The 226,205-nt window shown below is 38.1% G+C and overlaps 5 protein-coding genes across 12 annotated transcripts; 2 read left to right on the top strand and 3 right to left on the bottom strand.

Annotated features, from left to right (window-relative positions):
• Positions 1-9,270: 9,270 nt before the first annotated feature.
• Positions 9,271-20,948, top strand: wnt11 (wingless-type MMTV integration site family, member 11). Of its 2 annotated transcripts, none has more exons than XM_079599637.1 (6): positions 9,271-9,477; positions 10,865-11,075; positions 12,392-12,618; positions 13,871-14,151; positions 15,155-15,447; positions 19,691-20,948. In XM_079599637.1, exons 2-6 carry the CDS (start codon positions 10,993-10,995, stop codon positions 19,863-19,865), a joined length of 1,059 nt encoding a protein of 352 aa, XP_079455763.1. In that variant the 5' UTR covers positions 9,271-9,477; positions 10,865-10,992; the 3' UTR covers positions 19,866-20,948. The 2 variants fall into 2 exon arrangements, with proteins under 2 accessions (XP_079455763.1, XP_079455764.1); XM_079599638.1 differs by having other exon boundaries at positions 10,862-11,075.
• Positions 20,949-76,357: 55,409 nt separating this feature from the next.
• Positions 76,358-177,301, bottom strand: uvrag (UV radiation resistance associated gene). 2 transcript variants are annotated; one of them, XM_079600345.1, is made up of 16 exons: positions 176,951-177,301; positions 171,545-171,665; positions 170,533-170,567; positions 167,427-167,588; positions 166,976-167,050; positions 166,715-166,800; positions 153,998-154,103; positions 146,504-146,630; positions 138,893-138,977; positions 136,595-136,682; positions 136,077-136,137; positions 132,803-132,968; positions 118,445-118,520; positions 87,194-87,285; positions 79,388-79,647; positions 76,358-76,664 (listed from the first exon to the last, which is right to left on the bottom strand). In XM_079600345.1, exons 1-16 carry the CDS (start codon positions 177,056-177,058, stop codon positions 76,639-76,641), a joined length of 1,674 nt encoding a protein of 557 aa, XP_079456471.1. In that variant the 5' UTR covers positions 177,059-177,301; the 3' UTR covers positions 76,358-76,638. The 2 variants fall into 2 exon arrangements, with proteins under 2 accessions (XP_079456471.1, XP_079456470.1); XM_079600344.1 differs by lacking the exon at positions 76,358-76,664 and having other exon boundaries at positions 78,674-79,647.
• Positions 177,302-178,655: 1,354 nt separating this feature from the next.
• Positions 178,656-187,663, bottom strand: dgat2 (diacylglycerol O-acyltransferase 2). The gene is made up of 8 exons (XM_079600755.1): positions 187,292-187,663; positions 186,496-186,624; positions 186,234-186,341; positions 186,033-186,103; positions 182,926-183,130; positions 182,063-182,237; positions 181,297-181,499; positions 178,656-180,082 (listed from the first exon to the last, which is right to left on the bottom strand). The coding sequence occupies exons 1-8, from the start codon at positions 187,329-187,331 to the stop codon at positions 179,928-179,930; spliced, it is 1,086 nt and encodes a 361-aa protein (XP_079456881.1). The 5' UTR covers positions 187,332-187,663; the 3' UTR covers positions 178,656-179,927.
• An 11,568-nt stretch (positions 187,664-199,231) lies between these two features.
• mogat2 (monoacylglycerol O-acyltransferase 2) lies at positions 199,232-205,846 on the bottom strand (the record flags this gene model as incomplete). Its single annotated transcript, XM_079600756.1, has 6 exons — positions 199,232-199,386; positions 199,845-200,044; positions 200,481-200,655; positions 201,140-201,344; positions 205,083-205,261; positions 205,753-205,846. 6 exons carry the CDS (start codon positions 205,844-205,846, stop codon positions 199,232-199,234), a joined length of 1,008 nt encoding a protein of 335 aa, XP_079456882.1.
• Positions 205,847-206,863: 1,017 nt separating this feature from the next.
• map6a (microtubule-associated protein 6a) lies at positions 206,864-222,846 on the top strand. 6 transcript variants are annotated; one of them, XR_013796222.1, is made up of 4 exons: positions 206,864-207,866; positions 214,383-214,596; positions 215,569-215,864; positions 218,416-218,550. XR_013796222.1 is itself a non-coding variant. In XM_079600614.1 (4 exons), exons 1-4 carry the CDS (start codon positions 207,163-207,165, stop codon positions 222,441-222,443), a joined length of 1,194 nt encoding a protein of 397 aa, XP_079456740.1. In that variant the 5' UTR covers positions 206,864-207,162; the 3' UTR covers positions 222,444-222,846. The 6 variants fall into 6 exon arrangements, 5 of the variants coding, with proteins under 5 accessions (XP_079456740.1, XP_079456737.1, XP_079456738.1 ...); XM_079600614.1 differs by lacking the exon at positions 218,416-218,550 and adding an exon at positions 222,340-222,846 and having other exon boundaries at positions 215,569-215,740; XM_079600611.1 differs by lacking the exon at positions 218,416-218,550 and adding an exon at positions 222,340-222,841 and having other exon boundaries at positions 215,569-215,777.
• Positions 222,847-226,205: the final 3,359 nt, after the last annotated feature.

Below are 226,205 nucleotides of genomic sequence, written 5' to 3'. Positions count from 1 at the left end.
TAAATAATTTATTTTATTTTTTTTCACAAGCAATACATTTGATTATTTGTGTATGGCCAGATTGTTGTGAATGCTTTGTGATATTCATTGTACTCAAATACAAAGTTATATGCTACATTTAGATGTTCAACTTCTTTCTCATCTTTAGGAACCTCCAAAGAGTTTAGAGAATGGGAGACTGATTGCTTCTCAACGACATCTCGAAATCTACTCCTGAAAACAATATTCTATGATGGATCTACGAACCAAAGGACTAAAGAATGGCTTGCAAATCATCGATAGGCTATAGGGGGCCAAATCTACTTTGTGAAAAGCCTGAACTCTTAGAAAACGGCATTAAAAAGTGAAGACGTTAATTTAACATCAGTCAGGTGAATTTGTAGATTATTTTTCCTGCCATGGAATAGACCTCTTATTGTCAGTTAACACTGTTGATCCGAATACACTTTTGCTCTTATGTTTTCAGATTATTTTGTGACTATTCATTATAAGCAATGAACATCCAGCCTATCTTTAAGGACTGAATTCTTGTTCCTTTGTCAGCCTTTTCCAGGTTAATAACATGAGCCTTAAAACCCCTGGAGCCATTAGCCGCAGCTGAAATGCCAAGATACCTTTTCTCTTGTGATCTGCTATCTGGGATTAGTACATTTCCTCTCTCTCTCCTCCAAAAGCACTCAGTCTGAACGTTGTTTCACTCAGTGTGTTCATCTGGAGCATCCTCCACTCTGATCATTGAAGAGGGCTCATGTATTCTCTGTCTGTAGGCCGAAACAGAGCTGCCCTCTCCCTCCTCTCAGAACAAGGGTCTGATTGTGTCTGCTCAGCCCGGTGTGAAAGAACTATCTCTTCGTGTTTCCCCTGCTCATCCACAGAGCAAACGGATCTGTAGACTGGGCAGCGCTGTTTGCAGACAGGATTACGTCTGAGTCCTCTGGTCTTCTTGCTCTGAGACTCTCCCACCATCCGCTTTTGTCATAACCATTTTTTTTTCCAAATATTTTGAATTCCTTTATCTGTTAATTCTAAGTTTGGTCTCTAATCTTATAATGTTTTTGTTTTTTTTATACATATTTCATCACTCTCAGTTTGATTATACTACATCGCTTGCTAATCTCCTGGCCAAACTGAGAATTGCCCTAATTGAACTCCTGAGCTTGTTTCCTGCTGGAAGTCAAGGCTGGGCCATGCCGTAGGACTTGTGCCGGTGCATAATCATGACCATGCACAGCATGGTTTTAACTATACTCCTGAGAGTGAGGCAGAAGGCTTAACAGGATTTTATTTCAAGGTTTCCACGGCGGCAATCCCTAGCCAAAATCTCAGAACCACCAACAAATAACGCATTTGGTTTGAGTTATTTCTAATGTCAAATATCTTGGTCAGATCCGGAAACACTTGATTTTTTTTTTTTTTTTTCTTTCGTTCTGTGTATTCTGCATGTAAATCTAGACCTTAACATCAGATCTCTCATGTATTTAAATGCCATGGATTAACCTGTGAGTTTTTAAGCAGTTTTAGTGTTTCGGCTTTCTCCCCCCTACTCTTAACTGAACCTGAGTATTTTGGAAGTAAAATGGGCATATCTTTGACATTAATATGGCTATTAGAATTCTTGAAATAACTGTGTGCTTTTTGGCTTTCTAAATCAAGAGTATTAGGAATGTGTGTCACTGATTAATTTGCTTATGAGAGTTTGAGGTCTGAGTGCCTGCCGATATGAATAATGCCCTGCTGTAAGAGTGGAGGGCAAGTAGGATTACCTTGTGATTTGGAGTGATTAGGTTACCGCTCTGGCAGCCTTTTCTCCCAACTACTTTGCTTTCAGATCGGAGTGTCTATAGTTCTTATAACCGACCCGGTACTCTGGTTTCTTTTTGCTTTAATCCTACAGCAAGCTATTGATCAAAAACAGATGTGTCTGTACAGTTTATCTATTGTTCTACTTGTTACCTCTTTCTGCCCTGTTAATCTCTGCCGCCTTAGTAGATCAGTGTTCATCTAGACCCAAAACTTTTGCCAAGTCTGTGCCCTTACCACCCAGACAGCTCAATCCATTCTTTCATTTGTATCAAATTCTTCAGAAACAGATATACAGGACAAAATCTGCAAATCAGGTGAAAGGCTATTATAATAGGCCATGTTCACACAGCAGCAGAATGTGGTTGTCAGAAGAGTTGCCAAGTCCGCTTATTATAAGCGACTTTGGGATTGTTTTTTCTTTTAAAAAGTCGCTTATAGATTTGGCCAGTTGCAGGGTTTTATGGTTTATTTCCATAATAGAGTTGCATATTTGTGCCTGTTATTGGTGTTGCATAGGACAGCCTGTGGTGTGCAGCTTCAAGAAGGAACCCATACATTGTTTCTTCTTCTTCTTTATTTTCTTCATTTTATTTTATCATTTATATTATTTTTAAATTAATAATTTATACCATTTATCATTCAATCATTTATTTTTACAATTTGTGTTATATTTCTATATTTTATATGACATATTTCCCTTGCTCTTCCTCAACTGTTTGCAATTGTTGTTTAATCTTATGATTGGTCACGAATGAGAGATAAGAGGGTTTTATGGGATGTTGTTGTGAAGCTTGATACAAAAACACTTGTTGGATTTGTGGTGGTCAGACTGAACATTGTCAAATTTGACAATTTTTTAAATCTGATAAAAACCCTGCTAATTTTTATCAACATCACTTTGTCTCCTGCTTTCTTCTCTTCCCTGGATTCTTCTGTCAGCTTCTCAGGCTATAAGATTTTTAGTTAATACAGTGCAATGTTATAGATTTTGGGTATCAGACAAAACAGACTGGTTTGGATAACAGAAAAAAAATTGATATATTCTGATGGGATTTAGTAAAGAAACTGGATCCAATATTCCCGGCATAGAGATTCGATCCAACAAGAGTCACACCTGTTGTCAATCCCAAATGCTGGCTTTGTGAACGTCTAAAATAGATACTCCTAACCATTTCTTCTGAAATAGAACTGAGCACTATGCAAAATGCTATTTTATAGGCATATGTGAAATACAACTATGATTATTGTGTATTGGTTTAAGGCCAACTGTATTCCTCTAGCTCTTGTGTTGCACAGTTGCTTTTGGTCTCGCTTTTGCTAGGAATGCTGGAACAGTATATTCCGCCCGCTGTCTCATTTCCAGTGACAGTGGTCATATCTCATCTGTATAAACCTCCATAACTCGCTCGCTTTGGTTGATGAGCAGCTTCTTTTGATCTTGTTTTGAGCAGAAAATACTCTTACCACAAGAGTGTCTCTTCTGACCGATAAAGTAGCTGATTTGATCTCATCTGTATCGCCTGTCCCAGCATTCTCCTTGGCAGATGGGTTAAGACTTTGATCTTGTACTGAGGGAAAAATAATGCTCTCTCAAATGTGGACAGGACAACATGGATGCACACAAGGCGATGTCTGTCAGCCCTTTCATGCTTCTGCTGTTTGTAGCCATAGCTTAATTCTCCTTCCATGTTTCATGCTGGCTTGTGAACAAGCGTTCATTGTTCCTCCCCTTCACTTCCTTGTCTTTCCCACCTATTTTATCATTTACAAGTGGAGAGATCAAACCCCACACAGCTACAACACTGCAGTGACAAGCCACAGAGCATCGAGTTCCCTTCCCTGCATGTTTGTTAATGATTATACAATTTGCTTTCATGAAAGGTCTACCTCCTTGTAGCGAGTTTTGTCATTTTCCAAATCACTTTGCATATAACCATATCTGAGAGACTTCTTTGAAGTAGCAAATGTTACCAGACTCCAATAGCATAAAACAAACGGGTGCATGTTCCCATACAGTGAGACAAGTCACTTGTGTTTTTGAAAGTACCTCCCATCTGGTACATGAAAGGGGCCATCGCCTTCAAAGAGGGGAGAGAGGGCCAGTCCTAAACAAATGGTCCCTTTCTGAAGAACAGGTCCAAACTCTCTAAACAGTCTGAATTGGACGCTGAACGTTTTCTCTCTGGGTTCTCCTGCTGAGTGTGACTGTCTCAGTGTTTTTACAGCAAAAAGCACCTGAGAACACACACCCTGACACAAAAGCATGTTCTACGCTTTTGTGTGTGTGTGTGTGTGTGAACTGAAAACAAGTGTGTGTGGAATTTAAAATGAAGTAATTTTGAAAAGTTTCTGCATAGGAATCTTAATTGCGGTGAGCGGTTTTTAAGTTCTCATTCTTGATGTTTAGTGTATGTAAACTTCCTAAAATGTTCTCCTAAACAGTAATTTGTTTACATTCAAGCCATTTGAACTTTAGCACCACCATGCTTGCAATAGAAACAAAACCTCAGGATACTGGCATGCCGACATAAGCTGTTTGTCAGGTCTCTCTTCGTTCAGCCTATTAAATCATGATTTGTTTTTATGAGATTGCCTAATTAAAACAGGTTTCAAAAGAACAGCCAAAACAAAGCTTCTCCCACCTTAGCTTAAATAAACTGATTGGACACAGTGCTGCAGCCAAAATGATGCATTTCCTCTTAGTTTAAACAGCCAGTCAATGACAGACGCTCCATCACAGAGCACCAGACAGCACCAAACAGACGCTGCCGCCTTTCTTGTGTCTCAAACAAATGGATTTGGTATTTGTTGGAGACGCAGGGCTGCTGAACAATGTTTCAAATCAACATTGTTGCTGTGTTCTGTTTGTACTGTGTAGATGTTTTCCCTCAAACGGGTAACGATTCCACCCATTTGTTGCTGGCACCATGTATTCGTGCAGAGCAATGCATCTCAATTTTTCTATAACAAGTTTGACTTTGTCTAAAAGTCAATATATATTGCTAACCGAAACAAGAAGCTATGATAATTTTGTATCATTTCAATATTATTTGTGGTGGTCTAGCAGTAGATAATCAACATGCATTCATGAAGATACTTTGGTAACACTTTACAAGAAGGTTCATTAGTTAACATTAGTTAACTACCGTTAACATGAGCTAAGAATGAACAATACTTCTTCTACAGAATTTATTCATCTAGTTAATATTAATTTCAACATTTACTAATACAGTATTGAAATCAAAGGTTCTATTAGTTAACATTAGTTAATACACTGTGAACTAACATGAGCAAACAATGAACGGCTGTATTTTTATTAACTAACATTAACAAAGATGAATAAATACTGTAACAAATGTATTGTTCATTGTTAGTTCATGTTAATGAAACAAACTAATGAACTAACCTACTAATGAACCTTATTGAAAAGTGTTACTAATATTTTATGTAATATGTATAATACAATGAAATATAATAATAAAATAGATATGTCAATAAATGAACATCTGTATATAATTATCTATATCTATCTATTATATATAATTTCTATATATAATTATACATGTTTAATTTGTTTATACACACACAGACACATTCGGTTATTTGTGATATCAATTTTAGAGCAAGAGAAGCATTTCAATTTGTTTTTAAATCTTGTTGCACTTTGATCAGCTCAAAGCAAAAGATGAAAAAGATATTGAATAAAGTTGTCAAACAAAAATAAGTCTACTCCAAAGTTGTAAATAATGTTAATCACAGGTTTTATGATAGAATTAGCATCAAAAGACAATAAAACCTCATCAATGTTGTTGACAATATTCAGGCATTTTTCTAAACTAAGACGCATTAAGACAGATATATATTTGCTTTCAATTGGAGTTTATTTGTTCACGTAACTCTACATCTTTACTGAGACGTGGCGCTCAGATCTCTCCGTGCAGTTGTAGCTCTGCGCCGCTGACAGTCGCTGAGACAGGACAGCTGTTAGCAGGGCAGAGACCCGAGACGTCAGGGGACGGGGGGCACTGTGTCTCTGTACTCCTTCAACAAGCTCACAATGAATGATCTGAATATGTGTCAGGGTAAATGGCACTATGTGTCTGATGATGTCTTAGATAGAAGACAAATTGCTTGGACGGTTGGACCAGTTGGCACAGCTGCCGCAAATGATTCATTATGCAAACCTTAAATCATTAGTATCAGTAACGTCATTAAACTTCACACATGGATCCCCACCACAAAATATCTAAAATTACTCAATTGAGTTAACATTTCAAACAAGAAATATATAAAAAAGACATTTTCTCATTCAAAGCACATGTATTTTTCAGCCCCATGCATAATTTCAGTTATATAAACCCAAGTCGCTTTCTTGCCCTCTATGAACCAGCCTAAGGCTATGTAAGACTCTCGGCTTGAAGATCAAAGTGTCTGTGGTGTTGATCCTGGTACGGGGAGGAATTGAGAATCTGCATGTTAAAACCTCAAACAGAGACACTCTAGGGAGGTCACAGCTCTGTTAGTCAGTCTTCAGTCTGGTTTAACCTGATATTAAGAGTTCATGCCCATTCACATCTCACTGCTACTAGATGCTTTTCACGTCCCTCATAAAAAGGGTGTAAGTCTCCATAAACACGCTCCTATATGGCTCCACGCTGCCTGGAAATAAGCTCTTTGAAAGATGTCAATGCATATTTTTGGTTACTTTATAACATATCATAAATCAGTTGGTTTTATCATTAAAATTAGTCCCATTTATTGATGGCTACACCATCTCTTCACAATGTTCAGAATGCACTGAATCTCTGAAATGTAAGGTCTGTGGTTTTTATTCATGTCCCAAGTCTATTCTCCGGCCCGTCCCCCTCAGCTTGGCTAATTCCCATTCCCGCATATAATTTGCTGTGGGCAGATGAGGTTAGCGAAACGACATATATTTGCTTTCCCATTGCTTTGGATCGAGATTAGAGCTCCACGGGCATTTCACGTTATATTGAGCTGAAATGATGCAGCTTGGCAGTGAATGAAAATGTCATGCTTCGGCAATTGGCGGTGGTACCTCTTAAGAGTATCAGATTAGCTCTAAATATACACGCTGCCCTCTTTTCTGCTCTTCGCTGCTTTGGTTTCAGCTGTGAGAGAAGGATTACTTTATTCGATTATTTCTTAAATCAATTAAACTAAAATAGTCATGCCTACAGTTTTCAATGCCATGCCTCTCTCGCATGCCTTGTTGAAGTGAATGATATAAGTCTGTGTGACATTTGGTTCTTCCTGACATCCCTCGGTATGCCTTATTATGAAATAAGACGTGTAAGGAATGGCATTCAGCGGGTCAATCAAGGTTATAGTGCGTGATTTACTGCACATGAGTAAATACAGTTCAAGATAATAAGTAGCGGCAGGCATTTACTCATACACACGCAAGACCTCGAACAAAAAGGATCTGCGCAGTTAGATTCAACTTAATAGGCGAGAAACATCCACTCAGTATCTTTTGATTTGAGAGGCATCAGAGAATAACCTCATTCAAACATTTGCAGAAATGCATTTTAGCATGAAAAAGGGTATTATTTAATAAATGAGCAGACTTTTTATTGTTCATTTAAGTATATTGACCTATTGTAATGCTGAATTGATTTGTAGTACTTTACAGTCATTTTCCCTAATCTTTTCATATGCAGTATATGCCTTGTTTTTTTTTTTTTTTGCACTGTAGCTTTGATGTTTGTTTTTCTTGTTTTTTTCTTTCTTGCTCATTTGTCTCACATTCATACTCACAGCCCTACATTCACACACTTAACCACAAAATCAGTGGAATTGCCTGCTTTATATAAAACAGATAGGCTACTGTTAACAGTGGAAAAACTCTTAATGGTCGTATTTTAATTGCGTCGTTATTTGAAAATTGGGTTGTGTGGTGTGTTTTACAGGGGAATCTTGTGAGTGTTACGGAATTCACTGCAGGAGGCGTTTTTGGACCAGAGAGCCATGCAGGTTAATAAGAGAAGCATATGGCCAGAGAACATCTTGACATTTATTACACCATAGACACTATTAAAATGACAGTTACCATAGATGGTTAAAATATTAACTTGGCCATTGTGTGTGGTGGGAACTGTAATAAATGGATACACGTAGTGGACTATTTTTTATTCTATAAAAATATTTTCTCAACACATTTATATTTATTATTAGCAATCTGTAAGGATAATGAATCCTTTAATGGACTATTTTATACTTCTCTATAGACCAAAAATAACAAGAGAATTTAATAGCTCATTATTATAAATTAGGAAATATCTTTGCTCAGATGTGGACTTCAATGGGCTACTGGGAGTATTTCTGAAGGTTAAATCATTTATTGTGTGAAATGTAGAAGAACCTTTGTCATATAGTGGCTAATATGAAACGTGCATCGGGATGTATTCATCACGTGGAAATAATTATTAGCGTGCTTGGAAAATTGCCTTTGCCGTTTTTGGAGTGGCCAATATGGACCGTGTACAGCACTGTAAATGGCATGAGTGTGGAAACTCTGGCTTACAGCCGCATAGCCTATACTTTTATGGACAATGCAAACACTAGATTTGCCATATTTCCAACTTTGTAGCGAATTCTGTTATTTTATTTCCCGAAATTGATGCTCCCATGATTTCTCACTTAATTTACTTCTCGTGGATTGCAGTGCAGAAAATAGGGTGTCTTTCCCAAAGTATCAGTTTTTAAAATATATGCTAGCCAATTATATGATATTATGTGTGGTTTATTAGAAGGAAATGTAATGCTGATATTTCAACAAATAATCCGTTTTCAATAATCATAGGCTGCTGTACATAATAATGGTGACAGGATGGACTAGCCTATTTAAAATCATGCCCTGACAAAATAACAAGATAAAGTGATGATATCACACCTCTACACTTGAGTATTTCATATCCTGCACGGATGATGATGTCATCATGACCGTTCATGTATTTAGGCTATGGAATTGTAAACCATTTGAATAAAGCACAGTTATGAACAACTAAATTATATATAGGCTAGAGAGAATAAATGCAATATTTTTATCCATCGAAATGTTTAAAGTAAATTTGGATAATTAAGAATAATTTGGAAACATAATAGGAAATTAAACTAAAATACAATAAAACATTTTCCTTCAATACCATATAATAAAATGTGTCAGATTTTCATTGGTAAAGTAATCGTTTACACACATATTCATGAGGGACACAAAACGCACCTTTTTCGAGGAATGACACACAATGCAAATATAGCCTTGGAAAAAAACACTGAAATTCCAAGTCAAAAGTAGCGAGATGTCTGAGTGTCACAGATCATATTTTCAACGTTTTCTTTGGCTTCGTAACCTTAACCACTTTGTTATGCTAATGGCCCCTGACATCAGCGCGAGATCAAAGTGGCGCGAGGGCTCATATAGTCTCGACCTCCGTGTGCACCGTCAGTCCAGCAGATTCCAGCGCGCGAGCAGCACAGCACAGCAAAACCAAGACACTTCTCTTCATCACTGGACTGTTGCATGATGCTTTCTCACTCGGACTTCACAAAAACGGATTAACTGCAGAAGTTTGGCTGGATTTAAATAAAACGCACCTTTGGATTACTTTGCACAATCGGCATTTTTTTGACGTCAGCCTCTGTTTGATAAAGGTGAGGATGAAAGTGCATTCCGTTTTATTGTGCACAACGTTTTTACGTTTGATTGCGTCTCTTATTTACAAAGATGTCGTAGTTTTTAAATATCCCTGGTGCAAATTAAAGTCAATTGACAGAGCAATAAAATCTTCAATAGTGCCAAGATTGTAGACCACCCAAAGGGGTTATATCGAGTGAACTAATTACATTTTAAGTTCACTTCGGTTCCCCCCAGGTGAAAATACAGGAGATAAAAGATAAAGTGCAATCTTTGCGAAAGCGCAGCCTGCAAGAGTAAAACAGCTGTTTTATTGCTTTTGCGTAGGCTATTTATTGCTACAGCCTACAATTTAATCTTATCTCTCATATATTTAAATAGGCGTTATCTATATAATAAATGAGGTTTGTTTAATTATGTAGGCTGTATATGAGCTCTGAAAAATATTAAAATCTCTAAACCACGTACAGGCGTAGCTATATCTGTCCTAATGGGATATAGATTAGATAATGCATGGGATGTAAACTACACTACGTATTGTTTTAATTTTCTTTAAAGCAAAAAAAAAAAAAAAAAAAAAGTTAAATTGCTGCCTTAAATTTGTTGTGTCCAAGTTACAATCTCCACATTAAAATCTGTTGTTGATAAAAGCACTAATAAATAAATGAAACCGTATCAATTAGAGTGTAAATTATAGTAGCAAGTTCAACAGCAGAAAACATTTTAAGTGTAATACATATAACAAGTACTATAATTTTGATACATTAGGTACATCTGTAGCTGTAATAGCACTTTTAATGTATAGTTGTCTGGCTAGGTCATAGCCAGGAGGGGGAAAAACAACAACTCTGCTATCTGGACAATCACTGTCTGTATGTGAAAGCATCATGCCTGAGGCCAGACAGCATGTCCACTGGGAGGTAGTATCTGTTTATTGCCCTCCTGTTCCAGCGAATGGAATCATCTGAAAACATTTGATAACATTCCAAAAATTGCCACACCTAAATTTACGAAATTTGCATGCGGAATATTAGAAAACACTCTGCAAGTTTAAAACACAAAAAAATTGGAACGTAGCCTACTATTAAAAAATAGAGTTTTGCTTTAGAATAATGTATCTTTTGTAATTAGTGTTTTCTTAACTGTTTCTCACAAGGAGATAAAAAAACTAAAATGTATAAAATAAAATAAAAGTAAACCCGCACAACAAGAGAATACGGTAATGCAATAGAATTGGCTAATATAATAACAATACAGCCTTAAAATACAAAATTACTTTTTGGAGCAATAGAAAAGCGGTGTGTAAAAGGTGTCTTCAAAGTGTCAAGTGCACATTGCATAGCAACCATCAGATGTGTGTGATCGATGTAATCTGAATCTTTTTTTCTTTTTTTTTTAAAGCAGGAGAGGGACAGAAAGAAGGAACAGGTGTCATGGCTTTTGGCTTTTAATTATAATTGTGTCAAGAAGCAGTGGGGTCAGCGAGCACCTGCATCAGTGTCTTCTGATCGAGCTGGATCTTATTGTACAGCATGAAGCGAACCTTCCCTTCACTCCCGCTCTGTCTCCTCACATTCCTGCTCCTGTCTCAGCAGTGCACAGGAATCAAATGGCTGTGAGTTGCTCCTTTCTCTCTCTCTCTCTATATATATATATACTGAAACTGTTTCAAATGCATTCAAGATGTTTTTTCAAGATGATTTGTCAAACTATGTGTAACATGAAAAAAAAAAGACTTTTGTAACCTGGGAATCGACCTTTTCTTGACATGGAACAATGGCTTTTAATTAGGAAAAAATCTAAAAAGTCGCTTTACAGAATTTGATCTCAGTTCTATTAAGTCAAAAGTAAATCCAGTTCAACACTAACTTCCCGGAAACTTGTAATTTCTGCTAAATGTTTTGTATTCACATAATTGATACATCGGAATGGAAAACATGACGGTGGATAAATTTGGATGTGAAGAGGCCATTTCGCATGCACAGGATGCTGGTAGAGGTTTCCAAAGTCTTGATATTGCATGGCAAGAAATACAAAACAGATGCCGCCATAAACACCTGTGTTCCCTGGATAACAAAGACAGAGCGTGTATGTGTGTGAGTGCGGAGGTTAAGACAGGGGTCTGTCAGTCACAGCATACCATGGAACATAAAGTGGCGGCCCCTAATCTGAAACAGGCATAGGTAGAGCGGACATTGGTTGGTTCTCACGAATAGTGTGTTTTAGTAAAATAGAACAGGAATCATGAAAACAACGCTTGAATTCAACAGGTTTCACTACAAACTCTTACTGAAATGAATATTGTTTATCTTTAATGATTTTGGTCGCAGACGTTTCGCAATAATTTCTTGTATTAGATCATGTCTAAGATTACATCCATGACTTGAGTTTTCTACTACTTAACCTTGCAACAATTATTATAGTATTGTATGACAGCTGCTATACCATGATACATTCTCTAAAGTTTTTAACAATGAACAAATTATCTTGCGGATAAACAACATTTTTTCCATTGGCAATTGCTTTTTGGTTCCTTTCTTGCTTCCAAGTGATGCAGAAATAATCTTCTTCCATTTGCTCTAATCTTGATTGATTATCTCTGGGAATGGGTTGTTGTTTGCATGCCTTTGCGAGCGAGACACTGAACAATTTTAGCCCGCAGCTTAAATGCGTGCGAGAACGCTTTCTCGTTGAAACGTTGATGTTACTCTTAATATTTTAGAGCTGGCTTTAACCAAGGTTATTTGAGTTTGAGTTTAAACTCAAGACTTGCCACAAATATTTTGATCACTTTTCACACCACCAAACATGTGAATTCCGTTTAACTTGTGATATAAAATTTGATTAAACATCTTCAAAAGGCATTTAAATGAACGAATAGAGTTTACAGACATCAAGTGTTCACTGAAACATGTGCCTTTCCTCATCCAGGGCACTATCACAGACCACACAACACATCAACAAGACCCAGCACTGCAAGACTTTGCCAGGCCTCGTCTCCTCTCAGGCTCAGCTCTGTAGGAGTAACCTGGAACTCATGCAAACCATCATCCAAGCAGCACGGGAGGTTAAAAAGGTCTGCCAAAAGACCTTCTCAGACATGCGCTGGAACTGTTCCTCTATTGATACTCAAAAATTCCTCCCGGACCTGGAACGAGGTGAGTTACAGAAGAAAATCATGTCCAAAGAGGATTATTTCCAAGTCAAGCCTATTTTGTGTGAACCGTTTCTGAAATCTATCCACAGATGTTCTGTTTAGACACAGTAAGCCCTAAATATGCGAAAGGGCCACTGTCCGTCTATTGCCAGTTCCTTCAAGGCAACTCAACTGACCACACACCTCTCTTTATGCCCGAGTGTGGTTTCCATTCAGGCCTTAATAGGTCTGAGGAACCCATCTAATTGTTGAGGGAAAACTTTATGAGGGCAATGGTTTAAAAAGCAGCCTACGGTGATCCTTAAACACTCTCGCTCCGGGTAACGAAGACTATGCCAGTTAAATGCTGCAATTGGGCCTAAGTGCCTCGCTGCATGATAAAAGAAATCGTACCCCTGCTCACCCGGAAACCTCCGACCCATGGAATTCTTGCACATCGCTCTTCTTTCTTTTGCTCCGTTTGATGTGAGGCTTCACGGAGGAGCAGCGTTTACTGTGAGGACTAACAATAGGATCCATTCTATTCAATGAGAGATGCTATTGAGTGAGTTAGTCAGTAATGGACAGAGAATTGCCTTTTTTTTGTGCTAGTTTCAGTCTTTTAAATCCCACAGTTTTACCCTGTGTCCGACCCCTGTAGCACAGATGTGATTTTTTTAGCTGTCAACTAATTAAAGAAATATGAAATCAATTAAATAAAATAGTGAAGAAAGGGATATCATGTTGTCCACTTATTGTTTTTCATTGCTTTTCCATGGATTAATGTTGTGGCGTCACGTCTTGAATTTCCACACGGCGCTGACACATGCATGCTTCGCTTTGACGGATGGTTTAATCGTCCTCCCTATTTATTTATTAAGAGCTTTTAGCATGATCCAAATGCTGGGGATGGTCAAAGTAAATCTGGTTGAAGTTCTAGAGAACTGCCCTCCTTCCCCGTAGACCGTTCGCATTTGTCAAGAGTTAAAGCGCTCCTGCTTCTCATAAGTGCACCGCTAAGGAGATGTTCTTTGATGTACCTTGTACGGGGTCAAGCTGAGCCTCTCCAGTTTCTACACCTATTATCTTGTCATGACATATGTGCACTGTGAGAACAGTTCAGTAATCTCCACCATTATCCTTTCATACTGCATTCTGACGGGTTTCTCATGTTGCTTTGCTTTTCTATAAGGGAAAAAAGTCAGTGATGAGGATTCAGAATTCATGTTTTTTTAAAACTAGCAAATTATTTAAATCTTTTTTTTTTTTTTCAGGAACGAGGGAATCTGCATTTGTATACGCTCTCTCTGCAGCCGCTATAAGTCACACTATAGCACGGGCGTGCACCTCCGGAGACCTGAGGTTGTGCTCGTGTGGTCCGATTCCAGGTGAAATACCAGAGCCTGGGTACAGGTGGGGCGGCTGTGCTGATAACCTGCATTATGGTCTCCTTATGGGCTCCAAGTTTTCTGATGCACCCATGAAGTTTAAGAAGAAGTCTGGCACGCATGCCAACAAGCTGATGCATCTTCACAATAGCGAAGTTGGCAGACAGGTAAGCGGTACCTCACAGAAACCACATGGAATCAATTATTCACTATGAAAGACACAAGGCTTAAAGGGTTAGTTCACCCAAAAATGAAAATTTTGTCATTTATTACTCTCCCTCATGTCGTTCCAAACCCGTAAGACTTTCATTCATCTTCGGAACACAAATTAAGATTTTTTTTATGACATCTGAGAGCTTTCTGTCCCTCCATAGACAGCTACGCATTGTACGCAACTACCACTTTGACACTTCAAAAAGTTCATAAAGAGATCGAAAACTAATCCATATGAATTGAGAGGTTTAGTCCAAAATTTCTGAAGAGACTTGATCAGTTTATATGATAAACAGATTTAATTTAGTTTTTTATTCAGATGTAAACATTGATCAATGAACATAAATAGAATCTCAAATCTCAACAAACCTAATTAGTTCTTGCTGAAGCTCAAACGTGCTGCGTAACACGAGTATGAACCTAATTGATTCTTGCTGAAGCTCAAACGTGCGGCAAAATTTCACGGGACATTCCAACAAGAATTTACATGGGAGTTTTGCATCAGTTTTCCACGAGATTTCGCTCGTCTTTGAGTTGGTGACATTGGTCAACAGAAAGCTTCTTGGTTTGACAGTCACTTCTGTGTGAGCTGTTCTTATTACATCCGACCTCCACTATTGACAATCTACTTTTTTTGGCTGCGATTTTTCACTGAAATACTGCTAATGTGACCACACCCTTAATCTGACAGGCAATCGGTCAAGGAATCTGATTCGAATTATAAACTTGATACAAACCAAGTTCATAATTAAAATGGGGTTTTTGGTATTCGTTTGAGTATGATCTGTTTTCAAAATAGATTTTTTTCTTTATTTGGGACACAATGTGTACATGATGGCATGCATAATGCAGAAAAGCTGTCCAAATTCACTAGTGTGTTGCATTCCCTGTGTAGATTGTCATAATGCCATTTTACTATTGACTTCATCTGAATCCATCCCAAACCCCCCTACGCAGGCTTTGCGAGACGCTCTGGTCATGAAGTGCAAATGCCACGGTGTTTCTGGATCCTGCTCCATTCGGACCTGTTGGAGAGGCTTACAGGACCTGAAAGACATCGCAATGGATCTGAAGATCAAGTACTTGTCAGCCACTAAGGTGGTCCATCGGCCCATGGGCACACGCAAGCAACTCGTCCCCAAAGACATCGACATCAGGCCAGTCCGAGAGAACGAGCTGGTTTATCTGCAGAGTTCACCAGACTTTTGCATGAGGAATGACAAGATGGGCTCTTTTGGTACTCAGGACAGGTGAGACTAACTAATTAACAGATGACATACTTTTATTGTTTACTTGATTTTTATTGTTTATTTGATTAAATGTCATTTTAGTTGGAATGGACACAAGTACTTCAGTATGTGACAGCAATGATTGATCATTAAAACTTATCTTAAAGTGCAAACATTTCATGCCCAGAAACAGCTGACAAAACTACAATCAAATTTAACTTAATCTAACGGCCTCATTTTTAACTTGCTGATTTGTTACTGATCATAAAAGCAAATTATGCCACATTTTAAAACTATTTTAACTTAAATTAGGTTGTAATAGGTTGTTTATAAACACAATGCTCATGTCATTAGATGTGATGCAACCTTTTAGTGTCACTTCATAAGGTTTATTTTGTCCCTCTTTTACTGTCTCTTCTCTTCCTTCTCTGGTGGTACCATTTTGTTGTTAAAAAAGTCCTGATAAAGCATAGAGGATCAGTCTGTGTGTGTGTACACACGTGTCTTTGACATGTCCAAAGTGACTGTGTCCTCTTTACCGTTATCAGAGTCAGTCTGTGAGTAATGCAGCTATTCACAGAGCTGAGAGCTCTCGGCTGATACCAGCACTGCACACACAGATTAGCACGACAATGAATTCTTCCTGCTTATTTCCTATTGTTTTATCAGTGGAGACTCAGGTATAGATTTAGGTAAGAATGGAGTGACCTCAGCTTCCTTGCTTTTGTTATGTTTGCATCTAAATGTGCTCTGTAATGTTGGTTTTGGCTAAGATACATGGAATTATTGGATCATATGACATGATTTTTCAGCAACCGTGTGCATATCACAGTCTTAAAGTCACCATGAAATTGACAATTCTAATTTTTAAATTAATGTGCCCTCATAATTTATAATCATAATAACTTCCCCTCACTCTTCTCTGATGATGTGTTTACTGGTGCGAGGGCAGGAAAACCTGCCACTCACATGACATCACAACAATAGTAAAGCACAAACATTCAACCATCCAATCAATTCCTGATTGACAAGTCCTGTCCTACATTTTTTCTTGTTTGGGAAGCTGTTTCGCTTTGATATACAGCACAATAGGAAAGAAAAGACTATCACCAAAAACACCTCCAAAAATGGCGGCAACAAAAATAAAAGACTCTGGACAAGTGCTTTTGCACCCTTAAAGGGCACTTTGGGAAGGGGACACCATTTGTAGGGGCGATCCAAATGAAAGTGAACAACTAAATCTTTTCACAAAGGGCCCTTCCACAAGTCTATTAGCGAAGGGAACATGTGATGGTCACTTCAAGGAAGTAATCTAATAGTTTATGGTTAAGTCCTCGTGCTTCATTTTAAATCTAGATATGGATATCTGAGTGATATATTACACACATATCAAGGTTAAAAAAGTTTCATAGGTAAGAAATGTGTTTAATGCTTAACAGATTGGGAATAGGGATAGGGATGCTCACTTACAATTGAAATTCGGCCACTAATATATAGTAATAATAATTATATATAGTAATAATACAATTATTTTACTTTTTTCTATAGTGTTTAGCGTGATTTGAGCTACAGAAGAAATATGTATAATGTTTCTAACATAACATTTTAACATTAAATAATGTTTACATAATAATATCTTATGTCCCAGTGAGTAGATTTGTCATAGATTATTCGGTGTCAGTTATATCACAATGTCATCTGGTGAGAATTTAGAGTTGGAACTTTATGTTTTATAATTCTTAAACACTCAATATTTTCAGCTGAACATTGTAACCGTTTAGGCTTTACATATAGGTATTATATCAGTGCACAAATAACCTAGAGACATGCTGTATGTCAGGTGCACTCAACACACAGTATGCATCCTCAGCCTTAGTCCTGATAAGACCACTCACATGCGCTCTCTGTTCATATATTTAGTGCTTTGCACTTGGTCACAAGACACTGGTGTGTTTTGTAATCATTAGAGAACGTCAACAGGGAACTGTGTGTGTCGCACATGTTGCTTCTATGGTGGTCTCTGGTATGTAGAGGGTTCAGCTCCTCTGTTGAACCCATCACCCTATACCTGTCTCTGAAACATGTGACTACAACATCTCCTGTCCTCACATTTAATTGATTTGATATGCTGTCAGTTCTACAGAAGGTCAATTAGCATAATACCATAAAACGAGGGTGAGTCTCATGAAACCTGTGAAGAACAAGACCAGGTCATATTCCACCCCAAAATCAGCACTATATATATATAATATCAGCACTATAACAATTAATAATAAAATGTTATTTTGATTTTTGATTTGATTTTGGGGGTGAAATGTGAGATTCACCCATGAAGTCAGGAAGCAGTCAGGAAGCTGCTATCATTGCACATCCTCTCTTTGTGATTTGGAAGGTCTTAAGATAATGAGCCGTAAGTGTTACCCTAACTAGACCTGCAGAGTTGGGTTCTCTAATCTGATTTGGCGATGAGAGATGGGTAGAGACCAAATGACAAGCGTATCTCATCTGTCTCATCTATAGTTACATTGCTCTCCGCGTTCCCCCGTGCTGCTTTGTGGGCCACAAGACTGCGATTAATGAAATTGGCACATTAGAAGTTCAGACAGAACAACATCCCAAAGGCTTAGAGATGATCGGTATCGCTAAAGAAACAATCTGTGAGCGCTGTTTAAAAGATGTGTTTTAAAATGTGTTTTCACTTTGAGGTAAAATGTTAGGTTCTGCTCACAGCTGTTAAATTGTGAAACTGATGGTAAAACCAGATCACTTGAAGAACATTGGGAGTTTAGGAGGAAAGTATACTAAATGTAGGATTTTTCCCCCTACTCTTCATAAATTATAAACTTTTTGACTTTTGACTCCACGTTGGTGCAGGTCAGTTTTTGAATATATGCTACTCATCGAGTCCTAAAGCATATTCGCCTGCCTTTCATCATTGACCTGAGAGACTTTTCCTTTAGTTTTAAATAACAGCATTCTTCCCTTCTCTCTCCTTCTCATAGTAGCCATGCCTTCTGTCTGTCTCTCAGCACCCTGAGCATTAACACCACACAATTATAAAACAATGCACTTACACGGAGAGGGCTACACACAGGCCGACCCCTCGTGTATAGAGTGTGATTTATGACAGGGCTATTCATTGCTCAGATGCCTCAGGCTTCAGTACACGAGGGCGTCTGCAAGATCCACTCCTGCTAGATTTAAATGCAAGAGTAGAAAATGTTCCCTGGGTACGAATCAACTGGCTCTTAAACGAGCTATAAGAAGTTTTAGTGCTGTTGGTTTAATATGTGGCTGAGCTAAATGTTTACCTTAGGTTTGAAAAGACGCTTATGTTTAGTAATGGCTCTCATGGTGTTTGTGTAAATGTATTTTTGAAGTCTTGTTCCTGGATTGGGTACGAGTTAGTTGTCCAACAACTGACTAGTCAGTTAGTACATTTATTACATTTACAAGTTTTTTTTTTTTTTAAGTGTGTGTTTTCCCCCCCGTTCATTATTAAAAAGTATTGATACATTTTTAATCAGTGAGACAAATTGGCTGTTTTATATTTTACAAATGTAAAAAAAAGATAATGATAGATAAATAGAGAAAATAATTCTGAAAATATTTCTATAATTTATCATTCATTCAATATTAAAATTTCTGGATAAAATGTTTTAAAATAATAAATAATATTAACTGTGAAAATAGAAAAATTTAGAAGATATTTCCAGATTTTGTTTAAAATAAAAACAAAAATGTATATTCCTTAATATTTAAGTGTGTTGTTGATAAAAAATAGTCACATCATTATTTTTTTTAGTACTTGTATAATAAACTTTATATGTTTTTAAAAATACTTTTTATGAAAAACTGTAATAAAAAGTACTATTTTAGAAATATAAAAAGTGAAAATATAGAAAATATTTATGCAGATTTTTATATAATATATAATATAATTAATCAATATGAAGTCTTGATAAAAAATAGACTTAAAAATAATAATGGATAATATTTATATTGAAATATATATTTCTCCCAAATATGTGTGTGCTTTGTCTCGCTATGACCCGTTAAAAATAGCCCTAAAGTATTATGTAAAAATCTCCTGAGAAAGTCATCCAATCAGAGCAATTATACTAGTATAACTAGTTGTTGTCAACCCATTACTGAGTCTAGTTTATTTTGTATATTTGCATTGACTTAGTTTTTATAATGTTTCAGAGTTGAATGGTTGGTACGGTCTGTACTATAAAGTTGTTTTTGTCTGTGTGTTCTGCAGGCAGTGCAATAAGACCTCCAGCGGCAGTGACAGCTGTGATCTGATGTGCTGTGGCAGAGGCTACAACCCTTATTCAGAGAGAGTGGTGGAGCGCTGCCACTGCAAATACCACTGGTGCTGCTACGTCACGTGCAAAAAGTGCGAGAGGACTGTGGAGAAATACGTGTGCAAATGAGTCTGCTATCCATCTCTGCGGTCTGCTCCGATTATTGTGCTGACCCCCATCACACGTACCTATTCTCAGCTAAACTAATCTAACGGAGATCTGGAATGCGCTCTACTCATTTGAACAGAACTGGACTGAATTCTCATTCGAATTCCCAGACATTGTGGTTGAACAAGCTGAAAATGTCAAGACTTGATTCTGTTCTAGATATATTCAGCCTGGGTGTGGAGCATAACCTTTGTCTACCTGACATACTCGGCCACAGATAACCAAAGCATGTTACCAACGAGGCTTACTTTTGTCTTGTGCTTTTCCAGCTTGTATGCTTTTGAGAAGACATGGTTTATTTTTGGCTATAGGAACTTTTATAAAGAAATATCAACTCAGAAGCTGGACTTCATTTTTTTTACTGCACAAATGAACATGGTTTTTCGTTAAAAACACCCAGCTCACCGTCCTCAAGAGGATTTTTCCTCTTTTTTTAAAACATAAAAGCATATGCTCCTTTATCCAGATTTTTAGTCTATTTTCTTACACAGTACCCGGGCCGGTTTTTTTTTTTTTTTAAAGGTACATTTTCCCTATTTTTGACATGGCATTGATTTTAAGCACTCTTCTTAGAACCTTGCTTGACGTTCCAGAGGATTCCACATTCCAAGTTCTAAGGGATACAGGCCTCAAAACTCAGATGGTACTTTACTTTCACCAGTTAAGACTGTTTAAGAGACTGACGAGATAAAGAAAGTGCTGAACACGCAAAGGGAACTTCAAATGTGACTCTTGGATGAGGAACTTTGCAATGGCTACCATCTGTTGGTTGGTTACTTCAATTCTAGAGGAAGAATACCTGTATTTATTCCACGTATATCAGCAAGGACATTGGACTATATGTGTTGTGCCTTGTTATATTTTTACCCAACATAAAAAAATGCTGACATTCAAATGCCAAACCTCTCTGAGCATGTGAACAGAGTATGTGGGTCACTCATTGCGGCCTTCGTGAGCCACTTATCTGTGGATGTACATACTGTCATTTTTGTATGCTGAATTAAAAAAAAAAGAAATATTTATAAACTAATTAAAAATCTTTACCATTTAAACCTTTAAGACTCCCTTTTTTCTTTTCATTCACAATGACTTACTTTCATGACATGTTGAGCAAGATTGACTGCAAAAACAAAACCACACTGGCTAATTATTTCTTGACCGGTATATCCAAAGTTTTAACATAGTTGTCATTAATTTAAGTTCCTTGTCTTGAGCAAATAACAATTTAGCACAATTACACATGACATTTCTATTAATCATCTCACACTTGTTATTGTTCCGATTAAAAGCACACAAGAACTGGTCTCTCAAACTCAAAAACCCTTGGGAAGTGTTTGTTTGGACATCATAGCCCAATAAATAGCAACGTGCTAGTGCTAGCGCTAGCAAAACCTCGGTGCTTGGCATAATGTGCTCAGCTCTTTCCAGCGTTTAATTGTCCATTACTCAGGGGCCTGAATGACTGTTGTTTTATTCAGGTTTTACAACAACAGAGAAAATGACGTAGATGGACTGAAACCTTACATGAAAACAGGCTCAATTCCTTATTATTTTCAAATTGCTTCTCATGGTATGACCAGAGCAGATTTTCAAGGGGTTAGCATTTAGACGAGCCTCTTTGCTTTAGCTCTGTTTTAACACTTTGAGGTCATGAGCACCACCAGGCAAGCACATGTTCTCCATGTTGACTGACATTGTAAGAGAGCAAACTCGGCCAGGAAAGCAGACAGCTCAACACAACACCGGACAGGGAGGCCGGTTCGATTTTGTAGGTTTTACAGTGTTTCGTTTGTTTGCAGTAGTCAAGAAATCAGTGTGCGGGTGATTAGCACGTATTTTGAGAGGATTTTAATGATGAAAGTGCACAGTTCGTATACAGAAAAGTTCTGCCTTGTTAGCTAGCCAAGCTGTTGTCATGGACTCATATAGGTTTTTCATGCTGAGACTGCTCTCGGGCCAAGAACAACGCTAGTGTTTTCATACATGCCGAGGAAAATCCTGTAACAGAAAATCATTTGTAAAGTGGGACCGCTGAGAAGGAAGCAACGTGCTCGTACATCACGTTTCAAGTCGATTACGACCCAAAACACAATTGCAGATAGTAGCAGCAAGCTCATTACTTCCTGTTCTCCCTATCAACGTTGAACCAGACTTTCAAGACAAGTGAAATACATTTTTTTCTTGTAAATGTAACTAAAAACAACCTCAAGACAATTTACAAGACAGTCTGACAGTCTTATATAATGAACACAAAAGAACTTGTGAAAATCGAAAAACTCCACTCACAAAAAGTCCACTGGAAAACTAGGCATCATACACTTTAACAACAGAGGAAGGACGACATTATATCAGACTTTCAAGTCCTTCCAATTAAACCAAACTCACTCAGAAACATGCACCTTACTGTTATGAAGCGCATGACAAATAAAAACAATCGGCTCCAAATATCAAATGTGTTTTGATATCCTCCGACTGGATGGATTCATAATTTGAAGTGAAAAAAATGGAGTCTTTGCCATTATAAACTACATGATTTTCTGTAAAAATGTCAACTTCGACGGAGTGGATCTGATTTCTGCAACTAGCATGGACTACTCCAGACTGCAAATCAGGGTGACAATTTGGGCAAAAGCCTTGAGATGGTCTCTTCCTGTCTAAGTGGGTAGTTCTTGACCAGAATAAGCAACAAACAGACTTTATCTTCCACTATAAGTTCACATGCCAAATCAAAATGACATACTGGGTTAGCATGAACAAAGTCAGTCATGGGGTTGAGCTGGCATTGGATAAGTCTAAGTTTGGGCCTGTTTGTGGGGGCAGGTAGGGAAAAGAGAGGAAATAGCCATCTTGTGCAGGTGGGAGGGGTACTTCAGCGCCCACAGCTAGTTCTGTCGACAGACTCAAGGACGCCTCTGTCAGTTGTGTGCCCTATCCTGGCAGCTGGAGGTGGGGGTTTGGGGTGTTAGTCACCCCTGCCCTCTCTCTGTCAAAGGGGCTTGAGCTATCACCAACACCAGGGACTCTCAAACGATGAGTGAGAAGACGCATGACCGGGTACCCCGTTAAAAGAGGACAGCAAGCACAAAGACCGTGGAGGTCCAGCCGTCCTTTTCTCACGCACTCTCTCAGCCAGTAGCCATACCTGTCACATACACCTTTAAAGGAGTGTGAAGGTCGTCATGTCATGAGGGGGAAGTATGGCCAACTAATCATAATGGGACAGGTATAATGGGAACAAAACGGAAATAGAAATTTTGACAGTTACTGATAGCCAGTAATTATTCTCCATGCTGCTGCTGACAACATGACGTCTGATATTATAAATCTATATTGTTAACAGTGTTTGCTAAGGCAAGCATTTCCTAAAGTATATATTAAAATTATATTAAACTGTGTGCATATGCCAAAATAGCTACTAAAACACTCAATGCAACCACATAGCAACGAGATAGATAGATAGATAGATAGATAGATAGATAGATAGATAGATAGATAGATAGATAGATAGATAGATAGATAGATAGATAGATAGATAGATAGATAGATAGATAGATAGATAGATAGATAGATAGATAGATAGATAGATAGATAGATAGATAGATATACAACACAGGTTGTATAGTTTAAGACAATATCATTGGCCGATACTGATCATATATTACCAAACCAAAATGTTTTTATGAGGGTGTATGCTTGGCTAAAACCACAATTCTATCTAATTTATATAATATTTTATTACTTGTGCAAGAGGATGTACTGTACACTGTATGCCTAAATATAGATTGTACTTTCTTCTAAAAAGTATAATAATATCACCTAAATAAATATATTTGATTTGGCTTGAATAGCATTGCTTCTCTGCAGCAGATTAGATTTAATTCAATTCAGGAGTTTAGGAATGTTATTACTCCAGTTTTGACCTGATCACCTTGAAAATGGGATAGCCAAGACACATTTATATATCTTATATTCCTTATTTCTTGTAATTGGTTTCCTGCTGTGCACAAACTGAAATTTAAGACTATTCTACTAGTAAAACTCTTATACAAATACAAATTAGAAAGGTACAGAAACATTTTATTATTTAAAAATATTTGAGCTGTTGATCAAAAAATTTATCAAATAATAATTCTGTCAGTTCCACAAGTTTCTCTTTAAAAGCAAGTCCCTGTGAGAGATTTCCCATCTTTAGATGTTTGCACTAACCCCAGCATCATGTCCTGTGTGGATGCTCTGAGGATTGACCTCATTTTGACCCCTGTAAAAGCAGGATTAGGCTGGGATGGAAGCATAATGCATGCAGCTCAAACTCACAGGGAGATTTCTCCAATCGCTGTGTCCTGACTCAAAGCCAGGCTGAAACGGAAGCGGGACTATGAGCTAATGTGAGGCGAATGGCTCCAAAGGCCGGGACCCCCTTTGTTACGGCAGCTAATGTCTCCTTAACAGCAGAATCCTTTTGGTGCTCTGAAAAAGGCTGATTGTTCCATCGTACAGAGGAACTAATTATTGTTAAAGGCAAGTTGCCGCATCTCGCTCTCAGATTGCTTCACACCCGAAATGACCCGTGTGACGGAAAAAGAATGGGAGAAGTTTAATGGCTTGATAGAGAAAAGAAAGAGCCGTTTAATGGAGAGGAGCCAAAATCTGTTGGGTTAATGTCAGCGGAGACCATAAACCGCCGGTCGGCCTTTTGTGTGTGGCGTGGGGCTAGATACTTATTGTCAGTGGGGGGGACACAAAGAATTTGACTGGAATTGTAAAGGTATTGAGATGTACTGACCCGTACTGTAAATGGACTTTTGTGAAGCTGCTCTCTCCCCAGCCTCCAACCCTTTTGTAAATAGCGGGAGCAGTGTGCTCAGTTAAATACTGTTTTGTCATCATTGTGACCCTCAGGCTGTTCAGGACAGGCTTCAGGCATGTTGCCATGGAGAAGGTTGATGCAAGCATTCCCATCCTTCCCTATTCTCTCTGCTAGAGGGCATTAAAAGTGGCCATGGATTTGCAACCGGGAACAACCAGGCTGAAGAATCCTAGATCACTGATTCGAGTCTGAGAATGTATTTCCATTCTAGAAGTTCTGTTGTAGTCGGCACCTCTCAAATGAGTCTGTTGAAAGCAGTGATTTGTTGGTTTGTTGAACTTAGTTATACATTTACAGGGTTTTCTCATGACAACATTTTTGTTGGAAATGGTTTTGAGTTAAACACATTAGTTAACTATGCAAAGAATTTTAATGTTGCAACGTGAGAATAAATATAGTCCCTTTAAAATTCATCTCTCTCTCTCTCTACACACACAAACACACGCACGCAAGCAAGCAAGCACGCACGCACACAGCGCAATGGTTTAAAATCGTGCATTTGCAAAATTTGCAAATCTTAAACCTTACCTCTATGATGGTTCAACTTTGCAAATAATCCGCTTTAATCCAATGCTGAATTGTGGGGTGTGGTCCGTACGGATCATAGATCAACAACGATCCGCTACACCCCTAATACTGTGGAAAAGTCTTAGACATGTTAGTATTTTCACCCCCCAAAAAATGGTTTTAAGCCAGTTGTTCATATCTTTTGCTGTAGTGTGTTAATAGGAAATATCAGTTTACATTTGCAAACATTAATTTTGCCATTAATAATGAGATTTTTGTATGCATATCGACTCTGACAACAGCCGTTGCTCCACACGGATATCTGATCTCACCATAATCGAGTCTTTCTGTGATTACATGGAAAAAAAAGGAAAAAAACCTTCCTGCAAAGCTACAGTACTTGTGAGAATGTTTTAAAAAATAATGTCATAAATAGATTATATTTATCAATTAACTTCTATTAACTAAATCAACTTAATATTTGGTGTGAACACCTTACAGCTTTTGTCCAGTTTTAAGGGTAGTTTTTCAGGTAGCTTTGGAGGAAGGTTTCTTGAAGCATCTTGAAGACGTTGCCACAGTTCTTCTGGATTTAGTCTGTCTAAGTTTCTTCTGTTTCTTCATGTAATCTCAATGATGATTGAGATTACATAAAAAATGTAATATGAAAAATACTAGGGTGAAAAATACTAACGTGTCTAAGACTTTTGCACAGTACTTGTATATATTACAAAATATTATAAAATAAAATTCAGCCCAGAAATAAAGTGTTAAAGTTTCAAGCAATTAACTATTGGCAGTTGTATGTCCCAGCCCAATAGCTCCTAAATAGGATAACACTGGCCTAAGGAGACTAAGGTATACAGTAATGGAATTCAGTTTCTACAGTATAAAATCTGGAGTTAAGCACTTTGGGAAAAGTCAACACGAGTCTCTGTAATTGCTTGCAAATCTGAACGGCCGAGGAGGGAGAGAAAGGTTTGACTAAATAACGGAGTCAACAAACACCAGCACAATCACTGTGAGGGGTATTAGTAGCTGAGGCTGGTGAAAGGGGAGGCGACCCTGGGAGCGTTTTTAAATGGGCACTGTTTGACTGGGGCCTCTGCCAACCCCAGCTAGGGTTCCATATGTGTGCCTTTATTAGAATGGGATTGAACTTAATCACGTTTGGCTTATGTTGCACCCTGTGATTGCCGAGAGTAATTTTCAAGGCCAGCTGCTCATACAGACTCCCCACATTTCCCTGTCCTCTGCTCTTAAACAGGCTTCAAACCAATAAATTATTTTGCTTATCATGTTATGGCCGCTGTCCACTACGAACACACATACTTAACACACTGTTGCTGGCCAACGTAAACTAGTCTGGTCTACCGCTCCGGAGCCAATGCGGTGGCCACGGTTCGGCCAGGCCAGAGATCAGCGTCGATAATCCGACGAAATGGATGAACTAGTGCTTGAATCTGACCTCAGCTGAGAGTGAGTGCGGTCAGCTGTACATCTTCTCATGTCAACGCAGCGTGTGATGGATTTGTGCTGTTTTCTTTAATCTAATATACAGCCGGGCGTGCTCTGATAATCTGGCAGAAGAGGGCTCTTGTAAATGTGCCATATTAAATTCCTCAGCCGTTCACTCTACTGTAGCATTTTGTTCCCATCTCCCAATTTCCGAAGGATGACTTTGGTTTCAAATAACTTGGCTGGAGTGCAAAGTCCAGTTTGATTCGTGTTACTTAGTAAATACTAAACTATCACAGCCTCTAATTGAGTAATACAATACTGCTTAGATTTGCAACAAATTTGCACACTCTTTAATTTACAAAACCATTCGTTTTTCAGAACGAACAATGCATTTGAAGCTAATTAAAATAAGGCCTAGTCACATGGGTCATTTAATTCACTCGTATTTCATCGTGCCATTACCATCTGACAGAAATACAAGTCTTTGGCTCACAGACATTACCCTATAAACTTAATACGGTATAATTATACGTGTAAAGCGTTCAGCGATGCACCTGCAAGTGGAGAAACCATAAAAATGAGATTTTAATTCCAGTACAGGAAGTACGGCAGCCTCTGACATCCGAATGACACTGTGAAGTAAATAAATCATGCGGCCTTGGAATCTCGATCCATTTTTAACGTTTTTGCAAGGCAAGGAAAACATCAGATTCCATTTGATTAGGGCGAAATTAAAACGTACACACATGTACGTTCGCATCAATCTATCTCCTGCCACTGAAAGCACAAGTGATTGTGAGAGGTAGCTCTGCCGTTAATTGCTTCCATATTTCAGCCTGGATGAGGTAATTCCATGTATTTAGACCTGACTGAGAGCAAATGGCAGCAGTCAAACTCATTACAACTGATTATGAGTGCTTACAGGAGAGTATTGGCCGAAGCGCTTGAAAACGGTCTGATTGTGGCTCGTCCCATCAGGAATCAGGGTTGATTCTTCTCCGCCAGCAAAAAACATTTTGACATATCATTAAACAGTCATATACTTATTTTTCATATTATAATTAAGGGACACGCCATGCATCCCCCCACTCATCTATCACGGTAAATTAATATTGTAGGTGAAGGTTCCCTGCGTGTGCTTTGATTTATACATTAGCGGATCCATCGCTCTTCTGTTCATTTGAGCGGAGCTGGGTTTTGACAGGGAGAGCAGTCTATCACATCTCGGGCAGCTGACCCCATTCATAGGCTGCATATATCATACCCAGACCTGACAGAAACCTGATTTACAGTCTTTTATTATAGCACAGTAATGTGTTAAACCTCCACCTGGGCTGCTAAAACAACTCTGTGGGTAAATCTGGAGGGAGAACTAACTCTAGACTCAGAGCTGTGAACTGGCACTTAATAAGCACAGATTGTAGCCCATTAAACCCCTGAGAGGACTGAACTGTATCAGTCGAATATGAGAAGGAAGACCATCTAATGTTCTGAGAAAAACCCTCACAAATCCTTTGACTTCACCTCGATTTCACCCTACGGCTCACCCAAACATTCCTCTCTTCTGCTTGGACTGTAATAATCATTATTTGCATTCCAGTTCAGTCTCCATCTATATTTGGAGACACTGTAAGAAGTTGATGGTAAAGTCTTTTTTGTAAGGACTCAGCTGAGTGTTTGGAAATGAAACCCAAACACACCGTTCAGCATGAAAGAAAGCACTTACTTTGGCTCCTCAACTTACACTACCAGTTAAAAGTCTATACACACATCATTTTTTATTATTGCAATTTTTTTATAATTGTATAAAAAATAAAAATGGGAGCTTACACTCAAGTAAAAAAAACTTTCAAAATGTATTAATTATAAATACAGAATAATAGAATACAAGTAATCAAAACTATGAAATAACAAACAGTATGGGAAGTATGGTACATTATTAAAAAAAAATTAACTTTGCAAAAATTAAATAAATGACAGCTTAACCAAATTCATGAGACACATTCATACATTTAAACAGTATTAAATGCGTTTGAATGTACAGTATGTTGTGCGCCTATTCTAAACTTTAGATATTATGCTAAACTGGAATGAATGAATGAATGAATGAATGAATGAATGAATGAATGAATGAATGAATGAATGAATGAACGAATGAATGAATGAATGAATGAATGAATGACATGTTTATTTGGCTGGATATGAATAAAGATGTAAGCTGTCGGGCTTTCAGAACAATGACATCTCAGCCCAAGACAGAAGATAAATGAGAACCAGTTGGCCATTTGAAGAACCCATCATGATGTGTAATTTTGAAGTATTAGTCTATTTTCACCAGGATAACACAGCTGTAACTGATGACAAATATGGTTATCCATCTTAATTTCACTTGGGATTGTGTGGCAGAGAAGGGGGAGAAGGAGGAGGAGGAGGGGGAGAAGGAGGAGGAGGAGGGGGAGAAGGAGGGGGAGGAGGGGGGAGGCCTATATCCATCTTGCTCTAGCTTGGGCATAGTAAAGAGATGAAAGAATGTCAGAGAGACAGAGCAGCTGTTCTGAAAGTTTAAGAAGAGAGGGAGAGAGGAATCAGATGTTTGTTGCAGGTTGTTGAGGACATCAAGTCTACAGCATTAAACCATTGAAGCTCATCTCTTGCATGTAAGCTATTCGGTCCAGTCTTTCATTAACAGCCTGGCCTGCATCTCCTAAAAGCATCGTGAGCCTAAGTTGATAGTTGAACAATTGCCACCAATGGTCAATCAACTCAGGCTTACAATGCTTTGGGAAATGCAGACCTGGTCATTGTATGAAATGGGGGCCTTTCCAGTTTAATTGTAGCCTTGTGTAATACTTTATTAAACATTATATTAGATAAATAAGTATTAAAGGAATAGTTTACCCAAAAATTCATTTACTCACCCTCAGGCCATCAAATATGTAGGTGTCTTTTTTTCATCAGTAGAACAGAACATTTTTAGCTGAAACCGTGGTCCTTGGTCATATGCAAGTCAACAGCCTCTGTCACTTTGAGAGTGAAAAACAAAATTAATACCTGTGGCTCCTGGTGATTCATTGAGGTCTAATTGAGCAAAATTATCGATCTGTGCAAGAAACATTATTTACAACACTATTACCTGTAATCCACAGCCTCAGCAAACGGTCCTGTGCGCGTTAATGGCAGTCTGGAGCGCGAGCTTCCTCACACGTGAGCTGACGCTGTGTTTGCTTACGAGAGGGAAGACGCGGGAGCACGAGCAGTATTGTTCATCCAAGTGATACATACTTATGAATATCCTGGATGCCGCAACCTATATAAAACAAATAAGATTACGTTCGCTTACACGATCTCAATCGGAAAGATTGACTTAGTTTTCACACGTTTGAGAGCTCCCTCCCGCGCATCTACATTATGCCACAGGAAGCTCGCGCTGCAGAGGCTGTGGATTACATGTAGCCTAATAATGTTGAAAATAATTTTTCAGTTTCTTGCACAAATCGTCAATTGCGCTTCATAAAACCTCAATGAATTGTCAACAGCCACAGGTTTTCATTTTGTTTTGTCTTTACTTTGACTCTAAAAGTGACGGTAGCCATGACTTGCAATTACCAAGGACCAGATAAGTAATTGTTTGTGACTCAAGGTATTGAATGTCAACATTTCTACTAATATAATATAATATAATATAATATAATATAATATAGTTTTTGTTTATTTTTGCCTATAAGTTGTTGTGGATGTATGTACTTTAGGCTATATAGCCTAGGCTATTATATGAACTATGAAAGCCACAAATTTCACCTGTTTTGTAGAATGACCCAGCTGCCTTTTTCCTTCATTATGTTTTCCATTAGCTTTGACAGTCCACTAATCAACCCTGGATCCATTCACTGGGGAAAAGGACTTTAATCGACAACCGCCTGAAGCTAAACGAACACACCTTGGTGTCAGAGAGGTTCTTCTGCTTCCATACACTAAAACACTCCCGCGCAAATCCACATTTACGCACCTCTATGCATGTCACGATGTTTCCTCCTCATTTTGCATCGCGTGTCCTAATATTTACTCTCGGCTTCAAGTCCAGGCATAGTGTGTGCTTTTACCATCAGCGCTCTAACTGATACTGTCATTAATTCTAGGCTTCTCGAAGGACAGTATGACAAAGATTTGCCTTTTCACTGTACAACTATGCGCTGCGTGGAGCTGTATAGACTGACAGCAGCTTTTATTGCACTTCAATGCAGGCGATTAAGTAATCCAACCTTTGAATGGTTATATGGAACAAAAACAAGCAGGGAAAAAATAATAATAATCTCTCTAGTGTGACTATGCATTCAGTGAATATGGGCGGGTTGGAACTAGAGTGGGAATTCATATGCCTTTACATGTACCTTTTGAATCGTCATTGACCGAAAGTATGTGGAAGCTTATAAAACAGCTAAATGAAAAGGAATGTTTGTGCAAACAAATGTAATAACATCATTCATCACAACGCAATCCGCGAATGATGAATAGATATTAAATAAATATGGAAACAACATCTGCACAGATCAGAAGGGATAGACTGAAGAAAAGATGATTGTGTCTGTCTATGTGGCCAACAGGAGTGTATACAGGTCTGACTGACGTTACACTAAGTAGATTGATGTCGTCTAAACTCTGCCCTTTCTAGGGGTTCAAGAGTTCCATCCAAGTGCAATTACTCTCTGATGTAGAGCGAGACAAATGATGAATCGTTTTCATTCTTTCTCTCACTCTCTCTTTATTGCTCCTCTCATTAATCTATTTTTCAATAGTCCTTTTCATGTAATGTCCACCGGCTGCCTTGCCAAATAGAGATTAGCACTACAGGCAAATCCCCTGCCCAGCCGCCCTTAAAATGGCTCACTCCTGGCCGAAGCATTCCACGGCTGGTCACATGTTCCCCAATAGAGTAGGGTGTTTGAGTCTAAGGGTTCAAACTCAAAGCTAACATTCCTACACTGTCCACACATTCAGTCTGCTGCTCATCATCAGCGAATCCTGTGACAGGTTTACAGTATATCATATATGTGGACGCAGTTTTCAAAACTTGCGTTTTGGGATCAGAATGGGGTAATAATGACACCTACCAGCAGGGGGCTAATGCTAGCTTATGTTAATCAGCCAAACCCAGTCCTCTTGGGCCCGACATAATGACATTAGCTCAACAAATATCATGAGATTTGGTGGAACCGATTTGGCTCAAAAATGGAACATGGAAAGTGTTTGGAAAACTCAAAAAAAAAAAAATGTAATTTCATTTGGTGCAGAATTTGCTCATAGGCCTAATTTTATAAAAAAATATTTTACATTTTAAAAATGTAGGTTGTAAATTGTAGGTTAAGGAAGGAAATACATATTTCAAATTGAAAATGTATTCATGTAACCTTCAAAATTTACTTCAGGGGGACAGAGAAAACATTCAGAATCTTAAAATACATTTTCTGACCAGACTTATAAGACTGCAAAGAGATTGCGGAAAACTTTGGCTGAGGCTTTGAAAAATAGATGATTGTCAAAAACAAACAATGATTTTATTTAGCAGAGATTAAGAACTGCACGTTTACAGCACAAGGTTCAACTCAAGACATTAGGTGATACGTAATGGACTTAAGCATAGCTGTGGGTTGAACGGACCGAAGCTTTACAACAAGGAAATGAGACCATGTTTGGAGAAGTCTACATCAACAGAGTCAACCTGGACAATAAGTCAGTGGAGCTTGTCCAGCTTTACCTTGGCTTGAAGTCAGAACCAATTATACCTCTCACAGTAAGATTGAGTAATGATCGGTACACCGTAACAGCTGTTTCTTCTCCATCTACGCTAACAAGACGAGAGAAGTTCTGGCAAAGCTGAAAGACTCATTTATTAAAATATCAAGAGGAAAATTTACATGAATCACTCTGCTTTGGCTCTACAATGCTGGAAGGAACATGAAATAGAGTGATTATAAAACACACTTTGTCCCGTGAACTAGCATGATAAGCAAATGTTGTTAGCGAAGAATTTGAACAACTTAAAATGGGGCTGAAAGATAGACCTGAACCCTTAGACCAGAGACAAAATAGAAACATATATTCCTTCCAGATTTCTCCAAGGAAATCAGAATTCAAAAAATAAGTTCCATGCAGAGGATAATTTTAGGAATTCTAAGCTAGTGAAGCAAAACAGCGCATGTGAGTTATTAGCTGCTTGATAAATTCTGGGCATTCTAGAACCGCAGCTTGGATGGATTTGAATTATTCTTCCAATTATTATGTTTAGCTACGCTGCTTTTACCATGTTTTTGGACATGCATCAATTTAACACCATCTGTTTGGACATGCATTGGTAACTACATGGTATGATGTGACATTTGACTTACTAAATATTATATAAACATGGTTCAGTACCAATGTATTTATCAAATACTTTGGAATTACCATCTCATAGGTTTCATATTTTAGTTAGTTTATTTTGCTAGCAATTTAGGTATTCTGCCATTTCTTTAGTTTATTGTAGCAGATCAGTGAATCCCAAGTGTATTTTGGTGTATCCGAGGTCATCAGCAGGTCCATGAACTAGGGCTGGGTGAAAAATATTCATTTCTGGATTTTCTTTTAATTTCATTTTGATGAAACAAATATTGATTTGTTGATCCAATAAATCAGAATAAGCTTTGTGTTTTGTTTCTTTTGAAATAAGACCGCTGTAGATTATGTGAACCAGCAGCATGGTGCTCATGTGAATGGATCATCTCTCCCTCTTTACTTCTAGTTACAGCACGAAAAAAAGAAAGAATGAACATCAGAAGGCAAGAACGAGTACAACTTATCGAAATCCGTACCATGTAATCGCTTTGTCAGTGTTTCAACCACAGAAAGATGGCAATAAAACAGCTAGTAAACAATTCCGGAATGTTACAGAAAAGCCATTCGATGTCCATACGTTTGTTAAAATTAACTCTAAAGTGGAGCATTTTACTAAATGTATGCACTATATTGCATATTCATTGTATTTCTTACTTAACCTGTTCTTTGATATGTTATTCATGTTTTTATGACAGCCACCATTTAAATGTTTATATTTTAAAAAACAAATAGAAACATAATTATTATGTCATTAAAGAGTTATTATTATAATTGACCCTTTACAGCCGATCTGACCAATCATACTTCGCCATCTGCCATTTTGTTCAACAAGCAGAGTTAGTAGATTAACATGGGAGGATTTGAACTTGAAAAACAGAGTGTACTGACGCCTTTCTGCGTTAAAACAACATTCCTTCTTATGTTCATTCATGTTTATTTGATGCTATAAATGAACTAGAAGGAAGAGATGATCGGTTCCCGAGCAGCTTTAGCTGAGGCTCTACAGCGATCTGTCACGACACATTAAAGAGCCACAAAACGGTATTTATTGTTTAAATTTCTTTTTAAAAATGACCAAATTTGAAAGGTGAGACTTTGTTTACCGTAATATGTTTAATATCAAAAGTAACCGGAAAGTAACCTGGTCTGTCCCGTACTGTCAGTGTGTTGTCAGTGTCCTCTCTGCTTAGTGATGTATTTCTCTCACTGTGTGAGAACATGGTGTGGTGTGAGAGCGGTGTAGCTTGTCGGACATAGCGAGCGACAGTAACTAAGGGGGGCGGGTCTTTGCGAATGTATTATTAAAGAAACCGTTCTTATGTTTAATTTAAATGTAAGTAGCCTATAAATCAGTGAATTTTAACCTTTAATATTAATGGGTAATAGTAATGTACATGGGTTCCCTGTGTTTACAGCATTATTTGAGAGGGGGAAAAAATCGTAAGAAAATGTGCCATGTACTGTACCTGTTACATAGCCCAATTAATTGATTTCGAATCAAATTGAATCAGAATCAGAATTGAATCCAATCGCAAGCTTGTGAATCAAAGTCAAATCGAATAGTGAAATTTATTCCAAGCCCTACCTAGAACACAGCTTCTTCCTGTCCAAAGCAGAGAAAACAGGTTCAGGATGAGGAAATGAGGATGACGCTGCTGGCAACGGACATAAGCCTGTCTGAGTCGGTGCCATCCTCAGCAGGAGCTAAGTATGCCTAAGAGCTGATGGGGGCCATGATAGCTCCCACATGCCTTTATCTACGGCGACAGGAATGCCCCCTCTGAAGTCCTGTCTGTGTTTATAATTTGATAACACGTGTTTGTTTGTGCATTTTCGTTTGTTTTTATGCTGATTTTGATAGCTTTGTTTGCTTTCCCGTTCACTTCACTCTAATACGCATAGGATGTTTGTGAAGTGGATGGGCAAAGACATTTATTTAAGCCTTTTGCCGAGCGAAACAGCATTGATTTGACGTAAACAACGTTAGGAGTAATCAACAATCATAATTATCTCCTGTTGTGGTATGATAACAAACACTTCTCACTTTAAAAGAAATTATAATCAGACTTTGATCAAAATCAAAGGGATATTTCTTTCGAGACATTATTACAAATAACGTGTGAATTATTTTGAACTGCAGAGATATAGGGAATGATGTAAATAATGTCGAAACGCAGAAATAAATACTCTTAACATGACGTGCAAGAGTAAATCAGTGTTTAGCGATTCCAAAGTTTGTGCGGTCACAAATGTAAGCAAGTCGTGAGAGATTTTTCTTTCGCATGTAAAGTTAAACAACCAAACAATTCAGGCCGAGCACCATTAGTGGGCTGATTAATGCTATCGCTCCGACAGATGCGGAGCCGGTGAGTTTTCTTAACATCGTTGTGGAGCAACACTCTCCTAGGAGACAAATCTTTGCCACAAACACTTTGATAAGCTTAAATGTGCATTCCTTTTTGAGAAGGTTCAGTATTTAAAAGATATAGCTAAAAAAAAGGAGGCAATCAATTTCTCTTCTTATTGTTTTTCCCCAGTTCCTGTTTGTTTGGGTTAGATCTGCCATGTTTTCACGAACACATATAGGCCTCCTTCTGGTTGGCTTTGTGTCAGTGTTCTCTCGTTGCTCTACTGAGCTTGCATTTTCCAGTGCAGTGCGCTGGGTTGGTTTAACAGCTGTGCAGGGTGAAATGTGTGCTGTCTTTTTATGCTTGAGGATCATTTCCTGTGCACCCCTCTAACCTTTTCTTTGCCTGACTGTGCCTCTAATCCACAGCATGTATAACAGCACAGGACAGATACAAGAGAATGACAATGAGAACTTCGTTCCGATCTGATGCCACAACTTTACTGGTAACAAAATTGATCTGCTCTTTTGTGTGGAAGCTCATTTCCACCATAGGAAAAAAATAATGCTTTGGTAAAACTACACTCACAGAAAAAGTGGTTCAATGGGTTTTTTTATATATAAAACTCAAGGGTTCTTGACTGGATTTTAAAGAACGGTTTATGGCAAAAAGTTTCATGTTTAAATGTGATACTTTTATAGTGATAAAGTATGTTTACAAGCTGTTTAACTCGTAAAATGTAATAAAACATTTTTTTTATTTTTTTTATTAAAACTAAATCCATAAGATTATCACATAATGGGATCCCCTAAATTATTCTATATATGAAGCATCTGACAGAAACGTTTAAGGTTCTAAAACCTTTTCTTAAAAGAGTGTATGACATAGAAGGTCATAATTAGACATAATGAGATAAAATGTCATAAATATAAGAATAATACAATAAATTTGAAATAATAACAAAAACACAATTATGAGATACATTGTCATTATGATAAAAAGCCTAAATTATAACAGTCATGAGATAAAAAAGTTAAAATCATGGAATCATTTTTTTTTTGTCAATTACGACCTATGACTCCTTAAAGTGATAGTTCATGATGACAGAATTTTACATTTTTCATGAACTATATCTTTAATACTTATAACTTTAAATTTCATGATTATTTCCTTTCTTTTGGACATTCCATACTTTTGACTAAAATTAAACCAAAATCAACATTTGCCTAGCACTAAGTGAGAAAGTAGTTGTGGTGAGTAATTAAAACTATAGCTACTTATAAATAGATTGAGTCGGCTGTAGGCTTTTTACACTATTTAAACATTGTTACCTAAAGAGATTTAAGTTCAGTCATCCTTTTTGGACCTGGTTGACAACAGTGATATAGTTTAATGTGTCCAAGTTCATTGTGCTTTAAGGATTAAATGAATGCATGGTGGCCATTACGCAGCATACAGAAAATCGGTTTGATATTGGCTATATCAATATGGATGAAAAGTTTGGTAAACACGACATACATATTGTTGAGGCAGTAAGCGTCAGGAAGCTGCAGTCCTGAAACTACACAGGCTAGTCCAAATCAGTTTAATTCTGTGTAAACATGGATCTGTATAGCTTTACATGCCTGTTCAACTGCTATGTTCCACTTAATCTCTACAGGATACGATTTCCATTTCAATCCACCACAGAAATCCCTCCCCAGTGGGTTTTAAGTCAAAAGCTATGGCTGAACAAATTCATGTATTTTAATGCATATTCAAACAACCCTTTTGTATATCACCGATTAGACATTTTTAAATCGCAGCATCCTAAACCAGATGGAAACTTGATTTGTACAGTCTAGCCGAGACCTATGTTATGATTTGTACAATCTAGTGTGTTATATTCAGAGCCATGAGACACCTTTACATGAGGGCAGAAACTTCCATCTGACTTGTGAGCTGAATTGTAATCGTGTCTGACACAGCAATGCCACATCCGTTGGCTCTGCCCTCCCTCCCTGCGTGCCGTGTGCAGCCAGACAGCAGGAGTGAGTAACAGCTGATTTATCGATGGGTTAATGTGGAGCAGAACTCTTGGAGGGGGCCCTGAGATGGAAAGCCACGCACAAACACACTCGCAGGCACGCACATTTGAGCAGTCACACATACATTCTAATACACATACACTACCAGTCAAATGTTTGGACACTTGATTAATTTTATGTTTATCATGATCTTTAAAATGGAATGAAAGAATGTCTTATGCTTAATCGCCTCATAAAGTAGACTAAGCGAATGCCCTAAATGTGCAGAACTGGTAGTGTTGCATAGCACACAGAGAATTCTACCAACCACACAGCTTTTACACTGATCTGAGGCTTGCCAAATTATATGCTAAATTATATATTCAATCATATAATTATCATTAATTAATTATTCTACCTTATTACTCAAATACTATGGTATTTACATGGTACTCCAAAGAATGTCCAAAACGAAAGATTCATCCAGATTCATGTCCAGAAATCCAATTGTAATAACTTAGAATTATGGCTACAATACTTGTGGATTTTCCAGTAAAGCATTTTACTGGAAAAGCAACACAATCTGTAGCGACAGTATAAATATATTTTAAAATGATGTGCAATTAACCTCTAAATATTTACATGCCAATTAAATTCAGTTCATGTCATGAGGCCCGTTTACAAAATTAAATTGAATCGCATAGTAAAAACACCCCCGTCCGTCGTCATCCATCTGCTCTGACAGGTGGATTTAACTGCAAACAAAGACATCGCAAATATTTACATTCCTTCATTGTTCCTTGGATTCTCTTCTCCGTCCCTCATCCCTCATTTTCTCCTCTCTTTTAACCCTGTCTTCGTACACTCATTTACCCAGGTCATCTGGCGTAATTGTCCGCACTCTCCCTGGCGTTCGTATGTACGATTCCAACTTGGTTCTATTTGAAAGTGTTTTATCCTGTTACAAAACAAATGTAGCTTTTGATTAAACACAGCTTTCAACACCTTAATGAGGTTAGTTAGATCTACTTTCATCTCGCTCTCCAAAGTATACATAAAAATATACAAATTACTTCTTTTTTTTTTCTCCAGGTGCAAGTCAATGTATATACCATAGATTCCCATCTAATTAATTATTAGTGTTGTCTTTCCTTCCCCATTTTCCATACAGTGGCCCCCAAAAGTATTTGGACACTTATGTAACATAAAGAATGCCATTGCATTGTATACAGCAAAATACCAAGTGCAAGAAAAGTAAGACATTTCAAATGATAATACAGTCAAAATAAGACTGTATAAGAAAAGTACGAAAGTATTCGGATCTCAGCTTTTCAAACTGAAACATGTCCATAGTTAATGTGCTGAACAACACCTGTATGAACTTGAGGACTACATACAGCCATTCAAAATCACATTGGGAATATTCAGTTTTTAAAAAAATCGCAAAAATGTCATAGAAGAGTGAAGATAGTTCTAAAGCTTGGTTTGATGTTTTGTATATAATTTAAAGATAAATTGTTAAGTGTACTGTAAGCTTTTAAGGTCACTGTATATGGACACAAAGTGAAGGACAGAGGAGAGTCTCTTTACGGAGCCCGACCATCTGCCCAACATACCTTCCTGAATGAGAACTCAAGGGACATTCATTCAACCTCCCTCTCTCCATTTCTCTCTCTCCTGGTCACACCGGGCCATTGGAAGGACAACTATGCATAAACACCCATCTGTTTCTATAGCACTTGAAATCAATGCAGCTCTAGCGCTCAGTTCTCATTATTTAGTTCCCCATGTGGCATCATTACACAAAGTCAAAGAAAAATAGAGATATGGACAGTCAACGAGAGCTGCTTTCCTAGTCATAACAGACATACCTCATCTGCAACCTGCGATCTAACCTTGGTTTCTCTGTTCTCGAGCCTAATAGATTGCATCTGTATTTTGTACTTTTAAAAATCTCAGAGGAAACTCACAAAGTCACAAACTATTACATTTACAGACATAAGCTGTCTGAATCATGGGGATGTTTTCAACATTAAAGGAATAGTTCACCAAATAAAATGCAATCCTGTGATTATCCACTCACCCTCATGTCGTTGACATTGAAAGGTGAGTTGACAATGACCGAACTATTGAGTCCTGCTAAAAAAAAAAAAAAGATATTGTGGAGACGAATTTACATATTTTATTAAATTGTTTCCTCGTTTTAGTTAAATTGTGGACACGTTCTCTTGTCAACATAATAAAATCCCTGAATCAATTTGGGCTTCAACTCACTGACTGAATTATCCAGTTGCAACAGTAATTATCAGGGCCTTTCATGAGCGTTCAATATCTGATTTGTCAATTTGTTAATTTCAATGAATCGGTCAAAACTGATCTAAATGTTTCATTTACTGATCCGGTTCTTGGGTTCTTCTCCCTGATTCAGTGATCCGGTTACAACAGTTATCATTGTGTTCATCACCCAAAGCTATGAAATATAATGCACAAGCTGGACCACTTTTTTTGATGCATTTATTGTGTCTTTGTTTCCATTTCGAATCCTGAAAGCATCCCGGAGCAAGTCATCAGGATATTACTGAAAATGTCTCCCTTTTTGTTGTACAGAATGGGCTTTGAAATTACATAAGGGTGAGCAAATAATGTTGATGTTAAGGTTTTTTTTTTTTTTTTACTACCCCTTCAATCACATTATGCACCGCTGATAACTCGTGAATGGTGTATGAACAGCTATTCTTTACACAGTTTCCACTGTGATGAGACAAGGGCAACCGGTAAGCATGCACAAGGGTATTGTATTCCCTTTAGAAGCAGTTTGCTATACAGCGGTCACAGCAACAACAAAAGAGTTTATTAGTCTCTCCCTGTAGAGCTGTCTGCATTAGTTTTATTGTTATAGATGGATGTAAGAGGAATGGACACATCCTGATGTCCTCTAGAAAGGTTACTGGAAACATGGGTGTCCCGTGAGCTGGGGAATAACAGCTAAAGGTCAAGCCCTGCAATGTAGCCCAGTAGGGGGAGACATATGGGGGATTATTGTCCTCAGGTTGGAAGGTAATAAGCTATATCTCATGCTCTAGATCAAAGTAAAGCCACATCACTGGAGCTGTCCGTGGCACACAGCAGGCCATGGGCAGGGTCAGAGCAATGTGCCCAAAATAAACATGAACCGAGTCTGTCGCCTTCACACTGCTGCAACATCTTCTCTTAAAAGTAACAGCATGTGTTTGCCTTTGTCTCACTTTCTGTGGGAGTCTTTGGTTTGGTTGCCCTGGACCAGATTTTGACCATCAGGCCGCAGGCAATGAGGCCATTAGTTTAGAGAATAGCCACGATTTCCTGAAATGTTTTACCAAAACTGTATATAAACAGAGACAAACAAAAGATCTGCTGAGCACCTGTGCTTACATGCTTTCCTTTTGTTTTGTCATGCACCAAGTTCTAGACATATTGAGTACACAGCACTCTTTCTTGAGATAATTATTTGCTTCTTGAGCATCAATTATTTCTTGCGTATCAAGAATGTATGTAAACTGTGCCTGGATGGGATTATTTATATATATCTGTAGTTCGTTATAAAATAAATGTCCTAACTCGACATTTCTCATGCCAATTTTTTTCTATCAGTTTTGGATCTATGGAAACAATAGGAATATTATGGCAAGGGAAACATCTGTGCTGGACGATCAAAATCTAACTTAGACCTGCAAATAAAATAAGTTTTAGGATTTTGTTGAGTTTAAGACAAATAAATTAATTCTGGACTCTATTTCTATTTCTATATTCTCTATTTCTAGGTCAGTAATATTTTTCCCAGGTTTTATATTGATTATAAACACAAATAAGAGTGTAAACAGTCAGTAATATTTTTTTGACGTTGAGTATGGATGCTTTTTTGGTCAATCTCAAACCATGCTGGAGAACATGATCATCAGGTCATGTTCTCCAACATGATCAACACATACTTAGAGTTCATGCAACTTTAGTGCAACTGACACTCAAAAGGGAGACAAACCAAATACTAAGACATTCTGGTTTCACTTTATTTTGATGGTCTCTTTAATACTGTACATTCTGCTGACTATAAGCAATGTTGCACTTACTAACTCTCATTAGAGTATTAGTTGAGTATTAGTAGACTGGTAGGGTTAGGGTTAGAATAAGTTGACATGTAGTTGCAAAGTTACATATAGGCTAGTCAAAACATTTAAATACATTTATATTTTTTAATTCAACTTAAATTATGCTGATAATATAAATTGTAATTAAAGATCTATATCTGTCAGACTAAGATGTCTTACTACACTGCAAACTAAAGCACATTAGGGTTTCATCTGCTATTGTTTGTGTGGCAATAATGAGTCAAACTACCACCCCATAAAAGTATGCATGACCACAGAGTCCACCATAGTGGTGACTGCTTTCATGTTTAACACCAGCGTTGGCCTGAGACCACGTGCAACCATCTGTCAGACCTCAAACCTTAACCAAACACTAAACTATGTAATGTTTCTCTTTATGAAGACAGTTTGAAGTAAAATTCTGCTTAACCAATGTGCATCTCCTGTTATTAGCTAATCTTTGCAAAGACACCATATGATATTATAACAGCCAAATATATGGGTCCTGATGGTATGGTATAAACTATCCTCCGTAAATCACAAAGAAAGAAAAAAACGCTTTCCCCAGCATAACATGGCAACTGCACAGATTTTTCACAAGGTTTGGAAAGGAACTTTGGAACCACAACCTGAATGATATCATTTTACTGTTAACCGTTATGACGTTTGTTTGACCGAGCGCAATTCACGGGGAACCGGTTTTCAGAATGGGATCTTTTTAAAGGGTGTTTGTGGGTTGAAGCTTCTTTTAGAACGACATAAAGAGAATGTTGTTGGTGATGAAGAGAAGGAGTTTGCATTTTGTATATTGAATGTTTAAACTCTATTTATACTCAAAGACATGCTAGTAGACCCCAAATCAAAATGAGAGTTTTGGACTTTTAGTTCATTAGTGTAATAGCTTTTTTAGGGCTAATATTTATATATATATATATGGTATATATATATGCTGGTGTGCACCTAAACGTAGACAAAACTTTCTTTTAGCTGATTTACATTTTTGAAAAAAATACAGATGACTCACCCTGCATTACACAGATTTTTGTCAAATCAAATGCTGATAACACCTGCAAGCGACTGGAAAGGAGCAAATAATGATTCATGGCTCTAGTCGATTGTAAGAAATGGGTGAATTTCGTTTTCATGCCAAAAAAATATATTTCCTGCCCAAACTTCCTGTTTTAATAGGAAATATGACTACACAGGATAGAAAACGTTCCTTTAGACCTTAATACCAACCAGCGATGATGTGAATGGATAAAACAGAGACATTCCTTTCATATTGTTTCTCCATATGGGGCTGCATGTCTTTAGGATATATATTTGTGTGGATGCTATGCTCTGCCTGGTACCATAGGTCTCAGTAACATGAGTCTCCACAAACTCTTGACAGATCTGTGAGCAAATGTACAGAAGTAGCAAAATAAAGCAGCTAAGGTCATGGCCACTACGCAGATGTCATTTCTCAGAGACTTTGAGAGCCAACTAGGAGCCACTGATGTGTGTGTTTCTATTCGCTCCATGAAGAGGAAATATTCTCACTCCATTTTTCAAAACACACCGCCTACTCTTTTTTCAAGTCCTATTCATCTGCTCTACGTTTTCCAGAAACTCATTAAGTGTGTTGTGTCAGTGCTGAATGGTTTCAATAATCCAGGGCAGGTGGTTATGACTCTACCGAGGCCCTAAATTGTATAGTCAACTCCGAGTACGAACCGTAGGCTCTAAAGACCCTGATATACTCACAGCAAAGTTATTTTTTGTCTTTCAATTAGGGCTAAAAAGACGTTTGAAATACCTTTGCAGCGATATACAAACATCCCGATGCCACCCACGCTAATTAATATACAAATATGTACTGCACGCTTTCCTCTCCATAAAAATGACAGCGGTAAGAAAACAGTTAAGAAAACATTTGACCATATAGCGATGTGGATATGTTTGCACTAGCTCTGCAATTTGACACACCAATCAAGTCAAATTATGTTTATTTAGGACTTTATACAGTAAATTGCTTTAAGCAGCTTTACAGCACTAAACATTAAAAAACAATGTCTCTTTAAATTAGAATTACAACTTCAATTTCAACTATAAAACAGCTCTCCAGTGTTTTCATGTTTGATTTGCACGCGCTAAACAGAAGAAATGAATCGGAGAAGATTTCCTTGTCAAAGAAGGCGGAGCCTCAGAGCACATCTATTACGTAATCACCATGATGGACCAATGGTAGTTCGAAGGTGTTTACCAGACGGAGCAAACTTTTCCGGCAAGCTGTTTCGAACTCCAGAAATGAACTCCAAATGAACTTTGTTTTGTTTGAAATTACATCACAACAGTTCGTTCTTCGATTTCGCTTGAAGTATATCGGGGCTTTAAATCAAGCCTCTTTGCCATTCCCTGGCTTTCCTTTCAGGTCAGAATTTGGACACATGCACCCAGGAGCTGAAACACAACCCCGCCCACCCTGAGAGCTTCATGTCAAAGGTCACAGACATGAAGGGGACCCTACGACCCAACTGTTGACCCCTGGGACAGCTTCACTCTACTTTGTGCCTTTGTCACCATGGCCAGTCTAGAAGAGCAGCATTGATTTGCATCACTTCTGTCTTGCTGGCGAGGGAGGTCTCATCATCTCTTCCCACCCAGGGACTTCATCTCACCAAGTACCGCTGACCCTCACCCTCTTGGGGCCGACGGGAGCTTTGAAGCCCCTGGGACTCGGCTCCTAAGCCTGGTTTTATTGCAAGGGAACGGGACGGGTCAGGTGCCTGTGGAGACCTGTTGAGTCATTCTTATCTGTACGAGCCTAATCTACACAGCAGCTACTGTGGATTAAATCTCAAGTGCCACTCTTTGCTGCTAAGGTTCACATGTGATCATTTCCTCAAACTGGAGTCTAAGAGGAGGGCAAGGCGACTGTGTCGTTGAGGTCCGGAGATTGGATTGAATTACGCAGAGGGCTCCGAGTCCTGAGGCTGTTGGGCTGCGTTTTGTGCTTTCCTGCAATTCATAACACAATGTGTAAGTGATCAATTGAGGCAAAGTGGCCTTACAATTGCCATTTACAAGCAATTGCTTTTAAACAAAACGCCGGCACTTCGGGGAATTTCACTGGGAACATTTGAAACATATTTGAGCGGTACAGTAGAGTAGCAGAAAGATCACAGCTTGAGATGTTTTTTTTGTTAAGTTCCATTTCAAAAGGTCATATTTTACACTTGCATTTACCATTAAAGCCAACTAAGACATTTGTTGTCCACCTCTAAACTAAATTTACTCCAAGATCAATCTGGAACAAAATAAATTTGTCCAGAACAGAAACTGTGGCTGCATATTACGAATCGTTCCACGTGTCCCATGTTCTGCTGACTTTTTTTTTTTTACTCAAATAGGCGGGCATTCTTGCTTTGGTACGACCTCAAGATGAAACCTCTTTGTTCTCACTTAGCTTTACACAAATCTTCCTCATCATCGAGCTCCTTCAGCTCCCTCTCCCTCAGTCTGTTAATCATTCACAGAGAGCCGAAATAAATCACCAAAGCAAGAATGTGCCGCTATGAAACCATAGTGCTCTTTGATGGGGTAGATAGGGGCATCAGATTTCACAAACATGCCAGTTTTGAATTTTTATAGAAGTGTATTGAATTCATTTCTAAATTGAATTGGGGATTTTTGCAAGAGCATGCAACCATTGAGAGAACGCTTGAATGATGAAGGCCCGTAGGAGCGAAACAAGAATGTTACAGTCTAAAACCTACAGTTTGGAATCAAATGGGATATAACCATGAGAAAAGAAATGTAGTGTTATTTAATTGTTTAATATATATATATATTTAATTTATTTTGCATGAGGCTGCATCAGGGAATAGTGTCATTTTTATTTTTGAAAGTTTCCTTTCAATACTTTTTGTCTCCCTTAAGTCAGGGCTTGTTGCAGAAATGGTTGCACTGGAGCAATGATTTAATGCGTGATAGTTTGTGATAGTTTAAAGCAGAAACCCACTACACCAGAACACACAAAAACACAAACATTATTTTATTATTCCTGTGACCTACTCCAACCTGACCGTTTCCCAATAAACTTCTCTTCTTATGGAAAACCTTCCAACAGCACTTTTTACTGTGACTGCAACCAATCTACTTCCCTAGAGTAAAAGACATGCGTCCTAACTCCATTTGCATCTGCACACATACTTTCCCTGTATTTTATAAAAAATTATCTTGATGTTACAATATGACACAAATCTCGCTCTCAGCTTGTTCCTAATCACTCAAAAACCACTTACTGACAAGAAAACCATCAGCTCGGAGAGCCTGTACAATAAAAGTCTTGGAACCAGGCAAGGTTACATTCATCACACCACAGAAATGCCACAGAATATGAGAACGATGTCTTTCAATTATGAGTGTGTATCATAAAGTTGAGTGTGATTTCATAAAGCTCAGGCTTAAACATACAATTAGTCATTCACTATGAAGTAATGCGTTTAGGAGCTACTGTACTTCCTGTCTGAAAAACATGTCATAATATCCTGATAAGCCCTGAAAGCTTTCGCGGGGCATTCAGGAATGGAAACTGCCCCTTTACAGAGGCCATCAAAACAATGTTCATGTGAACACAAATTACAAAGACTCAAACATACTGTGCATACAAGTGGTTTGAATTTGATAAAAAAAAGCCTCTGCCTTTATCTAATTGCCCAGTATTGTCGTCATTTCATTTTCACTATGTGGTTGAAGTCTTTGAACATTTATTTAGTTTTTATGGAAATCTGTGGAATGAATTAAGCTTATGGTGAACAGATTTTTCCAAATATTTCAAAACATGATTATGTTTTGAGGTTGGGCCTTTGTTAGAAAACCAGCTATAAAGTAAATTTATCTGGTAAAGTTTTGCAAACTTGTTTGAATGACCCCGTCATACAATTCACTCTTTTACAGTCACTGTAATTATCTTTACAACGTAATTCAACGAGCCTTTTTATCAGTTTCAACATGTTTTTTTGGTGTGCTTTACTATAAGTGGCTATTTTATTGATTCGTATTGTAGACATTAAAGATGTATAGTGGATACATAAAAAATAAAAAATTTTATCATGTGACAGATGCCACATGGAACATTTGTACATTGTTAAAAATATAAACCCATGATCTTATCACTGCTTGACAACTCAAATATAAGGAAAAAATATAAGCTCATATAATTAAAAAAAATTCACATTTGCTATTTGTTAATGCTTTTGTAATATGAAATATTTTCCCATATTTGCTCAATAAGCATTTCCAACAACACATTTTTAATTTTAAATTAGCATCAGCTAACAAATAAGTCAATGTTTAATAAAAAAAGTCAATTAATTAGAATTTTGTATCATCAACTTGTCAATCTAAAAATCCAATTTGAAAAAAAGCAACATTTCATTTTTCATAAGCATTAACAAATAAAATATAAGAACATTCATATGAAATTATTCATTTTACATAAGCATGCTATAAAAATGTCACATTGTTCCCCTTTTTTTTTTTATGCGAAATGCCTCTTTGACTTTTGCACAATTTTTACAAAATGCTTATGTAACATGAAATATTGATTTTTTTTTCAATATTCGTTTTTTTGTTGCACTACATAACTCAAGCTAAAATATTTAAAGTTGTACGCCAATTAGCAATTAACAACTAGAAATCATCATGACAATGGTCATTTAACACAGATGGTTCCGCAACCATGCGCTCATCTTGCTTTTATGGCATCCCACCTCAGAGCGATCACACAGATGACATCAGTTCCTCAGATTTGGTGCACCTCACACCCCGTAACACGACAGTAATGCTATATGTTTTAAAGGCCTGTCAGCTGTGATGGATTGCCAGACCTCCCTTTAATTCAAAATGTCCTTCTGTCGGATCAGGCAAAGGCTGTAGTTTTACGTTGTCTGTGTACAGCTGAGGGAATGTGAGATGGTTGTTCCCCTCTGACCTCACAGTGTAGTTACTGTTTTACAGAGATAAGAACTAAAGCTTTGAGGAGACCAGATCCCTTTTTATGTGTCCAGTAAAGACACACAGCGGCATCATTGTGCAGGTGGTTCAGGCCCTCTCACTCACTCACACACACACAAACACAGAAAGCGCTCCACCTTTTGTCGATTGTCTGGACTGCTGAGAAAAGCTTTCCCTATGGAGTTCACACGGATATGTTGGGCAGACTTACAGAATGGATGAAAATACACTCAATACTGACTCCGCTGGCCCTTCCTAAAACCGGCCCTGATTTTTCCTCAGCGCAGAATAAATGTTTATAGTCTCCAGCTCTCGCCTTCTCATTGATTTTAAAATGAACGGTCTTCGGTAAACAGGTCACTATTTAAATAGGGAACAACCTCTGGCTTCGATTGAAAAAAAAAGAGAGGAATGTTATTTGTTTGCCCAGGAACCAGTGCTGAACATCGCAAGAGCCAAGTTTTATGACAGCTGAAAAGAGACTCAAATGGAGGTGGATGGTTTTAAATAAATCGACCTCATGTTTTGCTAGAAGGAGCCAAGATGCAGAAAATTGCAGGAAAAACTTTAACTGAGGTAATACATGTCCGTGTTTATTTGCACACACACGCTCTGTTCCAAAACCTATATGCCGCTTTCACTGCCTATAGACAACTTTCATAGTATGACTGCATTTATCAATACATTTCAGTAAAATAAGATATATAAGTGGACAAGAAAAACAAAAAAAAACTTTAGGTCCAAAAAAAATTGGCTTTATCTGAGATTATTAAAAAGAAAAACATGGGGGGGGGGGGGGGGGGGATGGAAAATTAAACAGGATGATGAAAGGAAGAAGCAGTTTGGTTATTTTGATTTTTGCACAAAATATGTCCCTTTTTCTGCGCTGTAGGTGGTGGTATGTTTCTTCCACATTATTTATGGCTGGGATGAAGCTCTTGTAGGGTAATTAATAATGACTTAATTCATCCCAGTCCAAGAGTTCTGGAGCCTGTGGGAGGGGAAACAGGGAGGCTTGACCTGATCCTCCAGGATGATTTAAATCCCAACTGCCCCCTCTCCCTGCTGTGTCCTCTCAGGATCTCCTCTGAGTGAATATACAGACCCATATGATCCATATAACCATGGACAGTTATTATTAAATTCTTTTTGGTGTAATGTCTATGGAGATTTTATGATAAACACCTCAACACACATTAAGACAAATTTTGGTGAGAGAGATATTAGCTAAATTTGTAATAGCATACGTTCGTAATATCATTTTAAACAATTTAATTAATTACACATTTATCTTTTTATAAATGAAATAGATTACATTTTAATCTTTTTTATTAAGTTTATATCTCGCAAATGTAAGTCATAAACTCGTAATTACGAGTTTACATCTCGGAGTTCTCTTTTTCTTTCTGTCACGGAATAAAAAACAAATAAAAGGTAATTGGGCCTTTTTTCTCACAGTTCTGACCTTTTTTCTCGAGATTCCAAGTTAGGGTTAGTGTTTCGGACTTTTCTTCTCAGAATTGTGAGTTTATCAAGTTAAGATTCGGAATTCCGACTACTTTCTGCAGAGTTTTCTCTGAGTTTACATCTCACAATTCCGAGTTTGTATTTCAAGGGGGAAAAAGTCCGAATTGTGAGATAAAAAGTTCTGCTTTTTTTTATTTTTTTATTACAGAAACGAGCTTCCATAGATAACAGATATAGATAACTTCTATTATTTGCCAAAAGCAACAGTCCTCATATGCCTCCATTCTATACCAAGCCTATGTTAAATATTCAGGTGCAAGAACCAATAGCTTTGCCCACCATAATGCAATATACAGATTGCAGCTGAAAGTCAATCAGAAAAAACTGAGAAAATTAATTTGTTCAGAGAATGCATATCCAAACCCACTTAGAATCATTTAGTCAAAGGAATATAATCAAAATTATTATTTTTTTAAATAACTTTCTCTGTGCAGACGGAAAGCATAATTTTTTTTTTTCGTCTGCAAGAAAAATAAATTACTTTCTCCCTCTTCATCCTTAGCAGGTCTGGATTGTCTCAGCGTCTCTGAGAGGTCAGAATCTGACGAGCGTGTGACCTCCTCTCTTTCCTGTAGCTGGTTCTGCATAGGCATGTCAGGTGTTAGCTGATACCTCTTTCTGCAGAGGAGGAAAAGGGGATGTAAAAATGGGGGGAGGGCATTTTAACAAGCCATATTAAAAGCAGGGATGCATTAGTGTGGAAAACATTCGTTTCTGAGCAAGGATCAAAGGTCATTCTCTAAGTGACGAAAAAAGTGCTGCATCTCTATCACTTTTTGTGTTTTTAAAGGAGTATGTCGGGGGGTGGCTCGGGTAACAGCCCCAATAACATCACAGCTTGTAGATATAACTCTCAGGAGAGAAGACAGACAGAGAGTGACGGAGTAAACGAGGCTAGAAATGAAAGAGAGAGGGGAAGAGAAAGGAGGGGTGGTGACTTTTTGGACTTGCCTGTCTAATATGTTTTCTGTATTGGGGCCTCTCGGCTCGCTAGTAGAAATACTCATGGGAGAGATAGAGACAGCCTCACCGGCACTCATACAAGCCACCTGAAAGACACATCCCAGCACAGTGTGACCATTTCCTCTGGAAGAAAAACCTGGAAACTCTTGCAAACCACTCAGTGCCTTCACGTACCGCTGGCCTGATCCACACAATAGTCTTTCCAGGGATGCGCTTTGAAGTCGGACATCATCATCAGGTTTACCAACAAAACAACTGCTTAAAGTGTCCTCCAGTAAACAGCAGGGATCTGAATCACTCAATTCATTTGGAATGCTTTCACAGGACCATCAGTTATTTGACTTTATGCCCACCGTTTATGGTGCTTGTTATTTAATTTTATTTGTGTGTGAAAAAAATCAGCATTTTAGAATGATTTCTGAAGGATTGAGCAGATTATGAGTCAAAAACATTCAATCATCACTATTCAATCATACATTTTTATTTATAATTAGCATTACAACAGCCTTCGCTCCGACCTCACAGCCAAGATTAAATATTGCATGTTAGCAACCAGCCACAGAATTAGCATCTATCATTTGTTCTAACGTCGAACTAACAACCCACAGAAAAATAGAAGTCACTTTAGATTCAAAGGCATGAAAATTGAGACAAATTAGCTTACTGGTGGAGAGACAGAACATGAGCACAGCTATAAAGGAAACATAGGTATGTCCATATGTATCACTTCCTCCATTATCCAATACATAAAATAGCCCAATACTGCAAACTATTGATTAAAAACAGAACTCCAATTTTACAACTGAAAGTCTCTGGTGAGTGCGTGTTGTGCTGTAGCAGTCGAAATTGCTTGGCCGAGTCAGAACCTTGAGGTTGGTGGATCGGTTTACTGTCGCGTCCCTGACGCATGGTAAAATGTAAGATTCATGAACGAGGGCATGTTGAAGAAGTGTCTGGCAACAGTTTGGGATCAAAGAGTTATTACTTTCCCCCAGTTTAATTGTCACGAGGGACTCGAAGAATTCCGTTAACGCCAGCTATGATTTAAACCAGCGACCGAGCATCTCCCTCTCCTCTGAATCAATCGGAAGAGCTTTTACCTATGCCTCGTTGTCTGTCGTCTTGCGGTTTTCTCGTGTCATGCGAAAAGAAGAATTTGACAGTGCTGGAAACATTTTGGCTGGTATTATTTTCCCATGATACCCTGCTGAGATTGCTTCCACTTGAGGACAATTGTGTTTATCCTCCGAGGAAGTTTATTCTTGGAAATGACAAGCATTTCTCCTCTCATAAGCCTATGTTTGACATAAACCAAGAGTGAATCTTCACTTTGCTCAAGAGGCCTCTTCTGTATTTCGCAGTTTCAAGGTGAGAACTACATTTTGGGGTTCAAAGACCGTACTGTTTGCTCCAAGGAAATATAAAAAATCCCACACTTGTGGATTCCGCCATCGCTTTTTTTTCCGGGAGTTGCCGGGACTCTCTGATAAGCGTCTGTCCTATGCTACAGGCTCCAGCGCTGACCACGTAAACATGACCTTGAGGTATACGGACCCATGTGGTTACAGGTCACTAACACATACAGTGTGTGTGTGGTGAGAGGCGGTGGGGTCATAACGTGTCAGCATGCGTCTCCAAGCACTCGTTGACTCCTTACCTGACCATGTAAACACCTCTGGACACACAGCTGAGTTTATGAGCAGGGTGCACCCACAGGGCTTTGGCTGGGATTTTGTATGCCGAACTATTCAAGCAAACGCCCTTGGCACATAAAAACACAAGGCTATTTGTGTTTACAGCAGTACAAGGGGAGTGAGGTCTGGATCGCAGCGCAGCGCTGGTTCTAAGGGATCGCTTTTCCCTAACCTCACTTGAGCCTGTGAAGTCAGTGTTCCAGTAAAACCCAAAACGTGTTGTCTACAACGGTCTGTTCAATGGTTTGCAAAGAGACTTCTTTCAGGGTGACCGAGTGCAAAGGCAAACGTAGGTGTTACTATACACAAAGTCCATAAATGACTTTCTGAGAGAACACAGGCAAAGGTGTTTGAAGATATTGATATTTGTTTTCTATGGTAGCACAGCAGCACATATTAAAGAGACAGCTCACCCAGAGAGGAAAATTCTGTCATCATTTACTATCCTCTCTCAGAGGACTTTTTTATTTTTTGTAAAATTAGGAAAAGAAATGGCAGGAAACTTCAAGTTCTTGAAGATGTCTCAGGTGTTCTAGTAAAAATCCTAAAGGGAAATCAAAATGTGACAATAGTTAGCATATAGTAAGAATATAGATTATTATTGTGGATAGCATTCAGGATTGCCAGGTTTGCAAAACAAAACCAGCCCATTTACCATTAAAAACCCACCCAATCATGCACAAAACTAGCCCAATTGCATTCTGGGGATGGGGGGTGTTTTCCCCCTGTAAAAATCGTATTCCAGAGAGTAAAAATCGCTTCAAGCCGTGGAATAAAAACCAACTTACAGCAACAGTGTAAACTTGGTAACTTGGTAGTGGGACCATGGCCTTGGCAAAACTGATAACATTATAAGTTACACTACATTGCAAGCATTTGATGAATGAGTGTATATAAAAAATTCATACCTTACCAAATCGAAGTATCTCAGCAAATCTTAGCACTTGAGACATGTTTGAGATCTCTTTGGAAGTTCTAGATGAGACGAGACACATGTGAGATTACTAAGGTCTACCATTTTTTTGTGGGTGAATTATTCTTCTAAAAAGGTGCATCTTGCCCTAAATTTAATTTAGATCTTATTTTTTATGTCAAAAACTGCTGAAAATAATGCCAACAACCAAACCCCAAGGACCATAAAATGATCATAAAAATTGTCAATATGGTGAGCCACTGACGACAGGGTCATTTTTGGGTTAATTATTCCTTTAAAAAGGTGCATTTTCCTCAAAATATAATCTAATTGTTTAGGAGAAACAACTGAGATATTAAATTAAAGAGATCTTATTTGTAATGGCAAAATGCTGAAAAGGGAAAAAACAGCACCCCTATTCTAAAACAATAAAACAAATAGAAAAAAAAAACAAATAGAAAAAAAAAACACCGATCAGACCATAATAAAAATTGCCAATGGAATGATTATTTTGCGTGAAATATTCATTTAAAAAGGTGCATTTTTGGAGAAACAGGTTTTTGCGCATTTTTAATGGTTGAAAATGGAAAACAGGACCACTGTTCTTAAAAAAAAAAAGCTAACACAAAACAAAAGCAAAAAACAAAACTACAAAATCTCAATGCTATTAACTCTAGTTGACTCCGTTGTTATAATCGAGCATGTCATTTCTAGATGGGCCTGTCATTGTGCTTCCTTCCTAAAGCGCTGATGGATAATGCCCTTGATGGATAATCAGCTCCTCTACGGAATGCCTGCTCTCACTCACGCTTACCATCACACGCGTATGACATGATCAGAGGGCTCCGCAGAGGTCAGTGAGAGCTGGAACAGGGAGGCGGGCTCCGTGTTATGGGACAGCTTGGAACATTTATAAAAAGACTACACCAATCACTACAGGAGAGGAAATACCAGGGAGGTAGAAACAGCCTCACTAGACAAATACTTCACAACCGTCACATGGGATCATTCATTTGCTGATTCTGGTGCAGATGACAGTGTTTTTATTTATAGAGGACGAGGGTAGAGAGACTCACTCGACAGCTGCTCTCCACCTGGGACAAATACTAAAATCTGTCTTAGGCCACATGGTCACCTTCAAAAGAAAGAGAGTGTAATGCGAGAATAAGAGAGAGGGAAGAGCATCTACCCATGATTCAGTGGGGCATGACGGGCACGCTCTCTCTCACACTCGTCGCATTTATTGTGAAAACAGACAGGCATCTCCAAAGCTTTGAACATCACAGCCATGCGAACCCCTGTATTAAAGCTCCAGTAGAATTAATCATACAGCACTAGATATTTCCCAGAGTTCTCGCTCCACACACACACATTCACATCATACCCTCGGTTCTCACGCAACGTGTGGCTGGCTGTAGTATGTGAGAGGGCTCATTTAATTCATTTAATTAAATGTTTTTGTTCTGCATACATTTCTTTTTTTAATTCAAAACACAAAGATGAACAGTATAAATAGTTCTGTCATGACAATGAGTGTTGGATATGATATTTGTTGATATGTTTGGTCTTGGCGAGATATCTCTGCTACGCTGAAGCTGCTGCTGCCACAACATGACACACTGCTATGAGCAATAAGACACGCTGCTGCTGTACAATATAGCATACATGAATTACCCGGAGCAGATCTATACAGGTGGAGCTGGGGAAGGGGGAGGGTTTCTGAAATCATGCCGCAACTGCTACAGTAAATGCTGACCCAGTATTTTAAGGTTGAGCTGCGAGCTCATTGGCTACTGATAGAGGAGGAACCAATCAGCTGCAACCTATAGAGAATGATGTGATTGCAAGCAGATTGAGTTGAGGATCTATCAGCCTGCACCATCTAGAGTAATCAATTTTGCTGACTGTTTTTGAGCCAGTCATAGAAATGTATCTGATTATACAATTGACCGTTCGCAAAGACCCGCCCCCCTTAGTTACTGTCGCTATGTCCGACAAGCTACGCCGCTCTCTCATGACACACGCAGTGAAAAATACATCGCAGAGCAGAGATGAGACTGACAACACGCTGACAGTACAGGACAGACCAGGTTACTTTTCGATTACTCTTGATATTATATTAAACATGTTAAACAAAGTCTCACCTTTCAAATTTGGTCATTTTATTTAAAGAAATGTAAACAATAAATACCGTTTTGTGGCTCTTTAATGTGTCTGTCAGATCGCTGTAGAGCCTCAGTTAAAGCTGCTCGTGAACCGATCATCTCTTCCTTCTAGTTCATTTATAGCATCAAGTAAACCTAAATGAACATAAGAAGGAATGTTGTTTTAACGCAGAAAGGCGTCAGTACACTCCGTTTTTCAAGTTCAAATCCTCCCATGTTAATCTACCAACTCTCCTGACTGCTTTGTCGGACAAAATGGCGGATGGCGAAGTATGATTGGTCAGATCACCTGTCAATCAAGCTCCCTGCGAAGGGTCAATTGCTTTTTATAAAATAAAATAAAATTGTTATAAAAAATAAAATAGGCTATATGTGTTTACATGCGTTTAATTACTACAATTTCTCGCTAGATATGACATCAAAACTAGAAAACATTTACACACAAACTGACCACCAACCGCAACTTTCAGATGCCATCTGTGAGATATCAAAGGCAGCGAAGGATACATCAATGCTGCCTTCAAAAAACGATCAGATATAGGCATTTTAGGTGACAAGGGAAGTGAAGCTAACTTTGGATTCGGATGTGCCTTGGTGCCTTCCTACCTTAGAATACGTCTTCGGACGCCGTCAATGACAGCAACTGTGAAAAGAAAACAAAGAACTGATTCTTTTTTCTTTTCTAATAAATAAAGAAGAGAACTGTGAACAGAATCAAATACACTCTATAAATGCAATCTCCATAGATCTTCATCAGCAGCATTATTAGTGCAGAACTGATTAAGAAACAGCACTTCTGCTCCAGCCATCTGAGAGTATTCAGTCTGTGTGAGGCGATTAAATCAAAATGAGCTACAGGTCCCATAACGACAGCCTTAGCAACACAAAAATTCATCTCCTCTTTGTCATAAACCTGTATTCAGACAGAGGAGAAAGCGAGACCCCCCTTCCTCTCGAAACGTTCCCATGATGACATCAGGTCTCCATCAGAACAGAAAAGACACTTTGTCATAAAGCTGTTGAAATGCTCGAGAATAATGTCCCTTCTGCTCTGCCGCTGTTAGATTACAACACCACTGAGGAACTCAGAGAAGTAACATAAGATACTCCAGGTGAACAGAAACATCAGTGAAGCAAAGGTTTTATTGAATGTCATATTGGTATTTTTTTGTGGGAGTTTTAGAAAGCAATTTAAAAGTAACTAATACTCTCAAAAATATTTAATATAATACACGGATTTTTTTATGTATTTTTAAAGATGTCTCTTATGCTCACCAAGACTGTGTTTATTTGATCAAATAAATACAGAAACAATGGCACTATTGTAAAGCATTACCATTATGAAACATTTATAATTTTCTATTTTACTAAAATGTAATTTATTCCTGTGATGGCAAAGCTGAATTTTCAGCATCATTACTCCAGCCTTCAGTGTCACATGATCCTTCACAAATCATTCTGACATGATGAATTCTTGTTATTGTCAATGTTGAAAACAGTTGCACTGTAATAATATGTTTTGTGAAAACTTTTTTTTTTGATGAATATAAAGTTCAAAAGAACAGCATTTATTTGAAATGGAACAATACAAAATAAAAAAGTACTACTTTATTACTGTAAAAGGAAAAAAAAAAAAAGGGAAAAAAATGGTTCTGAATGGTAAATAAAAATAAAAGTTATTACAAAATAAAAATGATCACAATGTTAGCAAGTATTTTGACAATGCAAGTGTACAAATACAACTGCAAAGCTAACAAAATATGTTAAATAAGAAAATATTTAGTTTATTAATGCAATGATATTCATATCAGTGTTGCCACTTTTTGGAGTGTGTATACATTCCTGAATAACTGGTTGAAATCTGAAGCAAGCAAAGTTGATTTGCACACGAAATAATATCTGAAACACATCGAGTCAGTGAAGTTTGTGTGCAGTACACATAATTAAATAGCGAGTTATTTGGAGCTCAGTTATGGCATAAACAGGCTCGTGTGTGGCCACATGCGTATGCATGAGTGTTTTTAATTCCTCTTTGCTGGCATCCTCACAGCATTCATTTCCTAAGCATTCACCTTGTTGACAAGCCTCCACTCAAACTCGAATACAGCTCTCCCGCTCTCTCTGCTGTTTTTGACACTTCCGAGCTGTCATTAAAACACACTCAAAAACCGGCTTCCTTTCACCCTCGGGAGCGAGCGCTCCTGTGCAGAGGATATCCGTCTTCTCCATTTACCTACACCCCCACGCCTCTCTATTCTAACACAAAACATACTCATATAAATATACATACAAGCACGCACGCACGCACGCACGCACACACACACACCACAGTGTTCAGTTTCAATAGTTCCTGCAGGTGAATCATCACCTTTGTGTAGCCTCATATCGTGACAGAATGTGTTATGGGGAGGAAGACGCTATTGCCTATCATCTTCAATGACATCACTGTAGTCAGTTCCAGAATTATCTAAAAATATCCCTGTGTACGTCAAACATGCTTTATTTCAGAATAAATATTTGTATATTTTAATACATTTAATAGAAATGATTAAACATTCTGAAATGAAACATGTTTGAAGTAATTCATTTTATTATTTTGATATAATTTATTTAATAAAATATATCAAATATTAATAAAATATATGAATATATTAAACATTAATCAGAAATGAAATTGTTCCAAATTAATAAAACAATTTATAATTACTGTAATTAATTAATACAACACAATATATATTATATATAATAAAATATTATGCTTATTATAATATTATTGTATTAATTATGAATAATACAAATTGTATATATTATTTACAATAAAACAATTTTATATATATATATATATATATATATATATATATATATATATATATATATATATATATATATATAAAAGAGTGAGCCACTATTTGAAGCCACAAAGTTTGAAGAGTTTATTTAATTTAATTTTAATTTAAATCTAAACTATTATATTATACTGTCATACGGATTATACGATATATGTAATGTGATCTAAAAATTATATTTCTCTTATGATTACTACCAGAACACAAAACTGCTAGGCCACAATTCTGATTTCAAGCTTTATGGGCTCCACTGCTTTTTACATGCCTTATGTTATGACAATATCTCAGTGTGTGCCAGGTATTGTGGGGTCAATGTGAATTCTGCTCATATAGTTAGATTTATTCCCCAGCCCTAAATTAAAACACATGCCGTTTCCTTCCCACTGACCGACAGCCCAAAATCGCACAGGATCATTTACACATCCGCTCACAGATAGCGACGGCACCTCTTCACCTGATAAGGTTTACAGCTCTAACTCAGAACACCCTGACAGGGACAGTTAAACAGATATGACGCCATCGGTTTCACACAATCAGATGTGAAAACCGATCATGACAAGCTGCTTTTCCGATAGCTCGCATTGCAAACGTAAACCATATTATCCAATATGTCACTGAGGATGAGAACGACTCTGAGGGCTATGCTAGTCTAAGGTTTCTCTTTGATAGGAGAGTTCAGGCTAAGTGCTCAATGGGTGTTACACATGTATTTACATGCCAAACAAAGGGACCGAGATCACAGCAAGGATGTACACGGGATTCCCACCTTTCCCAAAATAGCGCTCTGATTCAGCGGAGTATCAGATGTTATTTTTAGGTCATTCTAGAGCAGTTTTGATTGTGGCGAGGCAGTTTCTGCTTTCCTTGGCTGCAGGGTAGCACAGTCTTAAATGAACGTCCTCTTGAGATGGATCAGCTTTTGGTCCTCAACCACTCATCTACATATAAACCGTCACAAAAGAAGCAGCGTGGGGACAGTGTTGGGGTCATATATCAAACTTTCCACACAAACTCAATGGAAACAGTGTGTAGAAATTCCACGTTAAGCATGATAATCTCCGGACAGGATATGGAACCCCTTTAGAAGCGTGAAACCGCCCACACTTAGCTGCAAAATTACATGCTATTACGAAAAAGCGTGCCCTACAGCGGTCCAGACGCTTTGCTCAATGGCCTTTGGGGTCAGAGATGCAGCGATAAGGGAGACTGGCGGATGTTGTGGCTAGACGGAACTAAACCAGTTTCAAGTCCATCCGAAATCACTCTGAAACAAGCCACCATGTCACTATATCCATTCCGAGGCCGTCTTCGTAATAGGCATGCTAAATGCACAGGATCTCGCCTATGACTCGCTCACATGTGATTCCAATAATACCGTATTCCAAGATGGGATGAGGAGAGTCAAAGTTCAAGCCTCTAAAACTAACAAAACATCAGAGGATAGGTGAATAAATCAGGCCTAGGGTGCTTCGCAGGTGATAAAAGGTGCATCAAAACTGCGTTTAACAATCTGGCTCCTCTCACTGGCATATCAGAGCTTCATCCCGTCGGTCTCGTTTAGCCTGATCCCGCTATCCAACTGGCCTCTGATCTCAGCCCAATGCTGTCCACAAGAATCCGCGCGCCTCCCGAAGCCAGCATCCCAGAATCACATCCCACATTCGTCTCTTTGTGGCTGACAGTGAATCTCTCCCAATGAAACAAAACACAATTAGTCACATTTCTGTTCAGCAGAGCGTTCAAACGTATGTTACACAAACAGTCAATCCAAATATCGGCTTACTGAAAGCAGTGTAATGTACTGGCAAGATTTGTATTAGAAAATGACAGGGGCAATCTTTTATTTTACGTCCCATGTGTTATTTTACAGTACATTTTTGTTTTATGCCTCAGATTTGTTTTGAAAGGGAAACGCCTTTAACGTCCAATAGTGTGAAAAATCCATATATTCTGCATGGGGTTTAGCTGCTAGAGTTGGCATGCATTGATAAATAAACTGACAACAAATGCCGACAAGGCAGGACAGGGATATAAATATTAAAGGAGATTAAAAAAAAGCACAATGTCTTGCGAAGCATAAATCATTGGAGTATATGAACCGAAAGCCTCTATAATTAATTAATTCCATGCTGCAAATAAAAAGCCACTAAAGATCCCGACAAGTCACTTTCAAACATACAGGCCATAAAGAATAGCTTCTACAAAGACCATTGAGCTGGATTACATTAGCTTTGTTTGATTTGTATGAGTAGTTCTGATGCTCCGCAGGAACTTTTGGTTATGACAGAAAATTTATGAACTAATAATGTGTAATACTGCACATCCATGGTCAGATAAAGTCAAGGTCCCTTTAAGGCAGTTCAACTCTACTTGAATGGGGAAACAGAAATCTCCAAGCTATTTGTCAAGATTATATTTCAATAATATGATCAGCAGTCTGAAAAATATAGCTTAAGTTGTGTTAAAACACTGTATTTTTCAGGCTGGCCCAACTAACGTCTATAAACAGGCAGTTATTTTAGATATTAGTTTTTTTAACTTGAAATTTAATGTTAAAAACACAATCATGATGCAATGTAAAGGCCAAACATATGATCTGAAACATATGATCTGATGTGTGTGTTCGTAGACCAACATATATAAATGCAAAAATAAAACTTTATGGCCAGTGGTACTGTGTTTGACAATATTGGGGAAAGTTACTATAATTGTAATGCATTACAAATTCAGCTGTGCCGTGCAGGAAAAAATACATTATATTAAAATATAAAAGTTATTTTAAATTGTAATCATTTTTCACAATATAACAGTTTGTATTGTATTTTCAATAAATTATCAAATAAATGCAGCCTTGGTAATCATAAGAGACTTCTTTAAAAAATATATTTTTTTAAATCTTAATTTTTTGACAGGTATAGTGTATATATAGTTTGAGAAATGTTCTCACATTGTACCACATCTGCACCAAAAGTAGCCAATATCTCTCAAGATCTCAAAAGAAGATCAAGAAAGAAGGAAATTTATGCATCTCAGTCAGGTTGGAATCCATCAGGTAGCTCATGGACATAAACCGCAAATGAAATATTACAGCCTCCATATTCAAGGCTCTCCAGAGCAAGTCTTTGAAGTGAGTTTGAGAAGCATGTAATATTAAAGACATCAGCCATGGGAGGGTTTGATTAAGTCCATCAATCACAACGTAGACGCCCAAGTGGCGGGTCGTGCTCCACAGAGTACACACAGTAAATAAAATACAATTCCCCCCTACCAGGATTTAAGACCACATTTATCCAGCCTCTTCTGAAACGATTCCTGACGCTGTGCAGAAAAAAGGACCGGTTTGGATTCAGCACATGTTCTGTGCCAGCGGGGTTCCCAAATCTAGAGGGATGGCAATGTGAGGCGGATCTCTAAGGCCGCGTCTTAACGCAGACCAGGCCATGGCCGACGAGGCCAAACCATTTATTGCCCTATCTGTCTATTTAATTTCATACGGCTCCCTGGAAAATAGGAGACAAAAAGGCAGGTGTGGAGGCGAAGAACGGAAGCTTCTTTCACACAGAAGGAAAAGACAGACAGCCTTCTGAATTCAGTTAGATGGGGTGACCATTGTTCAATCTAAAGTGGAAAGGTGGAAGCACTTTGTGGTGACCCAGTCACAACTCACAGTTTCTGATGGGGCTCAGTTCACTGAGACCACCTGGGATATAGTAAATAATTATTAAACTCACACTCCACAGACAGATGTGAGCTACTGTTCGGGTGAATGTGTAACCTGACCATCTCTTTAGAGATTTACCATGTTTCTTAATCCGGAGAGATGAAAGCGGATCCCACTGCTGCCCCCAATGGCCTGTCCTACAAAAAATATAATCTTTACTGTTTATTTTATACATTTTTGTTCTTACAGACATCATGAAGCATAAGTAACAATTGCAATCTAGTGAACTGTCTTCCATATGTAAAAATGATCTATCTATCTATCTATCTATCTATCTATCTATCTATCTATCTATCTATCTATCTGCTTTTAGTACTGTGTCAAAGGGTGTGGGATTATTGACTGATTATTATAGTTGCACAGCCTCTACTGCCATGACATCATCGTAAATGCGACACAAACAAACGCGCAACACAGGAGCAATGGAGCATATCGATGGAATGGTGTTCTTGATTCTCAACATGTGGATTTTTTTCACTCCAAAACGAAGAAGTTTGTTTGCTCGGGTTTCGTGCCAACGTACCAACCAACCAACAAAATTCAGTTAAAGGGTTAGTTCACCCAAAAATGAAAATAATGTCATTAATGACTCACCCTCATGTCGTTCTAAGCCCGTAAGACCTCCGTTCATCTTCGGAACACAGTTTAAGATATTTTAGATTTAGTCCGAGAGCTTTCTGTCCGTCCATTGAAACTGTATATACAGTATATGTCCATAAAGGTAATAAAAACATCATCAAAGTAGTCCATGTGACATCAGTGGGTTAGTTAGAAGTTTTTGAAGCATCGAAAATACTTTTTGGTCCAAATAAAACACAAAATAAGACTTTATTCAGCATTGTATTCCCTCCCGGGTCTGTTGTGAATCTGCGTTCAGGACTCCGCAGTGACGCTGCTGACGTAAGACGCTGATGACGTGTTATCTGGTGCGCCCGAGCTTCGTTTACAGTCTGAGGGAGACGCACGCTATATTCAAGCTATTCTACATTGTTTGCGTGGATATCATTTTTTTAATGGTGCGTAAATGTGCATGTCGCGGATGAGACACTTTTACAGCGTGCGTTTCCCTCAGTCTATAAATGAAGCTCGGGCGCACCAGATAACACGTCATCAGCGTCTTACGTCAGCAGCGTACGACAGCACTGCGGAGTCCTGAACGCAGATTGACAACAGACCCGGGAGAGAATACAATGCTGAATAAAGTCTTATTTTGTGTTATTTTTGGACCAAAAAGTATTTTCGATGCTTCAAAAACTTCTAACTAACCCACTGATGTCACATGGACTACTGTGATGATGTTTTTATTACCTTTATGGACATGGCCAGTATACTGTATATACAGTTTCAATGGAGGGACAGAAAGCTCTCGGACTAAATCTAAAATATCTTAAACTGTGTTCCGAAGATGAACGGAGGTCTTACGGGCTTAGAACGACATGAGGGTGAGTCATTAATGACATTATTTTCATTTTTGGGTGAACTACCTAAACTTTCTTTGTTACTAACTACTAACCTTTCTTTGTTAAGTTGCTAGTTTCAGCCGTATGCAGTTATAATTTTCACGTCATGCGCCACGTTGTTTAAATAGCAAATGCATTTACGTCTGAAAATGAGGTGTGTTCAGGCGCATTGTTGGCGCGTTGCTATTTCGAGGCAACTGAAATAGACTGCCCCATCTGAAACCTGGTCTAAAGTCAATGGCGCAATATTTTTGTTATTTATGTAGAGCGCGTTAGTAATGTGCGCCTATAGGCGGGTCCACAACGCGTGTACACTTTGTTCCGTAGATGTCTGCTCACGTGCTTTCCTCACTAGAGAAGCGTTCGGTTTTTCCGCTTCCAAATTCTGCCATGTAGATAGCAAATCCGCCATGGCGCGAGCGCAACTGGCTTTTAAAGGGTATGGTAGATGAGACTCTGATTGGTTTATTGCACGTTACGCCCAAAACACACCCATTACTCATAATAAGGACAACCCTTTTAGACCATGCGCCGGGTGCGGCGACCATTTTTCCGTCGTTAAAGGAACACTCCGACTTTTTGGGACTTTATCCTATTCAACTTATCCCCCAGAGTTAGATAAATCCATACATACCTTTTTCATCTCCGTGTGTGCTATGAGTCTGTTTGACGCACCCACCGCTAGCCTAGCTTAGCACAAAGACTGGATGTAAATGGTTGCAGCTAGCATACTAATCCAAATAAGTGACAAAATAACGCAAATATTTTCCTATTTACATGTTGTGATTTGTATAGTCACAGAGTGTACAAAAAACAAAGTCAAATGAGACACAGACATATTTTAACCGTATAAATACTGGGAACTATATTCTCTGAAGGCGAAGCACTGCTACTTGGGCGGAGTGATAACCGCAGCACCTGAGACGCGCCGTGGTGAGGAGCAGAGAGTTCGTTCAGAGCGCGTCTCAGGTGCGCTGCGGTTATCACTCCGCCCTATATTCAGGGAATATAGTTCCCAGTATTTATACGGTTAAAATATGTCTGTGTTTCATGTGACTTTGTTTTTTGCACACTCTGTGACTATATAAATCACAACATGTAAATAGGAAAATGCGTTATTTTGTCACTTATTTGGATTAGTATGCTAGCTGCAACCATTTACATCCAGTTTTTGTGCTAAGCTAGGCTAGGCGGTGGGTGCGTCAAACAGACTTATAGCGCGCACGGAGATGAAAAAGGTATGTATGGACTTATCTAACTCTGGGGGATACGTTGAATAGGCTAAAGTCCCAAAAAGTCGGAGTGTTCCTTTAAACTAGCAAAAGTGGATTCTGACACTTGCGCGTGGGGCCCAATCGTCTTTCAGTTATAAATAGTAACTATTTAACTATTAAACATTCTTAAAACAAAACCAAATGACACATATACACACATGCCAAAGGGTTAATTCAATATTTGTTCTCTGAAAATATGTCTTAATGCAAGTACATGTATCATGTTTTAGCAAGAAAGACGTTTTACTGGAAAACAACACATTTATTACAAAAATTATTCGTACTTTTTTTGTTGTTGAGAAAGTCGAAAATTTTAAACAATTTGAGCCATATTCAAGTGATATCCCAGTATATTTCAAGCCATAGTGAAGGGTTCTCAGACTGAGGTGACGAGAGTTAAAAAGCCAGAAACCAGAGATCAGGAGCTCTGATTGTGTAAACAACAGCAGGGATAAATCTACACAGCATGAAAGCCTTTCACAACCTTTACCTTTGACCCTTTAACCTCTATCTGTATGAAACATGAGCTATTTACAGTGTCTGCATTGCATTTCCTCTGCACACACACATCTGCGACAGTTTAAGAAAAGGTGGATAGACTAAAATGACTGACGGAAATCAAGCCCACCAAATGACCTTATACATATATACACACGTACGTACATACACTTTATGTTGAGCTGAAGGCTTTAATCATATTTCTGGCTCTTCCTCTGTATTTGCTGTAGTTAATCAGACTGTTGTGAGTGAGTCAACAAACAATTTGGTTTAACTACTCAAATTATTTCTGACAGCTTTCAGGAATCTGTTTATGGAAAAGATGAGTGATAGATTGAAGAAGACTTGACTTGTCAGTTACAGACAGCGGTAATGGTTTTAGACAAGACCGTTTGCTGAAAGAATTTGTATTCGGTCCAGCTGCAGCTCAAGTTTTTTTTGGGCCAAAAAATTCTCAATTAGAATGTTCTGGTTGGACGTGCTTGTGATTAAACCAGCATAATATAATTAAGCTCTGTTACAAAAACCTAGGAAACTGCCTCGCTGTTTCCCGTCTACATAGCCAGCTGTCTTCTAAGGCTGCATCCTTTATATTTATTTAAATATAAATACTAAATTGTTTGGTTACACTTTATTTTAAGGTGATGTATTTACATTGTACTTACTCAAATAAGTACTGAGTAATATAAATTAACTACATGTACTTACTATATAGAATTAGGGTTCGGTTTAGGGTTAGTTACTTGTAATTATGCATATAGACTGTTTTTAAGTAATACATGTAGTACATTATTTAGTATAGTTTACAGGGGTTGGACAATGAAACTGAAACACTGGCTTATATAGTGTTGGAGGTTTCACCGCTATAAATGCGCGGCCTGGTGGCCAATCTTCACTGATTTTACATTCCATCAGTAAGAACAAAGTGTGAAGGTTGAATTAGCTGAGCAATAGCACAGCTGTACATAAAATATTGCAATGCACACAACATAATGGGAGACATATCAGAGTTCAAAAGAGGACAAATTGTTGGTGCGCGTCTCACTGGCTCATCTGTGACCAGGGCAGCAAGTCTTTGTGGAGTATGGAGAGCTATGATATTCAGGGTAATGTTGACATACCACGGCTTACCGTAGGACGAACTACATTATACAGGAGTAACTGTTGAATCATTCTGGTCTAAAATCAGGTGTTTTAGTTTCATTAGTTTCTGCTGCAGAGCACATATAGACTTGCTACTGCTAATAGATACACAGGCACACTGCTGTGAGTATGTAAGATGTGGTGCTGCTCCATAAATACAGTATACATACAGTACATAAATGTCATAGCAGATCTAGGCAGGTGGAGCTGGGGGAGGTGGAGGGTTTAGAGGAACTCTGATAGCAAGCGGAAATTATGTGATTGCTTGTAGATTGCAAGTAAAGGACCTATCAGCCTCACATATATATGTGTGTGTGTTAAATAATATACTAATATATTCATTTTTAATACATTTTAGTAACATTATTTTCAATGCATAGCTTTGTAAATATGTAGTAGATTTATACTGTAGTATACAGTAAGTACAGTTGCAAAACTGGTGAAAATCTTGGTGAAAAACATGCTTGGTGCATTAGGAGCCTTTGAAAGTGGATCTCTCATATCACATTTTCCTTAAGTCTGGAATAGCCCTATTACACCATTAAGCTTACTGTTATTACCACTTTTACAGAGACATACTGAAAGTAAGTGTGTGTGTGTGTGTGTGTGTGTGTGTGTGTGTGTGTGTGTGTGTGTGTGTGTGTGTGTGTGTGTGTGTGTGTGTGTGTGTGTGTGTCCATACCTTACCATGAAGCTAGAGATGACAGCCTCATTTTCAGGGGTGATTATTTTTGTCATTATCAACAAAAATGGCAGCACTGGCTACTTTCATCAGCAAAAATGCTGAAAATCCCTTATAATGAAGGTATCGTGTTTACCCGTAACATTTTAGCTAATTGTTTTTCCCCCCCGCTGTGCCCTAATATCAAATGTCACAGCAAAAGAAGCCATTTCAAAGTCAGGTAGCGAGAGGCTTCAGTCCTCACATGATAATTATCTTCAAAAGCACAAGCTATCCAAATTCATATCTTGACTTTGGATTAAAAGGTCATGTCCACTGCAAGGTATGTATAATAAGCAAAAAATAACAGATAGACAGGTTGAATATTAGTCTGCTGGCAGTTTTTCCCACAAACATTCTGAAAACAGTTACACTGAGAAAAGATTTTTCTTTCTAACACAACTGTAAAACTACTAGCAAGTACTATTGTAGTTTTTAATGAATTATTTTGATGTATTTATTTTCTCACATAAACATTTATTTCATATTAGGATATATACAGCAAACCCAGTAAATATTTTATTTGAAAAATGTTATATTTTTTATTAAAAATATAAAACAATAAAAACATATAGCCCTCCAAAAACATCTAATAATCATATTTCATATGCAGTACCATGCTAACCAGCCAAACCTTGACCCTTGGTTAACAAAAGGCAATATTAAGAGATTCTAAACGAATCAACTCAGACTTATAATAACTCCAAACAAATTCAAGATTTTACCCATTTTCTTCTTTCCAGGACCAAAGAGAAAGCAGGACTGAAAAGATTTTCAAGATCAAAAAAGTTTTAGTCCCCATGGATCCAAGAAGCGCAAACCAACCTTGATGGCACCAAGGCCATGTAGCTTGTTTCTCTTTTTAAATTGACACAGCAATGCACCACAGCTGCAAACATTCACAAACCAAAGCCATGTTTATTTCTATAATGAGTGAGACAAAGAAGAGAGAGAAGAAAGTAGCCGACAGAAACCAGTGATGAAAAAAAATCAAGTATCTCACTAACGCATTGATGGATTTCATAAGAGCTTGAATAACTATAATTTGCTGAGCCGAGTCTGAGCAGGGACTTGGGCAGAGAAAAAAGGCTGGGCAGGAAGTGAGGAATGGGCTTCGCTTGCCAGGCCAGCCACAGTCCTGGATCCCTCAGCAGGGGTTCTCAAGAGAAGATCTGGCTTGGCATGCTCTTCATCTCCCAAGTGAAAAAATAACACCATGTGGTCCTCGAAAAAATGCATTCACATCACTCGCTCTGACCACATGGAAATTAGACCATAAACACAGAACGTCTATGACACAGATAACACGAGCCATTGCACAGAAGTCTGTGTCCTTATGCCAAGAACGCAAACTTGGCAAAAACCATTAACAATCCCTAGGTTGGATCTTCCATATGTCTCAATATAAATCATATATTATGTGTCCCTCTGATGATGGGAATGAAGGCTCGTATTTAATAATAGCTGTTAATGCACACATGGGAAAACACAATCAAAAACAATGAGAGTTTGGAGAAATGAAGCACATCGACATCCAAAACTGCTGGCGAGCCGATGCAACGGGTGAATCTGATGGCTCCTTTTGGGAACAAAGTGAGAGGAGAAGGAAATGGCTTGCCATGTTATTGAAATCTGAAAAGATGGAAATAAATGAATGTGGTGGTCTCCTCCATTAAGTTTGTTAAAAGCAAGTCAGCAAATACATTCCCACACAAGCCATGACTCCCGATAATCCAAATGGCTTTATCCAAATGCATTACTCTTTTGCACCAGAGCTTAATGGGTAGATTCTCAAAAAAAGTGTGCATTTGATGCCTGATAGTTAGAAACTTAAGCACTAGTCAAAAAAAGATATAAAATAATAATAATAAAAAAATGAAAATTGTCGGTAAATTAGCAAAATCCCATTTATTTATTTAATACAGGTTTTTGTAATAAAATAAAAAATATATAATATAATAAAATGTTTTAGGTTACAGACATCTAAGCTCAGCTAATTTTCATAAAATAAAATAAAAGTTTAGGAACTGCATGATGAAGGTATCAAAGTAAAATGCTGTAGTAAAACAAATGTATTAAAAGAAGGAAAAAAATCATTAAACCAGGTTAAAGCCTATGTAAGGTGACATATCTATAAATGGCTGGATTAACTTGATTTCCCAGACACACAAAACCAACTTTTGGGGTTTGGCAAGGAGAGAGCGGTCTAATGTTTTAGAAATATATGTATATAAATTGGTATTTTCAAGTTGAACCTGTCAAGACAAACCCATCAAATAAATTTAAAATGGTTTGGCTCTAAGTTTCAAAGCTCTAGTCACAGGAGGTTAGAAAAGCCAAACCCAATGTTTCCATAGTGTTACTCTACAGATAGTGAAGCATTTCAGCAGACTGGAAGGAATTCCACTCAGTGTGTGTGTGTGTGTGTGTGTAGACAGAAGGAGTCAGAGAAAGAGACCACCACGGAAACCCCACACTGTACAGCACTATCAGGTGAGAGCTATATGTTTATGAGTGTCAGGCCAACCCAGATAACCCTTGGTGTGCCTGGTGCCAAAGCCTCATTTACCCCCTCTGACCTGAAACATAATATCAAGTACATCTTTCTTCTCCAACACTCCCTTTCTTCTAAGCTTCATCTGTTCTCACCTCCATTCGTCATTCCCACACGTTATCCCGGGTTTTCCTGTCCTCCATCATTCAAAGTGTCCATCTTTTAACCTGTCATCAGAGCTGCAGATGTATAGGGATCTTAAACTCTGTCTGCCAAAAAGATCAGTTTCCAACACGACCGAACCTTTATGATGCTTCCAATGAATTTAGGGAGGCCATCGCTTCATTTTGGAAAGTAACAGTGTCTGTGAGTTAGAGGAGAAAGAACAATAGCGAATTAATTCAACGTCTAATTCACTCCTCTAATGGATCATCATATCGAGAAGGTTATGTGGAAACTGTGTAGACAGCATTCACTATGATCATAATCTGGGAACATCAGATATTTTCAACAATAAATCAGACAGGATTTTTTTTTTTTTACAGGATGGATGTCACATTTAAAAAGTGGTTCAGTGTAGAGAAAACATTCAATCAGTAGTAAAATAAGACCAAAAAAATAATCACTCACCTGCACAACGTAGCACAACTCACTGCCAGAAATCAACTTATGCAAAATTAGAGAATATGTGAATCTTATGAAAACAAACTTGTCATATATTTGTCAAAAAGTTCAGTTAAATGAATTTAAAACAAAAATCTAGAAACAACTTAAACAAGCTACACATTGTACGACACACTTCTGAGACCGCAAATACATAGCCTATATATCTGACCACTACAGTTCACTAAAAGTTATTTTATGTTAGTCATTCAAATCATTCAAAAGTCATTCAAATGACAAAACTAGTACAACAATGTAAGAAATTATGTAGGTTGCTTGGGACAACGGTCAATTATACAGTTAAAGAATCAAATATTTGACCACAGAATGTGATTGAAAAATCTGAATCTCAAGATAATTTTATTATATATAATATTAAATATATTATTATTGATGATATATCATACAGATTGTTATTAATAATAATACAACGTTGTCTAAGTTATGGATTATTACATTACAGACTTAAGTTATCCATTTAAATATTCAAATTAATTTATTATCTTAATATCTTATCTTATCTTTAAACAATTACAGGATGGAAGATATAAAATAAAATAAAAATACTTTATATAAGCTGAATGTTAAATACCAATGGTAGGGAAAGTTACTTCTAATGAGTTACAATATTGCGTTACTCCCCAAAAAAGTAACTAATTGCGTTACTTAAATACTTTTTACGGAAAGTATTACTTTTTCTCACCTGGGCTGGACTTTTTTTTGTTTGTTTTAATAACAAAAGTTCAGTTTTTTGGCATTTGTGGGACTTCAAAAGTTCAACACCCTTACTTTAGAAATAAAAAAAATAAAAATAAAAATGTGATGTTTAAAGTCCTTTTTGATGATTAGTATGCTTGAATTGGATCATCGAAAGTCAACAGCAAAGACATTGGTTAATAAAGTGAGATTAAATACATACATTTATATATTATTCAACATTTTATTTATTGGAGGTTTGCCTAATAGTTTTACAGAACTGAATCTGTCAGTCAATAAATGGAAAAATAAAGTAACTTGCGTTACTAATTTGAAAAGGTAACAGAATTCTGTTTTAAATGTAAAAGTAACCATTACTTTTCTTGTAATTTGAAAAAAGTAATCTGATTACATAACTCAGGTTACTAATGTATTACCCCAACACTGGTCAATACAGATATCTGATAGCTTACAGTGTCGGAAACGCTAAACCCTAGACCATTGCTTAATTTGAACCGGTGTTGTGCCGAATTCTGACCCCGCCAAATTATTACCCCCTTAGTATTGGTAGCTTTAGGATTAGGGGCGGGGTTAGGATTAGGCAATCAGGTAGCGACTTCAACGAAAGGAGTAATAATTTGGCAGACTCTTGAAATTCGGCGCAACACCAGATCCTGTTCCGGAAAATGTCCGATTTCGGATTTTGTGTTCCGGTATTTGTTTTTAACGATCCAGCATTAAGAAGTGCATTAAGTTTATGCAGATGTATTTGGAGGTTATGTTTTACTTTTGGCCCTCAACAGATTTTGACCAATTGGCTTTCTTACGCTCAAAATCATTCTCATTGTTTGGTGCTCACTGTGTACTGTTTTGCGCGCAGTGAGTAGCGGGAAGTTTGGAGAGAGTGTATATACTAAAGGAAACTCTGAGAGTGCATGTAAATGTACAGAAGTAATAAAACTTGCAGTCCAATCCTTAATTCAGAGATTGTCCTGCGGCTTGTTGGCATGAAGCATTAGGTGTTAACAACCGCCCTTGCTAAGTGATGCTGGATTTGTTACGGCTAGCGGCCGAGCTGCACAGTCATTCTGTATTACACAAAAGCATTCTGACCTATCACAGCCCCCGATGGCTAGAGGAGAAAGGAGAAAAGCACTGAAATAAGAACAGAACAGGAGAAAGGAGATGACAGATGGAGTGCTAGTCACAAATAATGCAGGAAACAGACAAAGAAACATCCACACATGGTCTAAGATGACATATACATCCAAATTTCAAACACAAAGGCATATGCTGCAAATATGATCCGCCTTTGCCGTTATGAGAGGGATTACGGTGATTTTGTTACCTATTGTTAAACAAAGGTTAGTCTTTTGTAACTTAGGGAGTTTTCCATGTTGCCCACTCTTACGTCTGGTGTCAGTTACGTCATCGGCACCTGCTTAAAGGTAATTATAGAAAACCACATAGTGTAAAAGTGTTGATTTAACACAAAACGTGAACTTGAGCTTGTCAGGGTGTAATGAGTTGACGTCAGTCTCAGGCCATTGTGTCCAAAGCGCTCGTTTCCAGCAGAGGTCGCGGAGCAGCGGTCATGGTCACCTGACTGTTATTCTTTTTGGAGCTTACGTGCCCCAAATCGGTCCAATTTAAATACTGATATTGATCCAGTAATATCCGTTCCACTCAAATGCATTTCAAGAGGCCAAACATGAGACCGCAGAGAGACAGAGAGAACAAGCAAAGTTCAGTCTCATTAAGGCTTTTGAATAAAAACATGATGTGTTTTTAAGCAATGAGGCTTAACTGCGTAACACGTCCAGAATGCCAAGAGCTTTCGAGAAGTGATTTGTTCTTTTGGGAGCCGTAACGGCGGTGACAGCTGATTGGATGGCAAGGAATGGCCTTCAATAAGACTAGGAGACTTAGATGCTAACTAGTCAAATATATTAATAGATATGGAGTCATAAAATTAACAGATGCATCATGAGAAAATGGATTGTTTCAAAAATCAAGCATCTACGGCCAACATAATTTTTCACGTCCAACATGTCTGACTTCGTGTTCTTGGTTATTTGGCTTGGCTAATGGCGCAGGGATAACCGACATAACGAGCCACACTGTAAAACAAGCGATTTAAAGGGTTAGTTCACCCAAAAAGGAAAATTCTGTCATTTATTACTGACCCTCATGTCGTTCCAAATCAGAAAGACTTTAGTTCATCTTGGCACACAAATGAAGGTCTAGCTTTCTGTCCCTTCATTGACAGCTATGCAACTACCACTTTGATGCTTCAAAAAGTTCATAAAGAGATCGTAAAAATAAACCATATTAATTGAGCGGTTTAGTCCAAATTTTCTGAAGATACTCGATCGCTTTATATGATGAACAGATTTAGATTTTATTCACATGTAAACATCCATCAACTCACACATCAGTCGTGGTAAACGGAAGCTCAAGCATGTTTGCTTGACGTGTGAGAACCAACGAGGTTCATTATTGTGTTATGCAGCACGCTGAGCTTCAGCAAGAACCAATGAGGTTCATTCTCATGTGTTCGCAAGCGGTTTCTTCTTGCGCGTGAAGCAGGTTCGGTTGAGCTTCTGTTTGTTTGCTGATCAATGTTTATATGTGAATAAAACCCTAAATTAAAACTGTTCATCATATAAAGCGATTGTGGATTCGGACTCAACCGCTTGATTCTTATTGATTAGTTTTACAAACGTTTTGAAGCGTCGCTGTCTATGGAAGGACAGACATCTCTCAGATTTCATCAAAAATAATCTTCTTTTGTGTTCCGAAGATGAATGAAACGACAAGAAGGGTGAGTAATTAATGACAGAATTTTCATTTTTAGGTGAACAATACTTTTAAGTCACAGATATTGAAATAGCTTCTTTTTTCTTTTTTTTTCCTTTTTACATCAAAACACATAGACCAACAATATTCATCCAAATGTTGTCCCAATTATCCTAACAAAGCTGTTATAAATGTTCAGCTTGCATTGCAGCATGAAAAATTTAATCCTGTGATTTGACAGCTATGATAACAAAATAAAATTGAATTTTGAGTGTTAATTACAGCAGAATTTTTGATTTACGCACCAAAACGAGACATCTACGAGACGAGAGAGCAAACCACCTTGTTGAACTGCATGAAAAATTATGCAATACAACTTTTCGTCAAAAAGCAAAAAGTAAAAGATAAATTAAATTAATTAATTATTTTATTATATAAATTAAATATAGGCCTACTTTGTTATTATTAGTATTTTTTTTAGACTTTACATCAAGTGTCATATATAAAAGATTACAATGATTAGACATTTTTGTTGCCTTGAATTTAGCTGAATGAGACTTTGCAGTTAGCGAATGAGCAAATTCAAATTGGCTAAACGAAGTAGCATACTAATGATAATTATTAATGGTTGTTGAAAGAACACAAAAATCTTAAAGCACCCTGCTACTTTGAATTTGAAACTTCTCAACAATTCCCTTTTCACACCACACTCCCATCATGTACAGGTGTTATGAGTCTGTTGTAGAGGGTTATTGTTCTGTTGTAATCCAAATATAGGTTTTAACAGTATCGTGCAGAGGCTGAGCATGCAGTGTGTCTGAGGCCATTGGGTGCTGGACGCTTTTGTGAGGTGCTGTTGATGAGGAACAGAAAAGCAGACGCACACACTGACTGGACTGATTTAACTGCAACACACGATTGAGCTGATTTAACATACAGCGAATCAAGAACACATTCAACAAGAAGGAGCTGCACTGCGTTAACATGGCAGTATCTAGGTCTTTTCACACCAAATTTGTTGCATCCAAACAACATGGAGGTATAAAATTCACACTGTCAGATACCAGATTTTTGTCTTTTTCTAAAAATTCAGATGGGAAAAGAAGTTAAAGGGTTAGTTCACCCAAAAGTGAAATTTCTGCTCACCCTCATGTCATTCCAAACTCGTACGACCTTTGTTCATCTTCGAAACACAAATTAAGATATTTTTGATGAAATCAGAGAGCTTTCTGAACCAGCAATAGACTGCAACGTTATTATAATTTGGGTAAATGTGTAATCTAGTATAATAATTTGGGTAAATGTGTAGATTTATGCCTATTTTTTTTTCACATCTTCACGGACACAACAATGATTTCCCTCGTGTGTTCATATTTTTCCTAGTAATAATGTATGATTTGCAAAAATGAAAATGGCTGCGTCTGTTTAGATTAGAGAATCAAAGTGTATGCGCGTTGTTCACACGCTACATAATGGCCAAAGGAATAGGAATGTTGGGTTGAATTCGTTTACAACAAAGATGGTCGCCGCTGGAGAATTGAGATTCCGCCATCGCGTCTGTTATAGAAGATCTCGACAGCGCATTCATTTTAAAAAGAGGAACAGAACCGCGATCAAGTCATTTGTCGATCGGAAAGATGTTACACTTACTCCGTTGCTCTGATTGGTTGTAGGTCTATCCAATTGAGTGCAGAGGCATTTTCTTTCCTGGTTCGGTTAAAAAACCCCATAATCACAACCCAATGGAGCAGTATCAGACTCATATTCATATCGGAGTATGACGACGTCAGGCTAAAAGTCTAGCATATTCTGCATGGAATGTGTGCAAAAACATATTGAAACTCAAGCATGACTGTGCCCATCCTTCAAAAAGAGATGAACATAGCCTCAAACAGGAGTCAAACCAGATTCTGTCAGTTTCAGCTGTGCCAAACAGTGACACTCTTATGACAGCATGAAAAGTTCAAGAAGTTTTCTAATGCGGTCTCCCTATCCCATAATAATACATCAGACACATTCACACATTCCAGCAATTCTGTTGCCGTGGGAGTGCCGTCACCTGCTTCTCTGCTGCCTCGAAGATGGGGTGACGTGACTTTCCAGCGAAGCCAACTGCTAGATCTGCCTTCAATCCCAGAATTCCTCACACCTGCAGTGGATTAGCTGCCCAGAAGGACAGTGACGAGTCTGAAAGAGTCTTCACTCCACAGCTCCTCTGTCTTGGGAGACAGACCACTGTTTATCTGTGGCCGTGTTCACATTAGGCGTCTCCTGCCGAGCGATTTATTAAAGTAGCAGCACTCTGTGAGAAAAACAGCACCAAATGATTATATCTGCCACAGAATCACACATAATAGATTATTCATAGGGCTTAAACAGAATTAAATTGAATGAAAAAAATGTTTAATCAATTGACAGACCCTATACATTCTGTAATAAGTAAGGTGTTAAACTAAAATATACTACATATATATATAAAATATATACAAATTACTACATATAATTATACATATACGTACACATTTATATACACAGTACATAGACACACATGCATATAAATTTTTTTTTTCTCAATCATGACAAATCTCGGGAGTGAATATTTTTTAACCAGCATTTATTGGCATATGGCATAGAATGTACAAATGCTTGATTTTTCCGGACGAGATCTGTTACCTTGCTACTGCTGAGCAAACAAGAATTTGTTCAGCTTAGTTAAAATAACACACAAAGGACATGCTGCTGCAAGAAAATATATAAGAATCTCCTGTAGCAGATCTCTACAGGTGGCACTGGGGAGGAGGAGAGGTAAACACAAATTTTCATAATCGCAGGGCAACCGCAGGCTAGGGTACGAAATATATGATTACATGGATTAGGAAGTACATCTGATTGGTTAATAATGTCATAGAAGAACCAATCTGTGCCAAGTGCACTCTATGATTCAACAGCGTGTAGAACCATCTTTAGCAGCAATAGCTTGAAGCGACCGTTTTCTGTATGACGTTATCAGTCCCTCACAACTTTATTAATGAATTTTGGCCCACTCTTCTTTACAACATTGCTTCAGGTCATTGAGGTTTGTGGGCATCCGTTTATGCACAGCTCTCTTAAGTTCCCGCCATATATAGAACCATATTTAGAGACAAAAAGAGGGGAGAAGAAATTAATGAAAAACTTGAACTGCTCAAAGTCATATCATTTAACTGGTCTTTAATAAAACACCTTTCATACAAAAGTATATGTACAGTGTCACAGCAATTTATGGAAACAAATTTCTTTATATTTGTCTTAAATACATCATGTATCAACAGTCATTCAAAGAAAATCTAAAAGAGACAAAAAAAAAAAAAAAAAAAAAAAAATCAAACAAGGGTTTGAGGTCAGGATGAAATTATGTAAAAGTAAACCATTACTAGTCCTTCCTGACAACTTAGTCCTTTTCTTAAGAGTGTTTATTACATTCATGATGTGATTCTTATGGAAGAGGACTCTTGTGTATACCTGAAAAGCAGATTAGAATAAAGGACACCAAATTATAAATATAAGAATTAAATACTGCTTAGGGAAAAACACACAAACAAATGGCTTTTAAAAGTTGTGCAGATGCATGAATATTGTTTTAGAGGAAATTACATTGAAGAGTAGTGTGCAACACAAAACAATGAGGATTAATGCCATAATCGAGACCAAAAAAGAAAGAAAGAACTGCAGTGAATACAGAGGAACGGCCATCCTGCTCCCCTTCAACAGTATGCAGTGCACATCATTTGTATTTTGGTTTTTCTAATAGCTGAATAACTGTATACAGTGGGAAAGATCATTGACATTGAAGCACCTTCAAGGAAAAAGTTAGTTTTAGAATAAAGATCTCACAACCATGAAGGTTTTGCCTAAACTGTTGTTTAAGCCCATGGCAATCTAGATCTTTTACACCATGTCTATTCTGAAAGTGACTGATGTCGCATGTTTCCACATAGGTATGCCATTTTACTTTCTATAGGTTATTTTAGAAGAACAAAATTTTAGACATATTGTTACAACTGCTTATTTATATGTTTAAAAAACAAAAGATGATTTAAATTAATTAATTTATTAAATTGATTTATTTAGATTAAACAGATGGGAAACAAAGCTGGAGTGGCTGTACAGCACACACAAAAATAGAAATGGGCAAAAGCCTGTAACAAAAAGATTTTGAGAATTGGGTGCAAAAATAAAAACGGGCCGTCAACAATGCGACACAATGAACACTTCAAGTGTAGACAGATTTGTTGGTTACAATAGGAGCTATTGAGATTTGTTAGGTGGTGATGTGCCACTCACATCCAGTGTTGACAAGGCATCAAACTGTGTGTGAAGCACAGCTGTCAGGATTTTATAATTCTGGGTCAATAAATCAGAGAGAATACAAGGTCTCGCAACAGTCAGACTGGGAAAAAAAACTGAGAATTGCGCAATATGTGCGTGCATGTTTTTCATCTTCTTGAGGCAGGACTCGGGTGTGCAGCATGAGAAAGGGTGTCATTGGCACACGGGCATTCCTCGCCCTTTCGGCCCACCCTGACCAACAGCCGTTCCTCCCGCCGCATGGCCTGGTATATATCAGGGTTTGCTCTCGGGTTGATCCGGGTGGTCCAGAGCTCCCGCTGTAACACTGCGTGGCATTTAAAGGGATAGTTCACCCAAAAATTACAATTCTGTCATAATTGAATCACCATCATGTTGTTCCATACCTGCATGGCTGTTTCTTCTTTGGAACACAAAAGAAGAAATGTAACATTCTGAAAAGTGTCTCAGTGATTTTTTTACTTAAAAAAAAAAAATGTAATATTAGCATGTTGATCAATATTAGCTTGAGCACAAGGCTATATTAGGGGAAAAACTCGATCTAGACCATATTGCATTATTTTATTTTTTATCTCTACATTAATTGCCTCGGGCCACATTCAAACTGTTGTTTATTGGGACCCACTTGAAATGAATATATAATAATGATAATAATAATTATTATTGCCTTTTTTTATTAAATTAAATTGTACAAATTAAACAAACTAGTAAAGGAATATACTTAAGTATGTTATACCATGGCAACGGATAAACAATTCATTCCGACGATTTACTACTAATAATAATAATTATTTTATTTGACTAAATACTATGTCAAAAATACTGTTTACTTCAGCACAAAACAAAATGGTCTGAGCACAGAATTTAGGACAGCCATGAATCACCAAATGAATCACACCTTTCACCGAAAGGTGACAAGTTTGCAAGTAACACTGTCAAACACTGGGTCCAAAAAAATCTTTGGATGAATCAAGTTGACTTTTATTGTATGGACCAAAATAGGTCTTCTAAATATCTTCCTTTGTGTTCCACAGAGGAATGAAAGTCACACATGTTTGGAACGACATTAGAGTGAATAAATGATGACAGAATATTAGTTTTTGGGTGGACTATCCCATTAAGACTGCGCACCCATTCACCCAGAAAGACGTCCGGCACTCATTTCAACCACAAACATTCTCTTTATTTCACTTTAAAGGATTATAGAAATGCTTTGAGAAGTGCAAATTGGTCAATATTCCAGATATTTCCTAATAATATTAATGATTATTATAACAATATTAATAATAATATATTTCTTTATGTCTATACTTGTTGCAGTCAGGGTGAAATATTACGCAGGCTCAGCCTTGTGTCACCAACCAACTTGGACACCCGTCACTCTCTGACCCGTTTTTTCCAGGGCCACGTCCTGTATCCCAGTTATTTTTCAGAGTTCTTCCGAGGCCGTCGGAAGCTAGACATGTTCTCTAGTGCATAGATGCGCCGCGAGACCTCCTCGATCCCGGCGGCGTCGAACTCTCCCAAAACCTGTTCGTCGCACTCGACTGCGATGGCGTGCTCCACCGGGATGCATGGGTAATCGTCCAGTCTGGCGCCGCCTCCCAATCCCAACCCTAATCCTAGTCCCAATCCCAGCCCCGTGGCTTCAGTGCCCATAATCTCCTCCGCCTGCTCTACGGAGCAGCACAGCTCACTTCCGCTCGCAACACCCAATCCCATACCCCCGCTGGGCACGGCCGAGCCGTTCATGGCCCCTGCGTGCTGAGGTGTGTCAGACAGTAATGTACTGGCTATGTCTGTAGGTACTTCCAGAAGTTTTTCCGCAAGTGCCTCGGGAACAGTCTCTCCATCCCCATGTGTTTCTACAGTCTTACCTACTTCCACGCTCGCAATCTCCATGGACGGCGCTGATGGGATCTCCGGAGTGGTCATGGGATCAGGTTGTGCCATTGTGGTGTTGTAACTAGGCGGAGGGGTTCTGTATTTCTGTTTATCCGCATCTGAGCCAGACCGCTTCTGGGCGTCCCGTTCAGGGGAACTGGAGAGGGTTGGAAATCCCACTTCGGATGCGGTGGAAACGCTGAGATGAGACTTCAGAGGGACGGGGATGGACATGGAGACGTGGTGCCGGTCACTGAGAGAGAAGAACAGAAACAGAGGCACACGGTTATGATTTTCCATCACCTTTAATTCGCTTCAGAATCGGGAGAGCAGGAAATCGAGATATGGGAAAGAAACTCGAGAGTGTGAAGATGCTGATGTCAGTGGAGCTCTTTGTTGCTGATGGATCATCTCATAATTCATTTGCACACATCCAGAGCCTGGGAGAGCTCAGCAAGAGTCTCTGATCCTCAACCTCACACACACACTCAAACAAATACACTCGCACCCCTTTAAAACACACACAGCTGTTGGACTACATACATCATCTGAAATATGACGTCTAGAAAGTAAAACAATTGTATAAGATTAGTCATCCTTCACAAGGAGCTTTCACAGAGAGCTGGAACAAGCTGCAAAGTTATACAAGTAGCACCATGCACATGTCTCGTTATCTTACATTAACAAAAAAAGAATAGCATGTCAGGCTCAAGGTAAAACACCTCATACTGTAGATGCATTCAAAAGTTTTACATTGATGATGTTACAAAATATTTATTTTTAAATAATGAATTTGCATTCATCAAAGAATCCTGAAAAAAATAACATTAAGCAGCAAAACTGTTTTTAACTTTGATAATAATAAGAAATGTTTCTTGACCACCAAATATTATCAGCATATTAGAGTGAGTTCTGAAGGATCATGTGACAAGACTGGAGTAATGATGATGAAAAGTAATCTGAATGATGCTGAACAATAAAATTATAAATATATTGATATTTTGAATTTTAATAGTATTTCACATTGTTACTGTTTTTATTATATTTTTGTATTATATTATAAATGCAGCCTTTGTGAGTACAAGTTTCTAACAATTTTTTATTTTTTTACTTTAAAAAAAGACCACAAACTTTTGAACGGTAGTGAACCTAAAGAGCAATTTAAAAAAAAAGTTATTTTCCGCAATAGTTAAAATGGATAAATGTAGATAAACTGTTAACACTCACATAAAATGCGAGTCTCACAATGCAATGCATTTACATTGACTTTCCATTTGCTTATGAGAAAACAACTAAACTTTTTTACACAAAAAATGGATTTCAAAGGTAAAGAAACGGCTTTATTTATATATATTCCGAAATGACAACTAGATACCACTCGTTGAAACGTAACATACTGTTTGAAATGTTAATGGATGAATAGTTATTTCTTTCACATTGATTTTTTCCCCCAATTGTAGGCGATATACAATGTAATCTATTGTCTGTATGTTTTTGTGTCTTCGTTACGGCAGTGAGGATATTCACTCAAAGCCGTACAGTATGTGTGGTGGAGAGATATGCGGTTTTATTCCTGTGTGTCTGGACAGGAACCATTGCTATATGGCAGCTTTAATGTTGTCCGACCGCAACAATGAATTTCATTACCAAGAATAAGCAAAGAAACATGCTCCCAAATTCCTCATCAGTTCACTGAAAACAAACATCTAATGGTTGGCCATGGCGTGTCGTGTACCGTATATTCGATTTCCCAAATTATTCTTCTTGCACTCAGACCGCTCAGCACGTAATTAGATCCAGTTTTCAGATGTGAAATTGAGAGAGATGTTCCAAATGAATTGTTACTGTGAGCAAAACCAAAGCATTTCAAAACAGCAGTCAGATGTATCTGCAAAGCATTAGGGTGGCGTTCAAAAACGTGTCGGCTATGGTCAACTAAAGACGACCTCCGATTGTCGTTGAGGTCTCTTCATCTCTTAGACTAAAATCATTTATATATATGATTACAGATTATAATAAAAAAGCTGGTTATTTTTAAATATCTACTAATGAACTCAACTAATGCATGTGTTATGTAGATATGTAAAACATATGTGCTCCATCTAGCCAAGTGTTTAGACGTCATACCCCCCCTAGCAGGGAAAAATAAAGCATTTTTTGTTTGGAGCAGGAGGCTATTTGTTACACAGTGCTTCCCCTTATAAATGAGTTCCTCTAAACATGTGTCAAACCACAACCCTTAATCAAGAGCAAGGGGCCGGTGTGTGCTGGTGGATGGTGTGGGGCTAAAGATCGCCTGTGCGGTAGAGTCGGGACAGAAGAAGAGGGGGCTTTTTGCACTCAAGCATGCCAGACTGATCTCCCAGAACCGTCATAATATTTTTCATGCAGCACTTTTTTTTTTTCTGTTGGACTTAAAACTTGGCTCTTAATATGGGCCAATTAGGCTGTCCCCACCCCTCCCTCCAAGAGCAGAGCATTGGCAGGGAGAAGGGAACGTATCTCAGGGCTTCCTGTGTGAGGATGGGTGGCGGTCCGAGAGCGAACCGGAGGGGCTGTGGAAGAATAACGGCGGCAGAGGTGTGTGTATTATTGTGAAACAGACTCTGGAACGAGAAACAGATTCAAACTACCCAGGAGGAATTTGGGAAACTACAAATTCTCCACAGTTGGGTGAGAAGTAAAAATAAATGAAAAAGGATGACGATAAATAAAAAAGATAGTTTGAATAATGTTTGCTTAAGACCTTACACCTCTTCTACAAACATTACATTAACGGCCTTGCAAATATATCCGCCTAATAGCGTACTAACAAATACATGCAGATAATAATAATCACAAGAGTTATCATTATTTTATAATTATAAAAAATTATATAACTATATAATAATTGCCTATTCTAAAAAAGGACAATTATATTATTCTGTAATTATAATAATATAATTGACCATTTTTTTAATTGACGATTATTTAATTACAATAATATAACTGAAAATGTAACTGTCAATTATTTTCTTTTATGTTGTAATCTAATATAAAAAAAATTAGAAAATGTAATTTTGCAAGCGAGCGGAGCAGCGTTCCTTCATTCGCTTGAGGATATGACTAGGAAAATGAAATATGACATTTTCTGTTCTTTTTGGATCCGAGACACTGAGAGAAGCATCTTTTTCAGATTATAGAAGGGCTGGCCTTCATTCAGAGTCAATCAGCATCGCACAAATGCCTTTGCGCTAATTTACCTATTGTCATAAAAATGCATTGTTTATGGGGGGGGACAAATTGTTTCCTGTATTCCCTGTCTGGATACGCACCAGAAATGATGCTTCAAAACGATGACAGGAACGATCACACATCCTGCATGTTATGGAGATTTTATGGAGAATGTTTCCGGAAACTTAGGATGATGGCTAAAGTCGTCATGGCGACCGGGGTCTGCTTTGGGTTCTGTAATCGGAATGCTTTCTTGGCGGGATGGCTGAGAGGATTGTAAAGAATAAAGGAACACTGGAGGAACGCTCCACCAGATGTAAGTACAAACACCTATCAGTATGTTATTCACAGAGACAGCTTCATCCCACTGTGCAAATCTGTCTGGACAGTTCCAAGATTTCTTCACTCTTATTCCATACCTGTAACTTTGTTTGTGAGCTGCAACTGAAATAAAATGAAAAGAATGGCTTGGGGGAGGGGAATGTGTATATATATATGAAAATGTGTATATATATATATATTAAAATGATATAAAAATAACAAAATAAATATTATATTAATTGTATATACAATGTGTGTGTGTGTGTGTGTGTGTGTGTGTATATGTGTGTGTGTGTGTGTGTGTACATTGTATATAAATGTATCATTTCATGTGATTCCACCAAGATTGGCTAATTTATAGTTTTCTTTGCACATTAAAGTGGCATAAGAAAAGGTATTTTAACATTGAAAGGACCCATATTTCTAAGTGTACCCAGGATTAAGGGATTACTATGGGTGGACATCCAAAAGCATTGTTTGTTATGAATCAGGCCTTCCTTCAAACTATTTGACAGCCATTTATATACTGGATTAGCAGAAGCGTGTTGTGAAAATCTATAATAAAACAGTTGCTTGATGAATCATGTTCCAAAATGGATGGAAAAGAATCTACATATGGTGCCAAGTTACAGGATTTACTGTAGAGGGGTGGAGCTTGTGAATTTGGGCCAGCGCTATAGGCTAAATTGGGTGGGCGGGTTTATATTTAAACCAAACAAAAACAAGAAGGGTTGAAAAAGATAAAAAGATGAAGATTTATGGTGTGTTAGTGTTGCACTTTCACCAGAGTTCCAGGAGATTCTTCAGAACTTCCAACCCCACCCTCGAGTTTCCATCCTGGGGTGTTGAGTCACATCAGCCCCTTCACTTCCACAGTCCCCCCTGCGCCTCCCTGTCTTTACCCGCTCTCAAGAGCTTCACAGTGGGGCTGCAGGACCTCTAAAGCGCTGCCAGAGTCCTGTGCCATAAATAAGAGAATGTTTCGCATATTCGTTTTGAACTCGGCAGGACACGTCATTAACACAGCGGCACCATGTCTTGCACCCCCCCGTCTGCCTTTCACCATCTTCGCTCTCTGTTTCTTCTTATACTCCGTCCACTGTTCTAAACTGTGACTTTTTCTCTCATCGTTTTGCTCTTCTTCCCTACTTGGCATCTCAGACTGTTCCCGCTCCAACTGGAAACCGCCAGAACGCATGAAACTGATTATGGCTCCAGAGGAAGGCAGCGAAGACTGAATCTCGCTGACAATCAGTGTTTGAATGGGAAAAAGCAACAGGATGGCGAAAGGATCAGTTAGAGATGTGAGATAAGCAGACTGAGCTTGTTCGACAGGACTCTGCCATGTCAACATTTTAGACAAAACTAAAAGATATGGCACAATCTGGATACAATTTGCACCCACAGAAAGCTCAACAGACGGGAGCGCCTGTCATTTACAAAGTTCTACATTTTCCTCAAAAGCAGTGCAGAAAATGCAAAGTCGACAGATTCTGCAAGGGTCAGCCATTTCTGATAGACTTTAACTTCAGCAAACATTATTTAATGTGACATTTTTAAAGTTTAAAAAAAAAAATTATGGAAGATTGCAGTGTTTTTATAAATGATTAATCTTTTTGTAATTTGATGTGCCTGATGTGCTTGATCTTTAATCAAAATAACTTCCCCTCCCACTTGCAGCGACATTCTCTGATGACGTTTACTTGCGTGAGGGCGGGACAACCTGCCACTCACATGAGATCGACCAATAGCAAACCACTATGATCCAACGATCCAATCGCTTACCGATAGACAAAATCAAGGCCCAGTTCGAAGCTGTATCATATATTGCCGCCATGCTTATGTCATCACATACACGCAACACGCAAGTTGGAAAAATGTAGTCCAACTTTAAGAGGAGTTTAGCTGCATTTTTTCCAAAATAGGAAGTTGGAAATTCCAACACTTGGAACACAGCATTACGGTCCTAGGTAACATTATATTAGGTTACATAAGACCTTAGATTGACCCCCAGATACACAATAGTACAACACCTTGAACTTTGGGTTGTAAAGGACAGATAATGTCCAAACTGACAGTTTACTTTGGTTCCATTCAAAATAAATATGCTAACAATGTCATAATGGAAATTATCATGGATCAGTGTTATCATTCAGACTTGGTGTGTCAAATAGTGTATTCCCAAAACTATTCTGAAAAACTTGGAACCAGTTAGTTTTCTCTGAAAAAAGATCTTTACTTTATCGTCCAGTCTGTAAATTGAGCTGAAACGCATGCTGAGTCCAGGTATCTGAGCCAACAGTTCTGCTAAAGGATCAAATATTAATAACCCCTTGTTCAGAAATTCAGTTGTTAGACATGCAACGTGCAAAACTCCTGAACACACTCACACATCGGGGGCAATGTACAATGTATGTGTTCCTACCGTCAACTTTTATAACAAATTTGAACAGATCAAACAATTTCATTAAGCCTGTCTCGAAAACTCCACCATCTCCCTTTACTATATAAACGTCCATTGGGATTAAGGAAGAAGGGCAAAATAAATCTTCATATTTTCCCAAAATGAGCTCCTCTGAATCCACAGAAGTTCTCATGGTACACTTGAGCAGTACTCCCACCATTCCCATTTCTTCCCGTGCTTTCTCTGCGATTCCCGTCCCCTTCTTTTTCCCTCTAAGGATCTCCTGCAGCTGCCCTGATGCAGATTTTTATGCGCCGATAATTCACATCTCTGGCCCCTGCCCTGGAAACATTATCTAAACTGAGAGGGGAGGGAGTGTAGGAGAGGAAGTGGATGCAAGGGTAATAAAGGCAGTCTGCAACAAACGGAAAATAAAAGAATCCATTTACTCGATGTTTCATATTTCAGCTCTGGATCCAGAGAGTTGCTTCCTGCGCTGGAGAACGAGTCTAGACCTCGTGTTTGACTCACTCAGGAGTCAACGCTAGAAGACCGCCAATCTGCATAACGTAACATGATTCTTAGACGGTCTCAATGTGCTGTAAGTTATGGTTTACGGCTGCGGGCCGTATGAGGAAGATGTCGAAAGGAATGTTCTGCAGTTTTGTGTTTGTGTATACGGTCCCCCCTCCCCAGGGGAGACGGAAACTGCTCTTTCACGGTTCTAAGCGTACCGTCGAGTCAACACGACTGCCCTCCAGGTTCGCTTAGCCATGCGGCGCAACCGCCTGTTCACCGGACTTCCACTTCCTCCTTTACTTCCTGCCACTCTGTACAGTTCAAAAGGTCAAAAGGTCATACTTTCATCTGTTCCATCTTAAGCGTTTCCACAATCCATTAAACATTTACTTTTGGGGGGGGGGGGGGGGGGGGTACTGAAGCATTTTACTTACGCTGGCCTCCTTCCTTTCAAAACACAGATTATTAAATTAACGTTCAGATAGATGGTTTATCTATCACTGAACCAAGAAAGAGCTGGAGAGATCCAAAGCAGGCTTTTTTTTAACAGCGTGTTTTTGACTGCCATTGGTTTTAAAGGGGTACACTTGGGAATTTTTATCATTACAGTTGTAAAAAATGCTAATTTAGTTGCATTCTCAAGCTGGCTAGGTTACTACAGCGGTAAATCATAGTGCATATCAACAGTTTCCAGATTTAAAAAGCAAATGTTCTGTTTATAAACCTTTTAGATACAATGAATTATCAGTTTGAAAACATAATCATAAAAATAGCTTCTTGCTAGGCCTAATTTGTAATATAAAAAAATTCCTAGGGAAAATAGGACTATAAATATGTAAAGAAAATATGAAAATGAACAAAGAATGTGTTTACATTTTACAAAATAAAAGTACAAATATGAAAAGAAAATATAAAAAATATGAATATTTTTTACATATTCTGTGAAACAAGACAAAATAGAAGAAAAAAAATCTGAAAAATATAGAAAAGTAGGAATTGTGAAAAATATAAATATAAGAGAAAAAAAAGTCAGTGCTGTTCAAATACGGTATATATATTATATAAAAACTACAGTAGTTGCCAGAATGTTGCTATGCCGCTGTTATGATGTTCTGGGTTTTTGCTAGGTGGTTACTTGGTTCCTGCCAAGTGAAAAGAGCCCACTCCCAAGCCTCTATAACATTCTAGTCATTAGATATGGCTTGGGTCCCTCCTTTAAAATAAGTCTATTTTTTGCCAGTTTTATCACCCACCACCACAAAAAATAAGTCTGATCACAAATTGAGGTATACTTTATATACCTCAGCTTAGCAAACACCAATAATAATGTTATATAACTCACCATCTTACAAGTAGTCCATGCTCTAGGAAGTTTTTGAGGTTGGGTAAAGTCTGACGTAGGTCCGGGGTGGAGAGCCCATGCTGGTACCTCAACTGTAGAATGAGAAACACAGAGGAAATATGTTTGTTACAACCATCATCACCTGTCTGACCGATGAGTATACTATACAATCACTATATGACATCACCTGGGCATCATGCCATCAGCTAGTGCAGCAGGTTAATGCATTACCCCACAGGTGAACATACTGCGCGAGCACACACACACACAAAGGATTTCCATCTGCAGATGTTTAAGTTATTTAGTCTGCATGCTGCAGAACAACTGACAGGAGACATTAACCAGCTCCTGGTTCTCTTAAGTTTCAAATTAATATTTAATAAAGATGTGGTCATAAAAAAAGAGGATTTTTTAAAGAGTCAAAGCAGTCCTAGACTGCCCAGAACCACTCATAACCAAAATTTACACAATAATTTCACTGACCAGTAAAGCAACCAAATAAATCATTTAAAATAAATATTTATTATCAAATAATTTTACATAAAGTCATTTAAATAAATAAATCATATAAAATAATTGATATTTATGACTATTACTGTGTCAATCTCAAACATTTATAGCCTTAAAGTAAAAAAAAGAAAGAAAATTCTGTGCCATACCACAACACCGCACTTTTATAGGGGAAAACAAGAAGGGGAGAGAGCTACAGAAGAAATACACTGACAGAGAAAAAGAGTAAAAGAAAGAGATGTTTTGTCAAAGAAAATACGAGACTGATCTCTGTGATAGAAGACCTAACAAGCTCAAACATTTTATTTCCCCCTCTTGTACAATCGCTCAGTCTAATACACTGGCCAACATTGCTCTCTGACATGTTAACATCAACACACACTACAACAACCACAATAATACAGCGTGAGTGTGTGTGTACAGATGGGGATGGGATGTAGGAGGGGGGAAAAGACAAAGATAAGAAAAAGGAAGTGAGAGAGAGAGAGAGAGAAATGGCACACATCTGGAACGAATGAAAGACGGGAGGGGGAAAAAACCCACAACTCTTCCCCAAAAAGCAAGATTTTGCTCTCCTTAAAAAACACACTTCCTTCCTGGACTATGGCATTGACAAAACTGTCTTTCCTAAGAGCCAAAATCCGAACAGTCCCCCAACAGTAAGCGAGAATTAAACATGTAACATTAAAGTAACACTATTTTTAGAAAACCACAGCACCCCTTTTGGCTTGGAGGTGAAACACAACAATAGCAGTCAATTTATTTGAATCGAAAAGCAAGTGCATGAGGTCGCAAGGGCAACTAATGCATTAAGGACACTCCTTGACAAACATCTGGTTTATCTGGCCGCATGGCAGCACCCCCTGTATGTCTTCATAAACCCTGATCAATCATAATAACACTGTGACAGATGATCCGCATGTGATTCCAATTACAACTGATACTGCTGCCACGATCACACTCCTACAGGCCAAGAATTCAATAGGGATACCAGGGGTGAGAGAGAAAATGAGAGACAGAAATACTTTGGAAAATGGAGTAGGTGATAACTAATGACAACATGGAGCAAAAGCCATTTCCATTGGTTCGCTAGTGCTCTGCCTAAGGCCAAAAAAAGGACTGTTTATTTCATAATACTGGACAGAAATTGGGGAAATGTTACATATACATTATCAACATATCCAAAATTGTAAAACGCAACATAAAATTGGCCGATACGACACCAATATAAATTAATCCTTAATTTGAATTGCATATAAAACTTCCATCCATTTTGGATTACATGGTTTTAACACCAACAGACTAATAAAATGAATGTGATGCCTATTTGTCAGTCATGTGTATTGTGCAAATATCGTAATGTTAGTAGCAGTATAGCATCATTTCAATACCCAAGTCTTTGTATTCATTGTGCTATTTCTGTTTGCCTCCCTAGAGCAACTTGACATCACTGTGAATATGTGTAGTTTCTTTTCAACAAAGGACCCCTGGGATCTACCTTTTGTTTCTTTACAGAGGGCACAGCTCCAAGTCTCCAATGGTGATGAAATGGTCAATTCCACACAGAACTAACAGCCTTATTCATTCATGGATAAAAGTACACCTTTGGCTTTGACCAGATGACCATGTGCTGGGATCCGCATGTGGACCAAAAGGAAAAAGGACTTTGGAAGTATGTGCCAACAGCAACAGCATTCCGTATTAGAATCAGAACTGGGTGTACCACTTATGCCTGGCCGACGGCCTAAAACCATATTTGTTCAGTGTTTCTCTGACAAAGATACTGATTAGATTAAACCCAAAAGTCGGTGAGAGTTTCCAGAAAAGTGAAACTGAAAATGAAGTAGGACGGACATGGTTGAACAGCCAAACACACAATCCAATCCGACCCCCTCGTAAAGCGTTGACTCGGCGTGAATGTTTTTACGAACCGTCACTAATGCTAGGAAACGTGGCTTTCACTCTGTGGTGAAGAAGACGATCATTATCGGTTTGCCTGATGAGCTTCCCTGATGAGGAGTCTATAGGTCTGTTCCAAAACCTGAAAAAGGCTAGCTTTGCAGGCAGAAGATAATCGTTTTGGTCAAATTTTAATGCAGCATTGCAAGTTTTGCACACAAAAAAAATCCCAGAATGCATTGCGAAAAGTAAATAAAAAAAGCACAAAGAAATTTTGATTTGAAATACAGTTCATTCAATGTAGAAAAAGCATCAATAAAAATAGCTAAGTGTAATTAAAATTAGATATTTGTAAATGTGTTTTTATGTTCATTAGAGTATCATACTGTAAGCTTAGCGAAACGCAAACAAAGCTTTATTGAATCACTTGTGTGTTTAGTCTTCAACGCAAAGTGATATTTGATAAAGTGATATTATATATCAGTCACGTATGAAATTACATGGTGGGTATAATGCTCCCTTAGTAGGCAGCATGCAGCACACTAGGTTTTGGAACAAGAACTATTATAAATACATTTTTAATCACACATTTTTTTACTTTTAATTAATGGAATCAAATACACTACCAATCAAAAATGTCATTTTCAAAATGTTCATGCATTTCAAATAAATGCTGTTCTTTTTTAACTTTCTACTTATAAAAAATCCTAAAACAAAATGCATCACTGTTTACACAAAAATATTAAGCAGCACAACTGTTTTCAACATTGATAATAATAAGAAATCAGCATATTAGAATGATTTCTGAAGGATCATGTGACACTGGAGTAATGATGCTGAAAATTCAGCTGTCATCACAGGAATAAATTACATTTTTCATTTTATTAAAATACAAAATGATTGTAAATTGCATATAATTTCACAATATTACTGTTTTTACTGTATTATTGATTCAATAAATGCAGCCTTGGTAAGCATAAGAGACTTCAAAAGTATTAACAAACAAAAAAAAAAAAACTTACTGACCCCAAACCTTTGAACGTTAGTGTATATTAATTTAGATTTATATTTATTTTATATACTTTTTCTGCCATCTTGGATTTATTTCACTAAACTCATCACAATGCATTATTGGATTGGTTTTTCGGTGAAGGACATATGTGTCTTTGCATTGGGAGCATGCCCATGATGCCTTGAAATACTGTCTCTGTAGGCATATCACTAGTTTTGGAACAGAGCATTTGCGTGTGTATTCATTCAAGGATTGTAATTCTTCCAAAACTGAGAACTGAAATACAGCCAAGGGTGCTGATCTGAAACCCGATAGGAAGCTCAAGGAAGAGCGGAATTGTGACATCATTGAATCGAAAGGGGCACAAACGCAATTGTTTCGACTGTAGGCTTGCGTCAGTGTGTGTGTCCTAGACCTAGAGTACCATTGTGAGTGCCTCCTCCATCTGCACGCCAACCCTTCTCATATCACAAAAACAACAAAATCCCTTTTTATTCACACATATACGAGCATATAAACGGACAAAAGGAAAGATATGTTTTACACAGTAAAAAAAAAAAAAACTCAAGTAGCATGTCGATAATTCAACTAGTAGTCATTAATAATCACCCACCCACTCCCTCGGGCAGCCTGCCCCTACAAAGCAATGCATTACGGGAAAAGAAATCTGCTCCTGCAATCTTGCAAGTCAAAGGCATTTGGCATGGACATTTGATTTCATTACTGGCTTTGTTCATCCTTACAATTTTTGCTACATGTGTTTAATAGCCGAGCACATCTGGCCCACAAGCCCAACGCTGGCGTGCTGCGTGACGGAGGTATGCGCACTCCTCTTTCCCCTGTGTGCTTCACATTACACCGTAGCTTGAGTTGCAGCGCTTGTGAACTGCTTTTGGCAAAGAGCGCTGGGATAGATTATAGTATAACCCCGGACATAAAGTATTTTTAAGCAAACAACTGCCCTTTTCCCCTCCCTAAGCTCGAGGACAAACAAATAAATATCCAGACGACCGAAAGACGCGCCATCGGCGAAGACAGTAGGTGCGTCTTGGGGAACTTGGCCCTGCACGGATCGGCACGTCGGTCTTAATTAAAAACGACAGCCTGACTTGCTGACAAGTTGAAGCAACAAACAGTGCAGCGGGTGGCACTGGGATCTCGCAAATAGAGATTTAAACATGTATGAAAGAGACTAACACGACAGTATATTTAGTTTTTCTTTCGCTTTGCAGACAGTTTTAAATCAAAGCGGGTGTTGACAGACAGAGCAAAGTGAATCGTGGGTAAATTATGTGTTGTTAGTGTAACGACGGAGGTATCTGCTGTGATTTAAAACCTTGGTGAGGATTTCGATAAACATTAAAGTGCATGGCCATTTGACAGTATGTGTAAGCTACTGATTTTTTTTATATACTGTATATAAAATTGTCAGATATGAGGATTCAAGGCGGTTTGCCTGAGGTGCTCTGTTTGTTTTTTGATGCTGGTATTGGAATTAGGTCATCTGAGAATAACACTAAAGTTGTGGATGCATGCTGTGAACGAATGAAAACGATATAGGATCATTCTTCTGCTGTGTCTGCATCTTGACCCAGGTGCTCTAGACTCCTACCGCACATTCTCCAGACTCGACTCAACCAAGGTTCTTGAATTTCTTCTATGGATTGGAATAGCCACATAAATGAAATGGCCAGATTGGTTGTGGATAAAAGACAGGTGGTTTTCCAAGTGCAGGTTTGAAAAGGTTCATGGGATACTACAGCAAACGAACATGTCTTGATGTCCCAGTAACATGAGAAGCTCTGGAATGAGTTGGGTCACGACTTGAAAATTTTTAACATATTGGTCAAACTTAATAGCATGCAAATGTGGCATTATAGCAAATTCATATGGCAGAAAGCAACTTTTTTCATTTTCCTGTCACCATGTGAGGTTAACATAAGACTTGAGATGTTTGAGACTGTCCATCTACCAGATTTATTAAATCAATTAAATAATAATATTCTATAATAACAAATATAATAAAATATAACTCATTACATAAATATATAAAAAAATATATACTAATTGTTATACAAAATAATAATACATTAAAAAAAATGAAAAGATCTTAATATAATATAATTTTACAAGTGGACTTTTGAACTCCACTGTGTATATAGATTCCCAAAATAACAAAAACATTTAACAGAAATGATCTTAACACCTGGAATCCCAGCTGTATTTGTGTTCCACCGTCTGTATTCAAATTAACAGTTTTTCCCCTTTTCTTCCCTTTCACCCTGTTATTTTTCCCATTTCTGCCACAGCCAATTTTCTTACATACTAAAGGCTTAAAGAGGTTCTCATTTTTTGAGGGAAATTAGAAATGTCACAGAATATGAAGACTGCGTCCCAAATGAAGCCTTTTTAATCCATCAGTTGGCGTGTTGATGAGGGTTCTGTCATCGAAAAAGTCACATCAATTCAATGCAAAGGGGCGCAGAGAATCTCTTGATAACACAGTGAAGGCAGATGCTTGGGAGGGTCGGAAATCTGCAAGGCCATAACTTTTCATCAGCGGAGTCATTTTACAAACGTAGATGGCCGAGCAGCAGCTCTGGATCCAAACTCTAGAGATCTCTGAGATTTGAACCAACACAGTGAACTTTGCAGTAAATTACAATAAAAACTGAATCCTTTAGGTATAAATGAGGACATTCCCTTCTTGCCACGTTTCATAAAAAATAGACATGGGGAATGGTTTTGCTGGTTGGCCGAGTTCTTGCCCCCCCAAGGGATGGTAATCAGGGGCCCCGGATGGTCCCCTATTAGTCTGTTTAGGAGGGGCCGGCACAGGTGCTTTCCTTATGTTACCCACCCAGGTCAGAGATATAAAGGGGCCAGGAACAAACTATGGGAGTAGACACGCACAAAGACAAGCAAACATCTCTCGAAGTGTTTTAAAGACTGCGTTGAATGATCAATATCTGGATGTTCTTAATCAGGTTTTTGGTAATGGTCTAACTTCCTTTTCTCATGTTATATGGAAGGTATACAATCTCATAAGTCTACAAAATGGTGGCTTTGCTCTAAGCTTGAAGAGAAAGCATTTCTAAAGAGATGTCACCTCAGATTTGACTACATTCCTTGTACATTAATAGATGAGGGAAGAATTTTTTGTCAAGCCTTGGCATCGACCACTTAGTACTGTACTTGCTCATACCCACTTGAGAAAGTTTAAAAGGAGGCAGGCCTTCTTCATTATGGTGGCGAATGCCTGTATAACTCGGTTTGCTGAAAGTTCCCCGTAACTCAAATGAGGTACTGGTCTATATTTTGTTCTGATAAGCCTCTCAAAAAATCTATTATTATCTGGGTTACTTTCAATTCTCACTTGCTTTGCCAAAGTCATTGTGACTCCAAAGCCTAACTGTTTGGCACCGGAGACTGGGAACACACTTGCATAAAACGGTATATCAGAAAGGCCATATTGTTCGGGTTATTCAGGAGAAAGGCATGCATATATTAGCTATCAGGGCGAATGCACATGCCAAGTGTTACTTTGAATTTGAAGGTAAAAACGGCCTGGAGATGTCTTGGCTTCGGTGGTGCAAGGTACTTATTTTGAATCAAACATCAAAAGAATCAGAAAGTGCTCTCGAAAGGTTCCTCGTTGTGTCCGGGGCCAACATGGCAGTGTAAATATATGCAACAGAACACTCAAGCCATCACTAAACGTCTAAGCAACAATTCTGAATGGACTTTCAGGCTTGGTTAAGTTGTATAATGTAGAGCTTTGGCCTCACTGAGCAGCAAAAGTCTCTAATACACAAGGAAGCAGGCTAATGTAAACCACAGTGACTGCTTGAAAACACATGCTAGGCGTTCTGGCTTCAACGCTAACAAAATTAGCCATGAAAACTCTCAATGGACTGTGGCCATAAAGATGCCAATCAAAACCTTGCATATGTGTATAATATTACCATTGCAACAGAATAAAAATACAATTCAGATACAGCAAATGAGTTGTAGACAAACTTGATGACATTTTTTACACAACATTTGGAAATATGAACGAGCACTCGCATTTCCCTTTCACTTTAGCTTTCGTATTCGTATTCGTGATCGCGCCTACTCTGTGTATAAGGAAAGGCTGTACTGACCACACATTTTAAAAGAAAAGATATTAGTCAATGATGCTCAGGATCAGTTGCGCTTACTTATCGCTTTGACGCCAAATCCTCCTTTAAGCCTAGTTTCCTCGACCTTCAAAACACTGTTGACAGTTGTCAAAACTATCGGAAAACATGAGGACAGAAATTTTTAACAAGGACTTAATATTGGATTTAGAGTGATAACACTGAAATGTGCTTTCTTGATAGACAAATAAGCTCATGCCAAATCAGAATACTACTTTTGAGAACTCAGGGGAAAAAAGCTCTTTTGAGAGCTCATACATTTTTTAATATGTGCTCTGTTTAGAGGAAGGATACCCAAGTTCTTAAAGGGGTCATGACATGAGAAACCAAATTTGCCTTGATCTTTAGGTATATAAGAGGTCTTTGTACCATTAAAACGTCCTGCAAGTTTCATAGCTTAAGACGCTTATATCACATATATATAGCTTAAGAGCTCTAAATACAGCTCGTTCTGGATCCATGGTAAGAAGTGACGTCACGGTACGAAGTGACGTACCAGCGTTTGCATATAGACCGCCTCCAGCACAAGACAACTATGCTTAAAGCGCAAGACAACTGCGCTCATTTTGTATCATTGTCGCGCCCGCGCGCTGCGCGCCTCACAAGTGTTCAGTCGACGGACAGCGAGTGGGTCTGTGTACAGGGAAATTACGATGCCGCAGATGTGCTGTTCCTGGCTGTGGACAAACAACATCTTTGAATACGCTGCGAAAGATCCAGTCGTCAGGGAAAAATGGATGCACTTTATTTTTTGCGGACGTCCTAGTCATGGCAGTGTTAGTTTAAGCGTTTGTTCTATACATTTGAAGGATGACTGTTTTGAGAACAAATCCCAAAATGATGCTGGCTTTGCCAGAAAACTGTTGCTCAAAGATAAGTCCGTGCCGACTATTCTGGGCTCAACAACGACGACGCAAACTGTAAGTAATGTATTTAAAACTTTAAACTACTTTTTAAATCCGCAAATGTTCTGGCTGGGGGCGTTAATAATTGATGCATAGGCACTGACGTTAGCCAATCATAACAGTGGGCGTTAACACTGAACTCTTAAAGGGGAAACACCCCCAAAACAGACTGTTTGAATCAGAGGATGAGAAACAGGGTGGGAAAAGGTCATAAATCACTACATTTTAAAAGTTTTTTGTAAAAAAAACTATAGTAATACTATAATTGCACCTAAGGGAACATAATAATAAAATTAAAAAAAACATGTCATGACCCCTTTAATATCACCTCAGGTTTCACAGCCCTTGACCCTTATATCTTTTATCTTATATCCTAGATCAAGCCCTCTGTAACACTTCTACCACTTCTTTTCCTCTCTACCACTACTTATTTCCCTTGCTCTGTTCTTCCCTTCTTTCTGTCAAATCCTGTAATAATAAAACACAGGTGTGGTTATACGTACCGGTCAAATTTAGCCAGATGCCAACAAGCTTAATTCAAAACATTTCCAGCTATTGCGTTCCTCGACCTTACACTTTATTGAGTATCATATGGACACGTTACAGAGACAACATATTTACATAATTATGGGAAAGGGTTATAGAGACGAATGGGAAATTGAATTTGGAGACCACCGGTAACAAGGGCCCAGTGTGTTTCCAGGCCCTCACGAGACAGACAGACACACCAAAGCTGATGTATAACAGGACTATAATTAGACTGACACGCTTCAGTTTCAGACGTGTACATACTTTCGTTTGATAATACAATAAAGGGTTGTCCGATAAAGGCTTTGCCAGGTGATCTCCTCACGTGTTTTTAAGAGTGTAGATGTCTGGAAACTAATGTGCCATTCTGAATGTGATGTCATAGACTGGGCATCTACACAACACTCATTGATTTACAAGTCAAGTTTTAAGAAAAGTCTCTGAAAATGGGCAGAGTTTGTCTCACAGTGAATATCTAATTGATTAATACACTAAATAATTTTTACAATAATATATATTTCATTTGTTATATATTTTGTTTTTATATATTAAAAAACATAAAATTGGCTAATTTCAAAAGGGTAACCCAGTTGAAATACGGAATATAAAAAATATGCTATTACCAATACCAGATTAAAGGGATAGTTCACCCAAAATTTTTAATTATGTCATCACTCATCCTCAAGTTGTTCCAAACCTGTATGAGTTTCTTTCCTCTGCTGAACACAAAAAAATATATATTTTAAAGAATATGGGTAACTAAACATTTTCTGGTCCCCATTGACTTCCATAGAAAAAAAAAAGAAAAAAAAAATCTATCGAAGTCATTGGTGATATGTTTTAAAAATATGTTTTAAATTAACACAGATGTAAAAAAAAAAAAAATATTGAAAGATATATTGTCAATTAAAACTAACTTAGACAAAATAAAATGACTGTCAATGACAGCTCATTGTATACATAATATTGCAAATATACTGTGAATGGTCATAGATTTAGACAAATTATTTTAAAAAATATTTAAAAAATCTATAGTCAAAAGATTTCCATTGTCAACACTCAAACATATTTATCATGTGTTCTTTTGATTAATATGCACAAATGCTAAAAATCAATCAACTTCTAACTCTTCATTTTTATTTTTGGCTTTTGCCCATGCCGTTTTCAACAAACAATGGCATAAAAGACGGTAATATTGAACGTTTTGGCAGGCAGTATCATAGATTATAATATTGGTTATTTCATGGAGAACAAGTATTGATATCAAAAGAGGGAGAGAGTGCCTATTCATTAGATGCCGTCAAATAGATTATGGCTTTTAATAATTGGCCTTATAACATTATAAGAGAATATCTGAGTGGTGAGTCACAAAATATAATGGCAAAGCTATAGTCTATGGTTTGTAATATTATAGGCACATATGGTGCATATTAATCACACATGTAGAGTAAATGATGACTGGATGTTAAAAGGAACATTTACACAGCCAGCATTAAGAATTTTGTTCCTTTAAAATCTTATAGTATTATGCCAAATTGTATTTTCTTATGTTATGAATGCAACAGTTAAAACACTTTTAAAAAATCCTCCCAAAAAAATGTTTTTTGTCATTACTTTTTTTTTTTGACAGACAGACAAATAGAGTAGATAGATAGAACGATAGATAGATAGAACGAATCCTAATAGAGTGTAAACACTTTTAATAACCACATAGGCCGCACTGGCACCTGTCAGAGCAGTCGCCCTCCGAGGGGTCCCAGAGCCATCACTGGAGTCGTAAACTTGAATGAATGGAGTAACGTCAGCCCGTGTTAACCTAAGGAGGGGTAACTCTAAACCAACACTGCACTCCAAGGGGTCAGAGTAACCTGTTAACACCATAGTGACAAACAAAGACAGCCATTCATCCGATCAAGTGGGGAGGGACGCGCCACCAACTTAAAGCATTCACAAAATATGTACAGGACACATTTCTTGAACTGCCAACAAGACATTTTTTGCTATATTACTGTATTTACAGTTTAGACAAAAAGGTATTAACAACACAGTGCCCCTTCCGTTTAGCAGGTTCTGCTTTTATAACCCAATATAGAAAGATGGATTCATTTTGGAAAACCACACCGAATGAAAAACCCTCATTTAGGTGTAACTGCCAAATAAAGCCATTAAAACATTATTTTCATTTCAGCCAAAACGCCTGGCAAGGTTATAATCAGCCTTTATAATTTGGAATAGAACTTGTTGAGGGTTTCTTTATTGGGCCTGTTATTTTAGGGCATAGGAAAGGCTCCATAAAGGGCACGGGAAAAAAAAACATGACACGGAGCAGCTGTAAGATGCCCAAACTACACAGAGCCAAACACAATCACAGCTTATTGCAATAAACCCTCCATTCTCCCATTCAATTGTGCTCTCCCCTCTTGGTCTGCATTAATAGAGGGACTTTATGGTGGAGGATTGCGTAAAAGCCTCTCAGCAAAGGTCAAAGGTTAGTGCTCAAGCCCTGAATGGTGCACATTCTTGTTCATCTCTCTTGGTGACGACACCTCCTGGTTCTTTGGTGTAATAAGAGGTAAGACAAACATTTCTGGTGTCAATGAAAAGGTTTTTTGAGCGTTATTAAAGAGGCTGTAAGGATATAAAAGACAAAAAAAAGGGGTTAAGATCAATTAATCTGACATTGAAATGAAACCCCACAGCACTGTGACATAATTTACAGTGATGTTATGAGCGGTTGCCAGGACAAACAGTTAATATAACCTAAAAACAATAGACAAAGGATCCATCAAACAGACACACACTCCTGAAAGAGGCCATTCCAAATCTGAGATGAGGGAATTTCTGCAGCAAACACTTCAAACCGGATATTTCAAGCCATTTTACACCAATGATAGTTAGACAGCAAGTTTTATCATTGTAATTGCAGTTCAGGCTAAAGGGTGCTGACAACCTCCTGTTTTGAGATGATGATAGATCTGTTTTTTTGGCTTTTTTGGACTTTAACACTAGGCTGTGAGTTCTTGAACAGCGTTTTTGGCGTGTGGCTCAAAGAGCAATCTCTCAACACAGGTATGTCAGTCTGTGCCTACTCGCAGACGAAACAAATACAGATACTGTATGAAGCTCTATAAGGCCCTTTGTGATTGTTTTTTTTAATCGGTTTTCAAATGCTGGGTGGTCTTTGGTTGTTATATCAAGGACACTGTATAAAAAACGGTAATGTAAATTAATCTGGGTCAAGGGAAAGCTATGTTGTGTATCTGCATGCAAATACATTAAAGTATATTAATAAAGCCCATTCTGTTGGGGTTTGTCTCTGTAGAGATTGTTCTGTAGAGTATGATTGTGGTCTGTAGTGTAATTGTGTTTGTTGTAGGCTACACTATGTCCAAATAGGTTCACTAACCCTAAATTGTCAAAAAAAAGTAATGAAATCTAACAAAAACAAAAATGTGGTTTAATCTGATAAAAATTTAAATTACTAGTAATGTGCCTTATTAGTATAATTAGTTATTATAATAAATAAATAAATAAATAAAGGAAATCTGAACAAAGTTTTACAATTAGTTTTTAAAAACTTTAATATTTTAGGGGTAGGAATGGAATTTGGATTTTGTATGTGTAATAATTATTATATTGATATCTACAAAAAAAGTATGTATCACTCACTAGCTGCGTTTACATGGACCCTGATAATCTGATTGTAATCGGACTTGTAGCACAGTCGAAATAAAAAAAAGTAATATATAACCAATCAGAATGAATTTGGCAAATCCCAATAAAGTTAATTAAGATTATAAGGAGTGGTTTAAACCTTTTCTAATACGATACGAGAGGACATGTAAACTTGATCGGGATGAAAACTGAAACAGGAAAGTACTGCACATGTGCAATGACGCAGAAATGGCATAATGATGTAAGACGCGTGGAACAAGCTGTTGTTGTTGAGTGAAGTGCCGTCTAAAATGTCTAATGGCTGTCGTGTCATTCTAAAATTCTCCTTCCAGTCATCGTCTATGAAGTACAACGTCTCACCAGTCCTTATTTCGGACTCTCATCCAGAGATTTTTATTGCTTGATAAATATAAGCAGCAAGTATTGTGTTTACTAAATAGATACATTTTAAGTCTGCTCTTTATAAGCAATGTAGGAGAATGGTAAAAATGCTATTAAATTAGATGAATGAAAAACAGAAGCATTTTGAGACTTTTGCACCCTGCTGTAACTAGGTAAACATAAATGTGTGTCTGCATATATATACAGTATTCTAGCAGTAAGCCAACAGTGAGATAAGCTAAAGCTGATACCCTGAAGTATCTGAGGCAGGAGATTGTGGTCTGCTTCAGAACAGCCACAGCACAAAGTCCACATTATGCCTCCCGAAAGAACAACAATCCACCAAGAGCTCCTGTATCGGACCTCAAAAAAAAAAAACAAGGAGGAAAAAAAAGAACAGGAACAAATATCAAACCAAATATTTTTACAAGGTAAAAAGCAGCCTGTTCAGAATTTCTTCACAACTATTAAATATCCATCCATCCATATAAACATCCCCAAACAAAACTAAGGACGCTGGGAGACTCGAGCAAGCAGCAGTGAGCATGAAGACTTATCTCTTCCAAAACCTTTTGTGTCAAGAATTTGTGATTTCAAAAAGAAAACACTCCCAGGATTTGTCCAGCTGAGGTACGCCGTAATCTTTAGCGATAAAACAATTTATTTTTCTTTTGTGAAACGAAAAGTCTAAAAACAAGAGCCAGATATACGTGAACAAATGTGGGAGCTTTTGATAAGCATCCACAATTCCCGTTTGTGCAATATTTCAGATGGAGATCACTGACAAACACCACTATTGTACTTATCAAAATATGTGACATTATAAAGAACAACTTTAAACTATGCAAATAATGAACTAACCAGATTTGGTCTGTGTATCTTATCTGTGTATGGCCTCAATTATTGTTCAATTGGGGATTTTTTTTTTAGGAATCTTTCTCTCAGTCCAACTCATAATCACTCTTAAAAGATTAGTTAAAAGCTTGAACAGGTTAACATCAACTAGAAAGTAAATTATACCTGCCTGAGATCTTTCCAATACACCGACTAATCCCTAAGAGACTGAGATAAATGCCAAGCCGATATCAGTTTTCCTAATGCTACCGCTTTGACTACATCCTGCTCCCACAACACAGCAAATGTGGGCATTTTCATGGGCAGACCTAGAGATGGCAGAGACAAAGTTTCCATTCTCCCCTTCATGAAAAACAAGAAAGGTGCAGGTAGAGGGGAAAAAGGGAGGGAGGACTGAGATTAAGGGCTAAATCTTCCGATCAACTCCACGCCAGAAAAAGAGTCAGGCATTATTCTCGCCCCTGGCCGCAACTTCAGAGAGCAATTCAAAAGGAGGCCATGTGAATATGGTTAACAGAAAAAACTACAGCAGACTACTATAAAGTTCCAATTTATGAATAACGTCCTGCATTTTTCCGCTTCTGACACCTACTTGCTAAGGCCAAAACCCACAGCGTGTCCTGTTAATGGTGATTTGGTTAATGGCCATTGGTGGAAACAGGACTTGGCTAACAGCTCTGAGCAGGAACAGACTAATGAGGAGATTGTGAATAAGCCTGTGCATAATGAGTACATATTCCTTGAGTCATTTAACACATTGCAGCTCTCTCACCACGTTCATCTACCTCTGGATTCATAGCACCATGTCTAAGTGAGTTTTAACCAGGGGATGAAGTTCTATAGATATCTTGGCCAATATTGAAGGGTAGGGCTGTGCGATATGACGATATATATCGGATGGACGATATAAAAAGTCTATCGATTCATATTATGCTCTATCGTTCATATCGTGGTGTCGCAAAAAACATTGTTTACGGCAAAACTTTTTTCATCATTTGGAGGACTGCAATCTTACACGCCGCCATGAGAATGCAGGCAGAAACGTGAATAACATGGCGAGTGAAGGGTGATAGAACCGGGTGTTTCCGAGCAGGACCAGCCAGGACAAACCGAGGAGCTCGTTCCTAAATGAGGGGCTACCTCTGTAGCCTGAACATGATTTGGTAAAATTTCTTTATGTTTGGTTGACTATTATATTTTGATAATGAACATGCTGCTATGTCAAGTTAGCAATGCAATAACGTGTGCGCGTGCCATGAAGCGTCGGCGCGATCACAGGAACAGGAATCCGTTACTCCGTAATTTATGGTCATACGGATAGAAGCAAGAAATGATTCAAAACTGTAAAGCCGTAAAATACAGAAAACAAGCTCGATTCCCTTTTCTAACATCTCGGTTTCCTTTTTGTGAACTTTGGACCCTGTCGCATGATCCGAAGCTCAGCAAAATGCTTCCTTTCGTTTTGTTAATCTGTAATTATTTAAGGCAAATAGCCTTTATTTCGCATATAGGCCTATATATTAGTTTTATATATTTAGCTTTATTCTGTTTTCTCCGTTCACAGAAGCGCTTTAAGTGCGTGATGTGACGTTGTGTGGATCCATGTTCTACACTATCCTGCAATTTTCGCTGGTTTCAAAAAACAAAAAGTTGCATATTACCTGCTATTCATTTTCACTGAAATGTAGGCCTAATTTTTTGACAGTTGGTGACATACAGTATGGAAAACTAACGCCAGCGCATTCCCATTGCGACTTCTCAATAATGACTGACAGCTGAGCATGGGCATTTCACTCACGCTGGATAGGCTATGCGCGTCAATATCACATTTGCTCAGTCTGTACTATTTGAATACATGATTGGTTGACTGGCAAATTAAAATAGTTAACAGAACGATAAAATAACGTTGTTAACCGGGTAATGGCCATTTCAAATAAGCGTGTCTGTTCCATAGACAGTATATAAACGGTCTGTTCAGAACGATTAAATTTAATTTGGTTTCCGGTTCTGGTTATGCTCCTGTCAAAATTTCGTTTGTTTGTTTTCGTTCATTGAACAGGTTCAGAGCCCTGATTTCTGCTACATTTTAAACATCTTCCATTGAATTTTTACATTTGGTATTTTATATAGCAATATTTTATGTTGGGCCTGTAATCATTTGTTTTTGAAAAGTGTTTTAAATTTCAAAAAAGTGCCCTTTTTTTTTTTGAGAATATAAAATATGTATATATATATATATATATATATATATATATATATAAAAAACATTTTTGAGGATATACTTAATATATACTCAATATATATATCAACTTTTCTTTTATTTGATATATGCTAAAAGTATTTTCCATGTAGTAATTATAAATTATTATTTGATTGAATTTACAGAAAAGGTACTATATCGTGATATATATCGTTATCGGGATATGAGATGACTTATATCGTGATATGAGATTTTGGTCATATCGCCCAGCCCTATTGAAGGGCAAAAATTGTTTTGTATTTGCATTATGATTGCTTATATTATAAATTATTATATACATTTAAAAGTGTTAACAATTAAGCTGTAGAATATCACAATGTGGAATATAACATTTTCCTTGTTAAACAATATCTAGGAAAGATCCCTAGGTAAATAATAAGCACCGTTATAACAGAAAAATATATCAGGAAAAAAAAGAATAACTGTTTAGTATTGAATTAGAAGAATACGGTCTGATTTGATTCAAATCAATAAAAATAAAATACAACATGGTCACTGATCACTTGTTCTGTTCAATAATCAACAATCCAAAAAAGTATATTTCTAATGTATGCACATATGCATATTTTAGGTACATTGATGACATATAGATGATAAATATGTGTATTAATCTGTTGTTGACTACACTGCAAAACACTTTTGATCTTGAGTATTTTTGTGTAATATTCCAAATAAAATATCTAAACATCCTTGAAAAAAAATAACTTTTCTTGAGAAGCAACAATGCATGAGATAAGGTTTGTGTTCAAAAAATATGTACTGTATATAAAACATATATTTTGTCTTTCTGCACTGGCAGATTTTTCCCCCCACTATAAAAATGTTTAAAACAAGCAACAAAAAAAAATCTGTATATCTGTATAATTTTTGTATTGATTTTTTTTTACTGGAAAACAAGTACTGTAAAATTGAGTTAGTAGTAATTTGTTGCAGTTTATTGACCATATGGACAAAAAATTAGCAATGTACGGAATATCTGAAAATTTAAAAAACATGTAAACGGGAGGACCAGATATCTGAATTAATGGCTGCAGGTGGGAATTGTCCAATTGGCAGGATGATGGAAAATCTTACACAACGCATCAGAAACACGAGGAAATGCCTGGATAACTGGGAAGTTAAGCTTTCCTCAGGAGACAGAATGAATGGATGGTGTTAGAGGTGAAAAAGTAAAAGACAGAGGGGGAAAAAAGCCAAGTCTTTCTGGAAGCTTAAAGAAAAACACTGTTGTAATGGGCAAACACACATATAACGGTGAAGGCAACAGAATACTGCTTTGTTGAAAAAGACATTTAACTTACTGTGAAGAAATGTGCTTCACATCCTGGGCAATGTTTTATTATGCATCCTAAAATTACCAACCCTGGGTCTATAGGCCTGAAACATGCTCTATCCCCATTACACACAAGAACAATGCACATGGTAATTGGTGCTAAAGCCAATTGGTGTCTTTGTGACCATTTAGATGCCTCATATCACATATCTGACTAAAAAAGATGCATCAACTACTAAGTGACATCTAACACCAATTAGTGGCGATATAGAGGTGTCAGGAGTCATGTGGTTTGTGTGTGTGTCTGCATGGGAGAGTGTCAAATTAAGCAATTCCAGACTGTTAAACTTCAGTGGTGTTTATTTAACAGCCACTTTCACTGGCCAGTTAACTCTTTTTCATCAGCTGTGAAACCATTACAGGGGCCCTGGGAGAAGAGGGAACCGGTAGGCCTCACCCCATCACCAAACACTTCATTCACTTTGCTAAGATCCACAGCTTTCTGTAAGCTCTTGGGGTGAAGTTCATGACTGATGGTTTTCAAAATCCTTGATAAATATCCATTCCCCTTCCAGGCGAAGTAATACAGGCTGACAGAATGGACGCAAGGTAGAGATGATCCTCCTTAATGGAGTGATACATTATGGGCCCCGAGAGAGTCCGGAAAAATGTGACAATCAGCGTGAATGTGAACGGAACGATGAGAGAGAGTCGAAGAGGGAATGGAAAAGAGAGATAGAGCAGCAAAAGAAAAAAAAAGCCAAATGAAGGATAAATTATGATGGAAGCTAGATTATAACTGAACTATTGTCTATTTCTTCCAAAGGTCTTCTTCAAAGTATAGCAGCTCATCCATTGTGCCCAAATGAGATTGAAAAGCTGTAGATCTGCAGTAATAAAACCCAGATGCTTCAGAAATGGCCAGCACAGGCCTGAAAACTACCAGAGCATCAGGCTTTCACTCCTTTTCCCCTCATCCTCATCCTTTTTAAATCTCCACCAGATGGAATCAAGCTTTTTCTCCTGTATTTTTTTTTCTTCTGGGAGATGGTTTAACTTCATCAAGGGAGAATTACCCAGCAGATGTGTAGAGCAAGTTAAGCGTGACACGTTAAAATAGCCCACAAAGGTTTGGTGTGAATTAAGAAGAACAACAAGTCTTCCTGCCCTAAACACATAAAACTTCCCCGGAATCTGCAGCTGGGGCAGAGGAGAGCCGAACGTAACGGTTTCCAATCTCTAAACCAATTGACATTCCCTTTGTACGGATGTGCTCTGTGACCACCGTGATGACAATCTAGACCACTTTAAAAACTCAATTTACTTCAAAAAGAATTTTAGCCTGAGATTCGGGTCGAATCATGCTCTACATAAACGCTAACACTTAGTAAGTTCAAGGGATAGTCACCAAAAATTGAAAAGGTTGTCATCATTTACTCGCCATCATGTTGTTCCAAACTTGTATGACTTTCTTTCTTCTGTGGAACACAAAAGAAGATATTTTGAAGAATGTTTCAACTTTTTTTGTCCATACAAATCCAACTGATCCAGTGACTGGATGGACAAAAAAACCCCACAAAAACAGAGACATTCTTCAAAAATATATATATATTTTCCCCTGTTCCGCAGGAGAATGAAAGCCATACAGATTTTGAATGACATGAACATGAATAAATGACGGAATTTACATTTTTGGGGAAAATTATTTATGTACAATGGAACCAAACACTTGCAATACATTGACACTATTCTCAGTGCCAGGGCACAAGCTATTTGTAAATTCAGTAGTATTTTTTGGGGTTGGTTGGACCACTGTGTGTGAATAAACTGGATTTTGTTATGTGAATCGGTAAACAGTATCTTGAAAGAGTCAACAAACAGATTTTCATTGTAAAATTCTTCAGTTCAGCTGTGGAACAGAGCATCAACTTTCACGCGGTCTCTTTGTTCCTGCAGCGAGACAAATGACAGCTCTGAAAAATGGCAGTCAGCTTTACGTCACCACACTGTCATGATAAGATGACAACTCAAAACACAGTTGGAGAATAACAGGAACTTAATATACCCCTTGCAGACTACATGACGACTTCTCCACTTTTCCCTGTTTTCTTTTTTCCCTGAATGTAATTTGTCAGTCATTATAAAAACTGTATTTGAGGAGTAACTTATAAGGAGCCGCAGAGGTTATCGATTATTTTTAAAAAAGCACACTTCATTGGAAAATAGAAGAGAGCCAAATGAGACTTCACACCACTGCAAACCACTCTAAATTTAAAAACAGCTGGAAACAGTAGCCCGGCTATTAAGTCATTGACAATGATTGTCCGCCAACTCTTTCTTGCATCTGTGAGAACATTTTTTCATTTTTATTTGGTAAAGAGCTCTTGTCAGCAGAGCTAAGGGCTTGGCAGGCGTAGACTTTCAAAAGAACATGTTCTTAAAAAACTTGGAGTTTAGTGTATGAAGCTCAAAGTATGATATGTATTCTCATCAAGATCATATATTTTCAGACTTGGACTTAGTTTTTCACCAAAAAGATCATAAATTCAAGTTCAGCTCTAAAAAAAAGTGATTGGAATTTCAAATAACCTGATGATATAGAATTGGCTCTTCTTGTATGGCTTACAGCAAATTTCTGGCTTACGGTCAGGCTCAAGGGAAACCCTTCTTCTGTTTGCGAGCTTTCACTTTCCATTGAGCAGTAAACAAACAAAGACATACAGTACCCTTGAGACACACCCGCATCATTAGTGGGCCACTGGAGACTGGGGACTACCTTTTCTGAAACATATATATTTAGTGGCTCTCTCTCCTCTTTGCGGTGTGAGGCGAACCCCTGGCTCCTGACCTAAAACCGTGGAAATTCAATTACAGCCATTTAAGTGTTTCATAAAGCCATAGGAGGCTAGCCAGAGGTATGCTTATAAAACCAGGAGCAAGTGAAGGTGACGAGTGCTAACGGTCCTGTGCTCTCCCTGTTGCTCTCTTTTTATACTCCCTCTTTCCATCTGTCCCCCTCTCCTCGCTTAGAAACGCTGAATGGGTTACCAGGAGGACAATGACAGACAAAACAACAGCCCCAGATACACTCGTAAATCAGTTGGGTTGGCTGAAGTCCTGGGCTAAGAGTAAGCCACTGTTTCTGAGCTTTATGCACATCCAAAAGCTCATAGGAAGACCCACCCACAGTCAGACAGTCAGGGTCACCAGCCAATGCAGAATCCACTGATAGACAAATGAGCAAGAAATGGAAAGAGGAAGAGATTTTGAATCTCCTCTACAGCTGGATGACAGGCAGAAAGTGCGGTGTGCCTCAGGTCTCTGTCTTAGGGCCAATTTATATTTTCTTTAAAGGAACGTTCTGTCATTGTATACCCTCAAGTCCTTTCAAAATTGCATTACTTTTTTCTTGGAGAACATTTAGAGAATTGTACTGGTCAAACTTTTCCATGTATTTAGAATGAATGGGACTAAGGCTTTCAAGCTTGAGGTCCATATAATTGTGTGTTATATTCCAAGTCTACTATAGCCATAAAATAGCTTTGAGTGAGAAACAGACCAGAATGCAAGTCATTATTCAAATCAAGAAAAATACTTTTTGGTCTGCTCCACACATAAAGCTTTTAAATGGCCTCAGAATACTTAGAATATAGTGGTATGAATTAATTTAATTATATTTTCTGAAAAAAAGTTTAATCCACATTCATTGTAATTAAAGAAGTAATGACTACATTTCTTCAAAATGTGGCAATTTTACAGGGAAAAAAATCATTCAGGTTTTGGAGGACTTGAGGGCGAGTAAATTATAGCATAGTTAGAAAGGGAAGACAAGTCAAGAGAGCACAAATTTGAGCTACAGTTGGCTGTTGGGCGCTACATTAATAGGCATGAAGGGGGCAACTCCTTGTGGTGAAATGCTCAGTAATTTCTTGTGGTGTGATATAGCTTTTATGAGTACTGGAAGGCATCCCCGAGAGGTTTCCAGCTCGCTCCGCAGGCTGCTGTAGGTGCTACAGCAACATGCTATGAGGGGAAGCAAGACCACACAAAGCTAAAACTAGTGGGAGTAGTAAAAGCAAGGGAGGAGTGTGTGCAAAAACACATAATGTTACCAGACAGACGAACAACCACAACAGCATGTGCTGTAACAGTTTAGAACCAGACCAATTGCCAGGTTTAAATTAAGAATCAAGGCCCCACCGTGTAATGGCTAGAACGTAGAACTCAGCTGTGACATGCATACATCACATGGGCCTATTTTTGAGAGGGCATCAGTGGCAGTCATTCAACTACTTTATCTGTGTCCAAGCAGTCTAGTGTAGTTTTTGATTAAATAAAACAAAATATTGAAGTTGCATTTAAAAACCAATTGGCTCAAAAATATAAAGGGCCATGATGCTTCTGATGCGGATTAAACTCAAATCATATAAAGCAAAATAGAAAAACACACACTTCTGAAACCCTTCCCAATAGGGGAAACCTCCATAGACATGTTGTATGAGAAGGTTATATTTAAGAGTGAAGTCTAGTAAAATGAGCTGTTCTGCCAAGAGATCAGCCAGCAGAAACCGGGATCATATATAAAGCTATGAGAAAGGAGAAAGTTGAGAATCTCTGAGGACATCTGAATCACGCGTCCCTGAACAGAATATCACAGTTGAAAGGAGCAAACGCTCGCCAACAAATTCTGGACAAAAGCACAGGGCTTCCTCCAGTGATGTGACACAGCCATATAAAAAAACACTGGATAAATACTGGCCAATACTGGTATCAGATCTAATCTCAATGTTTCATCAAGTCATTGACTGTAGAAGAAAGATAGAGAGAGAGGAGGTAAGGAGAAAACAATAAAGAAAAAGTTTAGAAAAAAGAAATGGAAAGATGACTGGAAGAAAAAAATGCAATGAAGATTTGGACACAGAAAAAAGTATCAATAAATAAATAAATACAGTGAATCAAAATAAATAGAGTTTACAAATTAGCAATGTATTTAATCTATATAAAATATAACAATTTTCAAAATGTACACTACCGGTCAAACATTTTGGGTTTTTGAAAGAAGTCTCTTGAAGAAAGAAAAAGAAAGAATTTAGCTGGGTCTTTTCCAGTGATAGATTCATTCATCACTGGCTGCATTAATATCAGTAATTTCAGTTTAGTTTGAAATACAGCAGCCATCTGTTATCTTAGAATAACTGGTGAAGGCTTTTATTACTGACTGGGTGGGCATGTACAGTCCTAATGGATGAGGTGTAACACACTTCCCAGGCCTGAAGGAAACTCAGGTTATTAAGCCTGATGACTTATGGAAAACAAATCGCTCCTAAGATAACAGCGAAAACGTGCACCCGCACTGCGATGCAATTACACGGAGCGCCATTACATAAAGCTGTTGAGACAAACCAAATAATCAGTCTTTTTCTCAGAAATTCCTCAAGTCAGGTGCAGCAGTGGGGTGAAATGGGATGTAATCTCTTCATCTAGACTAGTTGAGTCCAGTAGTCCGTTAATCCGTTTTCCTTCCCTCGTCCATAAATCAATGCTGAATAAGGACACGGTGGGTCCACAGGCTTCGTTCCCATACCCTTTTGAGAACATAGGGTGGTCCCCATGCATGCTAGTGCAGCCCGTTTACGCTCTGCCAAAAACAATTCTGCGGTTGAGATGTGACAAACAAAGAGGCTTAAAAAGTGGTATTTTTTATAGTTGGGACACTCATAACCCTTTTAAAATGGCACCTAAATATATAAAAATATAAACCACATTTTCAATGATTACGTGGCCGCCTGCTTTGCAGGCAGAGTGGCTCTTAGTACAGTAATAACCAACATATGTTTGCTAAAATCGCATTTTGATTTCCTCTATAGGAAAATTCAAATTACCAGTACAGTGAGTGAACTTTCATAGGGCTAAAAGACAGAAAACAAGATTCATTATGCAGTTCACCAAAGCAAACTTCCTTGAAATGGAAAGCGGATGCCGTCTGGCTTGGGAGAGATGGAGAGCTGCTTAAATAGTTGATCAGTTCCAGTTCTTCTCTTGTCCCCAGTGATGTTGGTTTGGCGGTGAAACTAGGGGGACCAGGGTTCACGGCTACGCAAACAAACACGGCGTAACGCTGGTTTGGAGGGACTCACTGAGCCTGGTTTGTGAAGATGAGGCTTTTTCTGGAGGGCCGACAGGAGAAGGGCTCTCATTGTGCGAGGGAAGGTGCATACGCAATACAGCGGCTTTTTCTGGAGGGTCCAGCTCACCGCGTTGGACTGACTCACTCACCGCAGGCAGGTCTGCCGGACAGGGAGGAAGGATTCTGGGATAGCCTGGGAATAGTTTGTGCTAAATATGCTGTTCTCTTGGGAGTTTTCTCTCACACTCATCAACTCCCACTTTTATTTACCTGTCTGATCTTAATTAAAAGGAGGAAGAGTAAATATGACCAGTCAGCCTTTTTGACTCAATGGGCTGCCTTCAATGGTAAACTGAGTTAGGAATTGAGAGGTGGGTGTTTCTTCAACGAAGACCACTTTTGGCCCTGTGGACTATTAGAAACTAAAAACACATAAAATAAACACTTTTCACATTCGTGCTAGTTTACTTAATTTGTCTACTAACAAAATGATTTATTTTTATTAAACATTTCCACCCCAGTGTAATTTTCAATACATCTCACATTATTTTCTGTATAATGTATATCATTCTGTGATGGACACATTTTACACTTTTTTTTGGAATACAATTACAAATCTAATTTCATAGCAAGCACTTTATGTATCCTAAATAGACACAAATAAATTATATTTTTTACACATTTCTGATTAGAAATCATGCACAATAACAATACTAACAAAAAAAAAACTTTTTTCATACTGACATGGTTGTCATGGATGGGTGGAAATTATGTCAGTCATTGGCTGATGGAATAGTTCTTGAAAAAACCTATGTAAATCATCTTGGAACAATACATACTGAACTATAATATCTAAGATCTTAGTATAAGATTTAATGTCTGGATCTAGGAGTACAAATATAAATAATTTACTGACACCATTGTGTCCTTGGTTAACAAGTACACTAACTAACTTCACACAAACAACTTTTTAGAGTTGGTATTCAGTTCGGTGTGGTGGAAACTGTGGTGCAGTAGTATTTATTTAAAAATGTACATTTATACACAAATATGGAATTAGTCTGTTTAGTAGATTTGTTTAGATGAACATAGTTTGTTTATTTATTTATTTATATATATTTTCATGACAGATTTTTGTAGTAGAAAGTGTCTGAAAGTCTAGTTCTAGGGTGAGGCTAAAACAGGCATGGTAAAAGTTTCTAAGGCTGTTGTAATGAAATCTTTATATAACAGAAATAGTTCAAATCTGTTATCGTTCATAAAAATCAACCTATAGGACATAAAAGTGCCCAAAGTTGAAGAAACACCCATATACACAAAGGGAAGCGTAGATCAGCAACAGGCTTGTGCAGATCATTAGATCGAAGTCTCCATTTCAGGAATGCAACTAAAAAGGATCCAAAAACTCTCTAACTCTCCGTTTCTCTCAGTGTTTGGACTCATCTTACGGTTAGCGACCCATGATGGTAATCACATTCAACGCTGTGTTGATCTTTCTTTCACAGAACGCAGTAAATCAAGTAAGATAAAAGCGCAGTCATGTTAGAATGCATTCAAACAGGAGGAAAACCCTCAGTCAAGAGCAGGAAAAAAAGAAAAGAAAAGGAAGAAGAAACGTGAATGAAGACAACATACGAAAAAGGAATTAAAGCCTTCGTGGGGCTGGAAAAAAACAAGAAGTGAGCAAATCACTCATAGACGAACACGTATGAGAAAATAGCACCACATCTAACGGAGAGTCATTGCCGGCTCACACTCTGAGGTTATGTACACAGTCTGATGGAGGTAAATGCTGAATGTGACATATGGAAATTCCTGCTTAATATACACAAATAAAGCCACTTAGCCTGAGTCATTAATCACACTGAGGTGATTTCGTTCACAAAGCACCGTTGTGGCCTTGCTAACTCTCGCATTAAGGAAAAACGCTCTCACAGGAAGGCAGGTATGTAATAGTAGTAGTTAACTTCTCATACAGGAACCAGCAGCCTTTCACTACACGTGTGACAGTGAATGAAAATGAGACTTACAGGCGTACGAGTGTTTGCATGCATATCTCCTCTCTCACCTAAGGTTCATATGGTTTCCATCCCAGAAAAGTCATGTTAGATAACAGCCATGACACTAATGGCAACCAAGAATCTCTCACCTCTTTACAGCTAGAGTTCATGTGCACCTGCAAGACTTTAGGGAACGAAACATATTCATGTATCTCGAATGATTCAATCGCAAGATGTCAGAGGTATGAAGGTGTAAATAGGAGGGTTGAAAATACGCGTGTGATCGCATCACATTTGTAGCACAAATGTTAAATGTGAAATAGGGCAAAAAAGGTCTATTGTCAATAGTGTAGTGATGCATGATGCACGGCTCACACAGAAGTCACTCTTTTAAACCAAGTTGAGATTCCTATTGAAATGGTGGTATTTCGTAGGGATGCACGATATATTGGCCACCATATCTGTAGGCCGATAGGCTGTATAGTTATTGTTATCGGCCCAATAAGAAAAAAATGCTTTTGAATTGCTTGAAATATGGTTGGAATCACTTCAAAAAAAGAAAAAAGAAAAACAGTTAAGTGCAACATGTGCAGCGGAAGTCTGTCATATAGGCTACATAAAATTATAATGAGAATGTTATAATTGTGTGCTTAGGACATGGCTTTTAATGGTGAGACTTTAGTTTTTTTAATCAGACTCACACATTTTTTTTATAAAAATTGACGGTTACACTTTATTTTAAGGTGTCATTGTTACATTAAAATTATATATTTAAGTACGGAGTAATATTAATTAACAACATGTACTTACTTTAGGGTTAGTGTAGGATTAGGATTTGGTTGAGGGTTAGTTGCATGTCATTATTTGCATTATTTACTGTTATTACTATGGTTAAGTACATGTAACATATGTAACAAGGACACTGTAAAATAAAGTGTTACCAAATTGACTAATTTATCGGCCAATAAATCGATTATAGGCTTTCAAATATAAAGAGTTATAGGTTATCGGTCAAAATGTTCATATTGGTGCATTCCAAGTTTTTTTGTCTGCGAAAATTCTCAAGACAACAGTAATGTGACTGCACCTTAATTCATCCTGGACTTTTTTCTTGTTTTTTACACTTGGCAAGGTATATTATGTGTGCCTGGTTAGGAGGCGTTTCATCACCGGGTAAACAATAACACAACTAATAACAAAAGTGTTTAACCAGTGTTATTACTATGAACGAAAATGAATATAAAAGTTAAATGAAAACAATAGCTATAAATGAGTCGTAGTTTTTGATAGTTTCCCACTTTTGCTGCCCTAAAACATTAAAAACTAAAAATCTCAAATGAATCTAAAACAAACAATGATATTGTAATGACTGATGAAAACAGAACTAAACCGACAATGACAAACTGAAAATAAATTAGAAATGAAGACTAAATAAAATGTTCTATATAAGAACGTCACCGCTTGGTTCTCAAGTGGAAACTCTCAGTACCTCAACAAGTCCAAAAGCGTTGAATGAACAAGTGCAACCAAAGCCTCCTTATCAAACGTACAATCATGAGTGCAAAATATGCATATTAGCATTAGAAAGAAATTTAGATCCGGTCATCGAGCAGTGCTGATACTGCCAGGTTTCCTGGCTTTGCAGAGAACAGGGCACAATGCTAGACCTACACTTCAAATTCCCCAATAATCTTCAACCCACTCTGGGTTTAATTCCAACTCCAAGCACAGCCCTTCCTGCTGAGCTCCTTGCCAAATAAGATATCTCACTAGCTTGGCAACTGAGTGCTAATTGTAATATTTCTTTCAGCGTTCAGTTTATGCAGCGTCTCGGGAGGAGGTAATCCGTCCTCAAGACAGAGTGCTGCGGTGCTTCAGGAGCTTCAACTGAGGGTTGGTCACTTCAGTGCTTCTGCCATCTAGGGGAAGATGAACCACTTAGACAACACACAAATTCACACATATACATGCTAAATAGTTTTGAAAGCTTGGAAACTTTTTCAAACACAGTTTGACCTCAATGGTATGGTGTCCAAATCTCCAAACCAACATTCTGAATGATCCATATGAAATATATTAAACAACAGCAGCACAAGAGTGTTTGTTGTGCTGCCAACAAGAACAACATTTAAAACATAATGACTATTAAAAGCCAAATTCACAACATTCCAGATGTTGTTATGACAGTTGAAGGAAGTCTCTGCAGAGGCGTAATGAATTAAATACTCTTTGTTATTTAACATAAACAGAAAAGATCTAAAAAAAAAAAAAAGAAGAAGAAAAAAAGGATTGTTTTTTTCTTCTTTACAGTACGTTTAACTTGTCTTCCTTGTGTTAAAGTCCAAACCAAAGGAAGCACACTAGCCAAGCCTAACTACTTAAAAACAATTAGAGCTTCAGTCTCAGTTTGAAGACCTTATTGGTAAACATGCTCTATAATGCAACAAAAACAGACAAAAATGCTTAAATCTCTCTTTCACACTCACACTCACACTCACACTCACACTCACACTCACACTCACACTCACACTCACACTCACACTCACCAGCTTCTGCCATGATTACCTCGCTAACAACATCCAAATAAGTCACGCAAGGTTGCGATTTAAGAATAATTTCACAGTTGGCATGTCTGTGGGTTGTCGGAATAACTAGTCAAAAGAAGGCTTTTATAATTACATTGGATTAGGGTCACGAAACACCAATAAGATGCATTTCTTATAGGTCATTCACACAGAACGTGTTTTTTTGCAGACGGTTTTGACCATTGTGCTCACATCTTATTATATAATTTGCAGCATAATAATGCAGCAGTCAAGATAAAATAAGATTTTAACCCTAACAGCTACACTAAAAAAAAAACAAAAAAAAAACATCTGGGTTAAAAACAACCCAATTGGGTAGCTTCATTTATTATCGCATATTATTATAGCATATTTTATACCATTTTTAATATGTAGGCTATACAAAATTGCCTACATTTAAACTCATTAACAAACGTTAGAAGTAAAAAAAATTAAACATGTAGGAGTAAATCACGTGTATTCGACCGATTTATAACTCAACTGCTGGGTTTTTACATTTGACTCAGGAGCTGGGTAACACGAAAAATACCCAAACACTGACAAAAATAACCACAAAAAAGGCTTAACCCAGTATTTTGAGTTGAAAAAATAACCCAGGATGCAAATGTCTAAGTCATTGTCTTGCTTTGCATGATGTTTTGCGCTTCACAATAAAAAATACAGCACTTTGATCATAAAACTAAGCATTTAAATATTGTCTTAAGACATATTAGAAAATATAAAAGTGACAAATTATATTTATAAGCATTTAATGTATGTAGTCTGCTATACTGTTATAAAGATCTGCTTTACATTAAAAGCTATCAGAATTTCATCTTACTTTTTGACCATGTAAATATCAGCAACTTTAACAAACTGCATAAACCTTGCATAAACCAAAAATTTTTCCACCTCGAGTAGGAGCTCCATATTGTCCTATTTCATAAGCCATAAAAGCCTGATTTATCAAATATGATACCAGACATAAAACTAATTAGCATTTTTTTTCATTCAAATTTGTTTTGTTTTTTAAAGATTTTGTCTAAAGGTTCAATAAACTGTTCCATTTAAATTGATTTTTCTAAAGAATATTTTTTTTTAAAACTTGTCTTTATAGACATTGCATTTTATCTTCCATTCCATTCCACTGCCCTGCGTCTCACGTTTTTTAAATGCAAAATGTGTGAATAGCCCCTTAAGGTGTGTTCATATAGGGTGCTTTCTTACGTTCCAAACCTGCTCTAAAAACACTTTTATTTCATTGAAACGGCATCTTTAAAATGTGATATTGACATGATACAATGACCTAAAACATCAGTCAACATTAAACTAAACTAGATGTATATTCTGACTCATCCCTAGCAGCAAAGAAATAGTGCAAACGACAGAGAAAAAAAATATATATATATATATATATATATATAAAAAAAAATTTTTTATCACCAGGTTCCTAACTCATCTATCACAGACAAAAGTGCCCTGGTGAAACCCCGCTGGCCACCTGACATTCTTCTCCCTTCCTTCCATGACACGAGGACTAAATAAAAACAACATCCAGTCAGCGCGCTGCTTCAAAGCAACTAAAACACCCCTCCTTTCTCTCTCCCTCCTGCCTGCTTGGATCGTTTTCAAACACACACAATTTAATAAAAGATAGACGTTTAATCTCCTCCATTCCAGAACAAGAGCGCCGCTGTGAAACCCGATCTCTGCTTAGTCTCAGCAGCCGGACACACTGAGCCACCGCGGCTACGGCTAACGAACGGAACGCATTAAAGACGAGAGGGACAGACGGGAAAAAGTTAGAGGCAGAGACCACGAGAAAAATAACAACAAAATAACAAACAGCACTTCGCTTGCTAGTTATTCGCAAATCATATTAGGTAGGAAAAGCCAAGCTCAATTTTCTAATATTTAGCGGTCGATGAAGCAGCCCAGTCCTACTTGGATTAGCAAGGGGCGTATCAAGAAAGATGCAGAGGGGAATATATACAGCAGGCCTAGCCGTTGGGATTGCAAGTTAAAGCTAAAAGAAATAACAAGTAGCGTGACTCAAGGGCAAAGCGTCATGCATTCTCCGGACAGTTTCTCTCCCAAACTGGAACACATGTGCAACACAGAGGCCCAAAAAATTCAATGGGTTATAGCTCATCTGTTTTGCTACGTAGCCATGTTTGAGCTCAACCAACTCAAATGCCTCAAAATGTTGAGTTCACTGAGCTCATATGGATCGGCTTGACTCCGGGTGAGAGGCTTCACAAACGATGAGTTTAAAAAACGCTTGATCTCGCGGTCAACACACCGAGATAAACTCCATTAGTTTGCCCTACAGAGAAACACTGACAAGGTTAATGAAGATTTCTGGCAAAGGTGCAAAGCATTACATTCGTTCTGATTAAGGGGACGTGGAATGGAAATGGTGGGCGACAGGCAGTATGAAGAACAAGCTACGGAGGGCATCTCGCAGTCAGACTACAAATGGAGGCATATATCAAACATGACAGATATATAAGTTTTCCCCTCAGAGTTGGCTAAGCTTACATATCACTAAATACCAAGCACAGCTACGTTTTTGTTCTAGCAACGTGCGTGCCGCTCGCGTGGGTCAGAGACGGACCGATTCGGTCGACCTCCTTGGTTCTTTCTGAAGTCTATTCTGTGTTATTCATCTCCACCTTAAGTTGGGGCAACAGCTGGAGCGCAGGAGGCTTGGATTCCACTCCCAGAGCCATGGAGGCGTGTTAATCTTACACTTAACCAGGGAAATCGATGAAATTCATGTTGTATAATTCTGAATCAAAGCTCAAACTTGAAATTGGATTTGAGCTATGGCTTATGAAACTCTTTTTGGATGACGTTAATGCAAGTGATTTACAAGGTAGGCCTACATCAGTTCAAGAACTTCAGCTGTGAAAACTTTGAGAGCAAAATCTCAACATAGAAGTTTAGTTCAGGGGTTATTTAAAGTACCGGTACTGACTCACTGGACAACATTCATCCCTTCTGTTTCAGATACACCCTGTGGAATCAGTCATTCAGCCATCTTGAATTTTACAGTGGACCCTGTTGGGAGATTCTTACCTGGGCGATGTTTTTGTTGAGCAAATAGACACCGTATTCAAACTGGAAACGCTCTCCTCTGGGATAAAGGGGGAACCTGCAAACAAGAGCACAGAGGCATCATGAGAAAGAGTTTCAGCACTCACCTCTGAACCATTACACATGGTTCCCATACTAAACACAAAGCGAAGAACGTTTTTTATGAGGTCGTAATCAGTTCATAACTTTGCACAGGAAAACCTCACACAAAACAAAACAAAACAGCAGGTCATCTGGATAAACAGCTAACCTGAAACTAATAACTGTATTTACAAACCAACATTCAGAGTCCAGATTCTTTTAGTGTTTAAGGGTATTTATGTCCGGTGGAGTTAACTGGGCAATGATGATGCTTCAAACTCTTCACAAACTTCGCAGGCCGTTTCTGACGTAAGACATTTGTGCAGATGTTAAGAGACCGCCTGGAGCTCTGAAGGTCTGGTTCTGATCCGCTTCTCAAATGCATGTCTGAAACACAATCTATTATCCCTTAAAATCATCATTCTGGCTTGTTTCTTTCGGTCAGTTCTCATTTAAACCACAAGCGTAATCATGATTCAGAAATGGCCGAACGGCACACAATATCAATGTCTACATCAGAGCAACGAATAATGAACTAACCAGTCAAGATGCACAACAGATGAACACGCTGGACTATTAATGCAATTCTGAAGGGTGCACATTGAAGCATTTACTGAGAATGTAAGACTTTAAGGCTTTTTTTAAAATAAAAATAGTGCAATACAATAAGGTACATGTTTCAGAGATCACTAGATGTCTATGATGTGGACAACAATCATTTCATCCTCTTGAAGCAATACATCAATATAAATATTGATCATTACTAGTCAATAAAATATGAACAAGAGCTGAATTTGCACTTCTAAAAGAGAAATGTAAGTGCTTGTAAGGCACCAAAAGAGTAGTAGTAAAGTTTGGTTTGGTTTAATACTGTGAAGCTGCTTTGATACAATCTGTATTGTGAAAAGCACTATACAAATATTCTTGACTTGACTTGACTTGACTTTAATATACCCTAATATTAAAATAAAAGAAAAGAATAACTAAATTTGCATTGATTTGTTATAGTTTTAAAGTACACTTAGGTTTTAAGCTTTGGTTCAAAGTAAATTAGATTAAAAGGCTAAAATATAAAAATAAAAAATAAAATAAAATAAATAGACAATAGAAAAAAATGAATATCTGAGGAATATTAAGACCAAATTGCGCTAGCAGTTTAGCACCAATGGACATGTTTCAAAAACAAGCAGACGTCCTGAACCGAACATCCTATTCATTTTCTTGGAATATATGGCCTAAAAAACCCAGTTGGAAAGTCCCTCTGAAAAAAGGCTCAACAAACAGACAGAAAGACAACTTGTGAATATTCTGCACCCTCCTCAAAGCTGCTTCCACTAACACCTGACATAACTGCAACCCCCTAATGTCAGAGTACGACATTACTGCCCTGTTATTAAGAGCTTACTGAGAAGGAGAGAAAGAGAGAGAGAGAGAGACAGAACAAGAAGAGGACAGAAAAGCCTCCAGCTTAACCACCTGTGATCAACAAAAACATGACCACTTTAACCACAAAGCTCCCGTGACAGCGCTGTCAGGCTTATTAAAACACAGCGTGTGTGTTTTCTCAAGACTTCATACCTGAGGAATGCATTTATAAGAGACTCACGATTGTAAACGTGCGACGTAGAGTCATTCATATTTTATTTTCATAAAACTGCACAGTAGGAGAAGTCGTGGACTGTAACTGGCTTGGGGTCACAGACTTTAGCCTACGGGCGGCAGACACCTACAACCCCAGAGGTGCGAGTGATCTTCCGGATGTTCCTCTGTAATCCGTGAGGCCCTTTTGTCAGTCGCACCTGGGACTCGTGCTTTTAATCGCGGAAGAGTGGAGACAGACCCAGAAATCCCCACCCTGTACTTCCTGTCTTAACAATTCTGTCTCTCACAGACATACACACGCACTCACATACTTCCTGTCTGACCCGTAAGACCCAGGGGGGCATAATCTTGAAGCAGGTGCATACTTAAAATCCTCAACGGACTGAATATACACACACGCACACACTTCAACATGCCATTCATGTCACTTTGAGTGTAAAAGAGCAGAACAAGGTACAGTGTTGCAACTTATTCCTCACCCAAACCTAGTGAACTGCCTCGCTGCCTTCCAAGACAACAGTCATAGAACCTCATAAGTGGCGGATAAAACTAGTTGTGATGTATGATTATGATTCACTGAAAAGAATCGGCTCATAAGGAGGATTCTTTCAGAAATTGTATTACACTGGTTGTACTGTTTGGTTTTGGTTCACGAAATAGAACTGGATCATAAGAGTCATTTGTTGGATTACACTGGTTGGATTTTATGTATTTCATTCACTAAAAATAATTGGTTTGTTAGAGTCATTCTTTCAGGAATCGGTCCGCACTGGTCACAATGTACATTTCTTGCTGTTGATTCCGAAGCAGTCTTGTGCCGCAACTAAATAAGAGCAGCAAGAAACTCTGTCAGGGTATTTTCAGTATTCCATCCGCATTGCGGAAGAACAAGAATCGAACATCACATTCCATAAAAACAACGACAGTAACCCAGCCAAAAATCACTCGCACACACACAAACATACGCAGGCGTGCACATACCGTCACCTAACAGTGATTAATGAGCGTTCTCCGGTGTGTGTGTGTGTGTGTGTGTGTGTGTGTGAGATCATACTGCTGTGACTCTGGTTCACAGAGCACCAGGAATTCCTCAAGGGAATGTCCAGTCAAATATATTATAACAGAGCAACAGGGGGCAGGAAGCGAGTATGTGTGTGTACGTACATGTGAAAAAGTGCATTCGGGTTAACAGGAGAGAGAGAGAGGAAAAAATAGAGAGGAAATAAGAAGTGTTTTATCACTATTGGAAATGTGGAGGATTACAGTGAGAGCTGGAGAAATGTTCACTCTTATGTGGCAGGATACCTCACACCCCATAAAATGTCTCGCAAAACAAGGCACATCACAAATGCACGAATTTAATTGAATATCAGTTTTGGAAGAGACCCATATTGGTCGTCCACCAAAATAGTGCTGGTGCTTGGTTAAGGATATGTGAACCTCTCTCAGAACCGGGCAAAACATAGCCTTGAACCGAAAGATGATTTAACTGACCATGTTACTATATTACCTGCCCATCAAATAATCGTAGCACATTAAAAACACATGTTAAAATCTTTGAAATAATAGACTAACATTGAAATAGTCACGCACTCATATCTATATATATAGAAAGTTTTACCAATGTTGCTTAAAATGACTTAAAATAAAAATGTGTTCAAGTTGTGAAAACAGTTTAAATCTCTTCATGTTGTTTTAAATATTTTAAAAAAACATATTAAAATAATTGTATGTAATGCTAAGAAACGGCAGAGCTGTACATTTCCAGTAAATGTTTGAGATGGGGCAAAATATATGCAAGAACAATCCTCCATGTTTCCAGATTTGCCTAAATTTCTTTCAAAAAGTTTGATCTGGAATGATACTTTATAAAAAAAGAGCTTAGATAATTGAACATGACAGTGACACACATTCTCATTCGCTTTCCTTCTGACTGCTTCCATCTTTTTCTTTCTCTCTCTCACTGTTACAGAGAATGAGTGAGATGTTATCAATGAACTACACAAGAGCAGAAAAAGAGACGAGATGAGCATGTACGATTACAAAAAGGTTTTGTGTGCACCACCTCAGAATCATGACCTCATATTAGCACATAAGCTCTTTGTTCTGTATAACCGCTCTATGACAAAGTAATGGTGCTCAGCCAAGACTTGACCAATCTAAAGTTGACTCAACGAACTAACTGACCTTTATCGCCTATTCACAAAAATTATATCAACTTCATTCAACAGTACATCTAAATAGCTTTTGTTGCAAAAATACAGTAAAAGAAAAACTTAACCTTGACATACAAGGAGTAGAGTCTCTGGTAATATTGATGAGAAGTTTTTATTAGGCGTAGGGTACCATATCTACCATCTCATCCCAAATGAACCTTGACCTCCTAGAAGCAGCCAGTGGCTTTAGAAAAAATATGTGCTAACTGGTCCTGGAGTGATTTTCAGTCAATGTGTGAAGTCAGTTATCATCAAATCAAGTTCCCACAAATATTTTTGTGACCTGTTTTGCTTTAAAAGTGTGCTTGTGCAGTCTAGTGTGTCCAAATACTTTCAGGACCACTATAATTTACGCTACAGTTTGTTTATTCCCGCTTTGATCATCTTAAAATATGTCTGAAATGTTATTATTCAAACTAACATTACACAAGCACCAAATATAGAGATGTTTGACTCAGTAAATGGCATCTATGAAGAAGTTCAAATGCATAGCATACAGTAAAAAGTGTTCCCTTCCAGTGCTCCAGTCCCGTTTCTGGTCTTAATTAAACAGCTGTGGGGGAAAATGCACCTTGTTCTCTCACACCAGCTCATAAAAAAACTAAGACGACAGAGCAAGTGACCCACAAATCCCTTTTAGACCTTTTCAAGACACACGCATACTTTAAAAGAGAGCCCGAAAATGTCAGAGCGGTTGCAGCGTGGGCTATCGGCTGTGTCTGGCCCATTAAAATAGCATTGTGTGGCAGGTGCTCAGTGTAATCGTTTCTATGATATTGGGAGTTACAGCTATGGTTGATTTATACGGCAAGTGCTGCCATTAGCTGTGACAGTTTGGAGGCAGGTGTTTGTTTAAAAGAAGCAGGCTTGATTTATGAACCCCCACATCTGAAACTGCATTAAAAACTCTGTAGTTATGGTGAATGTTCTCTGTTTCCCAGGTGAATTAAACGCCAATGTGTGGAGAGGGAACGCTGAACGGTATGTTGCATATATGTGTGATCAGAAAAGCAGGAGAAGCAGCAACAAGTGTCTGCACCGGAAAGAACGAAGGACTGTGGGAAAACGTGCATGCAAGCGTGTTAATACATAAATATGGGCTGTTCAGAAATGGAGAGAGAGTATGCACCAGCACGAAACAGAGTTAGGCTGATATGGTTATGTACATTTGGAGTATCTATTATGATATGTAAACAGGCAGGCGCAACATGTGCCGTGGCTTGGGGCAAGTATACATTAGCGGCAGGTCATTCGGAGTAGCTGGGAAGATTTTCAACAGTTCTTGGACCCATGCACGATCCGCTCCGACCACCCACCAAACAGCAGGCTGCTGTAGAATTCCCTTAACTCTCATCGAAGCCAGTCGCACGCCAGGCGGACGCAAAGAATAAAGCTTCGTAATGAAGATCATAGCAAGTCTGGAAAACTGCAGCACGAGCACGGAAATTCCCTCAAATGTACCTGAATACCAAAGAAAGTCCTGAACAACAACCAAAAAAGTTTTAAACAACAAAACGTTGGTCAATCAAAAAAGAAAACAATTTCAGATCTATGTATAAATATTAATATTCTGCTCAAGAAAAGTATTTATTTTCATGTTATAGCCGATGACTGATACATGCCCACTGTAAAAATGGATAATTGAAAAACTTTTATATATTTTGTAGATTCATTAATTATATAAAATTATCAATTAGCCAATAACCAATTTCGTATCAATATTTTGTGCAAACCTAATAAGAAAGTAACATAATGAAGATCGTGTCTGCCAGACTGGATCAACAAGAACAAGATCATCTTTGCAACAAACAAGAATGTTGACAATTTTGAAAAGATAAACTGAACAATCAAAAAAAGGCCATTTCAAATTAGAGGGATTTCCAAGCATCATAAACAGGCAGCCCAACAAATACGAGTTTGATCTGGCTAATCAAAACATGGTTCAAAATGTTGACAATTTGGACCTGCAGATGTTAACAAGAACTGAATGATTTAAAGAACAATGGAAACATGGCACGATCCACACCTCAAGAACGTTTAGAAGATAGAGGGATGGAAACAAGGAGAAGACAGCCAGAGGGATGATGTATTCAGCTGCCGGGTACAGCCTGGGTCCAGTCTTCTGTCTTTATGATGAGCGCTTTTATCAACTTTCAGTCCCATCAAACTGATTCTGGCAGACCAGGAGGGCCAAATAAAAGACTGACGAGTCTTTCCACTGTCTTTAAATGATATCAGCCCTTGAAGAAGTCATTATGTTATGGTTACACCGCTAAATCAAAAAATTCAACGGTTTGATTGGAATGGTTTAAATTTTTGATGTGTCTCAAGAAATGCATTCAGACAAGGAGGAACTGAGCTGTGATCCTTTCAAAGATGGAAATAAAATACAACCAGCCAACCCCAAAAAGGAAGTACAGGCCATCTTAGCAGGCATCATCAAAGGATCCTTTAATAATTTTCCTTTCCTTTGAGCTCACGGTTCCTCATGGCCGCCCTCTCTGGTCTGGGAGCCCAAGCTGGCAACTCCTCAACTCATGGAGCGATGTGTCAATCCCTACTTCCATTTTTACGCTTGTCATAAAGACCTTCTGAAAATGTGGACAGCGCCATCATACAGTTCCCCATAAAAGCCAATATGAGCAGGGGGCTTGGGTTTAATGGGCCAATCTCTGGACTCCATCACCCAGAGTACATCTGGATCGCATCTCCCGGCCTCTCCAAGCTCTGCGGCAATCAGCCGTGCCGCGATGGGCTAGAAGTGAAGAAATGTGGGTGCAACGTGTTGTTAGAGTCCATTGCATTTCAAGAATTCATCCAGGGGGGCCAAAAGAAGCTTCCAAGATTGCAAAGAACGTTACGGTAAAACAATTGTGTGTATTATTAGTGCTACATTAAGGAAAGAGGAGGGCCAAGGGATAGTAGATTAAATATGTGTTTCTGGAGCAAAAAAAAAACAAAAACCTCCAAACCACATCATTTGGTCACAGATGAGGCATCCCAGGTGGAGAAAGAAGGAAGGAACCGCAGGACTGCACTCCAAAACTGCATATTAGAGCAATTGTCTCCCAGTGAGATAGAGAAAGAAAAGCAGAAAAAAGCAATGAAAGAAAATTTGGAAGGGTTGTGGTGTAATGGTCAGAGCTGCTAACCTTAAGTTTACGCCTTCAATACCATGTAGACCTGACCTTGGATCCGGAAATTTATTGAGATCCCATTTCTGTCCATCCAATTAGTGCATTTTAAGTCATTTTAGATCAGAATTTTGGCTAAATAAGTAAAACTAGTAAGGGAAAAAGCTTTAACAAGAGGCAAAGAACGTTGTGTCAAAAATTATGGTTTTATGGCCGAATGGGGATTCGTCAGATTTCATTTTACGAGACTGGTGGGTCAATATTACAGTGAATGTTCCGGTTTAATGGATAAGCCCTTTACAATTTAAGTACCTGTAAAATAAAATAAACACGGAAATGACTCAGAATGTGACATTGGAATGTGGCCTAACACTGAGTTACACAATTACAGCTAATAAGGCATCCAGTGCTATGTAACCATATACTGGTGGGGGGAAAAATGACAAGAAAATACTGGCTGTAGCTGCCTCTCCACCTACTGTCTACATAGGAAGCATCATTCATAGCCAAAATCATTTATAAATTATTTATTCGTGCACATGATTTTTTTTTTTTATGTATCTGCCCATAATCTTTAATAAAAATAACTTTTCCTCACACTTGCAGTGATAATTATCTGTAAAGGATAAATGTGATGCTGCTATAAAATTAGTCGAAAATTAGGAAGCATTATTTAGCTGCTTACAATATGAACAACATTTGCGTTTGGAGCACATGAGACACCCTAACATATAGCTATTCAGCTCACTAGCTCACTAGCTCACAGAGCCATTATCATTTCAAAAAGTAACAGTAAAGAAAAACAAGATCTCCAAATGCTTCACAGTTATGACACTGGGAATTTGGCCTGACAATTCTAGATCTCAATTTATGTACACAGTAGGCTGGAAATTCAAGAATGTTGATATCAACTGTAAAGCTCTGAAGATAACATTATCATTTCAGTAAGTGAACGCATAAAAACACAAGTCACATTCTCAATAACATCTCTCCAACATCTCATTTATTATGGCCTAGTCCTACAGAAACAGGTCAACAGTGACTGGTTATGGAAAATTACACAATAATTCTTAATTTGAGTCCAGCTAACAAACTCCATGATTCATCAAAGGTCAAGTTCATCTGCTTAGGGAAGATTTTTGGCTCTTTGATTGTGCTTCAGTGACAAATGACTAGTGATTATCACCAAAATACTCACACTTCACTCATCTTTATTCATAATTACTGTCCTGACAGCTTTATCATCAGATGGGTAAATCTTGGCCTGGGATGGACACATCATTTCGATCTGTATATACACACGCTGGGTGATCGGATGAAGCCCTAAACAATGTGAGGGAGGTGAGGTCAGAGGTTGTTCCAGCTTGTGGGCCACCTCACTGACACCTAGGAGGCGGCTGAATGAAGGTCAAGTAAGATGATGTACAGATTGTGGGAACAGTAATGGTACCATTATGCACACTAGCAAGAAATGTGATCTGGTAACCAAAAGGCTATAGGTTTGACCCTGACAAGAAGAAGAAATCTTCAGTATTCAGTATTCAAAATTGATATATATATATATATATATATATATATATATATATATATATATATATATATATATATATATATAGTTGTAATCCCCCATTGTAAATCAGGTTTATTGGCAAAAAGTACAGACTTTCAGCTGTTTGCGATGAACAAATCAAACAAAAGAAATTAAAATAGCTCAACACAACAAATGTTTCAAGTTGTTTCCCCAAATTCAACTGAAAATGCAAATTATAAAGACTTCTGCAGTCTGAAAATTATTGATCCCCTTCATGGCAAGCATCTTTAGTACTTAGTAGAACACCCTTTTGCTATTATGACCTGCTGAAAACGAGATGTATAAACAGACACCAGCTTCTGGCAGCGTTTCTGATGAATCTTAGCCCATTCCTCATGAGCAATGGGCTCCAGTTCAGTAATATTCTAGGGTTTGCTTGCTGCAACCGCCTTCTTCAAATCCCACCAGAGATTTTCTATGGGGTTCAAGTCAGGTGACTGTGATGGCCACTGTAGAATCTTTCAGGACTTCTTCTGCAACCAAGCCCTGGTCGAGTTTGATGTATGCTTGGGATCATTGTCCTGTTGGAAGGTCCAATGACACCCAAATTCAGTTTGTTTTCAAATTTTCAAATTCATGTTTTCTCCAAGGATTTCCTGATAAAAAGCAATCCATCTTGCCTTCCACACGCAGCAGGTTTCCAGTGCCAGAGGATGCAAAACGGCCCCAGAGCATCACCGAGCCACAACCATGCTTAACTGTAGACAGAGTATTCTTTTCAGCATATGCTTCATTCGTCTTCCTTCATATATGCCGCTGATCCACAGGGCCGAAAAGTTCCAGTTTTGTTTCATCGCTCCACAGAACAGAATCCCAAAACTTCGGTGTCATATTTATATGATTTTGAGCAAATTGGAGCCACTTTTAGGTCAGTAGTGGTGTACGTCGTGTAGTTCTGGCATGCGTTTAGTACGTGCCTTACTGTGCAAGCTGAAACCTCAGTACCTGTGTCACCAAGTCTTGCTGCAGATCTTTTGCAGTCACTCAAGGGTTTCTGAACCTGCCCTCTCAGAAATCTGCTTGTAGCCGTTGATAGCTTCCTTCTTCTGCCCCGTCTAGGTAGTGTTCCTTTGTCCCACTGTTCCTTTAATTTTGAACTTCCAAACTATGCTTCCAACAGTGTCTCTACTAACATTTAGTGCCTTCGCTATATTTTTGTACCCTGTTCCTTGTTTGTGAAAGGCGATGATCTCTTCTATTCATTTTTTGGACCATTCTTCTGACATAGGCCTATTTCTAAAATGCAGTCAAACGTGACACTCAACAAACCAAGCCAGTTCAGATATTTCATGTGTTCTAGCTTAAGCACACCTGGTGCAAGTAATGAAACCCTTGATCAGTTGCATCAGGCCTGTTGTGAGGTATTCTATTCAGGAGGTTGAATCATTTTGAGACTGCAGACGTCATTAAAATTTACATTTTCAGTTGGATTTGGGAAGAAAAAAAAACTTTGTTGAGCTGAGCTATTTCCATTACTTTTGTTTGATTTCCATGACTACCTACGTCTTAGAGCTAAACAATGACAGCTTGATTCGCACTGTTTGGCTGTAGAGCACAGGCTACAAAGAAATGTCATTCAGTAAGCGCAGTTATGAGGACCTCCGGTGCTTCTTCCTAAACTGGACGAGATTAATGAGCTGCCTAGACTGCAGCTCAGAGAATACACACTATACAAACCCAAGACCCTGCTACGACAGAGAGATAGACATATGAATGCCAGACCCAACAGGCCATGATAGAGATAGAGAAGATGATTTAAAAAGCATTTGTCAAGTGTAAAGCTGACACAATGTTAAACAATGACACTTTGGGGCTGATTACAGCTCATATTGCTGTAAGTTATGGTGTGTGGAGGTCACAGGGTCAAGGTAGGAGTGGGGATAATAGGATCTGGTGCAGGCCTGGCTCGTGCGGAGTTAATTACGAGGGCCACATAGGTCCCTCTGTTCTCCTTCTCCTTGTAACTCATACCTAAATGAGCTTTGGAGTCCGACTTCTGAAGGGTTAGACCTTCATCTTCTCAACGGCACCTGATTCATCTGCAAACACACATACATGGGGCAGTTTAAACAGCTGAGTGGCTTCACCCCCTGCTCAGCTGCTGCTAATGGCCGTGTGCTGGCCGGCCCTCACACAAACAAGCGTACATTCACAAACACACATTCTAAGGGTCAGGAAGAGTGTGTCCTGATTGTTGTTTGACTTTCATAACAGCGCTGTCTCCAGGGAGTCGCTGTGACTGGCAGAAAGGGGAGGTGGGCGGACGAATGTACTGTCTGTGAACTTTGTTAAAGCTTCTACTTCACTGGCGCTCCGCAGAAAGACGGACTATTGTGTTACATTCATGTGGCTGAAAATCACAGAACATTTAGAGATCTTTACATCAATGTTGAACGCAACAAATCGGAAAGCTTTGTGGGGGACGTGTGCGCTAGACATAACTGAAAATGGGAAATGTGCAAGGCCTAATCTGAGCCAGCCGCAGCTAAAGGGATGTGGTCATTTCTACTTCTGGAGGACTTGACAGATAAATCAGATGCTATTTTGGGCTCTTTTTAAATATTTGGTCTATGTAGCAGAGTCGAGGTTCTAGCTAACTAAAAGTAGTGACGCTATTGGTTTAAAGGGATAGTTCACCCAGAAATGAAAATTCAGGAATCATTTAAATCACCCTCATGTCATTCCAAACCTGAATGTCTTTAATACATCCATCGAACACAGGAAATATTTTGAAAGAAACGTCATACAGGTTTTCAACAACGTGAGGTTACATAAATTATGACAGAATGCTTGTTTTGGGGGTCAACTATTCCTTTAACTACATTTTTAGTAGCCTAAAAGTTGAGCTGCTTTCAAAACTGTAGCAAGCTTTTAGTTGCATTTATTATAAAATGATGTGTAGTTTAAGCTACAACTACAAAAAATGCTAAATTGCAGATATATAGATATATTTATAAAATAAATAAATAAAATGTTTCTAAAGATATTGTCCCTTTGTCTGGGGAAGGAAAGATTGTATTAATGTTTGTGAAAAAAGGATGCATTTAAAAAAAAAAAATCTAAAGATCAATAATGCAGTAAACACAGTAATGTTGTTAAATAGTATTACAGTTTAAAGTAAGTGTTTTTCAAATAGTACATGTAAAAAAATTTTTGATTCCTATGATGGCAAAGCTGACATTTCAGAATCATGACTCCAGTCTTCAGTGTCACATGATCCACATGAAATCATTCTAATATGCTGATTTGCTGCTCAAGAAACATTTCTTATAATAATCAATGTTAAAAACAGTTGTGCAGCTTTAATGTTTTTTTTTGTGGAAACTGTGATGCATTTCTTACAGGATTCTTTGACGAACAAAGGTCAAAAGAACATTGTTTATTAAAAGAGAAATCTTTTGTAACATTATAAATGTCTTGACAGTCAAATTAGTTTTTTTATTTAATGCATCCTTGCTGAATAAAAGTATTTCTTTAAATCTTTCTAACACCAAACTTTATTATTATTAGATATCTTTGGTGGTACATTGCGTCTCAATGTTTATGTCATTGTGTTGTATCACCTGTTTTTCAAAAGTGTCCCAATCAGATCGCAAGGTTCCTGTAGCACAAACAATACAGCATGGCGCTTAAAATGACAACATCATGGGTTAGGTTTCCAGGGAGTGCATAAACTTTTTTTTTAAATATGCAATGCAAGTAACATTTGGATAAATAAATTTGGGGAAATGTCTGCCAAATGCCATCGTAGCAAATCAAAATTAAAAATGAAAGTTCAATCAAGTCATGCAATTATTGTGTTTCATGAGTCATTTCCGAGTACGTGTGTGCAGCTTCAGCGCGAGTAGAAGAGGGGAGGAGGAGAAGAGCTGGCACAATCCCGATTATTCTTTCTGCCCCCCTCTCTCTCACCTCTTCATCATCTTCCTCCTCATTTATAAGCTGTTGAAATCAGCCATTAATCCTACATCAAAAGCAGAGAAAGGCATCTCGACCCGTCACTCAAAAGGGGGCCCATCTGATTATAACAATCCAATTTTATTGCGAGTTTCATTAAGGGGCTTTTCGCCATGTGCGGAATGCAGGAATGCGATACCTCTCTGGGCATGTGCACCACAGACATGTAATCAGCACACACCAGCAGCCTCGCTTCTTGGATCGCTCATGCTTAGTTACGGCACCAAAACATAGAAAAACAATAATTTCAACAGGGTAGCCGGCGCCATAATAGCAGTGCCCACACATTCTGGCATTAAAATGCCAGGGTCTTCGGACCCCACAGGCCAAGCCTGAAGAGTATGTATCCGTCTCCATGGCAAACACAGCATAGCATGCACACAAAAAGTCAAATTACAAGTATCTTAAGACACGGTATGGACACATCACACCCTTAGGATGCAATTAAACATGAAACTATGAAGATTAGGAGGACAAGACTGCATTCACGGTGGTGGTTTCAAAAGTTGCGTAAAAATCTAATTAGATGATGAAATGTTACTCTAGCCGCTAGAGTTATAAACATGGACTTAAGATGGATATCAATAGTAAAACTGTTTACCAACAGACTTGGAGGAATAGAATGAACTTTACAATCATATTGCTATCTCCAAATAACAACAATGCACCTATGACTCATGGGTTAGTGAAAATGTCATGATGTAGTCATTACAAGAAGAAGAAAAAAAGTCAAAGCCATGGCCTAGTGGTAGGTGCCAACACGGTAAGTTGTGGTGCTCATTCAGACAACACAAGTTTGAGTCTTGTTTCCTACAATTCTAGGACGCATCACACTGATAGATGACTTTGAATTCTTGGCACTTAATTTTTCATGTTGGAAATGTTTTATTTGTTAAGTAAGTATGAGAAAATGTTTGAATAAAATGTTGAAAAGATGAAATGGCAGAAGTTACGTTTATTATTTATTAGAAAATAATCGGTGGATCAATTGACTAATCGAAAATAATAATCAATATATTAATTGATTATCAAAATAATCGTTATTGCAGCCCTAAAAAAATCCCTAACGCTTCCTGCCCTCTTTGTATAATGAATAAACGTAAGTCTGTCCAAACAACTAAAATACAAACAAAAAAAATTATACAAAAGATTTTCAAAAAAAGCTATAAATCTATTTCAATTCCCATAAGTGGAGCACTTCTGCCACTTAGACAAAATGTGTCAATTAGTAAGATACCCACATATATTATACAAAAACTTAAGCAAGCAAGAGACCCTCTTTCGAGGATGTTATTTATCTCCCATGCTGCAACAGACTGTAAATCTACAGAGAAGGAGGATGAGAGAAAAAGATGAAAGAAAATAGACTTAAAGAGGAATGGATGAAAGGGAGGCAAGGGGCTCAGGGGGACAGGGCTGGCACATGAAAGCCAGAATCCTGTGGCGCTTAAGTAGCGTTTAATTCAAGAAGGGCCTTAAACCACCCCTGAACACACATATCGAACAAGACAGGTGTACAAATTACACACATCCATAAACCGCAGGTGCAAAAAGATGCATAAATATCCCTCTGTATTAAGGGAAGAAAGTCTTTAGAGTGTAATGCATAAGATAAATCAATTGGTTTGTTTTTTATGCTTTTCTGTGTAATACTGTTAATAAAAAGTAGGGGGAAAAAAAGATTTACAGACTTGTGAAAAACATAGTCCAGATAACCAGTGAGCAATACAACACAAAGAATCACAAAAAACATTCTTACTCTCGCTCCTTCTCTGTGAGTTTGTCGGTGATGGTGTCTTTGATGGTGGAACGGGAACCCTTGTGGATGACTGGATACCTGAGCGGAATCTGCAGGAAGCACGACATCATCAGCACCAGGTGTGCCGTGTAACCCAGAGCCACTGCAATACTCCCATCATCCTTTGCTGCAGTGGAAAACACAGAAAAAAATATGTCAATTTGAAAGAATGTAAAATGAAGTGCAAATAAAACTCAAAGAAGACAGTAAACGAGTGAATCTCATAAAATAAGCCACCGGCCAGTCATAATTAACCAGAATCAAAAAAGGAATTCAATATTTTATTGAAGATTTCCCACTCATATGCATTACTATAGCTTTTATATATAATCAAATATTCAAAACAAAACATTAATTCACTACAACAAACAATTTCAATTCTGAATATTAAACTAAATAGTGTAATAACATTGGCATCTAATAATGTCTAATAATTAATATAATACAATTTTGAATTTGTTTAAGAGAGCATTAAATAAATGTCACATTGCAAAAAATATTAGCAATCGAAAAATGGTTCTTTATTCTTTTATACAGTGCTACAACCTTCATTTCAGTTGAGGTCAAAAGTTGTACCGGTACATTCTGGTTTAAAGGATGAGTCACAATAATTGAAGTTAATTCACTCCAATCCGAAGTTGTAAATCAGAGGCCATTTGTTAAGTTGATGGAAGCTGATGAAGGCCATTCATTTTGTCTCCTTAGGGCCCTTGAGTTATAGGGAGCCGCATAATAACCTAATACCATGCAAAAGTTCAGTTCACCTCAGCGATGCCCTTTCCTGATAGGGTCAAAGGCATCACCAGAGGCAAAAAGCTACTCTGAAAACAAGGATCGGCTTAATGTTAGTGTTCTGTCTTTAAATGTGTATAATCACACTCCAACGTGTGCATTTCCTAAATAATTATATGCAATCTAAATCACTCTGATGGCCCCATTTCAGTCTGAACAGCAACCTTTTGGGGCATTTCTAGCCAATTCAAATAAAAAGCCCAAATGCCAAGCAAAAAATATTTAGTTGCTAAGCAACTGAAAGGACAACAGGTCAACTACTAATTACGTGTTATGAAAAAAATGCAAAAAGGCTTTTTTTCTAACACACACACACACACACACACACTTCTGCTTCATCATAAACATGCATCCAAACTACATTTCCCAGAACACCCCTTAAACTACACATGCTCCATTGTACTCACTACATTTCAGCTTACAGAAAGTTTCCAGGCTAGAACAGCCACGCATTTGCAGATGAAAACAATGCGCTGTGGACACAGGCCATATCACTTATGGAATGCTGTGTGAGACTTGTTTTGTATAAGAAATAAGTTACACATGCATTTGAGTTGTCATTTTGTGCTTTCAAAATGCATGAATGAGAAAACTGGCAAGCAATAGCCACATATGCGAAGGACTGCATATGCATGTATGTGAAAATGCGTTTTGTTGCGTGCGCGGTTCAACCTGGCTTCCATTAACCTCTGTTCTTTTGAAGTCATGCCTCCCTTGCCTGAAAAAAGCCAAACCTGATTCTCTGCGACACATACAGTGCTGCCTAAAGGACACATGGGAAATGAGATGAATAACTCTCCCCACAGCCAGCACAACAAAGGACATCACTTGTACCCATCACACACAATTCATTCTCCTTATTAAAAACCCCAAATGCCTAACTATAGGGAACTGGGAGATAAATGCGCTAATAAAATCCTTTTCTCTCATATAATGCGAGAAGTCAGAAGGTCCGACCACGGTTCTCACTGTGTGAATAACTGACTAGGGTGAGCTCACTCTTAACCACAAGTTGAAGGGTTCCATGGACACAGGGCTTCATTGATCAGAACAGAGGAGGATGATTGATTGATGGCCTGGAGCCTGTGATCCACAGCCAGACTGAAGAAACCCAGAAATCGAGAGAATTACAGCCAGTGAAGCAGAACTGACTGGGGATTCAAGAGCTCCACGCCAGATGAGTCTAGATTCACTGCATCTGATTCTGAACTGATTTAATTCAGAGAATGACAGTGGACCAGAGTTGACAATGCAAAGAAATCTGACAAATATTTCTGACTTTTGTAATGCATGATATACTGTTATACAATTTAATGACATCAAATAAGACATTTAAACCCCTAAAATTAATTTAAAGTTTCTTTAAATTCACTCTGAAATTACTGATATGTGCTTATCAGTACATTTTGGACAGTTAACACTATGTTAATTGACCAAGCGGAAACGATCATCATTTCAAAATGGCCAAATATAAACTGATTAATCAGCTTGGCTCAGTTTCCTCCTCCGATGTAAGGGTGTGTTCACACTTGGCAGGTTTGGTTCGTTTAAAACGAATCCTGGTGTGATTGCTCTTTCAGTGCGGTTCATTTGAATATGTGTGAACGCTGAACTGGGGCACACCAAAGAAGCGGACCGAGACCCCTGAAAAGATGGGGCCCAGTCCACTTCGAAACAAACTGTGGTGCAGTTAGACTGAAATATGAACGTAACACAGTCCAAAGACATCAAAATGAACCAAAAACAGAATGTAATGTCACAAGATGCGACCGTAAAAAGGCTTTTCTAGTCTTAGGATCTACGTTGGCCATTACAGTTTGGTACAAGTGGCGGAAGCGGAAAAAGATCTTTGTTTGTCTGCAACGGAGGAATTCCTGGCACTGTTTAGACCCCTTTACACATTTTGTAAGCTCCTCAAAAATTCTCAGCTGGTAGAAATACCATCATATGTACTTTAGTTCTGTCTAAAAATTGCGGGTATCTGGCGGTGTACTGCATCTTTAGGTTTGGTTGTTAAGAATGACAGTGTGACTGCTACAGTAAGTGAACCAGGACTAAATGTATAATTTTCTTTCTCAATCCAGACTGAAAGAACTAAGTGAACCGAACAACAATTCTGAGCTAATTTTATCATCCACCAAATCAAAAGTCTAAATGCTTGGGAATATAAAACTTTAGAAACCAAGTTTTCTAATTAATGTTAGGGGTTTAATAACATTATTCAAAATTCACTTAATATATTTGAGAACGGAAAATGTGAGCTTTATCGAGCTGTTTTACGATTTTTATACTCAAGTGAAGAGCGAACACTAAAAAATATAAAAGAAAAAAAAGAAAAAATATAGCCCAATTAATTGGTTAATTAGTAAATCAGTTTGTCACAACTCAGGATACCTAATTCAAATGTTTCTCAGGTATATTTAATTGCCAAATCAAAACTTACCTTGAAAGTCTTCAGAATTGGGCAGTTTAACACCACAAATCACATAATCGTTCTGATTGTTCTGCAAACAGAAAAAGAAAACAGCAGAAAAGCGGTTGTGAGCACAGCATTCTGGAACAGCATGAGCAGCCGATAAATCAAATCCTTCATACTGAAAATCCTTCAGACTGAAAAAGCTTGGCAGAGGATAGTTTGGTCTGAATGTGGTTTTCTGCTCATTTTCAGTGGCTTTATTTTGTAAACTGATTAGACTGGCAGCGGGACTCTGTGGGTACCAGGCAGCGTACACACTGAACAGTAGTTCTAGGTCATCCTGAAATGGTGAGAAACCAAAACCAAAATGGTTAAAAGACAGTAACGGAAAGCCAGTCCGCAAAGACCCGGACCTCTAATATTCCCAGCATGCCACACGCTCCAGCTATCAGCACAACATGAGAAAGACGGGAAGTTGCATTATGAGTGTTTTTGTTGAGTGTGTTTGAGTGTGACAGTGTTTGCGTGTGGAGTTAAACACTCACCACATCAATGGGATAAATGTAGGAAAGCTCTGATATAAGCTGACGACAGCGGAAGGTGAGCTGGGCGTTAGACTTCAGAAACAGCTCTCTGTTGAAGAACAAACACACAACTTCAAGATCTTTCACTCCATATTGAAATCAAGTGTAAACAGACATATATTATTTCTATAATCAGTAAAATAACAATATAATAATAAATTATTAATCTTTATTTTTATTTACTCGTATATTATATAATACATAAATAATCTTATTTATTTATTTATCTACATTGATATTATTTAATACATTATTATTGGTTATATTATTATTATTATAAACTTAATAATAATAGTAATAATAATAATTGTTGCTGCTGTTGTTATTATTATTATTATATCATTATATAAAATGAATACATATGTACTGTACATATAATATACTAAGAAACCTGTGTTCATATATCCACTGAAAACAAATAAAATTCAGACCATTTGGTTAAAAGTTACTGGGAAAAAATGTCTACAAAAATCAAGCTCTGGTGACATTTGTGTGCCGATGTCACTTGGTTTGATATTTAAATTTATCGAATAAAATGAAATTCGCACATTTTAAGTATGATTTTAGTGTCAAAATGTACTTAATACTTTTTGGGGCCACTGTATAACCAGCAAAAGAAAGTTGCAAGACAGGAAACAACAGGGAGTCACAATGACATAGAGACGAAAGAGAAAAAGAACAAGAAGAGGAAAGAGAAGAAGAATGAATTGCAATGTTTATATTGGCTTCAGGAAGTTCACTAATGATGCTCTGAATCATCTCTCTAGTAATGGTAAGAGCTACTCAATTATCATAACTGCCAAATTACAATGAACTTCCTCCACTCTGACCCCATCCTCCACTGGTACAACCACCCCTAATCAGAACACATCTGTCAAGTAAGGGACACACCATTACCTCAGGACGGGCACAGCTAAACCAAGACCTGTCTAGGTGAGGTGCAAGGGGTTGAAAAAATGTTTACTTTTCATGTTCAGCTTTCAGCTACTGGTTCTATGACTTGAGGAGAAAGATGAAGAGTAATGATAGGAGGATAATGTGGTATTCATTTACAGTCATGAGAAGGAGGCAGGAAGGAAATAATGATGAGGTATGAAGGATATACCTTCCGTACTGGACTATAGCTTCCATGTGGGTCCACCAGGCCTGCTCTACACCACCCAAAATCTGGTCAAAACAACCACTGTTAAACTGTGAACATAACTTGATCTGTCTTTACTGGAAGTGGGTATCCGATGTGCCTAAAAAGCATGAGGTGCGAATCAACGCCCAGAGACATCTGTCTGAATGTGTATGGCTGTAGTGATAGTACTGTAAAAGGGATGAATTAAAATCGTACTTATATTTTATAATAAATATTGATATAGCGCCGTTATTCAATCAGTTCAGTTCAGTAACTGTGTAAAGATAAATTATGAAGTGTTCAATCCACTTAGAAGTCAGTTCAATGTTGATTCAATTCAATTGATTCAGTTATAAAGCAACTCTGCAGAAAACAGTGGTCATCATCCTGCTCAATTCAGATCAAGTTTTGTTCCCATCCAATAGTGTCTGTGCAGTCAAATCAATAATATTACTAAACCCAGACTAAGAAAGCCATAGGCGACAGTGGCCAGGAGGGACACAAACTCCATAGTGACAGAAATGGGGAAAAAAAACCTTGGGAGAAACCAGGCTCAGCCAGTTCTCCTATGGTCAAATGAACGAACAGTGTGATTTATGAATATATAAATAATATATAAACTGGGTTGAAAGATTTGAACTGGATTATATCATTCCATAATTCCGTTTCCCCTCTATTGAATGCTGCAATCTATAAAAAAAGGCAAAAATACAAAATAAATAGCAATGTTTACGGCAGTATTACCCGAGACCTGACAACTCTGCTTCAAACAAGAGGCAGATGAACACCACCAGACATACAAATGCATTATTTCAGAGGTCAGGCCACTGTGTGTGACCCTTTGGGTCGTGTCAAACCCATTAGGGTTGGCACAACATAATCTGCTTATTGTCACACTATGCAATTTGAGTGGGTGGGAAAACACAAATATATCCAGCATGCCCTCAGTCTGCTTGAGTTGACCGTATAATCTCCCAAAGCGCTCGGAAAAACCGACAGAATGAAGGAGCGCCCAGTTCTGCGGCCCATCACGGTAATGTCTGACAGATGTGAGACCACTGGACTCGAGGGTAGAGAACGAGGGATGAAAACGAGAAAAGAGAGGGACGGATAATTGCAGGTTGACAATCACTCACCTTTTGGCAGTGCATTCCTTCTGCAACTCCGTCAAAGACGTGCGTTCAGACTCCAGACCCTGGTGCTCGGTAGACGACGCCTCCTCTAAGGAGAAGAACACAGACAGGTGGAGAGAATAAAAGAGAGGAAAGATGGGAATGAGGTGAATGAACAGGTAGGCTCGTGTGTGTTTGCACAGGTGGGTAGGAGTGTCTCATTTTGATAGCAGTCTATTAAATTGTGCTGTCATAAAACGGAGTCTTTCATCATTATAAAAACATTTCCTCTACAGGCAACATAAAACTAATTGAGATTCAAAAAAATGCTTGTAGGGTTTTTTTTTTTTTTACATAAATATAACTGCTCAGAATTATAATAAAAAGACGAGACCATATAATCAAAAACACTCCCAACATGAAATTTGGATAACGATTCCCGGGAGCAGGATAGGACACGCTTAGATTACAAAAAGTCTGACAGGTTTAAATGATGAAATCCTGCAATTTCACGATCTGAAATACTTCGTGTTGTGATTGAACTTGAGCACATTTATGGATGTTCTTTTGAGAACTCAGACCTCGTGAACTTGTATTAAAATATCAAAATAAAATAAAACATTTACAAATAAATTATATTACATCCATTCGATTTTTCCCATTTCATTTCAATCATGGTACACTAATCAAGTATACGAAATTTTGTTAAAACATTATTGGGAGCAAAATTGTTGGCTGTGGTGGAAACGATTCCGTTACTGAGGTAAATTTGTGTACAAATTGGAAGAAATAATTTTCACAAAAAATTTAAATGGTTTCTGTTCATTTCAAATTAATTTAAAATGTTACATTTCAAATTGATATTTTCATTATTTAGCATATTTTAAGATTGAATGCCTGGGTCTGGTATAAGGTTAAACAAATAATGATAATGTGACCTAAATATAATGAAAAGGATCATCTGTTAATTCTAATAAAAATCAACCTTCTGGCACATAAAAGTGCCCAAAGTTCAACACACCCTGAAACAGAGCTCAAAAAAAAAAAAAAAGCATATTAAAACCTCTAAATTTCAAATGTACAAAATAATATTGTCTCTAACTGCCGCTCTGTGCAGAACTCCAGTATGTTTGCGTACATTCAAGGAAAACAGAACAGTAAATCTCCATCTGAATTGCTGGAAAGACACACTGCCCAGATTTACTGGATCTAAGGGTTTTGCTGATGGTGTTCAAAAGACATTTTCCAACCCGGCCTGCATGGCCACACCACCCCCATGTCATCAAAGCATCAGCCAGGAGTGTGTGCGCGCAAGTATGAGTTGCTGTGGAATGCAAGTGTCAGGCCCACTTCTTTGCAATACTGTTGTGGTTCATTATTTCAGACACAATATTCACAGAAGAGGGAAAATGGAGATCGAGACAGAAAGAAAGAGAGATCAATGAGTGAGAAATAAAGAGAGGAGGAGATTTTAAATTCTCTCTATAGATGGATCAAAAGGAGGATAGGCAGTGGTGTGGTGTGCCTCAGGTCCCTATAAGACCAAATCATACATACATATACATATAAATATACAAGAACTAGCATTTAAAAGTTTGGGATCAGAAAGATTAATACTTTTCAGAAAGGACACACATTAAATGAATCAAAAGTGAATGTAAGGACATTTACGATGTTTCAAAAGATTTCCGTTTCAAATACATTGTTCTTTTGAAATTTCTATTTAGCTAAGAATCTTGAAAAAAAGCATCATGGTTTACACAAAAATATGTTTTTGTATATATATTTATATATTTTTTTATTAGAATGATTTCTGAAGGATCATGTGACACTAAAGACTGGCGTAATGATGCTGAAAAATCAGCTTTAACATCACAGCAATAAATTATATTTGAAAAGATAAAAAAAAACATTTTTATAATATTTCACAATATTAATGTTTTGCTATCAAATAAATGCAGCCTTGGTGACCATGAGAAGTTTCAAAAACATTAAAAACAAAATTGACATTGTATGGAAGAGCATGAAAAAAATAATTAAAATACCATTTTTTTTTCCACAGAAGAAAGTCACAGGGGATCGGAATGTCATAAGGGAGAGTAAGCGAAGACAATTTTCATTTTTGGGTGAACTATTCCTTTAAAGAGTTGATTCTTGTCTGTTCTTTTCCACTTCACTTACATAAAATAAGAAGATGAGGGAAGATGAGAGTGGAAAGAGAAAATCAAAGCAGACTGTCTGGTAAAAAAAAAAGAAAAAAAGGCAAAGCTCTTTTGTTCTGACCCGCACTTGTAAAAACAGAGAGTGTCTGCTTTATAATATGCCTCACATTCTCTTCTCTTTTACAGCTCTGTGGGATCTTTCTGTCCTAAAGCAATGCATGGCGGGACATCCTGGGTCCTGGTGCTGTCTTTCTGAAGACATTGGAGGTGTGAACCAGGGAAATTGAAAGAGAGATCATTGTCGCTGGAGAAAAGCGGTCCCATATGCAAGGCCTTGAACCTCTCATTAGGATAAGACGGCAGGAAAAAGAAAAAGAGAGCCAGAGGCAGAGGAAAAAAAAACTGAAAGGTCTAAATGCTTTTGTTCTCTTTAAATGATCCCCTATGACACACTCTGCTTTAGTAATATCGCCTCTCTCGACCATCAGAGTTGTCAGCACCAGGTTAAGGCCTCCTCTTCGCCGCCCACACCTTTCCTAAAGACTACTGGCAGGAAGTCATCTGCGTTTGCTCGGGAGAAAGCAGAGGTTAAAGGAATAGTTCACCCAGTTATATAAATTCTGTCATCATTCACTCACCCTCATTCCCGCTGTGGAACCCATGAAGACATTTTGATGCAAGTTTCAGTTGTCTTTATCCATACAATGTTAACGGGGATCAAAACAACCCTGGAATTGACCCCAAAAAAATCTGAATAAAGCAAAGTTTCCCTTCCATGTTTTCAAGAGAACAAAATTGTCACTTCCTGGGAAATTGGCGCAAAACATCTTTAAGAAAAATGGAAGTTGCTGCAATCTTTTTTTGTAGCTTCATAAATTACTTGACAAAATGCAATAAACACTGTTATGTCATCTTGTGTTCACTGTTCAGGCATTTCAGAATGACCAAAACAACATCTGAGATGCTGTGAGATTTTTTTTTCTAATCACATGATCTCTTGAGGAAAAGTGTTTTTTTTGTTGCACATCGCGGGATTTATTCGGTAAACATATTCAGTTTATGCGCATGTCTTCCTAATGGGATAAAAAAAAAAGATCTGCCTCAACTGAGTGCATTTGTTTTTTATGCACATTTTGCAATATCCCAAAATTGACATACATATAGGTGGATGGAAATATAGTGATTGACTTCCATTGTAAGTAAAAAACAATACACTGACATAGTCACACTATATTTTATGTTCCAGAGACACAGTTAATCTTTGTCATGAAGATTACAGATGGAATTATTCATTGACAAAGCTTTTTTTTTTTTGCCCGCCAATGATAGAGACATCATGGCATTGGCAATAACTGCCATGAAAGCTAAACCACAGGAAACATGGTGAAGCCAGCAGGTGTTTCGTGTTCTAATGACCAAAAGGACTAGTAAAAGTGTGTCCACTCACTCTGTAACACTTTTTTTTCTGTAGCACTTTACATTTTCCCCTTCGTTTGTGGAGTCCCTCCGCATCTGACGTTTACGGGCCCACGGTCCAGAGCGCAACTACCGATCATAACAACGTCAAATGGCTTTTATGAGCATAATTTACAACATGTGCACGGACGTGATGAGAAATTAGAGCGAGGGAAACGGTGACAGGAGGTTTGACCCTGCAAAGCTTTATTCTGTGCTTCAATGGAAACGAGGAAGCGCTCAGTGACCAGAACCGGCAGGGGAGTCCGAGAGCGCATGACTGCAGCATTGTACATTAAACAGAGATGAGACGTGGTTACACTTAAGTCATTTTGTGCAATTTCTGGCAATCTCCCTTTGTAAGTGGGATAAACTACGGTAGTTTTGGAAGGAGGCTTTCATGCTGTTTCACGGAGTGCTGGCCCGGTTAGTATCACAGCAAATAAGCGCTGACTGACAATAGCTTAAAGGAACACTTCACCCATTTGCATTAGACTTTGTATCTTTAGAAACCCAGTCACATTTTCGAATGGTCATGGTTTATTCCCTTATTTTCCCCTGAGATGGGAGAAATAAGGATTTAAGTGTTCCACTTCCTGCTTTTTATGACGCAAAAATCGTCAATTTGCGTCATAAAAAGCAGGAAGTCAAATTTCTTTGAATAAGGGTAAGACTACAAACACTAGCTCATCATTTATCCAGTAGAAGGCGCTGTTCCGCATGTTTTCAACCCGCCCATAGAGGGATCTCACTCACAGAATGTACATATAGTGTCAGCCATTCTTTATTTGGAAGCTAAGCTAACAGGCTCTTGTTCTGTGGAGAAAGCTGAGTAGTAGCGGTGACCATCCTCTTTTTCCCGTACATGTCCGGCCGTCGAGATCGTCCAAAATGTCCAGGATTCGGCTTTTGCTTTCTGCAGTCGCATTCATAGTTTACATGCACAGCTTTTGTTTCAATCTAACTGAATTCATTCCGATTGGTGAATCTGAATGTAGTGTTTACATTAACGCTAAACAAGTGATCGTTTGATGTGCGTTTTAACATTGCTAGGAAAATTCCCGCTCCTCCGTGAGAGATACGAGACCGGTGCGTCTCACAGGCGCCGGCGCCACTCATCAGTAATCACGCCACCGGGCTCGCATCGTTCTCCGCGGCCGTCAGTCTCGTTCCTGCTCGTCACAGTAAACATGAGGAATGGCGACTGAAGAACGCAAAAGCCGAATCCTGGACATTTGGGCGACATCAAAATACTGGGCAGACTCACGGAGACTCACTAGTAGCATAGCCTTGTTGTTTACTGCGATCTCTTACCGGTAGGCGTGGCCTCCTAGGGCAGCGAAGCAAGTGCATTCTGGGAGTTGTTGTCTTTCATCCCCATAAGCCAAAAATACATTTTCTGGCTTTTCTCAGTCTAGAAGGCTCCAAATTCAAAAATAATTTCACATTTCTTCTACATAAATGACCCATTTTAAATACACATTCATCTTTCCAGAGGTGAAGTGTTCCTTTAAAGGACCATTAGTGTTTAAATGAAATTTAAGTGTGGGGGATTTGTTAGCGGGAATGGGAAAGGCAGGAATTAACTGAGAGGGACATGACGGGAAAGAAAAAAAGTTGGAATCTGTAGTTTTTCTCATCTCTCTCCTAGAAGAGAGCGCCTTTCTCCCTTTTCCTTACTAATAATAACCCTTGGAACATCTTTTACTGAAAAGATGTTCACAAAGAAATCTAAAACATTATATATTATTAAATTATCTGTTAACAATAAATAGAAAAAACTCACACACACCAAAAAAGTGCATAAGATATAATTTCAAAAACATGTCATAGTTCAAAAACAAGCATAGTTTGCACAAATATACAATATTTAATTTGTAATGCAATATTAAGGTCATCCAAGTGTTAACTAAAATTAGAACTATTAAAAGTAATTTTCAGTAATTGAAATAAAATTAAATATAAGATGAAAAATGTAAACTAAAAAAAATAATAATGTTGCCATGGCAACTAACTGAAATATGTACGTTTAAGCTATAGTACTAAAATGACTAAAACTAAAACCAGAAATGAATAATAAATTAAGTTATAATTTATTAAAATATATATATATATAAAGATCTTAATTTTTTTAATACAAATAAAATAGTAAAAGCACATTACTAAAACTCACTTAAAACTCACATAAAAAATCTAAATATTAATAAATACTATAATAGTTTTTAAAAAAATGGTAAGGTGCATGCATTTTTCTTCTGTAATTTGTTTAATCTTTTTTGCATTGAATTCTTTACCAATTTACTTACCAAATTTATATTGTGTAATATGTAAGTGGTGAGTGAGAAAGAAAGAAAGAAAGAAAGAAAGAAAGAAAGAAAGAAAGAAAGAAAGAAAGAAAGAAAGAAAGAAAGAAAGAAAGAAGACCAATAAATCAATGAATGAATGAAGCAGGAGGTCAAGCCGTGTGCCATCATCCTTTCCTCTTACTCTAGTTCAAATAAAACATTTCTTCAGCTCTTAAAAAGTATTCTCCAATGCATGAATGTGAATGGGCCGCTCCCTTCGGCTCCAGTCGGGACAGGCTCCTCTTGGCAGAGGCTGTTGGGTAGACGTCATCCATCTAGAACAGACCTTTCCCTGAACCCCAAATCCGTTGTTTGTTTCTACACACTAGGAGGTCATGAACACAATGCATTATGGGATGGCAAGTGCCAGGCCACTCAATCATTACGGTTGTGCAAGTGTGCGTATATGTATTCTTTATGAACCCACGGTGTGCAGCCCAACCCTCTAGCCAAACACCAGCCACCACATCAATCAAACTCACCTCTTCGCACCTCCCGTCCCATGCACAACATTTGGCAAATAAAAAGAGCAGGATTCAGAAATCAAACATGAATGGCAGGAGGCGGTGACGAATGGGGCGGTGAGGAACTTAAGCGTTGAATAAACTGAATGTTCAATGTCCGCCTGCACAGTCTGGATCTTTGATGGAAGCAGTGTAAAGTAACATAAAAGAATAATGAGACCACTAAATCACAACAAACAGGGGTGGCGGTGGTCTTGACAGGCCAAAACCGCAGAAGTGCCCTTTTCCTACAAGAGGATCTGCCATTATAATAATTTAATTTTGAGGACAAAATATGACTAACAAAAATGTTACAAAATTAAAATCTAAAGAGTTCTGAAAGAGAAATTCCAATAGTTTCCGAAATGGAATTTCCAACTTCTTAAAGAAGTGCAGAGGAATGCCAACTTTAAGTTGGATTCCCAACATGGAAATTCACCACTCTGATTCCACAAAGATGCATGTGCAAGATGAATGTGTCAAAAACAGAGCGAACTACACAATTAATGGTGAACAACAATCCAAATTCCTAAATAACATGATAACAAGATCTTTTGGTTTGGGAAACGTTTGCTGAGACAGGGGTGTAAAACATGGCAAAAGATCTGTATTGCTATTCGCTTACCTGCAAAACAAATGCTAGCATTGTCATTTGTGTTTTTATACGTCAGATGTTTTTTGGTCGGAAGGTGCAGAAATCAAGTAACAATCGAATATATCACTACATGCCAAATGTGTTCTTATTGGCTGCAATTTTGTTGTTTTCTTTACTTTAAATGAGGACAGGAAAATAACTTTTTGTATGAATGCTGTTTAGACGTAAAACAACTGCCTTGCTCAATTCAAGGCACGGACATATATTTACATGAGAATGTGGAGCCGCCGTTTTAAACGTGAAAATACATTTTAGCAGATGGAACTCTATACGGTCCTCCAAAGTACTGGAACACGCATGAAGTTACATCAGTGAAAAACAAGAAGAGTTTCACAACACATTCAGTCTGACAGTCACAGTTTTGGAAGAGAATGCTGCCTGATTGCAGATGTGTGGGGATGTGAACCACTGGTGTGTAACAGTATAGAGGAAGAAAGAATATATTTTGAATACATATGGTGATGTTTTTTTGACCAAAGTGGGACCGTGTATTTCTCATCAGTGAATTTGGTTACCTTTCTTTACAAGCTGTGCTCTCTCTTTCTGCATCAAGTCCATTTCTCTCGTCAACGCCTTCCTCTGTCTCTCCAACTCACACCTCAGAATCCCGATATGTAGCTGCATACACTCCCTCTCCTTCTTCTGCGGAAAGAAACAACAAGAAGTATAAAAACTTTTCCATTTTCCTCAATTCTATGCCCAAACCAACTTCATTGGGTAGCTCAATTATTCAGAAAAGGACGTTTAACAACTGGTCAGGCATTTGAATGGCCTGTTCTGAAGGTAAATATCACAGGACTTCATCCACATTCACATGAAGCATGTAGAAAAATTGGTTATTCTAGTTGGTACTAAAAAGAAAAACAGTTAACGGTACTAGTATTTCTGCAGAACCGCTAGTACAGAGTATCGGGTATATCGAGTACCCACTGATAGAGGCTGCATTCAAAAAGCTCTCTTTTGTGTTTGTTTGAGTGCTCCACGAGTGTCATAGGTTCCTATTTACAATGTGTTTTTACAAGCAATGAGCATTGTAGCCAATCCCGAAGGCAGAGGTGCTAGTGAGTAAATCAGAATCTGCAAAGCACCATTGAAAACACACAACGTTTTGTTTTGGTCAGCGCGAGCCGCGCACTCGTGAATCCTTTCTTTATAACCAACAAAGTGTAAACAAATAAGTGATTAATTGTACAATTTAGATGTTAGGGCTCTTCTCTTGCTTTCTGTTTATTACCCATTCACAATCTGAATACAAGATTAGCTTTTCATGCTGCTAAGTACACTGCAACGTTTCTGGATTGACACCTGTGTTTAAAGGCTAGACTGAATCTGAAACTGCGATGACTGACAGTGAAAACCAACGGATGAGACAAAATTTTTTTTTAATTACCGTAAGTAGTTTTTTTAAAACGTTTTTTAAAGTACTTAATTTAACAGTTTTTTGCTCTGGTACCGAAATTGGTACAGAGAACTGCTAAATGTTACTGGTATTAGTACCAACTACTGAAATGTTGGTACAGACAACCCTAGCTTATTCTACTATAAATGCAATGCATTTTTTATGTAAGCATTCAAAAGTTTGGGGTCAGTAAGTTTTTTGTTTTAAGAAATTGCTTTTATTCAATAAGGAGATCTATAGTGAGAGTAAAAACATTTGTACCGTTATAAAAGATCATATTGCAAATAAATGCTATTTTTTGCACTTATACTGCAAGTATACTGTAAAAGAACGTTTTACAGTTTCCACAAAAATGACACAACCATTAAAACAGCTACTTTAAAGTATAATAATTATATTTCGCAATATTACTATATTTGATCAAATAAATGCAGCCTTGGTGAGCAAGAGACTTCTTTCAAAAACAATTTATATATGTTGCCCTGTAAAACGCTTTGGGAAGCGAGCGCAAGCCAGAAACATTCACATGAATGTAATAAAACAGTAAGATATGATTTTTTTAAGCTGATTTCAGCAGACATCAGTGCCGGATCTTCCCTCAGATTCTCCAGCACCCAGCACACAGATGAGTCCACAGCAGATCTATCTAATCTACATCTACAGCCCTGCAGCTTTCGGGACTGTTAGCGAGCCAAGCGCACTAATGAGAAACAGTGATCTGACGAGAGTGAAAGTGGGATAGAGAATAGATAGGAGAAGAAAGAGAGCGAAGGAGAAGAGATAACAAGCAGAGAAAGTTCACCATGTCTTTAAAGTGATTGGTGGTGGTGATCCCTATCATAACCAGAACTGCTGAGGTTAATGTAGAGCAGGATGGAGAAGCATCTCTAATGTTTGATCCTCATGGCCTCCCAGCGTCCGTTAGAGACATATCCAGAATAAACAACAAACATATTCATTATGAATGCAGCAAAACTTACAGAACGGACATAGATGTGATGTCTCTATAAACAGAGATGTAAGAAACATGAATCCACAGCACAGGGTGTTGGGGAAATTGAGTGGAAGTCATATAGCAATGAAATCTGCAGGATCTACTGTAGGTAACATCTCAGGATCTTGTATTCTTGCACTTGGCAGCTGAGGAAGTGTCAATCACAGAGATATAGAAGACAGCACCTCAACCTTCAGATAGCTTGAGCCCTTATACGGCGAGAAAAGACCAAGAGCTTGCGTGTTTACTATCTACGCCACTGGCACGACAAAATATGATGTTTCACACATAGCTAACGCTTCAAAAATGTGCACATGCATGCTACAAATTATGTATTTTTTTTTTACCTAGAAAAAAGTAGGGATACATACTGTATATTGATACTGATAGTCAATAAGTCAATCATTATTTTCACATAATTTGATATCAAAATGTTACCGTATACTAGTTTGTGTATAATAATAATATTACTAATAAAATAATATTAATAATACAAAATGCTACAAGTGAATTTAATTGAAACCATAAATTACAAGTTTTATACATTAAGTAAAAAAATAAAATGTTTTGAAATTTAAGATTACATTTAATATGTTATTAAATTAATACGTTTTTAGAGATAATTTTAAGTGACATCACGTGAGAGCAAAGGTCATCTAAATGTAAAAATAGGCAGAATTGAACATGCTCAATTAATCCTATAATGGTAAAAAAAAAATATGAACTATCAACTGTTAAATAATAACAAATAAAAAAAAATCATAAAAAATAAAAGTAAAAAATAAAACAAATAAATCTCATAACAATATAAAAACAACAAAAATCAGCTGAAAATGTAATTAAAGTACATTTAATAAATAATAAGTAAATAAGCATGTAAATAAGTAAAATAATAGGTAACAAATAATACATAAGAAATGAATTAATAAATAAATAAATTCTAGCTCAAAAACAAAAACAAAAGTCCAAAATTGTAGGTGTACACTAACATATAAATTAGCTTTAAAGCAAAACACACGGACTAAAAGCCACAAACCTTCAAGGCATGTACCTCACATCCTCTCACACACGAAAAATCCCATTCAGCTTTAATTGCCAGTAATAAGAAAGTTCTGAATAATTCAATTAGCGTAGCAATAACCGGTACAGTGTAGCGAACGTGCGTGGGCTGATTGATCGCTTGAAGTGCCCTAATAGGCTCCAAACTGACCTGAGGCCAGTGAGAAGTGACAACACTGCTGTTTCAGAGGCGAACGCTCTGATCTGTAATCAGGTTCACATAACCTCAAGCCTGAAGGAAAAACTCAAAACAGACTTTTGCTCATTAAGCGCAGTAACTGATACACTTTTGCAGGAATTTCAGACCCTTGCTGACCTTTGGTGCGGTCCAGGTAGCGCTCCTGTGATCGAGGGAGAGTGTCAGCTATTAGTGTAAACGTATCCTGAAATTTGACATGTGGAGAACTCCAGAAACTTGCCAATTCGTTTTTGGAGAGGAAGAGACTTCACAGTCATTCACGGAGACTTGACGAACCGCTAAGAAAGACGTGTGATAATATTCCCAACATATGTAGGCTTCAGAAGGCTTTTAGAGCCTTTGGATGAGTATTGTGTTGGATATTGTAAGACAAAAACGTACTTGTAATTATTGCATGTCGTATTGTGTTTGCTGTGCTTTCTCGTGTTTGTTCATAATAAACGCTTCATGTTTTGGCAACTTCTTTTCACGTCATGATCATTTCTGGCTGATTTGGATTCAAGCAAGAGTGAGAGAAAAAAAGTGAAGTCATGTTCTTTGCTTTGGCCAACCAACCAAAAAAAAACAAAAAAAACACTGGAACCAAAAACAAAGTTTGAAAACAGAAACTCCAAAGAAAATGACAGACCTCCATGACACTGAGACAGCGGAGATCAATAGATGGTCCTGTGAACATCTCACCCTCTGAGAAAACAGCATTTCAACAGGTGGAGGGGCCGCCGCCATACAAACACTAAGCACTTAAACATCAAAGACAGCAGGAGTGTGTGTGTGGTAGGGCATCTCGAGTGATGGCGTCTTTATGACTCACAAGTGTGTGAGAGGGCAAATGTGAGTCAAGGAATCTCTCATTTTCACTCTTTCTGAAGTCTTTCAAGGATGCGCTATTTTTCAATGCATTTCTATCCAAAAAAACACATTTCAGTTTCAATTAAAGGGGTCATGACATTGATTTTTTTATTATTTTAAAGGCACATTATGTAAGATTTAACCAGGACACGGACCGTGTCCGCGCGTCGCCTATTAATGACATCATACCCGCGTTACCGTTGATTTCCGGTTTTATTTTGTAGAATGCATGGCATGGGAACACCAAAGAAGCTTTCATATATTATGTGTTTTATTAGACAGGTGAGCAACTGTTTAGATATATTTATCGACAGAAAACTAATCATTGTAATACAGCTCAACACAGTAAGTGTTTTTATTTAAATCTCGTTTACTTGATTTTCTGCGAGTACCATGCCTAATATCGATCTAGCTCTCTGCAGTGTGCAACAAGTGTCTCATATAGCAGCCGCCGAGCGAACGCACAGAGTAGCATTATAACAACTTTCAACACTCAAATGTATCTAATATGATAAAACGAAGCTCATATATAGTGTAAGCAAATGTTAACCATTAAGCGACTGAATGCCAGTGGGTGGGGTCTATGGTGCGATGATGTTATAACTATTCGTTGTGTCTTGCTCTGGAAGCAGGCATATGCAACTGCATTTGCCCGTGTGACGTCATAGGTATTACAACAATATCAAATATCAATATGCAAACAAGCTGTTTTTGAAGTACGCAAAATCGTGAATTGGAAAGAGAAAGTAGCGAAAGCGAGCATGCATTCAAAAACAATTGCGATATATTGTATATTGATAGCAGCTCCCTGATGCCCACAAATTATATACAGTAATATAATAATTTGATATGCATATTTTCACATAATTTGACAAAATAATTGTGAGAGCGCAATCTCAATTTCCCATCTTATATATTTTTCCATCCCCATGTCCCTCTAGGGGCTCCATAGAATGTGTTATTTCCTTTCCGAACACAGTACTAGGCTTCGAGCACATCCCTACTACCTAGATTACAAAATATCCACCAAGCGGCGTCTACGAACAAATAACTCCAGACAGCGAGGCAGCACACTACGCACTGGATCAGAGTTCTGAAGAGTTTGAGAGAAGGAAAAACAATTTTTTAAATGTGTGTGTGATTACATTTATTCTGAGTGGAAGGTGTCTGGGCATTTACAGCCAACTGGGAGAGGAGAGAGGACAGACTTTTGAAGTTTTCATTAACTATAAGCACAACTATAAAACCTTCTCAAACGGCCACGTTTTCGCAGCTGCTGACTGCCACCTCCAAAAATGCTAAATATGTTTTCCTTTTACTTTTCATTCTATTGCAGGATACAGTGAGTGTGGAAACACAAACAAGAGGATTTTCTGGTAACAAGGGCATTGGTGATACATAGAGAAGGGATAAAGCCGTGGGATTCGGGATCTCTAAATCCACCAAAACACAGGATACAAGAGCCGCCCGAGGACCTAATGACATATTTATGAGGATCTTGTAACACAAGATACACAACTCTGAGGCCATTTACCACACTGCTGCTGTTTGTGTTGAGTGACTGGGTACCCTGACTTCCTGTCTGAAACTGAGGGTACTAGCACCAGCATACTGAACTCTCATTCTCACCTGTAAAAATAACACTGCAACTGCTTGAAATAATCAGCAAATAATAAAGCATTTGTAGTTGCACAATGGTCAAATATATTTTTCTGAGAAAGTAAATGATCAATCTGCTTATCTATCTACTTAATTCAAAATGATGGAACATGTTCAGTTCGTAAAAAAAGTAGTAATTGTTGAGTTTAACATTAACTAAGAATAATAAATTCTACAGAATTGCTCATTTTAAAGCTGCAGTCCGTAGTTTTTCCTGTTTATCTCTGTTCGAAATCTGCAATTGCAGTTATTCGCGGAATTATCAACTTTACGTGGGTTGTGCCTCGGCTCGGCACGGCACAGCGCGGATGAACACAATGTTTTGAGGAGAATGTGTATCTCTCCGTCACCGCACCGGTGTGGATACTGTCATTCAGAATCACAGATTCTACTTTTTGGAAGTATGACCAATTTTCACCGGAAAATGTAATCTAAAAAGTAAGTAACATCCACTTTTGTTCTGACCAACTAAGGGGAAAAAAGAATTGTAGTAAATCGCGCTGATTAAATCTAACGATCGCTTATCATATCACGTCAAACCGTGCAAATTATACTTTGTTCTCAAATTGTTCATGTTAACAACATCAGCATTGCGTGACTACATTTAATGTGTATTAGGGCTATCTGTAGTTCAGTTTCCATTTCTGTGCAGTCTAATTTCTAATAGTTTAAAAAAAAGCTGTCTCTGCGTCCGTTTTGAACCCCATTTAAAACACGGAGTTCACGCCAACTTTCAAAAGCCTTCTGATATTATCCTTGTTTTCGCATGGGCCGGGTTGCAGTCTCTTTTTTTTTTTTGTTGCCACTCCGAAGTCTTTTGCATTTTACAACAGGTGAATCTCCAGTTATCCCTGGTAATTGTCGTTTGAACCTTTCTGGATCCGCCATCAAATTGATACGTTTAATTATATCAAGTGCTGTGAGAAAAGGCTATAAATATCCACCTCCAACATTCTCACACGCAATATAGCCTACTAGCCGGGACATCTTCTTTATGTGTACAGATGTGAAGTAATGACGCAAAGACATGCTCAAATTTCCCGCGGAAATCCACCAGTACCACTGGAATTAAAAACATTAATACAAGCTTACCGTTTTGAATCGAGCTAAGGCAAGTAGATAGTTTTGAACACTGGCTGATTATGTATGTACTTGCTCAAATTTATTTTGGATCATTTTTAACTCAAAAAAGTTACGGACTGCAGCTTTAACTTCCTGTTAACTAAAGCAGATGTAAACGAAAAATTTTAACTGAAGTGTTTCCAAAGCTTGTTCTAACAGACTCCAATTCATTTCTTTATGTTTGAAGCTTTGTTTTTAATTGACAAAATATAATACTGGGGGCACATTTACGAATTATATTACAATTGAGAGAAAATGTACTTTTATGTACATTTAGTTTTTAATGTTTCCCAATTGTGCTTTCTTTATGAGAGTCACTAAAGTGAAATGCTTGTCTGATACACTGCTAGATAGCTTATCAAAAGCTGGTTTATACTGCCATCTCTCATGAAAGAGTAATTCTGTGAGCCTGGAAAGACAATATCCCCACTACAGAGTGAAGTATTGAATTTTAAATTGAGTTTGACAATATGCTATAAAATTCTGTCAAGCATACAGCAACTGTAAATTTAGCCTTTTATACTTGCAGAGGTGCTTTACAGAGTCTTACCATCAGTACTATGTACCAGGTGTAAAGGAAAAGAAAACCCAACAGGCCGGATAGGATTTATGAAGTTAGAGAACATAGAAAGTATACAGAATATAAAAATAATCCTGAATGAATAGGAGCACACAAGCAGACCTAGACAAGCCAAGAAATCCCACTGGTTTGATTTGTTGGGTCTCACCTTTTCTGTGCAGGACGCTGTTGTCCTCAGTTTCTCTTCAATTTCTTTTCCGATCTTCTGAACCGTCACCTGAGTCTGCTTAATGGCTCTCTGGGCTGTGTGAAGCCTGTGGAGGAAACACACACAGGATGCATCACTGTTAGGGTTGAGAATGTAAAGAAGAAGCCATTCCAAGTACTTGAACCGAATGATTTAATGACATGAATGCACACAGAACTTTGTAATAACTGAGTTTCCTGCACCACGGATAAAAAGATAAGGTTTGATCAGAGCTGTGAACCTAACAAAAAAAACTAGTACCAAGTCAAAAAAGACACAATGTTCTTTTCACATCTGCTCTCAATAACAAGCGTATAGTGTGTGACCAGCATAAAACGCAAACAAACGACTCTTATGATTCTTTTTGATGAAGCAGTCAAGCAAATCAGAAGTACACTGATTTCAACTAGTTTTTAATAATGACAATGTGTAGTTAAATATACACAGTTATTAAAAATAGAACCCACAAAACATATACAAACTAGTTGATCTGACAAAAGAAATTAACAAAAGAACCACACAAAAAATATGCATATACAGTAATTATACAAACATACACATTATTTTTGAAGAATGTTCAAGCTGCTCTCTCTCTCTCTCTCTCTCTCTCTCTCTCTCTCTCGATTAAAGTATATTAATCTGCTATACACAAGAAAGTAATTTAGATTTGGAACGACATGAGAGTGAGCAAATGTAAATGATGACAGAATTTTCATTCATATTCCTTTAATTTGAAAAGTTGAGCATTTGTATTGTAAAACCTAACTAAAACACAATCAGTGATTGGATCTTGACTCAAATAGATGGAATTAGGTCAATCAAATGAAGGATGACAGCCGGACGCATATAAACACCCATTCTCAGATGTAATGGAAACAGAATTGCCGCATGTGAAGGGGAGATGATCTCACACGGTGACCGATTTCAGATTTATATTTGCGGTAATTAGAGAACACATAAACTGAAAACTCATGACAGGACCGGAGGTCAGGCGTTGTTTTTGTATTGTTTGTTTATTTCCCAAAGGCAATGGGCTTGTTAAGATAAACTTTTATAAATAACAGGTTTGTTAGGAGATTAATAACACCGCAAATGGGTCTCCTCATTTTGCCTGTTTTTGTTTGCACCATGGGCCTAATTTTCTGACTCATCTGGTTTTACAACAAAACCAAATGGTTTTAATACCAATTGTTCAATTGCAGTGGTATGGTGACATTTTTAATTCACCTGAAGGAAAAATTCTGTCAAACTGAATTTAAGAATTAAGTGCATCCATACAAAAATTATTTAATTGCACGAAATGTTCGCTCCCTAAAAAGTCCCACAATGCACCATGAAATCCAGGGAGCATTGATGGAGCTTTGCTGTTCTCACTAGTAGCGTATTCCCACTTCATGAAAGGCAGCTGATTTGCTCGACCACAAAACATTTCAGCGACAGTATACAATTAACTTTTTTTCACACTCTCATAACTCACGCGCTCACTCGCTCGACCTCCATTAATGGTTCTTTCTCTCTCTTTTTGAACAGTAAGATTAACACATTCTCACTGGAATCCCTCAAGGACAATCAGAAGTGCACATGGTCGGGATTAAAAACAAATTAGACAAGGCAGATGCTAATTAGCACACAAACTACAGCTGTTGTGCAGTAAAAATCAAGAAGAATATGCATTTATGAATGTAACAGCCTCAGATGTCAGTAAAAGAGTCAAATTTAGCCTGTTATGCCCCTGCTGGAAGATGTTGTAACTACATGTGGTATTTACCTTATACCAAGATGGTGGTATCCAATTATTGGAATGGCTCTTCAATTATTGTGCTGTTATTATTTTCCTATCAGTGTCAGCAAAGATGAACAACTGGACATTAGGCAACACTCCAGTTTTTGATTATTCTGACGTTTTGCTGGACATTTTAGTCAGAGGGGCCGTGGTGCTAATCAAACGTGCGGTCAATCGCAAACGAGGGAAGCGCGCCGGAGAGCTGGTTAAGCTCCGTGAGCACAGCTTCCGAACCCTATAGGATCTCCTTCAGTTTGCATACAGAGCAAACAGGTCTTTGGATGATGCAGTCAACATGGGACTGCCTTTATATCCAGCACCATCTCGATAGATCTGAGACTTATGCCAGGATCTTATTTGTGGACTTCAGTTCGGCCTTCAATACCATCATGCCGGATCTTCTCACAGGCAAACTGACCTTGCTCTCCGTGCCATCCCAATCTGTCAATGGAGCTCTCTGACAGGAAAGCAGCTGACAGCAGCTAGTGAGACTTCGGAAACTCACATCCAAGACCCTCACTATCAGCACTGGCACTCCTCAGGGTCACATGCTCTCACCACTGCTCTTTTCCCTGTACACGAATGACTGCACCTCCAAAGACCCCTCTTGTCAAGCTCCTGAAGTTTGCAGACGACATCACAGTCATCGGCCTCACCCAGGACTGTGATGAGTCTGCATACAGAAAAGAGGTTGAGCAGCTGGCTGCCTTGGTGCAGTCAAAACAACCTGGAGCTTAACACGCTCAAAACAGTGGAGATGATTGTGGACTTCAGGAGGAACACCTCGGCACTTCCCCCACTCGCCATCTTGAGCAGCACTGTGGAGTCATTCAGGTTCCTGAGCGCCACCATGACTTAGAACCTGAGGTGGGACAATCACATTGACTCCTTTGTGAAAAAGGCCCAGCAGAGGTTATAATTCCTTCGTCTATCTATCTGGTTTGGTTCAGCTACCAAATCAGGCATAAGAAGAAGACTACAACTCTTTTCAACTTTGATAATAATAAGACATGTTTCTTGAGTACCAAATCAGCATATTAAAATGATTTCTGAAGGATCATGTGACACTGAAGACTGGAGTAATGGATGCTGAAAATTCAGCTTTGCCATCACAGGAATAAATTACATTTTATAATATAAAAACCGCTAATTTATATTGTAATACTTTTTCTAATACATTACTGTTTTTACTGTATTTTTTATCAAATAAATACAGCCTTGAGACTTTTTCCAAAAACATTTAAACATCTTACCAAACCCAAACTTTTTAACAATAGTGTGCATTGCCAACATTTAACTACATTACAGTGGATGTTTCAGACCAACATTTCACAGCCCAGGATAGTCACTTTTGATGGGTTTCTTAGTTTCCGATAAGTTTTCTCCAAATGCTATGGACCTCCTTGTTTTTAACAGATTTTGAGAAATCCTGGGAAAACTGAGCATACCACATTGAGCGTAACGGGGGGAGAATTTCCTCCCACATGCCGACAGAAACCTTGCATTGTATCTTCCCATCTGTGGGCCTTTTTGAATCCATCCGAGGGGGGCCAGAGTCCTTTGTGACACTGCTTTAAGTTTTTTTAAACTTCTTTCTTTCCAAAGCTTTTACACTGATGACTTCATTACCACACACGTCATTCGTAAGCAATCATCAAATTGCAGCGATTCAATTATAGGTCCAAGAAAGAACAGAGAGATGGCCAGCTTCTGATCCAGACCATCAAGATTCTCCTATGACTAGCATTAGAGAATTCAAACAGTTTGCTGACAAAGGTTAAGTGCCAATATCAGCATAGTGAAACAATGCAGACTAATACTCCCCGAGCAATTCATCCGAGTTACGTTTCGGCCCTCCTGTGACCACACTGGTCCAAAACTAGACCTAGACTCTACATCTGCTAGAAGTATAGCTGACCTGTCACTCCAAGCAAAGCTCATACAAAAGTTATCTACGGTACTTTTAACAAACCCCTGTAAAAGTTTCATAAAGTTTCAGGGAAGTAAGGTTTTATGATTGTCTACACACAACTATGGTGATAATTTCCGGTGGTTGCCCACCAAAGCTATATAATGCACAGCTACCATTTCTATAAATCCACTTTTTCTTCTTTATACCTTTTTTTCTGAAGCTAGAGATTGGAAAACTGCACCCCTCTCGCTCATATTTGGGGCCTCTCCTTTCTTCCTCTCGCACTTTCCCAGAAGCGTATTAGTCTGCATGAGCTGACCAGGGCATAAATCACTGGCCCTTTAAAATCTACCCTGTAACAAGTTCACACAACGACAGGAAAAATATTATTATTTTTTATCAGCAGTGTCTCTCTCTTGTTATATGCAGGGTGATATGGCACGCCGATAAGTCAAGTCAAAGCTGATTTGACAGCTTTATCGTCACCGTGATTGAGAAATCTGATAGGCCACTTCCCCCAGGTGAGCGGCAGTTATCGCCCAATCGGATTTCACGCATGTCTGCACTCTTATCAACCCTCAACCCGTCTGCCCTTCAACACCTATCTCCCTCAGCCAATCAGAGAAGGGCACAGGAGGCTACCCGGCAACCAGCAAGGCAGCTCAGACATCAAACACACGCTAGAATACAAACACTTCAATCACAACAACTTTCTTTTCTGGCGAATCACCTTTTAAAAAACTGGAATGATTTCTGAGATTGACATCGGAGGGAAGCTGGGTGCAGTGACCCAAGCAATAGATAACTAGTTGTGTTTGCTAAGTCAAGCATCACTTTTACTACTTTTCACACTGCATCTGAAATCGCATACTGCTCTACTATATAGTAGGCGAAAAACAGTATGTGCCAAAAGAAGTATGTCCGAATTCACAGTACTCATAAAAGAGTAGGTAAAAAGTGCATAGAATGGACACTTTACTATCCCATGAGGCCACGGTAAAGGATTTGTGAATTGAAGTGAAGCGTAGGTCACGTGATAAGGGCAACATGGTCAATATTAGTACGTCCAGATTACATTCATACTACTACACACATTAAAAGTTTTTAGTCAAAATAAGTACCTACTCAAGAGAGTATGCGATTTCAGATGCAGCCTTAGAGTTAGGGAAGGATTACACTTAGATGAAAATCAATCAAACATGTAATCACTTATTCAGGAAAGGTGTGCAATTACTTTAGCAATCAAAGCCTATTTTTAACCCTAGCAATCACTCAAAATACCCTATACAATGCAATACACAAACTACCACTCAGACAACCATAGCATCCACATAGCAACACCATGGCAATCATCTAGATCACCCTAGCAAACACAGTACACAGTACACAGCACATAAAGTGCATATAAACACACTAGCTACAGTCAGAACAACTTAGGAAATGCATAGCAACACCCTGGCAACCACACAGATCATCCTAACATTATGGCAGTTTGTTTTTTACAGACAAGAAAATGTAAAAATCTAGTTTCACTTATCTCAGAAAAGCATAAAAAACTGAACAAAAAAGACTTAAAAGAGAAAAAAATAAACATAGAAAAGCATTAACTCCTTGACCTGAAACACAAATTAATTCATTCCAGAGTCGCTGCCTGGAACAAGAACAGAGACACATTATTGTAAACATTGTTTTCTCTCTTTCGCTTTGACATTCCTTCTCTCCCACATTTACCTCTCGGTGTGTTTATGTATTTACCGTTCATTGATAACCAAATAAATCTCGACTTGTGTTTGTATGCAACACAGCAGTGCAGCATTGTAAAACCAGGCCGAAAATAAAACAGGAAATGAAAACAAAGACAGATGCTTCAGGAAAAGAACAAAGATGCGCTCTGAGAAGTTTTGATGTCATATCCTGAAATGGCCAAGAAAGATTGGAGCATGTCAAACCCAATTACATTTTGCTGCTCAATCCTAACATTGCTTGCCGCTGGTAAATATGAAGATCTTAAACAGAACACTGAAAAATACAAACAAACTTTAAAGTTACTGCTCTTCATTTCTCACTGCCCTTTTTCCCCATTTGTCTTCTCATCTCATGAGTAACTACTATACATATAGTAAGAGTAAAAAATTACTTGTTAAAGTTATTTTTTACATTTCTATGCGTAAAGATCAGGTGACTACTTTTACTATGTTAATCATTTTTGTAAACATAAAAAAAAGTGTTTAGCTTTTTCTTTATCAGCTTCTCCTGGCTGTAACAGTGCTATTTTAATATTATTATTATTTTTTCCAGTATTTTTATATTTGTATATAATTTATGTCAATTAGTTGTCAAAGTGTGGGCTATATTAGCAAATATGCACATTTTGATTTAAAAAAGCTTTGATTAAAAGCTAGCATGCTCTTTTATTTATATCTCTTTTATATTTTATCTAACAAGTTTTATAATAATATTCATTTGATATTTATAACAAAATAATTTTTATATTTAATTTATTTAATATTTTATAATAATTTAGCTTGAGAAGCACAATGCAATTTATTAACATTTATACATCAGATAAAAACTTTTTTTTTTTTTTTTTTACAAAAACGTACTTTTAAAAATCACCCGTTTCTTAGAATGGCCTTCATATCATTTGACCTTTCAATTTTAAGCAACCGCTTCAATGGAACATTCCACGGATCGCTTCGTGTGTGTTTGAATGTGAGTGGAAAAGACAAAGAAAGGAAATGAAATACAGTCTGTCTGGTTGGTATCTACAAAATGAAGGGATGAAAAATGTTTTCTGTCTCTTTTTATGTTTGGATAAATGCTGATAAATGCCCTTATATCAGGTGACAGCCAGTCTTCTGTTGTCTTTGCAATTCCTTCACGTCCTCTTTCCCTCCTGGAGATACGGGTCTCTCACACACACACACACACACACACACACACACACACACACAGCCAAAGCCACAGATCTGCTTGCATATCACGTGTAATTTACCTAAAGGAACACTTAGATCCAGTATAAACTAATGCTTAAACGATACTCACAACCTGCTTTCCCCAAAAAGCATTGCACTCATTGCACTGGAATGACTATACCTGAAGTGTCACTGATCGATATGGATTTCACTGTAGGCTAATAATTACACTCGCAGTACATAAATCAAAGATAATGTGTGCAGCCTGTGCAAAGGAATCAAACATACTGGGTCGTACTTATGAAAACACATCACATCTGTTAACCTGCGTCCAAGTATCCTTCACAAAAAAAGAAACAAAAACACTTTTATTGCACAATGTACAAGTGACACGACACGGAAAAATCTAGAGTGCAAACAACCTCGAAGGGATGTGAGCCTGAACGGAAAAGAAAACAAACACGCAACTATCTACAGTGGACCCCTACCTGCTGCTCAGACCAGGAGAATGTCAACACACGCCTCCGTCTCCACACACCTCAGAACTCGCCATTGTCTCCAGTACAGAAGGCATAGATAAGATTGTGCACCATGGAAATATTTTGGGCGCTGACATTCCTGCCTGGTCTTTGCCGAGAGACGACCAATCCTTTTGACACCTCGCCATTACATCATCTGTGCACATTTTTGCGGTGCACATTTTTGCTCAAAAACAGTTTAACGGATATCTTGGCTCAACCGGGTGTGAATTCTTGCGTTTTGCTTGTTGGCACTTCAGGATTACAACCAAAAGGATACAAATTGGTGCGCATTACTCTCTTTTTTTAAAGCTTCAAATCCCATGTCCTTTTAAGATAAAACAGCCTGTGAGGGGAAATCAGACATATTGGGTCATGCTTACAAAAAACAAAAAAATTTTTAAACCCGTGTCCAAATATCCTTCACAAAAAAGGTAAAAAGAAAACTTTTATTGTAGACTTCTGGCCGCTTTGGGCAACCTAGTTCAAGTTCAGCTTGTCGATCTCTACTGTACTATCCAAATTAAGTTGAAAAAAATGGTACACACAAAAAAAACTTTCATCGCACAAAGAACAAGTGACAAAATTAAAAAATCTATAGTACATGGGTAAATTTAGGTCTCGATTACAAACAATAGGGTACAAACTGGTGTCCATTATTCTCTTTTTTTACAACTCTAAAAATCCAAATCCATGTTCTTTCAAGCAAAAACAAAAACATTAGGTAACTCTTCCTTATTTGTTAGATGACCTATTATTTAATGCTAAATTAAAATAGCGTGAAAAGTAGCTAGTGTACTCAATAAATGTCTATATTTGTCAAGCTCAGCCATTCCACAGTTACTGATTAAAATATATTTTTTCATGGAAAATGTCCGTGAAGAATCACTACAATGCTGATTAATCAAACAAACAAGGCCAGCTCCTTAGTGTGAGCCAAAAAGCTTTCATTTAACCATGTATTCTGTAACAATGTATTTTCAAAAGGAAAACTTCTTTCTGACAAATCCAGCTGGATGAGTTAGATCTGCAGCTTAGATCATGTAAGCTGCAGATCTGCTGTGTTCAGGCCCTCCAGCTCACGGCAAGGAGGAATTCAAGTTCGGCTGACCCTTACATCAGTGTCTCAATACATTCAGCAGTCTTCAGTAGTGCTGCAATCCGTAGCGAGTTAGATTATAACAGCTTTGGGACTGTGCTTCATGATGAGACTAACATCAATTTGTATTAAAACATTATAGTCATCCAACCAAACAGACGGTGAAACACATTAAGCACACATTCGACTCGACAGCGCATGCCAAAGAAGTCACATGTGGAACCCTGAATGAAAGCGGTCTACATGAACCCAGATTAAAAGTGATGTATATACTGTAAGTAGAACTCTCTCCAATATTTTGAATTTGGACTGCAGTAATTATTATTTCAACCTCTAGCTGTCAATATTACATACTGCACCTTTAAACATGACGCTTTACACTGAAGGTCAAAAATGAAAGACAGAAAGGGAGGTGTCTTCTTTATTTAACACACCTGACTTAGATCATCAGATCATTGGGAAAGAGCTCCATGAACTGAACTGAGTGTGTCCTACCCCTCAAATATTGACTTATAGTTTATCTATTTGTAAAAGTTCACATGATCCTTCAAAAATCATTCTAATATAGGCTACTAATTTAGTGCTCAAGAAACATTTATCAACAATGTTGAAAATAGTTATATTAGTTACTATTAATTAATTATATATATATTCTATTTTTGTGTAAACCATGATTTTATTTAGGATTCTTTGACAAATATAAAGTTAAAAAAAATGGATTTATTTGAAATAGAATGTATTGTATCAATATAAATGTCTTGACTCTTCACCCTCCCTTTTGATCAATTGTACGTGTCCTTGCTGAATAAAAGTCATTTATTTAAAAAAAAATCTTACTGACCCCAAACTTTTGATCAGTGTAGGCAATAAGGCAGCTTACTAGGTTCTGAAAAAGAGCTTCAATGTGTAGAGGGCTTGTAGAAGGTGATGAAGAGATGCTGATGCACTTCATCCCTTTATTAAAGCTCCTCTATAAGCAGGGCTCCAATATCCCCTCATGCCTTCTCTACACTATTATTACCACAGCCTCCCACAAAGCCCTGAGAGACCAAAACACCAGCATCCATTTTCAGCCGGGCGATGCGGAGATTAAGAGCGAGTTTGTTTTTCCGTAAGCCATGGCAGGCGTTACCGGTCCTGAAGGTTGTTGCTTTAGGGTTTTGAGGGGCTAGCATGAACCCAGCTGTTAAAGCCGTACCCGATAATCCGGTCCAGAACTATGCCCTTCGGCGGGGGTGCGTACGACCCGTCGACCTGTTGAAAGGCGCTAAAAGCAGGAAAGGCTTATCGCCGGAGCAACCACCGGGTCACACTCTACTCCCTGAACTTTGCCGTACAACGCCGCCACTGTTCTTCACTTGCTACTTTATTGATGGGAGAGTGAGGGGAATCGATCTTTAAAAAGAAGGAGAAATGCTTTTATATAGCAGAAATTATTTTGAGCTAACTGAACATCTTAAAGGAATAGTTCTCCCAAAACATTCCACAGAAAAAAATACACTATGGTTCTTGGGTGAAATATTACATATTACCCAAGAACATCCAAAAAAGTGGATGATTCAGTCATGTTTCAAAGAATACTAGTCTAGTTATGACAGTTCTTTGCACTGAAAAAGTATTTCGAAAGCATGTGTTGATTATTCCCAGTGTGAACCAGCTGAGAGGGGTGATGGGAGATAAAAAGTTGAATTCATACGCAAGCAGGAATTTCCTTTGGCTTGCGCAAGCCTCGCTGAGAACATTTCCTGTATAAGACAATACGGGAAGGAACCAAGAACCAAAGAACCAGGAGAAACAGCAAACACCTTTTCCGAAGACAAAAAGCTACTTTGGTCCACTAACACACAACCATAAAACAAATGCAAAAGAAAACACCCCTTACAACAACTCCTGACAACTTGGACTGATTTAGATCACAGAATCCCACTTGTTTCCCACGAGTGGCCCGTTGTAGCATGACGGACGGGCTGCCCACCCTAGAGTAGCATAAATCGCACATGCAGAGGAAATATTTCTCTTCAGATTAATGATTCATTTTATTAGAATACTAACTACTTTGATTTCTTGTTTTTCCTCTTTTCCTCTCAGTATTATTCCCACTTAAAGATCGTCAGGTTGAGTTAATCGCTGACAACACAGCACTGTCAATCAAATCAAATGCTTCCTCAGTGCTGATAACAACCGTCGCCATCCGCCCATTCAACCCGGAACACAAGGAGTTTTTGCCAAGAGCTATACAGACTTTACACACCAGTGTAGTCCGACTTCCAAATGAATTACACTAATGAATCTGTTCTTTTATGTGAAATCAAGCACAACCAATGTAGTCTGATTCCCAAACGAAATAACTCTTATGAGGCCGGCACTTTTAAGTGGATCAAAAACATACAGTGCAGCCAGTGTAGTCTGATTCAGGGAATGAATCTTACATGCAGGTTCACATTAGTGAATCAAAAACATATAGTGCAGCCAGTGTAGTCAGATTCAGTGAATGAATCTTACATGCAGGTTCACTTTAGTGAATCAAAAACATATAGTGCAGCCAGTGTAGTCAGATTCAGTGAATGAATCTTACATGCAGGTTCACTTTAGTGAATCAAAAACATATAGTGCAGCCAGTGTAGTCTGATTCAGTGAATGATTATTTTATACAGGCTCACATTAGTGAATCAAAAACATATAGTGCAATCAGTGTAGTCTGATTCAGTGAATGAATCTTACATGCAGGTTCACATTAGTGAATCAAAAACATATAGTGCAACCAGTGTAGTCTGATTCAGTGAATGAATCTTACATGCAGGTTCACATTAGTGAATCAAAAACATATAGTGTAGTCAGATTACTGAACAAATGACTCTTGGGTCAGTTCTTTACAGTTGCCAATGTAACAACAAGTAGTTAAAGAACCACACTGTACATCTTGTCAGTGGTATTTTATAAAATAAATGAATGAAATGTAAAAAAAAAAAAATTGTTTAGTATTGTTGTTTAATATATATTTAAGGCCAATGACTGGATTGCATTTATGCTGCCTCTAAAAAGACTGTAAAGTAAAAGACTCTGTAAACATCTACAGTATCTATCTATCTATCTATCTATCTATCTATCTATCTATCTATCTATCTATCTATCTTTAAAGTACTAATATAATTGTTAAGGTACTGGAATTGTTCAATTTGTAATTCCCATCCCTTGGAATGAAGCATAATTGTTTCTGCCATTGTTCAGTTTCCACACAAATATCCTCAAAAAAACAAAAAAAGAAAGAAGTCCATAAGATTACAAAAAATCTAGAATAATGCATCCCATGCATGTTTCTGTCAGCCGGTGTGTGTATACAAATATGCGACCTGTGCATAAGATTTCGGAATTTGGGCCAAGACATGGGCCCACCTCAGGCCGAAGCCAAGATATTGCACAGACTCCTAATCAAGACTACCAAGAGACTCACAAACACCATCACACGTAGTGAGCAGCAGCCTCTAGCTAACTCTATATCACCCCACTACAGCACAGCTCTGAGGAACTGCCCTACATTCCACACAACAAAATATGCACATGGCCATTGAGGTGCGCATGAATGAAGGTTCGGGAAAACGGGCGCTTGTGTGCTTCTTAACATCTGTGGGATCATATACATTCTTTAGATAGATGTAATTATGATGTTGTAATAGTGCAGATGTGTTCACACAGACACATCTGAATATGGGAAGTTTGTGAGTTATTTAACACTCTCCAGAGTGCCTCCTTTCTCTCAGGTTGCGCTACATTACAAAACATATTGGTATTTGCAGGGAGCTGTTGCCATCTAGTGCTGCAATGAAGCTACAGCAGAACATTGAGCCAACATTCAACTTGGTTTGGAGAGGTCTGCCAACACCATGACAAGGTGGACTAATTTTTCTTCCTTGATTTCCTGCTCTCCTCATCCATCAGGTCTTTTATCCAAGGATTACGGTTATCCAAGACTGCAAAAACATCAGTCATCTTTGGCTGAAGAACGAGACGCCACCCTGCAGCAGGGGTCCAATTTGAAAGAGAGAAGAAACACAGAGCGCTATCTGGCGGACAAGGAAAGGAACTTTTCTTGATGATGGGAACTGCTTCTGGGTCTCAAATGGAAAGATAATACAATTCTGGAAAGTAACTGAGGAACTTTCAAATTGGAGCTGAACATATGTTAAGAGCAAATGCTAGTCCAGTAGGAATGAAATTCCAATTCCTTTCGCAATAGTCAGCGATGTGTCAATACAGTCAAAGTACTGCAGATGTATTATTAATCAAAAGAGATCTTAATTTTAATTATATATGGCAATTGGACATTTGAAATGGCCATACTCTACACTTTTCTAGAATTTTAGTATTTGATTGCATTGAATTGTCAATGTTAAAGTAAAATAGAGGTAAAAAGGCCTTTTTTCCATGATATGTTCCATTGAGTCTTCTCTCACCTCAGTAAAGAGAAAACACTGTAGGAGTTTCTGACAGAGCTCTGGTCCACCTGGAGCAAACTGTTCTTCTTCTTGTCAGAATTCTCCTGTGGGAAAGAAAACAGTCCATGAGCTTCACAAAGACTTTCTTCTTACCATATGAAAGATTCTACAGGTTGAAACCCCCAAGAGATAGAAGTGAATTCGAGCTCTGATAGATGACAAGGTTTGAAGATGGCCTGGAATTTATTCTGGAACCCATTCCTAGAGTTTGAACAATACCTTGTGATCAAACTCAGCTGCATAGTAGCCATCGTTCAGTCCAAAGATGATCTCATTTGGATTTCTGGAGCGAATCTGAAAGAAAAGAGATGGGGAGAAAAGAGAAATGTTAAAGGATTTTTGGGATGTGATGTGAACCTGAAGCAGAATTTACATTCTACTGCTATTTTTTTACAGTGTAATATAATAATAAATATTATAATTATTATTGCTACAACAATTACTCAACATAAACTTAACATAAAAGTGTTGTATGATTTTATACATATTGTACTTGGAATGTTACTCAAGAATGTTTTTTTTTAATTCCCTCATAAAACTTCAATAAAATCTTAGAACAAAACACTTCAGGAAACTAGATGGTCATAAAAAAAGCAACATAAACTTGGTAGAGAATAGAAAAGGGAAAGCAAGAGATGCGAGTGTGAATATATATATTTTGACTACTCACCTGTTGTCCTGTGTATCTGAGCCCATCTAGGTTGACCTTCCACTCAATAAGCAGTTGGTATTGTTCTTCCCTACCACCCCATATTCTCACCACAAAACACGACACAGACATGTCCAAGAGGTCCGGCAGCATGGCAAAATCTAAGCTCCGCCATGTCGGGTTCTGAAAAATATACAAACAAAAAATAATGAACAGTTTATAGCCGGCTGCTTTAAAATGCATTTATTTTTACAATTTTCAGAGCGTTGAGCTTTGTAGCCAAAGTGTACTCAGCTCTGTGTACCTCACGTAATGTAAATAAAGCGTGTGTGAGCGTGCGTGTGGATGGCCGTGTTAATTTTCGACCCTGCAGGGTACTTTGTGAGTAACATCTTTCTGCTAGCTGATCTTGCCTGGGCATTAATAAACTAATACAGCCAAAAATGCAGCCAATATATGATCAAATAGACCAGCAATTAAGGCTGTTAGACATATCGATTTTATTAATAATGCATAAGTGTGGCCTATCAGCACAGTCAATGACGCAGCACGCCAAGCTTTCAAAGACGAACAGCAGAAACAGATTAGCAGAACTGTCCCGTCATGCAGTCTGGAGGCTAAAGAGGGTCTTTCTCCAAGAGGATGTGCAGCTGACAAAACTACCCTGGCAGTGACTAGGTCAGCAGAAATAAATACAAAACACTGAAAACAGCCATCAACATGACCACAAGAGGGGCTGAAATGAAGGCATGACTGCATGAAAGACCGGAAGGACGTACAGGAAGGCCAGAAAGGAAGGGAAATGAAGAAACAAAAAAAGGAGGCAGAGAGGGGCAAGAAGGTTAGAGGTGAAGAAAAGATTTTGCGTGTCTGACAAAACAGTACCAGTTACATTTGTTTGAATTCACATACAGGTATACATGTATATAATAGGGAATAGGCTTAAGCTTTGTGTGTGAAACCGTGTGTGCGTGTGTGTGCGTGTGCGTGTGTGTGTGTGTGTGTGTGTGCTCTGTATATAGACTGTTTATATAAATAGGTACCGGATATATATAGACTAAATAATAATAAAAAATGAATAAATATGACTATATATAGTAATAAAAGCAATATTTAATGACATATTTTTTCGAAAAGTTTCAATGCATAAAAAGTGCCACATGGACACTTCACATTTTGAGTGATGATGCTATTGAATCAGTGAATCAGAGCTTTGCATCAATTCATCACGGACAAATATACCGTCTGTCAATCTCTAAATAGGCTGTGTGTGCTATTGTCAAAACTACTGTAATTATGATTGCTGTAATGACGATATAGATTTCCTCCTTTTCTCTCTAATAACATTGAGGACAAGCAGAGAAAATAAACAAGATTACAGACCACTCCCCATTATATTACACTTAAATTTATTACACGTAAATTTAATAATAAACAACTGCATTCAATACAGCTCTGCCTATTCCATAAATGGAGAGAAAAGAATAACACAAGAACAGCCCTCCAGCTATAAACTTGTCTTGAGGGTGTGTAATCTCATGTGAAAACACTAATAAATACAGTATTCTAAGCCTATAATATTTCATATCATCACTATTATCATCAAAACGTCCATTGCAGTCAGAATAAAGGGAAAGAACGGAGCCTTTAATCGTGTCTGTATAAATCACATTACTGACGATCATTTGCTTTTGGGTGTTGTGCTATTATTGTCTTCTCTCTTTAGCAGTTGCCATGCGTCAATGTTTCTCAACAGAATTACAGGCTCGGACCAGAGTGACCACACGGTCATTAAACCGCTTTCCAGTCGTCAATGAAGGAAGCCACATCCGTTCTTCTTGGCGAACTAAAATAAGGAATTGTTTCAAAAGTAAAAGGTTGCCGGTGTGACCCCAAAAAAAGTCCATTTAGCAAATCTGTTTTATATCAGTAAATGACGCAGTGCTGCTGGGAGCTGTAGCAATGCCTTTTTGTGTAGGTGAGAGGGTAGATTTGCCATATGTGTAAAGATGAAGTCCTGATGCTTTTGGTTTTGAGGACATTGCCTTTTTACATACACTGCCAGGTCTGCTCTAGGTCAGTCTTCTTTTAGCATGATTACAACTCTTATTATGACTAAATATGATGGCACCTGTTGTTGATGTCTGCAATAAAATGTATAGGTGAAATGTGTAATTTCTGAACTATCAGCACCAAAAAATTACTATTTTCAAACAGGTTCCCCCATATACCTCCCCATCTGCTATAGATTGGTCTGCAAAGAATTTGTAAATGATTTTTTTATAGAATTTCTTGGTAAAGACCGGTACAGTAAACAGCACTGTAAAACAAAAAATGATCAGGTAACCTAAAATGTGCTTCATTTAGTGACTGCTTGTTTTCAAAAATATGATTTAATACCAATAAGTTACATCAAGGGTCAAGTAAAATAGAAATGGCACATTCAAGTTAAAAGATACAAATGCATGTTGAAACCATTGTGTTTCTTCGTAAGCTGTACAGGTCAGATATAAAGAATGTTTTTGCTCAGGTGGTGAAAAATTTCACCCCAATAGAGAAAAGTTTAGCTCAGCAAGAACAAAAATTAGAGGGAAGGGAACATTGTTTGTAACCACAAAGCCATAATCTTCAAAGTTCTTTGTTTGTATTTTAGCATAAAAAAATGACATACCTCATCTTTAAGATCCAATTAATCCTTTAATCAATTTGCAGTAAAATGTAGGCTACTACGGTAACTAATATTTGTGGATGCCTTTGGCAGAAATTTTGATAAATAAGATAAAATGACAAAATAAATATGACAAAAAAGATTCTGAAAGTGTCTCAAACTGTTCAAAGATCCCATATTTATTATGGTTTAACAGTAATAAATTAACTATGAAAGCTATTGTTAATTTTTCAGCAGTCACATAAGGCTTAAAAGACATGTAGGACATTAGTGAATAAACTAAAAGACATTCACTTTTATTATCCTACAGTAGAAGAACATATGATATGCGACGCTACAACATGTTCAGCTACACCACGCTACTGAGTTGTGATATGCTGTGCTCCGTCTACCATTTCACAAATTTGAAATAAGCATTAAATCGCATGACCAAACACCAATGAAAACAAAAGCACTCACCAATGAGTCTCGGATGACTTCACTCTTATAAAAATCTGGAAAAGGAAAAGAAGCAAGTTAGAAGTCATCAAAAAGCTTTTAAATCCACAGTGACTTACACACTAACATTTTTAATTAATACATTTATTCAGCAGGGACACGTTAATTTGATCAAAAGTGACAGTAAATACACTTGTTACCGCCGTCGGTGTATGAATGAGTGAATGAATGGGTGAATGTGAGGCAAAAATGTAAAGCGCTTTGGTGGCCATTGGGTCTGTGAAAGCGCTATATAAATGCAGTCCATTTACCATTTACCAAAAGATTTAGATTTCAAATAAATGCTAAAAAAAAAAAATATTACACAAAAACTACAACCAGCCCAGCTCTTTTACAACATTACTATCCATAAGGGAAGGGAAAGGGTATATTGTGAAAATTATTACTATATACAGGCCATTCATTTTTAAAAGTGTTAAAATTCGACTGACTCTTGTCTTGAGTAATACTAATAATGTGATTTGGGGATTTCTTTTTTTTTCTTTTTTTAATGGGTGTGAATATTCCTTTATGGCTCGCTTGTTGGGGTAAGGAGTGTGTGTGGTTTTATGTTGTTGTTTGTTTTTCTTTTCTTTTTTATGAAAATCCTGTATTGTACATAATAAAAAATATGTTCACAAAAAAACGTGTTAAAATTCTCATTAGTTTAAAGCTGCTTTGCATAACTGCAAAATTCACAGAAATAACCAAGTACACAAATTATAGGTTGATGTTGCAATCAAAACATTGTACTGTTTATTTGAGCAGTCCGATCAGCCCGACAACAGCTTAACCAATAGCGTGACTTTAGGGGTGGGGCCATCTCCTTGATATGGAAGACAGGGTGAATGTTTGGAGAATTTTTTTTAAAACAGTCACTTTCTGCTATTTTGTTTGGTGTCACTTATGACACAGAAATTATGCACTGCAGCTTTAAGTACTAAATTAAATGAACAGTCAGAGAGTACCAGCAAGCTCAGCTAGCGTCAGTCACCTCGTGATATCCGTTCTTCTTCCTGGCAGAGGTGAAGGCTGAAGTAAGTGTCAAGCAGAGGAGAGCCATTCTTGTTCACAATGTTACGGGCCGCTATGCTCCGCAAGTGACGTAAACGCCTCTGTTGGGACAAAAACAGAAAGACATATAGTGAGAAAGAAAATACAAAATGTTTTAAAGATGCCTTTCAGTTTCAAATTCAATTTTATTTTTACTTTACTACTTTCATAAGCTGTACATCAACAGGCCTATGCGTACTCATCGGGAACACACTTTCATGTAATCAAACAGTAAAGATTTCATCTTTCATAGTAATGCGTGCACGATGGTTTTTGAGAGTGTCATTTAAGCGGGAATTGGGAATACATCATGACATATCTCAGATATTTCTCAAGATTTTTTCTGACTAGGTGATGTCATGTACTGGATCTGAAACGTGCTAAATTCTGAATGCTTTGCAGTTCTCCATTTTCCATCACAAGCAACTGACAGTGAACAGGAACAGACCAACACACAGGCACAAAACATCATTGTGAGTCTCACGTCACATCACTATAAATCCAAGTCCTCCACCCTGACCGAAACATGGCATCACTGCTGCGCATTGGGCACGAATCCACTGCTTTGAAGGAGCCAAGGGGAAAAAAGGAGTCGGTAGGCATGGAAAGCTTTACCATAAGAGTTTTGGTTAAAAATACGATAACAAGAAAGGCCTACAATATGATTTCAGAAAGGATGTTGCCGGAACAACTAGTCCACTAATTATTACAGTTGAACCAAAGACAGTCTCAAAAACGCGGTTTGAAATCGCTGGTGTTTCTGACTTCACAAACTACCTTGTAACCAATAACGTGTGATCGTCAACGAGTGGATCTCTGAGCTGGTGTGAGTGGGTGGAGGCGGAGCTAATTTGCATATTCATAGTACCACGTATACTAAATGAGACAAGGGTGTAGAGTTACATTCAAGCTATTTTAAGGCATGAAGAATGTTTTTTCCAAGGAACAAACTTTTAAATAAGTAATTTTGGTGATCAAAGATGAGTTAAGAAGTCTTGTGTAATTTAACAGGTTTTGGGTTCACCGGATGAATGAACATTTCCTAGGAGGACGTTACAGCTTGCTGCTAATGGCACAAAAAACACTGGTCAAAAACCTATAAGATTAATCAATGAATTAGCCTAATTCTAATTTACTATACATATTTTCAATGCTAATATCTTAGAGAGCAGGGTGGCGGATGGCTGATATAAAGCCGATACATGATATCACACTATTTAGGCTAATTTAAAGATAGTAAAAACAACACATGCATAGCAATTGCTGAAATTAAATTTATATTTAATTTTACATTATATTTACGAAATTAGAAGTAAATCATTTGAAAATGAACTTGAAAAAAATTGAACTTGATAAAAAAATGTATCTGTAAAATAAGCAGCTTTATACTTTAGATGGCAATTTCTTGATTCTGTAATTCTATTACATTATTTTTCACAAATAAAGAAATCCTTAAAAATAGAAATAAAAACAAAGTAAACTGTAGCCAACCATGCACACAGTAATCTGGTATGTCTGTGTGCACTGTGAATAATATATTTCAAAATAAAGACAAGGTAGCACTAATTTTACATACAGCACACCCTGAATATGACATTAATGCAATATAGTGGCCAACTGGATATAACGCAGCATAGCTTGAAATACAGGATTTAAAGTTTGTTGATGATGCGTGTCTAGTAAAAGATTAACTCTCCTATCCGCATCTGATTCACACGGACCACTGTTACACACAGAACACGTTTTAATGCAAGTTAGTATGCACACTTCAAAAGATCTCAAAGCTGGATTTGCCTAAGTGAAATTAAAGGGATAGTTCACCCAAAAATTTAAATTCTGTCATTATTTACTCACCCTCGGTTGACCCTCCATATTTTCTTTCCTACTATGGAAATCAATGGCTAATGTCGACTGTTTGATTACCAACATTTTTTTAAATATCCAAACATGGTTTGGAACAACTTGAAGGTGAAAAAAGGACAAAATATGCATTTTTGGGTGAACTATCCCTTTAAATGTATATTATTTATTCAAAGACTTGCAATAAATGCTTATTTAATGAATGCTGACGGTAGATCATAAAGTATTATAGCATTTGCCATTCTATAATAAAAGAAAAGCAAATGCTATAATAATTTTTCATTAACCATTTACTTTCTTTGTTTAACACAGCTCTATCGAATAATTTATTAGACAGAACTGTTGAACAGAGATGGTAAACTAATGAAGACAGAGAATGGGAGCCTGGACGCTTTAGGCACTTGCGCTTCAAAATAAAAATTCTAATTCCAAAACATCGGCCAAACAGAAAAATTTATAAGATGAAAAAAATTGGCAGATATTGCCAATATATTGGTCAACCACTGGATACATGAAAAAACACAGCATTATTTTTTATATTTTAGAAAGGGATAATCATCGTAATTGCGATTCTGTGGTATTAAAAACCCTTGTAAAGTACAGGGTGCTGTCAGCACAATAATTAAATACCTCTACTAAAAAAAGAACAAAAAAAAACTAAAGTTATGAATACTATAACAGATACGTCAACGTTGTGATCCTAACCTACACAAAATGAGATGGAGAGAAAGTCCAGAGTTACCATTCACAGGGGCCAGATTTAAGGCACAAGGCCACAGCCGTTTGAATGAAACACTTAATCTGAGAGTTCAGCACACTAAAGTCTTCACCTGACCAGCTTTCATCACAACCAGCCACGAAGTATTTCCACTGCCGACCGTGAGGCATTAAATACTAAATCTAAGTCATGGGATGCCCCACAGGATTATTGAAGCTACAGGAACAACACCACACTTTGTTCAGTTTTTTCCCCCATTTCTGTCTTGTTTCAGACAACAAAACACTGAGGAATATCCAGGGTCAGTTTGTCCCAGACTCTGAAACGGAGAGGTTGAATGGTACATTTTAGTAGGTTAACGGGCTACTTAATTAGCACAGGAACAAACAAGCTAGGGTACGATCAACTTTCCCTTATTAGGCAGTTTGCAGCTGTTTCAAACTGTTAAAATGAAACCGAAACATCAAGCATGACTTTATTCTGAATTTGATAAATCATATAACACTGAACCAAAAACTGCTCTTCTCCCAGAAAACAAATGAATGGTGTTCAAGGCCGGGTGTGAACGAGGTTATCTGTAGTCCATAACAGTGGTCCTTTACGACTTTGCCTCAGGCAATAAGAGTGTCACACGTGACTGTGTAACTGCCAAAGAAATTGGTGTCATAACAACCATTTCCAGTGAAATAAACCTCAGACAGGTGTGACAAGCTCTAACAACCCCCATCATGTGATAGGGACTTCACATTTGGTTTCACATTTCAGTGTTTCTGATAACCGTCATGCCATTTTTAACAAAAGCAGAACTGAGGCCCGTTGCACGAAGCCGGTTTACTACCCAGGTACGTTTGACATTAGTTTGAGCAAACTCTGGTCTTCAGAGTTAATCACAAACTCTGGATCAAACCTGAGTTGACAGAGGACGTTTATATTGAGCGCTGTGAGCCTGATGAACCTGAAATCTAAACCAGGTTTGATTTGTATGGTTTTGTCTACTCTAAACCTACTCTGAAACGCAAGAGTTTGTTCAGCTTCATGCAACAGGCCACCGGAGATCACCATCATAAGAAAGACTTTTAAAGGTGTAATATGTGATCTGGGAAATGCTAACTTTAGCCTGCTAGCATTGAAACACCCTCCCTGCAAATAACTGTCCAAAGTCACACCTATTCACCTATTGCACCTTTAGCTCAAGTCTACTGGGTTTGAAACCATTTCTTTGCTAGTTTACGTGTAAAATGTAGTAAAATTAGCCTAACTTGTACAATAGTAGTCAAAAGCAATGTCCATGTGGCCTTTAAAGTTTTCTTTGTTTTACAACAGGCAGTTCATATAGCCTACAGTATGTGCTTTTCTTTACAAGTTGTTGCATGTTTGTTGCATGTTGTTTTTGAGCCATATCACAGTTTCGCTTTTATTTTAATTAATCATACAACTCTGAATGAAGCCCTCAAAACATACAGCGATCACAAGCATCTTTCTATACTGCATTTGACAGCATCAATATTACTGGTATATATTGCAGCAGGACATGGGAATATACTAATGGCAATATTAGATTTAGAATATTTCCATTGCCATTAGTATATTTCCATGTGCTGCAGTTTATACCAGTAGGCCTACATATGTCAAAAAAAAAAGTAACTTAAATTTAAATATTTAATATGATGTATCCTATTATATAGCAAAGATTCAGAGTGAGTTCTTCCTGCAAGAAACCGCTCTTTACTTCAAGCCATGCTAAAACATAACTCCAGCCCCATGTTTGCAGCATTAAGTAATGCAATATTTCTCTGCATAGAATGCCAAGTCATCAACAGTCACTGCTTAACTGGAAACCCTGCGCTCCCCAAAACACTTTGCGGGGACCAGTGATGTGATTAAACAGACGATTGCTGCAGGACATGACTATCATTACACAAAACCGAGGTCTACACTCTCTCAGTTAGGACAGATTCATTCAGGGCATGTATGTGCACTATGTGTATTGTGCAACATTGCAACGTTGCAATTGTTACAACACACACAATCACAACTACTCTCTAACAGCAATCTCAAGCATTACATCAATAATACACTATATGCAATTTTAAAATCCTTAAATGCAAAGACTTTTTAATAAAAAGGTATGTTAATATAAACTAAAAAATGAAAATACATACTATCAACATAAAGATAACAAGTTTTCTTGTTGATAAACCATTAAAATGTCAATAATATACTGTAACATGGAACCAAATGAATCAAACATTGATAACGAGGGTTTTTCTTTGTAGAGCCCCCAAACAATGTGTGCCAATGTGTAAGTATGACATCATTTATAGTCATTTAAGTCAGTGCTGTCAAGCTGCAGTGCAACTGAGATAAGCACAGCTCACTCCATAAGACAGCACCACCACTACCTTCCTAGCCAGTTTCAAAGTCTTTAAAGCATGAATAATAAATATTAGGACGCTGTCTGGTCTATTTTGTATATGTGTTTTGAGTTTGGAGACCCACAGTGACAAGACTACACACTGTGAAACCACTCTGGTATATATTTCTGGCATGAACAAGCCAGCGCTTTATTATTAACACAGTCTTATTAGTTGCTTCCGAAATGTCTATTTCAAACCCCACTGCATTCATAAATGTGGACCAGAGCTTGACTGGACATGGAGGCCCAGTGTTATGATCATCCGGTGACATGTGACACATGCACAAGAGGATCCGCTAGGTATTCGCGCGCACATATGGAACATAAGGCTGGGAGCTGCAGGTGTAACTTACCTGTTGTGATGTGAGCTCAACATGCAGGACTCTGGAGGACGCTGCTCCGGTGTTGCTGCTGACAGCTCCAGCGGACACTCCGTGATCCCGACCGGCGATTGAGTTCATCCTTCTACGCTACCATAGGCGATAGCCTCATTCAGCCATACAACTCAGCCCCATCGGCGAGAAACTCCCGGTACGAAGGTGTCAGATTCTGAGCTTTCTTCAAAAACGTCCAGATTTGTATTATAATGTACATTAAGCACACAAAACGCAGCTACTAGGGTCTCCACGGCGGCATAAACAAAGTAAGTCTTGCCTAGGAAGCCATTACCGCGACCTTGATCGGCAAACCCTCTCTTCGTGCCTATTTGCTGAGGAAGCTGTCACTAAAACATAAACTTGGTGACGTAAATGGGTATTCTACGTTGATTGGTGTAGAACTTGTCAATCAAATGGAAAAGGGCGGGAGGAGGCCTTTAGAAACTCATGCTGTGCTGTAGTTCGTACAAAAATGAGGAAGCGATGGGTAACGTGATCAGGACCGCTGAATGAAGACCGTTTATTCTCCCGTTAATGCAATATCTGGGTGAGCATTGCATTCATACGAGCATAAAATAATGTGCAATAAACGGGCCTGTTCCACGTAGGGCCTACTTATAAAACGACAAAAGTGTAGTTTGCTGAACAGAGATTTTTTTTTTATAAATTACTACAAATGAATGAATCGATTTATAACTTTTATTAATAAGCAACATATAACTTGTATTAGTATTATTATTATCATTATTATTATTATTATTATTATTATTATTATATGAAGTAGAAGTGTCCATGAAGCACAAGGGGGCGCCATTGCCCAACTTAACTAATAATAAGCCAAATTGTAAACTTTTCCTTCCTCCTTAAAAATGAATTTGTTATGAAAATGAAATGAAGCATTGTCCATATGATTAAAATAGGCCTGCTCACTACAACAGAAAAAAATGAACTAAAAGCAAAAAAAAGAAAAGCTAAATAAATAAATAAGATATATGAGGTAAAACAATACCATGATGGTTAAACAAATCATATATTTGCCTAGATCATAATTTTTAGGCCTCAGTTTATTACATTTGTGAAATAAATATTTTAACATAAAAAGTAAACAATTAGTGACCTAGATAAATAATTCAAAATTCATTCATTCGTGGCGATGTGCCCCACCTCACTATAAGCCAATCAAATAAGAAGTCCCAAACAGTTACACTGCTGTGCCCTACAATAGTTTTTTTTTTTTTTTTTTTACTCTAGTGTAGTGACTTGTGTTGCTTTATTATATAGGCTATATCTTGAGACATGCTGTAATATATCCTATAATGTACCCCACCTTAAACACATCCTTGGGTTTTCTGTGAATGTGAATTACAATGTGTTATTTGGTTTATTAAATGCATATTTTAATTTTTACAAAAGTAAAACAAACATTTATTATGTTTAATTTGTGAAGAGAATACTGATTTGGTCATACAGTCTTATTGATTAATTTAAAGAATATCTTACATGACTCATGGACTTTGGACTAATAATCTGGAACTGTTGCATAAATCTCTGATTATAAAAAAAAAAAAAAAAAAAAAAAAAGGCTGGGTTTTTAAACAGGAATAAGAGAACATTTGCTGTTATATGTCATTCAAACACAGTGTTGTGGCTCAAAACAAGACAGACATGATACTTTTCCATAAACGTTTATTCTGAAAATATACAAAAGTTTAATTCAAAGAATCAGGATTTCATGGACATAAATGAAGGCTGATATCAGAGAAGGACACTGCAGCATTTATTGCATATTCACAACATCATAGGCAATAAGTCACGATCCTTGGTTAAATGTCAGCATGTATTGCTTATTATCCACCAATCAAGAACAGCAGGTCCCCTGAATCCATTTAAATACACAATCACAATAAAAAAAATTATTCTCTCAAATATGATTGCATACATGTATACATCTTGGCACTTGAATTCAGGTTAATTGATATTTTTAAAAAAGAAGAAAAAAAAAGGCTTGTTTGATTTGGCATGCAAACACATTTGAGGTCTTTCGAGCATTTGCTTTTGGAATAATGACCTGATACTTGTAACTGGGAAAAATGTTGATGTCATGTAAGGATTTATGGTGAAAACTGATCTTATTTCAAGGCTGCAAACTCAGTAGGTAAACGATTTGCTTGAGCTTAACAAAGCATGTGTGTGCAACTTACTGTATATATGCAAAAATTAATACTTCTGTGGTAAATTATCAATAGTGTTACAGAAAAATGACCAGCATTCATTAGTATTCTGATAATACTGTACCATCACATATTTACAGGTATTCATTACCTTCTAGACTTCACTTTAACCTCCTCTTTAACCTTCGAGCTATGATAAAAAGGGATCATTTTCTTAAAAGCAAAATATCCTGTCCTTCATTCCAACGTATTATTCCAACAATTGAATCACAATTTTCCTTTTTGGTTAGTTTCTATATAACACAAGGCCAAGATCCACCTCCACTCTTTGGTTACACAACCACCCTTTGGCTTTTTAGTAAGGCAAAACTCCCAATAATTGCATTGTTGTGCGTTACAAATAATATAATGGGGCAAACACTTTTATCTAGTACAGCATTTAAATTAAATCTTTAATACATTACTTGTAATATATATATATATATATATATTGGCATATATTGAGGAATATACATCCACGATCTGAGAAATCTAGATTATACTTGGCAGCAGTCTGCAAAGTATTTATTGTGGATTGCCACCCAGTGGCGATGAGCAGAAGTGACACAGGCTACATTCCCTGCATCCCATGTAGAACAGTACATGTCAGTACAGCTTACACTTTTGAATGAATAGAAACCGCATTGATTTCTTTCACCTTCTCTGAACAGGCACTTTAGTTAGGGGGCGGATGTTTCAGAGTGTTCTTTTATAAAGTTATTACTATTCCTCAATGCTTTCTTTCATTGAATTAGAAGAATGTCACTCTCATTTAGACCAAAACGAGCCTTGTAATTGTCAAAGAGAGACTTGAGGGACCTGATGTACATAGCATGGTACATATCTATGACGTCCTGACTCGGCTCCTCGATTTTTGGAACTGTGATGGGTTCACCGACTGTAGAAGAGAGAAACATGTTTTATAAAGTTCATCCACAGAACATTAAACGCTAGTTAAACCAAGTTCATGTCAACAAATGTCTAAATTTTAACCATTAATGGGATTCTGATGTCAGCAAATATCGACCGTAAGCTGAAAGAGCAGTTATATCAACATAGAGACTGTCCTTGAACTGTATAAATCTATTTTAGGTATGTCTCATTATAACCTGTGCATAACCCATAGAATAAGTAGAATATCTAGTGCAATTCAAATATATAGACATATTAATTATATTTAAATACCAGCATTAAACCTGTAAATATTATACCTGTAAATATATATATATACACACTGTAGTTGTAATCAAAAATTATTCAACCCCCATTGCAAAATCAGGTTTATTGGCAAAATTTGCAGACTTTCAGCTGTTTGTAATGAACAAATCAAACAAAAGTAATTGAAATCACTCAACAGACACCAGCTAGGTGTCTATATTCTAGGGTTTGCTTGCTGCAACCGCCTTCAAATCCCACCAGAGATTTTCTATGGGGTTCAAGTCAGGTGACTGTGATGGCCACTGTAGAATCTTTCAGGACGTCTTCTGCAACCAAGCCCTGGTCGAGTTTGATGTATGCTTGGGATCATTGTCCTGTTGGAAGGTCCAATGACGCCCAAGCTTCAGCTTTCTCACTGACGGCATGACGTTTTCTCCTGGTATTTCCTGATACTTCAATAAATCCATCTTGCCTTCCACACTTTGAACTTGCAAACTATGCTTCCAATGGTGTCTCTAGGACCTTCGCTGTATTTTTTTACTTATATTTTGTATCCTGTTCCTTGTTTATGACGGGTGATTATATCTTCTCTTACCTTTTTGGACCATTCTTTTGACTTTGACTTGGACCAATGACTGTATAAGTCATTAAAAGTTGCACTTTCGATTTAACCACTTGAAACATTTGTTTTGTTAAACAATTTAAATTACTTTTGTTTGATTTGATCGTTGCAAAAAGTTGAAAATCTATACATTTTGTCAATAAAGCTGATTAGCAATGGGGGTTGAATAATTTAATAAATTACAACTGTATATATATATATATATATTTGTTATATTTGATTTACTCTAATTTACTGTAATTTAGCAAAAGGCTAACATAAAAAAATCTCGATTACCTAGAGAAAATATGGCCATAAAACATCTGTTTGGTGACAAAAGTGGTGTTACTCACCAACAGTAGTGATGGGTTTGCAGTAAGGTACAAAACCCCATGACTCTGGGAAAAACAGTCCACAACCATGAAACAGGCACGGGGCGAAGCCTAACATCTTCTGAAGCCTCTTTTGAACTGTACGCCACCAAGAACCATCGTTGAAAATCAGCTGTTTGTAAACCTCATTCTCACCAAATGAGTAGACGGGCACCAGATCAGCACTGAGAGGGGAACAAGAAGTTAAAAAGTTATCATAATAACAAAGAAATGCACATTTTAAAATACAAAGACAATATGCAACAGTCAATTTAAGAAACAGTTTAATTTTTGCACAAAATCTTGTGAGAGAGGTAGGTCATATTTTAGGAATGTATTCAAAAGCACTTATCTTATAAGCTTCTTTGAGATTTGAATAGTTAGGGATTTTCTGTGTATTATTATGCATTGCTTTGTAATGATGTGGTTCCATTCAGAGCAAAAATATTGGCAGTTCTTGTTGTTTCTCCACATTTCTGATCACAAAATACTGGCTTAATACTTTCCTCCAAACTGCTTTGCTAGTCCAACAAGTGCTTATTTCTGAAGGCGTTGTGTTGCTTTACCTGCAACAACCCTGCCATTTATTGATGATGATCAAGAAAACCTGAACAGGACTAAGAACTTCAGGCAAAACTCAAGCTACTACCAGCATAAACCTAGCCTCAACAGCACACTGAATTTGATCGATTTCAACCACTAGTGCTGAAGTAAACAATACTGAGGAAAATAATTTAGCGATTCTCACCCATGCTTGAGGGCCAGTTTCACAAAGCCTTTGCGTTTTTTCAGCGTGACGGCGTTCATCCCCGGGGCACAGTCCAAAGATTCTGCAGCCCCTCCGATCACGATGACCACAGCGTTGCCAGTACCGTTACTAGACAGGAGGTAGTCAATGGAGTTTTGATTTACAGGGCAGATACCTGAGAAACGGAAGGGTATAGTGTCAGAACTTTGGTGAACGTTTCCTGTATCCCAAACGGGTTCATGAAGGAACTGCAGGGGGCTCTTGAGACAATGAAAAGAGAATTAATTAAATCATAAAAATGTCAAACTAAAATAAATAAATCGTTTTAAAATAAAAACAATTATTGCATTGGAATATTGCAGTAGGCTATTTATTATAAACTAGTTATTCGTGCGCAATACTTTTTATTCACGTGCTCTCGTAATCTTGAATTCAAAATTTAAAAAAAAATCCCACTTTAAAGAGCACAAGCTATATATTATATTATATTATATTGGAATTTTGAGGAAAATATTTGTTTGACAGTTTTTAAAGAAACTATTGATGTTTGTTTCTTATAAGAGGGTGGAAGAATAGTCTATCAATCAGTGGGTACATAGGGCAGGTTTCAACAGAAGTTCTTCTAAATATATTGACATCAGCTGGACTGTGTCTCTGTATGCAATAGGACAAAGCTCAGAGGTCCTTGACTACAGGATTCTTATCTACACCACAGAGAACAACTATGGTTCTCTTTTTAATCAGACAAAAAACGAACTTCCCTCATTGAGAAAGTTTACTCTTCACTCACTGATACATGATGCAATTGCAAACGATGAATGCATGGCTTGATCCATAAAATGAACTAGTAATGCAGCTGGTACCTCCAGACATCAGGTAATCCCTAAACACTGGCAAGCGGAAGTTTCCAGCCAATGTGGCAAGAGATGGCTTAATTCCAGGGAATATCTTGGAGAATCCTGTGGCCTCTGTCCCGAAGTTACAAAAACCACCAAAACAGAAGATGCCATGAGGATGGTAGCCAAAGACGTAGTTTCGGCTAGGAAGCAGGTTATGCGTCTTGATAAGCTGCAAATAATCAGAGAAAAATGTAGCAGGAGATTAGTTCATTTGCATTGTTTACTATACGATTATAAATATAGGTTGTGATGCTTAAATTTCACAGTGAGAAATTGTTAACTTAACCTATTAAACAACTTAATTTGAACTAATAGCTATATTTTGCTTTTTAAAAAGACCTGTTTTCCTAGATTTAGGACAAAGGTCAGTAATGACACTTTATCTACCAAGTAAAGGCGTGTGTACATTATATTGTTCACCAACACATTTTCTTATCAGAAATTATAATTAAGCACTTATCTGCTGTCCTAATACAGTGCATATTCTTTTTAGCAGATAACTAAGGACAGACATGCCTTGGGTATGCTCAAGGAAGTGAATGAGTATGTACAAGAAGATGTACATGCGTAAGAGCTGCTTATCCTCTGTACATAAACAGCAGTCAGTGTTACATAATGGCATTAGCGGATGAAAAAAATCAAAGGTTTTACGACAGATCCAGTGTCGGGGCGAGATGTATAACCATCTGGAGGAGGCTAAGAGAAAGTCTAGTCTTTTGTACGTTTGCAGGTGCAGTTGCCCTTGTTTTTGAGTGCAAGACTCAAAATCTTACACTCAGAACAACACATTTATTATACATCAAATTAACATTATTCTTTCCACAATAATATGGTGTTGTGAGTAGTTGCCAAGATATTGGCAAAACAAGGTATCTGATGGTCATCACGGCGAAATCTCATGACCAACTTGATCTCTTTGCGAAATCTGGGTTGGGAAATGTTTCGCCCTCAAGAGAAATTCACAATTGCGTGTATTCATAAATTAAATGACTGATGAATGAATGATTTTGACCATGAAAATTCGCCCTGACCACACCTTAAAATGACCACACCTAAAAATATATAGTTCACCGTAAAATGAAAATGAATGACCCTAATGCCATAGTCACCCTAATGCCATATGTCCTTCTTTCTTTTATGGACCTAATGGCAGTAAATAGCGATCAGCATCAATCTTTCTAAAAAAAAAAAAAACACACACAAAAGCATCACAGAATGATCCCATGCGACACATATCGTATATTCCAAGTGTTCTGGGGGTATACGATATGAAATGTATGTGTTACAACAGAATATACAACATGTGTCGCATCGGATCATTCTGTGATGCGTTTGCGTCTTTTTTAAAAAGATTGATGCTGGTGGCTATTCACTGTCATTTTAAGGACGAGCACAAGCAGGCATATTTTTTTTTTAAACAATCCTTTTTTGGTCCATAAAAGAAAGAAGGGCATACAGCATTAGACTAACACCAGGGTGAGTAATTTATGATTTAATTGTCATTTTAGGATGAATTAAGGCCTCCTGGGCGGGCGGTCGCTAGGTGTTTTTTTACTGGTCCAAGTCAAAAGCACACTTCAAGGACAGTTTTTTATCTATTAAAATATATATATATATATATATACAGGTGAAACTAAAAAAATTTGAGTATTAATTCAACTTAAAAGGTGAAACTATTATATAGATTCATTACATGCAATCTGAGATATTTCAAGCCTTTATTTGTTATAATTTTGATGATACAGCTATGGAAACCTTTTCACAATATTCTAATTTTGAATTTGTGGTTTTCATAAGCTGTAAGCCATAATCATCAAAATTATAACAAATAACCGCTGACCTTATTTCTTCTCACTCTTATCACTGCTGGCACAAACTGTAACACTAGGCAAAGTGATGATCTAATCATGTGACTTAAATGCACTACGTGTCCTGCAAGATAAACATCCAAGCCAACTGGACTAGGCAGGGCATTCCTTTATGAGAGTCCTTTGTATTAATGGATTTAATCAAATTTTAATACTTCAAATTAAGATTTGCATTTAAATAGTACCATATTAAAGATTTAATTTATAGAGAAGTGTGTCAAAGAGGTCACCGTTCACATTTCCGTTCCTCAAGCAGATATTTGTTTTATTCCAATCTGTGTTTGAGTTCCTGTTTCACCTATTGTTCTATGGAGCCCTGTGTTCTGGTTCATATATCAGAAGTAAGACACAAGACGAACAGAAAAACAAGTGTTGAAGCTTCTACTGATCAGGACGAGCAAAGTCTAGCAGAGCTCTTACAGCTCACATCAAGATCCACCCAACCCAACAAGAAAGTCAAGGAGAGAAAATAACTATTTACATGTTTCATGCTAGTCAGAATATGCAAATTACACTCTGGTTCAAAAGACGGGGTCAGCAAAGATGCATTAAATTAATCAAAAGTGAGAGTAAAGACTTGTTAAAAAATATTTTCAAACAAATTATGTTCTTACTATTTATCAAAAAATCCTGGAAAATGTATGACAGTTTCCACAAAAATATGAAATATAAATATAAACACTGATAATAATATTAATTAATTCTTGAGCAGCAATGTCAACATCTTAATGTACAGTCATGTGACACTGAAGACTGGAGTAAAATTCAGCTTTGACATCACACGAATAAATTACTTTTTGAAATAGAGAACGGTTATTTTAAATTGTAATAATATCTCTCAATATTACTGCTTATAGAAATGCAGTCTGGGTGAGCATAAGAGACTTCTTTTTAAAAAACATTACAAAATCTTATCAACCCCAGAATTTTGAACGATGGCGTATTTTCTGATGAAAGAGAGTCAAACCGGTTTAGAACAACATGAAGCTAAATAATGATAGACTCATTTTTCCGTGAACTGTCCCTTTTAAATCTATACTTAAACTCTGCAGGACTCTATAAGGATTTGTACTTTCAGATTTGCAAAGTCCATACATTTTATAACTCCAGTTTGAGGCTTATCTTAGTATTTACCTAACTATTAGCTGTTCAGTGTCTAAGCCGTTTGAACCGTAATGTTGTATAAGATGTAAAGTCACTCACTCTTATGGGAAAATAGTCCCTAAAGTATGTCCACACAGTCCAATTTCTCACCCAGGTCGATCTGCGGCCTCCTAAGATAAAGATGTTGGAACATTAACAAAGAAAACAAATGCAAACACAGTCGGAACAAGCATCCCACACTTCTGAGCAGATTGAATCATGATGTGCTTTAATCATGGAAGAGAAGACTGAAATCTTTACCTTGTTTTGGGGTGTTCCAGTCATAGATGAGCCAGGCAATGTAAACGGCGGCAATTACCCAGCAGTCAGTGCAAAACATGTACATAAGCAGCAGAGAGCAGCCAATGCCTGGAAGAGCGAAAAGAGCATTTAGCCTTGACGTTTCATAAACAACAAAAATAATTCATATAAGTGAGTTCAGTAAGGCAGCACAATGTCCTACATTGTAAATTCTCTAAGCCTTCGACTTAAGTCTCGTAAAGAACTTAACTGTTCCACTCACCCATGGCAAGAAATGACATGACAAACTGCAGGACGGAGATCATCTGCAGATGTTTCACGATCTTGGATCGTGTCAGCCAGGGGACGGACGGCAGGTCGTGTAAGGCAGAGAGGATGCTGGAGCCTGAGCCTACACAGGATTTTAAGGACAATCGGAATTACTCAGCTTAATGTTGTGGGAATGCTTGTTCTCAACACTATAGGTCTGTCTGAAGCCTAGGAATAAATGTCATGCATATCATGACTGTGACAAAGAAGTAACATACCGGTAATAACCAGTTGTGGTTAAAACTTGAATGTGTTTTAACAGAAAGATCTTTGCTTTTATATCCTAAGAGTCAGAGCACATGCACAACCAACACCGTACACCTCTAATTCATTATTCACAAAACTGACGCACATTTTACACAGTTCAAAAAGACATACAAAGCACACACACTTCGCTTAGAATCAGATCACAAGACAACTTAATCCCATCTTAACAGACTGAAAATAACAACAAACATTAGTCACACTGCGAAGTAACACTGATCCTCATGTAACACTTTTATACCTCTCATTCACCGAACACGGTGGAGACTTTGTAACTGATCAATACCTCTATGAAAGTGTCTAAACTATGACCACCTGATTGTTACACAAAAACTATTATATATAAATGAGTAATAAATGAGTTCATATTTATTAATATAGAAAAACTGTAAAATTAGGCTAAATAAAAATGTATACACACAAATTTGAAGAACAGCAATTAACAGCAATTATTTCACTTTTTTTTCTTTTCTTTTTTTACTTACCCTTTTGGACACCGGAATATGCAGCGAGTATGGTCTTCATGGTTGAGGCACGAATGATAAATTAAACAGAATAAGTCTCGCTGGTGGAAGTTGAGCTGCTCTACAGCATCCCTCTCTGTACTGGCGTCAACGCGAGCTCACATGCGCGCGCCTGTCATTTAAGCACCTCTGGAGGAGGAGTATCGAAAGCGCTGTCAATCAAACTGTAACCGCCTTCGCTGTCAGAAATAAAGACGTTGTCAACGGTTGTCAAGTTTTTATTTCCAAAAAAATTATTCTGTCTGATAAATTTCTGATAATAGCCAAGTTGGCTGTAGCTGACAAACCTACAAGGCTCCGCGCTGAGACTGTTGGCTCTGACTGGTTATCGCTTCTGATCTGGAGGTTTTAAAGGTTTTGTCAAGGTAAGTTAAACTGGAACGGAGATGGGCGCCCAGCCAATCAGGTGGAGGATACTTTAGCCCGTCCCCCAGACTTTATTGACCAATGAACAACACTGATTGTCCATAGCCTACTTTAAAAAAACACATATTAATTACTTTATTTAATTTTTTTCATATTTTAACTTTATGAAGTCCTATAGACCTTATGCACAACAGCATTTTTTTTTTTTTACTGGAATGAAAGCAATGCTGTGAGGGATATACATCTCTTCAGTGGGCTATATATAGGCTACTGTTATTTAAAGTGTTTTGGGATTGTTCTGTTCACGAAACACTGCAAAAATATCTTTCCAAGGAATGTCAGTTGACAAAAAACTCCAGACAACATGAGCTGTGGAAAATTATAAGTGATCTATAGGAGCTTTAAGTTTATACAGCTTTTGTTACAGTCTATCCCTCACAGCCTTGCTTTCATTCCTGTCATGGCGCTGCTCTGAATAAGATCCATTCAATCAACCCCAAATTTTTTATCATTAATAATAATAATCTACTTTGTAAGTCATTACACAAAACTTCAATAAGCCCCAGAAGAAACTAAAATATAAAAAATATGATATTTGTTAGAGATATCAGCCTGCCAGACTGAATGTCCATTAGGGATATAGGGTGTTCTCTTACGTAGAGTTCTCTCGTACTGCGTCGAAGAACGCTACGGGAAAGATATTTCTTTGTCGAGATTGAAGCCAAAAATTAATCCTTAATTTTGTAATATTGTAAAACGCTTTTCTGAAGCATACAACCTAGGCGGAGCAATACAGCTCACCCATTGGCTGCTCTGCCAGAAAAGCACAGCCTATGCGAGGCCAGGACGCTGACCAATGAGGACGCTTCGCGCCCTTCTGCGTCACCTCCCGCCCAAACAGGCGTGGCCTAGGCCTATAAATACGAGCATAGCTGTCTAACACGCCGATTTTCTTAAATTCAACGAAGCTGCACGCATCGCTGGATTGATTCGAGCCGCCACAGCCGTTTGGATACAAGCACCTCAGCAGGACGAGCCCTTACCTGAAGCCGCTGGTCTTCGCCGCCTTCAGCCGCCGTTCCCTGCTGCGCTTCTCCGGCGTGGATATATCCTTTCAGTTTTGTGTGTGTTTTGTGTGTGTCTTCGCCTACCGCGTCACACGCTTTTTCCTCACAAAAGAGCACGAGCGTCTTTATAAAGATGTCTCGCTTTTCCTGCGGCTCCTGCCGAGCCGCGCTCATCGACGGGGACCACCACGAGTTATGTGTTTCCTGCTTGGGCGAGGAACATGCAGCTATCGCTCTCGGTGATGGCGGCGCGGCCCCCTGTAGCGCCGCGCCGTAAAAAGCGCCGTGCTCAGCGGGTCCCGGAACCTCCCTCCACGAGGAGCTCGCCGCCGCCGCTAGCTCCTCTCAACGTCTCGCTCGAGTCGCTCACCGACGGACAACAGCCGCAGCACGCCGCTTTGTCCGTTATGGATGACGACCAGCAAGCTGTATCAGAGGGAGATGATGATTGCTGTTCGCTTCTCGCTTCGGAGAGCGAGGGTTGGGCGAGCTCTGTGGACCTCCCCTCCCCCGCTGTTCGAGAGCGCAGAGGAGGGAAGATCAGCATCGAGGCGGAACTGATGCGTCTGCTCACACAGGCCGTGTCGAGCCTCGGCCTCGATTGGTCGACGCCCGAACAACCTGCACTCAACCGGCTGGATGGACGCTTCCTCTCTGGACACCGCGCTGCGCCCCCCTCCAGACACGCACCGTTTCTTCCTGAGCTTCACGAAGAGGTAGCGAAATCATGGAAGGCGCCATTTTCAGCCAGAGTACGTACTTCTGCCTCGCCAGCATTCTCCGTAGTGGACGGTGCTCGAGACAGAGGCTACCACGCTCTCCCTCCGGTCGAGGAGGCGGTAGCGACTCACCTTTGCCCACCCTCTGCGGGACGGCGGGCTAAGGGAGTCCTACCATCCAAAGCTTGCCGCACGTCTTCAGCTCTGAACGGTCGCGTGTATTCCGCCGCCGGACAAGCTGCATCGGCGCTGCACACCATGGCGGTGCTTCAAATCCACCAGGCCAACCTCCTCTGCAAGCTAGACGAGGAAGGCCCGGGCGCGATCAGTGTTCCGGACTTGCGTAGCGCCACAGACCTAGCTCTTCGCGCTACAAAGTCCGCCGCACACGCCATCGGCAGGATTATGGCCACAGCTACTGTTTCTGAGAGACATTTATGGCTGACTCTCTCTGAAATGGCGGAATCCGAGCGCTCTGCGTTTCTCGACGCCCCCATTTCACCGGCTGGCCTCTTCGGATCCTCCGTGAAGGACTTCGCGGACCGATTCGCCGAGGTACAGAAAACTTCGCAGGCCATGAGACATTTCCTGCCAAAGCGCTCCAGTTCCGCAACAGGCCGCCCTAAACAGCCGCCTGCCCGAACTCAGCAGCGCCCCGCGCCCGCCGCGCCGGCCCAGCAGCAACAGGCCCGAGAGAGACCACGGTCTCGCTCCGCCGGACGCCGCCCGCCACCGCGTGGTCCTCGGCCCAAGATCTCAATCAAGCCCGAGGCCTCGGCGCCATCCTAGCCCTGCTAGGAAAAAGACGTTGTTCGGGTCCCGCTGCGGCCGGACTTCCACCAAAGATTCCCGCTTGTACAGCCCTAAGTTCCGTGTTTGTACCAGTGTACTCAGCAGCCAACAAACCGGCCGTAAAGCCCGTTTGCCTGCACACAAACGCCGTTTTCACGGCGACCCAGATAAATCTAAAAAAGAGTTTAATTTCTGGTGTTCCGGCCAAGGCCGATGGTGTAATGTGTGTAACTGCAATGCCCACCCAGTGCCCATTCATTCACACAAGCACAGCCCCGTTCAACACAGGGTTTGCACACATAAAATCGTCTCACACCGATTGTGCTTTACGTGTAGTGAGCGTGCCCACTGTCCAGTGCCCACAACCACTACACACTGCACGTTCCGCGGTTTCTGTAAAAACGAAACTAACGAACGGTCAGTCAGTACACAAACACAGTGTCCCCGGTGTTATAAATGTGCCCGCCACCAAGCGCCCACGTTTATTCACAAACATAACGAGCCCCGTAGGGCTCGCCCCGCGTGCTCTCTCTCAACTCAGAGAGTCGAGCGCGCGCGGGACGCATACTGTGTTAAACATGTCCCCCGCCTCAGACGCCACGGCGTCCATGTCACAGCACATGGTTGCTCTCGTGTCGCCGCCATTTCGCGACCAGAGCCCAGATTACATTCAACCCCTAGTCACACGTGCAGATGCATGGGAAGGACTACCCGGGGTTTCAGAATGGGTGCTAGAGACTATAAAAAGAGGCTATTCGCTACAGTTTTATCGACGCCCTCCCCGTTTCACGGGAAAAGTCGAAACCACGGTAAAAACAGAAGTAGCACATCTACTTCGAGCCGAAATAGCGAAGCTATTGAGCAAAGGGGCCATAGAGCCTTTATCTCAAGCTCAGAGCGAAGGGGGCCTGTACAGCAGATATTTCCTGGTACCGAAGAAAGACGGGGGTCTCAGACCCATTTTAGATCTAAGGCGTCTGAACAAAACGCTTGCAAAGCGGAAGTTCAGAATGCTCACGACCAGAAGTATCCTCGCGCAAATTCGCCGAGGAGACTGGTTTATGGCAATAGATCTGAAAGACGCGTATTTTCACATACAAATTGCGTCACGTCACAGGCGATTTTTGAGATTCGCCTTCGAGGGCCGGGCATATCAGTACACAGTCCTGCCATTCGGCCTATCCCTAGCACCTCGTACATTTACAGTGTGCATGGACGCGGCGCTGGCACCCCTGAGACTCCGGGGCGTTCGAATTCTGAACTATTTGGACGATTGGCTAATTCTGGCTCAATCGCCGTCAGAACTCGCTCACCACAAGACACTAATACTCGATCACCTCGAGTGCTTAGGTCTGAGAGTCAATTGGGAGAAAAGTTCACTGTTTCCCAGTCAAAGGATCTCCTTTTTAGGACTGGATCTGAACTCACTGTCTATGACAGCACAGCTGTCATCACAGCGCAGGCGAAATACCCTGCAAATGGCGAAATCCTTCCTCAGCGGCCACATAGTGCCACTCAGGAGATTTCAGAAAATGCTGGGCCTCATGGCCTCAGCCTCAACAGTGCTGCAGTTGGGCCTGCTGCGCATGCGCCCACTACAGTTCTGGTTGAGAGCGCGCGTACCGCGCCGAGCATGGCTACACGGTCGCTATCGCCTCAAGGTCACTCAGGAATGCATTTCAGCCCTGACACCATGGAGAGCGTCAGACTGGTACCGGTCAGGTGTAAGCCTGGGGACTTCCTCGAGCCTGAAGGTGGTGTCCACGGACGCGTCCACCTCAGGCTGGGGAGCACTGCTCGACGGCAGTCCGCTCTTTGGCCAGTGGTCAGAGCGAGCCGAACTACCGCACATAAACTGCCTGGAAATGATGGCAGTGGACTTTGCGCTGAGGCGCTTCTGTCCCCGGATAAAAGGACACCACGTCCTGGTCCGCTCGGACAACATGTCGGTAGTAGCCTACATAAACCGCCAGGGTGGCGTGAGATCCCGGAACCTATTCAGGTTAGCGGAACGCATACTGGTGTGGGCCCAGCACAACCTGCGCTCGTTAAGAGCAATGCACGTGCCAGGCCACTTGAACGTAGGCCCGGACAGACTCTCACGGAACAACGTTCCCACGGGAGAGTGGTCCCTACACACACAGACAGTGCGTCTGCTGTGGAAAACGTTCGGCAGAGCGGAAATAGACCTGTTTGCAAACCAGGAAAACGCTCATTGCCCAGAATTCTTTTCGAAGAGCACGAACGCGCTGGCCAGAGTCTGGCCCCGCCGCCCGCTCTATGCTTTTCCTCCTGTCTCACTCCTGCCTCAAGTGCTGGAGCGTATCAGGGAGAGCGGATGCTCAGTACTGCTAGTTGCTCCATTCTGGACGAATCAGACCTGGTTCCCAGCTTTGATGCGACTGAAAAGTACTGCCCCGTGGCCGATACCAGTGAGGAGAGACCTCCTCTCACAGGCCAAGGGCTCGATTCTGCATCCTCACCCCGAGCTTTGGTCCCTACACGTATGGGCCATAAACGGGTACCCGCTAACCTCCCAAGAGGAGTGTTAGACACGATCGAACAAGCTAGGGCTCCGTCTACTAGACGGCTCTACGCTTCCAAATGGTCGGTGTTCTCTGGATGGTGTTCAGATCAAGGTCTGTCACCACTTCAGTGTGGAGAACCGGAGATTCTCTCCTTCTTGCAAGAGCTATTGGATAAGGGAAGAACCCCATCCACGCTCAAAGTCTATGTGGCTGCCATATCAGCGTTCGTTAATCCAACGCTTGGCCGTTCACTAGGCAGGAACGACCTGGTGGTCCGCTTCCTGAGAGGCGCCAGGAGGTTAAACCCTCCAAGGCCTCCTTCAGTCCCCGTTTGGGACCTTTCTACAGTGTTGAACGCTATAAAAGGGGCCCCTTTCGAGCCTATTCACTCAGTTGACATGAAACACCTGTCTCTCAAGACCGTGTTTCTTTTGGCTCTCGCTTCAGTGAAGCGTGTGGGAGACTTGCAAGCGCTCTCAGTGAGAGCTTCTTGTATGGAGTTCGGGCCAAACGACTCTATAGTCGTATTGAAACCGAAGCATGGGTACGTGCCTAAGTCCCTCAACACACCGTTCAGGGCTCAGGTCATCTCCCTGTCGGCCCTGCCGGCCTCAGAGGACGGAAATAGCTCCCTTTGCCCGGTCAGGGCATTAAGAGCTTACGTGTCCCGCTCCGCTGTTTTTCGACAGACGGAGCAGCTCTTCGTTTCGTTCAGCGGGCGCTCCAAGGGACGAGCCGCAACGAAACAGAGTCTGTCTCGATGGGTAGTGGACGCCATTGCGCTAGCCTACGCATCTAGAGGCTTGGAATGCCCTTTGGGCATCAGAGCACATTCCACGAGAGGCATGGCCTCTTCATGGGCTTGGTATAGCGGAATCTCGTTACAAGATATCTGTATGGCGGCAGGCTGGGCCTCCCCGTCTACATTTATTAGGTTCTATAACCTAGAGGTTCCTGCGTTGCAGGCTAAACTGCTCTCGGTCTAGAAGACTATGTATAAGTGTTCCTGCCCCGCACTGCGGCCCAGGTCACTTCAATGGTAATATGTACAAGTGCTCCTGCCCCGCGCTGCGGCCCAGGTCACTTCAATGTCTAATATGTATAAGTGCTCCTGCCCCGCGCTGCGGCCCAGGTCACTTCAATGTTTAAGCATCACTCACTGACAATGTGTCCCATGAGCATGCTATTACCCCTCATATATATCTATATTTACATATATATGCTATTATGCCTTAAGAGGCACTACTATAAGGGATGATGCTATTTTAGCCGCTCTCCTTATACTTCTTGGGGTAGGCGCTTGTATACCAGGGCGCGCGCGCCCTTAGGTGTCTGTGTCGATCCAAGAACACGCACGGCGGTTTGCATAGGGTTCCCGTAGCGTTCTTCGACGCAGTACGAGAGAACTCTACGTAAGAGAACGTACTCGGTTACTAACGTAACCTCGGTTCTCTCTAGGAGAGGGAACGAGTACTGCGTCTCATGCCGTGCGTGTCCACGCTGCGTCGCTTCATTGACGAAAATCGGCGTGTTAGACAGCTATGCTCGTATTTATAGGCCTAGGCCACGCCTGTTTGGGCGGGAGGTGACGCAGAAGGGCGCGAAGCGTCCTCATTGGTCAGCGTCCTGGCCTCGCATAGGCTGTGCTTTTCTGGCAGAGCAGCCAATGGGTGAGCTGTATTGCTCCGCCTAGGTTGTATGCTTCAGAAAAGCGTTTTACAATATTACAAAATTAAGGATTAATTTTTGGCTTCAATCTCGACAAAGAAATATCTTTCCCGTAGCGTTCTTCGACGCAGTACTCGTTCCCTCTCCTAGAGAGAACCGAGGTTACGTTAGTAACCGAGTACGTTTCATAATGTTCCACTTTTCCTTTTTCACAATACCAAGGCCAGTGTTGCTACTGCCAGGGACCTTCATTGGCCTGTTCCTCTCACAGACTTGGCCACCACTCAGATGGCAGAGAAAACCCTCACCTTTAATGCTATCTGATCTTCAACTACTCAAACAAATTATCAAGTGCTTTAAATTTAAAAATGTGATTTTTGGTGTAATTCATGCAATGCCTTATATAATATTAAACAATAGCCTATATTATTATTTGCAAATCTTTCATGTATTCAAAAGAATACCCATTTAATAAGAATCATGTTTAAATTATTAACATTCATTATTGACATTAAGTTGATAGTGTCAGTTTAGTCAGTGATGTATTGTAATTTTTTGTAAACATTTTCACATATTACAGTTGTTTAAATTATAAATTTGAGCAGCTTGGGTTTTTAAAAAATATTGAAGTCTATATGAAATAATTATTTTTCTAGATATAGTTCATCATATTTTACAATATTGAACTATGAGTTTGATACCAGATGTCACAGAAGGTAAACTGATAATGACCATTTTTACTGAGTGCCAATAATCACCCAACTTGGATGAGGAAATACATTTAGTCTAGACTGCAAATTTGTACAGTAACAGTATCAATATCAAAGGTCCATTTGGCTGATTTAGCTGGTCTTTGAACCTTGGTCTATACAGTATTAGACAAATCCTAATTTGTTGGACTTCATTCATGTACTGATTTACAGATTACAGTAAAGGCTTCGAAAGTGACATATATGTCTCATATTATAATCTGAAGGTCAAAGAGATATGGGGAGAATGTTTTTGCAGCGTCTGTGTTGTTTTTCTTCTTAATTTTATGGTTTACTTCATCAGCAGCGTGTTTTTGTCCTTTGCAATAATGGTCATCCACACTACCGGTACATGCATTAATTTACTGGTGTCAAGTGCAGATAAGGTGTTGTTGAAATGATAAAAAGCATACTAAGCCTCTGGTCTTCTTGTACTTTGCTCTTTTGTTCTAAAAATATCAGATTTTCATATCAAGATAGCACACATCCCACATCAAGATTTTGATTAAGCAAGAAAATCCTTATTATTAAAAAATCGCATCACATTTACTGACAAAAAAAAAGAATTCACCATTAAAAAAACTATTTTTTTCACCATTCATGAGTATGGGTGACTCATGTTAGAAAAATAACTCTATAGGAACTCTAACCTGATGTTACATAACTGTTTATCTTGAACACCAAAATGAGGATCATAATAGGCTTAAAATACTTGAATTCCACAGTGTCTCAAAAATACCACGTGTTTGTTGACATACACACCTCCACACCCTGGCACACTTAATTGATGCAAGGTAGCCTACTGTCTTTATAATGCAGATACCTAGCAAAATGCTTTCATTGAGAGCAACTGTCTCTGCTATTAGACCACTGGATAGATTACCAATGGAGCCTCGGTGATGACATAATGGTAAAAACCAAAATTGCGTTATATGTAAAATTGTTATAATGGTTTTGAATTATTTCGCAATATACACACAAACACAAGTAGCCTACATTAGTACATTTATATATGAATATTTCGATAATATTTAGCTATTTTTGGCAATTTTTTGTATATTTTGAATCATGCTCGTCACTAGGCCCAATTTTAGCCCCCCCTAAATTTCCCTCCAGCCTCCCTTAAAAATTACGATTAACTCGTATGATTGACTTAAAACTCATATGAAACCAGCGGCAGGCTTCGGCTCCTCGCCGTATTTTAGTCTGCGTAATTCAACATATTCTTCAATCCGTAGTAGCGCTAGCCCGGGAAAACCCAGACCACTCTCAGTTGTGACTGAGTTAGGGTCTGGCAAAGCTCCATAGACAATTCATTTCCACAGGGGCGTCACCAACGGACGTCGGATAGATCTAAAACCAATCAGATCGATGAATGTCATGACGTATGCAGAGCGACGGAGAAACATCTCGAGACTCTCAGCAATTCTCTGTTAGTGTTAACGAAAATGACAATTTTAAATCGCTTGAAACAGACGCGATAGCTGATTCGAACGAGTGATGTTGTGATGTTCCACGGCGGCATCCATCTTTGTAATGTACAAAATCTGCGTCACCGTCTCTGCTCTGTCGTCATCGTGTAAAGCCCGCCCCAACGTTTCTGATTGGTGCCGCGATTTCAACGGATTGGAAATGGGTTTCAATGGGCTCTTTGCCAGACCCACTTGCAGAGCAAATCTAAATTTGCCGAAGTGGTCTGGGTTTTCCCAGGCTATAGTAGCGCAGCACCAGTGTCAAAAGCAGAGGACAACTTTTGTGCATTCATTGATAGATTGTTGTGATATCTGCATCTGTGTAGTTCTTTGTCATAAATGCGGTTTACAATATGATGTGGGAGCAATTCAAGACGCTTTCGCATCCACTGTAAAATCTAGGCTTATTTATTTATTTATTTATTTTATGAGACTTTCCGTCTTTTCCTTGCTATTAATAAAATAACAGGCCTACTGTTTTTTCACAGAAAGCATATTTTACTGCGCGATACTTTTGAAGATAATTTGAACTATGATGTTAAAACAATAAAACAAACTACACAGTCACATTCCTGGGAATGAGAGCTTTATTTTAATGTATGACTTTTCTTTTTTGTGAAATAGGTAAAAAATACATTTCATGTTTACATTTCTGCATCGCCATTTTGAGGGAGGAGCTATTTTGTGACGATTGTTTTTTAAAGCTTTATATTAATTATTTGTGTTCAGACAAATGTTATTATATTCTGTGTAAAGATGAGATTTTAAGATTTTAAATGATACTATATATGGGGTGATAGTATCTCCAGAAACATAAAAAAAATACGTTTTAATATAATGACGTAGCTCTAGGCCCCGCCCACGGGGCGTTAGAGTGGAAGAAGAAATCTAGATCTTCTTTATTTTTGGAATTATGAATTAGGTTAAAACCAACAAAAAGCACACATACACTTAAACATTTTTTTTTAACTTGTATTCTTGTATTTGACTTTTGTGAAAGCCTTAATTCCCATAAAAACATTGCCCCATGCCATTTGAATTTAGGCCGTTTGTACCTTCAGGCATCGTAAATAGCTCCTCAGGGTGTTATCATATTGAGAGGTTATTCAGTGCATGTCCAATTTGTCAATCTAGCTGCTAGTGCAAGAGCCAAAGTTTCCAGGTTAGTGAAACACCCCCTTACCTCCCCCCTAAACCCACCATTCACAAATGAGACCTATTTTATTCTGTACTGCTATAACCAACTGCAGAGTCACATCAAGGGTTTACCTTCGACCCAATGTTCTCATGCATTTCATATTTGCACTATATTTGAACCAATGACATAGCAACCGGCCAGTTTAATGACTTCAATGTCTTCCATTTCTTCCTAACAGCAATTGTCCAATGCTGACCTTCAAATGTGATGCCTGTCTCTGGCACTGTTTCTTGTGCATGTAAATGTCTCTCTGTCCAAATGCAATGTTCAAAGACTGATTTAATCGGCATGGACATCTGGTCACCCTGTGGTCATTGCGTGTGTAGTCAACCTGGTTGTGAAGAAATGTTTTGGCATGACCAAGTCTTCTCTAAACCAGCATTGTGAAACAGGACAGACCAATGCGTGGTGCAAGCTCAGACCCAAATCATCCCGGAGGACACAAGTAGTCTCATGGGACAGGGATGCATTTGTCTATCTATCTCTCTGATGTCAAGACTTTCATATTTTACATAATCAGATGAATGAGTTCCATCGTAACTTTGTCTTACATGTTGTAATGGCCAGAGACATTTACACTGCAATCCTCCTGAGAGATGCAACCGTGGTTTGAGATTCAGTGGAGAAACTTTAGTGGCTCTGTGTCAGTAGTCATTTAAACAGACTCATATGCACGTATATTCCATAAAAACCTATGACATGGACTGTTTGTAATATCATCTAAATTAGCAAATGGCCTGCTGTTGTAATGAAATAGGAATCACAATCCTGCCAATCAAATTTGGAAGCATATGAGTTCGCCCAGCACAATCACCACCATTTTAAAACATGGAGGAACATCACAACCCTAAACAGCGGCAACTAGTAATACATTTGTATTTATACAGTACATTTTGTAGAAATGTGTTACATATAAACTGAAACAGTTACATTTTCAGATATGCAATAGAGTTCTGATGATCCAGCAAACAGTTGTGATAACTGCACTTACAGTTTTAGAGAATGTTAAGACTGTTTCGAAAAATGTGCCAAAGCGAATGAGAAAAAATAAACATGAAGCATGTCAATTTGAATTTACACGAGAAAAAAAAACGATTTGTGCAGTGTTTAACATCTGTAAATTACAAATTAAAGCACAGCCAATTGATTATAACTATAATGTTGTCATTTATCAGGAAAATAGAATGCTGATATTTTTTTTCAACAATTGGTATTATATAGCAAAACAGCTATGTTTTAAATGCTGACAACACACCACTGAAACTAAACCACACATATATACTTTCTGTACCTCTCACACACACACACACACACACACACACACACACACACACATAATCGTTCACTGGAACAGCAGGTAAGTGTCTTCAGGTACTCCATAATTTCCTTTGTGTTCCTCGAACAGGCGGGTGAGTTCATCCATATAGCGCTGGTGAAACACATCCAGTTCTTCAGCTGTTGGTTTCTCGTTCTTCTCTACTGGGATTGGCCTACCCACTTGGAGAAGACAATTCATATGTTAGCTTCATAAATGACAAACAAAGGTGAGGTGATTTGATGTATGGATGTATGGATGTATGGATGGATGGATGGATGGATGGATGGATGGATGGATGGATGGATGGATGGATGGATGGATGGATGGATGGATGGATGGATGGATGGATGGATGGATAGATAGATAGATCTTTTGCTGATATGAAATTTCTCAAGGGTTGCTATAAAGCAAATATCAGCTTTTGCAACGGTCTGGACCTGCTACAGTAGGCTAAAAGTGGTAACAGATAAGACTTGTGCATTGGTACAATACAACAAATAAATGGCTAACAAATGTGACAGAGATCATTGCATCTGTTCAGGCTACAAAATTATATTAGCACAGACATTGGATGTGATTTGCACCTGACCCTTGACCTGATATTGATAATATTTGACTAATACTTGATTGCACTTACCAACAGTGTTGATGGGCTTCCTGTAGGGTAATACGCCGAAGCTGTACTGGAAGACACCTCGTGCATGGAAGAGGGGTAGAGAAATGCCCATCATGCGTTGCAGACGCTCTTGAATATATCGCAGCCAGGTGCCACGAGGGTTCTGCACCTGGTCAAATAGCTCGTTCTCTCCAAACGAATATATAGGAACCAAATCTGCACTGGAGGAGATATGAAAAAAATATACATTTTAAACTAAATTCTTTGTGAGCAAATAAGAGATAATGTATGCAATCATTATCACAGAACAAACCCTAACAAGAAATGAAAATGTTAAATATTAAAAAGATCTGACAGCGGAATGCTGCGATTGACCAATCAAAATCAGGTATTCCAGAGAGAAGCGTAAAGTAGTTATAAAAGTATAAATTAAATTTGTTCTTTACTCTTTTATACCATGTAACATTTCTTAATCAAACTCTTTACCATGGATCACAGAGTTATTCATAAATTCAGCGCTATTATTTGCAACTGCAAGTTGCACAAGCTTGTGTTTCAGAAACGACTGTTGCTCAAGAGAACTATCTGGCGATGAATAACTGGCACAAATAAAACAAGAGGCTGCGATAGCCTCTTATGCTATTAACTGCTGCTTACCCATGCTCTATCGCAAGCTTAATGAAGCCCTTCTTATTGGCTAGGTGAACAATGTGTTCCCCAGGGTGGGAATCCAAAGCCTCAGGAGCACCGCCAACTGCAATGACCACAGCGTTCCCACCGTCCTTCCGCCGGAGCAGATAGCTGGCACTCTCCTTGTCCGATGGAACCAGGCCTAGAATACACACACACATAAAAGTTACAACAGCTGGTTATAAAAAATTAAATAAATAAAAAAATTATAAATACACATTTTCCCATGCAATTAGTAAAACATATTTCATCTTCAAAATATAACAACATGAATATGGTGGTGCACTTTACATCTTACAGATTCACTCTTAAATGAAGCTTAAATGGTTCTGTCAGGCACTATATAAAACCTTTTAGAGGTTCCCATCATGATATAATTTTATAGTTTCAGTTTTATTTCATTTAGGTTTCATTGTTTTGATTTTGATCAAATGTTATGAATTAAACAGCTCGTAAACAAACTTTACTACAAAAAAAAAACAATGGCAATAAAGGGTTCTTTTAAATTTAGCCAAGAACCCTTTTTTCTAAGAGTGTGGTTTCTATGATAAAGTTTGTTTATTGCATATTAATAAATATACATTTTTACAGTTTTCCAGTATTTTGTGATCAGGGAAACTACTGACCAGCAGACATTATGTAGTCTCTGAAGAAGGGGGCTCTGAACCAGAGAGGCAGCATTAGAAGGTTGCTCTTCAGCCCAGGGAAGAGTTTTCTGAAACCGGTTGCCTCTGTGCAGAAATTTGCAAATGCACCAGCCACAAGTATACCATGAGGATGGAAACCCAGTACATAGTTCTTCCTAGGGTCCAGATCAGCTGTCTTCACCAGCTAATAAAGAGATAAAGTCATTTAAACAACTGAAGGATTTGGAAGAATGTGAATACATTTCATAATGTTTCAGGCATTTCTTAAAAGGGCAGCTGTTAAAGGTCAGTGATCATGTGCTGATCATGTGCCTCCTGCATTTTCTATGACCTTTCACACTGATCTAGGATCTGCTAATACCTTATACCAATCACCAAACTGCAAGGTACAGTACAACACAATTCTAAAAGTAACAACAACACAGAACATTAATAATCAAACAGACTGAATTGGTTTGTGTTTGAGGTGGGTTATTTGGATTGACATGAACAAAAACAGGAATTTCTAAGAACCAGAACCAGAATCACCAACAAAGTTTTTCCAAAACAAAAAATGTTGCTCTCTAAGAAAAAGTGGAAGTGAGTGCAGTGTGAAACACGTTTTCAAAAACTTTCGGGGATCAATATCCATTTCACCCTTAACATCCACCAAAAGCAAGAGCTGCAACTGCGAGAATGGTGGTGCATTCATGTCATTTCATGAATATGAAAAATATAAGTTCATCATAGTATTGCAACAATACTAGCCAGCTGGTCATTATTGGCAAAATAATAATTATAGGTAAATGAATGCCTATTTGTCACTGGATCAGCCACTTTGTTTAGGGATCAACATGATTGCCAATGGTCTGTCTACTGTAGATGGGTTAATTATTAAGGAAATACTGTTCCACTAACTACTGTTTACTAAGAACGAAGACTGGCAATGTTCTCCCTCACACAGGCAATTTGTTATGTGTTTTTTTTACTGCTAATGACCAGCTGGCTGAACATTATCCTGCTTATTACACACTGAAGAAGAAAAAAATTATGTAGGATTTACTTGACAAAACCCCAAGGAAACTATTTTCACTCAGAAATTGCTACATTTTACAAAGAATACTTTGATAATTATGTTTTATTTACAACTAAAAAAAAAATCAGATTCAAAATTACAATTTCACATTTCTTCTGCTACTAGAGACTAACCAGATGAAAGCTGTAAGGATGGTCATAAAAAAGTAGAGGTCCCATTGCACAGCTAACATCTTTTCAGGTTAGAAGTGTTTGATTGATGAACGATTGATGTCTCTAAATCCTGGTTTGATAATGCAGTAGCCTAGTTTCGCCATAGGGCTGACAAAATTTGCTCCTGGAGTGCCGCTGTCCTGTCCAGTTTAGCTTCAAACCTTGATCAAAATAAAAGAAAACTCCCCTGCATGTAGCATTAGAAATCCTGAAGATATTGATTAGCTTGTGCGGGTGTGTTAGATTAGGGTTAGAGTTAAACTCTGCAGGACAGGGGCTCTCTAGGACCAACGCTGGCATCCTGCCATAGGATGTTCCTTGAGAAAACAGACCAAATCCATTCCTATCACACCATTATTACTGTAAGACACCAAAATGAAACAACGCTGCACTTGTGGAGGTAGGTTGTTGATAACTCAGAACACAATTCCCACCATGCCACCTTGCATAAGCAAAAGTCTGCTTATTCCAAGATCCCTGAGCTCTGCTTTCAAAGTCATAAGGTTGAATGAGGAAATAAGGGAAAATTTGTACCGGTGGTTTGAAGCAAGGTTTCATCTTAATCAATTATTCACTCCGAATACAAATGCTCTGTTTAGCAGCAAGGGCTCTTTAATACTAATGACGCATTTAGTCATATGTTGTGTCTCCTTTTGAATCCTGGGATAAACCCAGAATGTATGGTGAATTGACAAAAAGTCGATTGACAAACGCTATTGTAAGTAAATGGCTGAGCTCTTATGTTACAACGAATGAAACAATATCTAACTTAAAAGAAAAAAAGAAATGGGTAGCATTTTAAGCAAAATCTAATCACATTCATTCATTAACCTTTGAAGTTAAGTTGTTTTGATGGGTATAAATGGGTATTTTTGTATCCTTTCAAGATCATGGCCATGACACTTTTATTGAATGGGGTTTAAAGCCCCTCACATTGTTTACAGTTACTCATTTACTCTGAACACATGGTGTCTTCTGAGGCCAATGCCTTCTCTGTTGTTCAAAAGGTAAAAGAGTGTCACTATGGACAGATACACAGATAAGAGACATTAGTGTATCAAGGGTTTAATTACCAGAGTGATAACATTTCTCTGACACACTAAACAATTCAGTGCTGTTTTGGTGTACCCCATGCACTCACTGTTGAGAAAAACAAAGGTCTTTTTAACATAATGACGAGAGTACAAAGTATAGCGAGATTGGCATTAAAATAGCACTTATCAGTTTAGTTTTAAACTTTGTTCCAAAACAGTTTGCAAGTTATTTTTATAGATTAAATCCGCAGTATACTGTACATTTTCTCCACATAACCTCAGCTGCATGAAAGCACACTATTGAACAGTTTGGGGTGGGACAAAGACTTTTATGCTCACCAAGGTTGCGTTTATTTAATCAAAAATACAGTAAAAACAGTAATATTGTAAACTATTATTACAATTTAAAACATCTGTTTTCCATTGTAATAGGCTATATTTTAAAATGTCATTTATTCCTGTGATGGCAACACGTAATTTTCAGCATCATTACAGTCTTCAGTGTCACATGACGATCCTTCAGAAATCATTCTATTATGCTGATTTTGTGCTCAAGAAACATTTTTTTATTATTATATGATCAGTTTAATGCATCGTGTGTGTGTGTGTGTGTGTGTGTGTGTGTGTGTGTGTGTGTGTGTGTGTGTGTGTGTGTGTGTGTGTGTGTACACCATCTAAACACACCATGCATTTAGGATTAGAATGAAACGTAATGTTCTGTAAGCCAATGGCAATTTGTAAGTACTCAAAGAATGTGCCCTTTTAAAATCATTAGAACAATCTGATAATTATGTCAATGATCATATTTTGAGAAGATATATTACCACAATAAAAACAAAACAATTAATGTATGGTGATGCCAGATACCCTGGACAAACATTTTACAATAAACAATAGATGAAGTGTTTTCTAGTTACTAATGCCATATCTAAATGATAATCAATGCAAAATATGATTTTAAGATATTTAATAGGCTATGTGTTCTTTTAAAGGACACAGACAGAGCTTAGATTAAGCCAGGATAAGGTCGTAGCACAATTAGCACATTTAAGTAGCTTTTTTAAACGTGTCTTAGAAAAACACATTACTGGTGTGCGTCTTGAGACAAAACAATAGCACAGACATATTTTAAGATATTTTAGTACAAGCTGTACAACAGCTCACATAATGCAATTTAGTCTGGAACTATAAGCCTTGTCTTTGAAACCGAGGGTATATTAATCATACTTAACATTATATGTTAAGTATGATATGTTTTCAGACAGTGAATAGACACTAGATGGCAGTACTAGATTGATATCTCAGTCTGATATCACCATTTATATGTACATTTAAATGGTTTGGCCTTGTTTTTCTCCCTAAAGCAATAACAATGTGTTGGTTTCATTTGGTCGAAGCACTATTACACTAATGTTAATTTCTGTATATGATAGACTGCAAAAAGATTGACAGCAAAGAAGACACTTGACATACAATGCCATTCTGTAAACTATGCAAATAGGCTAGTTTAAACCCTAAATCTCAGAATCGACTGGTCAGGTTAAGGTAGCTCGTATGACACGGTTCATAAAAGTGACAAAATCTGTTTCTGATCCTATTTAAAAGGTCAAAGCAAACAAGAGATGTCACTTTGCTATGCATGCTTCACTCCGCCCACTCACCTTTATGGGGAAATAGTCTCTCATGTGCTCCCACAGGGGCATTCGGCACAGAAAGGGCACTTTTCTTCCTCCTTTTGAAGGCGTGTCCCAATCGATGAACCACCAGGTGGCATAGAGCACACTGATGAGCCAGAAACGAGTGAAGAGCAGGAAGAGGAACAGTACAATACAGCAGGGGGCTGCAAAAATGACACATAAAATAAACACACAGGTCGCACAAATGCACAGGCATCAGCACACATACATTTACAATCGGGATCTTTCCACCTGAAGACTTTGACCTGGAGGTTTTGAACTTTGTTGGTGCTTTGATCAAGGCCTGCAAAATCACATACAGCACTCACAAACAAAATACATTTGCTAAAACACATTTCCCCCGCTTTTTCCAAACGTAGTGATGTGTTTTCAAGAAAGAGGCTTTTGTATGAGGTTATGTTCCTGCTATCAGCTTTTATTCCTTTTAAGGCATTAGAGACATTGGACAAATCACAAATATCTCATATATAATTGATAACTTAAGTATACCCCATATAATTGTCTTTAGTAAAAGAATTGACCTATTGCAATATATGTCAGAATACAGAACTGTGATTAGATCTCATTAGATGCCAATGCTTGATGGCTTTGCAAAGACACTAAAAATAAAAGTAGTGAAAGCATGTGCACTTACCGAGGGCCAGGAAAGAGAAGACCCATTGCAAAACGACAGCAGTCTGGATCCTCCTAACCAAAGGCACATCAGCCGGAGCAAAATGAATCTTCATGTCTAAACCAGAGACGACAAGAGCCGGCGAGAGGCCGAGAGATCAGCACAGTGCTAGGATTTCCACTCTGGGATCAAAGTCTGACACCATGTCTTGGTCTGCTCCCCTCCTCCTTTATCTGATCATTCATGGAAAGTGATAGGGTTATCGCCCAAGAATACCTTGATATTACACCAATGAGACTTTTGACCCCAGAGGCAAAGAGCTGTGCAAAATTATGCCTTACAACATGTGCATGAAAAGAAGGGATTAATGCCAAAAGGAGCTTTTGAGTGAGTCACTGAGTCCTGACATGCTCATGATGTAATTTTATATTAAGTAATAATCTTCATTCAAATAATCTGCATTCAAATACTTGCTATAAAATCTTTACTCGCCTATTGATTACTCACCTATTGTTAAGCATGAGTCAAGCAGTATTCAAGCAAAGATGCATTACAATGATATAAGACATGTAATGATACAAAAGATTTCTACTTCAAATAGGCTAAATGTAAAAAAATAAAAACACAAAAATTAATTAAGCAGCACAACCGTTTTCAACATTGATAATAAGAAATGTTGAGCAATTAGAATGATTTCTGAAGGATCACGTGACACTGAAGAAGAGAGCTTTTAAGACAGCTTTTATCACAGGAATAAACTAAAAGAGAAAACAGTTATTTTAAATTGTAATAATATTTACAATGTTACTGTTTTTATTGTTAGGCTACATTTTCTCAAAGCCTCGCTGAGCGTAAAGGACTTTTTTCAACAACAAAAAATTTAAATGGTTAATTCTGTATCTGCAGAATATCATTATAATGATTATCTGCATCATTATAAATTAGTAAAAGAAACGAACTAGTTTTGAGCATCTCTCATATCATTTCCAACAGCGATGTCTTCGGTACTCTAGTTTAGTGGGCGGGGCTTTGAGCGCACTGCAGACGTTGCGTGATGATGAGAGTGGCAGGTGATTCAGCTCGTCTCGATGGATGCTGAGCGGAGCAGGGCGCGCGCGCGGGAGGGGCTGCTGTGTCTTCACAAATTCTCGTATTGTAACGAGCGCAGGGGGATCAGGACGGAGCTAAACCAGAATATTCCATAGATTAAACCCCTCAAGAACCCGTAATGCATCTTTTAAAGTGGATTTGTGTCCTGTCATCTTTAACAACATCGCTTTAAGGGGGAAAAAACATTGCGAATCGGACATTTTGAGTATTTACTGTGACGTGAGGCTCGCGAGCGCGTTTAGTTCCACAAACTGAATACAAAACAGCTTCGGGGAAAGAAAGAGATTGGCATAACAGAAGGTAAGACGTTGGCAAACCATCATGGCATGGCCCTGTATCTCCAGAGCCTGCTGTATGGCTCGGTTCTGGAACCAGCTGGACAAGGCCGACATTGCGGTACCGTTGGTTTTCACCAAGTACTCGGACGTGTCCGAAATGCAGCATCTTCACCTGCAGAAGGTCGCCATAGAAACGCAGCCGCTTCATAACGACTACGACGCGGTGACCAAAAGACCTCCAGCCCATGAAGAGAACATCTGCGGATCTGTGATGCGCCAGGACTTTAAACACTGGAAAGTTCGTCCGGAGCCCAGCTGCAAGCCCAAGAACGACTATCATTGCCCTGAGGTCCCTTTTAACAACGAGACCCAGTATCAGAAGGACTACAAACCCTGGCCTATCCCAAAGAAGGGAGATCATCCTTGGATCCCCAAACCCTCTCCGACCATCTCAGTGGGCCCTGACCGCATCCCTGACAGATCCAAACACACCAAGACAGATATGATCGACAGTGGGGTGGAAAAGAGTCAGATTGCGGACAAGGTGCAAGAGAAGGAGATCCTCTCTAGTGGAAGGAAAAAGAAGCAAGCCAAGAAAGTGACCATGGTTTCTGAAATCAAAGCTGACATGAAGTTGGAAGGGCAGGGCATGGAGGATGCCACCACTACAGAGGGAAAAGGGAGGGCAGATGTGGATGCCCTCAACCGGCAGATCAAACAAAAAGTCACCTCTGGCAGCTCCTATAGGTATGGCTGATTATTATTGTACAGGGATGGTTTTCAATGAGGCCCTCGACAAACTTTCAAAGAGGCCCCCCTTAGAATGACATAAAATGATTTAAAATAAGACCAAACAAGTATTAAAATAAGCTAAAACAACGTATTCCCAACTCTTGGAAAACCTGGATATGATGTAGCCTAATTAAAAAAAAAGAAAAAAAAAGACGTGGTCCCTAAATCTGGAATGGTCATGTAAATGAATAAAATCTTAAAAAGGCATGGACCTTTTTATAATGAATGCAATTTTCGAATTTAGCTCCAAAATATTTGATCGGGTAAAAATTGCTATTTGTCACACAAAAAAAGTTTACAAAATGTTTTAAAAACTAGCAACTTACAGCAGAAAATACCAGAAGTATCTTGTCTGTCACGTTGATGTGCAATGTTGAGAACTGCAGGCAGTCAGAGGCAGATTTTTGGGAGGAAACTTCCGGCAAAGGGGAGAGACAGAGCAAAACAGCATACCAACAATTGGTATGTTATACCTAGTATTGAATCAATACATGAATATATGTGTATAGGACCAAATGCTCCTCACAATGATACTAAACATTATGATACATTGTGATAGGCTAGCTAAATAATACTAAATGATGTCTTATTGAAAAGGAGGGGGAAATGGAACAATTAGCTTTAAGTTTAGGGGTTATAAAATATCATTAGCTCAGTATAAAACTAAAGCAATAGAAATCAATAACAAAGTGTGTTAAAAGGGTCATACAACGGAGGTCAGCTGTGGGTTGAATGTGTATACTGCTACAACACCTACAGATGGCAGGACATGCAGGGGGCAGGAGAGCGCAGGAACAGATGCTGTTTTTGGAAATGACTTTCATTTTCTTCAGGGTAAGCTTTAGGGCTAAGTGAGGGCACTGGGTGAATTGTGGAATTTCCAGTTGTTAATAATCCATTTGTTATGAAAGTGGTGTAAAATTGTCTTGTTTGTGGAATTCAGAGAGCACTCTTTGCAGACCCCTACAATAAGCTTTTGTTTTCCAGCTAGCTAGCATATAAAACAGTGCTTTTTATCTGCCAATCTTAGCCTAAAACAGATGGAGCTGAAGTTTGTATAGTGCTGTGCTGTTCCTGGTCCTGCGTGGTATTCTGTTTCCTTTCAATCACTTTTTTTTATTGCAAACAGTGAACAATAAATGTGTAAAGAAAGAAAGTTCTCAGATTTGGGTTCTGGATCTCAATTCAAAAGTCTGTCACTGTCATTGTTGAGTAGTTGTGTTTAATTGACAGGCGGCAATTTGTCCATAATTCTCCCACTCATTCATGTGCGCTTGCAAACCACTCATTTGTGCATCTAAACAAGATTGAGCTTTTTTATACTGTACAATTATGATATGGCTTATGATGTTCCTCATTTGCAGGTTGCTTTGGATAAATTAGTTTATGACTAAATGTAAATGGAAACAATGTTTTGTTGGTATTGAATTTACTCTGCATTAAAATACATTGCATTGGGATGTAGCCTTTAGACTTGCTGCATATACAGTATATAGTCTGGTTATTTGTTGGGTGAGAAGAACTGCATCAGGGCAGTTTTTCTTTTCTTCTTGACTAGGAGGAAAATACACAAGAGGAAAAAACACTGAGTCATCAGTTCAGTTTGTGTTACAGTCTATGCATGAATTGTTATAGTGTGATTCCTCAAACTGAAAAGCGCAGGATTAATTTGACTTAATCTCATGTTTAGTCCTGAGTTTAGTTTTGTTTTTTGCCTTGTCATGCTTAAGCAAACAGGGCTTAAGATTTATGACAAGCTGATGAAACTGGATATCAAAAAATGATCCTCTTATTGTAAGAAGTCTGCAAAAACATTCTGAAGTGTTTTATTTTGAGCCAGAGAAAACACAGGTGTGCCTTGACAGGATGTGGTGGAGAGAAAGTTGCTTCCTTCATTTATCTTTTCATTTATCTCTCTAGTTGTCCTTCTCTCTCTCCCCCTGTCTGCAGATCAATATGCTTTGGTCTGCAATCTATCTCTGTACGACATATTATATGTGCACAAAATCTTGGAAAAGCAGTGCAAGTGTTTGCAGTTATTTTTTATTTATTAATTATTTTAGGGTTGTTTATTTGTTTATTATTGTTTTATTTTTTACTTTAAAATAGCACACCATAGCTCTGATTCAATGTTGTTGTTGATAACTAAAACGTAAGGGGCATTCACGACACTGTATCATTTAAAAAACGTGCCTAAAAAACTCCCAAAAAAAAAAAAATGTGACGATTCCAGCATTTCCCTCTAGCAGCATTTTGAGCGCTGTTGAACGGTTTCTTAAACACCTCTGATTGGCCATTGTGTTCACGCACTCAACATGTTTGTGATTGGCTACAATGATCAACACTTCAAAAACATGTAGTAAATAGACGTCTTTGACGCTCCTCGCCGGATCTCTAATATATCCGCTGATAGACAGATCCTCTGATAGACGGTTGCTTTCAAAATATATTTTGAGCGCGAGCGTATATATCAGAGGAGTTTAAGAATCCGTTCAACACCGCTCAAAAATAAAATGCTAGGGAAATGCTGGTATCGTCACATTTTCTAAATTTCAGTACCGACTTGGTATCGAAATCGGTATTTTTGACAACACTAGTAAACAGTGATAAAGAAAGAGCAAAGAAAACAAACTACAATAGAACAAAGACACAAATGAAATAGATCTACCTGAAAAACGTCAAGCACTAGAAATACTACATAAAATGTATAAAGTAATCAAATGTATTAAATAAACATCTTTTCGTGACTACCGGCATATCGCGCACCCCTTTAGCAGATCCGTGTGTACATTCGTTGTTGTCTGTACTTTTCAAAACCACAAAGGAAAAACATTTCCGTTTTTAGTACATCATTGTCATGTAAACATACCCTGAAACTATACAAAAATATTTGTATCAATTTAAATAAAGCTGAAATAGAATAAAATATAAATATTAGATTAAAAAAACTTTATTACTATTAAATAAAATTTTCTGGAAAATAAAAATCTAAAGCTAAATAGAAATAATAAAAAATGACAAAATCACATACAACTACTAAAATAACATAAATAAAACATATTTAGTAGTAGGGCAAATAATTATTAAAGTATGTGTGCAATACATTGTACATAATGATGCAGTAAATGAACATACTTTTTATGCCTTCCCTCTCTTGTGCAGTAACTGAAGGCACTGTAACCATTCAAACACTGGAATCAATAACAGAAGAAGCAGCAAAGAGAGTGAGAGAGAGAGAGAAATAAGAGAGAGTTTTGCCTTACAAGGCAGTATTACACCATGGCTGATCTCATTGGGATTCACTAGGAGTCCAAAGTGAATGTCAGAAGGAATATGTCATACTGTAGGTACAGCAGAAACTGAAACACGATGCACATGCTGGAGGAAACCTATTGATCTCGACCTATTTGAGAGAAATCCGTTACTAGAATAAGAAGTGACTTTACTAATCAAATAATTGTTTTCAATGCTGGTGGATTAATAGAAGGATACACGAAACATACACTGTTTATTATTGGTAGCGTCAGGTGATGTGTGTTGTCATCTGACAGGTCTAGACTACGTTCAAATAATCAGGATGTTGTTTTGGATCCAAGTAAAAAGCAAAACAGCTTTACATGCTTCTGTTAAACACCACATTACTCCAGTGTGCCAAGCCTACCCATGATGCACTGCTCTGGTACCCCACCACACAATTCTCTAGTGCCAGCATATCACCATAGTGACGGCTGTTCACAAAAGCTCAATGCCTGGGGAGAAGAAGAGGTATCAACCTCAGCACTGTATGCTCAAATATACAGATGACTTTTGATGACAACATTGTATGTGAGCTCATTTGAATAAATATTGTGATTCTCCATTAAATCTGTTAGATTAGTAAGAAAATAAGGAGGTATAAAAACAACACGGTTGAACAGTGTTGATGTCCTTTATCAAATGAATGATTTGACAGCTGGTACCAAGCACTGATTTACAATAAGCACACTAAGCCCATTGTTAGCAGTCCAATTGTATGTGTGTAAATCCTTCTTTCTCTGTCTTTATGCCTTTCTCATTCTGTCTTTTTCTCTCTGTGTGTGTGTGTGTGTGTGTGTGTGTGTGTGTGTGTGTGTGTGTGTGTGTGTGTGTGTGTGTGTGTGTGTGTGTGTGTGTGTGTGTGTGTGTGTGTGTGTGTGTGTGTGCGCGCGCGTGTGCGGGTGTGTGTGTGTTGCTTTATCTTGTGCTGTATAAACTCTGACTCCTCCCCCTTCTTCTTTCATGTTTGTCCTGTGAGTGTTTGCTGCCTGTGGCCTTGACTTCTATAAGCTGCCTTTGTACTGTCATTTCAAGCACTCTGACTGGACTTCATTTGTCTTATGTAACAACTTACAGTTCTTTCTTTTTCGCTCCCCTGTGGGGAGACCGCACATTAAATCAAAATAATAGCCACAATATTAGTCAAACTCAAAATGCATGCATCTAATAGATCAAAACAATAATGTAATTTCCAATTTTCTAATTGAATCAGTAAATTCATTAAATACTATAATAGTATATAAATAATACTAAAAATAACACCATTGATAGCATTGTGTGGTAGAATAAAAAAAAATGTTTGATTAAATAATTATATTTTTATAATGATTTTTCATAGTTTAATATTGAAAGATTGGGTCTGGAACAACATACATATATATATATATATATATATATATATATATATATATATATATATATATATATATATACAAAAAGCATTTGAAAAGTAAATAGTTTCCAAGATTGTTTAATTTGACCGTCCTTCATATAGGTTCATCAACCTCTGGATCGTTTAAAAGCTCAAAATTTAAAAAAACACCCACACAAAGTTTTTTTTTTAACGTTTCTAGAAACTGAAGAGTCAAAGCTATTTTTGCTGTTGATAAAGAGTCACTTGTTTTTAACCTGTAATATTCCTCTATAATGCATGGCATGGGACATGTGTGGTTTTCACATCCCCTATTTTCTCTGTGGGGATTAATGTTCTCCCACATGCTGTCCCATGACTTTGCTCATCAGCTTGGCGAACACATACTAACAGGCCTTTTCTGTTAAGGAACTGTAAAGCAGTTTCAGATCCAGTTATCTCATCTAATCTCATCTCCTGTAGAACAGTGTGTGATATCAAATATTCTTTTTTGAACCTAATCTTAACTTATCAGAATGGTTGATTCTGTTTCATACAAAGAGGTATTGATTTGATTCTTATTCATGGAAGCTAAGCAACTAATTGATCTAATGGTATATGGTTCACCCTGCCTGACATTGCCGTCGCTTTCCTGTTCTATCACTCCTATTCAATATAGTCTGCCTCTCTGAGGTTGTAATGTTACAGAACCAAAAAGAAAGAGAGAGGGTTCCCATTGTTAAATATTGGGGAATTTGTATACTATGTTTTCCAGGCCTGTAAAAGTCATGAAAATGTAATATAAATCTTTAAAAAATAATGTAAATGTATATGTTCCATCTTTCCTTAGCTAAAACTCGCGAGTCGCTAAGGTTTAAAATCGTTAAAACCCAGTTCACAAATCGTTTTGAATTGATTCATTAGTGAACTAGTTTTTAAATGAATTTTAAATACTTCTTTAGGTGAACAGAGTTTGTATAAGACTTCTGTTGTGTGCTGCTCTCAGTGATTTCTGTCTGTATGTGTGCATGTGTGTTAGATGTACTGCGGATAAGTTGGATGTTGGGTAATCTGCAATGCACACACCCGTGAAGTATATACCATTTGTCTGTGTCATCTCAGTGAATAAAGACTCATTACTCATCCAAAAGAAGTGGCCACTGCCTCAGGAAAAACTCTCTTCTGTCGAGTCGAGATGTAGAGAAAACTCTGCATTATGGAGGGTGCATAATATCTATATATATACTGCAGTGTCTATATATAGCCATAACAAATAATTATTATATATGCAATCATTGTTGTGTCTTATATACGGTGTAGCGCCTTGTTGTAATCTGAAAGATTGCTCTCTTGATTTGTGCGATCTGTCAAAACTTGTAAAAATGGCAAAATTTGTGGTTGAAGAATAGGAATTAAGTTTTGTTACTAGTATTTGTATATTAGATATTCTAGTGTACTTCTAAACATTGGCAATGTAACTTTTAGCAGATATATGAATTTAAATATGCATTTTTTTTACAGGAAAAAATGTATCTAAAATATTGATGACTCATCTTGGACTTGTTTATCCAATCAAATGCTCTCTAGAATGAGAATGTCCCTCCCCCAACTGCTGCAGACTAGCAAGTTGAAAATCATAGGTCACGGCTGTGAAACCCAAGCCATTTTTTTGCCTATAACTACACGTCTCAGTTTTAACCGTGCACTTTCAGTTTTATACCTTTCTGGATTCACAGTATGGTCTTAAAATCCGATGTGTGTGGGATGAATCACCCACTACACTTGATTTTCCAATAATTGTGATTTTATCTGTTTCCTAATGTCAGGAATGAGTTCAAAGCCTACGCAGATGTGAAATCGGTGAAGGTCTTCAGGGCCCAGTCTCAGTATAAGCCTCCCGATGAGAGGGCTAATCTGGAGACCAGCTACAGCGCCACCTACAGGGGCTGCCAGGGCAGTCAGCAGCCAGATGACAACAAGGGCCTGGATAGGAGGAGGATCCGCACACTGTACCATGAACCTTACAGAGAGAGCAGCAAGGTAAGGAAAAACGACACAGTACTCGGATTAGACGTTGAGCACTATGGGTTACGTTCTTGTGCGTGTTGCAGAAGGTTGGAAATCAATTATTGTGTTTAGTAACTTTATGATGTCAGCAATGTATGTGCTCAGTGACTGGAAAAGAACTGAACAACAGGTTTTTTTCTCAGCAGTACTTTTTAGTAGTTTGTAGTAACTTTTGGCTTCGGGGGTTGAGTGTCTTTTCTTAGCATCGAATCAGCATCAGCTCTTTGTTTCATTATGTTGAACTGTTCTGACTTGCTTTACATTAGCATCAGAGTCAGTTCTGGACTTCTGGCTAATTGTGTGTTTTGAGATACGTATACTGTGTGGCTTTTGTGTTTTCAACTATTTTTGAATCACAAAAATCTGTGTGCGGTCTTAACAATGGGAAATCAAAATGAAAAGATTTACTTTTTTAAGTCGGCATTAAGTCTATTTTCTAAATGCATGTTATTGATCTTTTGTGAAGAATTAATCCATGCATATGTTTCATTTAAAAACAGTTGTGACCTCATAACTCCAAGAATGTCATAATTTGATCTTGAAAATGAAGACTTCTCTTTGCTAACATATGATGAACTTCTCCAATCACTTAAACTCACTACTTTCTTATTATCTTATGATCTGCCTCCATTCAATCAAAAATCAATGGATAAAACAAAGTGCCTGCCCTATATTTTTCTTTTTCAATAATCCGTTTCACTCAGATGTGCGTTACAATACAGAAGAAAACATTTACGTAAATTCAAAGTTCAAGCGTATTAAGTTTCTCTGCCTCTAAAATATCTTTGCTGCTGACAGGGTGGGACAATTAATGTTGGCCAGTTATAACGTAGTCTAACTTTTCCATTCATTCCAAGTCATATCCTACATTTCCCATTGGAAAATGGAATACGTTGCATATCTCTAGTAAAATACCATTTGTGTCCTATTTCATGTCTTGTACAGGTAGAGAAAACCAGTCCTCGCTCCAAACCGAAAAAGAGCACCACATCTGCCACACCTGGCAAACCGGTGAAGAAGTCCAAGGAGAAGCAGGCGACGTCGGTGCGCGGTTTGAAGAAGAAGAGCTCCGAGAACCAGCCGGGGAGCAGAGCGGCGCAGGGCGACAAGGAGAAAAGTAAAGAGATCAACAACAAACTGGCTGAGGCGAAAGAGTAAAAACCATTGCACTTCTTCTCTCATTTAATCTCTTCCTGAAAGGGTGAAAGCAGAACGAAGGCTGCAAAATTATTTAACAAGAGGTTCTCATTCCTTTACTATTCTGTCCATTGCTTCCCCCCCCTCTCTCTCTCTCTCTCTCTCTCTCTCTCTCTCTTTATCTATCTGATGCACCTCTCGTTTTATTCCTCACTCCAATACACGCCGCCTCTCTCTCTCTCTCTCTCTCTCTCTCTCTCTCTCTCTCTCTCTCTCTCTCTCTCTCTCTCTCTCTGAGAGGTCAGTGGGCTGTTTGTAGAACATTTTTAGGGTTGGACTTTTATGTTTTTCTCCAGTTTTGCCTCACAATCTCGCCAGTAATATCAAAGCGTTTGCATTTACTATAGCTCCACCCACTCTCCTCATCTCCACAACAAGGTTTCCATGGCAACCACTCTACTGGTTGGCTAGTGGATGCTCGTATCTTGCATGGAGCCATTGACTAGAAGCTCTGTATGTTTTACTTCCCATCAGATGCTCAGACTGGTGGGTTTCATTTATCAAGGGTTTTACAATCAAGCTGATCTGTGTACAATAAGCCTTTTTTAAATCATGTTTATGTAAATGAGGCAACATGTAAAAGCCACAAAGGCCAATTTCTTAGTCCAAAATCTTTGATAAATGTGCATCTTTGGTTTTACAATTATATTGATCTATTACCTGCTTGCTTTGTCTGTCTTATGTAATCATTTTATTGATTGAACACCCCATGCTCCAAAGTGATATGTTATGATCTCAGATCACTTTGGTGCTGTGATTGTTTTAACTATTATATTTGTTTTCTTGCTAATTTTTTCCATCATGAAAATGTTGTTGAATCATTACAGGAACAGAATATCTCCAAATAGCTTTATGGGAACATCAGTATCTCCAAAAAGCCATCTGTCAATATCATATAAAAATTAGGCCTTGTTTCGGCCCACTTGGTTGCCTGGACAGCCAACTGGATTACTGTAACATGATATTGCATTATGGGATGTATGGGATCTCAATTTGTCTTTGGATAGAATAGGATGTTCACTGTGATTTTTATGTGCAAAACAAACCTGTAGAAAATCTAAGATAAACTAAAACATGTTTTTGTATTGTTTGGTTTTGAGGTGTTAGTGGGCTTCTATTCCATGAAATATGTAAGGACCACACCACAACCCTTAACACTATCCTCCGCTCTGCCCAGCTGTTTCACATGCACACATACTTCCCATCCCCCCTAAGGGAGCCCCCGAGGTAGACAGATGGGGGATCCCAAAAGTAGAGGCAACTCAAAAGGTCAATAGATTAGCCAGCTTTAAAATCAAAGCTCCTTTTTATGTGAATGCAGATTCAGCGTATTAATTATTAATGACTTTTCCCAGAGTGTCTCCTGCTTTGTTTGCTCCTGCATCCCCCCTGTTGTTCAATGACTGACATGACCTGTATTCTCGACTAATTGTTCTGTTTATTATCACGTGTCCCCTGATGTTGGTAAGTCGAATGCAGTCTGTTTGGAATGCTGTTCGTTTACTCTCAACTGCATGATTATTGTCATATTTCTTTATGTTTGTTTGATATATTCAAACAGGCCCCAAAAAGGCCTTTTCCCATGATGCACATGTACAAGAGGACATTTTATGCAGACTTAAAGGGAAAAAATTCTGTCATCATTTACTCACCTGAACAAACACATTTACATCACAGAAGAAAGAACGGTATATGAGATTGGAACATGGACATGAGGGCAAATAAATGATGACAGAATTTTCATTTTTGGTTGAACTATCCCTTTAAATTTCAATGCTGATCCATTCACAGAGATGATTTTGTGTTGCCAGTGAAACCTTTTTATATATAATCTGATCTGGCCTGATGTAACAGCACATAATCATGGCTTTCATTTTCCTTGCATGTGACATGACTGACGCAGATTCATGTCTGTTTGTGATGGAAGAACTAAAGATGTTGATCGATCATGGGACTGAATGACATTCATTTTGATATCTTAATGTCTTAATTTCCTGGCATAATGGAAGTGCATTGTGTAAGATCATGGTTTAGTTTGTTTTTAGTTTTTTTTACCATGAACCTCCCCTCTGCAAATCCTCTCTCTGTCTCTGGTTTCATCCTTTGAGGTCTTCTCCATTGTCAGTATGTCAAATATGTGATCTCAATGTCCTGTTTGCCCTATCAGTGCACAGCAAGTCTGTGATCTATTGCCAGATTGAAGAAACGTACTTGAAGCCTGTATAAATAAATCTTTAAAAGGTATAAATAAACATCTAACAAAATGTATGAAATAAATTGACATGCATTTATTAAGTTTAGTGGTAGTTGCATTTATTCCTCCATAAATTGTCCGTGTTTCCATTTGTGGAACGTGAATAATTTTAAAAATGCTGTTTGACTTGCAAATACAGTCATCTTAGATTGGTCAATGACGGAGGCAACCACAAAAAGATAGAGGCTGAACTCAGAATAGTATACTAATACTATTTTTCTAGGAGTAATTATTAGAATATTGTAATTAGTAATTAGAATATTGCAGTATTTATTATAACATTTTTTTTTAATTCATGTGACCTTATAATCTTTAATCAAAACTTCCCCTCCCTTCTGCAGCGTCATCTCATCTCTTCTCTTCTCTGATGACGTGTTTACTGGCACGAAGGCAGGACAACCTGTCACTCGCATGTGATCACGGCAATAGCAAACAACTATCCAATCAATTCCTGATGGACAAAATCAAGTCCCGCACTACATTTGTTCTTGTTCGAGATGCCGTTTTACTTGGATATATATACATCACATTAGGGAAGAAAAGACTATAGCAAATTTGTTTCATGCCGACTTTATTAAATGAGCTTGACAAGTGACGCAGTGCTTCTGTAACGTCTCTCCCATTGATAATGATCTGTGAACTAACAGTTGCCACATGCCATTGTAAAATGCCCTTTAAAAGCAGTTGAAATTTATTATAACTGTATTTACCGTTTATGAAAATATATAAACCATTACATATTGTAAGGCATTATGAATACTATATATATTATATATACATATATTATATACAGGCTTCAAATCCCTTGTGGAAATGAACACAAAGTTTCAGAATATGTAACGAATGAAAGCATTCATTTCTTCAGTCTGGCTCTAGAACAGCTGCACGGAGCTCTTTCTCTTCAGTGCTGTGCTCTGAATGACTACGCCACAGGGTGAGGGCCTTTTCTTGTATTTTGCAGCCTTTGGTGACTCAATTACTGTGCTATATAATCTGGGAATTAAGGGAAGGTGTCCTGGGGAGACAGAGGAGGACAAGCTAGCGGGAATGTACATGTCCGGTGTGCTTGCGTGCGTGTGTGTGTGTGTGTGCTTAGCACAGGTGCTATATAGTCCATGCATACTGAAAAAGGAGAGAGAAAAAAAACAATGTTATATGAAGGGGCCTCAGATTTCACTTTGATGATGTGAATTGTGATTTCTCTCTTGCTTGCTCATATTTATTGAAATTAATAAATGCAAACGCAGAAACAGAGGTGTCGTGGTTCATTTTGTGGTGGTTCATGTGGGAGGGTTTGGGGACTCGGTGGTAGGTGCATCTGTATCGTTTCTGCCCTGTCTTTCTGTCTGTCTCTCTGTCGCTGTCATAGATGTCGAATCCACATGGAAGAGAACTATTCCGATGTTTATGGTTTACGTTTGGTTTTGCGACTCTCATATTTTGTGTGTGACAGGCTCTGGAATAGGTTCTGGCATCTTTATGGTTGTGCATATTGCTGTCAGCTGAGAGTTGAGAAATATATGTTTGCATCTTGAGTGAATCTGATATATTGCAGCTTTCAGTGTCTCATATGTGCAAAGTAATAAAAGATGCAGTCTCCTATTCCAGGACCAAGTATCATAGATGTACGTACAAATGAGAAACTATTGATATCCCATCCTGAATAGAATGATCCTTGAAAGATCAATGTGTCATTCTATAATGATTGGCTTTAATGATGTGATTTATTGATTGATTGAAATTTGGTTGATTCTATATAATGATTTTGTGCTTTGGGAGTTAAAGGAATAGATCACCCTAAAACAAAAATGATGTTATCATTTACTCATCCTCGTGTCGTTCCAAGCCCGTGTGACTTTCTTTCTTCCATCGAATACAAAAGTTTTCGACAAAGTTTGACAGTTGTATGGAAAAGAACATTTCCTTTTGTGTTGCGTGGAAAAAAAGAAAGTCATACAGGTTTGGAATGACATGAGGGTGAGTAAAGACCCGTCCGTTCACACAAAGACCGATAAGATAACTATAACAATAACTATTATGGACAATACTTGTTCGCACTTTGTCGTCTTTTGCGCTAAATGCTCGAGCTATTCTGATTGGCTGTCTATGTTTTATCAGCATTGGCTGTCTATGTTATATCGTACATCAGCTGGGAAAAAAATCGTTCCCAAAGTGATTTCAACGATGTTGTTTCTCTGTGCCGTTATTGTTATAGTTATGGTGTGGTCTCTGCTGTTCTTTAATATTTAGAACGATTTTTAAAACTTTAACATTTATAATGGCATAATTTTGATTTTGGGGTGAACCATCTCTTTAATTGCTTTAATGTTCAGCTAACGAGTGATCTTGTCGTTCGTTTGAAGGGTTATGCTAAAACAGTACCACTACATTCAGCTCTTTCAGCCCATCCGAGATATTGGTTGGGTGCAGACACTAAAGCAACACCTGTGGCGCTGTGCACTGCCCGACCCAAGGTAATACTCGCCTGAGAATAAACGCTTCTTCCGTCTCCATCCGTACTTCAGCAGCACAACTATTACTCACTGTGAGAAACTGTAGTGTTGCGCTCGTGTTTCCATTGAGAATTGAGTACACCATAACTGCTCAATGTTCTTCATCTTTTGATTTGCTCCCATGCGTATTCTCTTCCATATGGAAAGTGTTGGGCCAAATGTTGACAGTTTGACTGCTCATTGTACTGTATGTTGTTTTCCTGTTGTTTGTTGTTTTTGGAGGATGTTGAAAACTTTGTTACAGTGGGGTCTTTTTTCTACATGTGTGTTTCGTTTCAGTGGACTAACATCACATACAAGCTTGTTACTGTGTTCTTGTAGAAAAAAGGTCTATAGGAAAGGGCATTTTCTTAATGTATTCATCTAATCCATTGCTGCATATAGAAGAGTTTTAAGTCTAACATCTTTTTGTGGTACTTGTAATTTGATGTACCATCAATCTCTTCTCCTTAACGCTGGAACAATCCATTCACAGTGAACTTTAAATGTCACTCATAGATTAATTTCTTTTCTCGACTTTTTATTCAAAAGATTAATGAAATTGAACTTGATATTTAAACTGCTTTAGTTTTAGAAACACAGCACATTGTATTCTTGTTTAGTGGTGTCTGTCTTGTTGTTTTCATGCTGGTTTTTATTTCTGCACTTTTCCTTTGAACAACCTGAGATTACAGTCATAATCCATCTATTCATTTATATACAGTGGGGTCCAAACATCTGAGACCACTAGTGAAAATGGTTTTGTTTAAAAGAAAGTTTAGTAACCTAGAAATACAGTACAATATTTAACTGAGAAATATTATAAATACATGTTTACTTATTTAATAATAGCATGACTTTTACACTATTTTATAACGCCCATTAACATAAGCTTCATAAAGCTCAGCGATTGTACACACTTTAAATACAATAACGATGACATTGGTTTTACCGTATCAATCCGAGCACGAGTTCGATGATGAAACATTGGAAGAACTAGTTATTCAAACCGACCATCCATCGCAAGGATGACTTGAGCAGGACGTTCTGCAGTGATACACTGCTCAGTTTGAGGTGCATTATGAGATGTTGCAACTGTAATTCCTCACCAACGGCATTAACAAGTCCATCAACAAACCTGTGTATATTTCTAATTTATTGCGGTGCACATGCGGGAACTGTATCATTGACAAGATCAATAACAGTGCATGTTAGCCGAGCACTAACGTGAATGGCTGATGTATTAAAGTTTGTAAAACAAAATCTTGCTCCGTCCTTTATCATTAATCAAAGTATTAGAACAACAGACAATCATGAAAAGTACATATTACAGCATTATATTGATATTTTCTCCCTTTGCATCAAAGTTTACTACTTACAATGTGCTTTTTTTCTGCAAAGTTGTGCCATATTGTGAATCTAGTCCCAGCTAAATGAGTTAAAGTCTGTTGCGCGTTATGCCAAACAAGATCCTTTAGCTCTATATTCACTATAGAGTAAATATTTTCTTTATGTTATTGGATATTAGATGTATTTCATTCGAACATATGCTTGATCTATTTTCACTTGCATTGGTCTCGCTACAAATAGAATCTCTATAAATAGAAATGAGTAAAAAGTGGTCTCAGGATGCTCAAAGACTTGTTTCTTCTAGTGCACTATGCTATCTACCAGATAAAACACCTCATGTTGTGTCTCTGTGTTTCTCTTTCCTTCTCTCCCTCTGTCGCCCTTCCGCTCCTCCTTTGGCAATAACACTGTGCTGCTTCCTAGAGAATCTGAGTCTGGCCTCGGACGAGTCAGCGATTATTATTCCGAGGGTACCTCTGGAGGAGAACCACTGGTGGAACGATCAGAACCACGGAGTCGGGGAGTAGTCCGGTTCGCTCCGGATGTCAAGTACTGACACAAAGCACACGAGTGAGAGGAAGGCAGGCAGCTATAGACAGAACAATGAAGCAATGAGAGATATTTTAGGAAGTATTTTTGCAGATAGAGACATGTGAAATTAAAGTACTGTATGTATATATTGTATGTTATAGACTAAGACTAAATTATGAGCTTCCCAATGAGAAACACATGAACAAATAGTACCTGCGCTCCCAGACTGTTTGCAACGACTGAAATGGTGCTATAAATGTATTTGTTTCATGCTCTTTCTCAGAACATATAGTGTTGCCATGATGATCATTTAGAGTAGCAAATATCATCTGTCATTAAGTGCTTCCTTATATTATAACATACTGTTTGAGAGTCTAATAAATGTGATGAGTTTATCTGATTTTTTTCTTGCCTTCTTCTACTTTCTATTCATTGCAATATCCATGAAGAAATCTGTACCCAACACTTTTCTTCAGTAGGGCATAATATTAAGCATAATATTAAAATACAATTATTATTATTATTATTATTATGGCCAAAAAATATTATTGGAAAATTAATTGTTTAACATTTAAATGTGCCCCAATCTGACCTAAAATATTATAGGTAATGACTAGCACCGTTCTCCCCTACTCCCCCATACATTTTATAGATTTGATTTAATTATACCATACTGAAAGCTCTTATGCTATTCACCAAGTGACCCTGGATCACAAAACCAGTCACAAGTCGCACGGGTATATTTGTGGCAATAGCCAACAATACATTGTATGGGTCAAAATGATCGATTTCTCTTTTATACCAAAAATCATTAGGATATTAAGTAAAGATCATGTTCCATGAAGATATTTTGTAAATGTCCTACCGTAAATATATAAAACATTTATTTTTATGAGTGAATGCAGCACAATCGCGAACATAAATGGACAACTTTCCATTGATGTATTGTTTGTTAGGACAATATATGGCCGAGATACAACTATTTGAACATTTCAAAATTGTGACCCATGTGACTGGTTTTGTGGTCCAGGGTCACATATATTGTATACATTTAACTAATTTGATTTCAGCTCATTATGAAACAAAAGAAGTTAACGGAAAGTCTGAAACAGAATAGATGGAATTGAACATGGACTTTTATTTAAATTACAACACTAATGCTTCAGCTGCATCCTTGTAATTGCATTTACTGGAATAAAAGACATTAACTTTGTTTCCTTCCTTTCTACAGCCCATTGCTCTTTCTAATAAACACTGATGAGTATATCACGACCTGGGCTTATTACATTACACATCCTCTTTTATAGATAATTTATAGAACAATAATGAAGAAAATAAAGAATAAACAAACAAAAATATATAGATTTAAAATATTTTCCATGAAATCACATTTTATATAGATCCGTAATATTGTTTTATTTTATTTATTACTGTATTTAACCATATTTAATAGGCCCAAACGAGCTTTTTTTTTTTTTCACAAGATCTTTTAATATGCTTCTGTGACAGTAGATCAATTGCTGGAGGGTTTTTAGGGCTAATGAACAGAAGCAGATGGAACCAGTAATTAAAATAACAGATATACAGTTATATAAAGTTTAGAAACCCATGGTAAAGTTGCCTAAAAAGAGGATTAAAAATCATCTTTTGGAAATTGATCTTAATGCCTTAAAAATCCAACCTTTAAGGACACCAATTTTCTTTGTGAATGAATAATGTATCGTAAATAAATAAATGTTCTTCCTTAAAATACAGGCATATTTTTATTTTTAAAGGCCATTTCATGGATCCAGGATACTATCTATGCATCCTGATAAAGTTCCCTTGGCCTTTGGAATTAAAATAGCCCCACATCATCACATACCCGTCACCATACCTAGAGATTGGCATGGTTTTATTTCATTGGATTTGCATTGAGAGATGATCTTATAGAAAGTACCCCATGCAAATCTCTAGGGTGAAGGGTATGTGATGCTGTGGGGCTATTTTAATTCCAAAGGCCAAGGGAACTTTATCAGGATGCATCGATAGTATCCTGGATCCATGAAATAACAATATACATAATAAAACAAATAAAAAACAATATTATAATAAAAATATGCCTGCTTCTATGGGAATTTAACATAGGGCTATCCTGACTTATGCACCCTGTATTTGAAGGAAGAACATTTATTTATTTACGATACATTATTCATTCACAAAGAAAATTGGTGACCTTAAAGGTTGGATATTTAAGGCATTAAGATCAATTTCCAAAAGATGATTTTTTTATTCCTCTTTTTAGGCAACTTTAGCATGGGTGTCTAAACTTATAGCACTGTATATTTGTATATTTCAAATCTGCTGATGTACATCTTTATCCTGACGCAATTTACAAATCCAGATTTCGAAGAACTGAAATGTGATAACCGTAGATAGACCATAGAATGTGAAATCCAGTGTGCAAGATATGACATGGTTATTTCATATTTCAAGTTTGATGAAAATTAACTTTTGGTGATAATGAGCAAAGGATGTACCCTCAAATCAATAAACATAATTATACACTCTAATCTTATGCAGACTGTAATTGTAAATAATATTTCACATTCAAGAAAATATCTGGAAAATGAATAGTAAGCTGTAGGGGTTATAGCCTATAACATTAGAATCTAAAATATGTGAAAACTTAAGCTCATTACACCCTGTTCAAATAATGATTTGTGTCTTATTTGCTCATATTAATATCCTAGCTGGCATATTTTGTACTTTCACTCCCATATGGACCCCATTGAAAACAAGATGGCCTATCTCAAGGGGCTGTCCTTAATGAAGTAGAAATTGCAACGTTACAACTCAGTGTGGTCTTAACGAGGGTCCACGGCTCAGCTTTTATCAATGTCTGTGATTGTCCAGTGTTTGCAGGACATCTCTCCTGCCTCTGTTGGCCATTTTGTGCAGCTGCTTAGGGGAACTCCTAAGCCACTAAAAGTCCTCTTCCCTGCTCTTAGCAGATCTCGCCTTATAGGAGCCATTTTAAGCACTAGGAATCTTGAGGAATAGCTTTTATATTAACTGGGATTTTCGTGTCACTTTTAGGGGAAATTCTAAGAAAACGTCATGACTCTGAGAATTTTCTTAGAATTTGGCCGCTAGGAGCCACTTTTTGCACAAAAATTCTTTAGGGATACGGGCCCAGGTCTCTGGAGAATTCACAAACCCCTTCAGCCAACAATAAATGCGAGGAGGTTTTGTTCTCTTCCACAGGCTCCATGCATTCAAAGTCTCGGGTACTCACGCGCATTATTTTTTTAGGAAATGTTAGAGGGTTAGTTAAAATAAAAATAAAAGTCCCGCGTGCACTCGTCCATACCTATGGTCCATACCCTAGCCTAGTGAATAACGACCACGGCCAATGTTTTTTTTTAATAAATAAAAAAAGACGCAAAAGTATCACAAAATGGTCCATATGTTATATATTCCAAGAGTTGTAGGGTTATACGATAGGGTTTGGTAAAAAAAAAAAATGTATGCACCTTTTTTTTAAATAAAGAAATGAACAGTCTGAAACACTAGTTTGATAGAACATTTAATAGACAGGTAAAGTATACATTTAATTAAAATATAACTAATAAAACAAGTCAAATATTAATCTGCCACTAAATGTAGCTACAGCACATACAGACAACAGACCAAAGCTGGTATCAAATTGCACCGCTAATACAACAGCGTCCTCTAGTGGCATATTTAAGAGAGTGCCATGACTGACAAATCTGTGT

This window comes from Phoxinus phoxinus, assembly GCF_949152265.1.
Source record: "Phoxinus phoxinus genome assembly, chromosome: 23".
NCBI lineage: Eukaryota > Metazoa > Chordata > Actinopteri > Cypriniformes > Leuciscidae > Phoxinus > Phoxinus phoxinus.
This window is presented reverse-complemented; position numbering and strand designations above follow the sequence as displayed.

Bases quoted from the DNA above. Each gene is read 5' to 3' on its own strand.
- wnt11 (XM_079599637.1), top strand. From the start codon at position 10,993: ATGAAGCGAACCTTCCCTTCACTCCCGCTCTGTCTCCTCACATTCCTG. The intron at 12,619-13,870 runs GTGAGTTACAGA...TTTTTTTTTCAG, and splicing joins CCTCCCGGACCTGGAACGAG to GAACGAGGGAATCTGCATTT. The intron at 14,152-15,154 runs GTAAGCGGTACC...CCCCCTACGCAG, and splicing joins ATAGCGAAGTTGGCAGACAG to GCTTTGCGAGACGCTCTGGT.
- uvrag (XM_079600344.1), bottom strand. From the start codon at position 177,058: ATGAACTCAATCGCCGGTCGGGATCACGGAGTGTCCGCTGGAGCTGTC. The intron at 171,666-176,950 runs GTAAGTTACACC...TTGTCCCAACAG, and splicing joins TTGAGCTCACATCACAACAG to AGGCGTTTACGTCACTTGCG. The intron at 118,521-132,802 runs GTAAGAATGTTT...TCTTGTTTGCAG, and splicing joins CTCACAGAGAAGGAGCGAGA to GTTCCCCCTTTATCCCAGAG.
- dgat2 (XM_079600755.1), bottom strand. From the start codon at position 187,331: ATGAAGACCATACTCGCTGCATATTCCGGTGTCCAAAAGG. The intron at 186,625-187,291 runs GTAAGTAAAAAA...AATCCTGTGTAG, and splicing joins ATATTCCGGTGTCCAAAAGG to GCTCAGGCTCCAGCATCCTC. The intron at 182,238-182,925 runs GTACCAGCTGCA...TCCGTTTCTCAG, and splicing joins GGATTACCTGATGTCTGGAG to GTATCTGCCCTGTAAATCAA.
- map6a (XM_079600610.1), top strand. From the start codon at position 207,163: ATGGCATGGCCCTGTATCTCCAGAGCCTGCTGTATGGCTCGGTTCTGG. The intron at 207,867-214,382 runs GTATGGCTGATT...TCCTAATGTCAG, and splicing joins ACCTCTGGCAGCTCCTATAG to GAATGAGTTCAAAGCCTACG. The intron at 214,597-215,568 runs GTAAGGAAAAAC...TGTCTTGTACAG, and splicing joins CTTACAGAGAGAGCAGCAAG to GTAGAGAAAACCAGTCCTCG.